The sequence below is a fragment of the Dermacentor variabilis genome, chromosome 1 (genome assembly GCF_050947875.1).
Source record: "Dermacentor variabilis isolate Ectoservices chromosome 1, ASM5094787v1, whole genome shotgun sequence".
In the NCBI taxonomy this organism is placed as follows: Eukaryota; Metazoa; Arthropoda; class Arachnida; order Ixodida; family Ixodidae; genus Dermacentor; species Dermacentor variabilis.
In genome coordinates, this window is record NC_134568.1 from 272,136,428 (window position 1) to 272,424,785 (window position 288,358).

Here is a 288,358-nt window from a genome sequence, read left to right on the forward strand (position 1 = left end):
CATGAGCACTGTCTGTCAGTACAAGAGCGCGCGAATAAATGCTTTTCAAGTTAATCAACTTTCTCCCTCTTATTTACCAGCAACGTGCTCGTGTTACACAGCAACAGCGTGTACAATGTGCTCGTGTTGTGAACGAACAGCCAAAGAGGAATATGGGTTTTACATCGCGGGACAGAACTAATCGCTTGGTACACAATGGCGTAGCATAGAGGAGCGCGAGCTCTGGCGCCAAACCAATAGGTAGCTCAAGAAACGAAGCACCTGCTTAGTGGTATAGAGGCTTTAACCTTGCGTGTTTTTTTTTCATTTTGTGTGTGTGTGTGTGTGTGTGTGTGTGTGTGTGTGTGTGTGTGTGTGTGTGTGTGTGTGTGTGTGTGTGTGTGTGTGTGTGTGTGTGTGTGTGTGTGTGTGTGTGTTTGTGTGTGTGTGTGTGTGTGTGTGTGTGTACCGAGACGTTGCAGAAAAGAGCTGAAATCGACAAGTGTCATTTCTATGGTTTCCATTATGTGGAGGAAGAAATAGATGTGGCTGATGAACAGTTTGGCACAAATTTATTGCAAGATTGATCATCGTAACCAGGTAAAAACTACTTTTTTATTTTCTAGAAATCTCAATTAGTGCATTTTCTACCTCACATATCACAAGAATGGGACCACCTTCGTGCTGACATTGTTTCAGCAAACGATAATAATGCCTTTAAGCAAGCATTATAGCGAGGCAAAGCACTAGGGAACCAAAGCTTCTACTTCCAGATAGCTTGTGGAAGCGGTATCCGGATAGCGCATTATGGCCGACCAACAAGCCCAGATCGCCACACTTGTGGAAGCATTTTATATCGCATCTAAAGTTAATGCCCGTGCAAGCGCTATGTCAATTTCTGTTTTGTATTTAGGAGATGTTATTGCGTGGCATAGGGGGGGGGGGGGGGTTTCACCTTTTTAAACACATAATTATTCAATGTGTGCCGCCTCATTGCGCATGTGTGGTAATGTGTTAATATCGACGCGTCTGACAGAAATAAAATTTGCAGAAAGTTTACGCTAATCCGCGCCTCTGCGCTCTCGTCTTTCTTTGTCTGTGTTGCGTATTATCTTACTTCTGTACAATGCAATGCCATAAATGTTTTAAGATTGGTCACGTTCAGGGCCTTTGCACCAGAGGTCTGGTCTGTGCCAAATGCGGTGGGAATCACCATGTAGGTTCCTGTGAAAGTCAGGCATATCTGTGCCCTAACTGTAATGGTGAACATTTGGCAACGGATAAAGGATGTCCCTCATTGAAGAATGAACTAAAGGCACTAAAAGAGAAAGCCAAAAAGAAGGCAGCAGGAGATGAAAGCTGCCCCAGCGACTGGAAAAGCAGCACGTTCAAAGCGTGACAAAGACACAACGCATCGGAAAGTAGGGGGGCAGACTTTCTGCCTCTCAGACGCATCGTGGCCAGCGCTTCCATCGAAACCATCGGAACAAGTATCTACAAACACTTCGACCACAGTGGAAAGCACTGCAAACACAGTACCTAAACCGCTATCAGCCAACGACGATGTGCAACTTGTCAATCTTCTAAAGATGCTTGTCAACGTCATCAGATCTCTAATCGCCGGTCGCCAGACACCAGCAGCGTCAGCAGCAGAGCAACTTTTGGAGGCACTCGTTCCTGTCCTCGACGGCCTTCGCTAGACGTTTTACCGGAAACAATTTTAACAGTTGTCAGCAGCCTCATGCCTTTGTGCTGCAATGGAATGTCAGGTCGATGCGACCGCGGCAAGCTGATCTAGTCCTTCGACTCATCGCTATGAAGACTCCACCAGACGTTATAGCGCTTCAGGAAACCAATGTAAGGAAAGACGAATATCGGTTGCCAGGCTTCGTGGGCGTCCACAGTAACACTCGATGCGCGGAACCAGCTTGTGGCTCTTTCCAGTGTGTGGAGGCGGCGCGCTGACTTGGACTTCGCGGTTATTGACACAGACGGCATCTGTGACGATGAGTTTGAGTGTGTAGCTGTTACTGTGAGCCTCAGAGGTGTGTGTGTGTACGACGGTGGCAAGCATGTACAACAGGCCTACACGTTCTTCCGATACCTCGCTACTTGAGTGCTTAGTGTCTCGGTGTGGTGCATCGTTTGTGTTATGCGGAGATTTTAATGCCCACCATCCACGATGGTGTAGCCGTCCACAAGACAATCGTGGGCAGAGATTAACGAGATCATTATGAAGAACGATCTCCAAATACTGAATGACGGTTCACCTACATTTATAGGTAGAGGAAAGGAACATTCCACTATAGACCTTGCGATATTAACGAGAGATGTGTGCTTAGCCTGGTCATGTGAACCCGACCCGTGGGGCTCAGATCACCTACCCATTTGGTTAACACCAACACATGCGGGTCGCCAGGATGTCGTTTATACAGTTACTAACTGGGACAAGTTCCTACAGCTGATCTCAGAGGCACCATCTCAAGACAGCCTATTTAAACTTATGAGTGAGTGCTTACAAAAAGCTACAGTACAACGACGACGGAGTATCGGCAAACCAAATCCCGATCTAAAGCTTTTGCTTTAGATTGACGGCGCGCTTATAGACGGGCACAGCGCTCTAAACGACGCACCGACGGCGCTATATACAATCGCATTGATGCAGCCATACGGCGGCATACAAAACAGCTTCGTCGCAAGAGCTGGGAAGCTTTGTGTAGTTCGTTGCATACTGGAAGTGGTTTTGGAAATGTATGGAAACGCAGACTGAAGGCTCTCCGCACTCCTGAAATCTGCAAGAATGCTAAGGCTGCATTGAGAATAGCGACTGGCCAGTCACCAAAAGTTATAACGGAGGCATTTGCAGACATTTTCGTCTCTGCTACATCCAGTGACACCACAATTAGCGACCTTCCTTCTTTGACAAGTCACAGCACCATAACCGCTTCCTACGGTCCAGCTTGCCAGATGGACGAGGCAGATTTCACTCTTGAGGAGCTGCGACACGCGCTGAGCCTCTCCAAACGCCGCACTGCTCCAGGCGCAGATGGTGTGACGTACCAAGTATTGCGGAACGTTGATAAGAGTTTCCATGACCGTATATTGGACGAGTATAATGAAGTATGGAGAACCGGTGTAATCCCTGCTGAGTGAAAATCGTCAGTGGTAATACCAATTTTAAAGCCCGGGCGTCCTGCAAGGCACCTCAAGTCCTACCGTCCAATATCCCTAACTTCAAATGTCATCAAGTTAATGGAGCGAATGGTCTTGTTTCGCTTAGAGGTCAGGCTAGAGGAGCTGAATTTTTTCCCTGATGTCATGAGTGGCTTTTGTCGCCGTCGTTCGGCTCTGGACAGCATATCAGACTTTGTCTCAGCACTCGAATTTGCTAAAGAAAACAAGCATTCCGCCTACATGCTCTTCCTAGACATATAGCAAGCTTTCGATTCAGTTCCGCATAAGGCGATTATTTTCGCTCTTGCAACCACAGGAATTTCGGGTCGTCTGCTCTATAATTTGTGCATAATGTTCTATCGGAGCGCCGGATGAAAGAGCGTGTCGGAGGAGTAACTAGTGAATACCGAAATGTGAAGTGCAGTGTCCCACAGGGCAGCGTATTATCGCCGTTTTTGTTTAACACCGTACTCGCCGCGCTTCCAAGTCGTTTGCCTCGGGACAGTGACCTCCCTGTGAGCATAGCTGTCTACGCAGATGACATTGCTCTATGGATAAGCGGCCCTTCGCACCTTGGTCCGCGGCTGCGTGCAAGCTTGCAAAGAGCTCTCAACGCTACTTCGGAGTACTTCGGTGAAGTTGGCCTGCTCATATCACCTGCTAAGCCGGCTGCAATAGCATATCACCCTAAACAACGCGCTCGTCGAACAATGAGCCGACTGTATCTTGACGAAGCGCCTATAAACTGGGTGCGACAACACCGTTATTTGGGGTTAATTGTGGATGAACGCATCTCTTGGCGTCCTGCCATTAAATTTGTACGACGCAAATCGCACTACCTCCTTAAGTATGTGGCCGCCCTGACTGCTCGAGGTGCTGGTTGCGACCAAACAACGGCTCTTCAGGTGTACCAGTCATCTGTACTCTCAGGCATGCTGTAAGCATTACCAATTTTGAACATACCACCCAGTTTGATGGCCCAACTGGAGCGAGATCATCGCGTTGCCCTTCGACTAATGCTTGGATTACCTCGTGAGGCGCAATCTATTGCATTACTTACTGAAGCGCATCAGTTACCCCTGAGGCTGCAAGCAGATCAGAGAGCTCTGTATTATATTGAGCGTCTGCACCGCGCATCGAATGGTCAATCGCTCCTTGATCGTCTCATTCACCGTCGGTTATCTCGCATGGGAAAAATGGCGGTATTATTTATGGATATCATTACCATTTCTGAACATGCTACTTCAGATACGTCTACGCCTGCAAAAGGTATCACGAAACACGTATTCCCCATTTACCTCACAATCCCTGACGTGCACAAGAAGTCTGATATGGCTGTTTCGGCAATATTCCAATTGGCTCAGTCTCACTTCTTCGAAAAGTTTCCAGATTATCTTCAAGTTTTCACAGATGCATCTGTACACACCGACGGTCAAGGCGCCTCTGCAGCTTTTTTCTGCCCTTCAACTCAAGTACGACGTATCTTTCAAATACCTCATCCAACTTCGTCAACAACTGCGGAACTAGCAGCGATTAATGTTGCACTGAAATACGTGCAAGAGGAGTTAATTACATCGAAGGTCGTCATCTTTACGGACTCCCGTGCTGCCCTTAGCAGGTTACAACGCAGTGAGCTTGATTGTCCACTTCTGCGCAGCATTACTGACTGTGCGAGCAAAATTACATCACGTGGGATATCTCTCGTTGCTCAAGGGATACCTTCACACGTAGGAATCGCCGGAAATGAAGAGGCTGATCGGCTCGCTTCAAGTTGCGCTCATAACAACTCTGACTGCCCAGAAATTTTGTGCAAGCTTGATGACGCTCGTCTGCTGATTCGTCGCCACCTACCCAAGCAGCATCCAGATCAGCGCGTCGCAAATGAAACGTTCCCGCCCCGTGTTCGTGGTCGAGGCTTGCCTCGTCGCGCTAGAGCCCAACTGCTCAAGCTGAGGGTTGGTTGTGTGAACATGCATGAACGTTTATACAGACAAGGGCGTGTGGAAAGTCCATTGTGTACGTCTTGTGGCTGCTACGAGACACTTCAGCACCTTATATTTGAGTGTCCCGCTTTCAGTGCGCAGCGCATGTCGCTAGTGAGAAACTATCATCTCCTTGGCCTGCGGTGTGCGACACTCTAGGAATGTTTATACCCCAGTGGTTGTGCATCTAAACGTGATCAGGCCCAACATTCAACAGCGTGAACATTCACCATTAACATTCTGTAGTAGCTGGCTACCGCATTAGCGCGTTCATTACCATGGAGAGAGACGTGTCCATGTGTCCAGACGATACGCACCCTGTGTAACGCTCTGGGGTGTAATGATGTAAGGGTGCGGTGTGTGTAGGGTGTCACCCTCCCTTGTGCCAAAGTCCTACAGGCGGTCTGAGAATCAGTGACCATTGTGATAGGTCCATCCGGCGCCGGCATGGTTGAAGCATGTACGATGGCTAGGGCAATAGCAGCCTCTTCCGCCGTGCCACTGTCCACAGTGTTGAGCGTGGCCGAAGCACTCAGAATGTCTGCACTATCTAGTACGACTAGACATAGGGCACGTTTCTGTGGGTAGCGTGCCACGTCGGTGTATAGGACTGGAGTGTTTGATTTGTAATCGCCAAATAGGCGAGCCAGAGCTTGTGCTCTTGCCTTTCGTCGACCTTTATGACGGTCAGGGTGCATGTTCCTGGGAATTGGGGCCACGTGAATTTTGTTGCGAATGCTAAGGGGAAGAAGTGTGCGGTTTTCCTGTTGTGGTTTTCTTGGTATTTGGTATCCTAGCCGGGATAGAATGTGGCACCCTTGTATTGTTCGTTGCAGACGTTGCAATTGCCTGTTAAAATGACCTTCAACTAGTTCGCAGATGGTGTTGTGCACCCCCAGTCGTAGTAGGAGCTGCGTAGACGCATGTTGGGGTAGTCCCAGCGCTGCCTTTAGTGTCGTACGGAGGAGGGTGTCCATCTGGTGCATCTCAGTCTGAGTCAGATTATGATAGGGGAGGTGGTATGTTAATCGGCTAATTATGAGGGCTAGCACGATTCGGAGTACGTCTTTTTCTTTCAGTCCTTGTCGGCGGTTTGTAATGCGCTAACCGGGCGCCATTGGAAGAGCTGTCCAACCCAGACGACGCACCGACAGAACCACTGAACTACACTGAAACTCTACAATATTACAGAGATACCAGGAGACACTTCCCTCCCCCACATAACTCCCTTAATCGAGAAGATGCCGTCGCGTGGCGACAGCTTCAAACTAATTCATTTCCCTGCCTCTTTTACCTTCACCTCTTCCACCCCACACAATATCCCTCATACTGCCCCTATTGTGGAGCAAAGCCCACAGTATATCATTGCACGTGGGAGCGCCCACACCCTCCGGGCTACTCCCCTATTCCTTCACCTTCCCCTTCCTCCTGGGAGACTGCGCTGACCAGCTCAGACCCGCAAGAGCAGCGACGGCTGATCCGGCGGGCACGCGGAGTGGCGCGAGCCAATGGGGCCCTGAACTAAGGGCTCCACCCTGCGAGGAAGTCGCCCAAACTCATGATAAATAAATGTTTTCTCTCTCTCTCTCTGTCTCTCTCTCTCTCTCTGTCTCTCTCTCTCTCTCTGTAGTAACGTGACCTTCAGTGATCGGCCCTACTGTGTGTGATCAGTACTGTGCCCTAACGCTTCTTCCTTCGAAGATGGGAGCTGGCCGGTTCAAACACCTTGTAGTGTATATTGTGAACCGACTACCGGTGAAACGGTGATTGCGTGCAGCTGTACTTGGCGTCTCATCGTGGAGAGCACAATTAGCCGCATAGCGAACTAGCCATGGATGTGGTTGATAATTGCGGAGGCTGTTCGACGCGGCGTCACTTTAATTCCGGCTGCAGAGTCGAAACTCGACAGAACGACGTGCGTAGTGTACTGTGTTCTAATTTAGTCTTTAGATTTGTCCTGCTGCTCTTCCCTTCCTCTTTCCTCTCTTCCTTCCTATCTTCCGTTTCTGTGTTGCTGTCACCTCCCTTCAGAAGAGTAGGCAGGCGTTGTGCCCCTTCCGGTGGCAGTTGCCAGCCTGCTCCTCGCTTTCCATTTCCTGTTAACCGTGTAATGTGTATATGTGTTCAAAACAAATAATAATAATAATAATAATAATAATAATAATAATAATAATAATAATAATAATAATAATAATAATAATAATAATAATAATAATAATAATTCTGTACATTAGAGAAAATTGTATTAGAAGCTACGCTTTTTTTTATGTACATTAACCTTCGGAACATTTCATTGTTACTGGTTGGTTGATCATAATTACTTCCCTCTGTAATGCTCTGGTGCTGAAGGTACAATAAATAAATAAATCTGAATAAATTAGCCCGGGCTTATCATAAGCACGAGGAATAAAACGCGACCACGCTAGGTGATTTGAGCAGAAGCATGCAGTCCGCGGCATTCTTTACAATTTTGATTTTTCTGAGACCATAGCATTCTTTCCATACGGGCCACATTTTGATATAGCTGCTGCTAAAAACTCTCGAAACAAATTGGGTTCTTCTTGGAACCGGTTCCGCTGAATACCCAGTATATTTTAACAGAACTTAATTGTTTGTATGGCTTGAGCAACTGGCGCAGGCCGCACTTCGCCCATGCAGTTGTGTAACAGAAATTAACGCTCCAATTTTTACCTTCTAGCACGTAATACACACGCACATGGATTCCATTTACTAAGAGGAACAAAGTTTGCAAGAAAGGAATTATTAAAATATTGTATGGTTTTTTTTTTCTTTCCCCTTTCTTCTATTTTTTTTTCGCCACCATGTGTTAGCGATGGTGACTACTTTAATATGGACGAATGTTAACAATGCTAAAACATAAAACTCACTGTAGCACAAGAAATATGTGGTATACCGAACGTCAAATAATACTTAGCTAATGTTCTTTACTAATTAAGAATGGGGCTTTACGTCACGAAGCTACACATGGACTAAGAGGGACGCCGTATTTCAGGGTTACCTGAGCAACCTTATCCATCTATGATTGTTGTATATAGATATATATCTCCGCGAAAGGTTGCCTCGGCATTTCGACCCATCGGAATGCGTCGAATGTGATCGGGAACCGAGCCTAGGACCATGTGCTGGGCAGAATGCCACTGCCGCTGAACTCCAACGGAGCGTAAGAAATGGTCGCCCCTTTTTGGCTGCTCAAGGTGAGGTAGAAGGCTGTTGAGATGGGTGGCCATATATTATTCGGTAAAGCTTTGGGCAGAAACAATGAAGAGGAGAGCATGATGGGGTAACTGAAGGAAGAGGTAAGAATCGATTGCGCTACTGATGGCTTTCCCGCATAGCACCGCCTTCTGCAAAATGGTCGCGTAGCTGGATTGTTGAAATTCCGAATCAACTTTACCAATGTACAAATAGTTTCTGTATTCGTATACTCAATGTGCGAAACCAGCTTTAAAGATACCTTGATGAGCACTGGATAACGTGTTCTCAACGCGTACCGCTCTGGTGGACTGCACCGCAATGCACTTCCGGCTCTCTCAGATCATACAGGAAAGCCAACGCAGCGCTTTTGAAATGGGTTTGTCGCTAGAGGCTCATGTGTATGAGTAAATTCATCAAGCAAATATGCTTAAGATACATCTTACCAGTCAAAATATACTCACTAAAAGAAAAAAAGAAAGCAAAAGAAAGCGAGACAAGGAAAGGCGCCTAACAAATACCAGTCTCTGAAAATTCTATTTTGTGTGCACGATACGTTAGAAAGAAAGAAAGAAAGAAAGAAAGAAAGAAAGAAAGAAAGAAAGAAAGAAAGAAACGGGAGCCTACTTGAATGTATTGCTAAAAGGAGATTACAGAAAAACGAAAAGAAAATATTTTGATTTTTGTACCATACCGTATGTACATACCGTATGCATACCGTTGTACCATACCGTATGTACAGCTCCACTAAGGACTTTCGAGAGTGATTCAACCCCCCGAATACATCGATCTGGGCTAGTTCTGGCGATATCGTAATATGCGAGAGACAGGTTGCGGAGGCAAACAACCTTACCTTTTTTATATTTTTGGAACCCGAGCACAGAGGGAATGCCTTCGCCACCAACTTGATCAACTGGATGACCAACCGCCATCGAAAAAAAGAATTCTACACCACCGAAGGGACCTAACGTCACAGAAGAAGGCCGTGCAAGCGCTGTTGCGCTTTCTGCGATCTACCGGCCTTTGCGAACGTCTTTAACAGAAACGCCTCTTGTGTGTGTGTGTGTGTGCCTCCGTGTGTGCGTGTGTTTTCTTTTTGTTTTTGTTTTTAACGTTTTCCTCTCTGTCCTCTTTCTAACCCCTATCTCCCATCCCCAGTGTAGGATAGCAAACCGGAGACTGATATCTGGTTAACCTCCCTGCCTTTCCTCTTCATCTATCTCTCTCTCTCTCTCTCTCTTGGAACCCGAGAAAAACATCAACCCCTAAGCACCGTGAATTTTTTTATCAAATCAAGACTGAAAAGTTGTTCCAGATATACATGGTCAAGGTAAAAGAAAATGAAATAAGGTGTGTTTTATTACCATTCGCCAGGTACACATACAACACGCCATAAAATAACAATACTTAACCACAAAACACACAATACAGTAAGCTTGCATAATATAGCATTTTAGCGCGAAAACGTTTTTTCACACGGACGCAGGAAGGAACACACAAAAGCGCTAACTTTCAACAGAATGTTGTGCGCAAGCAGAAAGACGAAATAACCAGACTAATAATTGAAAATGCAGCTATCGAGAAGCTAGTCCAAGATTGTGTTAGCACGCCTTCAGTATCTTTAACAAGCAAATAATTACTGTATCCGAATTCGTCTCTGTTTGCGCATGCCTGAGTTGTCGCATGGCATATATAATGTAGTGATCCGGCTTCCAGTGAACATTCTGTCGATAGTAAGCACTTGTGTGTGTCCCTTCCTGTGTAGGTGCGAAAAAAGGTATTCGCGCCAAAATACTACATCAAACATGTCGCACCAACAAGGGCAGAAGTCAATGAAATCAAGACTTTGACGAAATGAACGAGGCTTTCTTGTGGAAGCCGAAACGTTTAAGAATTTTTAGACAACCAAATTTTGGTCGCCGTTCCGTTTTGATTCCTATTATGCAACAAGTCAATCCTTGCCACACTTGCGTACTTCAACTGATGTTCTGTTTCTAGCCTAATCAAGAGAAGCGCATAAGTTTATTGTTTGTGTTGATTGATTGCGCTACCGGAGACGTTTTATGAGTTGAGAATAGTTAAAATAAAATGGACCCGCTCGTTTGAGATAGACATGCTGTAGAAGAAGCACTACAGGATGTCTAGACTCTACACTTACTCAAACACCTAATCAGACGGTAATTAAGCGCATAAATGATGTATTCGCTTTAAACGACAAGAAGTAGATGTCATTCCTGTCGTATGATAGTTGCGTCGTAAGCTTGTGCGTAATAGCTGTATTTATCAAATTGGGTGTTTTATCAACGCACTCGCATATGGTAATAAATATGCATGCCACTTTTCAACCTGCTTATATTCGCGAAGCACAAGGAAACCTCGAGGTTAAAGTTCCACATACGTTTAGTGCCAAGATTTCCTTGGTACCTCCAGGTACATTTTAAGCACACATGGGTTCAACCTTTCCTTTTTGAAATGAAAACAAAAGAAAGAGTTGTAGTCATCCTATAGCTTATTTATTTTATTTATTTGTAAATACTGCAGTAACCTTTGCCTATGGCAGGAGCAGGAGTAGGAAAATAACAATGAATTTTACACATACATTACAACTATTAAATAGCAGTAACCAATTCATCTAAAAGGCATTCTCGTACATCCCTGGCCAAAGCATTCTAGCACTGGATCGTATGAGGAAAAAAAACTGCAAAAACAAGTCGGAACGAGAACTATAAGAAACAATATTTAGAGCATGATATTGACGAGGTGACGACTAATCCTTTTCGTGTAGCAGAAACAACAAAACAAAAAGGATATGCCTAGTAAGAAAATGAAATGAAAGTGCGTCATAGGGCCAGAAATCCAGAGCGCACAGTCCTATACACCCACGAACATATGAATATTAAAGGCAAATGCAAGTCACACCACAATGAGTTTGTAAACAAAGTCATAAACACTCACAAGTGGCAGTGATGTAGACTGTGCATGAGCACATAAACAGATGAGAATACACAGAATACAAAAGAGCATAACACACAATAAACAAGCGCTAATAATTACAAATAACAGAAACAAGTTGTAGTTACATCGTGTTGTAGTTACATTCAGTGCGATATCTAGTACTTGTTAAATATGTCTGTATCTTCGTAAAAATGTTCGAGTACATTGAATGCTTTTCGGTGGGTTATTTTCGATGGCCGTGGGCCTAACAATTTTGCGAATGAGAAAGGTCGTGAGGATCAATGAAGTGTAGTGCTTGTTCTAGCTGCAGTCTTTGCGTAGCATGTTTGGGGCAATCCAGCAGGAGATGGCGAACATCCTAATCGTCGTTGCCACAGGAGCACGCAGGGGAAGAAGTCGGTTTTATTCGTTATAGAAGGTGTTTGGTGTATGCTGCCCAGGCGCAGTCGATGAATTAGCGTCTCGATACTTTTCGAAAGTTCTACATTCAGCCGGTATTTCAGTTGAGGGCCCACTTCGTAAAGAATCGATTCCTTAGTATGTTGATTGAACCAGGTTTACATACACAAGTCCTTCTTTAGTACTGTGTTGCGTGTCCATTGGTGATAAAGGGATGAGTTGAATTTCTGCATCTTCATGGGCAGATTTTGCCAACGAGTCCGCTAATTGGTTGCCTGCTATACCAGCATGTCCCGGGACCCACTTTAATATCACTTCATGTTTTCTTTCATTAGCCTAAGTTAAACTGCTCAGTACTGCGTATGTTATTCTTGCGTGTGGTTGGCTGTCATCAATATTTTCAAGACATGCTAAAGCCCGATAAGGAGTCCGTACAAATTACCCACTTTTTTGGTGTCTCATATGGTTTGATAAAATAAGTTGCTTAGAGAATTGCCACTAATTCCGCTATTGTTGTTGATGACGGGCGTCCTAGTCGAAAAAGCGTACTCTACCTATTAGGGTGGTATAATATAAGCTGCTGTCGCACTTTCTTTGATTACAGAGCCGTACGTGTAGACGTGAATAGATTTCCGGTACTTGTCAAATAGCTGCTGTAAATCTAATTATTTCGCGGCTAATGTGGAAACGTTGCTTTTATCTTTAAGACCGTCTATTGATGTTTCTATTTTCGGTGCCTGTAGAAACCATGGTGGGTAGCAAAGGTCTGAGTGCCAAAAAAACTGATCGTGGAAGTCGTGGTTTATGCTCTTAAAATAGTTCAGTGCTCAGTATTTAGCTCATACTATTCATCCCAGAAAAAGTAGCGATATGTATTAGAATTGCAACAACTTGGCTGCCCTGAGATTGCGTTTGTATTATCCAGCATGGGAAGCATTATAAGTTGATGCTTTGCTCTGGAGCGTCGTATCGGGACATGACGCAATTTCAATTTCCCGAAGCGTACGCACTTGAGCTGCAGTTTGATTCATTTATTTTTAAAACAGTATAACCACCGTCTATTGCTTTGCTATAGACCGCCTCCTGTATAATTTATATTTCATGCCAGTGGAAGTTTTTTTTTTTTTTCAAAAACAGTTCACCCGCCTGCTCGTTTTCAGACAGCACGCACTCGGAGCAGGGAATTGCGCCAGCGCAGGCCAACGTCACATTGCAAAACGAGCCGACATTACCCAATAGCAATTAAGCGAAGCTACGAGACGCGGCGTCCATGTCTGGTAATCTGGCCATATAACTTACGGCTAGCAAAAGAGAGCGAACGATAGCAAATAGCCCGTCCCCATGACAATGGCGGGCCGTCACCTCTCCCGAAAGGCGATTTCATGAATCGCTTCGAGTGCGCACCGAACACATGCCGCGCAAAGCCAGACTTGATTGCAGGAAACGCAACGTCCCTCTCCCTTTCTCTGCTTTTGTTTTTCTTTTGCTCTCTAGTGTTTTACGGCGAGCAGCGTTGGCTCTTTTCAGCCGCAGCAATCACATGCTTCCCGCGCATGTGTCACACAACCGCATGATGGCATGCAGCTAGGCTGTGCCGCCGGAAGGGAGCTTCGTAAATAAAAATAATATGGGGCCGTCGGCGTCATGGCGGCATGTAGAGCTGCCACGTGGAGCCGGCCGACTGTCGGAAGGCTCTGGTCTAAAAAAAAAAAAGAAAAGAAAGAAAGAACGTGCGTTCTCACTGATCTCATCTTCACCATATCGTATTAAGTGTGAATTTTTGTTTTGTTTCGTTAATTCAGCACTCTATTTCGGCCAGTCTGCAAGATACCTTTAGGGAAGTATTCAGTTACACCTTATGCTAATACAAACATTACAAATGGGGAAGATTTAAGAATAAAGCGGCTGCTAAGACGCACCATTAACTGTGACTTCGGGTACTATCCAGAAGTAATTATACATTGCTATCGCAGTCAATAAACAGGGGTAGACCATATGGTGAATTGTTCACTTGGCGCCTCCAGAGCTTGAATGTTTTCCCCTCACTCCTTGTAATCATGCTTGCTTTGTGTCAACCTTGCTTTTCATGTGCGTATCATCATGTCATAACAATTAGGGTAGGTACCGTCCTGACGTAGCGCAGAGGAACCAAAGCTAGCGAAGCGATTCGGCTTTCGCCGAGTAGTAAATTAGTTACAACTTAGGCATTCCGTATGTAGGTTCCTTAAGAGAGGATGACAGATGTTCTCAAAGTGCGGCAGTACAGCAAAAAGAAACGATTTCTTTCTTTATTTCTCGGAGGGAAAATGGCGGGGACGGGGGATGGGTGAGCCTCTATAGTTGGTCGGGATCTTTCTCGGTATCGGCCTCACAACAACTACAACAACAACAAAAAGAAACGTCAGAGATTGATGCAAAAAGTGCATTCATTCTTTGGTATAACGCATACAACATACAACACCGCATTCGTTTCACTAAGGCACAAGCACAAAACAAGCATCCAAACCACATTATTGATGATAAGGTGCTCCTGATAACAATGCGAATCGCGTAGTGCTCCCCGCATACGTTTCCCGGTAAAGATTACTGTTGCGCAAGGTGCCGCGGCGACGGCATTTGCGACGTGAGTAGTGACGTCACTAGCCTTTCGTATATACAAGTAAAAGAACCAGCCTAGCAACTGATTTCATTGTTGTTGCAGCACCGCTATGGGTAGTCAACGCATAGTTAGGAATCCTGAGGAGCTGCGTGAATATGAGGAGCGGCAAAAGGAAAAAGAAACAGCAATACGACTAGCGGTGGCGTGCTGCCACTGGTCGTATTTGCGTGGAATTCCAGCGCAGGGGAAGTCCGCACGTCCACATTCTCCTCTGGCTGAATAATGCGCCGCCGGAGAAGGAATTGAGCAATAAAGCATTGCATACACTCCATAGCAATTGTAGTGGTGGTTTTCAACAGCTTCGCTGGGCATCCACTTTCGCGGTGCCGAGATGGCGAGTCAATTTTTTAATGACTGAAGACCTCAGATAGTCCCTGATACTAAATAATGGCACAATAAACTGAAACGGACTAACTTACATTCTGATTGATAGTCTTATTGCTTGTGTTGTAGATGTGGAATTAAAGTGTGCTAACTGTCATTGAAGGCATTGTTTGTTTACTTGAAATACAAACTTATAGGCAACAGTATACCCAAACTATGCCTTGAAATATATGACATTCCACGTATAGCATTGTTTGTAAACCCACGAAGGAAGGATCCGCGGGGATACATGGAAGGCTATCCTGATATCCTAACGACGGCCTTGGGCGACGATTTCTATAGTAAAGGGCATTATCTGAATTGCGAGTGACTTTACATTCCACACTTAGATGTATCAAATATCTAGTAATTAAAAGTTGTCAGTACACTTACGTCGAGTAGACTGCTAAATAGCATGTAACTCACCTACTACCGTTAATGTCCGCCGTGGTTATTAACAGGCTGCACATAGAGTCACTCATTATTTATATTAGCAGTCACTGGTAATTTTATAATTATCTTTAACTTCCCTGAAACAGGTGGTGTGAAGCACTGCAGAACTTCCCAGTGCTTCCAACAGACCTTCTTAAAGTTTAACTGCGAATTGGATCCTCACTTGCTTATGTCGTTCTAAAATAAATTAAAGATGCAGCCGAATAGTGTTTTTGCGTACAGCCAGCCCACCTCTCAGTCACCCAGCTCATATGAACTCCAGCTCAGCGATATAACCCCTGGCGCCGATACCTGTCACGCTGTCCGAAGCAAAGTGTACAAGTTCCATTTCAGAAACACCTGCGCTCGTAGTCTCGACTCTGATTGTCCCCATACGTAAAGCATGAGCGAAACCTAGCGTAATATGAAACCACCGTTGGACACAAGCTGATGACTCACAAATGCAACGCTGTTCACACCTGTCAAAAATTTGAAAGAAATCGAACTATGATCAAGAACGTAGTGTACAATAACAGTATACATGTCTTGTCCTTCATAGTATCAACCAGTCTTGTCTTCAGTGTGCTTTATATCGAAGGACGCGCGCTGAAGACATTTCTGTTTTTTGCATGTTTCAAGTTTCACGCAAAAATGGAGCACGATAATTTTTTTCAGAACAAATAGCCGCAATGATATTCAGATTCCTGGCTCTCACTTTACAACGCCTCTTGAGAAAGATTATATATATGCGATCTACGCCCCAAACCCACGGCTGAGTGATGGCTCTATACGTTTGGCGGGAGTGATCGGCAAAATGGGCTCTTCACCCGCAAATTCGCTCATAGCATGATGTCCAATTGATTACGTTTATTATTAGATATTTCGTATGAATGTTTATTGTATTAAGTTGGCGCGTAAACGTAGGTCTAGACAAAAAAAAAATATCGAAGCCTCATTGGCGTCGCCACTAGGTATCGAAACACCGCCGTTATCGAACCTGGGGCTCACGTTTAGCAGAAAGATGCTTCAGCAGGAGAGCCAGTGCGGCCTTGTAGTATATGTAATCGTTAGAATTGCCCCTTGCTTCTGACCTGCCTCTCCTGCAGCAATAAATGAGGTATACAAATGATTGCGCAGATATTCTCGCTTACTAAATCTAATAGCAAAAGAAACAAAAAGAAACAAACGAACAGTAGAATCGTGCTTGGGGGCAGGACACCACGCATAGCGCATGGTCACCGACAAGAGCGCGTACGTCATGAGCCGCCACATGAAGCGTTGTGGTCTCGGCGCCCGGTGCCGGTGATGCAAGTGTTATGGCAGCTGTAGCAGGTGGCCCGATACGGTCGCCGGTCTCTCATCGTATCTCTTTCGCTTTGCCGACTCGGTCGGTGCATTTTGCCTTCCCTCCACGGCCGCGTTTGCGCTCAGCCAGGATTGCACACGTACGTGGCTGAGGGAAGCGCGACAGGTATCCGCACAGCAGCGCCAGCTTTGCGGCTCTGGAAGAGGTGCCTGCAAAGAGAAGAGACAAAGGAAAAAGAAAACTGAGTGAGAGGGATTGAACACGTTCTGTATGAGAGCCGTTGTCTGTGCTCATGAAGCCCTAATATGTGTGAACGCTAACTTGGGATACAAAGAACTCTGTGGCATAGATTTTAAACTTGGTCGAGAAACACTCTTTTTACCTCTAATCTGTCACTGTTGAATACGCTAAACGGTGACTATTCCACACAGCGCTGCTGAAAATTCTCAAGAAGATCGGTAAAGATCGCTGGACATACTTATTTTGTCGTCAATGCAAGCGAATAACATCAAAAACAGCACTACGCATATCGTTATGGTGTTTACACTATGTGTTCAAACTCGCTAGGTTTTAAAGTATCGCCACCCAAACAGAAAGCTCTGCTTAAGCCTTATGGACCTGTCGCATAATGCCGACCACGCTTTGCAGACGTTGGGTTCCCGCCACCATCGTGAACGATAGACAAGCAGGCGACCGCACGACGCCTCCAGAAAGTTTGTGGGCCTCGCGTGCTCCACTACAGGTATAATTATGTTTGCTGTTGTGTTCTAGCGTACACACAGCGTGTTCACCGCATAACATCGCCCTGGCGAATGAAAGCAAGCTTGATTCCCCGCACAGGGGTAGGCGAAATGCCTTGGCGTGCTCCCGTGCTTGCGTCACAAATACGACGTTGACGAAAGCGGCGACGGGGAGAGGCGTTCACTGCAGGAGTTACAACTTTTTTCGAGTCTTACACGGATTCCGACAGAGCAAACTGCACGAAAAATAGGGAAGCAAATCAAGAAGCACGGCATACTGCGACATGTGTATTAGTGTTGCGATTCCGCGCGGTCACCTAGCACGGCTGAAGTGTATCCTCACTAACGCTCGAATATTCAGCCATACGATTCTGACAGTTTGTCGCAGTCACTGTTGCCCGGCGTCTCATCCTTCGCTCAAGAAACGTGGTTGCTGTCACATGGCTCTGGGTGAATGACGCACGTCAATTACATCAGTACTGTAATTCGTGAGCGCGAAAAACGGATAATTATAGTCATGTGTACGCTGTACACATTATATTAAATATACTGAATGAATGGTGAAGTAAAGCTCCTACACATAAAAGTGTGAAAAATTGGTGTGAAATACGGGCAAACGTTTGGTACGGCCACGGGCGGCCGAGTTCAAGGTGAAGCTGGTGCATTGAACGCCGTATTGAGTTTTGCGCATTTGTATACCTTAAGGCAGGAACTGTACACACGGCTTGCATAGCAGCATGCAGTTGTACATCGGCATGTCGAATTTTAGTCGAGGGCCGTTGGAGAAAAAAACACAAAACATACAAAAAGGCGGCGTGGCAGGCGACCGGCTACTACAGGGTCGGCCCGTGTCTACCCCTCACAATGGCCGCCGAAAACCAACGTCGACTGACTGTAGCACAAGGTTGCCGGCCTTATGCAAGTCCCCTGTAGACTTCTTTAATCTAGGCAGTGTATTTCGTTAATGATGCTCTCCCACGAACACTTCACTTCGAGATCCGTACACTCAACCACCATTTTCGTCTTTCGGCGTCTACTGAAGCTTAAAAACATGAAGATCGCCTCCTACAGAACACATTTATTGTTTTACTCTTTGGTGACCTCATTGCCAGAAGCTGAAAATACAAAGCTTTAGCTCAGGCAGCCGCTCTATTGGCCTCAATTCAGTAAGAGTTTCGTTAGTGATAACTGTTTTTTCGTGGGCTCCTTGTCACTCCCTGGCGCGCTTGGCCCACAGCAGTTCTGGCCGACGGTTCTGTTTGGTGAAGGAAATTGCGAAGCTGGGTACTGATTCTGTACGCGTAGTTATTTTCTGCAGCTTTTCTTTCTTTTCGGAGGACGCAAGGATGCTCGATTTGCCGTAAATTTTGTTCGTCGCAGTTACGACCGGATGCTGTTATAGCTGCAAAGCAGCGAAGACCGAAGCACTCGCTCCGGCGATTACCGAGCTGTGCCACACCACTGCAACGGCTGTGTTTTTCAAACGACGTAGGGCATCGACCCAAGACTCTCACTTGCCCAGCTAGTACTAGCTTCGTTACAACTCTCACCAGATTGGCCTACCCTGATAAACCAAATGCACAAAACAGCAAATGCATTTCAACTCTATGGCATTAAGATGGATGGGGCATGTCGGGACAACGCAATGACATTGCAAGGGCATGCGCAGCGCGAAATGCTAACTCGTACAGGACGCTCAAAGTCACAGGGAGCTGCAAACACGTACGGCTCTTTCACGTATGGCCAAGTTACACGTGTTACTTGCGTACAAATTTGCAACTTTACTGCCAACGGTAACGCTAATAGAACCGGGCCATGTGCCAGCACAACAAACAAGCGAAGCGATAACGCGAACGATGACACGTTAAAAAAGTCACGTTGAATCGTTGACTGAAAAAAACGTACGTTCATCCACGACCACTACCAATTCACTAATACTAATAACAAAGCCTCTGAAGCGCGTATGTAAAATAAAGCCGCTCCAGAAGGAGTAGGACATGGGATGCTGATAAGTACCCCATGATAAGTGATTCAGATTCACCCAGAAAAAGATGAGACATCGACGCTGTTTTACATCTTCCCCCGGGAAGTCAATGAACTCGCAACATCTGTCCTGCCGCTTCTGAACTCCTTGTAAATAAGATTATGTCGTCTCCTGTGTAACCGCTCATTTACATCGCTATACCTCTAGAACACTGCGAAATCGCTGTCCCTCTAAGTGCCTTTTCTTTCTTTTTTACAGCGAAGCTGTTAAGGGCTATTTATCCCACTATCGTGTCCGCGTGCAGCAAGATATCCCGAAGATAGTGCAATACCGGACCGACCCGCGGCGGAGTTGAACCAGGCGTTAAGTACTCCCCATACATGGGCTTATCCCGAAGACAGTGGAATGCCGGGCCGACCCGTGGCAGTTCGCCATTAAGGGACCCACATACACATCTTCACTGGTCTTCCTTGGAAGGGCACTGAGTTTTCTTTTTTAGATTTTGAATAATACGATAGTCAGAAGGAGCTAGGTTGGACGAATAGGGGGCAAGGGAAATCACTTTAAAGTCAAGGGAGGCCAGTTTTGCTATTGTATCACCCACAGTGTTTGCCGAAGCACTGTAATGTAACAGGATGACATCCTTTGAGGGCTTTCCTCAAAGTTTTTCTTTGATGTGTTTCCAGAAGTTCGTCAATAAGACACAGTAATATTGGGGCTAATGGTTGAACCCTGTTGGAGGTAGTCCACCAGCAGAACTCCACTCTTCTGGCATAAAAAGTGTTGCCATTTGCTTCTGCACCTATTGTTGCACAATGTACTATTTTGGCCTGGGTGAACCATTGTGCCTCCATTCCTTAGGCTGTTTCTTTGTCTCCGGATCATAACAGTGTATATATATATCATCAACAGTGACCAGTTTGTCTAGGAAACGTAACACAGTTTTTTTTTTTTTGCAAAATGTTGCAGAACAGCAACCGATGTCTTCATACGTTTATTCTTTTGTTTAATTGTCAAAAGTCTTAGGATCAACTTTGCTGCAAGCTGTCTCATCTTCACGACGTCGTGGATAACGCCAATAACTCTCTCACATTATATTCCTAGATACAGAGCAATACTTTTGGCTATAATTAGGCAGTCCTTCATGATCATGTCACGGATGGCTTTCACATTTGGAGGCACAGAGACAGAAATAGCATTTCACTGGGCTTCCGTCACCCAGAGTTTGCGACATTTCATCATGAATCCACTTCGCACCTTTTCTTTTTTTTGAAGAAACATAAACTTCATTAAAGTACTGTGCTCTTCCACAATGAACTTTTCTGGAGGGGCTTCCATCTCCACTTTATACTTGAATAAGAATGATAAGATGACAGCACGGGACATTGGTAGCTTATTTTTGCACCGTTGAATATAGACGAATTGGGCAATATACCTTGCAACTTAAAGCTACCTAGCTCAACTTCTTTCTAGGTAGGGCTAAACGCTTATAAGTACCCTTTTAATACACACTACCTTAGCGTAACAGCTATCCAATACAGATAAGTAGTTGGGATTTCACTCCCTGTTACCCATATATCTAAAATTGTGTCGCATGCTTCGATAACTTTATGGGAAATTATTTCATACAGCACATCAGTTGCAAGTAAAGCTCTCATTTTGACTGCTTTGGCAATGGCCCTACTGGCATGGTGATTCCAGCAACTGACACTTTTTCATCACTGAGATGCAGCATGCTCACAGATGGTCTGCTGCAAGCTGACGTGTCTTGCTCACAACGCAGCTGCTCCGCTCCGTTCGTAACCTCCCGCACTTCTCCCCACTAGGCCATTTTTAAGTTTCGGAATCATATGTCGGCGCTAAATACCCACAAATTGAGGTATTGGGCATATATCGCGACAAAAATACCATGTTTTCGTTGGGCCCAGTCTTCATGCACTATAGAGCATTCGCGAAGACGGCGAAAACTGAGCCCCTGCCGAAGTGAGGCTGCGCACAATAAGAATAGTGTAGATGGTAAACACGTACTGCTCCGCAGTTTCTTAGAAAAGGCATCATACAACACCATGAAAGCATTTATTTGGAAGGCACATTTGGACGTTAAAAAAATTAAATTATGGGGCGTCACGCGCCAAAACCACGATCTGATTATGAAGCACACCATAGTGGGTGGCTCCGGATTCATTTTGACCAGCTGGGGTTCTCTAACGTGCAACTAAATTTAAGTACACGCCATTTGGACGTTTAGTATGATTTAGTTCTGTTGCGTTTTCCATTATCAGCGCACGAAGCTACACACGTTCTGTCTTCTTGAAAACCACGTCTTCTTCAGCGTAATCGCGCCAGATACACCTGACTCTCGCCAGTGCGATATCATATCTCAAGAGCGTCTTCCGCATGCGGCCATCATGGCAGCTGTTCGCTTTCACAGCGCCTGCAAGGCTGAACGCGAGTTTTTCTTTTCTCACAGGTACGGCTGAAATCAACGCCTAGAGCTGTGGCAGTTCGCGCTGTAGTATGTTATATAATTAATATAAAATGTTTCAGGTAGCGCATACACCTTAAAACTTTTGTTTCTCACAACGAAGATATACCAGCAGTGAAATAAGTTGTGTTGCAGAGGTTCTGTATTTGCCCGCTATAGTCTCATTCGTGCAGTCTAAATGGTAAAATAGAAAGAAAAGGTATTACGTCATTGAAGATATAGAAATTTTACTCCAGGCTAATTCCCTTTTAAAGCAAATTTCTGCCCACCTGTAAGCGGCACATCCCCAGGTGTCTATGGATATTTTCTTCTATTATTTTTCATCTCCACTACTACAGTAATGTCGCTGTGCATGACATTGGCCTGCTCACCCGATCCATGAATTCGCACCAAGTACATGGGTGGAGGACAAGACAACATAAATTTTATCACAACATAAATTAAATTATGGGAAACCGCACAGCGGGTTATGAGTGACACCATAGCGGCGGGCTGCGGAATAATTTTGACCACATGGGGTTCTTTATCGCCCCAGAAAACAAGGTACACGAGCGTTTTTTACACTTCGCCCACGTTTAAATGCGGCCGCTGCGGCTGGGAATCGAACCCGCAACCTGGTGCTCTGCAGCACAACGGCAGGTCCACCCCAGCGGGTATCGTTCCATCAACACGAGGCAGACAGAACGGCCGCATTCTAGCCGGACAAATAGAGACCTGAGGCAAAGAAAAAGAAAAACAACAACAACCATAAGACAAACGGGGTGAAGGGTGGCGTTCACGTGACGAGCGACGCCCTCCGAAGCGGCGCCGTCCGCTCAAACGGCCATGCAGGGCGGGCGTGCGGTTTCCTGCTTTGGGTGCATTCATTTGTGCCATGCCGGAGCGCGAGACACGATATAACGTGAGAGAAATGCTCGGCAAGACGACGCGGAAATGCAAGATGCCAACACCTCTGAGCTTCGCGAGATACTGGATGACTACGGGAGGAAAGGGAAACGGCAACGAAAGGGAAGAAGGGCGCCGCTCGGCGACCACTGGCCGAGCATGGGAACCGACAGCGTGGGGACGATGAGTGCGACCGCGCGGACTTTTTCTCACGTTTGGCGTGGGCATTGATACCTGTCGCAGCTGAGGCAGTCTCAGTCGTTTTCCACGTCCAGACAAGCCGCAGGCCATGGCGCGAGTCGAGGCCCCGGAAAGACTGACAGAAATTGTAAGTATACGTTCAGCCATACGCTCCATTTTCTACCCTCTGTGGCTATATAGTCTATATATGCCAACATTATGAGCTGGCGGCTGGACTGAAAGCATGATATAATTGCGAATTTTGAGGCTTTTGTGCTTATTTGATAACGCAATCAGCAGCACTGTAGCCAAAGCCGCTATCCTTAAAGTCTAATCTGCGACCGCATTCATAAAGCCTTTCGTTCGGAAGCGCTCTTCCCATTGTCCGGCCGCCTTCGCTAACGTGCACATTAAGGATTGCCAAGAATTTGTTCTTACGAAGAATTCGCTATAATTGTTGCGCTAGAAGCGTTCTTACTAACAGTTCTAGCGCAAAAGCTTTTAGTGAACACGGGCCATGTCTGCGCAAGCAATTCCTTTGCTACACCCTCTTTTGTCCTCTTAATATGAACGCGTTGTTTCTATTGGTCTTTTTGTTTGCGCTACGCTGGCCATCGCATGCCAAACGCGCCTATGCAACTTCGTTAAGTCTTAAACAGGGTCTTCGCGCTGTTTTTTTTTTTTTTTTTGTGGCCTATAGGCACACTACGTACAAACGGCTCAATGTCCTCAAGCTTCGCTGACAAGCGTGTGCAGGCGATTTAACTAAGATGCCGCCGTGTTTACACCACGGATAATGTTGCGTCAGAAACATCGCAATAGTTGGAGAAAGCAATCAGTTCAACAATTTTTGTATTAAAATGTTAAGATGGCAACGTTTCTTCTATGCCATGTTGATTATATTGCTCATACGAACAACATTTGCAGCTGCTTTGGAACAAAGCAAAATAATTGGTGACATCCTCACTTTTTCAGTTGAGCAAATCAACGCCGCATGTACTTTGTACCTCGCATGAACTATATATTACAAGCGCATTGTTCTTTTTCTTTGCCTACATAGCTGTTAAGAAATTCGCACCTGACTGCACAAAAGCTTGGGCGAGGTGCCAGGCTTATCCGTAACTTGCATACTCTCTTCTTGGCATTGGTACCTAATGCCTTTTTTATTATCTTTGGACCATGGCCGGAGGTCTCAGTTGCAGCGAAGGGTCTAGTCAGGGCAGTCTTGTGCGCCTTGTATGTGCGGTAATCCACTCTGCTAAGGAGATCGTGCGTGCTATAATGCGAAGTCATCTCGCAGCGTCGGTCCTTGAGAGAGGAATGGGGACGCAGCGGGACGTCTCAGCTGCCTTGTCTGCGTCATCATTTCCTACGATACCGCAATGACCTTATATCCATTGAAAAGAGGTATCATGGCCTTTTTCTCTCAAGTGATGGACAAGTTCCACGATTTCGCACGTGAGCTGGTCGTGAGTTCCATGTCGGAGAAACGACGGCACACATTGCAAGGCCGGCCTTGCATCGTAGAAGATTGTCCATGTTCGAGGACTCTCAGCATTTATCACATGAAGCGCGTTGCGGAGAGCCGCGAGCTCTGCAGCTGTAGACGTAATATGGCAAGTCTTGAACCGCTGGGTTATTCCCATTGCTGGTATAACTACAGCGCCACCGGAACTGGCTGACGTAGTTGATCCATCAGTATAGACGTGTGTGCAGTCGCTGTATTTCTCGTACAAGAGAAGTAAGGCAAGTTGCTTGAGTGCTGATGTCGGCAAGTTCGACTTTTTCTGAAGTCCTGCGATTGTAAGGTTTACTTCAGTACGGCTCATACACCATAGAGGAATCGAAGGTCTTGCCACAGGTGCGTAACCTGACCTGGGAAAGGCACGGTGCGCGAAGACAGTTGCACCGAATGTCGTGTGGGGTCTTTCTACTGGGAGACTCGCGAGGGGGTGGGTGATGGTTAATTTAACAGTCAATATTTTTTTTAATCGCACGTAGCAGTGCTGTTCTGCCTTTTCAGGTGGATCTCTAGAAAAGGCGGGAATGTCCTCCACGGGAAATTACAACGTCCAGGTATTTCATTAAAAAGGTTCGCTATTTAACCTTTAAATTATTTACGTTGGGCCACATGTTACAATCGTGAACTTGAAGGCCCAGCAATATAGCCGTGACCACTTAGCAGAAATCCTAATACCAGCACTGCTTTCCAGATACCCGTTTTTAACGTATACTACGATATACATTCACCGTTCCAATAAACACATTCCAAAACACCTACCTTCAGCAATTCGGGGAGATCTTAACGCAGACGCCAGTGCGTCTTTTTTTTTTCTGTAACAGATTTTGGAAATGTATATCGCGATAGGAGCGGTGCTAACTAAGCAGACACGCCTTGATCGACGTAAATTTCGCGATTGCAACCAGCGGCCGGGCATGAATAATTCATGAGTTAATTAGCGCGTATTTGTAATTACTTACCTGGGCACTACAATTTGTCGTGCAAGTAATGTCAGCCGCTTCAGGTAATCCAGTTGAACAGATCGAATTACGCTATTTGTTTCAAGTGATTTTTTAAATGACCCTGTTCGAATTGAAGAAACAGTCCCGGCATCAGTATATGAGGCTGACCATTTTTGTTTCCGAATATGCACAACGAGCGCGTGTTTCTCACTATAGTGCGTTTTATTTGGACCTTAATGCGCATGAGTGTGCGGTCACCATGCAGGAAAACATGCCACAAAGCTCACCATGTTCATTTCGTAGACTTAGTGAAGAATCACTGCGATGTACGGTACTTTGCTACTAACTTTGCTCAAGCCCCGGCACGGTGGCACGCGATACCGTATTGCGTCGCTAGCTGTATAGTGTCGAAAGTGACACCGTGTTGCGTCAAGTCACGACTCCGCGGATCCGCTGAATACGCTGATGTCCTATGTTTCTATAACCATACACGCAAAGAAAATGCTACAAGATAGGAGTGGGTCTCTGACGACTACTGTCTCCAACGCTGCTAGAAGTAAGCAGGGAGAAAAATTGCTGACCGCACCGAAACGTTCTAGCTCGACGCTTACTCCTGAGCATAGGTTAGAGGTAGTCGAGTGTTTAGGGAAGGATACGAAGACACAAATTAACTGCGTAGTATAATCTGTAAGGCCTGCAGTTGAAAATATTTAAAGGAAATTTTGTTCATTTGTACGCCGTAAATTAAACATGTTTAATTGTTCTTACTTGGCATTGACGCTGATGAACAAATCCATTTTAATAGAGCAAACGCTAATCATTACAAACATATTTAAACCTTTATTCTAACGCCCCTTGAGCCTCAGTTGTGTGCATCGACAATAGCTAGCTCTGATCTCACCGTCCTATATTTTCAGTGGTAGTTTGTATCCTGAAAAACAAGAGCAAACTGGGCTATTCTAATTTCGAAAAGCGACCGTTTTCCGAAAGGGGTGGGAGCAGGGGGCTGGTAGGGGGGGGGGGGGGGAGGAGAGCGAGGAGCGGAATTGTACTGTATCGGTTGTACACCTTCGGTGACGTCATTTTACCATGCGGTTTCTATATTTTATTGTGCATTTTTTGGACAAGCTCTGATCTTCCTTTCATCGTTATCGGTGGGGTTTCGCGTCTTTCTAACATCAATATCAATCTTAAGCGCCTACTTGCCGATATATTTGTGAGTCCTCACTACGCGGCCATCTCAGGTTTTGACCTTGGAATATCTGCTTTGATGGCGGCAACATTTGCCATACCTCGAATGTGGTCCTCCTGGATTCTATCTTTCCTGGGCGTGCCGTTTATCCAACATAAATTTCGTACTCGGAAGTCAGCCTTATGTAACCATTACACAAAGCAGCGAGTATTCTATTCAATACATTCTGCAATATATATGTTTCCCAAAGGTACGCGGGGTTGACCTGGCTTATATATATATATATATATATATATATATATATATATATATATATATATATATATATATATATATATATATATATATATATATATATATATATATATATATATATATATATATATATTTACTGGAAGGGGCACGACGCCTACCTAATCTTCACGAAGCGCGTATTAGAAATATATCAATTGAAAATAGGAAGAATGGAAAGACATGGAAAAGAAAGAACAAGATGACAGGATCACAGTAACTAAAGTAAAACAGTGCCAATGGATAGAGTACATCAGTAGAAACAGTAGAAAATCACCGCAGGTCGCACTAATTACAAACTAATGCAAAAAAGAAATAGAAGAAGGTCTGAGGTTTCGTCATTCGCTAGGAAAAGTATGCTACGAAGGGGAAGCCAGGTCAGCTTCTTCTGCAAAACTAAGGAGAGCCCGATGAGCTTGGTGGTGCCCGAGACGCACAAGCACTCACACACGGACATTCATCGAGGGTGGTACGCCGCAGACCGAGAAGGAAGTAGTAGTAGTAGATAGCAGTAGCCATGCGGCGCTACGCAAGGTAAGCGGAACAATGCAATATCGGGCACTCAAGTTATCTCACAGGAGCGGCAAGAAGCACACAACAGGCTGTACGCACGTCCTTGTCGGCGTAAACAGTCACACACCAAGACACAGCGAATGCTTAACTTGTGTCGTAGTGCTCTGCAGAGGGATGAGACAAGCCACGAACACGGAGAGGAAACGGTCCATTTGCGACGCGCTGCAGTCGGGGTGACGCTCGGGGAGGACGCGAGCCGACATTTCCCGACAGTCACAATGGTTGGGAGCACAAGGGAAAGCCTCTTCATTTCTGTGCGAAGGTAGGTAGATAGGTTCAAATGGCGTTTAACTGGAAAGATTGGAAGCACTATGCTCCCGGCTATTCCATTTGACATCTATGCAATATAATAAATTTGCTTTGCCATAAATTAATAAAAAAATGTAAATAAACACAACACTTTAGCACGCGCAGGCACGCACACATGTAAGAGTGAAAAGAAAAAAAAAACAAGAAAGACAGACAAAACATAACAACGAAAGCGAGTTTCTGCACAAAATTGCCTCTGGTACTTCGAGCACGTGTCCGAACCTATCAAAAATTATCCCAGTTTCGCCATAAGGGCGAATCAATGAATAGCAATATGTTAGAATATTGCAGAAAGTGTAAGACTCGTAGCTGTAGTGGCAGTACGAATTGAAGTGAGCGTAAGCTATGGGTAAAACCAAGCTGTTGTGCTAAAGGTCCTCTCTTTGAATACTGCCGTCGGACAATTTCATTTATGTTTATTAATGAAAGTCAACGTCTTTCTTAGTGACTTTACCACCACTTTTGCAGTATCGGGTACGTTTGAAACCTCTTTCGTGGGCCGATCCCGGATGTAGTGCACAGACGCGCCAATAAAAATTACATCATTTTCAGGTTTGCGCCCTGTTGTTGTTTCGCATTTTTTAATATCTAAGCCTGAGAAGACTTAAGATAAAACGCATGCGCGGTCTGTGTTTTGTATCATGACATTTGTTTGTGGGCTGCCATTCTCAAAATCCTGAGGAATAATTTTGTCAAGAATGTAACCCGGTAGGAGCAATTTTATTGATAGAATGGCGTGGCAATACAAAGTTCATATGCCGCATGTCATATTGCGTGGCATGGCATATAGCATGCATACACCTAAATATATACGGAATCTCGCGGCAACGACGACGCCGACGACAGCAATTTACATGGAATGTCCATATTATAATTGCTATCGCAAGAAAAAGTCCTTCACTGCAATGAAAGCTGTTCTTTCAAGGCTACTAACAGGCCATGCACCAAATGTTGTCCCAAGGTACACTGGACGATTTCACTTCAGCCATAAGTTTAAAGCACAACTGTTGCCTTTGCTGCAAGTATAAGGGGCAGTCCGGCAGCACATGGGCTCTGCCCTCGTCCGCCACTGCTCACGAACCCGACGCGGAGTTGCACGGTGTATTATATAAATAAAATACTTTGTGTGTGCCGCACCAAGGCGAAAGCGGTAAAACAACATTTCCACACCTCCCGGTGTCCATATACACCGAGTCTCAGCCCAGGGCCTGCACGGCATACAAAATAGATCTTTGGGACTCTTCATCGCACCATGCCGCAGGTGATCATCTGGCTGAGAGTTTTCATAATATGTTTCTAACTTCGTTGCTGAACAGCGGAAGGGTGTATTTCTCTGCATGTTCGTGTGCACGTTTACCCGATTCGTCCGCTCTTTAATTTCGAATTATGCTGGTATGACTGAGAACCCAATGAAATGCAGTTTCGTGACCGCAACTTCGCACAACTTGTGTTACCTCAGAAATTTTCATGATTATTTTACTGAGTGCATTTTTGCCGGGACGTTGCAAAGCATCTCAATTACAGACTGTGAACCTGCGCAAACAACCCATTTATCGGGAGGCTGAATATACACAATAAATGTTGTCGCTTCCAAAAAGGCATATTAGACCTCTTCTATTTCAGGCTGCTAAATGATGGTTCATTGACGTTTCTTCGCGGTCACAAGTATTCAAGTGTGCTATATCTTACGTTTTGCTCCTCTGATTTTTTTAGCCTCTGACGCTGACGCACGAAGGTATATCTATACCGGCAAGCGCGGGATAACCTACAATATCTCATTTTGCTGTTAGATTCACTAATGCTACGCACGAGTGGACCATCAGCCTCACTTCTCTGTAGCCTGCTATGGGTGCTGGGTGCGATGCGGTTAACTCCTCTTACACTTCAGTGCAGCATCAATCGCGGTCAGCTCGGCAGTTGTTGGTGAGGCTGGTTGCGGCATGGTGAACACCCGTAGGATTTCAGTGGAAGAGCAGAATAAAGTATCAGAGGCGCCTTGTCCGTCTTCGTGCACAGATGCGACCAAGCTGAAGCAGCACGAGCAAGAAAGGAAACCAATAGAAAGAGAGAGAGAGAGAGATAACGAGGAAAAGCAAGGGCAGAAATTTTTAGAAAATTTGTAGGAAAATTATTCTGAGGAATAGAAATACGTTATGAAGCAGGCTGGGCCACTCCGCCCAAATAATGTTGTCGCTGCGTACTGAGATACCATATTAAATATTCTTAGAGCATTAGTCAAAACAGGTTATTGCAGTGTATCATTTCCAGAAAATTAATACGCTCTACTTCTCATGGATTACAACTACGTACAGCGGTAGTTACAAAGTCAGTAGCCTCGAATATTACTCTCGTATACAAGCCTTCAAGTCATGTTTGGTAACGCCGCTTTCGATTTGTTTTATTCTCTTTCTCTCTCTCTCTCTCTCTCTCTCTCTCTCTCTCTCTGTTTGTATTACTGTTACAAACGCGAAGCAAGAATAAAGATTGGTTGAACCTTCTTTCTGACGGATTGATTACAAGACGAAAGTGAAACGTGTATTCTAAGAAACAGTGGCAGCTTTGTTGCACATTCACAAATGCAAGCTCATAAATGTGCGCAGTATTTTATTAATTGCAGTTGCGCTCGAAAGGCGAAGCAATGACAGCGAAAACAAGCACGCGAGACCTGGGCGGCTGCTCAGCGTAAACAGGCCCCCAGAGGCTACCAGGTGTCATATGCATCTCCGACGCGGCGTTGAGTGCACGTGGGGCGAAGCTGAGTCGTTAGAGGTCCGGCGGCACAACGCGCGCGCCCGTATACATCTTCAAAGCTGAGCAGACGTGTGAGAAAGGCATGAGGCGCCGCGGCACCACCGAGCGGTGACGGTGCCGTTGTGAGATGGGAAGAGGATTTGCCACCCGGAGGTGCCGCGTCCCAGAGCTTACATGTACTCATCAACCCAGTATCAAGGCATACCACCATGGCGACCACCAAAGCCATCCGCGCAGTAGCGCGACCACACGAGGGTGCGCCACGACTGCTTCCGGCTCTGGGTTCCACTGAGCAAAACAAAACCCCGTCGATCGACTGGTAGGCACGGCCAAGTCGAGCGACGTTACGAGCATGCATCATATCATAATGGAGAGAGCAGCATTCCGGGCAAGTTGGTAATCCATTACTCAAACGATATTGCGCAACAAAAAACGACACGGACGTGAGAGGACGACACACCAAGCGCAAACTTTCAACTAAGTTGATTGTACCACTGAAACCGATTTTATACATGCGAAGCAGTGTAGACCGCGCATGCGCTTACATGAAAATGAGCTCCGAGAAATATCTAAAGCGCAGATGATCGCAAAATTGGGTGATAAGTGTGTTAGCTTCCCTTCTTTGGCTCTCACAGAAAAAGAACTAAGTTTATTGGACGCAGCATCACATGACTTGTAACTATGTTACACGAATGCGCAGTTGATTTTCATGTAAGCCCATGCGCGGTCACACTGCTTCACGTGTATAAAATTGGTTTCAGTGGTACAATAAACTTAGTTGAAAGTTTGCGCTTGGTATGTCGTCCTCTCACGTCCGTGTCGTTTTTTGTTGCGCAATATCGTTTGAATAATGGAGAGCTTTCCACCTGACTCATCAAAAATCACGGATGAACGAGCTCACACTTCTAGAACCTTCTTGTCTCCCATGTGATGACGCTCCTGGGTGAGATGGAACCAGGCATCCTTCCGTGCTTTTGCAAGAACTTTGTGAAGGCCCGGCGCCCGCCCCCCGAAAACCGCATCGCAGCGTGCCAAGCAAACTTGGTATGAGCACTCGACAAGAAGAAACATGAACTGGTTGATCGCCTGCTTAGGCAAAGGGTGCAAAAATCGAACAGTCTGATAGGGTACACTTGGGAGCCTAAAAAGACTAGCAGTCCGTTGGAGAAGAGCTGCGGGAAGAAAACACTACGTAAAGATATGAACCGAATCACGACCACCACAAAAAGGGCACATTCCATGAGCCGGGATGGCTGTGAAGTGCACGAGGGTGCCAACGGCAGGCACCCTCGTGCCTGGTGGTACATGAACGGAGCTCGCCTGGCATCGAGGAAACTGGCCGTAATGAGCTTCCAGCTTGGCCTGTGGATGAACAGATCGTGTTTTTGGCAATGCGGGGGAGACCTGCGGTGAGGATATCGACTAGTTCTTAGATTGGAGTTGAAACTACATCGATACCGGGGTAAACCTTGCGTAGGCATACCAGAGAGTTGGCAGCCGCCGCATAAATGGTGGACGGGGAACCTGAGCGAGGCACACAGTGGGAAAATGTGCTTCGCGAAAACAAACGGAGTCGGGTACTAAGAAAAAAGGATGTAAAGCTTCAAGTCAGGAGCATATCCGAGGTAAGAGCGACCTGGGTCCAACTGACGTGCAGTGCAGTAGCCACGATGCCCAGGTCGGGAATTCCGAGTCCTCCCTTATCATCGGGCAATTTAAGCACCTGCCGAGCTACAGAACCAGTTGTCCCTTTCCAGGGGAAACGAAAGAGGGCCCTCTCCAAGATAAGCTTGCTTTGGGTTGGAAGAGGAGACACACACGTCACGTATGTAAGGAAGCAAAACAGCGAACAGTTGTCGCTCTAGCCGTCAATGGACATGACAATGCGCTGAATTCCTGAATCCTGGTTTCGAGCTCCTTCTTAGCTAGCTGCCAATTTCAGGAGACAGACCGTCTGGATCGAATTGGAAACCTAGAATGCGCAGCAGCGTTTTCACGGGAAGACGATGAACAGGCTGCAGATTTAGCGGAATGGAGTTAAGTACATGGCTGCACTTTTCCACTCATTCAATCTTGCACCTCTCACCGCGCAGTAACTGTCCATGACATCCAAGACAGTGCAAGCTGATGCCTGGTCCGGGACGATAATCGATAAATCACCCACATAGGCAAAGAGTGCAACCGGAGGGGAACCTGGTGGAAGTAGGAACCTGCCAATTCTACTGTCAAAGGACAACCTCTACAGAATCGGTTCAAAAGCGAGCGCATAGAAAGCAGGTGAGAGAGTATCCCTCTGCCGTACACCACGTCCCACAGTGAATGCTTCCGAGACGCGATCCTGTATGAGAATAGCAGAAGTCAGTCGAGAATACAAAGCTTTGACCATCTGCCGAAAAGCCATGGTAAAGCCAGCCTCTTCCAAAACCTGGAACAGGTACCTATGGCTAATGATATAGAAAGCCTTCTCCTGATCGAAGGAGCACAGAACACCTGGAACTTTCTTGGCCTTTGGCCACAGGAGAAGGTCCCCGACTGCTAAACCGTGAAGCTGAGTGGAACGTCCCTGGACACAACATCCCTGCTATGGACCCAAAACAGTGTTGAGTACTGGAGTGAGTCGCATACACAGACACTTTGCTATGAGCTTGTAATCGCAGTTCAGAAGTGTGATTGGGCGCCAGGCTCTTAAGTCGGTGCTTCTCGACTCATTCTAGCAAAGGAGAGTGATTAGCCCCTCTCTTTGAGACGCTGACAGAGTCCCTTCACTGAGTAGCCTGTTCACCAATGATGTGAACGGCTTCCCTAACAGTGTCAAAAACTTCAAATAAAATTCAACTGTCAGACCATCGGATCCTGGACTGCGATTATGCTTCATAGACTTAAAAGCCGAAAATAGCTCGTCCTCGACTATGGCTAAGTCACATACTTCCGGCGGCTCAGGTTGTCGCGTTCAACGCGCAAGGAACGCCGTGGCCCGTATACGTCAACTGAGTTGACCACAAGACACTTCCAAGCACTACCATTTCTACTACTCTTAGGTTGCCAGCCGGCTGCCGGCCTTGTTTTCTACGGAATTACTGAGGAATGAAAGAAATGATACCTCAATGTCCTAATTGCAACAGGCGCAGGTCATCATAAACACAATTCCTTTAATAAAGCAAACCTTCCCATTTCTTTCTCTGCCTGCTTTCCTAACCCCTATGGGCACAAAGCTGAAAGTATCCACATCTCACGGATTCGCGTGATGATGATTGCCTGACTTGCGTAGAGAGGACAGATTTCCGCTGGGGCTCGGCAGAAAACACTCTCGTGTTCAACATCATTCTCAGTTACGTGAACCAATCATACCGAATGGGTATTCACGCAAGGTTCTGCGGCGAAGTTCCACAAGATAATAGTACTTGATAATCCAAACGACAAACGCGTTAATGTTGCTAGAGATCAATCGAAGCGGAAGCAGTACGGTGGATCTAAGTTTTACACTTTGACTTAGGACGGTAAGCAGCGCAGAAAACGAAAACCGAAATAAAACACACCACAAACAGCTGAACTAATAAACTTTTAACAAATATGCGCTTTTTTTTTTTTTGCGACCTGGAGCTGCAATGTACTGAGCTTCAGTATATCATTTCTTGAGTGCACAAACCGCAAGTTGCTGAAGAACATCCTCCCCTTGGATGCCTGAAATTTCCCAGTTTCACGCAATTTCTTTCTTTCTCTCTCTAATTATTTTGAATGCGAGAGCATTACTTGGCTCATTGTGCGACCACGGCGTCATAGAAAGCTGTGGCAGAAAATCCGTGACCGAAAAACGGCACACAGATTACGCCCGTCTTCATCTCAATAAGCAAAAAAAAAAAAACTGAGGTCACCTAAGCACTTCTTAAGAGTCGTGAATGCGAAAGCATTAATGTCCAATTGAACGCCGCTGAACCATCGTTCGAGTTTTGCTGCGGGGTAGGTTGTCGACTTTTGCGGAGTCGCTGATTGTCTCACTGCGTCGTATCGACGAAGTGAGACAACAAGTGGGGCCACCTCACAGTCACTCGACGCCGCTCCGCTTCGCGTTTTCGAGCCAACAGACGCTCTCCTTCTGAGCCACACTCCGCTGTATATCTGAGACTCAGTGCGTGGCTATCAACGCGTGGCGAGCTATCACCGCAGCAGGCATTCCGATTCGCCCGCTCTGCTCCGTCGAGTCGCGCTCATGACGTGGCGTCGCGGCCAATGATAATTTAGATGCCGTTTCGCTGCTACAGACGACGCCATTGGATTGGATTGGAGAAACTTTATTTATTCCTGCAGTTGGGCGCTCGCGCGCCCCGACGAGGGCCTACGTCATCTTCGAAGTTGGCGTTACTCGGCGCGGGTATCCGCTCGCCGTTGCCGGCTCGCTGCGTCCGCGCCTTTCGAGCGCCTCGAGGACCTGCTGGACGGCCCAGAGCTGATCGTCTCGATCGTAGCTCTTCGCGGCTGCCTCGAGCCGCGCTGGGAGTGTTCTTGATATAGCGTCTTCTGGATATTTAATGCAGTCCCACAAGATGTGCGTGTAGTCTGCGGTCCAATGGGCCATTCGATGCTTTCGCATCAGAAAAGTGGCCACCGTGCGGATTCGATCATCTGCCCCACCGTCACTGCTGCCGCTCCGTGGCCGAGCGCGCTAACCACTGAGCCACCGTTGCATTTCGCCATCGTTGCAACAGGCGACAGTGATGAATACCTTCGAGGCTGTGCGCGTGGTTGAGCTCTGCCTGACGGGCGATTCACTAGATGGCACATTATAGGAATGGCGCCACTGTCGGCGCTATGGAGTCTTCATCGTGCGAAGCTTAATCGCTCGTGTCTACATTATCAGGCGAGACAGCAAAATGTGGCCGGAGGCGCCAGTTCCCTGCCGACGAAGTACGAGATCATCGCAAAGCAGCGAAACATGCGAAGCGAGCTGCTGCAGCGAAACAACGTCCGCTACCCAAGTCCCCGACAACGCGAAAGGCAGACATCCGCCCAGGTGGAGTTCGCCTACGAACTCGATGAAGAAATGCAATATCAACGCTATGGTGCCCCTTGGAAAAGTACTGTCATCGCTCAGCAGAGTGGTGTCATCGAGAAACAAGACTCAACACAATGTTCGTGAAACACAACTGAACTCCGCAAATAAAACTCAGCTGCGAGATCGTAATATGGCTGGTTAGTCATCTTGCTTTGTTGTGACCTCATGAGCAGCAGCTTTACACTCGGAAACATAACGCAGCAGCACTAAACTCAGCGACATAACTGGAGCGAAACACTCAGCGACAAGTAATGCTCTCGCATTTACACTTCGTAAGAATTGCTTAGGTGCCACCATAGTTTCTTTCTTTCTTTCTTTCTTTCTTTCTTCTTTTGTTCTTCGCAGACAACAGTGTTACTCGCTTATATCATTATATCAGCCGTACAGCCGTAATATGGTGCGCTGGCGCCTATCGAGTTAAATATATGGTAGGCATGAGAGTTACGTGCAGCAGGATACTCTAGGACGCATGGGTAAACATATAGCGCCCTATACCTGAAGATAAATCGTGGTACTCATTCGCGGATACTTCTTCTCAATGTGTGAGGTGAGCTGATTGAGTGTCTCATAAGCTTTCCCTAGCGTTTACTGCTTTCATGGTTCTACTACTAAGCGATGTGACTGCTCAGCTGTAGCTGAAAACCGAACCTACTTTTGCGTCTCTTACACGGAACCTACGAACTCACCCGCGCACAGGGTAGCGAGTGGCTCCGCCTCATATGTAGCGATGTAGCTTAAGAAATGCCGAAGAAAAACGTTGGTTCCACGGGAACCATCCGTACAGATATATAAGTATAATTGATACCGTCTGTAAATCTACACCGGCTATTATAATGATAGCTGTTGCGTGGCCTTGGCCCAAGCGCGTAGCTTTTTATAATTCTTCCTCCTATATTCAAACTATTTTTGGAGGTGCAAGTAGCCATATCAGCTATAATCATCAGTCTGGATCTCAATCATCAGATCTCCGGAGTACAATTAAACTGTCTATATGGCTTTCATAGATTATGAAAAGGGACTTGATTCACTGGAGATACCAGTAGTCGTGGAAGCCTTGACTAATCAAGGAGTACAGCAGGCATACGTTAATATCTTACGAAATAAATACAAAGATACCGCAGCTACTTTAATTATCCACAAGAAAAGTTGAAAAATACCTATCAGGAAAGGGGCAATGCAAGGAGACACAATATTTCCAATGGTATTCACTGCATGCTTAGAATAATTATTCAAGCTATTAGACAGGTAAGGTTTACGAGTGAGGATCAACGGTGAATATCTCAACAACTTTCTGTTGGCAGGTGAGACTTTCCTGTTCCGCAACACAGGGGATGAAATGCAACAAATTATTGCCGACCTTAACCGACAAAGCGTAAGAAAAGGATTGAAGGTTAACATGCAGGAGACAAAGGGAATATTCAATAACCTGGCAAGAGAACAAGAATTCGTGATTGCCAGTTAGCCTTTAGAATCTGTACAGGACTACGTTTATCTAGGTCAATTACTCACAGGGAATCCTTATCATGAGAAGAAAATTTACAGAAGAATAAAAATGGGTTGCAGCACATACGGTAGGCATTACCAAATCCTAACTGGGAGCTTACCATTGTTGTTGAAAATAAAAGTGTATGATCATTACATTCTACCGGTGCTACTATATGGGGCAGAAACTTGGAGGTTAAGAAGAAAGCTCAAGAACAAATTAAGAACCACGCAAAGAGTGGTGGAACGAAAAATGTTAGGCCTAACGTTAAGAGATAGGAAGAGAGCGGTGTGGATCAGAGAGCAAGCGGGGATAGCCGAGGTTCTAATTGAAATTAATAGAAAGAAATGGAGCTGGGCAGGGCATGTGATGCGTAGGATGGATAGCTGGTGGGCCATTAGAGTTACAGAAAGGATGCCAAGCGAAGGGCAGCGCAGTCGACGGCGGCAGAAACTGGAAGGGGGCGGGGTGAAATTAGAAATTCGCAGGCCGAAGTTTGAATCAGCTAGCGCAAGACAGGAGTAATTGTAAATAGTTGGGATAGACCTTCGTCGTGCAGTGGACTGAAAAATAGGCTGCTGCTGCATTTTATGATGATGATAATGACGACGACGACGACGACGACGACGACGATGATGATGATGATGATGATGATGATGATGATGATGAGGAGGAGGAGGAGGAGGAGGAGGAGGAGGAGGAGGAGGAGGAGGAGGAGGAGGAGGAGGAGGCCATAACGGGTATTCGACGTCTGGCTTCCAAGACTCGCGACTTGGCAGCATATTGATGGGTGCTTTACTTTGTGGACATGATTACGGTCCCTTTTCATTAGGTGTGATGCCAATTGGTGTTTTCCATGCTCAGTATAAAGTCGGAAAACCTGCCGGCACCCACCACAGTTGCTAAGTGGCTATGACGTTCTGCCCTGCTGAGCACGACCTCGAAGGTTCAATTCCTGGTTAGCGGCTGTATTACAATATCGGCGGGATGCAAAAACGCTCGTGAACCGCGTGCTAAACAACTCTAAAGAATGTATGCTATAAAATACCCCAGATGTTCAAGATATATTCTGGAGTCTGCTCTGCAGCGTCCCTTAGTCCATGCACTATGCAGCTTCCATACGTTAGACTTCACAATTTGAAAGAAAACCATACGACATGTTTCTCCCGTTCCCAGATGCGGAAATTGGAGTTTACAAGCATTACAAATAACTAAGCAAGTCGCTCGCGGAAATCCAAGGCATAAATTGGGGTACATCTCGCTAAACGTCGTTGGCTCCTCTCTTTCGAGGTGTGCAGAAGGCTGTGTAAGTTTGGCACACAGTATACTATCTTTTGTCTAAGCAGACCATTGAGAACTTGGAGCACGGGGGATGCTGATCTGCTCCATCACGTGCCAGCACGCCTGTGAAGTGGTTGATAATCAATCAACTTCACTTTGGAGATTTTTTTTTTTACTTGTGGCGCCCAGGATAGCTGATAACCTAGTATTATGCCGAGAAATCGGTGCTCCTTGATGTTGTTTAATGGCTGCCTTCAGTCATCATGGCGTAAACGTTTTAGGTACTTCTTGGTGAATGATTTAAGCGAATTGACAGAGCCACCCGCGCTACCTTAGTAAGCGTGGTACGATATTCACGCCATCTTGCAAGGCCGTTTGGAAGCATTGCACGTTATAGCTACAAGCAATAACGAGCGACCAAAATTATCCCTTTGGAACAGAAATTGAATCTACATACTGATCTCAGCCAAGGGGACAAAACATCAAAAGCGCGGTCCCTATAGTGTAGTTTTTTTGGCAATAAAGTCATTGAAAAAAAAAGATAGCAGTGGTATATAGTGTTAGCTCTATACCGGTCAACGATTCCGTTATAGTTAAAGTAACTGTAAAAGCTAATCTCCTATCGCGAAAAGGGACGCGTTTATTACCATCTATATAAAAGAACTGTGACGCGACAGCTTGCAAATGCGCAAAGGAGAAGAAATAAAATAAAATATCGGCATGAAAAGCACGTAAAAATATGAGAGAGAAAGTTGTTTTGACATTGCGAGGGTCAGAAGGCTTTCTTTTTTTTTTTTCGTGCTTTTGCTATCAGACTGGATGAGCACGAAACGAAGAAAGAAACCAGAACAACAACCCTGCAGCGTGCGTTCTGTATGTGTTACTCATCAAGTGTCAATTTTTCGTGCGTCGTCCTATTTCCAGTTTAAACTGTAAAATACAAGCCAACCTCTAATATGTTTCTTGTATATGGTCTTACCTACGTTTCTCCTTTTCCCCGTTCTGCAGCTCAAACTCAGCCAAACTCAACCGCGTATGCCGCATAACGGCGTCAAACCGCGCATGGTTTAAGGCTCGTATTTTGCATATGCTGCCACTCGTTGCACGGGGTTCAATATCCTACCACATTCGGCGCCACCAGCTGCGGCATTCGCTCGGGCCACGTACCAGAGGGCCGCCTCGGCAATCGCCACCTGGCACCTACAGTGGGACGCGAAGCGTCCTTTCCGGTTCTTGTTTGTTTGGTTCACCGAAGCCACTTCTATGATGGAACGCCAACAGTATCCTCCCAATAAAACGCGCCACTGCGGAAACGGACACGAACGATACTCCGCGAAGCATAACCGCCGTCGGAGGTGCTGTCCCCAATTAGGCCGGCGGAAGGGCAGCATTCGCCGATGGCCGAACTGAACGCCGTTTTCCGCCGTCGTCGCTTGAGTGCCTTATACGATGCGTCTCAATTAGACAAGCCGGTCGCGCACAGCCGCATCTGCACGCGTTTTTCGCGAGGCAACAGAGCGCATGCCTAATGGGTGTCATCGCAGTCACCAGCAGGACTGCGAGAGAGAAGTGGCGCGCCTCCGCGTGTCGCTCCGTGACGCGTGACCCGACGTGGATGTGGCACGCGCCGCGCTCACCTGGCCGAACACTGCCAATAATAACGGCGGCATAGAGTGGCGCCCCATGCACTTTAACCCTCGTGAGAACCTTTGGGCATTGTATACCATGTGCTGCCGTCATCCAGTGCTCGCGTTGGCCATTGATGCCAAACTTGCCTGTATTACGCTGCTGGTTTTCCTCCGTGTTCCAAATACATGCGAGTTCCCGAAGGCTCCAGGAGGGGAAAAAATGTAATAATAATGCAGGCGAAGCAGCTCATCCTGCTGAGCGGTAGACGTTTCGTACGCGCCTTACACAGCCGCGAGCGCCAAAGGAGGGGCAAAGGTACCTCCTTTGGGGCCTTTGTACGAAAGTAGTCGGAGACTACCCTAGTTACAAGCCGTGGGGCCAGAAAGCTTTTTGACAAGGCTTGTATATTTAAAATCACAGATGCGAATCTTATCTTGCACAAAAGTACGTAAATTCCTTTATAAATGTAGCAGGACGCAAAGCGAAACCGATAACCTATTATTTTGTTCGAGTACATTGCAACGTAGAAATCGTATAATTTATTCATGACTTCTCCATCGCGCGAACTGGCTTTCCGGAAAAGCGTAAGCTTGTAGAATTAACATCTAACATTCAGCATGCAATAACAACGGACGACAAGCGTATAGTTAACAACAGTTCTGCGCAAAATTTATCTTGTGGCCGAGGGCAAGCACCAGGAAACTTCACTCTTTCCGGAATCCGTGGCAACTGGAAATATATATATATATATATATATATATATATATATATATATATATATATATATATATATATATATATATATATATATATATATATATGGCGGCTCCATTTGCAGACCATTCGAAACACTCCCCGTTCGCATCACAGATCACACGCAAGTCCCCGAGCTGTTGTTCCCTCGCCGCCTCTTTCCTTTCCTCTCTGTCCTTCAGAGGTTAGGGTTTAATTACAATATCATTTCGACTCCGAGACGTCACATCATGAACTATTCGATTACGGCAACGTACATCTATCGACGTGTGCATTTGACGATAAGCCTCACCGATAACATTTAAATAAGCTGCTCGCATAACGCAACACGAGATAGAAGGTAGCTGAGGCGGCATTGGATATTCGGGAAACGGGTGTTGGAAAGGGCCTGCGCAAAAAAAAAAAAAAAGGAAAAGAAAACTTTGATTCGGAGCATCCACGAGCGTCGCAGCCTCTTGTGGTGGCCTCCTATTTTCCGCCACCCTTTTTTCGTCTTTCATTCGTGGCCTGTAACCACATTAGCTGGGCATCACACGCTGTGCCAGCTCTTTTTTTTTTTTTTTTTTTTTTTCGACGGCGGCAGCCCCGCAACGGCGGACAAGTGTTCGCGGGAGAGGAGAGCGCGGGCTCTCGCAGCTCGACAGGCACAGAGAGAGCCCGGCGCGTACGCATGCCGCGGAGATGGCTCCCATCAGATATCTAGGCAAAGCGGGCACCGCGAAGCCACATAACAAAGCGGAAGAAGAGAAGTACAAAAAAAAAAAAATCATGACGCGAGAGGCAGACGGGCCCCGGAGCGCGCGCGTTTCGTCTAAAAAAACCGGCGCGAGGGCGAAACGTCGCGCGATGCACCTGCGGCCAAAACGCGGCGAAGGCGGCTCCGCGCGCGGGAGGAGGAAGCGCACCGGCTGGCCGCACGAGCGCATCCTGTGCGCGGCGGCGGCAGCGGCGCAGTGTAGGCGTAGTGCTGCGCCACGGGGTCGCCGTCACACGTGCTACGCAGCAACAGGCCTGCCTGCCTGCCACGGGGCCCCGCAATAAGCGGCGATTCTCGCACATTTCTACCTTACCACCACCGGCCGGCTATGCAACCTTATGCGTTGTGCACAAAACTCCCGAATCACCCGGAAACATTTCGGACCTGCCGGAACGGCGCACGTATCAGCGACGAGAAATCGTTCTTGTGCTTGCTTGCTTGCTTGTTGTATTAATTCATTGACCAAGACAAACACAGAAAACAAAACATGCGGTAGGAAGCGATAAGTTATTGCCACCCAAGCGTTCGGAAGAGAGACAAAGTGTCGTTGCATGTTCAGAAAAAAAAAAAAGAAAAAAAAGGTATACGCGGCCGAGGACTGGCTATTATGGTTAGGGGGCAGGTAGACGACAAGGTGCATTAAGATAGAGTCTGACTGCAACCAAACAATTTTGTTATAAGCCCAATGTGCGGCGTCCGCGGGAAATCGCCGAGAGAGCTTAGTACTTACTTCGCAGAAAAGTACATGAGCCTCTGTCCCGGCAAATGTGGCCACGTTCGGAAGTGGCAGCTGCGAAGAAGCGCAAGGAATTCGCCTGCTAATAAGTCATATGCACTTCAGCCGTTGATCTCTTTCCGACAATTGATGCCTCAATGCTCCCAGCATTGTGTTGAAAACGATCGTTACTGTACGTGCTCGACTTGTGAGTGGACTCCTATTAACGAGAGATTCGCCAATTACTGGCAGCTCCGAGAAAAGTGCACTCACGAATATTCTTCGGGTTTTGTACCTTTTTTATTGCGTGTCACATTTTGTTGGAATTCCCAAGTTAAACCTGCTTATGTTATGATAATAGCAGTTCTTATAGCCCTCCTCTGCGTGCGAAAAAAATGCGGGAAAAGAAAAAGACATGATGAGAAAAACGTAGAGGGAAATGGTCCGGGTACCGTAATATTTGCTGCTGTTTAATGAAAATAGTAAAACCCACCTTACCATAGAGAGAGAGAGAGAGAGAAAGCAAAAAAAGGAAAGGTACGGAGGTCAGTCAGACGAGTGTCCGGTTTTCTACCCTACACTGGGTGTAAGGGTAAGGGGGAATATAAAGAGGAAAAGAGGAAGAGACTGAGCACTGCACTCACGCAGTATAGATGCACAGCAACACTACAATATTTCACTGAGGCCAGTATTATTCAAAAACACCAGTAGTGCACGAATAGCCTTGTGTGCCATCAACGGATGTGGCCAGGGTTGAATAACTTTTGTTTCTAAACCATCTCCTAATTTATTTATTTGTTTATTTATTTATTTATTACAAGTATCCTCAGGGTCAAATAGACATTATAACGGAGAGTGGGTTATAAGCAATATAAACACAAAAGTCACTTACAATGTTTGTCAAACATTTCACAAATTGGTGATGATCTTGAGTGGTTACAATCGGCCAGGGAACGCGGTTCCACTGTTTTGCCGTACGGGGTAAACACTACAGAAAAGTACTAGTTGTCCATGGCGCGATGACAACATTGTAAAAATTATCTAGTCACCGTGAAATGCAATCAGGAGAAAAGATTAGTTCATCGCGCATGTACTAGTGAAAATTTATTTTATGAGAAATTCCGAAACGAAGCATCTTACAACGAGATGCAAGGTTAGGCTGGATTTCATTGTAGTTAGGCTCCATTGCACCTGTAATTAGAGAGAATAAAACGGATATAGTTACATTGTGTCACTTCAAGTGTGTCAATCAGATTTGAATAATATGGATCCCCATAACGACGCAGCATATTTCAGTTTGCAGTAAATTGGTAGTTTGTATAGTACTAGCTGAATTGATCAAGGTGATCTTGAACGAATGCAACCCAGCATGCGCTTAGAATTATACATCGCGTGTTCTAGCTATATGGAGGCACCAAGTTAGGTAAGTTGTTATGTGTATACCATGATACTTGCAAGATGACGCAATCTCTAATGGGAAGTTATTTAGATGGCAAAGTAGACGCGACCCTTGACACGCGCATTACTCTGCATTTTTAATACTCAGTTCCATTTGTCAAGTTTCACACACGTAAGAAATAGCGATGAGATGGAGTGTTGTTACACCGTTATCACGAGTTATCTGCAAGTAACGCGGTCATGAGCAAATAAATGAACATGTGAAGGAAAGCATGTAGGTGAGTCGTTAATATAGATTAGGAAACGAAGGGGGCTAAGTGCCGAGGCCTGAGGGACGCCGGTGTAGGACGTGTTGACCGCTTGTCAAATTGATCAAGCTGGGCATAGCAATTGAAGAGTTCTGTCAACTTCACTTTCTGACCAATGGTCCCACTACATGTAAGGGAATTCTTTCTCCTATTCCAAGAACGAAGGAAATATAACTTCTGTGCGGCCATTCATACCACTTCTGAGTGGGCGTAGTGCACCTAGTTATACGCGGTCATCAGCGCATGCACTTGGGAGAGAAAATAACAATAATCATAAAAAAAACAAGACGGATAGACGGAATGATTATCAAAAATATTTTCTGAACACTTTTAGGAGAGAGAAGTTGAAAAGAAAAAGAGGAGGTGGGCTCCGTTTAGCGTTCCATGTCCCCACCGATAGAAATTAAGTACATTTATACCCGTAGACATTGTATATACACGACGAATGTGGATGTGTGCGACCGGAATGAGATCATGCGTGAAATGGAAAGGATGCCGATGCTTCGTTACAAAGGTGAGAAGCGCCCGGTGTAAAAGGGGCAAGAGGCAGACCACGGGGCTGCGGCTGTTTGCCGGCGGGCTGCCCCCCTCGGCCGCAGGTCACGGGCGCCCGGCTTCGACCCCCCAGCGCTCGTTAGAATTGCGCGCGCGCGGCGGGCGCCGGCGGCGCGACGCGGCGCGCACGTGGCCGGCTCGCGCCGGAGGCTCCGCCTGCGGTTCGCGGTTCGTCGGCCCCGAGCGCCACGCAGCGGACGCGTCCCGTGGGCCGGAAAATTAGCCGGGGCTCCGAGCGCAGCTGCCGTCGCCAGGGCGCATGCGTGCCGCGGCTATTTAACGACACGCGCCGCCGGGGCGGGGACGATCACGACCCGAGGCAGCGGCCACGCATGCGCGCATGCACCCACGCTCGGAGCACCCAACGCCGACTCGTCGCCACTGTGTGTCCTGGCCGCCTTGTGACCGTTACAATGGGCATGTTGGTCCATGCGCAGATGCCCACTGTCACGTTCACTGGGCGGACGTGGCGCCCGCAACCGCCGGACAGAGAGGTGAATATGGCACCGCCGCAACAGCAGCCCCGTTTTTGCCTGAATCGCGGCAGCCTGCAGCACCCGCCGGCCGGGGCAGCGGTCTACCGGCGGCGCGCGCGATCTGCTCTGCGCCGGGAGACTACCCCCACCCCATGCTTCTGCTTGCCACGTGACGTGAGCCGCCTTGCCACGGGTGCGTTGGTCCTGCGCAAGAGGCACACTGCTTGCATGCTGTCTCCACCTTTCACCCCTTTCGGTGATGCTTGCATGGCGCGCGCCGCCAGAGCACCCCTCACTTCCTTCTTCCTCACCGCATACAGTCGCGGAGCACGTGGCCTCCATCCGCGCCGTTAGAAAAGCCTGATCCCAAGCGCGCTCTTCGTTGTGAGCTCCTCCACGCTTGCATTAAACGAGCCGACTGCCGTTCTTACTCTCACCTGGTTACTTTGCTGCGGGAATCAAGGGTACCAACGCCAAAGTACCGATCATACCTTCTTATCCGCGATAGCATCACCTAAACTCATTAAGCACCTGCTGCGCAGCCTCCTTTGTACGCAGTTGAGGCACTGCCAATGCTCCTACCGTGCCAGTGGAATCCACGTATACGCGCTGACACATATTGTACACGTGGAGGATCGTTTTGGCGCGAACAACTTCGTCGCATGTGATCTGGCTGAACATGATACCTTGCCTGACTGCCAATACCATTTTATCTACATGTATCAGCCGAAAATCACTTCAGCATATTCATTATGTTGAACTGATTTTCTCTGATACGTGATTCAGGAATAACTGAATAAAATCAAAAGCGCCTCCCTAAATAGTTTTAAGCTTATCTCAACCGCCCGATCCATGTATCAACTGTCGCAATGTCTGTTCGCAGCTGTCTGTTGTAGCGCAAATATTTTTTTCACGAGAAATTCCCAGTCGAGCACAAGTTGCATACGTGGAACCAACACCGGAAGTAACTCTTCGCTAGTGTTCACCGGTCATATGCATATATATAAGTGGCTGATTGTAAAGGGGAATTTCATTAAAAATAGTTAGTGACTTAAATATTATCGCCTTCGTTTTGTGGCAAAACACCAAGTTACAAATAGACGACATACAGCACACTTGTGTGCAGCAGGTTGTAGCCGCAGTGTTGCTAATTTTACGTAGTACAGACAGCAGAAGCTGCGCCCGAATTCTTAAAATGCCACGCTTAGGCCCACAATGGCATCACAATTTTTGTTTTTAAATATTTAATGCAATGCGATCTACGCAGTCAGTTTACGGTATTCGTTTGTTCCAACTGTAAGGAGCGCTTCATTCAATGCCAATTTCACGGCAAGTAGAATGAACGCAAAGAGCAAGCGGAATGTCCTTTACATTCTTTTACTTTAGCATAAACCCCAAAAACAAAAATGAATCGTTCATCCTGTACCTGCCATAGGTCCCTTAACCGAACAAATCATTCCAGAAATTTAACAACCTGCGCCGAACCCCCGCACTCCACCCCCCACCCCCACTCCCCTATTTCTTTTGCTCATTTTTGTATTTTGTTTAACTTAATTTATTACTTTTCACGTTTCCTCGTCTCTCTCTCTCTCTCTTATGCTTTGCTTTGTTGGAACCACATTTTTCAATTAACACTGCCCGCTGCTGACGCCGTTCTCGCGACATGGCATTTCTGTTTTGTCATCCCCGCCGGCTCCAGAGCCAGACACATGCGCGAGTCGAATGCCGGCGAGGCCCACGTGCTCTCTCGCAGGCCGTGACGCCACCAGCGGCGCGCACGCAGCAGCACCTGAGGAGCCCGCTCGCACGCACCGCCTTCCGCTCTCGCGCCCTATCCAAAGGTCACTCGCACGCATGCGCCCTTCGACACGCGCGCGCTCGCTCTTCCGCGTCCGGCGCGCGCCGCTGTCGCAAGCGGGCCGCGTTTCGACTTTCGCCGAACCTCGTCTGGAGGCGAGACGAGTCGAAAAAAAAAAGAAAGAAATCTAAATTACCGTTCCTTCAAACCGGCAACTGGGGCAGTGCATTTTGCACCTGTCCTCGAGGGCCGGTTACCCCTCGTCAAAATCTCGAGTGGAATTCCACACACGCAGGCACATCCACCATGCATTCAGCGTGATGCGGCGGCGCTGGCTAAACAAAGCATATTAGAGCGGACTTGTAATTGGTGATGGAGGGTAAATACCCTTTGGTTATGCGGTGCTTTTGAGGTTAGGGGGACTTGTGCGGAATGTGCACGCATTAGGAGAGAACGGAGAGCCCCGCAGCGCCCTTTCATTTCAAAAAACTTCGTTGACTTGTATAATTTCACAGCCTTCAGTGCACAGCCTTCAGTGAACTTTACTTCCAATGTGTGCATTTCTTTGTTACCTCGTAAGAGCAGCGTTGCGCCGTAGTATGCTATACGCGTACTGCTTTATTGCGTAATGTGAATTTACGCTGGCCTCCTGGAGCAAGAGTGTCTTCTAAACCAAACATGATTGAGACGCTGTGGGGTGAAAGCCGACGGGGTACTCTGTTCTGCGTAAGTTTCGTTGTTGCTAACAATGTCGGCCGATGTAATTTTAATTGCCTGCGGTATTAACGGAGTTGCGCCTGCTCAACTGGGTTGTTTGAAGATGCAGGTATTATTCGCTGGGCAAATCGCAGTGGGCAATTAAATATTGGGCAAATCTGTGCCAAATGTTGTTATAGCTATTTAAGGAATACATTTATGTGCGTAACTACGGACGGCCAGTTCTCAGTCATGCAGTACATTTGTAAGGGACCCTGAAACTAGTACAATTTAAATTATCTGTCCCGAAACGTGCGACAAAATACAAAACTAGTGTTCCATGAAGTATTGGGCTGCAATGCGCAAGGAAAGCTTTGTGGGAAATTGGCGCGAAACGTCATTGTGTGTCGGCACAATTTAGAGGACGGCTATCTGGAGAGGCTTGCTAGTCAGAGGAGCCCTGTAAAGGAATCAGTCTAAAAAAGCTGGCTAGCCTCAGTTCCAAAACTGCATGTTTCCTTAAGTAACTTATTTGAAAGTTAATTAGCAGAATTTACTAACTCCTTGTTGTTTCACTTGCAAATTAACGACCACTTTTCTGAATAGCCCAGAATAGATCTCATTGCGCTATCCGCCTCAGGCGATTAGTAAAATTAGCCCTCGATTTAACAAGAAAGTCGGACGATATAATAGGTCGTATAGGAGCATCGTCGCAATGGTAGCGTTCTCGTTGTCTGGAATGCAGCGCCTTGTTTCAGCCAAGCGCGAAATACGCGGTTCGTAGACCGCGAGAATACTGTATAGCATCCCTTTACTAGCTTAAATGTTCATGTGCACTATCTACTGGGAGCCTTTGCTTAGCAAATCTGCACGCCTTGCATGCATTCTACATGATTGGTCAACATAAGAAGAAAGAGACGCCTCGCTGAATACGTCGTGCGATGTCCCTCATTCAGACTTTCTGCGCTCTTGTGGTCGATGTGCGAGTTGCATTTTCCGATTCATGAATGCTGCCTGGAGATATAACCGTATCTTGAAAGAGCTCGCCTCTATAGAAGAGGCACCACCATAAGACAATGCAGGCTCACAAGAGCTCTTGTTCTTGTTTTCAGCCTGAAAAAAAAAAAAACGTATACGTTTATAATAAACAAACACGCACGCATACTCTCACACTGAACCGCATCAATTATGTTCATCAAACTGTTCGAGCACCGGTCTTGGTTGCTATCGTTCATTAAAAGGCAGAATGAATGAGTTACTATCTGTACCTGGTCAATTTTAACGCGTTTTATTTCTTAGATAGATAGATAGATAGATAGATAGATAGATAGATAGATAGATAGATAGATAGATAGATAGATAGATAGATAGATAGATAGATAGATAGATAGATAGATAGATAGATAATGCTGTGTTTCATGGCGGAAGGTCCATATATGACCAACGAGCGCCAGACATGCTTTTATTCCTTGCTAACGTGATAACTGCAATAATATGTCGCATTTAGCTCCTTCGTGTCCAGGAATATTCCACATTGCCCCTGCGGCCATCTGCCGAACTTCGCCTCAGTGCAAAAATAATGATATTTCAGAAGGCCGCCCGAACTTCTACAACTTTCTATTATCAACGTTGAAAGGGTACATACTTTTATTAACGTGCGTATTTACGGCACTCAGTCGTAATGTATTTGCTGCGGTATAGTTTGATCAGGATTAAAACACTGCTATAACGCAACAGGAAAGTTACGACTAAGTTCCGTAAATACACATGTTATTAAAGGGCGTACCACGTCCATGTTGCTAACGGGTGGGTTGCTGAAATACGGGTGGACTATTGAAGCATCACTGTTAAAATTGCTGGCCACTGAGCTACGCTGGCGCATTGCGGTGAAGTTCGACAGATGGCCGCAGGGGCAATGTCCAAAATTCCTGGGTATGAGTCAACAGGCGCCGCTGCACACAGAAAGTACAGTGATTTCCATCCTAGCATTTGAGCAATTATATAGTAACGCGAATGTTATTTAACGTCAGTTCATTGAGTTAGCACTTGTTACGGATAAGTCACTGCGACACGCATTGGCAACGGTCTTCGGGGCTTAAATCGACTCAGCAGCAGAGTAGGTACAAGGAAGACGCTTAACGACTTGCGTATCGCAGTTCCTTCCATTAATGCAAAATTTGTCGCTAGAGTGGGAGAATTCTTCAAAACAGGCTTTAGAGAGCCTGTTTCTTCTAACAAACAAATGCGCAAGGACTGACGAAATCCGTCGTGTATGTGCGCCTAATACACTTCGAATACTGTGGGGTGAAAACCTCCACAATTCTGTTTCAAGCGGAACAGAAGTTGAAGCATATACATATAGCTGCGAAGTCGTGCTCTTCAGACTCCAGCTGCTATTATAGAGGCAACCGTCTTGTCGATTAGTCATAACAAATGAACATGTTTTCTTGGAACTGTTGACGGGGAAGTGGGGTTACGCGAACAAAGCACTGCGCTTAGCTTTATCTAATCAGGCTGCACGCAATGCGCTGGTCGAACGAGGGGGACAGCAAAGCTGTCTCGGACTGCGCGTGCCTTTGCACCGCCGTGCATGTAGCGGCGCGGCGAACGGAGCGACCCTCGTGGAGCGCAATAGGGCAATCAGCAGACGCGCGTCCCTGCCACGTACGGCTGCGGGAATCACACGGCGGGCTGGCCGTGCACTTGTATACTTTGTGGAGAAGGTCTTGTTTCGCGCTAAAGAGATAGCTACATAGTGCCAGAAAAAGTCAAAGTGCCAGCCAGCCGTCTGCTATTTCGCCTCCTCGCCCCCGCTGCTGCGTACGCGGCCGCAAGCTATTCGAGTCGCAGCTCTAAGCCGTTTAGGCGGTTGTGCGGCGGCGGATGGCTGTTCGCGCATTCGCGGCAGCTCGCGGTGATCAATCAAAACTGCCCTCTGCATGTGTCGGCGGCATGTTTCGATTCATTGCACCGGAAGAGCGACGAGGCATGAGGAGGGCCTGATTTCACACTTGCAGCGGCGAGCGCCTCTGTGGAGATTGTGAGGCCGCACTTTTTTGCTGCGCGCATTGCCGCGGGTGCATTTATTTCTCCTTGGCCGCCTATCAAGCGCACGCACTTCGCGGTGTCTCTAGCTGTTCGCGCTCCCCTTTGCAAGGTCGGTACAATAGGCAGCAGTTCGGTCCAGCCTCGGCGTAGATGGCCCGTTCCGGGTAGAAATTACACAATGCTAGGTGAAGTGGCAAAGAAAGAAAGAAAGAAAAGTGGATTGACAAGCATAGCGAGAGGAAAGTTACGGCGGCTGCCGAAATACATCGGCGAGGCAGCGACGTACCCACCGGCCACAGCATGATTTTACAAGCAGGATGCACTCGTGACACTTTGTGAAAACTGGTGTTGGGGGAAGAAATGGCTTGTAGCTATTTACAGCACGAAACGTTATGTGAATTACTTCAATCACTGGCATTATGCGATCGTGTTTCCGGTAACTGTTTTTCAGTTGCTGGTGGAGGGCTCAGCACTACTGTTGAGTCACTATATAGGCTCGTAGAACATCTTTGGTTTCGAATAAAACCTAATATGAAGAGCGTGCTCGTTCAGCGTGTTCCAATTAAAATCTGCCTTGTTCAGTGTACACGAAATGCACCCGGTCTTTTAAAATTTATTATTCAATCCATTTCGGTCTTCTGTCGCATCCTCATTGTTTGGAACCTCCCGCCTTTGCAATAAAGTTCCTTCTGGCGCTAGCCGTCGTATACTTCAATGTTTTGGAGCGGTGACAATGCCACAGTTGTCCTACCAAGGCCACTAGCAGTAGCTTTCGTTACGCGCAACCTGGCATAATACGTTTGACAAAGACTCCACATAACTGCTGTCTGTGCAAAAAAATAAAAATAAGGGGGAAAATGAATTGTGTCCCACTGCGTCCGTCACCAGAGCAGGCATAAGACCTTGCGGAGGCAGTACTGACGCAAGCACTGGCCTGCTTTAAAGTATGGAGGTCTCAACTTCTATACTTCCTGCAGTACCAGGGCTAGCCATTCTCAACAGCTATATAGCTATGACACAAGACAGCAAGCGCACCGCGGTTGCAGTCACCATGGGCTGCGCTATCTTTTGTATAGATGGCACGTTCTTTCGACACGAAGAAAATGTGGGCGTTAAATAAAATAATAATAATATTTGGGGTTTTACGTGCCAAAACCACTTTCTGATGATGAGGCACGCCGTAGTGGAGGACTCCGGAAATTTTGACCACCTGGGGTTCTTTAACGTGCACCTAAATCTAAGCACACGGGCGTTTTCGCATTTCGCCCCCATCGAAATGCGGCCGCCGTGGCCGGGATTCGATCCCGCGACCTCGTGCTCAGCAGCCCAACACCATAGCCACTGAGCAACCACGGCGGGTAGTTAAATAAAAGAAAAATTACCCACAGAGCCGCGCAAGTATACGCTTGCATCTGCCGAAAATACCACAAATAACGGGCAAGTAGCTAAACAGTTGTGACATACGTAAAGTTTAAGTAATCGCCATTGCAGTAACCGTGAATTGAGCGGCTTAGAGCGGATTACTGCGTATTGATGAAATTGTAACGCTCCACTTATTTCCTGAAGAAATAAAATCTGCAAACATGGCGGGCGTATCTGGATCGAGTACAATACAAAGACTAACACTCTATACCGCCATCAGGATCACAAAATCGGGGCTAACTGTTTTCTTTCTCCGTGTGCATTGCTACGTTCACCTGCCACATTGAGATTGATAGGTTTCATGCGAGTCACGCGTGCTGCAGCCTTTTCATTTGTGCGAGCCCAGCTAGTTCTTGTATTTTCTATGTTTTCCTTTGTCATTGTCTTATTATGTCTGAACAGTGTCACCATATCCCCAGCGAGGCTTCGATCCAAGAGTGTTGAACCAACTTGAAAACTGCGGCTGTGAAAATACGCGCTCGTTTCTAAATGACGCTGGATTTAGGGAAATGATTACCCATGCCAGACAAGTGATCTCTACTCGTTGCATAAACAGATTGCAACTGGAACGCGTCTTGTGCGGTTGGTGCTACTGAAGCTTCTTGGTGCACGCCTGGCGCCAGCAGAAATTGCGAAGCTTGCCGTGGTATATACGCGAGAGCGTTAAAACATACGGAGCGGTCGGACCTTGCAGATACGTTATTCGACGCTGCCAAGAGCACCGCCCAAGATGTGCGATTTGATGCGAAAGCGTCATCAAATCATCAAATGGCCCATTGAGTGAAAAAGCCGGCGTCTGTAGCAGCGAAACGGCCCCTGAATTCCCATTGGCTGTGACACCACGTCACGTGCACGCCTCGACGGAGCAGAGCGGGCGAAAGGGAACAGCTGTTGGCGCGCCAGGTGTTGCGTGAGGGCAGGGCTCATCGCCGCGACGCCACGTCTCCCTCGCTCTCGGAAGCCTGTGTTATCCGCGCGTTCCTTGTCCGTGCATCGCCGGCGTTCTTTTGGCGCGTAAAACCCCATTCATCCTCTCGCCTGCGTTCCAACTTCGCCTCGGTAATCGCTATAAAGAAATAATGTATATGAAAAGATTGACTCGCCATTCCGGCCCTGCGAGAGTGGATGTCCGGCGAAGCTGTTGCCAAACCACCACTACAACGGCTGAGTGGGTATGCAATGCTTAATTTATGGTTGGGATGCTTGTTTTGAGCGTGTCCTTTATGGAAACATGCTGTTCTAGCGTAATGTGTGGTATTTTAGCTATCGAATGCATGGAGCTATGCCGGCCAACAAGGTAAGAGAACGGGACTCGAAGATGCGGTGGCATAGTGCAGGTGTTCGCTTCTTACATATATCTACATGACGTTCACAGGGGCCTTACGATCGGAGCTCGTGGACTGGGTTCATCTAGGGTTGCTGAATTTGCATTCGTTACTCCCTGAGGTTGCTGCTAAGATTATCACATACGGTTCCTTTATGATCTGCTACAAGGAAACTAACAGTCGCATACTTGCCTGCGTAGTGTCACACTCAATGTGCTGACTTTTTTAAGGCGGTAAGACTTGGCACCAATGCGAACATTTCTCGAAGACCTAAGCTACTTGTTTCTAACCATTTGTAAGTACAGCTAAGTATTACTATACGACAGATGTCATACTCAGTGTGTCTCGAGCTCAAATGATCTTGGCGATTAGCTTCTTTTTATTTTATTTCGTTTCTCGTTCTGTCTTCATTAATTCGTTTTGCCCGTTTGCCCCAGCACAGGCTGGAAAACCAGTCATTGCAGTGGTCAACCTATCTGTCTTTCCCTCTCTTTTTCCTCCTCTTCATCATTGACGATTGTCATTCCGTCAATTAAACTGAAATGTTCAGAATCGTACTCTTTTAAGGAAAAAAGAACTTCTTTTAATTTTCGATATTACCTAGGTCAATTACTGCAGAAATATCAGAATACCTTAGTTTGTAGCAGCCCCTATACAAGCACTACGTTAAGTCAGTGTTAGCATTTTTTACTGTAAATATGTGTTTTTACCGGCAAGTCCTAATTGCTCTGCCAACATTCCTAAATGTCGCCGACATTGTCTTGTAACTTACTGCCCCCTCCCCCTTTTTGTTTTTCTCGAGAAGTTTACGGGAACCTTCTTTCTTTCTCTTTCCACTACAAGATATTACTTTTTGAATTTTGAGTAAGCAACGGTACTTACGTTGCTCCATATTCCGTTAAACGCAGGTAACGTGCGTAAACTCGCTGAATCTTGAAAAAGGAAATGCAGTTTCTTCACGTACTCACTGCAGCGAACCAAATTTGACTTTATAAGATAAGCGGCTTTTCATCAAGGTTTTCTATATTTTGCAGCACAAACGATTTTCTTTCTTTTTTTCTTCTACGATATCTTAGAAGATCTAGGGTAGCCGGCTCCTGTTAGAGAAGTGAACCTCTCTACTTCTCAATAAATACATTCCTATGTTTTCGTCGCGTACACGGATTTTAAGTTAAGATCTCTCGCAGCTACTTTACGGAAACAATCCCCTGCATGTGTTCTGCTAGTGACACGCGTTTCATTCTTGAGGAAAAGAGTTCAAGAAGGTCGTTTGTTTGCATAGCTTGATCCATATCAGTGAGCACATAATGCTAAAAACAAAGTGGCTCTTTAGTTCGTTGGTGCCACGGCTATGTAAATGCCTAAAACCACCCAAACCACAGAAATAATTTATTTCAAGGAACGCAGCGAAGTCAGCATGAGCCAGCACAACCGAACCTGCTACACGGCTCGAGAAAGGGTATTAAAATAATCAATAAGGGACTTGAGTCGCGACTTACACTGGAGAAGTCTCTTGCGGATCGAGTAAAAGAAAAATCTTCCCTTGCGTCTTCTGTCGTTTACCCTGCCCTCCCCCCATGCCCTTCCATCCTTCTTTCCAGCAGTAGGGTAGCGAACCGTATGTTCGTCTGTTGTTTAACATCCCTGCATTCCCATGTTCAGTTCAAATGCGTTGCCAGGCACGCTGTCTAACCTTTACAAATCTGTCTTGTACATTGTTGCTAATATCGAGGCAACCGCCTCATTAATTTTGCTATCTTCGAGAACTATATTAAATGACAGCATCAAGTGCCACTCATCCGTGTGTCCTTTTGCATCTTTTGTGGTTGGGGTATGCTCAGTATACGTCCTAGTTGCTTCGATTATGTCCCAAAGTTGTCACTAAGCGCATAAAATAAGGCGAATCGAAAGCGATCCACACACCTCAGGCATGCCCATATTTCAAGTTAAATCTGCTCTAAACCTATCTTTATCTTTTCTTTCCTTTTTTTTATATTGTAGCCACAAAATTTCACTGATGAGGATTCTAGCATCTCTGTAGAAATGTACCAGGAAGGGAGTTCCCGTGCAATTTCTGTTCTGAAGTAATTTTTTTAAATTTAATTATGAGGTTTTACGTGCCAAAACCACTTTCAAATTATGAGGCACGCCGTAGTGGAGGACTCCGTAGTGGAGGACTCCGTAGTGGAGGACTAGCCCCCATCGAAATGCGGCCGCCGTGGCCAGGATTTGATCCTGCGTCCTCTTGCTCAGCAGCCCAAAACCATAGCCACTGAGCAACCACGGCGGATGTTTCTTGTCTTTTTTTTTGTTGTTGTTGTTGTTTTCCGAAGTGAGGAGAAAAAAAATATTGTCCTCGACCCCTTCCAACCCCTTTACTGCCCCAATTCATTGACGGAAAGAAAACACCATTCGCAATTAAATGGAGATATTGAGTTCATTTTCTTTTCTCAAGACATTAATCAAGATTTATATTGCGTGTAGTGGGTAAACTAATTTCAGGCATGCCCGAACGCTGACCAACCAAAAGGACTGCAAATGAAAAAGTGAGCGTGGGCTTACGAGATCATAGCCTCGTTGCTGCATGCCTTCCTTTCTTTCTTTTTCTTCTTTCTCCGTCTATCTCTATTTCCCGTCAGTTCTTTTAGAAAGAAAGATGTTCCTGTTTTCGGCCACGTATGCTCCAATATACCGGAGGTTCATGTGGTCGCTTGCATTGATATCGGCAAACGGCAGCGCAGACAGGTTGAAGCGAATATCGTGGGAATTGAAGCACATTGGACCCCATGTGTGAAAGCGGCGCGCTTCGATTGCGATGCAGTCGTAACATCTGCATACATACAGGACATAAATGTCCTACCCAGTCTTTCAAGAGACATGAAACCGCTGAATCGTCACTTAAGTAATAAATATATATCTATACATATATATATATATATATATATAGAAAATGCATTTCAAGTCAGTCTTTACTTCTCTTTTGCGTAACCAGTTTTCTATAGGTGCTCCTGATTTTACCCTGTATCGTGTTTAAAAATGTCTGTCTATTGCCGCGTAAGTGTCATTGCCTGGAGAAAGTGAATAAATTTCGTTGACTCCGCCTGTTCGTTCTATCGTTCTTTGCGATGCAGCTTCGCGTAGCTGTAAGAACTTGAGGCGTAGTCTAATATGGCCAGCTAATGGGATCAGCACCAAGGTTCGATAATACACCGCGAAAGCTGTTCCCGCTGTAGCACAACGGCACATTATAAGGCATGCGCCGCGGCTGGAAGCGGTGCTGTAGTCCTGTCGGTCGTTACAAGTTGCCTGCAGAAGTTACGACGGTAATTACGCTCTTGTGGCAGCAGTGACTGTTGAGGTTATCTGCGCAGCTGTTCACTGTAAAAAGGTGAAATGGCGAAACGACAGCCTGCAGTTAAGAAACTTGGCAGAACATTATTGCACACACGCACAAAAATTGCCGCTTAGGCGGTCCCTCGCACACTCCTGTGATGTGAAAGGAATGAAAAATGCTGTTTAACTTGAAGACTTCAAATGGCTGTCTAGAATCGCGGTATCTCGAGGAAATCAACACCATGAGCGGCGCGCGTTGTGCTGCGTTACGAGCACGTTAAAACATAACAGTTACGGATATGTATGATGATGACCATCGTCCTCCTTGAATGACAACGGAGAGTAAATATACTCACATCTCTCAATGACATTAAAAAGGCTATCTAGGTAAATTTTTTTGCGTATTGTTTCTTCGCAGCTTATGACAGGTCGGGATCGGAAGGCGGGCATTCGCGGCATTTGAAGAGCGCCTGTCGTTGAAAGGCGTGTAGCCGGTTTATTGGAGGAAAACGACACTATCGTACTTGCTGGATTTCAACCCGTCGCAAAAATTTAAAGAAACGAAAAAAAGGAAGACGAAGGGGGCAAGCAAAGCGACGCCTGTTTAAAGTAGTCTTAGTGCATCATTGAAAGAACAAATAAAAATTACCGGCTTGCAGTAAACAACGTGCACAGAAAGAAAATGACGTTCTACGTTGTTTACAATGCGCTGGCACTATAAATGCTTGGCAAGGGTTAACGTTCGGCCTAGCTGGCATGGCATTGTAACGAGTATAATTTAAACGCTCGAAAGTTAGCGAGCGTGTTGTGTTCTCCCCGTCTTTTCGAGCGCGTTGCACCGGTTACCGTGGATTCGCTTCAACTCGCACGGTTCGCCATCATTGAACAGATCAAAATCGACCGCGAAGAAATGCCTCGAGCAACTTTGTGTGGAACACCGCGCGAAATCATTAGTCGACGCTATACGGAGTGCCGCCCGCCAGTAGCGCGCCGGCGGCGGTGACGGGTTTGTGTCCTCCATCTGCAGCTTGTCTTTTCGCCAAACAAGCCGGTTGCCTCGTTCGCTCTTGCTTCCTCTATAGCGTCTCGTGCCCGTCGCTGACCGCCATCTGCTGGAGGCTCGGCCGGCTCTTGTTGGCGGAGCACGCGTCCTTCGTTCCGTCGGCCCCACTTCAGTCAGCCCGCTCCTGTGCAGCACTACAGCCTTCGTTCTGCTGTAAACGCGAAACTGCGACTCTCGCATAAACACGCGGTTCCATCTCTTGCACGCGCCAATGCGAAGCGAGATCTCCAGTATAAGCAGCCGCGGGATAAATGTTAAATAACAACTGGCACCCATTGTTTCGTTACTCCTCCCAATAGCACATACACAAAGAAAAGCGGCAGGATAACGCAATTTTTGTTTTTGCAACTTATGTTCGAGGCGGCACAAGTATAGAAAGCACACCACGTGCACTACTCCGCACCTACATGATACGGAGAGAACATCGCAGCGCGCAGTCAGAGCCGCAGCTGTCGCAAAAGGTCCGCAGGAGCCGGAGCTTGCGGCCCAACTGCAACAGGCTCCGCCATGTGGCGCGCGCAGCTCGCGAGCCTGTTAAAGGACCTTGGTGTTAAACCCATCCCGAACAGGCACGCGTTGAGGCAATCACATGACTAAAGTGGCGTGTGTTTTGCGAGATATGCGAAAACTTCATTCATTCATTCAAATAACTTTATTCAGTGCCCTGCGATTTGGTGGGGTGGGCCTGGACCCCGCCTAGGTTTCAGCCAAGGGTTGTTGGCCCTTGGCAGCTTCCTCGGCTCACTGGACGGCCCAGAGTTGGTGTCGTAGGTCCGAGCTGAGCAACGCAAACTCCCAGCGCGCGCGTAGGCTGTCGCTGTTTGAGGCTGCATCACCGTTACACTGGATTACAGCCGTACATTCCCATAGGATATGCTCCAGGGTGGCTCTAGAGTTGCAATGTCTGCACTTGTCCGTTGGGTATAAATCTGGGTATATTAGGTGCATAATAGCTGGACTCGGATAGGATCCGGTCTGTAACTCCCGCCATTCTACAGACTGGTTTTTGCTTAATTTTGGGTGCGGAGGCGGGAATGTACGCCTCTGCAATCTATGGTGTTGTTTAATTTCGTGAAATCTGGTCATTCGATCTTCCCACTCCCACTCATCGGTAGTCCGTGAGGCGGGGCTAACCGAGGCTCGGTCCGTAAGCTCTCGAGCCATGCGGTGCGCCACCTCATTGCTACCGTCTGGTAATGTGTGAGCGGGTGTCCAGATGAGATCGACACTTTTGTCGTGGTTATTAGCTAATTTTAGGAGTCGTAGTGCCTCTGGGGAGATTCGACCATTGGCGAAGTTTCGTATGGCCGTCTGGACATAACTGACGATTATGCCCGCTGGTGTTTGTGCTATGGCTAGCGCAACAGCTATTTCCTCTGCGGTTTCTGCATGTGGCGTTTTGACTGTAGCGCCCGTCGTGCATTTTCCCTCGTAATTTATCACCACTGCTGTGTAGGCGCGCTTGTGTCTGTATCTAGCTGCGTCTACAAATGTGGTGTCCTTGCTGTTGCCGAATTTCTTATGTATATTGCGTGCTCTGCTTTCCCGTCTATCCTGATGGTGGGTAGGATGCATATTTTTGGGTATTGGAAGGATGGTTATCATGTCTCTGTTGTGTCTGGGCATATCTACTTTGACGCCATGTTGGGTATGATACCTTATACCTAGGCGATCCAATATTTGCCTACCTGTTTTAGTTTTGGACAGGCGTTCATATTGTGCTATTTGTTGTGCCTAGATTGGCTCATCCAGTGTATTGTGGAGACCTAGCTGCAGTAGTCTATCGTTGCTGGTGGTGATGGAGAGTCCGATTGCTTGCGTGCACATTTTTCTGATTAAGCAGTCTAATTTGTATTTTTCTGACGAGTACCATCGTAGGTACAGTGCCACGTATACTATACTGCTTATTACGAACGCTTGGACTAGTTGAATCAGATTGCCTTCTTTCATTCCACTATCATCATCATCATCATCATCATCATCATCATCATCATCATCATCATCAGCCTGGTTACGCCCACTGCAGGGCAAAGGCCTCTCCCATACTTCTCCAACAACCCCGGTCATGTACTAATTGTGGCCATGCCATGCCTGCAAACTTCTTAATCTCATCTGCCCACCTAACTTTCTGCCGCCCCCTGCTACGCTTCCCTTCCCTTGGGATCCAGTCCGTAACCCTTAATGACCATCGGTTATCTTCCCTCCTCATTACATGTCCTGCCCATGCCCATTTCTTTTTCTTGATTTCAACTAAGATGTCATTAACTCGCGTTTGTTCCCTCCCCCAATCTGCTCTTTTCTTATCCCTTAACGTTACACCTATCATTCTTCTTTCCATGGCTCGTTGCGTCGTCCTCAATTTGAGTAGAACCCTTTTCGTAAGCCTCCAGGTTTCTGCCTCGTAGGTGAGTACTGGTAAGACACAGCTATTATATACTTTTCTCTTGAGGGATAATGGCAACCTGCTGTTCATGATCTGAGAATGCCTGCCAAACGCACCCCAGGCCATTCTTATTCTTCTGATTATTTCCGTCTCATGATCCGGATCCGCCGTCACTACCTGCCCTAAGTAGATGTATTCCCTTACGACTTCCAGTGCCTCGCTGCCTATTGAAAATTGCTGTTCTCTTCCGAGACTGTTATGCATTACTTTAGTTTTCTGCAGATTAATTTTTAGACCCACTCTTCTGCTTTGCCTCTCCAGGTCAGTGAGCATGCATTGCAATTGGTCCCCTGAGTTACTAAGCAAGGCAATATCATCAGCGAATCGTAAGTTACTAAGGTATTCTCCATTAACTTTTATCGCCAATTCTTCCCAATCTAGGTCTCTGAATACCTCCTGTAAACACGCTGTGAATAGCATTGGAGATATCGTATCTCCCTGCCTGACGCCTTTCTTTATTGGGATTTTGTTGCTTGCTTTATGGAGGACTACGGTGGCTGTGGAGCCGCTATAGATATCTTTCAGTATTTTTACATACGGCTCGTCTACACCCTCATTCCGTAATGCCTCTATGACTGCTGAGGTTTCGACAGAATCTAACGCTTTCTCGTAATCAATGAAAGCTATATATAAGGGTTGGTTATATTCCGCACATTTCTCTATCACCTGATTGATAGTGTGAATATGATCTATTGTTGAGTAGCCTTTACGGAATCCTGCCTGGTCCTTTGCTTGACAGAAGTCTAAGGTGTTCCTGATTCTATTTGCGATCACCTTAGTAAATAGTTTGTAGGCAACGGACAGTAAGCTGATCGGTCTATAATTTTTCAAGTCTTATGGATTAGGATTATGTTAGCGTTCTTCCAAGATTCCGGAACGCTCGAGGTCATGAGGCATTGCGTATACAGGGTGGCCAGTTTCTCTAGAACAATCTGTCCACCATCCTTCAACAAATCTGTTGTTACCTGATCCTCCCCAGCTGCCTTCCCCCTTTGCATATCTCCCAAGGCTTTCTATGTTCCACTATGTTTTTCTATTCCACTATGTTTGTTGGCTATTCGTTTAAGTAGCCGCATGATTTGAGATGTTATAATGTCTAATTTGCGTACGGCCTCTCCATTGTAGCCGTTACTTTCAATGATGAGGCCCATGCAATACTCTGATCTTGTCAACCTTGGGTATGGGTGTATACCTTCTGCCGTAGTTAGGTGAACTTCCGGATTGTTTCGTTCCTCGTAGTTGCATGGTTTTCGGCTACGTCGCGTCGGTACATAAATGAGGAGCTCAAATTTCTCTGCCGAACACACCAGTCCGGTTCCTGCTAGGTATTGTTCAACTGCTTCTATGGCACGTTGTAATGTGTTTTCAACCTGTCCATCGTTGCCATCGCTCACCCAAAGGGTGATATTGTCAGCGTAGACGGTATGATTGAGGCCATCGATTTCCTGTAGCTTTGCTGGTAATTCAATAAGAACGGGTTAAACAGCATCGGGGATATTACTGAACCTTGGGGCGTACCTGCGCTTCCGATCCGTAGTTGTTCGGAGTTAAGGTCTCCTATCTTAATGTGTTCCTTTCTGTTGGTAAGGAAGTCTCGTATATAACTGTATACTCGCTGACCTAGGCCTAGCTCATTTGTTCTGTTTAGTATTGTTTCGTGGGTAACACTGGCAAAAGCTTTCCTTAGGTCCAATCCTAGGATAGCTTTGGTGTTCCGACTTGTGTTATCTATAATTTGATGCTTAAGTTGGAGCGTTGCATTCTGTGTCGACAAATTTCTCCGGAAGCCTAACAGTGTAGGGGGGAGAAAGTCGTTGTCCTCGAAATAGTCGGTCAGTCTCGTTAGGACAACGTTTGAGTTTGCCCACACAGGACTTGAGTGAAATGGGGCGCAGGTTCTCCAACTGCAGTCGCTTGCCTGGTTTAGGTATTAGAATAATCTGGGCCGTTTTCCATTGTTGTGGTATTGTACCGGATTTCCAGCATTCGTTCATATACTTGGTAAGTTGTTCTAGAGAGGCATCATCGAGATTTCGGATCGTCTTGTTTGTTATTCCGTCCAGTCCCGGCGCGGATGTAGTGTTAAGCTTTTGTAGAGCTGCTCTCAATTCCGCCTGGCTAATCTCTTCGTCTAATTGTCTGTTTTTGATGCCTGGGTAATCTGGGTGAATTGTTGGCTTAGCCCGAGATAAATACCTTGCGGCTATCTCATCGATAAAAGCTGCTTCAGTTTTGTCATATGCATGTAAGGTTTTGTTTATGTTTTGTCTGTACGTGGCTTTACTTTCCTCAGGATTCAAAGGTATGCGAAAACTTGCTCGTATCTTATTTTACTTCCCTCTTCTCCTTCTTCTTCTTGTTATTATTGGTAGTGGTTGTGACGTCCGTTTATTCCTCATACTTCTCGCGACACGGGATGCAGCGGCATTTTCGTGTCTGCTATTGCGTGCTTCTCAAAAGGAGAGGTACGGGACGGCAATACTGGCCTCTCTTCAGTGTTGATAAAAATTGTGACTTTCGCGTGCCGCCCGACCTCGCCAAATGTGATCGAGCGTGCTTGCATCGCCTTCGGCTCAATGAAGCGTCCTCTATTCGCTTTTCTTTTATTTAACATTCATCACTGTAGTGATATAACGCGCCAAATGTGCAAAGTTCGCGAAGACTTGATTCGCACAATCTGTACCAGCGTTGCACAGAATCAAAGATTCACTTAACGCAGTTCCTCTAACCTCCCTCACGGTGCACGCCTGGAGCTACATGATATCCTGCACATTGTAGGGGAGCGCATACTACTGCTGTGCACGTGAAAGAGGCGTGTTCTCATAATTTTGTTTTATTGATGCGAAAGCATTAGACGCCCCATTACGCGAAAATCCGGCGTTGTATTCGGCGGCGTGACCGAATGATGGTAGCAAAAATTGCCAATTACAAACATTAGAAAATAAGTCAACGAATACTTGCATTGACATCCAATTTCTCAAGCAAGTTCTTGTAAACAAAGCAAAACTAGCGCCTTTGAAAAGGTTTTTAGCCAAATTTCGGTCTGGGTGGGAGTCGAACCAACGCCTCCGGGGTGCAAGACGAGCGGGCTTCCCCGACGCCACGGTGGCTCCAAGGCTCTGATTGACTAAACGTGGGGCTAGTGCGCGCCTCGTTGGGCACGTGACGGCGCAGCCAATGGGCAGGAGGTGGCGCCACGTCATGAGTGTATAAAATGAGTGTGTAAAATAAAAGGCATTAATGTCCAGTTGAACTCCGCTGAAGGGTCCTTCGAATTATGAACTCCTCACGGGCAAGCGAGCGCGTCGAGACGCTTGGCGCGTTTTGGTTTGGCCTTACCAAGGCGCCGTTAGGACGCAGGCGAGAGCTTGCGCGGCCAAGGAACGTGCAGAAAAGTAGCATTTAACCAAAAGGACAATAATGCTATCGCATTCCCGCACATAAGCAGTTTAAGCGCCTCTGTCGAATTTATATATATATATATATATATATATATATTCTTGTTAATTACACAAGCTCTATTCAAGCTTTGCAGTTCTGTTTGCACAGCCCTTTTTTTAATCCAATAGCGGTATTTTTGTATTTTTTGTGTTTTACTTCTTTTAGTGAAGAGGTATATTTGCAGTTATTGTTTTTTACATTTACTTGTTGTTAATATTTCCTTTCTTTTCCTCCTTTTATTTTCTTGGAAGTTCTCTTTTTTTCATTTTCATTTTTTTTATCGTAATCACCTGGAGCACGCCAGGCGTTTGGCTGGGCATGTCTAGCTCTCATTCCTGTCCCTTCAACTACGCGCAACCGTAGCAACAATCGTGCGATCAAGACTCAAGTCTATTGTTCCGCGTGATGACGTACTGGTTTATTGCACGTGTGGTTCCACGCGTCACCAGGATGGCTCCTGCTTCGCGTGTACAGTCGCGTAGTTGTTGGCCTGCGGCGCGTGTTTACAAATGTGGTTTTCCTCGAAATAAACTCCAGTTGCGAGTCAGCGCCAGTGGCGTGTTCTTTGCCTAAGTCCTTGTCCGTTTAGCGCTGTTACTTTTCAAAAGATGGATTATTGTGCAACATGCCGGAGAGTCTGCTGTCAGATCAACCGTATATTCTGATCTCCTGTGTATTGCATTTCGTAATAATCTGATATATTGTAATAATATGAGTTTCTGATTGTGATATCTGGCTGACCTTATTGTCGTGTGTGCGTGCACATGAGCCTAAACTTCCTGCAAACACGCAAGACACAATTTTCTTGTTTTCTTTTTTACAGAAAAAATAAAATTGGCTTAGGAACAATGTCGTTATGTGTGTCACTTACTTGACCTGCAATAATTTAACTTACAGAAATAATTACAAATATGAATTCAACATATTCAGACCTATTCATAAGCCATATTTACCTTCATCGCTTATCAACTGACGCCACGTTTTCGAGCCTATGATGTTCGCCATAATTAAGCCGGCGAAATGTGCCGGGGACTTCGAGAAAGCTTTATAGCTTTCTTTCCAGTTGACTGTCCGGTGAGGTGGAGCACGAACACCACACGTGTGGGGACAGATACATATTGCTTTTCGCTCGCAACAAGTAAAGATGTCGCTGTAATGTTATTCACTGTCACTATCGGTCTGTGCTTGTTTGTCAATGTACGGTCTTGCCGACTCTGCCACTGTGGTTCCCGTGACCTGCACACTATAAAGACAAAAAAAAAAAAAAAAAAAAGAACGCCCGTTTCTGCGATTCGAGGTCCACCTTCTTGAATCATGTGCCCGCGTGAACACGCAGTATCGGCAGTGCCACGGAATATGTGTTCTTTCAATTACAACCACTGCGGCCGAATCACTGAGTTGCGGCTTTCGTATCCTGTTGCTTGCGCGCTCCGCTTTACGGGGTTCCTCGTTTCCGTTGTGAACGGCTAGCGGGCAGAAAGAGAGCGCCAGTCGGCGAAACGAGGCGAGGCGCGTGCACACGGACTTTCGGCCAGAGGGCGCCAGTGAAGCACCGTCGTGTGTGACGGTGCCTGTCCCCCTGCGGCTCGCTCGTCGCTGCAGGCCCGATGCTGCGTCTCTGTGTGCAGTGTGCATGCGTGTCCGTTTGCTGCTGCGGGCCAAGGCAGTCGTTTCGGCGAGGATGTTAGCCGAGCGCACAGGTGGCATCCAGGTGGCCGTACGAAAAGAAAGAAAGAAATGGAACGGTTCCCGACCCCCCCTCGCGCCTACGCCAGCCCTGCCTCCCTCGCCATCGCGCGCGGCCATCCACGGCCGCGAACGGCCTGGCGATCTGATAGACATTTCGAAAAGAGGGAGAACAAACGCGAAAGGACACTGCGAGAGCTGACGTGGCAGCCGAGAACCGGTGCTCCGGCTTCGACGCGGACACTGATCGGGAGAACGCGACGCTTATTTGCCCCGCAGAAAGCCGATATATGTATGCTCTCGGTTTTGCAGTTCCGTGCGAAAGTACGATTAATTACTCACAGGAAGCGAGATGCTCGTTGTTTCGGGAAGAGATCGCGACGACTGAAAATTTATTAAGCGACAGCGAACAGCGCGCATGTTGAATATCACTTTCTATATGGAGGTTATATGAGTACCGTTCGTGCTTTCCTATCGACGCGCAAATATACGTGACTGAATCATCCGTGCGTAAGTATACAAGAAACTGAGGGCAATGTGAGAGAGGCGCACGGTGAGATGTTCGGAGACTTGGCGGAGGCCGTCGCGCAGATAGCGGCGTCGAAGACGAGACATCGATAACAAGCGGCGTACAAGACACCGTGTTTCTGTTGGCTGAATTTTGTTGCCTGCCCCGAGTCCTCCTCCCTTAGCAGACTCAACAGAGCAGACTTCAATGCGTAATATTCAATTACCTGCACTTCTTGGGGGTTTATTGTTTTTGTCGTAGTAGTTAAGAAAAGGTTATAGATGGTTTAAACGAGCGGCCATTAAATAGCAAATGCGCGCCTTACGCACATGCATCGCTATTTAGTCACGTGGAATAAGTAATGACCTAACGTGAAACGGGAAATAATGGCGAAAAAATAATAATAAGCCGACTTGTATGTGTAGAGAGATTCTTTTGCACCACATAAGAAGCAGTATATGCAACTTAACTCCCGGATGTGCCAGCGCTCCCATAAAATATCGGTGTTATGCGCGAGGCCCGTGGCTGCACATGTCGCTGCACTAAAATAAAAGCGCCGCTAAAGCGCATGCTGCGCCATCTTTTGTGCCCGGGGAAAAACGATTTTTTCGCTTTCTTTTTCGCCGATTGTATACTCTTTTGGGAGCGTGGAATAAATCATACATCGCACAGTTCAGACTGATCATCAGGGTAAAAAAGGGACATGCCGCTGGCACAAGTTCTGGTGCTGAACTGACAAAGATTTGTGTTTCGTAAAACTGTTTCGGTCATTAACCAGCTGCTTTCGCGAATAACTTATAACACAACGAGCGCTAGACAAGCATTCACACGCAGTTCTTACGCTAAAGCTGTTTGTAAGAACCGGCGGCGAGTAGTAGCCATAGGAAACATATTAGCGAAGGCGGCTGGCGAATCAGAGGCTGTTCTTACCATCACAAAGATATCTGAAATTCGTCCCCTCATTATGATGGAGATGCATGGTTGGGCACTTGCATGCTCGTGTTCGGCAGAACTCATCGACGGCGTCACAGGCAACAGCGAATTCGAAAGAAAAGAAAACATGCCTGTCTTCTAAAGGTGAAGTCCCCGCGCTGTACGACTCTGGAGGACGCGTGTGTCTTGTTGAAAGGAAAATTCAGCGCAGTGATGCTCAGCTGCATTGCCGAAAATATAATAAAAAAACAAGAAATGGAATTGCCTTTGTCTATAGGTGGGCTGACATTTTTGTAACATATTATTGGCGACAGATGATCGTTGTACAGAAAGGATGGCACAGATGATTGTATGGGCAACTATTGTGAAAAAAAAAAAACGGTTATTGATAAAGCTGTGGTGCATTGAACTGCCGGTTATATATGTGCATCGCAGGAAAATACCGGGTTAATTAATCTACACCGCTGACCCCGATACGCTTAGCTTACTCCTCGGAACAAGTGTGTCGTGCGCAGATCGAATTGCAGCAGTATTGGTGCTTGCGGCAATTATATTTTTTTTCCTTGCCTATATCAGGTGTCTAAATTTGATGCTAAGCAGACTGAAAACATTAGAAATTTGTGAATGCGCCACGTTTAGTTACCGACCTAGTACAAATATCCGTACATGCCGTGGTAGCTTAATGGCCAGGCGTTGTGCTGCTGAGAAAGAGGTCGCGGCTTCGATCACTGCCGCGGCCGCCACATTCCAGTGGGGGCGGAATGAAGAGACGCTCCCGCATGGAGCCTTACAGTGCATGTTGAAGAAGTGGTCAAAATTAATACAGAGCCCTCCGCTATGGCGCCCCTCATAACCCACTCTGCAGTATCGGGACGTCAAATCTCTCAACTCCTGGCGCATTTCTTTTTTAGAGGGAATGTATTTCTTAGCGAGTTAACTCACCTCCCCCCCCCCCCCCACCCAATCTTTTTTTACCTATCGAGCATGTGTATTTCTGGCGTCTTTCGTGGGCCGATCCCGGAGATAGTGCTGTCAAAAGATGCGGGCCGATCCCGTGGGTATATGTGCAGTCTAAGAATGCGGCCCTTTGCCACGGGTATGTTCTATCTGAAAAAATTTGGTCGATCCCGAAGTTAGCGCAGTCGAGAAATTTAAGCAGTCCGACGCTACTCCTGCTCCCCCCTCCCGCCCTTCAGGCGAGCGGTCACGCGATAGAATGCACAGTGACTCCGCTCATTCTCGCCCCCAACTCGCTCAGGTAGACATTCTAAACTAGAGGTTAAATCGCATTCCAACTTTTTCTCTCTTTCGTTGTCCTTTCTTTCTTTCTTTCTTTCTTTCTTTCTTTCTTTCTTTCTTTCTTTCTTTCTTTCTTTCTCTCTCTCTCTCTCTCTCTCTCTCTCTCTCTCTCTCTCTCTCTCTCTCTCTCTCTCTCGCATTTGCCCCACGAAGTTGCGAATCTCGCAGAAAGCGGGGCAGCCAAATGAGAACGCCGGCGGAGCCATGGAAGAGTGCGCCGTAGAGGCGGTGCGTGCAACAGCGGCACAGGGTACTGTGTGTCCATAGCTGCTAGCTGTGCACAGCCGGGCGCCGTTGCTCGAGATGAGTCGCACGGAAAACCTTTGGCGCTTGGCAACGCCCGACGCAGCTATAATCTACTCGCTTGTGCAAAGTAGCCTTGGTGTAGCGCCTGGTTAGAACATCCGACTTGCGGAGTTGCCTGATCGTTGCTCGAGTACCAAGTCCGAAAATATTTGCGTCACGTCGTGCAGTGCCAGAACCAAGGCGTGACGAGCGAACAGCATCGGACCATTTCCCCATTGCATAAACACTGTTCACTCTAAAAATAAATAAATGATAAATAAATAACAGAGAAAATGTATTCTTTAGATACAGATAAATGTCTACAAAGGCTAGCAGCAAGTGAAACTTCCGCAATTCACAATACTTTGCTCGCAGATTTTTTCTGCCGCCGCATAAACGGACAAAGAAATGAAAAACTAAACTGAAATAAAAATACTCGCGCTAATAAACGATTACATGTTGGCCCGGAGCTGCAGACAATGCCCAAGAACACGAACTACTTTTTTCTCTCTTTGTCTTCATTAGTTCTTAAATTAGTGTCCGTTTAGCGTCATTCATACCAACATCCCTTTACATAAACATGACTAATAGATTTAACTTCAATAACTACAATTCTCAATTACGATCCCGAAAAGAGAACTATTGTCCAAGTTGAGCTTTGTTGTTGGAGCGCGCGTGCAGTAATAAACGCTGTATACTTGAGGTCAAAATAAAGCGCGAAAAATGCTCACTTCTCCCATGTGGGGCTTCGTCCGACAGATGCCGCCAGCTTGTCGTTTCATTACGGCTGCCGTTGTCGCTCTCGCGAGTGCGGGTTCGTTATGTGTCTTCTTATATATATATATATATATATATATATATATATATATATATATATAGCTCAGTTTAGTTCGGGCGTAGTCGATCACTTTCTGCTTTGAATCAGTTGTTCAGAAACGCAGAAAGGCAAAGTTGTCTGCATATTTAACAACACAGCGGCTCAGGATTCCGACGCTGATGCGAGATTTACATCATTCATCGCACTTCTATAGCTTCGCCTTTTATTGTAGCAACCACTAAAATATCTGAATGCGGCCCCGGCAAGGAAAATCATAAAAAGAACGCAGTCAGTAGATATTTACGCAAGTATACATAACACACCAATATACGCAAAGAGATTTAAGTGGCTTACCTGCAGACAGCACGCAATACATGCCGCCAGAGGCCAGCGCAATATGCTCGCATACAAACTGGTTTAGGTTGAAGGAAAAAGAAAGCTTTAGGGCGCCGCCAACACAGTGAGACCTGACCCGACGACAAGGATATGACAGTAATAACGATGCCGAAGATATAACATCGTCCAAGATAGCGGCTCGAGAACGATGACGGCACGGCGGTGCGGTAAGGACGGCATGCACGATGGTGGCACGACGCGTCGATAACAACGCACGACAACGGCACGACGAAAGCGACAAGGAAGACTGGAATGATGGCGGCGCGATAGCTCACATGCAGGTTGCTTACTTTTGGACTATGGCCCTTTGTGGCGACGACAGAAATCTTCTGATCGCTTATTTTTTTCCAAGGAAACATAATGGCGCCAATTGCTACCAACGGCGTGAAAATTTGCTGAAGTTCTCTTAGTAGCGTTTGCTGTAGAATCTTGCAAGCAATATATGCTACCATATCATGCGACTCATCTTTAATACAGGACTTTGCAAGATGTGCCAGCAAGAAATAGTACTTAACATTAAAAGAGTTGTTAAACGCAGTTCACCGCGCTGAATTCAATAAAATAGAAAAATTTGTTGGTGGTCGGTAATTGATGCTCTAGCTTTAGACATAAACACACTGCACAAAGCTCCTGCCTCTATTTGGCAGCTACGGAATAAACGTTTACGTGTTAAATAAAGCTAGATAGATATAATAAACTTCTGTTGCTTTCTTCACAAAAAAAAGCGGAGTTTTGCCTGTTTTGTTTCGTGAAGGGGCACTTACGTTCCCCGCAAATATTAAAAAAAAGAACGCTGTTTTATGCATATAAGCACAAAAGTAACTGGAACACCAATGCATTTCATCGGACACATTGAAAATTAATACCCTGAAACTGATGCGGCCCAGAGAATTCATTCCAAGGGGACGTGCCTCGCATACTCACTAGCTACAATTTGTAGATTGAAATACGTGCCGTAAGGTAATTAATTAAAAATAATTGGCGTAATTATGCTAATTATTCAATTAAGCATTTTTATTTTTTCTAGAAGTAATGGCCGTCTCATCGAGTAATTTAGATGAAGGTGTAAAGCTGCGCTATCTGCCACAGGCAATTTTTAAAAATGCGGTGCAGCTAAAAATAACACCCTGTATATATATATATATATATATATATATATATATATATGTATATATATATGTGTGTGTGTGTGTGTGTGTGTGTGTGTGTGTGTGTGTGTGTGTGTGTGTGTGTGTGTGTGTATCACAGAGAGAAAGGATGCAGGGAGAGTGTTGTATGCGCACCGGCCTGTACAAGCCGTTATATAGGCCTATATGTTGACCTCCAAGTAGTGCCAGTACGAGCATCCTTGTTGTGCGCACTCAAACAATGAGTAAACACATAAAACGTGTAGAGATAATTTCGCCTGATAGGTGTCTCTAATGCATATCGATTTCTTATTGCAATGGTTTTTGATAGTTAATGGTTTCTTTGAATTTTTAAATATATTTAGCCTACCCCCATCCTTGGACCACAGCGTGTGTGCCACTGTGTGCGTGCCCATTCGTGACCAATCTTCCAGAATTGGTAAATGACGCTGAGACAAAGGGGATATAAAATCCTTAAGTGTATTTTCATGTATGCATTGTGACCTAATGGATATATTACATATGTGTCGTTCTTCTCTCTGTCTACCTTATTCTGCCCCTCCAAGGATCACACAGCGCCGCCGTATCACAGAGGGTATACACATGAACTGGCGGTTGCATTTCGAAATAACCATTTTCTTTTTTCAATTTTAGATGTAGAAACATGGGAATGTAGGCTGCGCGAGAGGCGGCTATTTCCAAATCCAAAATTCCTTACTCAAACAACAATAAAAAAAGGAAAGGCAAGAGTCAAATTTAACAAGCCCTATACGCACACACACAGAAGCACACAAAGAGGGTCTACGGGCACCAGCTCCGAATGCACAGTTCAGTACCTAAAGGACGGTCATACACCACTTAGGAGTGAAAGGGTACGCGCGAGCCTTTTCGTGCATACATAACATAAGAACAAAACGGACGCGACATCAGACCGTTATAAAAAAAGTACAATGTAGAGGAGACAAAACACGTAATGTCACTTATAGGCAGTCCATAGGATTACCGTCCACTAAAATATCGCGAATAGCAGTCACGGCACGCCTCGGCTTATCAGGTCATGACCACGGTCCGAGCACTTTGCTCACTGTGAGGGGATGTCTGTCAATAATGTTTAAACGGTCCCGCAGGCGAACCCGCTATTGGTTATATTGAGGACATGCTATGATAGCATGCTCCACTGAAGCGTCGGAGTTACCACAAAAACTACAATGTGCGGACATTCTTCTTTTGATGGGGCACAAGAAGTGAGGCCTGCAGGCGACGTCTTGCGCAGGAACGTGCGGTCAATTTCTCAGTTCGGCGAAAACCACAGGAATGAGTCCATTCTGTAAGGGAGTGAAGACTTTGCCTGTTCGTAAAATTAAAATAGGCAATTATACGTATCGCATTTAGGTCTATATAGCACCTAATTAACCGTTTCGCTGTAGCTTTGCTGCACGTCAATTCTAACAGGCGTGTTGGATCTGCGTAATGTTTTAATGCGAAAGCATTATATGCCCTATTACGTGAAAATACGGCGTTGTAGTTGGTGGTATGACCGAATGATGGTGCCAAACATGACCGATGGCAGCCAGTAAAACCACATAAAAAGTAATCAAATTCACGTTGCCTTCTCAGGGAGGTCCCTGTAAGCAAACAAGTTGATGCCTCTGAAGAGAATCGAGCCCAGGCCACCTGGGTGCGAGACGAGAACGCTTCCCTGACGCCACGGCGGTTCCACGGTTCTGGTCGTGCGTACGTCATTGCGCACGTTAGGATGGATAGTTGGGCGTGTTGGTTAAGCATGATCTGAAGTGAAGGCGCTAAAATAACGGAGGACAAAGAAGAAACACACACACGCACAGGGCGCCACTTCCAACAATGTTTAATCAGAACAAAACAAACAAAGGTTGTTGGAAGTTCCAACAACAAAGGTTGTTGGAAGTGGCGCCCTGTGCGTGTGTGTGTTTCTTCTTTGTCCTCCGTCATTTTAGCGCCTTCACTTCAGATCATTGCGCACGTCACGTCGCAGCCACCCGGCTGACTAAACGTGTGGCCTAGTGCGTGCGGTCGTTGGGCACGTGACAGCGCAGCCAATGGGAAGGAGGTGGTGCCATGTCATGAGTCTATAAAATGAATGAATTCTGGGTTCTACGGGCCAAAACAATGATTTGGTTATGAGGCATGCCGTAGTGGTGACTCCGGATTAATTTTGACCACCAGAGGACCTTTAACATGCCCCCAATGGACGGGACACAAGGCGTTCTTTTTTTTTTTTTTTTTTGCATTCCGCCCCCTTCGAAATGCGGCCGCCGTGGCCGGGATTTGATCCCGCGACCTTGTGCTTAGCAGCGCAACGCCGCCGTTAAGCCACCGCGGCAGGTAGTGTATAAAATGAGTGTATAAAATAAAAAGCGTTAATGTCCCATTGAATGCCGCTGAGCGGTCCTACGAGTTGTCAACTTGCGTGCAAGCGAGCACAGTGAAGGACGAAAGCGAACGCGGAGCGTAGCGGGAGATGAAAGATGCACATAGAGAGCACGAGGAGCAAGGCGGAGGAGGAGGGTGCAGCGGTACCATGAGGCAGAAAGCAGAGGAGGAGGGTATGGCGAAAGCAGGAGAAGAAAAGCGTAGCGCCGCGCAAGACGGGCTTTGCGGCGACGATGCCTACGAGATGGCACCACAGTAGCGCGCGTTGTCTATATGGAAACAAAGCGCTGCATGAACGGAGTTCTGTCTATGGCGGCTGTTGCGAATCGCGCCCACACATTACCCACGCGCTGCATCTCGTGATCTCCCGATTAGCGAGGCAGTCGTGGCAGAATTCGTTCCGGTTGCAACGTGCCGCACGAGACAGATTGTCTGCACCAGCCAATAGATTGCGAATTGAAATCACGTAAAGAGCTGCGCTCAAATTTCGCATTAGGGAGCATCGTAATAGTCGGGGAATTTTTTTTACATTTGAAACTTCCTGCTCGATCAAAACCTTTAACGCACCCCCCCCCCCTTTCTTTTCAGTCAGATGTTTTCAGTGTCTGCCGAATCGCACATAAAATCACTACACTCATTGATCTATATGCCTCATAAGGTTATTTTACCGCGTTCTCCCTCCCAGAAAAATAAAGAAACAATTATTTGTACATGATGATCACTGTTGTTGTTGTTGTTGTTGTTGTTATCGTCGCTTTTATTCTTGCTGCCGTCGTTGCACAAGCAATCGTTGTAATTATCTGTCATTCTTGCTCAACTATCTCCTCATGACAACAGGCAATTGCCAACACTGGTACTTTCACCAAGACATACCGCTGGCTTTTCGAACTGCTCAGTTTTTGCTCTTTACAGAAAGAACGCTTAAATGTGTTGTAATGTGCCTGGAACGTGTACCATCATGGTAGTGGCGGCTGACGTATTCTCTGCGACGATTGATTCTTTCTAGGTGGCTATTTGGGCTTGTTGGTGATTCATTACAAGCAGTAAACGTAGCGCGTCGCGGACGAGGACAAACGAAGGGACAGGGCGCATTTGGCATTAGTACTCGAGTAACTATGGTGTCGTATTTGATGCATATGTTCCAAGGTACCTTCCACTAATAATAATAATAATAATAATAATAATAATAATAATAATAATAATAATAATAATAATAATAATAATAATAATCAGTGAGAGAGACAAAGTTTAATGATACGAAATGCAGAAAGGTCGGTCAAAGAAAAATTCCTCTACCCAGTTACTCTGCGCTTGGGGAAGGGGAAGAGGGACAGAAAGAGGGAAGAAAGAGAAGCACGATGGGTGACGATGACGACTGAAGGAAGATGCAAAGCTTGTAACAAGCAATTAGGTTTACTTAAAGCCTACAGTCAAGACCCGTACCTTTTAAAAGTAAATGCCTGGATGGCCTGAAAACTAGATTTAACGTCTTACCACAAGCCTAAAATAACGTGATCCGACAACGGTGGGCTGTCGGGGCGCGTTATATCATTGCTTGATTTTTTTCGCTTATCTTCTACATACTGAGGGCAGCTACACAGCAAGTGACCTGCAGTCTCATTCACACTGCACACCTCACAGTCTGGAGACTCGGCGCGGACAGAGAAGGCAAATGTAGTAGACAACACAACGTGACATGGAGAAACAGAAAGAAACAGGGAAACAGAAAACGAGGAAGCGGACGTAAATGGGAGGTAATGATACAACATGATTACCTATATACAAAACACAGGAAATTAACTCTGATATATGTCAATAGGGGCAGAATGCTTAATGCATGTTTTTTGTTTTCTTGGAGTCGAGCCATATACAGCTTTTCTGGAAGGATGGATGTTATGACCGTCACCTTTGAAACGGGGCGGTTGGTTACGCCCCCAAGCTCTTGCTATTCTACTGCCTAATGTCCTACCTAGGTTAAAAAAGAAAACAAAAGGAAGAAAAAATTACGATGAATTTCCATAACCACATTTTCTGCCCCCCTATTGTGAACTTTGTTTTTGTACGTCTCCGTTTTTTGTCGTTTCCCTACTTTTCTTCCACCAATCTTCCGATCGCCTCTTACTAATCTCTATTGCGGACATGTTTACTTTCCCCTTGCTCTCGCTCAACCCAAGGGCTTCAAGGAGGTCAGCGGCGCCTAAATCGACCGCTGGGCAGACGTCTTCACATTCTAATAAAACATGCTCCATCGTTTCCCTAGCTTTACCGCAACAAGCCCCTGGTTTTTCTTCCTTCTTATATCTCGATTTATAGGTGCGTGTTGTAAGGCATCCCGATCTCGCTTCGAAAAGTAATGAGCTTCCCTTTGAGTTATCATAAATTGTTTCTTTCCTGATTTCGTTTTTTACTCTTATGTAGTTAGTCATGGGAGGTTTCTTTTTCCTTGCCGCCACCCATAAGATTATTTCAGCCTCTCTGAGTTTACGCTTGACGTTCTTTGTTGATGCGTTGCTCACCGTACAGGCCGCATACTTGCTGGTAAGCTTCCTAGTTATTTTGCTCCACTGTGAATCAAATGTTTTTCCTGTACAAATACCTGAACACTCTCCCAGCCCATTTATTTTCTTCCATATTCCTCAGTTGTTCTTCATAATCAATTTTACTGCGAACTTCCCTCACTTCAAAGCTAGTCCAGCTCATATCACCCTGCACAGCTTCATTTGTAGTCTTCCCGTGAGCGCCCAATGCGAGGCATCCCACTGACCTTTAGTTACCATCGAGTCCTGATTGTACCCCTGATTTCAAGCAAACAACAGCATTTGCAAAAGTAAGTCCTGGAACCATAATACCTTTCCACATACCACGGAGCGCCTCCTACCTGTTGTATCCCATTGCGCTCTGTGCTTCCATTGTGGCTGCATTTTTCTTCCCGTTTACTGTTATTGTTTTTTCTTGTTTCCATATATATATTGCCTTCGTTTATCCATATACCAAGGTATTTATATTCTTTTACACGAGGTATTTCCAGGCCCTGTATTGCCACTGTCTGTTCACTGTTTTCATTGAGTACCATAACACCTGATTTTCTAACGTTAAATTTCAAATCTGATTTCTCGCCTTCCTGTCCACAGATATTAGCCAGACGTTGCAAATCATTTTGCTTGTTAGCCAGCAACACAATGTCGTCCGCATAAAATAAACCTGGAAGCTGCTGCTCTACACTGTACCCGCCTGTTTTTATGAGAGATTAAACCCGATATTACTTCCTTCTAGCGCCTTCTCCATTCCCAACATGTACATCATAAGCAGCAGTGGGGATAAACGGCACGCCTGCCTTCCCTTGTTGTTATCAACTTTCTCCTCGCTAATCATTCCTTCCCTATCAACGCAAACGGTATTTTCTAGGTAAATCTCTCTCAAAAGCTGTCGATAATCGTCACCTAAGCGTTGTCCTTCTAGAATATCCGACAAAATGTTGCGGTCTACGTTGTCGTACGCTCCTGTAATATCTAAAAAAGGACACATATAATGGTCTACTTCCTACTCTTGATATTTCAATACACTGAGTAAGAACAAATAAGTTGTCATCTAAATACCTACCTATTCTCAAGGCATTCTGAAGTTCTCCGAAAATGCCATTCATTATTCGCTGCCCATGCTTGAAGCTTTCATTGCCCGCATTGCTAACCTGTATATTACCGATCTAATGGTCAACGGTCTATACGAGTGAATTCCATCTTTCTCCCCCTTACCTTTATAAATTAAGTTCATTCTACTTTGTCGCCAACTGCCCGGTGTTCGTCTGCCTTTTAAAGTTTTTTTTTCACTGCTTTCACCAGAGCTTCCTTACTTTTTGGTCCTAGATCATTAACCAGCCTAATGTGAACCTCGTCTAGCCCTGTGGCTGTGCGCTTAGGAATTCTCTCTTGGGCTTTTTTCGAGTTGAAATTCGTCAGCACCAGCTCCTATTCCATCTGGTTCTCTTTCATGCTCTTTTCGACAGATTCGGCTATTATTTTTCGTATGTAATTTAATGCCGCTTCCCCTTCCAGTTTGTTTCCATCTTCGTCTAGGATATGTTGTTGTATTGTTGTTGACTTCCTGCCTAATAATTTTATGTGGTTCCAAAATATTCTAGGTGTGGCCTTCTTTTTCTCACGTATTTCTGACAACCAACGTTCACTTTCACCTTTTTTATTTGCTTGCACCAGTATTTGAACCATAGACTTTTTCTCCCGGTATATTTCCCATTTACTGGCCACTTCATCCTGCGGCAACTGCGCATTCTTTGCCTGCCTATGCTCTCGGGATGCTTTCTGTCGTTCGGCGATCGCTTCTCGTATCTCGCTGTTCCGCCAGCTTTTCGGTTCTTTTTTTCCTTTCCAACGAACACGTTGTTTCTCTTTCCGTATTCCTGTCGTTATTACACTTAGAAGCTCACTATATTTCCACTCTTCGCGATTTCCCAAGTTCTTCCTCGACTCCAGCGACTATATTTGTTATTTGTTCAGCGTTCAAATTTGGACTGGCCATTTTGCACTCCTTGCTCTCTTTCCCAACTACACATCTCATTTCCAAAATTATGCGTTTATGGTCACTCCCTCTGCTGCTATACCTTTCCTCGTCAATGACCATTTCTCTCAACTTATCATGAATTCCTTCGGTCATCAGACAGTAATCAATGGTCGATTGCCGCTTTCCCACTTCCCACGTAATCTTCCCTTCACACTTAGGCCCTGTATTCACGATAACGAGGTTATGTTGCTCACACATCTCTAGCATTGAATTCCCGTTGTTGTCGGTTTATGTGGGCATTCGTGTCACCTAATAGCATAATTTCGGCATCATTCCCGGAACCCTTAATATAAGCACTTACGCATTCCATTAACTCTTGATTCTTCTCTGTGCAATTATTTCCGGTCCAGAAATACGTTACGACCAGCGAAGTTTTTTTTTCCAATCATTTACCTGATAACCAAAGTTGCTCTTGAAATTTTGAATTTACTGTTTTTCACTTGGCTCCCTGAAGGATGAGCATTCCGACTCCCCCTCCCTTTCTTTCCGACTTAGTTCTGTTGCACCCTTCCCAAACATAATTCTCAATCACAGGCGGCTCTTCCGAGTCTCTAAGGTGCGTTTCTGTAACCGCATACACCCCTATTTGTTCTCTATTTAACTGCTCTTCAATCTCTGCCCACTTTTCCTTCCTTCTGCCGCCCTGCATGTTCATGTAGCCTATTGCATGTCGAGCTCTCTTTCTTGTTTTCCTCCTTTTTTAGTTATTGACGGCGATGCTATTCTGATGTTCCCCTAGGGGACCTCCTTAATTACTACCTGCTCTGACCTCCTGAGTGCCCGTGGGCCCCCTTAAAGAAGCAACAGCGTGACCAGCAAGTCGCCAGCCCATTTCTCGTCCAATCCTGTAATTGAAGTGGATCCCGCCTCGTTCAAAATTACCACACCTTCTCACTTCCCTGTTTACTTCGACAACCTCGAAACTTTTCTCTCGGCTCATTTTTCATGTCGCCTGATTAGCAGCCACTACGGCTCTTTGTGCGTGACTGTCACGTACAGGCACCTCCGGCACTGTGCACACTACGATCTGCACCTGAGGGGACAGCTCACGCAAGTCGTCTACCCCCTTCGCCAATCGCTGGGCTAGTCCTGTCCCTTTCCTGTTTAGGACGTCATTTAGCCCACCTGCTACTATGACAAGGTTGCGCACGTGGACATTTTCAGCGAGCTTTCCTTTTGCTCGCTCCATGACATACCCCAGTGTCCACCCTAGAAATGTCCCTAGCGCCACTCTTTTATCGCCTTTCACCCTCTCCAGAATTGCTTCTGAGCACCTAGTTAGGTTTGAGTCGACGGCGGTAATCAACATTTCACTCCCTCCTACCTCTCTCTGCTTCCTTTTGTCCTTTTCCGCGTGATTCGAACTTGACAAGGGGCATTGACCCCTGCGCTCCTGCTTTTTGTGTGTGGCAGCCTCAAGGTAGGTGCCGCTCTTTCCTGCTACCCCCTACCCCCGTTGCACGCGTTCCACGTGCTTTGCTCACACTCCCTCTCATGTCACGTATGGGCACTGCGTTCCATTCTCGCTCACAATGGCGGCCCTATTCATCTTTTCCTCAGCAGCCTGAAGTCTTTTTTCCCACTACTTTCCGTGCATCACGCTCCATATTTAGCTCATTTTTGAGCTCTTCGACCTCTTTGACAAGCACGTCCTGGAAAGCCTCCATTTTCTTCAACCTAGCATCGACATCGCAGTGTATGCCGATTGACTCGATTCCCTCTCCATTCTCATCCGTCCCCTCGTCTGCCTTGAGGGACACCCCGCACTCTGCACGCTTTCCTGGCTTTCTTGCCATGTATTGCACGGCTTTTTCTAATGCAAATACTATAGTAATATTATACTATAATAATGGAGAGCACGTGCCTTCTAGCAAAAACCAATACTCGCACAATCTAAATCCTTAAAGTGCTGCAAAGTAATTCTCACCAATATTTTAAAAGCAATTAATGACGCACAGACTTATTGTATGACACGTTTCCGCACGTGTTCAACCACGTGGCCACGCTCTCACTCCCCTATCAAAGCAATATTCCCGATACCGAGGCACACACTGTAAAACTACTAATAGCTATTAGCCTTGCCACTTCCAAGCTACTATATAAAGACTTAACATCCTGCCCAGTTGCACGTGTTGAAGCACGTGGCGCGAAAGGACGTTCTAACTATCCTGCAAAAGCAAATACACACGAAACACACCTTTGCACACGAAAAAAGGGAGAGAAAAGAAAGAAAACTATCCAATTATTATTTAAAAGCTAAAAAACGCAAATTAAAAACGGAAGCAAGCTCAAAGCATGCACAAAAAACTTATGATTTCGTCGCCACCACGGAGCCCTGAAAAGCACGTCCATTCACTTACAAACACGTACCAACCAGCACCCCAAGTGGTCGCGGCAGACGCTAGCATGTTTTCAATGGAACGAACGGGATTTTCGCTAATAATTAAAAGTACACGTCAATTATTAAAAAATGCAGGTGACAGAGAGGCTCTAGAAGACAAGTCACGCGAGTCAAATGCTGTGATTATGCTAAATTAAGACGGCAAGCTGGGCGAGTTGGTGATTGAACATGTTCCTATGGGTGGGCAGCGCAACCCGGACGAAGGACAAGAGGAAGTACACAACACGAGCGCAGACTAACAACTGGATTATTATTTCAAGCAACGGACTATAATATACAGAAAATGTAAACACGTGTAAAATGACGTTTCCAAGGGTGTTAGCCTATCTTGCCATTCAAGAAATCAGCTTCTTTATCCTGTAGAGTGATAGAAGGCTGGCTGACGCATGCGCCTGAGTTCACATGCATGAAGTAGGCCTCTACAATCTCGCGGTTAGTTTGATGCATATTTTTATACAGTATTTCCGTTTGTTCAAACACGGGTTTGCATGAGCAAACTCTACAATGCGCGGCCAGATTCGAACCTGTTTCATTCCTGATCGCACCTTGGTGCTGCCTAAGGCGGATGTTAAGGCAGCGTCCCGTCTGCCCAAAGTACATTTTGCCGCACGAAAGTGGGATGACGTAGGCCACTCCCACCGAGCATGCCACAAGCTGCCCCGAGTGTTTGACGCGGCATGTAGCTTTGGACGCCTGTTTAGGTCTATTGACAAGATTGCAAATCTTGTTCAGGGAGTTCTTTGCTGAAAAGATTACTTGAACACCATATTTCATGGCTGTCTTTTTTAACCCATGTCCCATCTGATGTACATAAGGGATGACTGCGTACTTTTTAACTTTTTCGATCTGTCTTTGGGTTGCATCCCCTTTCTTTATTTTCTTCACTAGCCCTTCACAAATTGACACAATAATGGATTTAGGAAAACCGGCCTTCTCTAGACGATTGAGTTGTTGCGAAAAGCTCAGATTGGCGAGGTGGTGGCATGACTTTCTAAGTGCGGAACCCAAACACGTCATAGCAATTCCTCTTTTCACAAGTTTTGAGTGTGCCGAGGCGTAGTTTAGAATAGGTTTGCTAGTCCTGGGGTTATAATGCCAACAAATATGTTGCGTAGTTAATCTTAACTGCAAATCCAAAAATTGAATTTCATTATTACTGGGTAGTTCATGAGTAAATCTGAGACCCATTCCTTCTTTATCAAAAGCGGCGAGAACATCTCCAATAATTTTGGAACTGTTTTGGGAGCGGATAACTACCAGGTAGTCGTCAACGAACCTGAAGCTCTTGATCAAAGTTCCTGCCAAGACGCTCTCGAGTGCCCGGTCAACAGTGCCGAGAAAGATCTCACTAAGAATGGGTGCGACCTGAGAGCCGATGCAGACCCCCCGCTTCTGAATCATTATTTGATCATCCCAGATAACGAACGTGGAATTTAAATAGAAAACCAAGAGTTCAAGAAAAGACTCAACCGGGACGCCACTATCATTTCTAAACTTTAACTCGTCGTTTTCCATAATGCAATCTTTGATTGTCTTGATCAGCTGATTTCTAGGAAGGGAATAGTATAAATCTGTGACGTCGATGCTGAACGCTGTGCATGCTGGATACACCTCTTCTCGTAAAAACCTAATGACATCTTCCGAGTTTTTTACTTTGAATGGGTCTTCTACCTGAAGCCCTGTAAGGTTCTTCTGAAGATAACCAGAAACTACGTGTTGCCATGTGTTTCTTTCAGACACAATTGTTCGTACAGGTTGGTCGGGTTTATGAGTTTTTATCGTAAAGAACACCTCAAGGTTCAACCCCTGACTTTTTTTCGCTGGACCAGATAGACGCTCAAGGTTCAATTATGCTGTTGAAAGCCAAAATTTTGTTCCCAGGGTGGTTAAAGGTTCAGCAGTGGAATCCTACAAAACGACGAAAATTTGCACTCGATTTTTGAGACAAAAACAGTCACTGCAAAGAACTACGCCGGCTATAGTTATAGCTCGTGAATTGCATTTAGTATACGCTGACTCAGCTTTCGAATGATGCCTATCTTGACTTTCCACACATGGCATAGCACTCTTCCCAAAAACGATTTTTGAAACACACTCGTACAAGTTCACGTGGGATCTTGATAAACCCAAGCCTATCATTGCTGGGACGTCGGAAGCCGTGGGTGAGTGGCTTAAAGGGGTCTTGAACCACCCCTCGGGCTTGGTGAAAAAGCACTCCGCGGATAGCATACAGAAGTACTGACTCTAGGCGTGTTGGTAATCCATACTAAGGAAGAATGGCGCAAACGGTGACATGTGCGTGGCGAGGCCATCAGTGAGTCTGCACGAACTAGAAATTGATTATTCAACCACTAATCTTTAAGCTGCTACACGTGTTGTATGCCGGGGTATATATTTTTCATGTTTTTCAAAATGAACCATTATTGGTAGTCTGCGCTCGTCCGTGTTTTCTATCTCGTCCCTGTTCGTTTGCGCCATTCTTCCCCGAGAGAAGCGGAGCGCGAAGTCAGCTTTCTCTCACACGCTCTTATTTCAAGGGAAGCCTGCTCCTCACTCTCTTCTGGACGCTTTATTTCGTAATATACATCAGATTCCCATACACGGCTGCTATGGGCCAATAGCTGAGATCAGTCAAGAATGATATTTGGATCAGTGCGCTTTTTCCTAATGTTGCTGTGTATATTTGTTGACGAAGCTTAATAAACAGGCTGAAGTAAGCGAAAAACCGCTTCGAATTTTGATAACAATTACGTACTACCAGAAGAAGCCGACTATCACGCTCGGCCGTAGCCGCCCGCGTAGAAATTAAACATTGGCCACCCTGCTTATCGTTGTCGCAGCCGCCGTGTCACAAAAATTTCGACTAGTTTTCGACGCTCAACTAGCCTCGAACCACGCGAAACTTAAGGTCAGACCACAGGCACGCCTGCCAGCGTGCGCTCACTCCTCGCCGCTCCTGATTACAGACGTCTTGGCAGACTTCGGTTCGTATTGATACAGTACTGAGCTATTGATAGCACTTCAAAAATGCGCGAGTCGTCGGTCAAGTATGGCGCAGGACAAAGCCGGTCCGCACCACGTAGCACGGCCAGACTGCATCACATATGTGCGCGAGCACGCACGCAAGCCCTGTTCTGCAGAAAGCAAACGCTGCGCGTACGCACTACAGTGCAGCTGCGGTCTGCCATGTAGCGTAGCTGCCGCAACCGCCGCGGGGTGCCGCGACGAGTCCACTGGCTGAGCGCACTGCGACTCGCTGAGGACAACCGCGTTTGGCCTACGTTTGGCGTGTCGTAGGCGCCACAATCGCAAGTATCGGCGTCTAGTGCGCATCCACAATCTAATTTTAACTGCGCGCCACGGTAGCGTTCAGTAGGCGGAGTGTTGTGGGCACGCCCTGCACAGCCATAGCCATGGCTAGGCATTGAAGGTGCGGAAGCACCGCGAAGGGTGTGTTTGATCGCCAATAACTCCGCTTCTGCAGAACGCATTAAAAAAAAAAATTATGGCGTTTTACGTGCCAAAACCACTTTCTGATTATGAGGCACACCGTAGTGGAGGACTCCGGAAATTTCGACCACCTGGGGTTCTTTAACGTGCACCTAAATCTAAGTACACGGGTGTTTTCGCATTTCGCCCCCGCCGTGGCCGGGATATGCAGAACGCATTGAAGTACTTATTGCGGCAAAGTATTTCTGAAATAGCCTGTTTTAACTTCGAATGCATTTCTCTACTTCGATAAAACGTGTTTCAGGGCCACTTTAAGCGCACGCACCTACCGTCCCACGCAATGCTGGACGCAGTTGAATACCGTGCTCCGTGATTTTTTATTTTTTTTTAAAGCCACATAGGACTTAGTTCCGCAGTCTCCCGCCAGAGGGCAGGAACAGAAAACTGAAGCTCTTGATTCACAGTGGAGGAAAAGAACTAGGAAGATTACCAACAAATATGCGGCCTGTAGGTTGGGCAACACAGCAACAAAGAACGTCAAGCGGAAAGTCAGAGAGGCTGAAATAACCTCATGGCTGGCGGCAATGGAAAAGAAACCTGCCATGAGTAACTACTTAAGAGGAAAAAACTAAATGAGGAAAGAAACATTTTATGATAACTCAAACGGAAGCTCATTACTTTTGGAAGCGAGATCAGGATGCCTTAGAACACGCATTTGTAAAGCGAGGTATAAGAAGGAGGAAGCAGCATGTGCCTCTTGCGGTAAAGCTAGGGAAACGATGGAGTATGTTTTATTAGGATGTGAAGACGTCTGCCCAGCAGTCTATTTAGGCACCACTGGCCTCCTTGAAGCCCTTGGGTTCAGCGAGAGCAGTGGAAAAGTAAACGTGTCCGCACTAGAGATTAGTAAGAGGCAATTGGAAGATTGGCGTAAGAAAAGTAGGGAACAACAAAGAACGGAGACGTACAAAGACAAAGTTCGCAATAAGGGGTCAGAAAATCTGGTTATGGGAATTCACCGTGATTTTATTTTTTTAACCTAGGTAGGACATTAAGCAGTATAATAGGAAGAGCTTGGTGGCCTAACCCACCGCCCCGTTCCAAAGGAGATGTTCATAACATTCATCCATCTATCTATCCATCCAGCTTTGGTTTCGGTTTTAGATTTGCTTTTTCAGTGTTGCTCTTCAAATGTTATGTGGGGTGTTTTTTCAGCTTCACCAAATTCGAAGAAATCACCTGTGGCAGGCAGCCCAATTGTAACCGTTGAACTAAATTACTTGATGAGGCAGGAATTACTTCCACGATCAATCAAATGTGTAATTGACTAATTAACAAAGCTCACTAATTATGTTTTCCTAATTATTTCGAGCACATAATGCAATTTGCGAATTATAGCTATAGTAGGATACAATTAAAAAAAAACAGCAGTTGGCAACCAAGGCACACCGACCGCGTGGGTTTGTTACTCCGCGAGCCAATCACACAAGCAAACAAAATAGTCGTTATGCGACCATTTCAATATGGCGTCGTACTTGATAGCTCCGAAGCGTCTGGTGTTCTTGAAGACTCTTTTCATCGGCGGAAGCGATGAGGTGTGCAACAGAGATGGACAAAGCGTATGGAGTCTGACCATTTCACTCTTCAAAAGTCCGCGGTCCAGTTCATTTCACAGCTGACCCCGTTTTACTCATGAAACGTCATTGCCAACTGAAGTGAAACTTGACAATAAATAGTTGCAGCAAAGCAGCAGTCTTATTTCAGCTCAATAAAGTATTACGCTTTTACCGTCCCACTAAATATACGAACGAAAACGTACACAATTGCGCACTTATATTTCTACTTTTAGGGTTACCGCCTTATTTAGGTAAAGGGGAAAGTTTCAAGTACGAACTATTTGCAGCCTCGCGGAGGAACAATGGCCGGCGGTTTTAGGACGTAGGCCGGGCTTCACTGCAGACAGACTTGAGTTGTATCCGACTATAGTGAGTTTGCAAGGCATATCGACTTGGAGTGAATTCCAAGGATGGTACCGGTTTTGATGAAGGCGCTGTTGTTCCATTAACTTTCTTTAAACGCTGTTTTATGCACGGAAGCACAAAAGTTATTGGAACGCCTGTGTATTTCATCGCACACTTTAAATATTAATATCTCCAAACTGGTGTCATCGTGAGAATTCGTTACAAGTGGATACGCCTTGCGAGCTCACCGTCTACAATTTGTAAATTTTATGTGTGCCGTAGATTAATTAATTGAAAGTTAATTAGTGTAATTATATGCAATATTAAATGGAGTATTCTGATTTCTCATGGAAGAATAATGCCCGTCTCATCGAGCAACTTGGTTCAGGGTTTACAATTGTGCTATCTGCCACAGGGATTTTTTTTTAATTTGGTGCAGTTCGAAAGTATACCTAGTATTTAGTATTTTTCCTTCCCAAAAAGTAACATGTGTTGCTCATTTGTGAAGTCTTTGCTTTTGTAATAAGGTTTTATTTCTTGGACTTGGACAACCTAACTACAAGCATGCGCGTGTCCTTGTGCTACGTAAAAAAAAAAAGAAAAACAGAAATATTTGTGCCATCTAGCATGGAATGAACAATAAATTTCAGTTTTGGCAGGTCACATGAAAGCAAACACCATATAGTTATCTAACCCTGCTTATAGAGACCTTTATAATTTCGGCAGATAAATGAAATAACAAACCTAGGGTTTCTTTTGAGTAGGAGAGGGCAAATTGGGAGAAGGCAAGCAACGTACAAAAATGACCAATTAGTGCTAGGCTGTCCCTGCTCTACAGAACTCACGAAACATTAAAGAGGGGTCGTTGTCTTAAAGACAAACAAAACCTTCTGCTCCACCGCGTAAATGATTTGCCATTTCATGTGAAGACCAAATGCGTCAAAATTTTGGGCAGCAAAAGTGGCCTAGTTTGACAAAGCGCGGGCAAAAACAACCTTCCTGCAAAATATTACATTTGAAACACAAGGGGCTGCGTTAGGGGTAGCTAATAAAATAGACGTTATCGACACCGCAACTGACAAAAACGCCAATCGCTCGCTAAAATGACTCAGCATTCATTACATTGATAATCAGGTTTCGGATTTGCGTCATATCCGCTAACCACGGTGTGCACGCGCCCTCACCTTAAGTGATACTTGCGGGCGTATACGCCACTCATATGCAACCAACTTCGCTGAAGTGAATTTCGTTGCAGCTGGACTTTAAATTGAATATACAATGCGATTTGGTTTTGAATACGGGAGTCACAGCTATACATAGGCGCTCATGCCCTTGCGGAATTGTTCCGTAGGTACAAAGATGCAGATAGCCTTAGGGGGGGCACTGAACACTGAGCTGCATTTTTGTTTGCTCTCACGACTAATGAGCCCGACAATCAGCTGCATAAATTTTAGTATGCCGCCTAGGAGAACTAAATGGCTATTCGCATTGCTGTTCTTCTGGGGGGCGCGTTTTTTTTTTCGACTTTCGGATGTCCTTAATGCGCTCATAGGGTACACTGCACTCACAGCTGTTGACATCACGAAATATAGCCGAAGACGGAGTAACCAAATGAGGGTGCCAGTAAGACGTGCACCATTTGGTCCTAATGGTGAGCTTGTAACAAAGGACCTAACAAAGAAACGCTAAAGAATGAAAGTGTTCAACTCAAGCGACCAGATATAATTCGTGGAACTGTCAAAATTGATGAACAAGGAGAAAATAAGGGATATACGAAATTGTAACGTGAGAAAGACTGAGCAAGCAGTAAAATATGGACGTAGCATGAAATCAGTGAGAAGGAAACTTGGCATAGGACAAACCAAGATGTACGCTCTGAAAGATAAGCTGGATAATATCATCAGCAATCTCGAAGATATAGTAAAAGCAGCGGAAGAATTCTATACTGACCTGTACAGTACCCAGAGGAGTCAGAATGCCTCCATTCGAATTAGTAATGAGCAGGATACAGAGGCTCCTTCTATAACTAGCGATGAAGTTAGAAGGGTCTTGCAAGACACGCAATGGGGGAAAGCGGCAGGAGAAGATGGAATAACAGTCCATTTAATCAAAGGTGAAGGACACATATTGTTTTAAAATCTGGCGGCCCTTTATAAGAACTGTCTATCGACTTCAAGGGTCCCAGAGGACTGGAAGAATGCCAACAGTATGCTACTAGCAAAAAGGGAGACGTTAAAGAATTGAAAAATTATAGGACCATTAGCTTGCTCCTGCAGTATTATATAAAATGTTTACCAAAATAATCTCCAATATAATAAGGGCAACACTGGATTTTGCCAACCAAGGGAACAGGCTGGCTTCAGGAAGGGATAGTTTACAATGGATCCCATCCATGTCATCAACTAGGTTATCGAGAAATCTGCAGAGTACAATCAACCTCTCTATATGACTTTCATAGATTATGAAAAGGCATTTGATTCAGTAGAGATACCAGCAGCCATAGAGGCACTACGTACTAAAGCAGTAGAGGAAGCTTACGTAAATATCTTGGTAAATACCTACAAAGATTCTACAGCTACCTTAATTCTACACAAGAAAAGCAGCAAGACACCTATAAAGAAAGGGGTCAGACAGGGAGACACAATCTCTCCAATGCTATTCACTGCGTGCTCGGAAGAAGTATTCAAGCTATTAAACTGGGAAGGCTTGAGAGTAAGGATCGACTGCGAATATCTCAACAATCTTCGGTTTGCAGATGACATTGTTCTGTTACGCAACACTGCAGACGAGTTACAACAAATGATTGAGGCCCTTAACAGATAGAGTGTAAAAGGGGGGTGGAAGATTAATATGCAGAAAACAAAGGTAATGATCAATAGCCTGGCAAGTAAAGATTTCAGGATCGCCAGTCAGCCTCTAGAGTCTGTGAACGAGTACGTTTACTAGGTCAATTACTCGCAGGGGACACTGATCATGAAAGAAAATTTACAGAAGAATAAAAATCGGTTGGAGCGCATTCGGCAGACATTTGTCAGATCCTGACGAGAAGCTTACCATTATCACTGAAAAGAAAGGTGTACAATCAGTGCATTCTACCAGTGCTAACGTATGAGGCAGAAACTTGGAAACTGACAGAAAAGTTCGAAAACAAGTTAAGGACCTCGCAAAGAGCGATGGAACGAAGAATGTTAGGCTTAACGTTAAGAGACAGGAAGAGAGCGGTGTGGATCAGAGAGCAAACAGGGATAGCCGATATTCTAACTGACATTAAGAGAAAAAAATGGAGTTGAGCAGGTTATGTAATGCGTAGGTTACATAACATGTTGACCATTAGGGCTACAGAATGGGTGCCAAGAGAAGAGAAATGCAGTCGAGGACGGCAGAAGATTAGGTGGGGTGATGAAATTAAGAAATTCGCAGGTGCTAGCTGGAATTATGTTGGCGCTGGACAGGGGTAACTGGAACATGCGAGCGATGTTCCGCACGCGTTATAAGCTAGACCAGCCGGCCGGAAACGGTATAGAGAATAAGAGTGACATATAATCATGCGGAAGGCATTGCTATAGAAAACTGAGTGGCGCTAAGTGTCCTTCTGCGTGGTGATGACAAGGGGTACTGATATTGCTACACTAACATTCGCGTTTGGTCTGACGCTACACGCCAGCACCACCATATTTTTCGTTGGTTGTGCGAACACCGATCAGCGGTGGAGCGGTTACAGGCATGCGAGTCCTAATACAATACATTCCCCTTTGCAAAACACTGGATTAGCTAAGTTTCCGTCTCGCCTGTTTGGGGCCTCTTCAATTAAAAAGATATTTTTACAGATGTGAGATTAGAACCAGCACCAATTAGCTCATATAGCCGGATGCTCTGCTGATAGAGCTACTTGCGCAGACTTATATTAGAGACAATAATTGTAAACGTTACGCTTTGCGCAGCACGGATATCCCCTGTGAGTGGTATCTCCACAATTTTTTCTCTCGTTTTAAATGCCAACGCCCATTATTCAATTTGCAGATGATACAATGAAGGGCGGACTAAATGCTGCCCGTCACCCCCTATGCGAACCTCAAGCGAATAGTGTTTCAGTTATTACGAGCACCGTCAGCGGCGTTTGGCCGCAGCAAACGTTTGGTGGCATCCCAGACATTGCAGGGAAACGTTCCTACGCGAGTGTCACGAGAATTTACCCATGACTGGTGCCTTCGCTAAGACGAGTGAACCAAAGATGATTGTCCTTGAAGTACAATCTAACATTCGCACTCATAATCTCACTGTTTGTGTCTTTCCCTTTGCACTTTCAGTATAGGTTTGCGCTTCCGTGCGTTTATCAGAACTACTAGCTTATTCGACGCATGCTTTGACAACTCTTCTTTTATTTAGACGCACGTTCTTTTTTTGGTTATTGATCCCGTACCACCGCATACCAAAACATTCAGCAGTTGAATTAAAGTAGTCAGTTGTTGAAACAACCCCCGCCTCTAGCATTCACAGGACGTCATGGTATTTCTCCGTAAACACGCTGACCGACGCTGTTTTCTCCATGACTTGAAAAAAAATTGTTTTATTACTGCTGGTATATCTTTTTATTCTCCAATATCATAGTTTATCAGTCTACTGTATGAGGCTGTATAGCGTTATTGAAATTGTAGTTGTGGTCTAAACCTGTGAACGTCTCTTTAAGGGCACGCGTAGCTGCATGCACTCATCAGCGTCTGAGTTTCGGTTTTGCAAGAATACGTAGATTCGTCGCGCTAAAAAGGCGAGGATAACCACAACTTTCGCAATCTAAACGCTGATTTAGCATGTACAGACAGGTCACCTAAGTGCATTATTTAAAAAAACTGAATCACCTGCCTTTAGTTTATTAGCCCTACAATTACCACGCTTTATCCTACCTCTGGTGTCCGCGGCCACATACACCATGGTTCTGAAGAAACGAGACTATAATTAGCGGGGAAGCGTGGGCGGGGGAACTCCGTTGAATGACGGTTAATGTTTTCTAGTGGGAAAACTTATTTGTTTGAAATCCAATACGGCCGAAGCTGGTATCATGTATCGTAAGTGACCCGCCGTGGTTGCTCAGTGGCTATGGTGTTAGGCTGCTGAGCACGAGGTCGCGGGATCGAATCCCGGCCACGGCGGACGCATTTCGATGGGGGCGAAATGCGAAAACACCCGTGTACTTAGATTTAGGTGCACGTTAAAGAACCCCAGGTGGTCGAAATCTCCGGAGTCCCCCACTACGGCGTGCCTCATAATCAGAAAGTGGTTTTGGCACGTAAAACCCCATAATTTAATTTTTTTTAATGTATCGTAAGTTAAATTCCTTATAAGTGCAAATCGAAGACTAAGCTCAAGCCAGTCACAATAGTATGAGTAAGGTTGAAAGCACCGCATTTATTTATATGAAAAAGAAATCAAACGTTTCGCATAAGCTCGCAAGAACACGTTTTGCCTGACTACATGCAAGCAAAACACGTCATTCAGGCTTGCAATATCAAAATTTTGAAGAGCGGTGTCGCAATGCTACGGTGAATTGTTCTATATTCTAAAGCTTCGTACAAACGCTTGAAAACATTATACGCAGGATTTCTCCGTGCTGTGGGAGGACAAAAGGCAGCAGCAAGTTTGAATCTCTCTAAAACGGGGGCCATGCTGTAGGACGTACGCAGACATATTTTAAACTGAGTCGTTTAATTACAGTGCTTGCAGTGAATTACTTATTCTACCACTGCAAAGCACTATACAAGCATCGTACGCATGTTTTGAAGCTGTTTTTCCAGAACGGAATGTGATAGCAGGTTTAAATATACACAATAAGAGAGTCATGCTACGGGTCATATGCGGACAAATATTTAATAAGCGTGTTTTATTGCAGGATTTAAGAAAATGGCTAATACAACCTATAAATAAAACAGCTGCACTGAAATTTTTCTTCTGATCCAGCAACGTTGCGCAAGTATGCGTTTTTTTTGTTTTTTTGTCATACGATGCCAGCCGCGAATGAAACGCACGGGTCGAGCTTGGAAATCGGCTTGTAGATAACGCCGACGGTTCAGCAAGTCCATCGTAGACTGGGAAAAATGTCCCTACCCGTTGACTTTGTGGCTTTCCGCTGTGATTGTTTGTGATGGGCTTCGAGTTTGAGTGACACGAACATTGAGTGGCACTCTTGTTTCTTGCGCAGCACTTTCGGTTCACTTCCTGAGACGACCGGAGAGGAAATTCAAAATAAATTAGAAAAAATAGAAAGAAAAAGGTACAATACCAAATTCATGGGTTTCATTATAGATATGATACCAAAGCGTAAGTTTAGTTACAAGTTGAGTTACTGAAGTGTCTGGAATAATCAGAATTAATTGGAAATCACAAGAAATTCAAAATAAGTCAGAAAAGAAGGAAAAGAAATCGTACAGTACAAAATTCGTGGGTTTCATTGTAGGTGCGATATCAGGTCATAAGTTTAGTTACGGGTTACTGAAGTGCTCGGAATAATTAGAATTAATTAAAAATCACTGATTACCGCACACCAAAGCACAGCATCGACCCGCCAAGTGAGCACGACTTGGCGAAATTCCTGGAAACCCGGAAGTAGAAAATGGAAGTAATGACGCCACTAATGACGTCACGGACAAGACGGCGGCATATTTAACCGGCTAATTAATGGAAAACAGTTGCCTCCAAGTTCGGTTCGTGCGTAGCGTTCACCTAAACCCAACCTAAAGACCACGAACGCCGGGATGCGAGTGCAACGGAGAGTCACCTAAGTCAAAGATTAAGGTCGCTTACGAATTTTTTTTAGTGTTAAAAGAATTTAAAAAATAACCTGTGGTGTATGGTACAGAACTACTGATTGAGCTGGATACCAGCGTAAATCAAAATGCATGATCGTCTAAGAAAATTTTGCTACTCAGCTATTTACTTAATTACTTAAGCTCCCGTATTGCAATACTGTACAAATTTAAGCCCGTGATTTCACAAACCCCATTCACTTAGAAATAATTTTCAAACTAATACCAGTTTTGAGGTAAGCGCTGCTGTTGTTCTACTTACTTTTTTTTACAAAACTACTTTTTAGGTTTCTAGGCATTGAAGCTGAAAAATTTCTCGAACACCAATGCATTTAGTCGCAAATTTTGGGAACGCATATCTCGAAGCTGGTGTCATCTTCACAATTTGTTCCAAATGGATATCAATTTGGAATTCGCCGTCTAGATATTGTAGACTGAAATACGTGCCACAAGATAATTTGATTACAACTTAATTAGCAAAACTTCGTTAATTTATCAAACATTCATTATGAATACTCGTGCAAATCAAATAATTTTCACCTCTCAAATAATGTAGCTCAAGAAGTCAAATCGTGCTACGTTCCGGGGTGGTTCTAAAAAATCCTATGTTAACATAAAGAAACGCATATAAATAAACTGCCTTCAGCGCCACTGTCCCGCGTCCCCATTCTGTCTGGAACCATCTATATAATAATGCTAATGGTATTAAAAAAGAAGGATGTCAGCGAAACATAACTACATTTCCAGAACAAAGGCCTGATTTTCGTGCTTTTATGAAAACTGGGAGGCGATAACCATATTATTATTCGCCTAACGTAAGCTGGTAGAGCTGCTTATTATTGTGATCGGTTCGATTTCGCTTGTGACATCAGCCTTACAATTTCTACAGTCATTTATTGTGAACTGGGCGACATGCAAACCTTCTCTTAGTTCTCGAAACTTGAGTATTAAACAGTAACGAAATGCCTGGCGTGAACAAGCGAACAAGGCTTCCGCACGCAAACCGAACCATCTAATACTTATTAACAACACCTTTTTCGTCAGCGTTCTTTCTTGCCCTTCTCGCATGCATCTTCTACCCGGCAATACGATACGACGTCAAAGCACCAATTTCATTACTGCATCATTTCGGCAGCACCTACATTACATGGGCACAACATCTGCAGGCTTGGAGTGACGCCTGTCACCGGCAAAAGATGCCGAGAGCGAGTGGGGCTTTACTAATCCAGGTACAACCAAATTAGGAAGGCCCACTAAGCTTCAACAAGAAACTCCCTCACCAGAACAGGAATTGGCCTCCCTGGTGCAGTATCGGCCACCGCTTACCACCTATGGCTCAATAAAAAAATGAGGATCGCAGGGAGAGGCCTTCGTCCTACAGTGGACATAAAACAGGATGATGATGATGATGATGATGATGATGATGATGATGATGATGATGATATTACGTGGGCAGCATGCACTGTAGCAGACCATTCCCATACGCCGGAGAAGGCGCTCAGCGAGGCGACGATGGTCGGAGATATGTTAACGTTGCTGTCGACGCACCAGCTCGCATGTACCTTCCCCCTTTACGTTGTGGGAATATTTTCCCTTATTTTCGCCTGCCCTATCGTCGTCACAATTTCCTGGAAATGCGGAGTACTCCGAAGTATCTAGTTGTCGGGTGATCGTGAAGCTGGTGGGGAACAGTGGTCGTAGGCAGTATGAGCAGAAGTTCGGGACCGTCACAGTTAGCATCCCAATGGTAGAGACTCATCCCGGAGCATGCAGCAACAGGTTGAGAGACGAATACAAGACACTCTAATAAAGCATTCACAGGGTCATACGTGTAGTACCATCACATATACGCATTTCTTCTTCTGCACCTCCTAAATATTATTAATATTACGTAGCAAAAGCAGGTGAGTAATAGGTATCTATACGACAGATATCGCATGAGGACCTCTGTAAATTCAAAATATACTGCCTTTGGTTGCTCTGAAGAGCACAATTGTTGAAAATCGTTACATAAATAAAGAGAATTTATGACCTCCCCAAGTTATCCGCTTCGCTTCCGACCAGTCATCATGGTATTGACAAATGACAAAAAAATACGCTACAGAAATTCTGAGAATTGCCTAGTAATGCGTAAGCATTCTTTGGCTCGGCTGCTACTTCTCATTTGCTTACTTATTTAGCTAGATTATGCATGTCTACCCATCGCTACCAATCATCTACTATTACACTATTATGACGATTGTATGTGTTAACTTGAACAATTATGCCTTTATTTTGCAGATATGAGGCGTCGCGGGACGGACAAATTTTGATGAGGTACGCGCCAAAGAATGCTTAAGCAATAATACTCGGATAAGGACAAACACATTTAGGATAAGGGAAGCCCGCGTTTTTATATTTTATTGCCGATAACAGTTATAAGAGCAAGCACAAACTAATGTGGTGCAGAGGCTTAATTGTGCCAACGCTTTGTCTTCGCAGCTGACGTCTCAAATGTACGTGACAAATTCGCACGTTTTCCTTAAAGTAACCTTATTCAAGTGTTTTACTGAGCCTTTGGAACAGCACATATAGGGGTTCCCAGTTGATACATGCTGTACATAGTCATTAACCTCTTACTGGTAAATCACGCGCCTAAGTAGATTTTCACTATCATTCATGTGAACGGAAAACAAGCCCAAATTACATTACGAGATCTGAAAAATTACAGGGTCTCTTAAGAGGTGAACGGCGAAAGCCTACTATCTTTCTTTTAGTCAGTACTGCTCACTACTAAGCAGTTTTAGTCATTTGTAATCAATTGTCGTCATTACAAGCCGTCGTTAGACATGTTGGTCAAATCGTAGTCATTACAAGTAATTTCAGTCATTTCTAATTAATTTTAGTCGTTACAGGTTGTCGTTAGACATATTGGTCATGTCGTAGTCATTACAGGTTATTTCAGTCACTACTGATCGCTACTAAGCATCTTTAGTCATTTGTAATCAATTGTGCCTGATTGTTGTATTGATATAGAAGGTTGTGGCCAAGTACTGCACCAGGGTGGCCAATCCTGCTCTGGTGAGTGAGTGCGTTACCGGTTCTGGTCACCGGGATCAGGCCGCACTGCATGCCTGTTATGCAATTTTATACACACGCGAATTTTTTCTTATTTTTTTCATCCGTTGGAAAATTGAGCAGCACCGCGATTCGAACCATGGTCCCCTAGCACGCGAGGCGGGTGCTCTTCCTCTACGCCACCGCTATTCTTTCCTTAAGAGAAAAGTGTATAACAGCTGTGTCTTACCAGTGCTCACCTACGTGGCAGAAACCTGGAGGCTTACGAAAAGGGTTCTACTTAAATTGAGGACGACGCAACGAGCTATGGAACGAAGAATGATGTGTGTAGCGTTAAGGGATAAGAAAAGAGCAGATTGGGTGAGGGAACAAACGCGAGTTAATGACATCTTAGTTGAAAGCAAGAAAAAGAAATGGGGGGGGGGCATGGGCAGGACATGTAATGAGGAGGAAAGATAACCGATGGTTATTATGGGTTACGGACTGGATTCCAAGGGAAGGGAAGCGTAGCAGGGGGCGGCAGAAAGTTAGGCGGGTGAATGAGATTAAGAAGTTTGCAGGGACAACATGGCCACAATTAGTACATGACCGGGGTAGTTGGAGAAGTATGGGAGAGGCCTTTGCCCTGTATTGGGCGTAACCAGGCTGATGATGATGATGATGATGATGATGATGATGATGATGAATCAGTTGTGGTCATTACAAGCTCTCGTTTGACATGTTGGTCATATCCTAGTCATCAGTAGTCATTACAAGTCATTTGAGTCATTATTAGTCATTACTTGTCATTACTAAGCATATTTAGTCATTTCAAATCACTTAAGGTCGTTACAATTCGTCGTGAGACATATTGGTCCTTTCGCAGTCATTAGTAGTCATGACAAGTTATTTCAGTCATTATTAATCATTACTGGTCATTACTAAGCATTTTTAGCCATTTCTAATTAAATGTTGGCATTACAAGTTGTCGTTAGACATATTGGTCATTTCATAGTCATTCCTAGTCACTACAAGTCATTTCAGTCATTATTAGTCCTTATGCTCACTAGTAAGCATTTTTAGTGATTTGGAATCAATTGTGGTCATTACAAGTCGTCGTTAGATATATTGGTCAGTTCGTAGTCATTAGTAGTCTTTACAAGTCATTAGTAGTCATTTTAGTAATTACTACTCATTATTAGACATTTCTAATCAATTGTGGTCATTATAAGCCGTCGTTAGACATAATGATCATTTCGGAGTCGTTAGTAGTCAGTACTAGTCATTATTAACCTCTACCGTCGTTGTACTGGGCGTCGTTGTACTCCGGCAGCTGCGTACTGCGCAAGCGTGCCCGAGGGGTGTCGACGATGGCGGCTCAATCTCGCGCGTGCAATGAAGGAAAGCGGGGAGGAAACGTGCCGTCTTCCATCGTTCGCAAGACACTGGGAGAGGGGAGGGAGGGGCGCGGCGTTGCGCGGCCTTGCGCGCGCTTTCTTGAAAGATAGGGCGCGTCAGGGGTCGAGTCTAGGTGCGAGGGCGGCTCATACCTTTGTGCGTGCTGCGCTCTCGCCGTTCAGTTTGTGTTGAAGCGATACACAGCACGAAGGTCACTTCGCTCACTGCTGTTGCCGCGCTTCCTCACGCCAGCGTTTTGACAGCGAGCGTCCGTGGTCATCGAGTGTGATGTGTTCATGTTTGCCTGTGCGCGCCGACACTATGCTTGTTAACTTAGGTACACTCTAAAAAATTTCACGCTTTATCTCGAGCAAAACTTCAAGTTTAAGCGTGATGCGCATGTAAATGAGGCGCGGGTGACGTTTTAAGCACCACGTGACCGAAACTAAGCGTGACATTCCTTTATGTAAGTGTGAGGAAAAGATTGCCTGCCATGGCTTTGTTTTGTGCGAGTGTGAGCGAGCCGCGTACGCGTGAAAAACGCAAATTACACGCTTAACCTATCGCGGAGCGCTCGCGCGGGAACTTTCCATCACGCTTATATATATCCGAATAGGGGATCCGTGATATAGCACGTGATCTGCGCAGAGCATGAGTGAGGGAGAACGACGCTCCGCGTCTTCTCGCTGCCCTGCGGAGAATGCGAAACTTTTCTTGGGGAGGCTGAAGAAGACCGTGGTGTTTTGAATACTGCGCTCAGCCATTTTTGGTGTGGATTTTTCGGCGGACTGCCACGATCGACGTTCGTTCGTTGCAGCACAGAGCTTGCGACCTAATTGTCAGAGCCGGTGTGTATCGCCATGTACACTTCTACAGACATTCATGGCGTACAACGCGGGTGGTGTATGCATACATTGTGCACTGTGCCGAGTTTACGAGAAAGAATGCACCACGGCTTGACGGCTCCAGAGCAGTATTTCCGCATGATCCCTCACCTGATATTCATGGACGATTGAAATGTAGAGGTAACAACATTAGTTATGGTTCCCTTTTATTAAATAGCGGCTAACTGCCAATTTATCATGATTTCGGGCATGTGCTTGTATAATGTGTGGTGCAAAATTTGCCGTATTGGCACATTTATTGGAAAGCGAGAACCTTTTACGGGAGCAGTAGCGTTGATCGAAATAGAAAGAAGTCAGCGTCGTGCTTTTTTAACAAGCTTTAACACCGGGCTGTTGAATTCCTCTTAATTGTTCAGTTTATTGTGCTGAAGTACACAATTCGCACTATTTCTGTTGTTTTTATTCATATTCGCCAGCTCACCATTCTCTGTGTGTCCGCTGCCATTTCGCCTCGGACAAGGGTGTTGAGCTGAGAGTTGCAACTCTGCATTTTGCACCGTGTTTCTTCTCATGATTTAGAACTCGGCTAGGGACGCATCAATTTGGTATGCCGTGTATGCCGTGTAGTTGCCACGTATGCCGCTCATAGTATACCGCTGTCTGTAAAGTGAAAATTCATAATTTTGTTAGCTATTTGTCGACTGACCTGCATCTCCGAAGCGCTGCATGCGAGGTTGCAACCACACGTGCTACTTAATTTGCAGCCTCAATTGCGCCCTGAAATAGGATATATATCTAGTGTAGCCCCGCATATTTTACATTTTGGGCTTTAAAGAGAGGAAGTATGACTGTTCAATGAACGGGAATATACTCTGCCCGATGCAGCTTATGATTTGCAGCTGCAAACCCGTCTATGCCCGTAGTGAGAATTCACGTGGGATAAGTTCACGTAGAATGTCATTCTTGTCAAAATTTCTATCGCCATTAGGTAGGGAATTAAGCGTAACTACGTTTTTTTAGCTCATTTTTGCTTAGGTATAACAAGGTTTTATCGAAAGCGTTGCCAGTTGTGTTCGGATTTTTAAACTTTATTTTTATGAAGAGCATGATGGAATAAAATCAGTTGCAGCTATGTGTCTTACCTAAATGCACTTTACACATTGTTGTTTTTCACGTCACATTTCAAAGCGAATAGAGGTTGAAAAAGCTCCTTCTGATCTCATCAAAAATAATGAAATTTTATAGTCTTTATAAGTCGCTTCAGAAGCGTGCTTGTGACCCAGGTTTGCAATGCATGCTCTCATTACTGCGGTGATTTGACCATCTTTCTCATATCGCCTGCTTCTAAAACTTGCAAACCGCACCATTTTAAGAGCAGTCAGTAGGAGAAATGTCAGAATAAGTGTAACTAGTGCTAAAGCAGTGAAAAATCAAGCGTTCTTTGTTACCCAATTTAGTCCAACGGAAACATGTCACCTCGTATACTTTGGGTATTAAGACATTTTTTTTTTTCTGATAGCGCTAAGTGACCTTATAAGACAATGCATTGTCTGGGGGAAGCAAGGCTTCTTATCTGCGGCTGTGAGCAGGCAAACACTGAGATCAGTGATGGCACATCCCTAGAAAAGACACTAGGGATGTGCCTATGCCTTTATTGTAGGTAATGTGTAACATATCCGGCGGCATGTGGCCAATTTTTGTGCAACCAACTTAAAGCCAAGAACAAGCAAAGAAATATCATGGGCGCAAAGAATATTAAAGGATTTGTTCACTGCGTTGCGCATTTAAATCAAACTCATATAAAGATTGATGCTTTCTGAGCCATCTGAAAACGCTTTAACTCTGCAAGTGTTGTTTTTAAGCCTCAGCGTTTCATTGTATCATGTTTCCTGGGAGTGAATATCATGAATAAAAGATTTACCTCAGGAAGAAAGATGTGTGTCATGCTTTTTTTTCTCTTGCCTAGAATATTCGTCTTTCTTAGGAAAAGGGGCCAGTGAAAAAAAAAATTGATCAGGTATTTTGGGCCAACAATCAGAGAAAGAGTGCAATAGCATGATGATTTTAATGCAGGAAATTCTGTCCTGACGCTTCTATCCTACACAAAGCATGACATCTTCGAACGCGCCGCACAGCATGGTTGAGAGGGCATTCGTCCTTTTGTGCAAGAAGATATCGAGGGGCTTGTTTACGTTTTATATTCCTTGGCGTTGTTGAAATGTGCCAGGGCTTTGCAAAGCCCCTTCTTAGTGGATTAGCTTCAGTGTCACCGGCGGGAGCATTTTGCGCAATCTCTCTGCAGCATAATCAGCTTCTACTTCGCCGGCATGCTGCCACTGTCATAGCGTCTTGGTTCGCTAAAGTCTGTGCCGTCAAAGCAGACGTTAAACAAGAGGACTGCGATGAGCTTGGTGAGCAAAGCTCGCTACAGAGAAGCCACCAAAGCGCCCAAGCCGACAAGGGCCGGTGCTTCGTTGCTTCCAGCGCATGCATAGAAGGGGCGAGGGGGGATGGGGAATGCTCCTCACTCCATCCCCCTTGCCTCCTCGGGAACCCTCTCTTAAGCGTGGAGATTCGTCACGCCACAATAAGCGTGGAATCAGGGTCCTTATCACGTCTGCTAAGCGTGAGGAGGGGTTGCCGATCACTCCTAGCAGGCGTGATCGGTAAGCGGGGAGAAATATCACGCCTAGATTAAGCGTGTAAAAATACTTAAAACGCACGCTTAGATAAGCGTGGATTTTTTAGAGCGTAGTAAGCGAATGTCTGCAAGCTTATGCTGCTGATAAATCTACTATCCTTATTTCGTACAGCTGTGTAATAATTTGCTCTCGAAATCGATGGTTCGCCTTTCGGACCAAACTGCGATATTTTATTTGCCTACAATTGGACTAACTGTTTTTCAGTTTCCATTTCCATCCTAGAAGGCTGACATTCGGTGAATAGATTTTTCCTGGTGCATCTCGCTCATCTCTGTGCTTTTCTGGACTTCTCATTGCACCTATGGGGTCTACCGCCCCCTCCATCGCGGTGATGGATGTACAACACCCCGAAGACCCTCCCAGTTCCCATTCACCCGCGGACATCGGTTCAAGGAAGCGAGGAAATACGTCGAGTGATAGCGAGAACACAGAGCTGTACTCCGCATCAGGTGACGAGTCCGCGGAAGACAGCTTTCGACTTGCCCAGTACCGCAAGGCCAAACGAAGAATTCTCAACTCATCTTCGGCGTCCAGCTCGAACACCGTGAAAACAGCGCCTTAACGATGGCCTCACTCCATCCTGTTTGTGCCACAGAACGCTAGTGACAACCTGCCCGTCCTAAACAGGCAAGCACTCTCCGTGTATCTAGAAAACACTGTGCCGAACGGGATCAAGGATGTCAGGATAAACACTAAGCGAAACATCATGACAATCGATGTGATAAACCCGAACGCGCTGAACATACTACAACATGTAACGCAGCTGGGAAACATCAAGGTCCGCTCCATCGGGCCATCGAATGGCGCCACAATAACAGGAGTCATATATGACATTGACAATGAAATATCTAACGCAGGCCTCCCAGTTCTCATAAAACCAGCAAGTGAACACAACATCATTGCACGGGTTGGTCGCCTCGGCAACACACGTTGTGTGAGGATAACGTTCAAAGCCGACTGCCTTCCAGCCTACTTGAAGGTCGACCACTTTCGCCACCAGGTTCTACAATTTATTCCAAGACCAATGCAATGCTTCAATTGTCAGAAGATTGGCTATGTGAAGGGCGTTTGCAGAAATTCGGCCGTCTGCCCTCGATGCACCTAACTCCACTCAGAAGACAACTGCAGCGCAACCACGTTGAAGTGTCCTAACTGTCAGGGTGATCACAACGCCTCTTCCAAAGAATGTCCCCAGATCAAGAAAGAGATCAACATTCTTAAACAAATGGGGAGAGACAACTCTACCCACAAAGAAGCAGCTGTGAAAGTGCGGCGTAGACGACGTCACTGTCGAGGTCTTCACGACGGAAAATATCAACTTTTCAGGAAAAGTCAACTCGTCAAGCAGCACCATCAGCGGAAGTTTCCAGCACTCCAAACACCGATGTTGGAAGGGCAGAAAACTGCCAGATCTCTCTCTGCAAAGGAATGGCCGCCACTTCCGCGTGCACGACCGGCAGAAGAGCCGCAGAAGAAGCCGCCCCCAGTACAGCAAGGTGCTGTATCCGAGGCGTCGCGGAAAACAGATGAGCAAGTGATAGCTCTTATTAGGCCTTTAATGAATGCTATTCGCGTGTTGCTAAGCAACATGCACACACCGTCTGCCAGAAGGGCGCTTCAAGTACTGGACGCTCTGAGTCCGGTGCAGGCAACCCTTGAGTAGAACATGGCTCCACAGCCACTGTCCTTCAGGGATGAGGTCTGACAAGCAGCTGTTTTTCAGTGGAATGCCCGCGGACTGAGAGCACGCCTTTCGGATTTCCGTCGCTTCGTGTATGCCAATATGTTTCGCATTATCATCATTTGCGAGCCGAACTTATCGAACACGATCAGGCTTTCTGGATATGAATCGTTTATGTCGTCAACTGTTTGTGAAAACAGTAAGGTTTTGGTGTTTATTCGCCGTGACCTCACCTACATTCATCAGCCTGTACCACCTAATGACGATAATCAATATATATGCCTAAACGTAAGGAAAAAGAATTTGGCCTTTACTTTTGTGGGCGTCTGCCTATCTCAGTCAAGTCGATTTGATCACGAAAGACTACGAGACATCCTTTCCTCAACTCCCAATCCCTGGGTCATTATTGGAGATTTCAACGCCCCATCATACACTCTGGGAAAGTGCGAAGATCAACGCAATTGAGGCAGAGCTCTGGTATCTTTCGCCTACAGTAATGAACTTTGGCTGCTGAATGATGGAGGTCCCACGTTTTTACGTGGCTCCACGTACAGCAGGTGTCTTGACTTCGCTTTCGCCTCACGAAGCCTTGTCAGACGTGCAGGGTAGTTTGCGGACATAGAGACGCACGGAAGCGACCATATCCCCACGTACATCAAGATCAGAGGATTATCCTCTTCTAAAATACGGGATACGATCCAAAGAGGGGACTGATCTAAATTTCAGTCTGTGATGGAAGAACACTGAGCCGCCAATCCATCTTTCGACTTGGAAGAAGCAATCAAGAGCGCGGTGCAAGACACTATGCGCACTCTCACATGCTCTTCGAAACTGACGGAATTTGATGTGGAACTAGTAAGACTTCGAGCAATCCGACGACGTGCTGAACGAAGATACCGACGTACGAAGACAATGGACGATTTACGGACCGCCAGACGCACGCAAAAGATCCAGCTCCGGTTAGACAAGCTCGAATCGCAACGTTGGACTGCCTTCTGTGAGTCGCTAGATCCACGCAAGCCTTTATCGCAACTATGGAGAACGGTGCGTGGTCTCCGGACACTCCCCGTACAGCGATTCCCATTTAAGGCTCTTGCCCTCTCTCAAAAGATATCGGAGATTGACGTGGCAGACTATTTCTGCGCCAGATTATCCGGCCAACTCACAGCTACCAACATTCCATCGCCTTCGAGTAGTTGTCCGCCACCACGTGATCACCGCATGGATCTGCCATTCTCAATCCACGAACTTCAGGCAGCTTTAGCTTTCTGTGGTGGCACATCAGTGCCAGGACCTGACGGAATCTCCTACCGAGCTCTGTGTCACCTAGGGGAGCGAGCGAGAGGAGTTCTCCTTGAGGTGTACAATAAATCTTGGAGAAATGGCACGCTACCAACAAGCTGGAAGACAAGTCGCCTTGTTCCACTGCTGAAGCCTGGCAAGTCGCCGTTGGAACTCTCATCATATCGCCCGATCGCTTTGGCGAGCTGTGTGGGCAAAGTAATGGAGAGGATGGTCCTAGGACGCCTGGAGTGGTACTTAGAGTACCACAACACCTACCCGGATGCCATGGCGGGCTTTCGACGTGATCGATCATCAATCGATAACGTCGTCGACCTGGTCACCTACATTCAGCATGAGTAATGTCGTAAGCGTCTCTGCGCTTCTTTATTCCTCGACGTTAAAGGGGCGTATGACAACGTTACGCATGAAGCCATCCTCTCTGCTCTCGCAGAGTTAGGAGTGGGTGGTCGGATGTTTCAATGGATACGGAGCTACCTTTCCATGCGATCCTTTTTGTAAGCACCGAGGAAGGCCATACTTGTCTACATTATAGCTACCGCGGCGTCCCCCAGGGCGGTGTACTTAGCCCTGTGTTATTTAATCTAACGCTAATTTCTTTCCTTGAACACGTGCCAACCACAGTCAGGCTATCAATGTACGCGGATGACATCTGCATATGGACGTCTGCAGTAACACGCCTACAGTTGCGAGCGAGAATTCAGACAGCCGCTACCAAAACTGCTATCTAATTCTGTAATCGAGGCCTAAAAGTTTGCTCCGAGAAATGCGCACTAGTGCTATTTACGCGCAAGCCCATGGCAAACTACAGCATTATGATAAATGGCCAAATAATACGGCGGGTTCGATCGTAGAAGTTTCTAGGTGTCATAATCGACAGGGACTTGTCATGGAGCCCTCACGTATCATACGTGAAAAAACTGTTGACAGGCATCTGCCACCTGTTCAAGTTTTTCGCTGGCAAGACCTGGGGAATGTCGACAAGTGTCATGTTACAACTGTACAGGGTGCTTTTTCTGGGTTTTTTGCGATACAGCTTGCCAGCAATAAGCAACACAGGTAAAACTAATCTACGCACAATACAAAGTGTTCAGGCTCAAGCGCTCCGGATCTGTCTAAGCCTGCCTCAGAGTGCTTCAACAGTGGCTACAATAGCAATCGCTACAGACCACCTTGTCAAGACCCACATTGAAACTGAAGTGCTCAGGACCCATATAAGGCATCTAGCCGGGACTCCTTGGCACCACTTAGCCTCTCTACCAGCGGACAGACCATATACATCTTTCAGCCAAACGATAACCGCATATGATGAATCATTGCCAGCTTGTTTCACTCCAGCTGCGAGACCTTCGATTCCTCCATGGTGCCTCGCTCAGCCAAAAGCCAACCTCACAATACCTGGCATCTCGAAAAAAGCTGATCTATCATCACCAGCCCTTAAACAGCTCACGCTACTATATTTGTACGAGAACTACCATGACTCTACGCATATTTACACTGATGGATATGTTCTTCCAAGCAGCTCCGCGGCGGCAATCGTCACATACCAGCGAAAGCTACAACAATCAAATTTAAGACGACCCACGCGACAACATCGACGGCAGCAGAGCTCCGCAGCGCTCTTTACTGCCCTTCATTACAGTGGTGATGAACCACTACACAAGTGGACGGTATTCTGCAATTCGAAGGCGGCACTACAGTCTCTACTGTAACCTTTACGACGCGGACCACACGAACAACTAATATTTCATATTACAGAGACGTTACACCATATAAGTGATGCAGGCCATGAAATAACCTTCCAGTGGCTTCCAAGTCACTGCGGGATTATCGGCAATGAACGGGCGGATCAAGCTGGCCGCTCAGCCCATGCTGAGGAGCACCACGTCCCAATTCCACTTTCTAGAACTGACGCAGCACGGAAGCTCCGCCTACTTGCTCGGCAGTGCACCGCGTCGCAATGGAATGAGCCACATTTAAGAAATACGCGACTGTACTCACTTGATCCCACATTGTCTTCGAGCGCCATCACAGCTTCGCCGTGGAGACGCCATGCTTTTATATCGACTGTGGTTGGGCGTTGCCTTTACCAAAGCCTATGCATTCCACATATATCGGTGACCGACACCGCAACCTGTTACCACTGCGGCCATGAAGAATCGATTGACCATATTTTGTGCACCTGCCCGCAGTACAGTCCACAGAGGGAATGCCTTCGCCACGAACTTGACCAGCTGGACGACCAACCGCTATCGGAAAAAAAGAATTTTACACCATGGAAAGGACCTACCGTCACAGAAGAACGCCGTGCAAGTGCTATTGCGCTTTTTGCGATCTACCGGCCTTTGTGAACGTCTTTAACTGGAACGCCTCTTGTCTGTGTGTGCCTCCGTGTGTGTGTTTTTTTAACGTTTTCCTCTCTGTCCTCTCTCTAACCCCTATCTCCCATCCCCAGTGTAGGGTAGCAAACAGGAGACTGATATCTGGTTAACCTCCTCTTTATCTCTCTCTCTATTCTTGGTGTCGAGATTACCGGGTTTTTTTTTCTTTGGTGAAATATTTTGTTGACGCCGAAACCTCCTGTATAACTGGCTTCTTGGGTTCTAAGTGCGCATGCGTCTAGACGCTTGAAAGATGGATTTCTATCTATTTGTTGCAATATTTTAAACTGAAGTTGTCGGCGATGGAGATGTGCTAAGCGACAAAAACACGAGAAAGTCATGTACTGTATTCGTTCGATGTACGGATCAAGTACGCGTCTCAGGCTGACAACACGGACGTAGGCGTAGGACGCTACGAGGGCGACTGACAAACTCAACAGGTTCTGGTGATGAGCGGGCGATCCACGTGTAGCTGTCATATAATGATTTTTAGAAATGCTGTTAAGCGGATAAGTGGGCCAGAGCAAGTGCACTTGTGTGATCAGTCAAGGAAACACCACCACAAGCATATAAAGTTTTATCAGAGGGTGCATATAAAGCCGAAAATATATTCAGAGGAAGCGTGCATGCATAGTATGCTCCTGTCGACGAAAAGAAAAAGCGATGACTACCAAGCAATGTCGTAAAGCGAGCACTTAAAGGCAAATATTACCAATGACAGGGCTTCGTGCCCTATCCCAGTGATCAGCGGAAATGTACATCGGCAGCATGTCGACTAACGTGTGACTGAAACTTCATTAAGGTCGTTGCGTGTTTGTGTTGTGTCTAACACGAGCAAGCAGTATCTGCAGTGGCACTGTAGAGATAGTGGTGAGCTAAGTCCGCGAGAAGTACTCGAGGATCGCCATACTGAACGTCAACGCCGTTTTAAAAGAAGGCTGAGGCATCAGTTGCGCAGGTTGCCGGGAAGGCTTGAGTGGTAACTTACCGTTGGGTGTATTTCGTATCCACAGCAATAGACACACCCTTTGCGAAAATGAACAAAGGGAAAGGGCCGTGTGTGTTTGTGACGGCTTGTCGCCCGTTCGCCGTCTGCGCGAAGTCATCGACGGGGTATACAAGCCGGTTGGTCGTGCTGTACTCAAGCGAACCCAGCGAAGGAGTCAGAGTCGGGAGAAAGACAGAAAAAAAATATTTATCGACTGACACTGACACAAAGATTAAAAGGAACACAAAAAAACACAAGAAGACTAACGCATATGCACTTAATCTAGATGAATGATGAATACAAAAGAAATACAACGAACAGTTAACAGTAAATATAGAAATTAACACTACACACGAATACACTTGACGGTGGTCCACTAAACAGAGTTCGAAAGAAAACAAATGATGGCATACCCATGGCCGGGCAGCAGCAGCAAGTCCATAAAGCGTGGAGTCGACGGCAGAGCTTTCCCGAAGAACGCTGGCCGGCCGAACTCGTTGCGGTGGATGCGACTGCTGTGCTAGGTTTCCCGGGAGTCTAGATCTGATGACGTCCCTGGAGCAGGTTGAGCTAACTTGAGAGGAACTACCGTGAGCTTCGTTACAGACGTTTGTTTGTCGTCTTTTACGTCACCTGGTAACTCGCAGTTCAGACGTAGCTAGGCGGTCCAGGCGACAGTGGACGGCACTATAAAAAAAAGGCACTAAAGTCGGATACAACTTTAGAAAAAAGGGGGCGTTTACTCCTCCGGCGCGGATGCACACGAGCATCCACCAATGGGTGCGCACTCTGGACTGACGTCATGAGCCGGACGGCCGGTGACCCCACCGACGAAGAAGATGGCCGCCCGCGCTTCGAACTGGGCCAAGTCGCGTCAGCTGTGTGCTTCGGTGATAAATGCATTGTTTTATATAAGTACTTTGTCAATAGCAACTGATTCACTTTAAGCTTGGAAAACGAGTAGTAGATAAGCCATGTACATGCGAACAAGCGCAAAAGCCATGCAGAGTTGCTATTTCTACTTTTGTCACTTGCAGTGAAGCTAAAGAGCAGACGACGGGCAGCGTTGTAGAAGGCACGGGGTTAATTTTCTGTCGCTATCCGGCATGTGCTGTAGCCCATGAGAGCTCTACTAAACCAGTCATCAAAATGCAAAATCTTTATTTATACCGAGAATTGCGCGTTTCAGGAGCACGATTTTTCGAGCGGGATTATTTTAGTCGCGGAGGCAATCGGCGATCGAGCTTCGGTCATCTGGGTGGGGCCTCCCCTTTTTTCTAAAGTTGTATCCGACTATAGCTCCTTGACGCTTCTCAGCAGATTGTGGGTTCTGCTTCTATACTGCTTAGCTCGGTCTAAAACCTGCGTTTAAATAACTTTTCCTTTCCCTAGTTCCCTGTATTGGGGAACCGCAGATATTGATCACGATCCAATCAAGTTCACCCACTTGTATTCCGTTTCCTCCCAAGCTCTTGGCCGCGCCCCCTTTAATTAGGGGCAAGGGAACAGGTGATTCCCCCCTGCATTTAGAGGTCGCGCACTCGTATTGCACCACACACACCCTTGAGTCCGTGGCGGGGCTCTATTGTTCGCTCACAAACACAGGGGAAACGACGGTGGCCGGCCATACGGCGCTGTCGGCACACATACACTGTCAGCACTTCGTGCACACAGGATTGCACAGACACAGCACCTATTTCGGAGTATTCGAACCTCCGCCACCTTAGTAAGCCTCTCAATGCGCACGCGGGGCAGAGAATACACAAGGGTTCCTACAGCTACAAAAAGCTGTCGGGACGTCATTGTCGCGCCGACGACAAAAAGACAATAATCTCTAAACCTGCCTTCGACTTCTTTCGGCCGCTTGCCCGAGTGGCTGGCAATACGCGTCTTGCTCGCCGGTCCCTACTTCCACGACCTTTTGGGCGCAATGAAGGGGGCTAGTTGGTGAACGTTCATGGTTATATTGCGCTCAGTTTTACAAACACGATATTAAGGAAAGACAGGACGTGGACGGACGAAGCGCATTGCGCTTCGTCCGTCCACGTTCTGTCCTTCCTTAATACCGTGTTTGTAAAACTGAGCGCAATATAACCATGAACCTTTTGGGCGCCCGCTGATCGGTGCTTCGCCGAATCGAATAACGCCGCACCATTACAGTGTTGAAAAATACCTTATTGAAATTACCCGTATGGTGTGTTAAGAGATTCAAGAAGGTTAGGTGGACGGCTTTTTGAAGCCCTGGCAGAGTTGGTATGTGGCGACGTAACGATGCACATAATAGTACATGCCAGCCCAAGAGAGGGAGAGAGAGGAAGGAGAGGAAAGGCAGGGAGGTCCACCAGACGAGCGCCCGGTTTGCTACCCTACACTAGGGGGTAAGGGAGAGGGGCACTGGAAAGAGGAAAAGAGGAGAGAGTGAGCACTGAGTGCACGTGGCATGATGCACAGGGACACTATAAGTGGCCTCTTAAGCTGGTACATCATGGAGTTGGGGAGGGATGATTTTTCTTGGGTGCCCGAAGATAACAACTAGCACATAAATACACATCCGGGGTACGTTTCTGCAATACAAGATCATACCCTGGAAAATATAAGCTTGCAAATAGAAGCATCAGGTTATTGAGTACTGCGGCCCTTGTTGATGTTGTCCATGGATGATGTCAGCTTTTTATTCCGTGTTTAGTTCTCTGAAAATTAGTTCAAGTCATGTTTATTTGCATCAGAATGGCGGACTTGCTCAGGCAGAAAGTGAAAGCATTTAATCTGAAGGTGCCCGGGTACTCTGTGTATATTACGTATGACAATGATAGCAAGAATACGACGTTATAAACGAATAGAATTCCAAAATAAGTTCACTTATTAGTACAGTGTAGTAAAAAGGAAGCACTTTTACAGCCCAGATGTCGAGGACGCAAATAATGAACAGACTGGAAAGAAAAAAGCACAGACTTGTAGGTCGGTAGTAAACTGGATAGACCATTGGCGTTTCGGCAGCAGGGTAAGGTTACTCCTGAAGCCACAAAGCCAAGTGGCCCAGTCGGCCACTTGAGTGTCGCAGTGATGAAATCCCGCAAAGGACGCGATGACGTCATGAGGCTGAGAATCTGTATGCTTAAAGATCGCGCTAATTAATGGAACCATTTCATTCCAAGTCCACGGTAAAGCTGATTTAAACGGCTCCAATCCAATGGCCGCTGAAACATTGCAGACTTCTGTGGGAGCGTAGTCATCAAGATGATATAGAATCGATACTGAATTCATGACGCTGATGAACTACAAGAAGGCAGAAGCTTGCAGAAAACCTCAAGAAAATAAAAGAGGATTTTTTGAGCAGCATGGTCAGGTGGTGTACTATGGTTACGACGTCTATCGAAAATTCCTAAATATATGAACAGAGGTTGACAAAAATGCGGGCATCATGAGAAAGGTGAAACCGCTGGAAATCTCAGGACAGCACTAACTTGGTGGGGTTAAAGATAAACAAACCATAACGCTGAGTGGTTGGCAAAAGTTTGGGACAAATAAGTTGGCTGTAGAAGGAGCCCAGCTGAAGCCTGATGGTGCGAAATAAGGCGAGAATGTTGACAAGTGTTGATTGAAGACAGGTAAAGTAGGTCCTGTGGCCGACGGTCGTCCTGTGGCTATGCCTGGTCGTCATTCAATACAGGGTGCACCGAGGCTGGAATTTAGGACGCGGACTCTATCGCATCAGAGACAATGCACTCCATGGCGTCATTCTTGGACGGCTGGTACCGATCTTCGCGCGACGAGGATGTGAACAAGTTGCCTCGTGTGCCAACTCTCACCTTCCTCGAACTGCCAACAATTCTTGATGAGGTCCTTGATAGTCACACAATTCTTGAATACAAGTAAATGTGATGAGTTGCGTGCAATCACTTTGAGTACGTGGGCAGCCTTTCTGGCTTTTGGAATCTGCTAGTCCACGCTGCGGCTACATTATAAAGGCGGAACGGCAGCATGGCAGGCAATACGGAGAACATGCAAATCCCGCATCCATTACCGCACAATCATCTTAAACAGCAGTCTTCCTTCGTGCACATGCATAACAGTGAGATGGCAGTATTTCGACAACTAATCGCAAGTAACGTATATATCATACGCAAAGGAGCGCCTCCTCCGGTGGCAGGTAAATGTGACGTGCGATTGTGAGCAGCTTCTTCCGTACACGGACGAAGCTATTTCGTCCGTTAGCATGCTATAGCATGCTAAAGGATGGCGACACAGAGAAAGGTTGCACAATTCTTGCGTCGGTGCCTTATGCCTCAAGGTGCAAAAACAACTAGTTCATGTGTCCATCTTAATACATAAAAACATTTTTTTTTCTCGATTCGCAGCTGCTGTGGTAGCCCATGAGTGGGAATAGGAAAATTGCTTGGGAAATGTTTGGGGGCACCTTAACAAAATCGATAGGTCAAAATCAAGAGTCATCCACAACGGCATCTCTCATAGCCGCTGTGCGACGTTCGGACGCTGTCTTGCGAACACGTACAGAATGTATTCCTACTGAAGAAAAACTGCCGCGGAGTGCTTCCAACGATTATCCTAGCACGTTGACTCCGTAGCAATAAATGAAAATCGTGGCTGCTTTTCGGAAAGCCTCTGAAGAGCACGGAATCAATCATCGCTGTGTTTGCCGTGTCACCACTAAACGGATTCAAAGGGTGATAGGTCATTTCCAGCCGACGAGCGGCTACTTTTTATCAAGAGCAGTGATAACGCCGCCGGGACAAGCTTTGTGGTGAAGTTCAGTGCGCAGGAATGCTTTTTAATTATTTTATTTTTGTTTAGTTGACATCATCACTACGTCAAAGCGAGAAGCTTGAAAAGCTTAAGGTCAATACGCCACGTGGTGGCATCCACGCGAACTAAACCCTAGTGTACAGAAAAGCTGGATGTGTATATTTTTGCGGCTCAGAAAGTTGCACATGATGAAGAAGCTTTGGACAATGCATAATGTCATGGACAACCTTGTAGAGGAACGGAAGGTTGGTTTAATACGTTTTGACTTTAGAGGTGTGAGTTGAGGTATGTTTGAGACAGCTGGACTATAATCGCTAGATCGGCAAAAGCGGTGCTTTAAAAAGATAAAAATTTATTCTAGACGCGTTTAATTAGGTCCGAATTAAATTTCCACGTTCCGCCCGAACTGCAGAGGGATACTCTAGAAGTGGAAGGCACACAGTAGAATAGAATTTCAGGAAGGCAAAAGGGGAGTGGAAATATGGTGATATACGACAAACAATACCAAGAGCGTGAAAGGCACGTTGTTTCGCATATTTAGTGTGTGAAGTGAAGCTTAGCATTTTGTCGAAGTACACACCAAGATGTTTCATTTCATCGGACCTGGGCAATGAAGTATCCCGAAGTGTGTATGAAAATTGTACATGATGTGCTTTTCGCATATAACTTAATAACATTGTTTTGGAAGCATTTAAGAACAGTTTATTTTCTCTGCCTCAGATTGAGAGCGAAAGAAATGTCTTTTTGGGCGTCAGTGCAGTCGTGAACACTGTTGACTGTCTTAAATAGCTTTAAGTCGTCAGCATATGGAAGGAATGAAGAGTGTTGAATGGCTGACGAAATCTCATTTATGAACAGTAGGAAGAGAAGAGGGACAAGAACACATTCTTGAGGAACTTCGTTATTGACCACATAGCTAGAAGAGGTCTGTCCATTAATGCCAACGAATCACGACCTATTGCTTAAGTAATTAGATAACATGGTAGTGACGGAATAAGGTATGTCCAATTGTGTGAGCTTTGTAATGATCTCGAGGAGCTCATGGCAGGCAACATCAAATGCTTTACTTAAGTGAAAGTAAAGGGTGTCTATTTGGCTCCTACTATGTACCACACTGGAAGCATGGTTGATAAATGTGACTAAGTTCGTTGTTGTGGAGCGCCCTGATACAAAGCCACGCTGTTCATCTATTAAAATGTTCTTAGCACTAACAGTAAGCAGGGAATGCAATACAGATTCGAACACTTTTGACGCAGTTAAGACTATAGATATTGGCCGGTAGTTAATAACTGCATTTTTAGCACCCGATTTGTGCACGGGCACTACCTATGCCACCTTCCAAGTGCTAGGAGACGTACTTGACTTTAGTAGAGGGACAAGTATATTTTTATACATCTTAATAATAATAGTAATAATAATAATAATAATAATAATAATAATAATCATAATATGAAAATAAAAATGGCCAGTGACACGTTAGTCACCCTCCCTTTATAGTGCACTAGGTATGCTGACACGACGTCAGAAGACGACCACAGGCGTCCTTCTCCAACGAGGTCAGCATCCATCGTGCCTGTCTACCATCGGGCTTCACACCCTCAGCACGTTCAACCTCAGCTTTGTGGTGTTTAAAACAAGTGCGTCTTACAGTTCCAGGGATAAGAAAGAAGACCGACCTGCCTAGCTTGGCCCTGAAGCAAGCAGCTCTAGATTGTTTGAACACTTTCCACTTTGACCGAGTCCACATATATGCGGATGGCTCTTCCACTCAGATCAGCTCCACCGGCGCAGTGGTTAGACCATCACGATCAATTAGCATCCGATACAAGATTTCTCACTTGACAACATCGACCGGGTCGGAGCTTGTTGCCCTCCGAGGTGCCGTTGATTACATTAACAACCAACCCGCTAATCGGTGGGCAATATTCTGCGATTCGAAGGCGGCCTTACAATGTCTTCTGTCATCTCTTCGTCGCGGGTCCTGTGAACAACTCGTGTCGGAGATACGAGAAATGCACCATCGTATGATAGCGAAAGGACACGACGTCGTGTTTCAGTGGCTGCCTGGCCATTGCGGTATGTGCGGCAACGACCTAGCTGACGAAGCTGCTAAGAAAGCACGCGAAGAAGCAACCCTTGTTTCTGTACCTTTATCACGGACCGAAGAAGCCCAACACCTAAGCAAGCTACACTCTAAGAAAAGTTTACACCCTTTGGAGTGCCCCTTCTGCCACACAACAATAATCATCATCTGCCTTGATGCGTTTCCTTTCTTGAAAACGCCGTGCCCGCTACTTTCCTGTCGGGAATGCTATCATGCTGATAACGCGCATGCCGTTCGTTACTGGAAAGTACTGGGCTCGCAGCGTTAAAGAAAGGAAACGCATCAAGGCAGATGACGACTATCGTTGTGTGGCAGAAGGGGCACTCCAAAGGGTGTAAACTTTTCTTAGAGTGTAGCACGCCGTATGACATCAGAGAAGTGGCACACACCTGAATTCACCCAAGATCGATTGCATTCCCGCGACCCCTCTATGCAACTGCGGCTGTTACCAGAGCTTCCGCGAACTGAGCAAACAATGCTGTGCCGCTTACGCTTGGGCGTCGCATTCACCAATGCATATACGTTTTTGATTGGAATAACTGATAGCGCCGACTGCAATGCCTGCGGTGTCGAGGAAGCTATAGAACATCTACTGTTCTACTGCCCATCTTTTGAAAACGAAAGACTCACAGCTCTCACTCAGCTAGATAGAACACCGTTCACCTTGAACAAGATCTTGGGACCATGGCCTCGCATATCGAAGCTACAAAAGGCCACGAAAGCATTGCTGCGATATTTGAAAGCTACTGGATTGAGTCAGCGTCTGTGATCCGGACTGAGTGACCGAACGATATCCCCAGTAGACTTTCTCTTCTTCTTTTAATCTTTCCGTCCCCTTTTCCCTTTCCCCAGTGTAGGGTAGCCAACCGGGCTCAGTCCTGGTTAACCTCCCTAACTTTCATTTATCATTTGTTCTTTCTCTCTCTCTGACACGACGTTGCTGCTTCTTCTCGTGTAGTGTTTGTGAAAACCGGTGCTTAAAGCGCTTACGTGGATTTACCTTTTGTGATATTAGCTGGTACTGGCTGTGATTTACATTACTTACGGTGCAATTGCTGCTCTGCGTGCCGCATCCAGGGCGATAATAAAAATGTTTTGAATAACGACTGAAATAATAGGCGGCGCGCTCTTGCAGGAAGTTCAGCTTGGCGCTTAAGGCCGGCAGAACTAAAGATGAAGTGACTGCACAACACCTGCCACCGCTGACAGCAGTCATGGGTTTAGCAGTCCTTAGCGTGGTTTTCTTGTAGAAAGGCTTGACATATGTCAGACTCTACGGTTTGACGTCAGACTGCAAGGTCAAAGGCACATTGTAGATCAAGATACGAAGCGAACATGAAAGCATGCGTGATACCTTTTTGGCCTGGTGATAAGGGCCGCGACGTTTTTAGAACAGCCCACAATTCGAAACATAAATGAAAATAAAGCATTTTTAGGAGTTCAGCAGAGTAGTTATTTATTTTATTTATTGAGCTAGTTTACGCACATGAACGATGAAAAAAATTATGTCAGGAGACATCTCGACGGGCCCTTAGCCCTCGTAAACCAACGCAAACGGCAAGTAAAAAACGTAAAAAAATCAAAGCAAAGGGGGTACCGGATCAGATGAATTACCGAAGAACTCAACACTCACTGAAGCAAAATAAAGAAAAAGAAATAAAGTGTGACATCATGCCTTGCACAGTTTGATTGTTTGTCGTTTCTACATGTCAATCAGTTTTTTTAAAGTAATTTTCATAACTCATTGTGCCTTAGTCCATTTATAAGGCAAATTGAGTAGCAGAAGGCACGGGCTTCAAACCTCTTCAACTCATCCCCTCAGTAAATCTATCTACATTCTTAATAAGCGCTTTGTTCACAGCTGAGCACGAGCTTAATCATTTTAATTACACTTGTAATATCCACAGGCAAAGTGAATGATAATGGATTGAAAGGTAGCATACAAATGGTGGCAACCTAAGTAGCAACCTCCAAATGGCATTATGTAGTGCTAAACTGGCTGAGCTAATACTGCGCTGATCATAACCTTACTCTCTACTTTCTTGGATATTTATGCAGATCTATAAGTATGTTACTCAACCTTGACAATGCAAGCGAAGGCCAGTCAGGACCACAGAGAAGGTGTGGGACATACTTTTGAGCAAAGACTCGAACAGATTGAGACTCTGGTGTTGCTTGAAGGGTGCCACGGATAATTACTGTGTCTCGGCCATATTAACTATGTTCACATACGAATGCAGCCGGCCATTCTGGCTAATAAAAATCATTATAGGTTATGGTGACGACTTAACAATGCCGGCGAAGCTTGACCGACTTCAGTCTTTGCAACAGCCAAGACTTCAGCAACGTCATCTCGTCCGGAATAAAGATTTTGGCCCACTCAGTATTAAGGTTTTCTTGGCTTGATTACCGACGGGCAAGGCACATGTCAGGTTGTTTGCACGTACACGAGAACGCTCGCTCGTATTGGGAAACATGGAAAAAGCCGAGTGCAGGCGTTAATTTGCTTCCACATTCAATCCTAAATGACTTTGCTATGGCTTTGTGTTGTTAAAAGTCATACGCGGTGCGTTTGTTTTGGTGTGACATTTTCATGGGACGAACATCATGGGCTAGCATACAGCTCGTCCACCATTTTGAAAAGAAAGGGAGTGTGAGAGAGCATCCTGGACAGCGAGAGACAAGCTCGAAAAGGACAGAAAGCAATAAAGAACAGAAAGAAAAGGTCTTTCATTGTGCCATCGTTTGAATTTCTCGTGACATCATTTTGCTTTTCTCCAGCAGCTGCAAGAACATATGCTTTCGCTGAGGATTCTGGCATAACGTTTTAATTCTTGTCACTGTTCTCAAAACATGCCGCATTTCTACAAAGCTTCTGGTAAAGAAGATGACAAATTCTAGCGAAACACGTTATAGTCGTTATATTATGAGAATATGAGCATTCTTGGTCGGTATAGATAAATGTAGAGTTACCAGTAGCATCTAAGAAAACAATTTTTGGCTGTACATATCGTTCGCTATACCACCCTGTGTCAGAATTTGGTAATGAAGTAGACGTACTCCTAAGCACTTTGGTGATGGCACAGAAAACTGCCATCATGGGGGACATCAACATTAACGTTTTAGAAGATGGGATATCTAGCTGGCTACGCACATTGTACCATTTCCTAGTTTACGGCTTTGAAAACATCACTGCTCTTTTCTCTCTCTTGCCTTTGTGTTCAGTGACTTCTGTTAGCTTTGTCCATACCTAAAGCAAGTCGCTTAACCGATGTACGCACACGACTGCGAATATCTCTTGCAGCGCCTACTCTAAGGTGTGTCGGCGCTCAGGTGGACGCATTGTAATACTCCACAGAACTCCAACTGCCGCTTATATATCGTGGTTCCTTCGCTACCACTTGCAGTTACCACCAAATCTTTCACCACATGTCACAACATAACTGTGTCGTCTGTGGGCCGGAATAGTGTTCCGTAAGTTCATGCAGCTATCGCCACTGGAATGGCTGAAAATTTAAGTCTGGGTTTTTGCGTGCCAAAACAACGATCTGATCATGAGGCACGCCTAAATAGGGTACTGGGGATTGCTTTTTACCAAGTTAGGTTCTTTAACGTGGACGCAATGTGCATTACACGAGCGTTTTTGCATTCCGCCCCCACAGCCCAGCCTTACAGCTCATCAGCCCAGAAAGTAACACGAGCTCTTCTACAGTACCTGAATATGACAGACTTGGCTGCACGGCTGTATATACACCCACTTTGTCTGGTGCGAGTCATTCGTCTGAATTGATGTCTTCTCTCGCTTTCGATCCCGCTCCTCACGTGCAGGGTATAAAACTGAACGAAGTGTACTTTCCATCCCTGTCCTTCCTTCATATCAAATATATGAACGCTACAGGCGAATTTTCACCGCCATCGTCGCTGTCATGGTGATTTTCCGCATAAATACCAAATGCAATAAGATCCTTCTCAGTTTACTGTGGGTGCTTCGGAAAACGTGCGAGAGCGAGCAGGGAAGGATGGTGGCTTGATGCACGCCGCATTACCTTGCGCTCAATGTTGTAGTTCGCTTGATCGAGCGCGTGCCTGGAGAGCAGGTGAGCACGGGTCTCCTCCCTTTTATCCGGATGTGGATGTGCGGCTGGGCGCATACGAGGCCTGCGCGCCCTACCTTGGCGGTAATTTCGGGCGTGCGCAACGCTTGGGTGAGAGGAGATGGCTGGTAACTTCATATTAGCTGTCTTCCCGTGCACGTAGTGCTGGAGGTCGCGCAATCTTAAGTTTAGGAGACGCGTTAAAGCGAAAGTTAGCCCGAAGCGTTCCCTACCCTTTGTTTGCGGAGAGAGAGAAGTCATAAGGGAAAGGCAGGGAGATTAACCAGGCTGAACCTGGTAGGCTACCATGCACTGGAGAAGGGGGAAAGGGAATTGAAAGAGACGGAAGGGAGAAGTCTACACTTTGCACTTTTACACACACAAGCGTCATCGCTGAGTCAGTCACAGGCGGTCATACAGGCTGGTGTATTTCAAGAGAGAGAGAGAGCAAAGAGAAGAAAGACAGAGAGATCAGAGAGCGTTCGGTTTGCTACCCTACACTGAGAGAAGGGAAAGGGGGAATAGAAAGAGGAGAGAGGAATAGAGTGAAGCCAGTGTGTGCACGCAGCAAAGTGCCTTGAAATCAGTCAAGTCCAAGCAAGTGCCTCGCCGATACATTGGGCTGCCGTCATTCTGCTGTTTGAAGCTAATCTTGGTGCTTCCCCATATCTGGTGATGCGTGTTGAAATCACCTGTGAGGACCAAGGAGCCAGTGGTCGTCAGCAGTACGTTACAGTACGTGGCAGTATATTGTTAAGGTAAACAAACCCCAGCAGCGCCTTTATGGCCTGTAGATAGCAAACGCTCGAGGGCACGGGCAGTTCTTCTCCTCTGTGAAAGGCCTGTCGTCTAAGTGCCCCAAAGCTATCCGAAGGGCACTCCTCCTATCTTCATATATGGAGCAAACACACAAGAGATGTTTGGTCGTTTCTTTGACACCACATGTACTGCAATCGGCACTGCCCGCCATTCTAATGAGGAATGAGTAGGCGTTTGTGAATGAAACTCCTATTCGCAGGCCGCACAGTAACGTTTCTTTCCGTCGATAAAAACAGGGTAAAAGTCGTAATCTCATATGTGTGTCCATCCATATAGGCGCTGTCTGGTGAACTCCGGTGTATTCCATTTTCCTATAGTAATAATGTGGGCAAGACCACTGAGGTGCCACGTTGCATCCGCTCTCGAAAATGGTATCGAGGTGCTTTCACATTCACCATGTGCCTCACGGGCAGCTTTGTCGGCACTTTTATTGCCAGTAGGGTTACAGTGCCCAGGTAGCCACTGAAATACAATGTCGTGGCCTCTGTCCATCGCTTGATGGTAGCGTAATCGTATCTCTGCTACCAATTGTTTATGGGGGCCGGGGCGCAGAACTTATAAAATTGATTACAGGGTGCTTTTGAATCACAGAATATAGCCCAGTGATTTGGTGATTGCTGGTGCACATATAGCATTGCGCTACGGAGGGCGACAAGTTCGGACCCTGTCAATGTTGTGACGTGGCTGATTTTGAACTTCTTGACGTCGATGGAATAACTACCGCACTAGGAGAGTTGGTTAGAGTCGAAGAGCCATGTGTATAAATGTGGTCTGGGCGGGGATTGGCGCATTGTCAGGCATTAAGCTGCCTTTTTGCCACCCCTTCCCTCTGTACCACTGGAGAAGATATGTATACTTGAATTGATGATGAAATGAATCACTTCACTTCACTAACTGGATTCGAGCAGGAATCATGAAGACGATGTAGAGCGGCTTGATTCAGGGTGCAAGTTGGCAAGTCGGACTTCTTTCCAAATCTTGGAATGGAAACCCCCACTTGTGGCTGCTGGAGATACAGCAAAGGACAATGTGATCTTGCTGAAGGCGTGGAATCGCATAGAAGACGCATAGTTTCGCATAGTATCGAAAGGAGGCTACGATGCCCGAAAACATTGCCTCTGGTTTACTTTATGAGAGAGAAGCAAGGCGTTGAGACTGGAGGCGCGAAAAGTGTCGCTGAATGGGTGTTCGTGGCGACATACCTACTGATGGAAAGTTCCTTGGCGATGGCGATTGTTGAGGCTGTTAAAGCGCATCGCGGTACACCAAGACAGGTTCTAAGTGCTTGAGCTTGCATGCTCTCAAGCACTCTAAAATTTGCCCTCCGGGTGCTTGACAGCACCGGAGTGCTGTAACGCAAGAAACCCAAGAAGAGCGCCTTGTACAGTTGAAGCATAGAACACACCGACGGTCCCCATGTTTTTCCAGCGATGGCTTTGAAAAGGTGACTGATCGAGAGGAGTCTCTTCCTTATGTAGGATACATGGGGGCTCCAGGAGAGGTCGCGGTCGACAGTGATCGTTAAAAAGGGATGAGTTCTCTAGTACAAGATAGGCTGACCATGGCATCCAGTCATCGAGCTTCGCGGGAACGCGAATAATGCACATTTTGCTGTACGGACGCCGAGGGCTTGTCTCTGAAGATAAGCAAATGTCAGCGTTGCAGACTTTTGTAATCTTGGGCGAACCTTCGGGCGAGTTACTCCTGAAGCCCCGGTGCAAATGTCATTTGCGTAAACTGACAGGCTGGCCCACTGTGGCAGATATTCGGCCAGCCCAATCAGAGCTATGCTGAAAAAAAACTGGGCTCAGAACACCACCTTGAAGAACTCCACGGCTGGTGTAGTGGTCGGTAGTTTAACCATCCTCGGTGAATACAAAGAAGCCGCTTCGGGTCAGGTAGCTCCGAAACTAATGTATCCTTGCAAATGTTCAATTCAGTGCATCCATTGCAAAGGTGATGGTCAATAGACAGGCAAGAGAACAAGAATTCATGATCGCCAGTCAGCGTCTAGAGTCGCTGAAGAAGTACGTTTATCTAGGACAATTATTCACAGGGTACCCTGATCATGAGAATGAAACTTATAGAAGAATAAAAATAGGTAGGAGTACATACGGCAGGCATTACCAAATCCTGATTTGGAGCTTATCACCGTTGAAAAACTAGTCACTGCATTCTACCGGTGCTATCATACGGGGCAGAAACCTGGAGGTTAAGAAAGAAGCGCAAGAACAAGTAAGGACCACGCTAAGAGTGATGGGACGAAAAATGCTAGGCGGAACGTTAAGAGACAGAGAGCAAACGGGGATAGCTGATATTCTAGTTGACATTAAATGAAAGAAAAAATGGAGCTGTGCAGCAATGCGCAGGGTAGATAGCCGGTGGACCATTAGAGTTACAGAATGGGTGTCAAGTGAAGGGAAGTGCAGTCGAGGACGGCAGAAAATTAGGTGGAGTGCTGAAATTAGAGCGCGCCGGCTTCTGCCGTCTCCCTCTCAGAAGCCGGCGCGCAGTCCGTATCTCGCTCTCTCACCCAACGTTACTAGACTAACGTTGTTCTCATTCCCACTGGGCTTCCCTGCTACGCTTGCTTGCCGGCCTTGGTGGCCGCTGCTGCTTCCTCGGTCTCTCGTCGCGCAGGACGTCGGTGGCATGCGGCTTTGGCACCACATCCCGCTGCTGCTTGTTGGCTCGGGCAGCACGTACCGCTATGGTACTCGGCTAAACTCGAAGGATCGCTCTGCGGCGTTCAATTGGACATTAATGCTTTCGTATTCACAACTCATAAGAAGTGCTTAAGTGTCCTCGAATAATTTTTTTCTCCCTCTCTTCCCTGCTTTCTGAGCCGCGCGCTTCCAATTACTGTTTCGCGCACTCTACGTTTCACTGCAACCCGCTGCTGTTGGCAATTTGCGTGCTCTACCATGTCCTGAACCCTAGAAGAAGAAGAAGTATAAGAAGATTTTTATTCATTCACTCAAAGAACTGAAAGCATAGCAACCAAATATACAGAAGGAGGTCCCAAAGCAGCGGGGCATGCGACATGATAGGCGAGAGTTGTGACGTCATGTTTGCAGGCGCGGATAGTGGCTGCTCAGAGAAAAAAAGAGCTCGGACCATGCTCCGGCCATCATTTAAATGTTCAGCTTGATTCGCGGCGTATGTTTGTTTCCAGATACCCAAACCTGGTGAGAGGCCCTTTAAATCGAACGTAGGTGTTCATCACCTGTAGTGCAGCAGAGCCATGCAGTGGAGTAGTGCGCTGTCTGACTAATTTACTGAGCTTGCATGTTTACGCTTGCGATCTGTGGCGCACCGGCCTGCCTCACCGACATATATAGTATGCACTTAAAGCAAGGCAGCGTATTTTGTTTATAGAAGGGTTGTTTGAGGAATTAAAATTTGCATGTAGGTTATTTGGTTCTTGAATACGGATAGGGAACAGCGCTACATAGTTCTTAGAAGACACAAACGTGGAAACGCGACGACGTTTGAGCACCCAGTAAATTTTGCGACATGATTCTTTTCGCACTAAATAGTTCCGACACGCATCGCCACTGGGCAACTGCTACAAGCCCCCAGTCGTGCCGCAAGACTTCAAGCCACATGCGTTTCAGCCATGGCACACGTCTTCATAATCCTTTGAGAGACATCGTGCAAATAGAGAATGACAGCCGTCCTCTACCTGCTTGATAAAACATCCTCGATGCCTCGCTTAAGCTTCGATTGCGCCGACGAGAGAGACAGAGAGGTCTGCTGTAACCACGACATGCGTGCCTAACACCTTTCGCTCGAACAGGATTGAGGCACGGTAATCGCATCTGGCTTCGCTCAGACGTTTCCCGCGTCAGGGAATATGTCGATAGTGGAGCAGCGCTCTTCGAAAGTATCCTGTATACTCAAAGTGACTTATTACTGTCACCGCGATGTGACAACTCTGGACAGTTGCTCACGTACCAGTAGACTCTTTACACCTACAAGTCATGTAGGGCAGAGAGCAGCTATGTACCTGCCGTTGTGAACGACCAATTCCAATGAAGAGCTTACGCATTACAGTTGAAGTTCACAGGAAGCGGATATAATTTCCGTCAATATCATAATCAATAGAATATCTACTATATAACATATATCATATATATAACTTCCCCTGAAAAATGCTGGGAGAAGTCTGAAAATTGAAACGGCTAAACAAGAGTGAGTACATTAGCTTTACGCGGAGATGGTGTCGTACCTTATGAAGTTCTACGGGGCAGCTATTGCTAGTTGAAAAAGAAAGAGTACATTAGCCCTTGTACCACTGAATGACAAGATAGTGCACCTTCCAGAGAAATGAAGAGTGAAGTGCAAGGTAAAGAACCTCGGATTTTATTCTCAATTAATATGACCTAGAAACATAATATAAATGGGAGTAAATTAAAACTAGGAGGCGAGATTGAAAAGCTAAAAATTGGTGGTAGCAGCATTTTCAACCGTTGCAATGGTGGGAGTCTACAGAAATTGCAAAGAAGTGAATGAGAACAATACAGCACCCTTTCTTAAAGTATGGAGCTACGTAAAAAAAGAGCATGCGTATATAAGCAAACTTTTCTTGTCCATTTGTCTATGCTTGTTCCACTTGGCATTTCGTTGTCCATGCAACAGAATCTATAACAAGAACTTTCATACAGAGCCTCCCATTTTCCGGTTTTGCTAGTCACTCGACTTCTGTTGAGTGCTGTGCGATTAAGGGTACCTTGCAGATTTTATCGAAATGACAACTTCATAGCTACAAGACAAAGCTCCACCTTGAGCACAGTATAAAATGAGGAATACAACGCGCCTTGCAAGCTAAGTTGCAGGCTAAATGAGCGGATTGAGATAGCGCCAGAGTGGCGGCCTCTGCAGCAATGTGCGTGATTGCCTATAGTACAACTCTTTCACACAATGTGAGGAACAAGGAGACGAAGACAATAAGGAAGGAAAAACAGGTTCGAAAGTGAACAACGATATGCCGAGACATTGACGAGACGCTTCTAAAAAAAAAAAAATGTGTGAAAGCCTTGTTGCACATGAGCACGGACATTCTGTCCGTGAACTGAATGCGCCGTGGCCGTAAATCATGCCTTGCAAGTGCGCTTGTGTGTGCATTGACGCCCCTTCCCTCGGTGCGGCTCTTCTGCCGCCTGCTGCTTTCGCTTGCTTTTTTTTTTTGTAACAGTCGCGCCTTTTTCGTAGCAGCAACAGGCGGCAGGAAGAAAAGCGCGGCCCGGCTGATGCCTGGAAAGACGTGCGCTCATAAATACACGGCCCAGGAACCGCATTCAGCTGGGGCAGCGTCACGCGACAAGCCTTCCAGCGCAGCGAGCAACATGGCCGGCGGCGCCACCGCGGGCCGAATACGAACTTCCTCGCCCGCTTGACGTCGCGGTGTCTTCGCATCGTCCCTGAAAACACAAAGTATAAAGATTGCTACCCCGAGAGAGAGATGATAACTTCAAAATGTATCAGTAACAAATCTTAACTTTTCTTTTTGTTTCTTTTTACACAGATTCTAAAGAGAAAACTTAGGCCACTTCCATTCCGGGTCTAACTCGTAGGTGCGACCTGCCAGTGAATGCAATCTAACAGTCAACATTGTCGCACCTCTACCCTACATACATGGATTGTATTAAAGTCAGGTACAGTTCGTGTAAGAATGGGAGCTCTTCATCGACGTCCTTTATACCGGTATATCAAGGGCCAAGAACATTTAGGCTGAGACATTTACGACGGCAGAGCTGTGTGCTATACTTTCCGCATTACGTTTCATATGTTCACACTGAGGATCATTTCAGTGGGCGATTCTGAGCGATTCCCAAGCTTGACTGTTGTCCATAGAGCTTGGGAACACTAAACAATGCATTAATATACGAAATACAAAAGGCTTGCGCTACAACAAAGGGTCTTCTCCGTGATATCGCATTCCAGTGGATACCAAGTCATTGCAAAATTACAACAAACGTCATGGCAGATATAATATGCGCTCGATGCTGAGAAAATGGAGTACTATAGCTATACTAAGCCGTCACGGCGAGTGATGCGCGTGTCTTTTAAGCAAACTCTGTCGTCGAATGTGCAGAGAAACTTGGTTCACAAAATGGTGCGAAAATCTCGAGATTATATGTGACAGACCCTAACATGCAATTCACCATACCTATACAGATCAGTCGCTCAATATAAACCATTCGTAGACTTGGAACTGGCGCCGTCTATACTGAATGCTTCTTATACAAGATAGGAAAAGCTGACAGTACTGTGTGCTTTTGTGAGAAGGCTGACGAGGACATAAAGTATCTGCTATTACACTGCAAAATTATTATTCTCACCGCAAGAGGCCTTTTGCGAAGATACATGCTTTGGAGAGGAAGCCAACATCACTAGACAAAATCCTGGGCGCATGGCCATCAGAACACTTGCAACGCAGCGCAGCACAAGCTTTAGTACAGTTTCTTGAAGAATCTAGTATATCGAAAAGTAACAAAATTTTATTATTCTAACTTTGATCACAACGCTGTATCTGCCGAAGTACATTTTTTCCAAACATTTTCATGTACAGGGCGTCCCGTCTATCATGCACCAAGATTTAAAAATATGCAAATACCACGTGTTTGGAGAGAATCAAGGTAATGTTGTTTGACGCCGCTTGGAGATACGCAGATTATTTTTTGCATTCCGCGTAATTACATAATTAGCTTAATAAATAATCAGCTTCTCAAGTATTAGATGAAAAGTGTCAACATGAAAATTGTAGAGCAACTTGAAAAACTCCTGATACAGCTTTCTGTTGCTCAATGCGTGCTACATAAAAGCGTTTTTCCGAGCGTGGAAGAAGCCCGCGAATACCAGTCGCGCGGCAGTCCGCCTTTTTTTCATGGCGCGACGGTGCACGCGCCCTTCCCTAGCGGATTAGTCGCGAAACGTTTTGGAAGGGACGCGCGCGCGGAGTGCGGCCTGATTTCGGGAGAAATTCTCCCTAAACAAAAGAAAAGAAGCGCATAGATGCGCCCTGCAGGAAGCACTCGTGCCATGCACCGCTTTGGAACTCCACTGGTATACAGCTGTACATCAGTGTGGTGCCGAAAACGTGCGCAGCGTGGGACTGCAGCTCCAATTTAAAACCGAAAGCGCCCAGGGCTTCAGGACTGCACAGTGAACCGCATAGTTGCCGCCTTGCGTTGATGGCTAGCAAATTTATCGAAAAACACTTGGGCGACACTTCAAAAACATCACGTTGGTGACGAAGTCTTGCAGCGTCGGCCCTCTCTTGTTGCCCTCTCCATCCGTGGAATTCCAAGATCCAAATCGCAACAGTGGATTGCACTTGTAGAATTGAGGACCTGGATTTCAAAAGTTGGATGGCAACTGTGGGATGGGACAGAACCTGGATCTCAACATCCGTAATCCCTGTGCTTAATGCGCTGTGGTTCACCTGTCTTCTTTTGAACTCACCATGTCTGCATCAGGGCAACTCTATTTCGTGGAAGTGCTACAAACAGGCTTAACTATTGAAGACTGGACGATCCGGTTCCCCACTCGGTGTCGTATGTGGTGATATCGGTGATGGGGAGCATTTCGTCTGGTTGTGCCCGCAGTTCGGCGAGGAAAGAAAGCCATTGCTTCAAAACCAAGATGAGAGCGGTCTTCCAAGCTTGAGCTTTTAAGACGTAGTGTTTCCCGAATGACCCGGAGTAATCAGGAGAGGAATCCTACGCCTGTCGATTGCCTTCCTCTAAGACACTGAGTTGATGAACGTTTGATAAAACACCCGTGCTATACAAAATGCTGGCCAAGCACGCCAGGGTAACCCTATCGGCTTCAACACCATCATCATCCTTTAAAACTCTTGCGCATGTTTTACGAAGACATGCAGCTATTTTTGTTTTCTCCCAGTTTAAAGAGACGGTGTATTGTAGTGCTTAGTTCTTCACCGTCATTTAAAATTAAAATGCCGACCTGGCTACGAACCCGGTATAATACAATAGATCGGTGATAGGCTACACGGCAGGCGACAAAAATAATTTTAATGGAAGAAAGCGAACTCGTACATAACTGTTTATCATGTCTCGAATTTTGTCTTTTCCTCATCTAAAGCAGAAACAACAAACGTGCCCTGTGGGTTTCAGAGAACGAATCATATTATAAAACTTCGGCAGTAAGAAACACGAAAGTAATAATGACTTTTAAGAGAAATCGATAGCAGTGCCACTGTACGATCACTGATGGGTAACCGATGGAAATGATCGCTATGTATACTTAATACGCACAGATAAAGCCAAAAGATAATGGCAACAAGGAAGCGCAGGGGAAATTACCTGTTCATTTTAATTGAAATGTAGCCATTATAGATAAATGAAAATGAAAGATAACGAAAAAACAACTGACCGCAAGTGGAATACGAATCCACTTTTTCGCATTACGCGTGCGATGTTCTTACCAATTGAGCTCAGTACCGCGGCGCCGTTTTCCCACCCAGAGATGTGTTTGTGACTTGCCATAAACCGGGCCCCTCAGTTCCCCTTCTTCTTGTTCATTGATACGGGCAGTTGATTGAAGCTATATTAAGAGGGCGATGTCCACATGGTGTCATATAGTTCGAGAGGCTACCGTAACATACACTGATAATGATTAGTTTTCGCAAGATGTTTCATTATCCCGAGATAAGTAATTCATACTGCATGATTAAATTTTTCCCCTTCGTTATATTGTTTGATTGAAGAAGAGCACAAAGCGGCTACACGAGAAACTTGAGACTTGAGAAAGTAAGAATAAAAAATTGAAAACGACTGCTCTTGTTCCAAAGGTATGTGAAATTGAAAATTAATAATAATTAATTCGCATTTGCTATCGTTCAATGTCATATATTTCAAGCATATTTATTAGCTATTTATCGACCATTTATTGCTTACTTTATGAATGTACGAATGCTTGCTTTTAATTGCAATGTCTTCTAACAAATCCCTAAACATATTGCAGCTGACGCACACTGGTTACTGTGTACTCAGTATTCGACGCCCGCCTGCAGATCGACATAACCTCTTCCATCACCTCCCGGTTGTCGAACTACCTAAACGATGGATCTTACTTTGTGAGCAATAACGTAGGAAGTTTGGTTCTCTAGGTCACTAGCGGATTTCGTGAAGGATTAATTCTTGACCGTTTTATTATATTTCGTAAATACCAATTCGCCGACACTTCAAATATTATTTATTCCTCCTGTATGCTAACGACCTAAAAGTATTTAAGACTGCCAACAGTGTTCGCAACTGCATTGCCTTCTGAAGAGACACTTTCTCACTGTCAAGATGGTGCAGTGTCCATAAGGTGCTCTTAAATGTTTTTCCAAAGCTGTGGTGGCGAGTCTATTATTTATTTATTTATTTATTTATTTATTTATTTATTTATTTATTTATTTATTTGCACAATACTGCAGGAAGCAGTGCTGCCCAAGTAGGAGAAGGTTACAGGAGATGGGTTCACAATAGTTTTCAATCATGTGATGTGAATTTAACAACACTTTGAGGTAGATAATTATACTCTTCACTCATAGATGGAAGAAATGATTTCTGAAAATTTTCTGCGGGCAATTTATGCTTGTACTAGAACGAAAAATACGCGATGACCTGTGTGAAGCGTGAGAAATATATGTGGCATTAGCCAAACCAGTTTGCTTATGGAGCACCAAGTAGGAAAATTGGAGCCTGGCGATTCTACGGCGCACGTGAAGCGGATACGGTCCGAGTTTTCCTAACATACCAGAAGCAGGTGGTGATGTTCAGTAATCTGAGAAGATAAACCGTGCACACAGGCGCTGGATTCGCTCCGCTTCGGCAATTTTCTTATTGAAGTGTGGGTGCCACGCTATTTATGGTCACTCTAGAGCTGGGCGCACGATGGAGCAATAAGCGTGAAACTTGCCAGTTGGTGCAAACGTCTTTAATATCCTACGTAGAAAGCAAAGTTTTTTTAATGTTTTGTTGCATACGTTATCAATATGAGTGTTCAATCTCAGGTTGTTGACTGCTAAGCGTAAGTATTTACGAGAAATAACAGATTTAAGGTCCCGATAAGGTTTAGAAGTATAACGTAGTGCCTTTCGTTTCGTAGCTTTGTCATTGACACTGTTTTATAAAAACTTTTTCTAAATTACTCTTTTGCTGCACCAGTCCGCCAGCTTACAAAGATTGTTATTAAGTGTGTCCTTGCATGAATAACTCTTGACAACAGAATAAATGACACAATCATCTGCAAACAACTTCATCTTGATATTGGTAAATAATTTACACATAATATATATATATATATATATATATATATATATATATATATATATATATATATATATATATATATATATATCATTTATGCAGATGAGAAACAACAGAAGTCTCCACACTGACCCCTGTGGCACACCAGACAAAACACCCAATTTTCTAGATTTCACACTATCACTTTCCATAAACTGCTCACGATTTTCTAAGTAGGCCTGCATCCATCGCACTAGGGTTTCCGTTAGTCGAATCATTTAAGCGTTTCAATTAGGACAATATGCAGTGCACTGTCAAATATCTTTGATAGGTCAAGAAATATCGCACCAATCTGTAGGCGGTCGTCCATAGTACTGGCAAATTCGTGTATAACAGACAATTATTGAGTTGTCGAAAATTTTCAATGATAACCATGCTGGTAATCAACAGAAACATTATTTGTTTCCAGGTCGTCAGATATGTAAGTAGCAATAATATGCTCCTAGAGCTGACAAGTGCTTATTAGGGAAATAGGTCCATAATCGCCGAGATCTAGTTTATCGCCTACTTTAAATACCGCTATTACATTAGCCGTTAGCCACTCTTTAGGTATTGAGCTCTGTTTAAGGAATGAATTAAAAATAATGTACACAGGTATTCGCAAGTACGATCACAGTAGCGTCGAAGAAAGTTGTTAGGCAACCCATCAGCACCAGTTTATTTTCTGTTTCAATATTCAACATCATACAGAATATTCGCTCGCGATTAAATACAACATCGGGAATTAAGTATGAAGATTTTATATAGGTCTTATCTCGGGTGCTGATAATTAAAGGCTGAGTGAATGTTTTATAAAATTAATTATTAAATTCATTAACGATATATTCAAAATTCGAGTTCACTTTGCTGTTTCTTCTTAACTGTTCAACACATCGTTTCGAGTCGGACAGAAAAGGCCAACACTCACCTGGGGAGCTTTTTAAGAATGTCATCATAATCTGATTATAGAATTTGTCACAAGCGTTGCATAATTTGACAAGTAAAGCGCCTTTAAGATGGGGAACTCGGTACCTGTTCTGACGTTTTAGATTCTACGTTTTAGATGAACGAATTATCTGGTGATTTGTGGGTTACGCCGCTTAGTTTTCTTTCTACACATTTGCATAAATCAAACAATGCGAGACTTAACAACACATTTAAATTTGTCCCAAAGAAACATGACGTCGTCATCACGGTTAAATTTATCAATGGACAGGTGTAAATCTAGAACAGATTAATCATCAGCAGATGGTAAATCTAGAAACGTCTGCGCAGGGGGTGTAACTTTGGCGCATGTTTGTATATTCAGATTCCCATGCACGAGCTTATGATCGGCTATGCCTTAAGTTGTGGTCACAGCAGAATCTTCCTACAAGCCTTTGACGCGCACAAGATCAAGACTCAGTTGCGTTACTTCTGTGATATGTGTGGTATACATTACAGCCTGTCTTAGCACAATTTTTACACACTCTTCGACATGCTTCATCGGCTAGGATTGACGTCACTAAAGACCTTGGTGCGCATTTTGACAGAACGTTAAGTTTCTCTGCACGTGTTAGACATGTGAAACACGTTAGGTATATGAGGCCTTAGTCAAGTGTGAATGGCACCGTAAGCCCTGCTCCCAATTGTTTTCTTCTGCAAATGAACCAAGTTCACTGCAGTTTAGTTCAGCTCATTGCCTAAAGCTCCTTAACCAAGTACGATTTTGCTTGCCACAAATATCTCTCTGGCAGTATACGGCATTTTCTACGCAGCTTTCTTGTAGAAGTGTCTATCCGATGGTTCGCCCTGAAGAAAGATCTGCATCCTGCGTATATTGACATATTCAAAAATTAATTTTCTGTTATCTGCAATGGTTTCAGAAATTATGTTGCATGATCAACTTATCTACACACCCTCCTCTTTCTCTCCCTATGTTTTGTCATTTTCTCCTATTCTTTCATGTCGTTTTATCCACTGCACTTGTGCTTCCTGTATGTTGTGTTTCGAGAGCTTTATGTACAACAGTAAAAAGTTTCGATAGCTGTTCCCCGTAGACACTATAATAAATTATTATTATTATTATTATTATTATTATTATTATTATTATTATTATTATTATTATTATTATTATTATTATTATTATTATTATTATTATTATTATTATTATTATTATTATTATTATTATTATTATTATTATTATAGCACCCGCCGTGGTTACTTAGTGGCCATGGTGCTGGGCTGCTAAGCACGAAGCCGCGGGATCGAATCCCGGCCACGGCATTTCGATGAGGACGAAATGCGAAAACAGCCGTGTCCCCCACAACGGCGTGCCTCATAATCAGAAATTGGTTGTGGCACGTAAAACGCCAGAATTATTTTTAATTATATCACTGTTGGATTATTGTCATTGTCTTATTTCACTGCCGACGTAATCGCGCTGACCTTCTGTTTCTTTTCAACCCACCCCGAACTCATCAGTTGTATCATGATTCGTATTCCGGGCAAAATCACCAAAAAACATACACCTTTCCAAGGTCCTGCCCGCCATCACCAACACTTAACCATCCACAGAACATAGAGTCATTATAAGGCTTATTTTCATGATCTTGACATTTTTCATAATTCACTGCCATTGTTCTTTTCCTGAGTTTTGCGTTGTTATGTCATAGTTTCACATATTGTTCAACTGCCCTTCTCCTTCTTTTTCTTTTATATTAACTTTGCACCTTGCTGTATGTACACTCTTCTTTTCAATATTGTTCTTTTTATTCATTGTTTCTTTTACTGATTCCCTTGCTGATTTTTTTCTTCCTTTTTTAATATACGGGTGCGCTAGAACTTAGACCTCATGGTTGTCCCGGGTCACAGTAAATAAGTTATATTATTTTATATTATTATTATTATTATTATTATTATTATTATTATTATTATTATTATTATTATTATTATTATTATTATTATTATTATTATTATTATTATTATTATTATTATTATTACTATTGAAAGGAAAATCTCGACTACTCTTCGCCGTTTCCTGATACTTCATTGGTATCGTCTGCTCTAGCAGTTAGATAGAAAGGCATTTGCATGCACGGCACTTCAGCGCTTCTTTCTCATGTGAGCCAGATGGAATTCTTCCATCAATGCTAAAAAAAACATGCGGATGACTACTAGCTCCTTCTCTAACTTCTATTTTTAACAACTATCAGCATTAAACAAATGTTGATAGCTTAAATCAGTATTAAAACAAATGAACAATGACTGCAGGCCAATAACTACTTTCGTTTAGCTTCCAACCTATTTGGAACTATCCTGCACAAAATTCTAGTATACACGGTTCAAACTTCGCTACTGGCCGAGCAGCACGGATTTTTTCCAGGCTGGTCAACAACCACACACCTTGCATCATTTTTGGCCTATGCCTCGCAGATAGTTCATAAGCGCGGTTAACTTGATTGCGTATACTGTAATCTAAGCAAAACATTTGATTTGCTCAATCACATGTTAATCCGCGAACTATTGCTTTTTCACGTACCTATCTCTCTTTTCGGTCTACTGAAAAGCTATCTAATCAGCAGGACCTGTTTTGTTTGCGTCAACGTTCAACATTCCTGTACTTACGCTGCAACCTCTGGAGTTTCCCAGGATTCAGTTCTAGTACCTCTACCAATATTTGTCAATAAAGTAAACACCGTAATCGAACACTACCTTTTTTCTCTTATACGGTGGATGATATCAAAATATTTATTTAGTCACCTGTATTCGCGATTGTGAACTTTTGCAAGCGGACATCGTTGCACTGAAGTGCTGGTGTCGAGAGAACACACTCCTCTTAAACAAGGCAAAAACAAAGGTAGTCTCGTACACTCGCAAGGTCAGCGCGTCGGAACGGAACGAAAACAAAAACGAAAAACTAAATAAAACGATATTTTCGACTGGAACAAAAACGTAACCGAAACGTTATTTATTATTTTGTTTCGGACTCAAACCGAAATATTGTTTATCGGTTTTCGGTTCAAGGGAAAGTCGGCAATCCGAAACAACCGGCGTCAGGCAACGTCGGAATTAGCGCGTATATCTCAGGGGTCAGCATAAGTGCGTATCTCAGGCAGGGATAGTGCGAGCGATAGCCGGTCGAGCTCTCCACTAATCTAAGCCTGCCGCTCGGTGCACTAGCAGATCGGCATCGTAGCACATCCCAGGCGCTAAAGAGCTTATTGTTTTGTTGGCTACTGGTTCAACGCCTTGCTACCGAAGTTTTATCGTTCGTATATGTCCGTTTTAGTTCGTTTCATCGGAACAGCGGTCTCGCCTTTCGGCGAGTGCACTCGATGACGTGCCGCTTCTGAGATCATGCTCAGTACCTTGACTCAGGGCACTGAGCGTGATCTCTGAATTCGTAATTCACAAACTTTTTGGAATCCCTAGACCCCCCGAAAACATTTCTCTCACATACGGCGAGGCCTACCTGTACTTCATGAACAACGCGTGCCATCCAAAGCCCTAGCGCTTTTCCACTGCCGAGAGGACATCGAGGTAGCGGAAGATTTCCGCAGGAGGATTGCAGATCAATAAACGTGCACAGGCTCCCTTGGTACGGATAGCATCATTCCGCATTCACGGGATTCACGCATGGACCTGCCTTTCACCACTGAGGAGCTCGATGCGGCTCGTGCATTGTGTAATCAGTCGTCGTCGCCTGGACCAGATGGCATAATCGTACCGCATCTTGTGCCATCTGGGTGAGCGAACACGAAATGCGTTGCTGGATATATTAAATGAATCCTGGCGGGATGGAAAGGTTTCTCTAGAGTGCAAGACAAACCGTATGGTACTGCTCCTTAAACCTGGCAAGTCACCACTAGATCGCGCTGGCTAGTTGCATAGGGAAGGTGATGGAACGCATGATCCTTGCAAAATTGGAGTGGTACCTGGGACGCTACAAGGTTTATCCAAACGCTATGGCTGGTTTTCGGCGTCTCCGCTGCTCCATTGATAATGTCATCGAACTGGTCACTTACGTCCAGCATCAAAATAGATGTAAATGGCTATCTGTCGCCATGTTTCTGGAGGTAAAAGGAGCTTATGACAATGTTGCTCATGGCGCTATACTTGATGCTCTCGAATCGGTTGGTCTTGGTGGCCGAGTGTACCGGTGGACCCACAACTACTTACACATGAGGTCGTTTTATGTGCAGACTGATGACGGTCCGACCTCTCAACACTACACACACTGTGGTGTTCCCCAAGGGGGCGTCTTGAGCCCCACACTATTCAATCTTGTCCTTATTGGTCTCGTGGAACGCATACCAAGTGTTGTCCAGATATCAAGGTACGCTGATGACATATGCGTGTGGACATCAGGTGTAACACGTCCTCAGGTGCGCGCGAGGCTTCAAAAAGCTGTGACTTCAAAATCGGCGTACCTTGGCGACAAGGTCTCCAGATTTCACCTGAGAAATGTGCGCTGGTCACGTTTACGCGGAAGCCAATGATGTCCTACGCCATATTTACCAATGAGAAAAATTTATGTTACTACAGAACGCACAGATTCTTAAGGGTGATCACTGATCGATACCTTAGCTGGAGTCCCAATGTGGCCTACCTGAATAAACGCCTAACGGCCATTTCACACCTTTTCAAATTTCTCGGAGGGAAAACGTGAAGTACGTCAGTGACAAGCGATGTTAAAACTCTACAGGACGCTGTTTCTCTGGGATCTGAAGTACAGCTTACCTTTACTGAGCAATATCTGCGGACAGGCCGCCATTGGAATCTGAACCTGGCAACGTTTAACGTTAGAACGCTATCTAGCGAGGCGAGTCTAGCAGTGTTATTGGAGGAATTAGAGGGTAGTAAATGGGATATAATAGGGCTCAGTGAGGTTAGGAGGACAAAAGAAGCATATACAGTGCTAAAAAGCGGGCATGTACTGTGTTACCGGGGCTTAGCAGAGAGACGAGAACTAGGAGTCGGATTCCTGATTAATAAGGAAACAGCTGGTAACATACAGGAATTCTATAGCATTAACGAGAGGGTGGCAGGTCTTGTTGTGAAGCTTAATAAGAGGTACAAATTGAAGGTGGTACAAGTCTATGCCCCTACATGCAGTCATGATGACCAGGAAGTCGAAAGCTTTTATGAAGACGTGGAATCGGCGATGGGTAAAGTCAAAACAAAATACACTATACTGATGGGCGACTTCAATGCCAGGGTAGGCAAGAAGCAGGCTGGAGACAAGTCAGTGGGGGAATATGGCATAGGCTCTAGGAATAGCAGAGGAGAATTATTAGTAGAGTTTGCAGAACAGAATAATATGCGGATAATGAACACCTTTTTCCGCAAGCGGGTTAGTCGAAAGTGGACGTGGAGGAGCCCGAATGGTGAGACTAGAAATGAAATCGACTTCATACTCTGCGCGAACCCTGGCATCATACAAGATGTAGACGTGCTCGGCAAGGTACGCTGCAGTGACCATAGAATGGTAAGAACTCGAATTAGCCTAGACTTGAGGAGGGAACGGAAGAAACTGGTACACAAGAAGCCAATCAATGAGTTAGCGGTAAGAGGGAAACTAGAGGAATTCCGGATCAAGCTACAGAACAGGTACTCGGCTTTAACTCAGGAAGAGGACCTTAGTGTTGCAGCAAAGAACGACAATCTCATGGGCATCATTAAGGAGTGCGCAATAGAAGTCGGTGGTAACGCCGTTATACAGGAAACCAGTAAGCTATCGCAGGAGACGAAAGATCTGATCAAGAAACGCCAATGTATGAAAGCCTCTAACCCTACAGCTAGAATAGAACTGGCAGAACTTTCTAAGTTAATCAACAAGCGTAAGACAGCGGACATAAGAAACTATAATATGGATAGAATTGAACAGGCTCTCAGGAACGGAGGAAGCCTAAAAAAATTACCGACGATTACGTTACTTCCTAATGCGAAATTTGAGCGCAGCAAATAAGCTGTTTCCCCTTTTCGATAGATTGAGGCAAAGAAATCGAGCAACACATGTATGCGCTATCACAGAATTTTTTTTTTATTTTTCACACGTATTCCTTTAACAAAGACTCCACTAACAGTTCTTGACAGTCATGAAGGAAGCTTTGTGGTCGGAGAAATAGACTGATATATGTTCGACTTGGTACACCAATGCTTGATTCTCAAAGACGAGATCTATACAAGTGCCTCGCGAGGTTGTCACAGCCGTGGGACGTGTTACGAGCGAGAGGAACGGGATGTTCTCCCGCATAAGTGTTAGGAAATTGCTGTTTGTCTTTATGTCAAGCCGCCACCGATCTGGCTCTCTGATTGCCGACGCACAGGGCGAACGGCAGCGGCAATTTCGGCTCGGGCGGTGCACATATACAGATCCGCCGCCACCGATCTGGCTCTCTGATTGCCACCGCACAGGGGTTGCATTGGAGGAGGAGCGAAGAAAGGAATGAAGTTCGAGCCGGCGCTTTGACAACCGGAGACTCGCAGGAAGAGGGGGGAGGGGGGCGGCGTGTACACCCAGCGGCAAACGATGGGGGCAGAAGCGCGCGCAGCAAGCGGACAACACGATAAAGGGAGGAGGGAAGAGATAGCAGCGACTGACTGATGCCGCTGACGCCGATAGTGAGTCAACCCCAGCTGCGGAGTTGGTTTCAGGGACAACGAATAACCGGCGCGTCGGCAACTGAAGAGCACCCTATCCGCCACACAAGAACAGGGGGGGGGGACCCTTTCCTCCTCTTTCTGCATGGCGGCGACGGTGTTCTATGCAGTCACGTTATCTTGACTCTCTAGCGGCGTCAGCGGCATCCAGCGGTATCAGTCGGTCGCTGCTAGCGCTGGGGGGATGAAAGGGGGGCGGAGCTGGTTACGAGGCCGACGACGACGACGACGCGAAACCCAGGAACGGACGCCAAAGAGCTGCGCTCTAAAACAGTGAAGAAGAAACTAGGAATAGGCAAGAATCAGACGTGTGCGTTAAAAGACAAAGCCGGCAATATCGTTACCAATATGGATGAGATAGTTCAAGTGGCTGAGGAGTTCTATAGAGATTTATAAAGTACCAGTGGTACCCACGACGATAATGGAAGAGAAAATAGTCTAGAGGAATCCGAAATCCCGAAGGTAACGCCGGAAGAAGTAAAGAAAGCCTTAGGAGATATGCAAAGGGGGAAGGCAGCTGGGGAGGATCAGGTAACAGCAGATTTGTTGAAGGATGGTGGTCAGATTGTTCTAGAGAAACTGGCCACCCTGTATACGCAATGCCTCATAACCTCGAGCGTACCGGAATCTTGGAAGAACGCTAACATAATCCTAATCCATAAGAAAGGGGACGCCAAAGACTTGAAAAATTATAGACCAATCAGCTTACTGTCCGTTGCCTACAAAGTATTTACTAAGGTAATCGCAAATAGAATCAGGAACACCTTAGACTTCTGTCAACCAAAGGACCAGGCAGGATTCCGTAAAGGCTACTCAACAATAGACCATATTCACACTATCAATCAAGTGATAGAGAAATGTGCAGAATATAACCAACCGTTATATATAGCTTTCATTGATTAGGAGAAAGCGTTTGATTCAGTCGAAACCTCAGCAGTCATGGAGGCATTACGGAATCAGGGTGTAGATGAGCCATATGTAAAGATACTGGAAGATATCTATAGCGGCTCCACAGCCACCGTAGTCCTTCACAAAGAAAGCAACAAAATCCCTATAAAGGAAGGCGTCAGACAGGGAGATACGATATCTCCAATGCTATTCACAGCATGTTTACAGGAGGTATTCAGAGGCCTGGAGTGGGAAGAATTGGGGATAAAAGTTGATGGAGAATACCTTAGCAACTTGCGATTCGCTGATGATATTGCCTTGCTTAGTAACTCAGGAGACCAATTGCAATGCATGCTCACTGACCTGGAGAGGCAAAGCAGAAGGGGGGGTCTGAAAATTCATTTGCAGAAAACTAAAGTATTGTTTAACAGTCTCGGAAGAGAACAGCAGTTTACGATAGGTAGCGAAGCACTGGAAGTGGTAAGGGAATACATCTACTTAGGGCAGGTAGTGACCACGGATCCGGATCATGAGACTGAAATAACCAGAAGAATAAGAATGGGCTGGGGTGCGTTTGGCAGGCATTCTCAAATCATGAACAGCAGGTTGCCACTATCCCTCAAAAGGAAAGTGTATAACAGCTGTGTGTTACCAGTACTCACATATGGGGCAGAAACCTGGAGGCTTACGAAAAGGGTTCTGCTGAAATTGAGGACGACGCAACGAGCTATGGAAAGAAGAATGATGGGTGTAACGTTAAGGGATAAGAAAACAGCAGATTGGGTGAGGCAACAAACGCGGGTAAATGACATCTTAGTTGAAATCAAGAAAAAGAAATGGGCATGGGCAGGACATGTAATGAGGAGGGAAGATAACCGATGGTCATTAAGGGTTACGGACTGGATTCCAAGGGAAGGGAAGCGTAGCAGGGGGCGGCAGAAAGTTAGGTGGGCGGATGAAATTAAGATGTTTGCAGGGACAACATGGCCACAATTAGTACATGACCGGGGTAGTTGGAGAAGTATGGGAGAGGCCTTTGCCCTGCAGTGGGCGTAACTAGGCTGATGATGATGATGATGATCTGCAGGAGTAACATCCGCACAATCGAGAGTGCACAGGCGGAGGCACTCAGAGTTGTCTTGGATTTCCGCGCTGCACATCAACAGCGGAGACAATTGTGCTAGCTCAAGATTACCCAGTCACAACTCATATGATACTGGAAGTGCTCAGAGCACACATCAGGCACGTTGCCCGCGCCCGTTTCCACCACCTCGCCGCTACCGCCCAGTGCCTCTTTTTGCCAGGAGATATCTGCGTACCATGACTGCCTTCCTAGAGATCACAAGCCTGCCGAGAGGCTCGTAGCACCTCCTTGGTGTTTGGTTCGCCCACAAGTTCTACTCTCACTACCGGGAATTCGAACGAAAGCAGGACTTTCGTCGCCAGCTCTCAAGCAGCTATCTCTACTCATGCTGCACGAGACATACAAGGACGATCTCCAGATTTACACTGATGGCTCGACAACTATGGACAGATCTACAGGATATTTTATCTTTCCCGAAAAAGCCATGACCATTCAGTTTAAAACATTTCACCAGACAACGTCGACTACTGCGGAGCTTGCTGCACTTCGCAGCGCACTTCGCATGATCCATAAAGACTTACCTCGAAGATGGAGCATATTTCCCGACTCGAAGGCAGCCCTGCATTGTTTGCTATCCGCTCTACGTCGTGGAACACAAGGCCAACTTGTGCTGGAAATAAGGCAGTTATATCACCAGCTAGCCGAGAAAGGACATGAAACCACTTTTCAGTGGCTCCCACGCCACTTCGGCATTAAGGGCAACGAAAACGTCCATGAAGCTGCTAGGAGGGCTCACGAAGATGCCGTGAAGGAACCCATCCCTCTATCAAGAACTGACGCAACAGCAAAGCTTCGCATACTAGCGCGTGATGCCACACGATCCATGCGGGACACGCCAGCTTTCCGACGTACTCGACTGCACCACCTGGACCAATCCCTCCGACTACGCATCGACTCCGACTATCCCGAATCGAAACAACTGTTCTCTGCCGGTTATGGCTAGGAGTGTATTTCACGAATGTATTTACTTGCCGCATCGGAATGACTCACAGTGCTACCTGTGATAGTTGCGGCAGCGAGGAAACAATCTAACATATTGTCTGTCATTGTCCTCGCTACAGCTCCCAGAGATAGTCGCTCGTAACGGGTTTGGCATGCCTCGATGACCAGCCGTTTTCTGAGCAGATAGTCTTGGAGTGCCGGCTGATGTGACTTTCACACCAGTAGGTGGTGAAGGCACTACTGAGGTTTCTCCGGTCAAGCGACCTGCTTGAACGACTGTGACACTCCTGCGTTCCTTTGTGTGTGTGTGTTCCTTTTTTTTCTCCTCTCTCACTCTTTTCATGTGTGTGCATTTTTTAAAGATCTTTCTGTCTCCCTTCACCTCTTCCCCAGTGCTGGGTAGCAAACTGGATATCTATCTTCCGTTTAACCTCCCTGCCTTTCTCGTCTCTTTTATCTCTCTCCCTCTCTCTTAATTCACTTACTTAGGAAAATAAATACTATGTTTTTATCATTACTTTGCTTCGAAAATTTTTGCATGTGAACCAAAACCGTTATGAACCATTACCGATTATTTTTGTTTAGTTCCGGAGCAGAACCGGTACGCAACGTTCTTCAGCGGAACGAAACTAAAACCAGAACGAAAACCATGCCATTCCGACACCCTGTGCAAGACACACCAGGTTGTATTTGCTCAATCCATCAAAAATGTTGCTTCGCCTCGCGATGGGAAAATCAGTGATCTTGGCGTCCTTTTCGAAGACGCACTAACGTTAGGTCCACACGTTAAGGCTATCACGCTACGAGCGTTCAAGTGCCTACTATTCGTCGGTTGTCCAGATTTTAGAAACCATGGCTCTTTTCTCAAATTATACACCACTGTCTGTCGTCTAGTGCTGGGATACGCCTCGCTAATATGGGACGGCACTTGCAACACGTACAGTGACATTATCGAGAAGGTGAAAAGAAAGTCTTGTGTATCTACGCGCAATATATTTCTTCCCAGGCTGGCAATAATTTTCTAACCCTAAACTCATGCATCCACTTTCCACGCTCTGATCAAGGCGTGTTAAAGTGGTTCTTGTATTTATTCATAAGGAATCGAAACACGGAAGAATATGTTGCTCCAACCACTTTTCCAAATTCAGACGAAAGGCGCGAAAACGACGACGACACACAGATGGACCGACACGCTCAAAGCGCTTCGCATTGTGTTTGTCAGACTATCGGCCAGATCACACGAACTCGCTATGTATATAACTCCGTGCATTATGCTAGGTTAGGACATTCAGTTGAATCCCGATTACATTGGAGGCATCAGGTAAATTATTATGTCAAAGAAACGTCGTAATATATAAAGGAGAGAGAGAGAGCATCGATTGTTAAAAGCAGAAGTGACTAATTATTGTTTGCTGTCTGCTCTTGTGTTGCGCTTCCTTTTTCTTCACAGATGAAGTCGGAACGAGACGAATACAGCACGTTATCGCTGCGACTTGCCATTTGGTCCCGCAGGTATGAGCGACCGGACCCATTTATTCGTGTCATTTTAGAATATCTCCTTGATTGAATAAGTCAAGCTGCCACTTTGTGGAGGCACTTGAAAAGGACGCCCGAACAGGACGCCTGCCCTGCATGCGAGCGCGCAGAGGCCGCACAATGCAGTGATCGTAGCATGGCGGTCATTTTGCGACGCAGCTTCAAGGCAACACCACGTTTCGCTGGGGCAAGCCCTACTTTTTTTGTTTTGTTTTTTGTGTTCCTTATTCACTCTCGTCTCCTTCCCAAAAGACCGTGCGCTTATGCTCGCTCCATTGCAAACGTTTCCATCCCGCTGTTGCGTATGTTTTTTTTTTTTTCGGGACGTGCGCCCGGGGGCCAAGCAGGCGTTGCGCACCTCCTCCCTACCAACAGGGGACCGCAGAGCCGCCATATTCCGGCACCGCAGCGACGTAGGCCGCCGCCGCGCCGAGTGCAGAGAAGAGAGGAGAAGGCCCGCAGGTGGCGTCACTCACGACCTGCTCTCCCGGTAAATTACTTGGCGCAGAATTTATGAAAGATCCTTTCACGGGCAGCTCACGACGCGGGTTCGAGCCTCGACTCACCGGAGCCGTTCCTTTGAATAGGCGTCCAATGAAGCCCAGGCCCGCGGAACGAGCGTCGAGCGCTGTGGCGCTTTTGTTCGCGAGAGCTCCATTAGGCGAACTTGGCTCGAACCGCGTGCTCTGGGAGGAGAGGGCGAAAATAAGAAAACGAGAAAAAGCCTTCTCGAAAGTCGGGCCTGTTCCGAGTAGCCACGTGGGCAGACGTTCGAGCTCCGAGCCGCGGGTGACGGCACTCGAACGAATGGAGTCGTGCCTGTTTTCTTAGCGTCTCCGCGAGTAAAGCGAGCCTGTTACTAAGACCCTCAACATTAAATATACACGACGTCTTGTACCTGATGAATCGCCTAACACTGTCTCGTTCACCTTCCATCCGTTGCGAGTCTCAAGAATAAAGCTCTCCATCGGGACAATGTCCGAGGGCATGTATATGGGCGTTAAACATTAGTGCATATTGCTTTCTAATTTCTTGCCACTTGTTTTGAGGTACAGAATATGATGTAATCGTAAATGACGAGAAATTCTAGACAGGCTACCTGCGTACTAACGCGAAATAATTAGCACTTTTAGAGATGTACGGGATTTTTCACGTCGCAAGTTTTCTGATACCCAAAGGATGCATTTTACCAACGTGTAATAAAGGGCCACGTCACATCTGAAAGCGCGAGTAATAAACTGCTCCTTTTGTATAGCCACCTGCTTTGTGCAACTTAGCCTACCTTTGTAGAGGCAGAAACTCTACAGCTGATTTAGAATATAAATATTTCCAATTTGCAAATATTCAGGCGCACATGTGGATTATAATTTAAGCGCAGGAAATCTGTGTTGCGCAGAACCCTCTATTTTTCAATAGAAAGGTGCTATCGCCGGTTAGGATGTGACCACTGCATTTGTATGTGTGTTGCAGTGACCGTTTTCTGCATTTACCACTTTTCTGTGTGTTTTTCGCATGCAAACTAAGTTTGAGAAATTCGTCAGAGTAATAATCGAAATGCTTCTCCTTTCCACTCGAATACTATCATGTTCGAGAACCTATCTCCAAGCAAGTGGTTATTTATCTAATATGTTCCAGTGCGTAGGCATCCAAACTCATTGACTTGCTCTTAGATACTCCGTCAACAGTGGTAGCTATTGATAGCTCATGCGACTAAGTAGTACTCTGTCACATGCTTTTGATGTTCGTTTTTACGCATGTGTTATCGTATTCCGCATACATAGTACGCATATTTATCGTGGACGAAAATTCGTGAGTGAAAGCTCTACAGTGGCATGCATATAGCCTCATTGACACCTGCTTCACCTGTAGAGCTGCAGGTGAAAGAGAGTGCCACCCTGGATACACCTGGGGCCGAATTCACAAAGCTTTTCGTTCGCAAGTGCTGTTTATAATTGGCTGGTTGTCTTTGCTAATAATATGTCCCACATCACTATTGGCTGGCACGAAAGCTTTTAGCGTAAGAATGTTCTTGTGAATACGGGCTCCGCTTCTTAAGGGGTGTTTTTTTTTGTTTTTTTTTTTTCGTCTGAAGTGATTCGAAGACTGCGGAAACCTCTGTAGTGCACTGCTAAAGCCAACAAGCCAGTGCGCAATCACATTTCAGGAAATGACAATGCTTTTATGTTAAAATACCGCCCACGGTAGCCACCTGTATGTGATAACTACCACAGGGGTGCAAGCTTTACCGATGCAACAATGTTGTAATATTACATAATTTCCCAAACTACCCATCTCGAAAGCATGACCTGTCTTCTCAGCAATGTCCCATTTCCATGTCGGGTTGTTTTTTTTTACGAATATCTTCCACTTCTACCTGTCAATTAATCATTAATTCCTGGATAAGGTACTGATCAGGGCGAGTTGGAATTGCGAATCTATGGTAGCTTTCAGCCTAAATTCTACTTGAAAGCTATTATTACTCAACTTACCCGCTTTTCAATCTTCTTTGATATTGCCTTGCGACGTCTTCATGGACCAACCATGTTCCTTCTCGCCGTTAGAATCAATAGTCATTGTCTTCCTGCCAACATAGTTCTCTTTCGCTCTAAATCTGGAGCCATATCCATGAGTGTGACCATTCCTCGAATGTATACCTGTTCCGCACTTCATCTTCCCTGTCACTCCACTTATTCATTCCGGCCATCTTCGCTTCAGGCGAACGCTTCGATTTCATTGAGAATTGCGGGTCGCACTCGAACCGCCGTCTGTCAACGTGAAATCATGGTGTTCTAACACGTCATAAAGGATGGAGCTACGTAGCCTCATGGCGCTTTATCTTGCCTTTACAGTGAATTCGAGCAGTCTTTAAATTGAACTTTAGCAAATTTCAACATTGCCCTTGCAGTGAAATAAATTACACGTTTGGGTTAATAGCACTAAGGAACAAGGTGGAATTAATTCATCTACTTTTGAAATCAGTTTAGAATTTTGTGTAGAGAAGCGACATGCGAAGTCAGCATTGCGAAATTACCTCGTCGACGTAAATCTGCCGTTTGATGGGTGAGCACCCTCTAACGTCAGCGAAGAACTAAAGGGGAAAAAATCTGAATCCTACAAAAGCATCCTCCTAGCTTTGGTGCCGATCCGCTCTGTGAGCCGGGAAAGAATGAAGCCATCCATCTCATCGTTTGAAATCCCCCCCCCCCCAAAAAAAAAGAAAGAGGCCAGAGTTGCGGCGCGATATGTACGCGGAAAGTGAAGCCGCCTACCATTGCGCGTCCCACTTTTGAGGACATTGGAACGTGCTGACATCTCACGAAACGCCTGCGCAAGTGCGGAGTACGCCACACACGTTCGATGGAAACGTTTCCGCTTATTATATTTGTAGAGTGCGAGCTACGTTATCTTTCGAGGGACACTGGTATACCCCCACATTTATTAGTGTGGGAGCGAGGCAGAATGCAGTCTGCCGTTGGTTAAGTTGAGCTTTCGTTCGTATGTCTAATCTATACACATCAACAATACGTGAAAGTATTGCCTTTGCATGACTTTTGGAATGTACTGAATGTTTCATACGACTTACTGATTGTCTGTGAAATCTAGCATACATAATACACTTTCATCCCCAACTTGATTTCCCAAACAAGCACCGTTTAGAGGCTCTTGAAGCTTCGAAGCTTTGAAAGAAGCGCATCGTGCGAAGCGGTCAGAAAGGTGTGCGAAAGAGTACGTGGCTATTTATTAGCGCGCGGTTAATATGCAGGGTTGTGCGAATCGCAGCTTTTGAGACCGAATCGAATATGAATCGAATAGTTCCAGAAGCGAATCGAATATCGAATATTTTTCGAATAGTTTGCGAATGACCGACATCTTTCTCACCATTCATAACATTAGAAAAATTCGGTCCTTGCGCTGCACATTATAAAGCATGCTTTATTAAAAACACAAACAAATAATAGGCTCGCGGCCAAAGCATAAATGTCTGCGGCGATTTCAGAGCGAAAAAAAAAAGCTGCTTATATTTAGTTCCAAAGATCACGGAAAATTCTAGCACTATTGTATCATGTTGCAGTGAAGCGTGCTGCATCTACGAATAGAATCAAATCTATAAACAGTCAAACAGGTGTTGCATATATAAACAGCACCACACAATACCGATGGCCGAATGCCATGCCTAAACTACACCTTTTGCGACCAGTCATATTTATCCGGAAACGTCTGGCTGTCTGCGCGACGCAGCGTACTCATAATCCCCACTGTGGATGGGATGCAATTTATCGAAATTATGCTTCAACTTCATGTCTGATTACCTATATAGTTGAAGCCATGGACTATTCGAAAACTCTGAGAAAGATATTGGAATTTTCGAACAGTGACTGTTCGATTCGAAACCCGAATCAAATAGGACAATATTCAATTCCTTATTCAAATGTTTCAAATATTCGCACACCCCTATTAATATGTTTAGCTACATTGCAGTGCGGGGCAAAAGCCGTGTATCTTGCTCGTCTCTCACTATGCCGTCATAGTGTGATGTACAATTTATCAGCTTCATTTTAAGTTTTACGATCACGTAAAATCAAAAGATTCCATCCAAAATATGGCCATTCTTTCTAAATCGAAGAGCGGCAGTGCATACAGACTCTCATCTGGTGTTAAAATACGGGCTGCGTAAATCCGCAAGCTGAAGGCAATTTCACGCAAGAAAAAGTGCGATCTACCTGACCGTATAGAAATATGTTAACAGCGTTAACGTGCTCGTTTCGGAGTCCTCTAAGAATAGAAAACTTCGTCGTGGAAGAAAAAAATGCGTCTTTATCTAGGATTGAAGGGTAACTGCGAAACAAGCACGCTTCCTGCAAAGCATACGATGGAACTGTGTGGAACCCGTCTTTAGACACTTCAGAATCAGTCCTTCACGCGCACACCTCACATTAGAACTGTCTGATTTCTATTTTTACTTTTCGTGCTATGAGAATTCCAAAACCGCTGAGGGAACACTACAGTGCAGTGAACTAGCGAAATAATTTTACGAAATACGGCACACTCACGCTGTCCGCTGGCCTAGCAACCGTTGCTCCAATGTTTAAACAAAGAAGAAACAAGAAAAAAAAAGAGAACTGTCATTTTGTGGCTTGTCGCTTATTACGCCTTTGCACTCGCCATTCTACGTGTTCCGCGCCACATTCTAAATCTGGACGTACACATACCCACCGCTTTTAAAACGAGTGAGAACAATGGGCAAGCTCACCGCAACTTGCTCCGGATAAACTTTTCTTCTTTTACTTGCGATCGATGAGCCTTCTCATGAAGGGTTGATCCATAAATGTAGCATTTATGACACCCGCGCTGGCAAGTTGTCGAGCTCAGGTGCGCACAGTAGCACACGGAACCTCGCCCACACAAGCTGCGTGTGAGTTGGTCTTGGGACCCTGCATGCGTCCGATAGCGATGCTAGCAACGCTCCAGCGACGCCGTTTCGGATATAAAGCAGATCACTTGGTAAGCACGGATTTACAGTAAATTTGCGTAATACATAATTGTCAGATTATAACTATTTATAACTATAGTTTCCATGGTACGTTAGTCAGTGTTCTGCTATGCTGCCGCAGTTAAATGGAGGCGGAAAGCAAAAAAAAAAAAAAGGTTTGTGCATTTAAACTTTGGGGCCCATTAAAAAAAACGAGTAGTAAAAATTAATCTCGATTCCCCCCCTTACGGCTTATACCTCATAATCAGATCCTGCTTTTAGCGCGTAAAACCTCAGAATTTAATTTTAATTTCTTAATCGACCGGTACAGGAGCCATTTTATCGGATACAGCTTATATTGGGTTTAAAATCTTCCTAGTGTCAATGTCGCCGGACCATGCGGCTATCCGAGTCGCAGTTGATTGCATGTGTAAACAGCAGCCACCTATAGAGCCCCATATTTTGCACTTCAGGCCACACGGAGCCTGCACTCATACATCATATCAAGACATCATATTTCACTGGCTGCCGAGCCATTAGTGCGCTATCAACAAGGACAGTGAGGACTAGATAACACATTGCGCCCACCAATGAGACATATCCCGCGCTCATATCACTGTCAAGAATGAATGCCGCGCGCAGCAAGTTCAGCTTGTTTGTTGCATAACATTGGGCACGTGGAATTCAGTGAAATTAACAAAATAACACTCGCTATCGCTTCCTCTTCGTTACGAGTCTGACTGCTACCCGGAGAGCCTAATTAGCAGTCGCATTAACAGCGAAGAGCCGATCGGAGCACGGGCGAGAGAGATTTAATTTACTGCATTGCTTGTGCATGATTTAGCGACCGCATTGTTGCATGGTTTAGCGACACACGTTGCTCTGCAGGCCACGTTAAGAAGCGACAGCAGACAAGAGCGTGCGACACGTATACGAGACTGTCACTTCTATCGAACCCGCTGATCAAGAGAGCTAATGTTTGTGTACGTTTAGCTGTATAAGTTTAGAAAAGCACAATTGGCATGGTACAAGGTGGGCTCGCGACTGCGTTCGGTTGAGCTCGGTGAGCCTACAGTACACTTGGAAATTTCCAGGCACAAGCAGCTTAGCCTCGCCATTTACACTGAGGTCACTGACTAGTAGCTCGACCCGCGCATTTGCCGGCAAACTATGGCGAAGTTTCCACTTCCCTTTTTGTGTTAATGCTGAGCAGTGATCCCACATGGGTTGGAGGAAATAACGCCATCGCTGTTCGCTTCCTAATAAGCACTCGACCACCTTTCTTGTGCTACTGTGGGTGCGAGTGAGAACAAAGCCTGCGAAGATATTGGTGAGGGAGTACGAGTTAGTATGGGCTTATTAGGTCTACCCATGGTCTGCAGTGTGAAGGTTCTTTTCCGCATTTTGACAAGCCTTGCTTATGTCTCCTTGCTTGCAACTAACGTCAGTAGTGTTCTGCTACCGATTATTATTTTGTTATTGTTAGCTGAGCTTCAACACGACTGGCCAGTGCGGTGATAGTTATATAATTACGAACGTTGAGGCGCTCACAAACGGATTAGGCATAAGCAGACATTCTTGATACTAAACGCTCTGGACTTCCACGTGTACGCGACAATAAACGCAAATAATCTTTACTAAAAACGCAAACAGCCTGTCGATGCCAAAGCGATCGAACACCTGCGGCGATCAAGCTCACAAAACACATGGCAGGTTGGCAATTGAACGCTGTGAAAAATAGTATTTCGAAATTATTATCGCCTCGAGTAGCGCCGTTCAAATCCTGATGTGAGAGATAAAAAAGGAACAAATGCTTGCGCCGTATACGTGGAAGAGCATAGTAGGCCGATAACTTTCCAACCTTTTGTGCTGGGCAGTTGCATTGATCTTTCATATCTGTGTTAATCATACCGCCACACCACGCACCTGTTTTTTCTTCTCTCTCTCTCTCTCTCTCTCTTTCTTTCTTTTTTGTCTTCTTTCTTGTTTTATAAGAATTCGATCGTTGGCCCGGCTGCGCAGGTGGGATAATCGAGCAGCAGAATGACCGTATATTCAAAACGGTGGGCAGCGTTATGCACCGCAAAGCATTCCTCTATTGTTTCGATGTCTCCGTAGGCTCACCGACAGCGCGCATGGCGACACCAAGGTCGCTGACGCCCAAGCTCCAACCCCACCTGCGAAAGCATAACCGCGACTATAACCACTCGCCAGATATCGGAAGGCCGGAATGAGAGAACCCACCACGAGACGTCCGCGCAAGAGTAAGGGGACGCGTGGGTTACTATCATATTTTTCTTCAGAAAGGGTAAAATCTGGCAATAATCAAGGAGCCAAAAAAAGAAGAATGAGCACTCAGAAGACCGATGCAGGTAAGAACATCCGCTGCTTCAAGCACAGTTACAGTAACGCCTTACCCCTCGAGCAACCAGTGAGCAGCAAGAGGCGGCAAGCTGGAGGGGTCCTGAGTACTATTCTATACTTATGAACAATCCGGGGTCATCTTACTGTGACCGAAGTCCCGGCACGCAGCGTTTTAGCTCACAGCTGGAGTCGAGATGCGTCTTTAAATCGGGGCAGTAATGGAACTGACCGCCCTCATGATTAGCATCAAGAGGATCTAACTGGTTATGGCGGCTTATCAGCCTGACACGTGAGTTTGCACAGATACACAGACACGTAGGAAGCGTCCGTGCAACATTACATGTGCATAATGCTGAAGTGTATTATTTCTTCGCGTCAATCAGCGGCTAATTAAACCAAGGTCGGTCAGCACCGAAGGTGGCCGAAATGAACACGGAATTTGCGTGTCTCATAATCATATCATAGTTTTGGCACGTAACATCCCCGAATTTAATTAATTTAACAGTGTCGGTCTAGGTGATTCTCTGAAGTCCAGCCAGGTGCAGCGGTTCCGCTGGCCGCTCCCTGTCTTGTGTTCACGCTCTCGCAACAGCACTCCGCTGTTTGCTGCAGGGGTTACTGGGGGCCTTCAGCACGCTCTTACGTAACTATTTTGCGTGTCGCTTGCGAAATCAATTTTTTTACGTATGTATGACTTCCTCGTGAAATCCAGCTGCGGTCTGTATACTGTAGGGTTCGAGCACGCGGATAACGAGATGGTAAGGGGTCCGCTGCTTTCTTTCCCCTGCGAGGCGGCGCAAGCTCACTACGAGACATAGACGAGCGGATGTAGACCCAGTGGCGTCGATTTGTAGCGAGTTGGTGACGTGGAAAAGGAGCAGTTGAAAGCGAGATCTCACACTGCCTTGTGCGCCGATTCCCTGTTTCAAGTCTTCCTTCTGTTTAGTGTTTTGGGAGATTCTTCAGCTTCATTCCAGGCGACCAGTGGCGTAGCAACAGGGGGGGCCGGGGAGCCGTAGGCCCCGGGTGCAAGGGGCCAGTGGCGGTGGGGGGCGGGGGTGTCATATACGTCTGAAGACACCCCTTTTTCCTCCGGCTACACCCGGGAGGGGGGGGGGGTGACAGAAGACCTATGGGCCCCGGGTGCCAGACGACCTAGCTACGCCACTGCAGGCGACCCTGACGTCGCGCGTTCTTCACGTTGGACATTGAGATCTGGCGGAGCTTCCAGGAGCAACACGACTCTTCTATATCCGCGCAACAGTATTGCCGCGTTGTGGTGACGGTGAAGAACAAGACAGTGCCGAAGCTGTGAGTCACGAATGTAACTCTTTATTCGGCGAACTTGTGCCCAGAAAACAAGTGACACTCAAAGCACAACGATAGCGGCGAGCACAGTCGTCGGGTGTGGAGATCTGATCTGCGGGTCAAGTGCGTGGGCTATTTATACATGACTCATCGTACATTTCAGCGTAATTGATGATGCTCGCGTGCGTTCTATAATGTACACCGTTATTCGGTTCGTGCGCGCAACCGTATTAGGCAAGTTTCCTTCATTGTAGAATTGGCCGACAACATTCCAGGAAGTTCCGATGCATGAAGGCGCGCCGAGTGATAAATTTGTAACCGTGGGTAACCGGTGAAAAATGGTCACCGAAAGATGTACGCGCGTCAATATCGCTATTATTCGCCGCTTTATCGTGTCGTGTGGTATATTCTCCAGTGGACGACCTTTTTTTGACCTCCAGTGATCTCCAGTGGACGACCTCCAGTGGACGATCACTGCCTCTTTCACCGGCTAAATAGACTGTCGTTTAATAACTTGAGCCGATACTCTAATACATCGGTAATTCTACTCTGCATGCTATCGCGTGCATGTGCGCACGTCGCCCATCGGCCTCAAACTGTAGTCTAAACGACAGTGTAACCTATGCATGAATGCAACATGAATGTGCGACGTCAGAGTCGCACATTCGCACAGGTGTGAGTGCGAGGGGGCGAGCTTACTTAAGATTATGTAGCGTTCTCGTACTTATAAAGCTCGCTTTGCATGTCCTGTGGTTGCAATCCCCTACTGCGCGCCATGCGCGGGACGGTATATGTAAAGCGAGCTTTATAAGCACGAGAACGCTACATAATCTTAAGTAAGCTCGCCCCCTCGTACTCACACCCAGCCAGCCTTTCTTGCAATAGAACGGAGGGTGCCAAGAGACAAGCCTAATTTTAGAGGACCGTCCCTTCAGTATTATTTAATTGTTTGATTCCGAATTCGCTGTGGTCTACAAGAACAAGGTAAAATAATCGAAGCCTTATATAGTAAACCTGTTGCTAACGCAAGAAGAGTGCTCACAATTTTCTAGACAAAGCGCTGTTATTTTTACGCAAAGCATTTTTTTACCTTGCCACAGAAACAATTTTGTGATCGCTGCGGGATGGGCGAATTAAGGCTCTCTGGCCTCTTGGCTCCAGGCTAGAGTGTACTATCCAGGCTGAACCGCAGACTGATTCTCAGCAAATCTGGCATTGTCTTTGACCTGTGGCTGACGATTGCGGCCTTCGCAGAACGTTATTTCAGCAATTCACGCTCTTCATGCAAACCTTCATCGCTGTTTGAAGCTACTGTTCCTTCCCAAGTGACACTTTAGGCATAATGAAACGAAACTAGAACTGGGGATATATATATATATATATATATATATATATATATATATATATATATATATATATATATATATATATATATATATATATATATGAGAGTAAAAAAACGGAGCCCAGTTTCTAGTTCTAGCTCGTGTGTTCTAGTTGCTATATAGTTGCTGCTGCTTCTGCATGTGGGTCACGAATGCCTAACGGATCCCAAGCGAGTGAATGGTTATGAGGGCTTGAGCTATTGATGGAACAAGTGACAAGGACCGTTCTTTCGATGTGTTAAGGCGCTGCAATAGGGGCACAGTATGTGGCTTGCGTTCTTTGGCCAAAGATACACAGGGCGGATGACGCTGCGCGCGCTAAACGCACTGTGGCGCCACGCGAGCGGTCCGCGAAGGAAAAGGCGGCGCCGAGGCGACGTTGGCGCGCAGAATGCTTGGGCACTAAATGCCATCCGCTGTAGAAGGCGGAGTTTGGACTTTTAATGGCGCCTCGAGCAGGCGCGCCGTCGAAAAGTTTAGGCTGCTGGAGTTCGCTCCCTGGAGGACGTCAGCGGCTTCGACGGCGGCGCTGTGCTGCGCCGCTCGCGTGGCGCGGGTCGCCTCTTCCTGTCGTTCCGCTCTCCCCCACACGCCCTCCTGAAGGTACGCAACGAAACAATGAAGGGTGCGCTTTACACGCTCTTATAGCCAGGATCTAGCCGATTCGAAGGTGTACGCGAGGGCGCAACGGCAGTGCCGGAGCTAGGGAGCTGTGGCCGCGCTCTTTCCGGCGAAAGCTGAATCAACATGTGCGCCGAGCGCGGGCGCGGCGTCCCACAGCTGGTCAACAGCGAATCGGCGCCGAGCCCGCCGTGACGCGACCCGGGCCCTCTTATAAAAAGGCACTTTGGTGCTCACGCGGGGGCCTGACGTCCTCGCTGCCGCTGGCTGTGGGTTTTGGCGCCGCGCGGGTTACGCTGTGTGCGGGCGCTCGGCGCCGATGTGTCGCCACCGTCCGACGGAGCACAGCGCCGGCCACGCCATCGGTGAGCACTGCACCCCTCCTCTCAACGATGGTACTGAGCCGCCTCGCTTGGGGGAGGCTCGCCAATGCGGCCTAATTTCCGCTGCATCGGGAAGCGCGCAATAGTTTGCTCGGCGAGTGTCCGCTGCTGCGCTGCCTTGCGCGCGGATGGCGTGCCACATCTGCATGCGCCGCCGCTGCTGGCCCGATATGTCTACCTCTCGTCGTGGAGGGTAATGTCACCGGACAAAAGGCGCTCCGCAGTGGGCACTTGTGCACGACGGTTGACGTGTACCTACATACTGACTGCGTCGAACGTCGTCAACCTATATTTATTTACGAGAATCGTGTGCCGCTTCCTTCTAAGATAAATTTATCTTGTTTAGTCTTGCTGAGCTCTTACAATGCGCACTCCTTGCACTAAGGATTCTAAGGATGTCCTTTTCTGTCTTTTTTTTTCTGTGGAGAAGCTGCTTAAACGAATTAGTCAACTGAAGCCGTCTTTCTAAGAACGTTCTTTTCTAGACAGCGAGTATGGTTGACAGCAATTTTCCTGCTGATATTCAAAACACACACACGCACACACACACGCTCACACAAATGGCATATAGGTGTTTTGTTTGCTAGCATAACGGCTACCTCTTTTTATTTTATTTTCTCCTGCAGTTGAACCGCATATCTGCTCCTAGCATGAGTCCGGAAGTTCCTGAATTTTGCACTGCATTATATTACGCTTTTGGGCCTGAATTTCACTGTTCAGCCTGCTGCGATGTACACGGCGCGCCCAACAAGGAACAGCGAATTTGCATTCAAAGCCGGTAATTTTGCTTGTGTATGCTCGAGATAAGAAAAAGTTCCACAAGTGGGATTCTTCAACAGGTGAACAACATAACAAATTGGAGTGAGTGAGGTTCTGACTTGCACGGTATCAAGAATCACTATTCGAAGACTGACGAAATGCGCCCTTTCATAATCGCGAACGTGTACAGATACAACATTTATAACGCATATGCACTGTAAGCCTGCACTTCTTGTAGTGACATTAACTTTCAGGGCTTCCTTCTCTTCTGAAGAACAAATCAGCCGCCATCCCCCCCCCCGCCCACTTTCTCCCCTCTTTTTTTTCTTTTCTTTTTTGACACTTGATGACGCCCTACAAAGAGCATTTCGTCCTCACAATGTATCAGTAAGCGAACTTGCGGTACGCTTTTCGTCGTGTAGTTTTGACGCACTTTCTGTCACTGAGTTGGCCCATTTTGAAGCAGCGTGTCACAACCCGGTACATCAACAGTTATAGCCATTGTTATTATAGTATATTGCACACACTTATCCAAAGGCGATGCACCGTCAGCGTGATTTCGCCATAGGTACGTCACCTGTCTGCTGATATATGGGTGGCTACCATTACATGCCCATTGCTGTCATATTTAGTTGCGTGTCATAGTCTGTCGTTCATAATTATTGCGTTAAAGCGAAAGGCAACGCAGGTGCGCTTCGCTGCCCGTTTTCCCTGCCTAGTGTCTGCGTGCGCGAGCTCACCGCGTCTTTCCTCCTCCACCTCCTTCTCTCCAGCTCATCTTTCTATTCCCTCTTTCCCGTCCCCCAGAGTAGGGTAGCCAACCAAACGCATTTCTGGTTAACATCCCTGCCTCCTCTCTTTCTTTCCTCCTCCTTCTCCTCCCCTCCTGCCTCGTGTCGCTCTTGTTACACGAAAGCGTGCCAAGATAGTATTCTTTTTTTCTCTCTCTCGCTCTTTCTGTTCAGCATTTCGAAAGAAAAAAAAAAAGTTTGTTTACCGGGCCTTTTCGCATGCATTGGGTTACCACGTAGCGTTCCAGTTCGCCGCGTTTTCCCGGTATTGTAAGACTGAAGAAAAACAACTACATTCTTATTTTGTTCATAAAGGGACGTTTGTCCCCTGTCTCTCTTCGTGTGTTGGCACTACAGTGACCAACAAAGTGCTTTACGCGCGCAAGCGGTAGTAATTCGAAGGGCGAAACTAAGTGTCCACCTTACTGAGCATGCGAGTATACAGTGTGAAGCCCTTACAGCTGGAAACCAACGAAACGTCGCGAACAACTGGGTGACATCGAGCCAGTGATACAAAAAACGACATTAAACTCGTATAGCGGAAACGAAACTAACTCTATTGTACCTATAGGCCAATAGACAACAATGCGCAAGCAAGGCGCTGCACTTGCGGACGAGACATGCGAACGGAAGGGTTGGGTAACAAGTGACGACATTGAATAAAGGCAGTAACTACCAATGCACGCTCCACTTGAATCAACCCGTGTCCCGTACATTGGGGGAACGTTAATGATCAAATTAATGGGCAAAATTAATCCGGACTACCCCACTACTTCGTGCCTCATAATCAAATCGGTGTTTGGCACGTAAAATCCCAGAATTCAATTCATTTCCATTTGAATCAAACTCGACATGTGCTGAGTAAGTATAGCGAACGGCATTGTGCAGGGACTGCAATTGTATACTTCTTGGTGTTGGTGTAGTTGCGCCTTTGACTGAAAACACAAATCTTTTACCACTGCGTAGGCAGCAATGGTGCTGACCGTATTTGAAGCTGCGGATGTCTTTGATGAAGTACGTCCGAGCGTTGCATAATAGCTTGTTGCAATTTACTCACAACTCAACCTGCGTCACACGCTAGCTTTGGGCGCACGATACCATGAAGGCCGTTTTGCATGCACCAATTATTTCTTCGAAGAAACCGCACAATGCGCAAACTGATTTAATTACATAATCAGCAGCCTTCAGGTCAGACGAAAAAGCGAATCAAGCAAAAGTCTTAATTGAAGGGGGAAATCAGGACCAGTGTTCAGAAAGCGATGTTTAAGTTGAAGCGGCTAGAAAAAACTATAAGCTCCCGCAGATTATGATAACGCGCCCGGCCAGTGAGAAAAAAAAAAAACGAATGAAAAGTTTTGTGAGCTCGGTCCCAGTTGTCTACGTTTTGCCGAGGAAGTATCTCCCTGGTACGAATCAGCATGTGCCGTGCGCCACCTGGTTCGTTCTCAGGGTAACAGCCTTCGCCATAGTTTCCAAGTCACTGAGCTCTTAACTGGAGCTTTCGCCAGGCTGCATAATGGGGTTTCTCTAGAACTCGCAAGTGTTGTAAAAGTCTAGGAAGACAATTCTGTTCATTCTTTCAACTTCCCAACACCAGGCGAGCGTCAGGTGCGCCATCACAGGTCGTTCGTGCAGTTAGGGGCTCGGAAACTCGTGGCAGATTACGTGCACGTGTCCTGTAATTTGCGAAATCAGCTGCAGCGTGGATTCCCGCGTTGTTACTATTAAACCTACAAGCGCACTGCCTCTGCATTGATGCGCACCCTCCTTTTCTGTTCCTTCTTACTTCATCACAGCGCTTGCTTCATTAATGCGAGTTATTCCCACAAATTTGCGAGCCACTCAAGTCTCTTTGCCATGTGCTACTCTCCGGCCACAACCAAGTTTTTCTTTATGTTTCGATTAGGCTAGTCAACATAGTCAGGACGTAAGAACGTAATGTTTGTTTATAACATGTCATAACTGCGCAGTAACGTGCTGCATAACACTGAAATAACCCAGGATGTTTGTCTTATCGCTGAACGCTGTAGAGACACCATGGAAGGAGGCCTTTGTGTGAAGCAGTAAATTTCTTTTCTTTTTTTTTTTCACACGCTAATGATCTTTTACTAACCGTGTTGTCTGGATCGTGATGAGGCTCAACACTGCGTATTAGACATATGGTGACGTAGTGTTTTAAATATTACACTCAAAGCACAGATATGATATGACGTATAGATCTGCTGCTCTACTTTGGCCTCATTTTACTCAGTAGCGTGACTCCTGACGAATCTCTAATCACCAGGGATATTTAGGCAGCGTGTCACTGGTGACGTCGTTTCCTCTGACTCCTTATATATATATATATATATATATATATATATATATATAGACACGCAGGTACCAGGCTCCTCCATCAAGATGTTACGTGGAGGCAGACACAACAGGAATTTACCTGTATGAGCGATCGCAAATTGCATTACTTAACTTTGCCTGGTTAGCCTGGTTATTTCAGTGAGTGACCTAATGAAATAACCAAACTGCCCAGGAACTTAGGTTTATTACTACAAACCCAATTTTTGCCGAAGATATTCCCAGTTGTGTCTTTTCCATATGTCAATCGAACCTTAATTGATAACTGCGTGCTCTTTCGTTTCTTTTATTTTTTTATTTCTAGTCTTTCATTTTTTTCTAAGACTTGGTTTTTGAACTCCAATGCCCATTCATTTGCGCAGCTTTGAGCAGACGTCCAACTAGAGAGGGCGCCAAGCGCCTTGCGTACCTCATGTCCTGCATTTATGACCATGACACAAAAGCCGGAGCCCACTTGTCCACACTCGCACGCAGAAACTTTCTCGCGCTGACCTTTCAACATGACACTTAGTGGAGTCACTAAACAAAGAAAAAACTAAGAGGACCTCTGCATCACTTTAGTTTTACACATGGTGACATCAAGTCTAGTCGTCCAGTCTCAAACCTACCGCATGGTCATAATGAATGAGGCGCTAAACAATAATATGAAGTAGACTCAAACGACTTCATAAGTAAAAAGAAAAAAAAATGTAGGCCTCTGGTGGTTTAGGAAACATCATTTTAATTTTTCTTTTTTGCGCTTACTCTCCGCGTTCTTTCATTTCAGCAACTCCTGTGGCAAACGTGGGGCCCTCCGCCACTGCTCTTGAGGTGTGCGCTGAGAGGAAGACGACGTCCTCGCGGCGAGCAGGGGACGGAACGCGGTCCGTGCACGTGTTTCGCTCTTGAGCCATTGTCTGCACGCGGCGCTGTGGCCCTCCATCTTACTTCTTCTTTATGATTTTTTTTTCCCAGTCGCCGTCATTGTTCCTCGAACGACACGGCGCCGTCGCGCAGAACTTGGGGCCGACATCTTCGCGCGAAGCTCTCTGCGGTTTACGTCAGCGGTCACTAAAAATGGCCGAGTGGAATTTGACAGCTTGTCTCTCCTGACACGCCGCACAAGTCTGGAGAGCTCGTTGCTTGCGGTTCAAATCAAATGCCGAGAAAAGTGCGTCGCGCACATAAGTGGACGCATTGTCTTTCCTATTCCTCTCGGCTTATTCGTCGCCCCAGCTTGGTATCTGCGTTCTCTCGTTGGGAACCTCTTTTTTATTATTACGAAGCCCTGATCTATTTCGAGCTGGTGAACAATGGTCGATTCAACTGGGCCATCATGTGCCTGTTGTGGCAGCACCTGCCTCAATACGCGTTCCAATGTGTTGGCCTGCTTTCACTCTCACGTCTAGCGCGGATCTGTTTTCGCCTCAAGTGCGCGTAGGGCTCCTTAGCACTACCGAAATTACGAAATACCGCCACAGAAGGCCGCGTATATCTGACGCACACCGTGTGTGAAACGGCTTTGTAAATGTGACCTGACGTCCAAGGCTCGGCGCGACGCTACATTTCGACGTCTGAAACGAGTCTTAGCCGCAATGTTAGAAGTTATCGCTTCAGTTTCTGTCTCTGACGTTTTTCGCAAATTTATTGCTGAAGTAAACGCAACTTTCGTAGGTAGCCGTGAAAAAGAATATCGGAGGACCATTTTGCCACGTGGGAACTACTAAACATGGGCGTTAGCTCTGACGAGAGAACAAGAACAGCATTCTCACACGCCTTCTTTTTGCCGTAATCAGGCACATCTGCAGAAACTGAGCTCGTCAAATGTCTCGCGTTTCTTTAGCACGTCTTCAAGCACGTGCTCCACTGCTTCCCGCGCAACTTCTGGTCAGAAATACCGAACACCAACATTGAAGACAGAAACTCGAGGCATCCTGTTGTGTTTGCGCTGTACATGTTCCGCCACCTGTCGTAGTTGAAGTGAGCTACTGTCAGAGAAAGCCACGGCGCGCTTTTAAATGTAGAGCGGAAGCAACGAAAACGGCGGGAAGCCGTGCTAGTAGTGTAACATTTTCCTTCAGGTCAACTTTCTCTCTCTCTCTTTCTAAATTTTTTTTTGTGAGAATGGTTAGCTTCGAGCGAGATGGGCGGGTCACGCTAGCGACTTTACAATTTTTTTTTTTTTTGAAACCACTACAAGGCCATGTTTCTCCCTTCAAGAAACGTTCTAGGCGGGAATTCTGAGTGAATCAAATCATTGGGCAATGCAACAAAATATATTTTTTTTTCATGTCTGCAAAATAAAACAAAGAAATGGCGATGCCTATCTGGATGAAGAACAGCGAGAAGCGATAAAATTAAATCACCGCTGCGCGTCAGTGTTAAGTAGATTAATATGCGGTATCATATGGCTGGTATTCACCGAATGCTACGCGTTCTTTATTGCGAAGACCTTTATCTTTGCATAAAATCCAGGCATACAGATTCTGAGGCTATCACTGTGATTATACTATTTCCCCATATCCTTGGTTCCGGTTCCTTTCTCCAGCGCGGTGCGTTCGAATAGCAACAAACAACCGCTGCGCTTCTTGCCTAATTTTCTACAGACCACGTGAATTTGACCATTCATTGAGAAGCAGCTCCACGTGTTCCTTATGTAAGGGTATTGTGCGAACATGCCAATTAATGTGGTTTTGCTCTTTGAACACGTGCTTCTGGTGTAGCGACACGCATGCGAATCTTCAACTTAGCGATGGCGGCAACTACAAGCTAAAACATTGCAATAACTACTACACTCTTAAGCAAAATTACACCCTTTTGCCACACAACGATAATCGTCATCTGTCTTGTCCGCATTTCCTTTCTTTAACGCGGCGAGCCCGGTACTTTACAGTAACGAACGGCATGCGTGTTATCGGCATGATATAGCATTCCCGACAGGAAAGTAGCGGGCGCGGCGTTTTCAAGGTGGGAAACGCAAGCAAGGCAGATGACGATTATTGTTGTGTGGCAGAGATACACCCCAAGGGTGTAACTTTGCCTAAGGGTGTACTTGTCATTGACTGCACGTAACTTTTACCTGGCGACTGCACGTAACCCTTATCGCGTACTAGTACCGAAACGCGATAAGCACCAGTCGTTCCGTAGGAAGGCTAACAGCCAGCTTTTCTCTCTGTATTCTTTCTTCTTATTTTTTAAAATTTTGGTTGCGAGAACAATTGTGGAGGAATAACAAAACCTTCTTTTTTTCTATGCACCCAGAAAGTCACCTTCCCTTCTTTTATTCTAGCCCGCTCTCTCTCTCTCTCCTTTCTTTTAAATGAATTTTTTTTCCTTTGTTTGTTTTTGCAGCCACCTCAATTAAGGCTATACTATCCGGACAGTACGGAATGGTGAATGCCAGAAGAGGACCCGCCACGAACAGCGGCAAGCGCTGGACAGTAGAGCATTTTTCTCACCGACGAATTAAATGATAAGTATTATTGGAATATGGTTTTGTTTCCTGTGCGTGAAGTGAACGTGCACTTCATGTGTAGCGTCAGTTCAAGCAACCTTGAAACACCGTTATGACGTGAAAACACGTTGTTTCTCTCACGGTACGGCAAACTTGGCATTAGTGCAAGCATGTGGAACGGGCCTTCACCGCGGGCATTTATTTTCGTGTTATCCTTCGTCCTTTCAATCTAGCCGGTTATTTTTTCACTTTCCTCAATCAGGTATGCTTGTTTGCCTTGCATGTAATCCGCTTTCTTAATTTTGTTAAAGTTCTTGCTTTATTTTTCTGCTCCGTCCGTAGCTTAGACTCGTGTTCTGCACTTTCAGAAGTGATCACGCAGCTTAACGGCGAACACATAAGTGAAACGAAATATACAACGCCCAGAAATGCTCATAGAGGCTCGTTGGTGTCAAGGCGTCGTCCCTCCGCCCTCCTTTTCAACGTATCTTTTTTAACAATTAACGACATCGGTAATTCAACCTATAGTATCAAGTAAAAGCTTCCTCCGATTGAGGCATCCTCCGCTTTGCAGACTCGTACTCACTTTGCCAGCGAAAAGTTTGGTGAAAAGTTACGGTGAAAGAGTTCGGCGTCGATAAATGCCCTTATCTCTGGCAGCGTTGTGGTTGCACCCGATCGGCGGTGTTGGCTGGTCGCCTGTGCAGTGCGCATATCTCAACCCGTCCCACCGTTCCACAGCGCCCCTGGGGCAAAATCCTTTCCCCCGTGACGAGACACGTGCGCAAGCTCTGGGTAGGTGGCCCGTGCGCGGAAACCGTTGCGCACATCTGTCAGAGTTGATGCATGGCTCGGGCCATTGAACCCGCCGCTATGGCCGTAAAGACTGTCTGGCGGCTCGAGAGCCCGGTAGGCATGCAGGGCACAAAGCGCCAGCAGACTCTGCCAGGGCCCGCACCGCGGCTCGATCAAGCCGCCGCGTGAACTGTCGTGCCGATGCGTGCTCGCAGTGCCTCGCTGCGCGAAGCGTCTGGCCTCGAGCGCGGCGGCGAGGTGTGCGCGCGCGCATTGTTTACGAGCGACGGCGGCGAGAGAGGATCCAGGCCACATGGTTGCAGAAGTTGTGCGCGCAGGCTTCGCGAAGCTGATGGGAAACGATGAGAAGTGCGAGAAAGAATGAGGCGCGAACAATAACGTGGCATTCGCTAAAGGCTGTATACGTGCTTAAAGAGAAGAACGAGAAAAGAAAAATAACTACACGACACAAAGTACGAACGACATTGTTGGCTGTTTCATTGCAGGGAGAGGGAATGAGAAGTAATACACGCAAGCTTTTGGTTAATCGCAGTTCCTGTTTCTAGCACGTCTCATCAAGAAGCGCGTAAGCTTCGCTTGAGACTGCTTGTAGCGGTGCACCAGCAAAGCAGACGTCCTGTAGAATGTCGCGGACCGTATGGCATGCGCAGCGCGTTTGCAGAAGCGTGCGAAAATGTAGCTTTGCCTCTTGTAAAGTGTCCGCCTTGATCTGCATATTATAAGTGTGAATGTGCTCTAACGGAGCTCATTCTCGAGACGAACGCTGGCGGTTGTCAGGAAGCGCATGCAGGCGCGGCGGCGAGAAATGTCATAGCCCCAGCACCCACAGCATGTTCTTTCTTTGTCCTTGTTTGTGCTGTGCTGCTGCTCTTGTAATTCGAGAAATATAGCTACGTGTTCGTGGAGTATGCGGTCTTCTGCTTGAATCCCATTGTCGTAATCCACACCAATGCGCTCCCCGAAGCGGCACGAAAATCGACCGGGAGCGTGCGTGCATTTCACGTCGCTTTTATGTTCAGCTCATTGTTACGTATGTTGACGCGCCTCTGTAGCTAACGGTGACATTTTTCTCTTGCAGACACCCGTGCACAAACGGCAAGTTGTGTTTTAGTCCTTTAAGTAGTAGTGCCGCAGGTAAGGGATTGACACTGTTACCTGCACACGACTGCTTGACTGATTGAAACACTGTAAAGCAGCCCGAACGACCAAGCCTGCTCCCCTCCCTGGATTCGGCAGTGGCCGACGGATCCCAAGAGGTCGCTGCACACAAGACAAATTTTCTTCTGAGTTCAAGGCAGACTTACGTAATAATCACGAGGGAGACGCTCTTGGATGCCGCTACTAAACCAAGAAACGTGCGCAACAACTTCAAGAGAATAATTCTTGCCAATTAAATGATGCCAACCTCCTTAAATTACAAGGGTTATAGACCTTCCAGTGCGAGCCTGCGAATGTGCCTATACATTAATTCCTCTCTCTCGCAGCATCAAATAGAGAAGTCTCACAGCCACAACGTTGATATTTGAGCTGCGGAATAATGCCGGTAGGTTAGCGAGTACCTCTTGAGCAGCGCTACGCTTCTCAAGTTCGAAAACGACCTCTTATGGCTCTGCAGACTCGAAAACCGAATTCCAGCGCCTGCAGTCGATCTGTAAACGATGCAGTATTAGCATTTATACGACGTTAGGATGGATAGTTGGGCGTGTTGGTTAGGCATGATCTGAAGTGAAGGCGCTGAAATGACGGAGGACAAAGAAGAAACACACACACGCCCTGTGCGTGTGTGTGTTTCTTCTTTGTCCTCCGTCATTTTAGCGCCTTCACTTCAGATCAGTATTAGCAGTTCTGACTCACGTGCCCTCGCTCTTACGCTTTACCTGAAGAGCATCGAAGCGGGAGCGATTGTGTTCTACACACTGGGCAGGTGCGCACTAACATTGCTTCAAACTGTATACATGCTGTCACTGATGGCCGTAATGCTAACTAGTTGATTGAGAACGTGGCTTATGTTGGACGCTTTCGCTTACCTGCACGCCGCCCGCATTTTCCCATGAGAAGAATGACACCTTTGCATAAAATAATGAATGAATGAATCTATAGTACTCATTAATATTATAGTGCTCACGAACAGCTATGAAGCAATTGCATTTAATAATAATAATAATAATAATAATAATAATAATAATAATAATAGTAATAATAATAATAATAATAATAATAATAATAATAATAATAATCGCTAAACGACAAGAATAAGAGTACTTGGTCCACCGAGCAAACAGTGTATTCTTACTGTTCATAAGTTTTTTTTTTTTCATCGTAGGGTGCTCAACTTAGGTATTTCATAAATAATTAAACAAATAAATAAGATGCTGCCACCGTGCTCTATACGTTTGATGATCGACTCTTGTAAACACTGCATTTTCATTTTTTACATAACCAAGAGATAACATTTTGACAGTGTCTCGGAAGGTTGTTTATATTTCTTTCCCGCCCTCTCCCCTTTACGAATAAAGTCTGCGAAATGCTGCAAGTGAGCCAAGTCACACGCTGCCCCTGATTGGAATGGCGTGAACTCGGCAACAGATTTAAAATGGACGGTGCTACTACACTCAGCAAAGAAAAAGAAATAGAAAACTGCTTCATTTGGTTACGTTTTCTATCTGATGGTAGCTTTATACTAACTTTTATAAAAGGTTCAGCTACAGTGAAACGAGAGACCTGTTATAGATGTGAATGTTCAGTTAGTATAACCGCTAAGGGATCAGCCTGTTGTCTGGTATTCCGCATGATGGCGACCTTAGGGCGCCATTGTTATGACGTACCCTTTCTTTTATGTTGCTGGGTTAACAATCCTGCAGCACTTTCGTGAATATATAATAGTAGGCAAGTGATTCGACAAATACAATGCACAACATCTTGCACTTGTGCGACCAACCAAAAGAATCAGGGAAGTCCCCTAATTGTTCTCGCTCATTACAAATCGAGGGACTCGACTCAGGCAGCCTTGGCGCCCAGAACGTTGGCCAGTTGACTGCTCCTTTGACCACGTGCTACGTATCACACGTGCTTTGAAAGATGTACCACATCCGTCGCCGTATAGCATGGTCGTCGCTAATACTCCGAGCCCTAGGTTATGCTTGCTGCACGTGTATATACATACTCGAGGAAGCATAGACGAAAAGAGAGCCGTCGCTGCAATGCACTTGATATAAAAGACGGCCTTCTAGTATAGAGCATCTGCCGCGGCTGTGGGAGGCAGGCATCCGTTCACGATGGTGTATGTATGTATGTATGTATGTATGTATGTATGTATGTATGTATGTATGTATGTATGTATGTATGTATGTATGTATGTATGTATGTATGTATGTATGTATGTATGTATGTATGTATGTATGTATGTATGTATGTATGTATGTATGTATGTATAAAGTGACACTGACGGCGGCCTGCTCCGAACCATTGTCAGTTGCATGCACTTCGCTCCTTAAAGAGGCAGGGCATGTGTCTCAGCGACCTCCTGAACAACACTTCACAATGTTGTGAACCCTGTTTAAATCATGGATCCTGGACCTCAAAGAGGTGCGACGTAGTGCATCCCCCCCCCAACACATTTCGCCCGCATTTAAGGCTACATAGTCACAGAATTTATTTTTATTTTCTCTTACTGCACACTGCTTGCATGCTTGCACTGTATTTGATATTTACCTCAAGAATGGTCTGAGATATGCTGCCTAGTACTCAGCTATCCACACGCCATGGCCGAGCAATGCCGCCCCACTCTGTCATTGTCTAACCACTTGAACTGTGTGATGAAAATACTGGCCACAGAGTGCTGGCTTCCCGCCGCTGAGTGATGTCTCCCCATATATATATATATATATATATATATAGCGCTGCTATCTTAGAAAAGCCGGAGCCGGGTCGCGGATTTTATATACATATTATCATCCTGGTTGTATGGGAAATGGGAGTATGGGAGAGGCCTTTGCCACTGCAGGGCAAAGGCCTCTCCCATACTTCTCCAACTACCCCGGTCATGTACTAATTGAGGCCATGTTGTCCCTGCAAACTTCTTTATCTCATCCGCCCACTTAACTTTCTGCCGCCCTCTGTTACGCTTCCCTCCCCTTGGAACCCAGTCCGTAACCCTTAATGACCATCGGTTATCTTCCCTCCTCATTGCATGTCCTGCCCATGCCCATCTCGATTTCAACTAAGATGTCATTAACCCGTGTTTGTTCCCTCACCCAATCTGCTCTTTTCTTATCCCTTAACGTTACACCCATCATTATTCTTTCCATAGCTCGTTGCGTCGTCCTCAATTTAAGTAGAACCCTTTTCGTAAGCCTTCAGGTTTCTGCCCCGTACGTGAGTACTGGTAAGCATGATACACACACACACACACACACACACACACACACACACACACACACACACACACACACACACAATATATATATATATATATATATATATATATATATATATATATATATATATATCCCATTTAACACTGACGAAGCTGTTGAAAGAAAAAGAAATGATTTAAAAACAGGGTGCAAGATACAGATCTTAAGACTTGGGACGTTCGGTCGTCCGAGCTCTGACAAACGAAAACCGTAAGCCTTAAGATCTGCACGTGCACCTAAATCTAAGTACCACGGGTGTTTTCGCCTCCATCGAAATGCGGCCGCCATGGCCGGGATTCGACCCCGCGACCTCGCGCTCAGCACCTAACACCATAGCCACTGAGCAACCACGGCGGGTGTGCCTTATTTGATGCATTAGCTTGGTCCTATTTAAGCAGGGTGGCTATCACGCTACATAATTTCTCCCAATTTGTCCCTGAGTTGTTTGTTTGCCTTTTTTTCATTATGATTGATAACTGCTTAATCTTTCAAGCTTAGTTTCCCCCCGCTTTATATATTTTACCATTCGGGGTTCTTTCTTTTTCTTTAAACACATTGCTTTAGTCTGATCATGGGAGCTGACCATGGGTGCTGAATTAGGATTTGTTTACATGTGCGACGTGTGCTCGTACTCCTTTTGAAAATCTCATTGACGTCAGCATTGTAACGAGATTCTTTTTTCTTTATCTCTCCTTTCTGCGCAGCAGCATACGTGGCGGCTGAACGTGTCTGCATCAGGGAAACGCATAACGCTCCAAATTCGGCACCTATAGGCAAAATTCCTCACCCTTCATGACGTCAGTGCAATGCAGGATGAGTGCTGCTATATGAGGCGTTTTCAGAACAAGTCAGTCAGAATGGAAAGTATTTTTAACAAAGACGTCCACACCCAGCAGCTCGTCTTAAACGTTCTACTATAGTTTTCAGCAGACTCGCTTCTACAGTATTGAGCCAATCCTGTAAGCACACTTGAATTCTGTCCTCACACCTTCTGAACCCGCAAGCTTACCTCAAAGAACCTTACGACAGAAAGCTTCTGTCTTTTGGTGTTCAAAGCAATATCTATATTAAAGAAAAAAGAAAACGCAACAGAGGCGGCGAGCCGTAAATGGCGCGACAGGAAGGAGAGTCCACACTTGTGGTTCCGATAGGTCACCCAGTTTCTGTTGTGAAACTTTGGTCCCTACGTAACTGCGGCCTAGGCGGTGAACGATGGGCCTTTCAAACAAGCTGTCCAAAACGAAAATAAGAAACGCGATGGTCGGGAAACGCGCCGACATCACTCTTCGCACCTGGAACAGCTGATGCGTGCTGAAGGGACGTCACACAACCGTGCCGCTCCCATGTATGTGGAAGGGAAAGCCGCGTCCTTTGCTCGTTTCGGTACGGTCGTGATCGCGAGCCACATGCAGCAACTGGAGTGCAGCGACATTCGTTGGGAGTGCATGCGTTTGTTTTATACTTCGCACGCATGCAGAACCACTGCGAACAGGTTCCATTTTCTCGTTATTGCTGTTGCCTTTTTTTTTTCTTTTTTCTCTCTCCCTCTTTCTTTATTTCTTTTTGTTTCAACGATGCAACACGTCCGAACGACGCCTGACGCTACAATAGCACAGGACAGGAGGTATACCTCCGCGCTCATTTTCTGTCTTTCTACTTGCTTTTATCTACACATCGATTTATAAAAACTTCTTGCGCTGCTAAGACTACACAAATACAATGCGACTGACCGAGAAACGAAGCGGCACGTACAAGTGCAAAGTACCAACTGGAATGCTACACACAGAAAACGTGGAAATATGGTTGGAAATGGAGACATAAAAAGATAGTGAGAAATCATTCAATGCACAAACGAAAACGGATCAAAACATTCCGTCAAAAAACATCGCGGAGCATTGCCTTTAACAGTCAGTGAGCATGTTCAAAACCTGCTCTGCGTTCTATCGGCTAAAAAAAATCGTTTTTTTTTTCGCGGATAGAGTAACAGAACGGGTGCATGCTAATACATGTCCTACATTTTCTAATAAGGTTTCGTCCACGTCGAGTTAGACGTGCAACGTCCTTAAAATTGGTCAGAGGCGGTCGCTTGCTAAAACCGCATGTAACGAAGACATGTTATACTATTATCGCTTATACTTTTGCAATACACGCGCCTTACTTTGGTGTTGTGTAGAAAAAAGAATCTATTACTCGATCATGTGCGTGTCACGTGCACAGGTGGCGCCGTTGTCGCTCCTCCCATGACGCAATCGGAGCTAAATTTAACCTCTCGCTCGGCGCACAGGGAAGCGTTACTTAGCAGTACGTTTGTCCGTGCGAGCAGGAATGGTCGCGTTTGAGAAAGCTTACTCAGCCATGCAGGCATAATCCTTCAAACTCAAACCTGCGCTCATCATGAGTTATAAGGCATACAAGTGCGAAATATCTTGCAGAAATTTCATGCTTGCTCGGTTATGACGCCCCCGCGTTTTACACATATACACATATACAGGTAGGGTCCAGAAATGGGGTGAAGAAATTCAGGCAGCAAGACAGATCTCGAGGATGACAATTCGCGCCAGCCAGGTTTGAACACGGCGGGCCCACTACGAATAGGGAGCGAACACGATTGCATGGTTAAACTGTAAACGCGGTTCTCACTATAGCTGTGTCATAAGTTAACCCTTTAAGCTTTCTTATGCGTGAATAAATGTTAGGCGCTTTACTTTTGTGTTGTTGTGTAGAGAAAATAAATAAATTAAAATTAAATTATGGGGTTTTACGCGCCAAAACCACTCCCCGATGATGAGGGACGCCGTAGGGAAGGACTCCGGAAATTTCGACCACCTGGGGTTCTTTAACGTGCACCTACACGGGTGTTTTCGCATTTCGCCCCCATCGAAATGCGGCCGCCGTGGCCGGTATTCGATCCCGCGACCTCGTGCTCAGCAGCCCAACCCCATAGCCACTCAGCAACCACGGCGGGTAGAGAAAACAAACCATTACTCGATCGTGCGAGTGTCGCGTGCACAGATGGCGCCATTGTCGCGCCGCCCATGACGCAGTCGGAGCTAAATTTAGCCTCCCCCTAGGCGTACAGAGAAGCTTTACACAGCAGTACGTTTCTCCATCCGAACAGGAGTGGTCGCGTTTGCGAGAGCGCACTATGCCAGAGTAGGTATCATTTATAAAACTCAAACTGGTGCTCATCAGGATTTCTAGGGCATTTACAAGTGTGATACTTTCGTTAATTGGCGACCCGTTACCATACATGTATCACCTGTCACCCCGTGGTCGCTACCGCTGACGGCATGTCTCCGAAGGAGCCGTACATTTATTTATGAATGTCTGTGTTGAAATGTTACTTAAAGTCTTCGTAGAAACACCCGGTATATACAGGGTGTCCCAGCTAAATTTAGCCAGAGTTTAAAAATATGCGAATGCCACGTAGCTGGACGGAACCAAGGTAATGTTCTTTGGCGTCGCTTGCACGGCTGCACCTCGTATAGTTCAGCGCAGGCATGACCGCGAGACGTACGGGAGTGCGGGAACTTCGCCGTAAACTTATCTCGTTTTAGAGCGGAGTTGCTATACGCTAGGTTCTGGCGGTTTGCGTGCGTAGGCAAAAAAGATGGCCGCCACCCCAGGGCTAAAGAGTAAAGCAAAAGCGTATCGCCGGGTGTGCCCCAGCTGCGTTTAATTGTGGGAAGTGTCAAAACATATTGTTGTAAAAAAATATCGTAATAAAAGAAGTAAAATCGGAATAGACACTGTTTAGCATGGATTGCAGTTTGACGTCACGGGCTCTATAGGCAAATCACGTAACCTTATCTCAGTTCCCTTCCACCCGCGCAACGGTATAGGCCGCGTGCGGTGAGGACCGCGGAAGAACAGCTCGCCTACTGTTGCGACTCGGGGTTCGAAGACGTGGGATCCACTTTTCTCGTGGAGGAGTGAGGTGAACGTGAGGCTGGGTCCGATAATCAGGACGTTGGACAAACACGTATATATTTACATAGGTACAAGAAAATGCAAAAAAAAAATACAGAAAAGTTGATGATAAAGTGGTAGTCGCTGATCACTCCAGCCGTCCGTATATATAGCTCCTTTTATGCCTTGCGTGATCATTGTGTAGTCACTTCCCCCAAACCGGTGCCAGGAGGCCGATGACATCAGGTCCCACCAATCCGGAGGTAGGCTGCCCTTTTCGCCGACTCCGATCGTACTCTGGCAGGTGATGGCCGGATCATCGCACTGAGCGCGCCTCCGTCTTGGACACGCCAGTTTCTGCTGCTGACAGGTGACAACCGTATCATTGCTATAACTGCTCAAACCTCTCATGAACGAGGTATTCCCGCGCTGGTCATAATTCATCCGTGTCGAGAACCATTTTGACGAAGCCGTCGGCCCGTTGCCCCTAATCGTACGAGTCGACTACGAACAACACCGTCGTGTGCAGAAGCGGTAATGTGCGCGGCGACGGCGGGCGGCACGTAATACGAACGAAGATCGCTCGCAAACGCCAAGCGTATGCACCTTTGGTTGGATCACCCCTGCTGACTCCACTCCCATCGTAATTGTGGGGTGATTTCAACATAGACGCTTCTCGGCCAGACGGTGAGTGGTTCGTGGCGTTTCTCTTGGAAAGGTTCGGCATTCAATGCTACACAAACACCAGTGTGCCCACGACGCATCATCGGTCGTGTCACAATGACCAAGAACCTTTCCAATGTCGCCAAAGAGCCTCTGGCTGTATATCATAGCGATTATAAAGCGATAGTCACTTTGGTGACCAAATAATAAATCCAAAAAAGCAAACAACAGAAGGTTAAAAATATAGAAAAAATGCATTGAGTATGCAATTTAATAAAAAAAATCGCGAGGAAACTAAATTCATTGTGGTATGTGTCTTTTCATTTCAATCAACGTATTTATTATCAACATATTTATCACCATATATGCAATTCCGCTGGTCACCCACCTTCACAGAGTGGAATGGCTCTGAATTTTTGTCGTGTATATATAATTGTTACACAACACCCAAAGCCGGGCGCGTCCTTTCTGCCGCTTACCTGGGCCAATCCCGAAAATGGCGTGGTGTCACACTGCGCCTCAAAGCGCCGTCGACCCCAGAGGAACGATGGAGAAAACTGGTGCGCTCACAATTTTATAATTGTCGCAATGCGACGCAACGCCAAGTAGCGGCAGTCGTGTGTACTTACAGCCAGTATATTTTTCATCACGAAGTGTGAATTAATTAATTGTTTCTTCTTGTAAACTTCTTAATTTTTGTTGGAATCGCAAACATGTCAATTACAAAGTTGTAGGGTACCTTAAGTAACCTCCTAATCAAGCATTTATTTCGAGCTGGAGTGTTCCTCGTTGCTTTTTTTTTTTTCAAGAAAAACAAAAGCACGCGAAATACGCGAAATATGAAATACATGCGCGCTCGCGCGCCGCTACTCAAGCGCCTTCAAGCAACCTATGGAAGGTATATACGGCTGCATTGGTTTATCGCCGCATCGTATAAGGCTTCGTCATGTAGGATGGCTCGAGAGGTTTCGCGACCTAACTAGCGTGGTGCGATAAGCGTCAGCATCTGCGGACGCAAGAATGTTGTGCTCGATCATGAGGCACTCGGGATAGCTTTGACCTTCGCGTACCCTGAAACAAAGCTACAAAAGAAATTCAACCAATGTTAAAAAAGGAACAATGCGCAAAAGGGAACACCAAGAGAAAAAAAGGCAGTTCTCAGAAGAACAGAAAAGAGCTCCTCAGGAGTTCACTTCGATAAAAAATAATCCAAAAGCACGTAAGGCGTCTCAGCCGCACACAAAGAAACATCCAAAGGTGCAACTGGTTCAGCCATTTACTCTTTATGTCTCTTGAACTCCGGAAAAGAGGCAAAACAAAGCAGATTTTTTACCTATTTCTATCTTTGCCATAGGATAGGGTGATATCATGAAGGCGCGCTAAAGAGTCACGTTTTACGCCACTTTTGGGCGGTTATTTTCCAATGCCACTTATAGCACGTGCTCAAACAGGTCACCGTCTGAAGCCAATACAGTACTTGCTTCTTTCCAACACTTGTGCTGTTGCAGCTTTGACCAACGACGTTGGAATTTTGCGGAAGGCTCTGCTTATTTTTGCCTTTACGGCGCCCGGTGTGGTAGTTTCGCTGCTGTACCCGCGATCTTTCACGTAGCCCCACAAGAAGAAGTCCAGCGGTGTCAGGTCCGGCGACCTTGCATACCAGGGTACAGGTCCATGCCGGCCAATCCACTGTCCAGAAAAAAAGCTTGTCGAGCCATGCTCGAGGAGCACCATCGTGTTGAAACCAGATGTTCCGTAGGTGCGCAAGTGGAACTTGCAACAGACGTCGTTCACGGGGCCCTCTAGGATTTCGTTGACGTAGCGTTGCGTCGTTAGTGCGTTCTCAAAAAAGATGGGTCCGATAATGTTGCCATCAAAAATACCGCACCGCACATTAAACGACCCCTGATATTGGTGCCGTGTTTGTGCCAACCAATGTGGATTCCTATCACTCCAGTAGCGCGTGCTGTGAAGATTAACTTGTGCGTTTCTGGAGAAATTAGCCTCGTCCGGCCAAGGCCCACCAGTAAGAAAGTCCGGTTCTTCTCCACATTTCGTGAAAATCCAATTGGCAAAGTCAAGCCTGTTTTCAAAATCTCGGTCTTCAAGTTTTTAATGAAGATGTACATGGCACAGGTGCATACGACCTTTTCTTAATGTTCTCCACACTGGTGACCTTGAGGTTCCGGCTTCCGCACTGGCGTCGGAGGGTTAGCAGCAAAGAATGCCAAGACATCTGTAAATGAATGCTCGCGCCTTTGGGCTAACTCTAATTGCTGTCGCTCTTGGACGACTCCGCTAAATTTTGCTGCGCGTTTACTAAGGTCGACGGCGTCGGCCGTGCACGCAGGAGCCTCGAAGGAAGGAACTTTACTCGTTGGGATACGTTTCGAGACTGGTTTATTTACAAAAGATAGATCGAAGAAAGGAGAAGGGAAAGGGAGAAGTTACACAAAGTCCACGTTCTCTTTTGGCCGCACCGAGGCCTTCGTCCTTGTCGGGGCGCCCGCGCCTCGCACTGAGTAGGCGGTTCGCCGAAAAGGCGGTGGAACGGATCAGGTTGTTTGTAGATGCGCCGGCCGGCACGTGCTGCAGTGGGGCGCCTCTCGTCCGTTCGCCGGCTCCCTCTTTCCCTTGTGTCGTCGGTCCCCCAACCACGGGTGCAACAATGTATGGTGCTCGTTGCGACTTTCAACATCCTCCCCCGCAATGAGCGCCGGCTCATTCCCGGCCACCATTGTTAGCACAGGCAGGCACCTCACTGAGCTCGAGTGGGTATAAGGCTTGTACGGGTCGTCGCAGTTCGCTTTGGTTCGGGAGAAGGATCTTGCAAGCACGTACTCGGCCATCTCTTCCTGGAAAAGTCTCCAAAACACGACACATTTTCCACATCTGGCGTGGAGCCCGATCATCCCCGAGGAGAACTATGTCTCCCTCACCGATGCCTCTTCCTCTGCCTGGCTTTGTAACATGCGCTGAGCGAAGCTGCAGTAGGTATTCGCGTCTCCACCGTTTCCAGAATGAGTCAACAAGCCCGGCGCGTCTCCTCCATAGGCGTGTTAGTGTCTGTGCTGACGTTTTGACTTCGGTGGTCTCTCGGAAGGGAGGCAAGCTCGTTAGCCTGCGACCGACTAAGAAATGTGCTGGAGTCAAGGGCATAAGCTCCCCCGCGTCCTAAGAGACGAAAGTCAACGGACGAGAATTTACGGCCGCCTCGACTTGGGTTAGAACCGTGGAGAGGCTGTCATGGTCAAGGCAGCTCCTTCCGAGCACTCTGCGAAGGGTGGCCTTCACGGTTCTCACCATTCTCTCCCAAAAGCCACCCCACCACGCCGCTCTCTCAACAATAAATTTCCAGCTGATATTTTGTGCGCTAAAAAAAGACTGGACCTCGCTTCCCTTTATGGCGTGGAACATCTGGTTCAGATCTTTAGATGTCCGTTTAAATGTCAATGCGTTGTCGGACAGAACCGTCTTGCAGATTCCCCTCCTTGACACAAATCTCTTAAACGCCATCAGAAATGACTTCGCCGAGAGGTCTGTAACAAGCTCGAGGTGAACGGCTCGTGTTGTCGCACAAGTAAACAAAGCAATATAAGCTTTGTGTTCGGACCCGCTATCATTGTAGAATATGGGCCCCGCAAAGTCGACACCCGTCGTCTCAAATGGCTCAGCCTGGGTCACTCTGTAGGGGGGAAGCGGGGCAGTGGGCTCTTGTGCAGCTCGGCAACTCTGCCTATGGCACGGAAGACAGCATCGAATGACCGATTTGATGGCTTGTCTTCCTCGAATAATCCAGTAGCGTTCTCGAAGTTGGGATAACGTGTCCCGTACTCCGGCGTGCAGTAGGCGTCTATGCTCCGAAGAAATGAGCAAGCGTGTGAACGGATGAGACGGTGATAATATTACGGGATGCCTAGCGCTTTCTTCTTCTGTGCTGTACTGAAGCCGCCCACCAACTCTCATTATACCGTCAGCGTCCAAGAATGGGTTCAACGCTATCACTGACGATGCCCGGTCGAGCGGTCTGGCGGCACGCAGCGCGCAAACATCGTTCCCGAACATGTCTAATTGACAGGTTCTTTGCCAAAGCTTTTCCGCGTCGGCTACCTCTTCAGCCGTCACCTCGCCCGTAAGTTTTGACCGGCCTCGGCAGTTTAGAATGAAACGCCTGGCCCACGCTGTTATACGGAGCACTCTCGTTAGTGAGCTATGGTCTTCCAGGTTCATTAGTAGTTCCGGTGCGCTCTCTGTGATAGTGTGAAGAATATGGACCGCTCGCTCTTCTGCCATGCAAAGCTCGCCCTCCCGGATATCTGACACCGCAGTGACTCGTTCTTCCCTTTTAAGCCACCCTGGGCCTGTCCACCAGTCCTTGCGTGCGACCAGCTCCGTAGGCAAGATCCCACGGGTAAGCAAGTCCGCCGGGTTCTCCTTGCCGGGACAATGTTGCCACACAGTTGGGTCTGTTAGCGTTTGAATTTCCTGCACTCGATTGCAAACGAAGGGTTTCCACCTTTGCGCAGAACTCCTTATCCAACTGAGTGCGACAGTTGAGTCTGTCCAACAGTGCACGGAAATGCCGTCTACGTTCAGTTGCTCTGTCAGGTAGCTTGCGAGCCGTGCACCAATCAGCGCTCCCATCAGCTCTAGCCGCGGCAGTGACAGTCGCTTCAGTGGAGCGACTCTGGCCCTTGCCATTAATAGTGCTATGGTGATTTCACCCTCTTCATTTTGCGCCTTGATGTAGGCCACTGCACCGTATGCTTTCGGGCTAGCGTCACAAAATAAGTGCTGCTCAGATTTCGTTCGGGCATGTCTTAGGTTACGAGCCAATATTCTTGGGACTGATATCTGCCGAAGTTGAGGAAGCTGTTGGCACCATTTATCCCATGTCTCCTGTAAATCTGAGGGAACCCTTTCGTCCCACGCCGTACCTCGCTCCCAGAGGCTCTGGAACATGATCTTTGCCGTGATGGTAATGGCCGAGAGAAAGCCAAATGGGTCAAAAATGCGCGCCGAGGCCTGCAATACGAATCGCTTCGTGTCTTGCCGACTTGCCAAAAATCCAATCAGGGCGGTCATCTCAAAAACGAATTCGTCTGTGTCAGGCCTCCACTCTACACCGAGAATCTTTGTGGGGCCTAGCTCCGGTAGAGTTTTTTGGGCGCTTTCAGTCTCGGCAAACGATGCAATCAGTTCTGGGTAGTTTGATCGCCATTTCCTGAGGTTCATACCTGCAGCCTTGAGTATGGACTGCGATTCCCTGATTATGCGCTCTGCCTCTTCTACACTGTCGGCACCAGTAACCAAGTCGTCTACATACAGGTTGTCACTCAGGATCTTGGCGGTGCGAGGAAATTTCTCCTGTACCGTTTTGAGATGACGACTTAAGGTAGCTGCGAGGAGAAACGGGCTACATGTAACGCCGAATGGCACCCTTGTCATGCGGTACTCTTTGATTGGAGGGAGCGCGTCGCCCTGCCCTGGTGTACTTTGATACCACAGAAAGCGGACAGCGTCGCGCGCACTCTCTGCAAGCTCGATTTGAAGGAAAGCCTTTTCTATATCGGACATTATGGCCACATTATGCACTCGGAATCGAATCAGGATGTCCGCTAGGTTTGGATTTAGATTAGGTCCTGCGAAGAGGACGTCGTTCAGTGACAGCTTTCCCGCCGCTTTGGAGGAGGCATCGAATACGACTCTCAACTTAGTTGTTTCGCTACCAGGCCGGACAACACCTCGGTGCGGCATGTAGTAAATGGGCCCCAGCGGGGACTCACCCAGTTCGTTCGCTTCCTCGGCGTGTCCAGCTTGCAGGTAGTTCCTGATTGCCTGATCGTAGTCCAGAACGGTTTCTTCATGTCGGAGCAGCTTCGCCGTTAATGAGTGAAGTCTGTGCGATGCTATGCTCTTGTTGTCTGTTAAGTCTGACGCGTTTTCTTTCCATGGGAGAGCTACTTGGTATCTACCGTTCTTCTGGGTGATGGTTTCTTCAAAGGCCCGAAGAACGCTGTCTTCTTTGGCGGTCAGCTGTGTATCGTTGACGATCCCAAGGTGCTCCAGCTCCCAGAATGACCTCAGTTGACGAGAGATTTCGTCGGGTGCTGTGGTCACACCTACCCGCATCACTCCGGTGCTCGATAGAAAGGTTGCGACGGACGATGTAGACTCTGTGCCCTGCAATGTCCATCCAAACGCAGTCTCCATGGCCACGAGCTTCTCACCAAGACGCTTGACATTTCCTGTTGCTATATCCCAGTAGTGATCGGCCCCGATAAGCAGCTCAACTCCAACACCAGGATGGTAGCCGTCAGGCAAGGTGTCAGCAAGCTGGAGGTCTTGTTCACGAGCGATGCTAGCCGTGGAGTCGTAAGGTGGTGGGAGGAGGTCTCCGCAGATCTCGGGCACCTCTAATGCTTCGATCCGAACTCTGGTGTTGTTGCGCCAGTTTCGCAGCCAGCATTCCACGCGATGACACCTTCTTTCTTCAGACGGTCTCTCGCTTCCGAAGGCGTAGATAGCTAGCTTCTCCCCTCCTATGATGCGAAGATTGAGGCGCCGGGAAACATCCTGTCGTACAAACGTTCTCTGGCTGCCACCGTCAAGCAGCATTCTCACCAGAGCACTGTTGCGCTGGCCCTCCGCATACGCTCGTGCAGTCTGCAGAAGCACACGGGTCTTTCCCAGTGCTGGTCCCACCTGAAGCGATGATTGCACTGCTGTCTCTGCTGGTGCAGCATCTCCGATTGAAGGAGGGTGTGTCGGTCTTTGATTGAGCTCGCAGACGCCAGTTGCGTGTCGTCCAGAGCATTTGGCACACTTCAGCCACCTTGCAGTTCTACATTCAGCGGCACGGTGCTTCTTTTTCGCACACTTGTAACAGCGCCTCTCTCTTGACATCACCTCCTTTTTCTTGGCCATGGGCACGGGGGCGACACAGTTCGCTGGTTGATGTCCCTCTGCACCACAAAATGCGCATTGCGTTTCGCCGTCGGTTACGGTGAGAACAGATGCCGATGGGTTTTGCAGACGAACATCCCCTTTGATTGGCGCTTTCTGTCTGATAGGGGCGTCCTGGTACCCACGGCGTAGTGCACTCTGTGCTCTCTCTCTGCTCTCAACCTCCTCTCTCATAAAATCGAGGAAACTGAGAAGCTCGTGTTGTGGCGTTTCGGGTGAGGCAGCCTTCCGTCGGAAGTACGCCAAGCAAAGCTCACTTGGGATACTTTTACGAAGGACGGTGAGAAGCAACGTGCCGTAGGTGCTCGACGACACTCCCAGTGCCTCTAGACTTCGGACTCCCGAGCGGATTTCGTCGTAGAGGCTCCTCAGCCTTTCGATGTCCCGCAGATCGTGCACTGGGCGGACGTCAAGCAAGCGCGACATGTGGTCCTCAATTATGACGTCCTCCTTCCCAAATCTCTCAATGAGGGTCTTCACTGCGATGTCGTAATTTCTATCGCTGATCGGCAACCCCTCTATGGCAGCGGCGGCTTTTCCGGTTAGATAACTGGTTAAGTATTGGAACTTCGCTATTGCAGGCAGGGTGCTGTTCTTGTGAATAGTCGATTCAAATTGGTTCCAAAATTTCTGCCACGAGCGCAGGTCCCCGCTGAATTTTCCGATTTCTAACTTCGGTAACTTGGTTGTTGCTGATACTGGCTGGAATGTCGCAGGTGGAACGGAACCGATGTGGTATGCTTCCTGCTCTGATGCGTTGCCTGTGACTGACGGAGTTGTCGACCGGCTCTCGTTGGCTGTCTGACTCCTGAGAGCTCTCTTGATCTTTGTTTTGATGGAGCAGATCTTCTCCGTGTATGCAGCGCAGGCTTCTAATTCTGCATCTAATTCTTGAAGATCTATCTTCTTTTCGATGCTCTCGTTAACAGATTTCAACTCATCCGCTTGTTCGAGGATAAGGTCGAGGTGTTCCTCAAGCTCACCGACTTGGATGGTTGGCGATTGCAGTAGGTCGCTGGCAGCTACGATGATTTTTTCGATTGCTTGTCGCAGGGCAGCTTGCTTCTTCTGTAGTCGTTCCATGGCGCTTTCGATGTCAGCAGGCGAAGTATTCCCGGGTTTCGGCACCAAAAAATGTAAATGAATGCTCGCGCCTTTGGGCTAACTCTAATTGCTGTCGCTCTTGGACGACTCCGCTAAATTTTGCTGCGCGTTTACTAAGGTCGACGGCGTCGGCCGTGCACGCAGGAGCCTCGAAGGAAGGAACTTTACTCGTTGGGATACGTTTCGAGACTGGTTTATTTACAAAAGATAGATCGAAGAAAGGAGAAGGGAAAGGGAGAAGTTACACAAAGTCCACGTTCTCTTTTGGCCGCACCGAGGCCTTCGTCCTTGTCGGGGCGCCCGCGCCTCGCACTGAGTAGGCGGTTCGCCGAAAAGGCGGTGGAACGGATCAGGTTGTTTGTAGATGCGCCGGCCGGCACGTGCTGCAGTGGGGCGCCTCTCGTCCGTTCGCCGGCTCCCTCTTTCCCTTGTGTCGTCGGTCCCCCAACCACGGGTGCAACAATGTATGGTGCTCGTTGCGACTTTCAACAACATCCGTTTCCGCTTCTTTAACTACCGTCGCAGTCCTGTGTCACATTCTTGTGACGCTACCCGTTTCGCAAAGAACTTCGTACGTTCTAAGTATTGTTGACCGACTAAGGCGTCCTCCCCAATGCCACATCAGGAATAGCTTGGCTGCCTTCCTCTTGTCGCCGTGCGCCGCCCCCAGATCATTCGTGAAGTGCATGACTGTCTTCTTGAAGAGCAGATCACTGGCGTGGTACCGTCGGGATCTCCCGTACGCACTGACACGTACTCACGCACTGACACGTCAAGCAAAAATGATTTACGCAGTCGACAACAGCATATACTGGCCGTACAGATCCGCCAAAACGCATTAGATGAGCGTAGCCTGCGCAAGGTCTGTTTCTATTCCTAAAGGGAACAAGAACAACATACGTTCCGGGCGCGCCTATTTCCAGAACAAGATGGGTGCACAAAATTAGTCCTAAGTGCGCCGTCACGGTTTCCCAGCTTCGATATCCCCCTCCAATCCCCCCCTACGGCTCTGCTACGCTTATTAATGCATCAGTGGCGTGTTCTCATCATACCGCGACCGTCATATAGCGTGAAGCCCTGCATCGAGCTGGCGCCGCTAGTAAAGCCATGTAGCCATGGCTATTCGCTATTTCGTAGTTTCGATGCTTCGCGCGCTTCTTTTTTTTTTTTCCGGAAAACCAACGAGGCAAAGCTGAGCAGGAAACAAATGCTTGATTCGGAGGTTATTCGAGGTGCCCTACAACTTTGTAATTGATATGTTTGCGATTCAAGCAATGATTTCACTAATTAAAAGCAATTAATTAATACTTCGGACAAAAATACTGGCTGTAAGTACACACGACTACGGCTACTATGCAGTCGGTACGATTTCTCTAGAGCTCCTGGATTCAAAAAAAAATATTGGTGCAAATTAACTGGGACACCCGGTATATGATACAGGGGCAGCACACAGGCATAATTAATGTAAGTAGGCAATGACGAAATAACATTTCGAAAGGACTCCAGGTGTAATACGAGATATGGAGGAATGAAAGATCTACAACGAAGTCACTCGCACACACGAAACACGTAAAGAAATTGGGTATTAGAAAACTGTTTTATTTGATACATTTAATCAAATATAGCTTAATTAAAGGAAGTGGGAACCAAAGTATAAGCATCATGGCAGGCATCATACATATTTAGAATTTGTAGGCAATATAGATATTCTAGGCTCTGTATAGTTTGTTCTTACATGCGGAACTAATCATTTATTTGTTTATCTCGTAGAATTGTATTGATATTTGCGTGGAATTTTAGAGACAGCCTTGAGATGTTCAGAGACGCCAGCTATAGGCAGAGAAAATCTGAGGGAATACAATAATCTATATTGAATAAAGTAAAAGTAAAAGCGGAAGAAAACACGGAGAACCCCGTATTCAATAAAAAATGTTATTTGCATGAGCTCTGTAACCGCGTCCACCTATATGTCTTATTTCTCTTTTCTATAGAACTAGAATCATATTAATTTTCGTTTTATGTTGTTGCCCATGCCACGTGACAGTAATTGAGATGATATTGGAATGCCGCATGGTGGATGATGAGTTTCAGCTTAACTGTAAATCCATAGCGACATTTTGACAAACAACCTTCAGCGGATGACAGCTTTGAAGTACGAGGACGAATCAAAGTATTTGCCCCTATTATTTATTAGCCAAAAATAAGGTACATACAGGTAATTACAACTATACGTACTGTTCTACGTACCTTACTCTATTTTTCCACATAGTCCCCACACCGGTTCAGACATTTGTCCCATCGCAGCACTAAATTTGAGATGCCCCTGTCGTCAGTCAGCGACGCACGCGGTCTCGCTGAACGCTCATTGTAATGCAAGTCTTCACGGACGTTTGGGAGCTCTCAACAGCACCACCTCACACTGCTCAAAGCGAGACACATTTCCCCATACGTGGGCTGCATTTCCCTGTGGATTTCGATGGGCGACAGTCCCTTACTCCATAGAAAACGAATCGCACTTCGTTGCTCGTACGCCGTGGACGTGGAAGATCTACAACGAAGTCACTCACACACATGAAACACGAAAAGAAATCGGGTATTAGAAAACTGTTTTATTTGATACATTTCATCAAATATAGTTTTATTAAAGGAAGTGGGAACCAAAGTGGACGTGTGATGCACAACCATGACAGGGAAACACGGGGAAGGCGGGAGATGGACATTCAAGACGGTGAGCAAAACGAGAGCAAGGTGAAAGCAGGAGCCAACGTTTCGACAAGTGGACTTGTCTTCTTCAAGGCCGCATATGCTTTCCTCGCCACAGTATATATAAGTGGGGTTCTTCAAAAGGGGAGAGGGGATAAGGCGGGTGGGTGCAGCAACGAGCGAAGGCTGTTAGCGGCGAGGGTGTCGAATTGTAAATAAATGAGTGCTGTGCACAAGGCCAGTGACACGGCCGTCTGTCAATCACGCGTCAACGGCCGCGTGTCAGCCGGCGTGTCATTGGCGTGCACAGCAGCCCGTTTCGCTGGTGGTCGTGGGCTATCGTGTCTCTCAAAGAGATAATAGAAGGAGCGGAAGAAACTGCTGCTCGCGAAAAAAAAAGGAAAAAAATTTAAAGAAAATACTGAAATGGAATACATACATAAATATATAAAAAGAAAAAAAAACATTAAGCAACCAAACTACGTGTTGTTGCCTATAGCTTGAAGTTTAGCATAGCGAATAGATTCTAAAGCTCCCTTTGAAACGTTTATGCCTATTGGTTGCAATGTCTTGAACTTATGGATAAGGTATGATTCTCTGTATTTTCTTTCTCGTTCAGGAGGGAAATTTGACTAAGATCCACGTGCGGTCCTCTCCGTGTCAGCGGCAGTACTCAGCAATAGCAACTTGAAATGACGCATACGGAAAGCACTTGCGCGTTTTGGTCATCAGCTTGGCTTGACTGCGGACCACAGTCGACAAGCCAACGCACCGATCCCAAGTGATAACGCCAACCACACAGTTGCATATTCGCGGTGGGGCAGAGCGCGTGTACGTAATTCCACGTTGTTCCAAGATGCCAACGTTGTTCCCCAAGATACCAATGGGCCAGCAAAATCCGCAGGAGACCTTTGCTGGCCCGTCGGAGGCATGCTGCTTGCGTTTATTCCGCATAGATTTGATCGCGATAACTTTTCGCGGATATCTGGGTTATTTATGGTTATAAGAAATATCGGATAGTGGAAGCTATTTTCGTGTCCGATGGGACTTCCTTACAATAAGGTTCGACTGCGTAATGGCTACAATTAGGTTGTACGGATTACAATTCTGATACCTCCTTCTGTGAGCAGTTTTCACATAAATTGAATTCTGGGGTTTTACATGCGAAAACCACGATATGATTCCGAGGCACGCCACAGGGGGGGGGGGGGGGGGTGCTCCGGATTAATTTGACTACCTGGGTTGTTTAAAGGGCCCCTGAAACGGTTCGGACACATTTTGTGGACGCGTGGGGTACAGCTTAAGTAGAACATTCACACCACAATTTAAGTGAAGCGTTTCGTATTAATGGAGCTACAAGCGATTACAAGTTACCCTCCTCCCTAGCCATGCTTTTCCTCCTCAACTCGTTCGCCGAGCGATCGGCGTTTAAGCTCCGCCTTCACTGGTTCTGCGTCACGATGTAACGTCACATCATCCACTTCCGGTTGTTTTGGAGCCCGCCCCCGCCCGCGCGAAACGTCTCCGCTAGCGGCTTGGCCGTCAACCCCAAGCGAGAGCTATCGAAGCAGCGTGCGTTGCGAGCATTCTGTCGTAGCGCCGAACGTGTCTGGTATTCCGGTAATCGCACACTAGCAGAACGTTTCGACGGAGCGGTGAAGGCATAAACTCAAGCTGATGAAGGAACTTTAGCGTAGACGTACGTGAGCTGCCTGATCGGTCTCCACGGTCCAGCCACCCGTTGGCGCAGAGCTTAACCAGCCGAAGAAAGAGATGATATTGCTCTAATCAAGTGTAAAACATTTTAAACATTTTCAAAAACAACGTGTTAATGATTACACTCCTGCGAGACATTTACACCAGCAGCAAAGAATACATTTTGTTACTGCTACTGTGTGTGGTTGAGCTCTATGCCACCAGGTGGCTGCATCGTGCAGACCATTCACATTTGCGCTTCTGTTCATCCCCTGAAACGACACGCAAGGTGACACGGCTCGCCCTACTGACGTCATATGGGCGATTTCCGTCATATGGGTAGGGGTGGCTTAAAATTCCGCCGAGCAGTGACCTGCAATCGGCAGCGATGTGCATTTTTAAAACCTTATAATAAATTATACGCTTTACGCGGAGCACTTAGATGTGTGAAATAATGATCAGAAGGGCCTACTCTAACGACTCAATACGTTTGGAGAAAATCGTCAAAATCGTTTCAGGGTCCCTTTAACATGCACCCGATGCACGGTACACTGGCAGTTTTGCCTTTTACCCCCATCCAAATGCGGCCACCGTGGCCGAGATTTGATCCCGCGCCCTTCCCAGGAAGCACGCAGCTAGCTTGTGGACGTCTACCTTCCCGCTTGATCTAGCTAAGGCCACAGCTAGTAGCCGTCTATTGTAAGCTGTACTCAAGACCCAGACCTCTGCAAGCCAGCTGGTAGCTCAGCTAATGCTCCCCTCTATTTACGGCTAGTAACCACCTTGAGAAGCACTCAGGGGTGGAACTCCCCAAAGTCATTTTGGAGAAATTCTTGGAGCAATAAATGTGCATATTGGAGAAGTTTGGAGCAGACAAAATTCATTTTGGAGCAGATTAAATTTAATTTTGAAGTAGTTTGGAGCAGGCCAATCTGAATTTTGGTGGAATAATGGAATAACGCACTTCGAAACCACGACGGAATAGAGAATAAACCAACATGAGCGCTGTACTGTAACTGTCTTAAAGGGACACCAAAGTGAAAAATGATTTCTTCTGCATCAGTAAATTACCGTTCTACAACACCAAAAACACCCCTCTTACAACGATAAGACGTTTGGTAAGCCAGAAAAAGCGCAAGAACGAAATACGGGTGGCGACGCCTACTTAAGTTACCGCACCTGAGGGCTGTGACGTTTTGGATTTTGATGGCATCTTCGAGGGCCTACTAATTATATATAGCGGTGCAGATTGACTACGTTGTGTTCTAAAGCAGGCCCGGGGGTGCCGGGGCCCCCCCTACCCACCCACGCCACCACTCCTCATACATTCCTAAAGCGACGCGAGATCAATGTTCAGACTTGGCAGCTATGCATCGGTCAGCATTTTGCTGCCCATTTCACTCCTTTTGGATGGCGGTAGTTATCGGCATCTCTTAGGATGTGAAGGCCAGTTTTCTCATAGATTCGGCGCCCGCGCGATTAATTCGAGATGCGTTCAGTTGTCACCATCTATTCAACAGTCACGCGCATATAGCTGTTGCTTTTGTTAGTTCAACCTTCTTTGTTTAGGATGATCGTGGGACCAGGAAAGGGAGTCGGTTGTTAGTCAGCTGGTCTGTACTCTCGTGGAACGAGTTCCCGCCAGAGAAAACGCCAATTGCGTTTAACTTTTCCTTTTGCTTCATTATTTCCTCTAATGACGGCTCGCCGCAACGCTGGCAGATGCCCGGAACCATATACAAGTGATATTGGTTAGATAAGGTGGGAAATAAAATAATGTGAAACAGCGTCCATCATGAAACCATGCAATAACCCTTAAACCCATGAGACACATGACTGTCCCCCGTTACCTCGTCTGGTTTTTCCCAAATTGTACAGCACTTTTCGTGCAAAATTGGTAAGTGGAATCAAAAATCGCGAGGAGCTCAGAAATTAAGCGATCTACTAAGGGAGAGAGCCAAGGCAACAACCAAAGTGCAAGGAAAAGCGAATAATAACAAATTTAACCGTTGTTTATGAAAATATTTATGGATCAACATCTTTTTATTTAAAAAGGAAGTAGAGAAAACGCCGCCGCAAGTGGAGAACAATTACGTGTTTTGAATGACGCTTCGATAGTTATCGGTCGAACCGCCTCACGTAGCCAGTTCTCTGCTGTGCTTATGTGGGTGTTTTTCTAACCTTTCGCGGTGAGCGCAGTACGTCTAGAATCGCAGTGTCCTGCGCTCTACGTGGTTGTATGGGACTGGCGGCCACACAGCGTTATATATACGCAACTTCCCAAATAACAATACGAGTCGGTTTTCGCACTTGGTAGAGCAGTAAACGAGGAATCCAAAACAACTGTGATTGTTCCGCAAATATACATTTCGTTATAATTCTTCCAGAGCTAATACAAAAAACGCTACTATAGTCGGTTACAACTTAAGTCCGCAGTGAAGCCTCGCCCACGCCCTCATTACAACCAGCCACTGTTCCTCCACGAGGCTGCAAATAGTTCGTACTTCAAACTCTTCCTGTTACCCAAATAAGGCGGTAACCAAAAAAACTAAAATTATTAGCACTTAATTTTACACGTTTCGCTCGCCTATTAAGTGGAATGACGCAAGCCTAATTCTTTATTGAACTGAAATAAAATGCTTGCTTCGCTGCAACTATTTATTGTCAAGTTTCACTTCAGTTGGCAGTGAAGTTTCATGAGGAAAACGGGCTCAGCAGTGAAATGAACTGTACCGCATACTTTTGAAGAGTGAAATATACTCAGGCTCCATACACTTTGTCCATGTCTGTTGCACACCTCATTGCTTCCGCCGATGAAAAGACTCTTCAAGAACAGCGGACGATCCGGAGCTATCAAGCACGGCGCCATTTTGAAAGGGCGGCATGACGATGATTTTGCTTGCTTCTGTGATTAACTGGCGGAGTAACACAACCCCGCACGGTCCGTTTGCCTTGGTTACTAAATGCTGTTTTTTAAGTTGTATTCCATTGTAGAAATCTTTATTTTACACTTTCGCTTGTTTACTTGTTCTGCGCTTTTTTTCCTGCGTGAGTCCATTTGATGAACTCACGGAACTAGACGTTAGTGCTATACATCGCCTTCCAGCAAGGCCTGGCAAGATCCCCGGTGTGATCGTTAGGTTCACAAGGCAAATGGCACGAGATCAGTGGTTTGTGAACAGACATAAATTGAAGGAAAGTAACTCCAGTGTGTTCGTACTAGAAAACTTCACCAGTCACAAGAGGCACTTACTTGGTATGGTGAAAGAATGGGCCAAAGAGAAAGGGTACCGTTACGCGTGGCACCGAAATGGCAAGGTATTTCTGAGGCGGGCGGATGGCGACCGAGCACTTGTGATACGAAATGCACACGGCCTTCCCGCTTAGTTTGTGCTTTCATGATTGCACATTGCTTTGTTAAATGTCCAGTATGACACAACATAGATATTTTCTTCCGCAAGAATTAGATGCAGCTGGTATAGCCGAACATAAGAATTCCTTGAAATGCCTTCACTTGAATGCGCGCTCGTTCTGCACTAAACTAACAGATATTGTGGATTTCATCTTCAGTTTTTCCTTTTTATTCGACGCCGTCATGGTCACGGAGACGTGGTTCAAAGATGACCGCGACGAACTTAGCTTGGCTCCTTATCACTGTTATTTTTTAAATCGTCCGAATCGCCGAGGGGGCGGTGTTATGCTGCTATTGAAAGATGCAATGAATTGTGAATTGCTCCCATCGTTCTGTAGCGTATGTGACGACTTCGAAATACTTACGGCACGTGCTGGCAAATACGTGTTCTCTGTTTGTTATAGGCCCCCAAATGGCAGCCTTCCTAGTTTTTTTTTTATCTATGAGCAGTTTCTGCGTTTTGTTTCCGAGAATAACTTGTTCTTGATATCTAGTGGTGATTTTAACATAGATCTGTCTGTAAATTCCAAATACCAGAAAGAAATGATCACTATAATAACATCAAATGGTTTTGAAAATCTGATTGCTTCGCCAACCCGAATTAGAGACAGCAGTGAAACTCTACTCGACTTATTTATAACAAATATGCAAAACGAAAGCATAACCGCCGGTGTGCTATCATACGACATAAGCGGCCACCTTCCAATATTTATCATGATACCAAAACATAGTTTTCGAGACAAGAGGGATGTGAGATGCTTCACTTATCAGCCAATTACAGCAGCCAACCTTAAGGCTTTTAGAACTCAGGCGTTAACCTGTGACGTGGAAGTTATCGGTGAAATCGCGAACGCTGAAGAGGCATATACTAAGTTCATAGATATAATTTCTGGTGTATACAAGTACCATTTTCCCGAAAAAAGAGTTACCTTAGGCAAAAAAATTCGTAAACCTTGGATAACGCCTGAACTGCTTGCACAAATACATCGCAAGAACGAATTGTATCGTAAATTTATTCAAAATAAGGACCAAGATACACTGAAACAATTCAAAACTTATCGAAATAAACTGAATAAAGAAATAAAACTAAGTAGAATGCGACACATTCAGTCTGAATTTGAGTGCTCTGCACCAAAACCTGACTTCTTATGGAAAAGGTTAAATACTGTCCTTAATCGTAATAAATCGCATTCTCGTATAGAAAAACTGAACATAAATGGCAATGAGATATCTGGCATCCCTCTCGCCACTATGTTTAATGATCACTTTGTTAGCAACAATCAAAACAGTTCATCTAGGACATTGTTTAAGTTGAAGCCTGTTGCTAGCCCCTTCTCATTATTTCTTGAGCCTGTCTCTGAACATGAAGTTTTCTCTGCTTTCACGTCACTGCGGAATAGTTCCTCGTGTGATTTTGAAGGCATGCAAATTAGACCGATAAAGTACGTGTTAGATACTGTCACACCGTATCGTACATATATTATTAATTTATGTTTGTCCAGTGCAACTTTTCCGAAAAGAATGCAAATCGCTAAAGTGAGTGTTTTATTTAAAACGGGAGACAGAAATGATATCCAAAATTATAGGCCTATATCCATATTGCCTATCTTTTCTAAGGGCCTGGAAAAATCTTACATCGCCAATTTAATAATTTTTTCGAGAAGAACAATATAATACCACCTGCCCAATTCGGCTTCAGAAAGCTTAAGTCCACCGAATATGCACTGTTGGAACAAAAGGAATTCATCTTATCCCAGTTCGAAGAAAGAAGACTTGTGCTTGGCGTCTATGTGGACTTTAGCAAAGCATTCGATAATATTCACCATTTAACATTGATTGAAAAACTTCATAGCTATGGCATTCGAGGTCATTCTTTAGAACTAGTTAAATCTTACCTAGCAAGCAGACAACAATTTGTTCAGATAGATATGCATTGTTCAAGTATGAAGCCTATTTGAAAAGGAGTTCCGCAGGGAAGTGTTTTGGGGCCCCTTCTTTTTAACGCCTATATCAATGATGTAACGAATATTTACCTAAACGCGAAATATGTCCTGTATGCTGATGACGCCAGTATATTTGTTTCAGGAACAAATTGTACAGATATAGAGTATGAAACGAACCTCATGCTCTCTAAGCTGAGGGACTGGTTAATAATGAACCAATTAGAAATAAATACAAACAAAACCAAAGCTGTGCTCTTTAGGCCTAAAAATAAGCCAGTGAATTCAAATATTAACATTATGTACGGGGAAAAAACGATAGAAATGGTTACTAGTATGAGAACTCTCGGCGTAACGTTTTCCAGTAATATGCTTTGGGATGAACACATTGACGCAGTCACAATCCAATTGTCTAGGGTCATTGGCATGACGTGGAAATGTAAATCACTATTGCCGTTTAAAGTTAAACTTCTAATTTATAACTCGCTTTTTTATTCGTACCTCTATTATTGCTTATTGGTATGGGGTACAACTACTTTTGTTAATTTGCATAAACTACTTGTCTTGAAAAAGAAGTTTGTTCGGCTGCTCTTTAATGTCCCCTACAACTCGCATACTATAAACTTATTTCAGGAAGCCAACATAATTTCTGTGTTAAAGTTATACCAGTACAAATTAACAACTGCATTTAGGCGGGAAGTAAAACAGGACTGTTCCTTTCTACGAGAACTTTGTAACCTTGAACTTAATGACAAATTTTATGTTACCCGTCTTAAAGAGATATGGCGGGTGGTCACACCCAGAACAAATTATTTAAGGGAAAAGCTGTCACACACAATGCCAATGCTTCTAAATAAATATAATAATCTCGGCGTTGATATCACCCAAATAACGGCCCAACAACTGAGAAACTTGTATATGCAGGATTTTTAAATTTCTGGTTAAGTGTACATCCTCTCGGCTAGTATGTATATAAAGTGTGTATATATGTGTATATATATATACATATATACATATATATGTATATATATATATATATATATACGTATATGTGTATATAATGTTCAGCGGCGTCTTCTTGTGTCATTTCTACTCACCACGAGAACCACACAAGCTACCCTAAGTATTTTGATTTAGTCACCAGTGGGTCTGTATGGATATGGGTGTTCATGTGCATATGCGAGTATGTGGGTTCATGAGAGTGTATATATAGATATATATATATGTATGATGCATATGTGTTTGCATGTATGCTGTTGCCGAATATTCTGTAGGGGGGGCTGCGGGCCTCGTCAAGCTGCCTCTACTGGAGCAGCTTTTACTTGCAGCCTCCTCCATCAAGTAGATGGAAATAAAGCTATTCTATTCTATTCTATGTCGTTCCTTGTTTGCCAAGTAAAGGAGAGGTGTATCTCACAAGCGTACGTGTGAGATACGCCTTATTTCATGTCTCTTTTGCGGGTTTACGCGTATTTATGAGGAATGGTGGGTATTATTCATATTTGTACAGGTTAAAGTACCCCCCTTATTTGCATAGAAAGTTACCTTGGGTTGCCCCCCTAGTGCACAACATCTGGAGGCTTGGAGTGACGCCTGTCACCGGCAAAAGATGACGCGAGCGAGTGGGGCTATACTAATCCAGGTACAACCAAATTAGGAAGGCCCACTAAGCTTCAACAAGAAACTCCCTCACCAGAACAGGAATTGGCCTCCCTGGTGCAGTATTCGGTCACCCCCTCCTACATGGTTCACTCAATTACCCAATGGCCCTCAGTCCCCAGCAGCTGCGGAGTAACTGACCAAGGCAGCGGTCAGATCTGTAACGCAGCAGAGGGTGCTAAGAATCTCTGGACCCGGACAGGCCGCCAATGGAAACTTACCCTATCAACCTTTAATTGCCGAACTCTGTCGAATGAGGCTAGCTAAGCAGGACTCTGGGGAATTATCAGACATTGTTTGGGATATTATCGGCCTTAGTGAGATTAGAAGAACTGGGTGAGGCTTACACATTGCTTAATAACGGACGTGTCCTCTGCTATAGAGGTCTTCTAGATAAGAAGCAATACGGGGTAGGATTCCTAATTCATAAGGACATAGCTGGCAACATTGACGAATCCTACAGCATTAATGAGAGGGTAGCTGTAGCCGTAATCAAGCTTAATAAGATGTATCGATAAAAGGTAGTACAAGCCTACGCTCTAACATCCAGTCACGATGATGGGGAAGTACATCAGTTTTATGAAGATGTTGAATTGGCGATTAGAAAAGTGCAAACTCAGTATACTATAGTAATGGGCGACTTCAGTGCAAAAGGGGGGTAAAGCACGCTGGGGAAGAAGCAATGCGCAACTACGGCGTCGACTCTAGGAACGCTAGAGGAGAGATGCTGGTAGAATTCGCAGAAAGGAATATGCTTCGAATAGTGAACACCTTTTTGAAAAAGCGTAGCAACACAAAGTGGACCTGGAAAAGCTCTAATGGTGAAACAAGAAATGAAATTGATTTCATACTTTTTGCTGATCCCAGCATAGTACAGGATGTAGAAGTGATAGGTAGGGTAAAGTACAATGATCATAGGTTAGTAAGGCTAGGATTCACCTGAATTTGAAAAGAGAAAGACCAAAATTGCTCAAAAAGAAACAGGTCAACCTTGAGGCGATAAGGGTAAAAGCAGACAAATTCAGGCTGGTACTTGCCAACAAATATGCAGCCTTAGAACAAAGAGATGATGATCACATAGAGCTAATGAATGAAACCATAACTAGGTTGGTTTCAGAGGCAGCAGTTGAAGTGGGAGGCAAGGCACCAAGGCAACCAGTAGACAAGCTCTCCCAAGTAACAAAGGACGTAATAAAGAAACGACAAAAAATGAAAGTGTCCAACTCAAGAGATATGATAGAATTCGCAGAACTGTCAAAACTGATCAACAAGTCGAAAATAAGTGACATTCGAAACTATAACATGAGAAATACTGAAGAAGCCGTAAAAGATGAACGCGGCCTGAAATCAGTGAGAAAGAAACCTGGCATAGGACAAACCAAGATGTATGCACTAAAGACTAAGCAGGGTAATATCATCAGAAATCTCGAAGATATTGTAAAAGCAGCGGAAGAATTCTATGCTGACCTGTACAGTACCCAAAGGAGTCAAGATACCTCACTTAGAAACAGTAATGAACAGGATACAGAAACTCCTCCTATAACTAGCGATGAGGTCAGATGGGCCCTGCAAGACATGAAACGATGAAGATCGGCAGGAGAAGATGGAATAACAGTCGATTTAATCAAAGATGGAGGAGACATAATGCTTGGAAAACTGGCGGCTCTTTATACTAAGTGTATGTCGATCGACTGCAAGGGTCCCAGAAAACTAGAAGAATGCAGACATTATACTAATCCACAAAAAGGGAGACGTTAAGGAATTGAAAAATTATAGGACCATTAGCTTGCTCCTGCAGTATTATATAAAATATTTACCAAAATAATCTCCAATAGAATAAGGGCAACACTGGATTTTGCCAACCAAGGGAACAGGCTGGCTTCAGGAAGGAATAGCTTACAATGGATCCCATCCATGTCATCAACTAGGTTATCGAGAAATCTGCAGAGTACAATAAGCTTCTCTATATGGCTTACATAGATTACGAAAAGGCATTTGATTCAGTAAAGATACCAGCAGTCATAGAGGCACTACGTAATCAAGGAGTACAGAACGCTTACGTAAATAGCTTGGAAAATATTGCTACACGCGTGGGGTATTTGTTTGTTTGAACGAGGCACGTGGGTGCCATCACTCCAGAAAAGAGGAGGAAGAACGAACTGGGCTCGCGCTATGAATCTAACCGGTCAGCGCTGCAACCGTTGTTGTAAATATAACCTGTAAATAGTTGCTCGTCTTACTCACTCGTCCTTCGCGTAACAGTATCTACAGAGGTTCTACAGTTACCTTAATTCTACACAAGAAAAGCAGGGAGATACCTATAGAGAAAGGGGTCAGACAGGGAGACGTAATTTTTTCAATGATATTCACTGCATGCTTAGAAGTATTCAAGCTATTGAACTGGGAAGGCTTAGGAGTAAAGATCGACGGCGAATATCTCAGCAACCTCCGGTTTGCCGATGTCATTGTTCTATTCAACAACAACACAGACGAGTTACAACAAATGATTGAAGACCTTAACAGAGAGACTGTAAGAGTGGGTTTGAATAATAATATGAAGAAGACAAAGATAATGATAGATAGCCGGGCAAAGTAACAAGACTTCAGGATGGCCAGTCGGCCTCTAGAGACTGTGAAGGAGTACGTTTACCTAGGTCAATTAATCACAGGGAACCCTGATCATGAGAAGGAAATTCACAGAAGAATAAAAATGGGTTGGATCGCATACGGCAGACATTGCCATCTCCCGACTGGAAGCTTAGTATTATCATTGAAAAGGAAGGTGTACAATCAGTGCATTTTACCAGTGCTGACATATCGGGCAGAGGCTTGGAGACTGACAAAGTTTGAGAACAAGTTAGGGACCGCGAAAGAGTGATGGAACGAAGATTGCTAAGCAAAACATTAAGAGACAGAAAGAGAGCGGTTTGGATCAGAGAGCAAGCGGGTATAGACGATATTCTAATTGACCTCAAGAGAAAAGAATGGAGCTGGGCAGGTCATTTAATGTGCCGGTTAGATAATCGTTGGACCCTTAGGGTTACAGAATGCGTACCAAGCGAAGGAAAACGCAATCGAGGACGATAGAAGACTAGGTGGAGCGATGAAATTAGGAAATTCGCGGGCGCTAGTTGGAATCGGTTGGCGCAGGACAGGTGTAATTGGAGATCGCAGGGAGAGGCCTTCGTCCTGCAGTGGACGTAAAACAGGCTGATGTTGATGGTGATGATGATGATGATGATGACGGTGGTGGTGGTGGTGACCCCCCCCCCCGAAATAATATCCTGGGTACGTGCCTGTTCTAAAGGAACCAAATATTAAACACGGCAAGTTTCGGGAATCTTTATTCAGCCAACGCGGCCCAAATGCGAAAACATACTTTGGAATCCCTGACGTCACGCTGACGTACCGGCGCTGGGGTTTCGGCGCGAAATTCAAATACTGATACTTGGACCTTCATTTTCTCATCTAATAATCAAACTATTTTTTGAAATGACTGCCTACAGGGTTCTCAAACAATGCTTCATTAGGCTAAACTGATTTATTGTTTCGCTTTAGTGTCCCTTTAAGCAACGTCTCGAGCTAAATTTTGAAGCAGATTACCAGGATACTCAAGCCGCACAGTGCATGCTAATTTTGGTAATAGTGCCTGTTAATCTTTAATTAGAAGAAGCAATAACAAAAACTTGCATTCTGCAATAGCGAGCCCAAAATATCTAGAAGTAACCCGACATATTTTATAAATAGATTTTTCTTTAATATAGACTTTTAGCGTGTCCGCTATTCCGGCAAAACGCGGTGGTTTGGGCGGATTACCGGATGGTCGGGGGCGTAAACGTGAGCGGCCGGAGCGGTGCAGCCGCCTGGTGTTGTAGAGCTCAATCAGACAAACACAGAACTAAAATTACAGTAACCTACTTTATTCTGCTTCGCTGCTGGTGCAAATTTTCGGCAGTGGCGTAATTGTGTTCACAATTACGCCGCTGTCGAAAACTTACACCCCAGCTAAGAAGAATATAATAATTGGCTCGGTGTTTAGGTGGTTGAGCTTTGCACCACCAGCTGGCGCCACCAATCTGGTCGCTCAGATTTACGCCCCCGACCATCCGGTAATCCGCCCAAACCGCCCCGGTTTGCCGGAATAGCGGACACGCTAAAAGTCTGTCTGGACAGTGTTGGTGAAGTGCCTGGGAATGCGCTTCACCAACAGACCGTACAGAGAAGCCAGAGTTATGAACCGCTGTGGTTTACTGAAAGCCATTTCTACATAATAGAAATAGTTCCGCCTTGCCGCAAGCCAATATTAGAGAATTTTAGTGTGTCCGGAATTCCGGCAAGCGCGGGCATTTTGCCGGTTGAGAGGGGGGCGTAAACGTTAGCGGCCAGATTGGTGACGCCAGCTGGTGGTGGTGAGCTAAACCACACAAACACAAAGCCAATTACTATATTCTGCTTAGCTGCTGGCGTAAATTTTCGACGGCGGCGTAATCATGTTCACAATTACGCCACTGCCGAAAATTTGCACAGCAGTGAAGCAGGATATAGTGGGTTACTGCAATTTTACTGCAACTGCAACTCTACGGCACCAGGCGGCTGCACCACTCCGACCGCTCACTCTTACGCCCCCGCACATCCGGCACTCCGCCCAAACCGCCCCCGTTTGCCGGTTGGGCGGTAGAAGCGCGCTTTGTAGTTATAGCGTACTAGAATATGGAATAGCAGGTCGGGCAGCAGCACGGCGCATGATTTCCTGTGAAGCCGAAAACATTGGTGGCCCTACGATCGATATTCCCGCGCCGACGCTCATGATGATAGCGGAAAATGTTCTCAAATTATGCAGTCCAGTCGTCGCGGTAATATAATTTCTGGGTTACCATATATATGTCACCGCAGACCCAGAGAGCCGCAATCGATCCTGGGCCAGTATAACGTAAAACTATCTTTACTCAAGATCCTCCATTAGCTCTTCGTGATAGGTCAAAATGGCTCAGGTTTCTGCCATATGGGCACTAAAACAGATTGGAATAATTTTACGTTATACCAGCCCTGGGGTAAGAGAGGACCGCCCGCTGAACCCGCTGCAGCGCGCGCCTTCCTAATGCAGGTTTCTTTCGCATTCCACGAAATCAAAGCTTTGGCCGGCACTTCATTTCCATAATATAATTACTGCTATACCTTTGGATGTAAGCCGATGTACTGTCACGAGCAAATGAAATGTGAATACGAAATCACAAAGTACACCTTTCTTAAAGGGCCACTCATCAGGCCACAAAGAAAACTTCGGTTATACGCTGGAAATTGTTACGTGTCCCCTAGGGAGCGTCTTTTTGCAAAATTGTTTTTCAAATCGACTCATTAATAACCGAGCTAGAAGTACTTCAGTGTCGCGAACCCATGATTTCAGGAGCCGAGCTCCACTGCGAAGCGAGACACTCTCTCCACTTGCCCCGTCTACCCTCCGCAAGCGAAATTTCTTCCCTTTGTTCTCCAATACCGGACCTCGAGGGTCACGTGACACATACGTCACGGGCACCACCTTCATTTTTTTTTCTCCTCGCTTTTTCGCGGCGCGGCGCACTTCAGCTGACGGCGTCGCGCACGAGCAGTTGCGATTAGCCACGTTTACATGAATACGGTAGAAGCGTATCGTATTATCTTGCCGTATCGCATTCCGCTGATGCACCTCCGTGTATATGTATGCGCATCTCACTGGCTGGCAAGCTATCGCCGTCTGGTGTAACATTTGAAAATGAGCCCCATACTTCCCGTAAACAGGCTTCCGCTGCCATACGGCCGCGCCGCTGGTTGGTTGGCCGGTTGTAATCCCGCAGCGAATGCTTTCCCATAATTCCTGATACGATACGCTTCTGTTTACATGCGCCGCTGAAATGCGCATTCTCCATCTCAAACTACCCTTGTTTGGCGTATTAGATGCGATACGCCTTCCTAGCGAATTACCTAGTTTACATGAGATGCGATACGCTTGAAAGTTGATACGATACGCTTCTGTCGTATTCATGTAAACGCCGCTATTGTCTCGTTTCGCGCGGCGCACAGCGCACAAACACGAGGACGCCTGATAGCGGTATAAGTCAGTGCTACACGAATACTGAGGTAGACACAAGCGGATCACAGAGCATGATCCCGCGCAGGAACACGGTAGAAAATGACATAGTTTCGGTCTACGCGCGCGACTGCACGACGTGGGAACAAGCAAACCAAACGGAAGTATATCTGTCTTGCTGCGGTGCGAAGTAAAACAAAAACATGCAGACATTCGATTTGTGTGTTTTATTATTTCTCTAAGCTTTAATTCGTCTATTCTAGCATATTACACGAATAACAGATGTTGCCTTGAAAACTTCTCGAAGTCACGTGTCACCACGAGTGACGTCACAGCGCGAACACGTGCACGTAGGCGCACTAGCACGTGTATGTCGTCCTCCGGCTTGGAGCGCGGCGGCCGCGAGGAGAAGGGAAAACGACGTTCGGCTTAAAATTTCATATCTTTCCGCGGCGCGTAGCGATGTAATACTTTGCAGACACGATCGTCATCACGCATTGTATTCTCTGTGCTTGTCAGCTCAAAATGGCCAGACCTGGTGAGTGAGTAATAACTCACTAGTATGATTTCATGTCAATACTTATTCGGTTGACAAAGGTGGCATAGGGCTCGCACTAAGCTTGAAGGCAAAATTATGCCGACGTTTCGTATTGGGGAAAACAGATAGGCAAGGATGCGTTCTAGTTAGCCTCAACTTGTTTAACTACCATAACTCGTATATGATCTTGGATTGTATCGCGAAGTGACACGGACAGAGACTAGAAGCAGACAGGACGAGCGCTCAATCCAAGATCGTGTTACCGTACCGACTCGCCCAACTTTCTATCCTTTTGCATAACTCGTATAGCCACATACTTTATCGTTCTCTTTCTAGATATGAGTTTATGAGGTGGTTTCACTCTACGCAGGAAATAATCACATGAAGGCACTACCAGCACAAATTCAAACTCAAACCATTTCGAGACTACTCCAATGCTTCATTTCGTTTCCACTTTGGGTCACACTGCAAACATTTCTAACATTGACTTAATTCATACTTTGAAACGTACGCATGGCACTACTCCATGCTTAGAAACTAGCTACCAGTCAACGTCCAATTTTTCGGGCTCCCTAGGAGCCGCGAAAACATCCGAAAAAATTAATGCATGCGCTTTACTGCCCCAAAAGCTCAAATAGCCACAGGCACGCTCGAAATAGCTCAGAAGGCCTGCAAGTACATTTATTAGGCGTGTAGCAGCTCGTACTCTGACAGGAGATGGCGGGAACCTGCGTGTATAATTAAGGAATACATACCATGTCCCGTGACAGTTGCCCCTTTACCCTTTTGGTATGCTTCAGCGCACTACATAGCGTATGCTTGACCGCGTAACATTACTGTACTGCAACAGAGCTGACTTTCGGGAATAGGAATTATACAACGTGGCATGCTTTCTGCGCTTCGAAGCCATCGGTCAGGATCACAAAGATGGAGTCGGTGCCATTGCTGACAGCGGCAAGTTCTTTGAATGAAAGTAACGGCACCGAACAGCGAGAGGCTTGGCAGCGAACGTCTGAAGCAGCTATAGGCCTAGCGTTCCCGCGGTGGTGGCTGCCAGCGAATCGACGTACAAGAGCACCGGTTCCAGGCGGTGATATAATCTAAATGGCAGTGCTTTCGATTACTGCTGTTTCGGACCTGCAGTCGAGGCGATAAAGTTGGGAAGATGAGACGGCGAAAAGTTTTGCGTCCGAAATTCCAGACGTTTTTCCATTGACCCTATGAGGTACGTGGCTGTCGGTCGTTGACTGTAATCACAAATAAAAGGCGTTCGTTACGGTACGCGTTTCTATTCATGCCAATGGTACAAGAGCAAAAATAGAGGCCACAGGAGTAACAAGATATAGTGAAGCATTCGACGTGAGGGAAAAACAGTCGTAAAAAATTCTAGTTCGCTCGCAGCGCCATCAGTCTACTTTTCGTTGTTTTGCGGCTCAGCTAGGGAGCGCCGCGCCGCTAAATACAGCCGCCCTGGCCGTTCCGAAAGCAGCGACGACAGCCGGGAGTGACCGCGCGCGTGCTGGCCACTTGCCGGAAGCGCCGAAAAATCCAGTGTTATATAAGCGCGAAGAGAGAGAAAAAACAAGGGTAGGAAAGGCAGGGAGGTCAACCAGAACAGCATCCGGTTTGCTACCCTACACTGGGGGTGGGGGAAACGGGAATATAAAGACGAAGAAAGGGAGAGAGTAAGCGCTGAGTACGTGTGGGAGGGACACCATACACAAGGACACTATAAACGGTCTCTTAAGCCCGTGCACTTCAAGTACTGCACCAGTGCACGAATCGCTTTTCGAGCCAGTGACGGGTGTGGCCACGGTCCGAGTATCTTCGACTCGGTGAACGGTCTCTAGTCCAGTCGGCGTAAAGTTGACCGCAGAGAGAGGCGTTCGACATCGTAGCGAGGGCAGGTACACAATAGGTGCTCGATGGTCTCCTCGCACCCACAGTAGTCGCACATCGGGCTCTCAGCCATTCCCATACGGTAGGAGTATGCGTTCGCAAACGCCACTCCCAACCACAAGCGACACAACAAGGTTGTTTCACCGCGGGAAAGGCTAGATGGCAGTTGTAGCCGTAGCGTGGGGTCCAGTTTACGTAATCTGCAATTGAAGGCACTTGAGATCCAGAGATCTCGTGACTTCTTGCGAGCAAGTAGGCGAAGTTCTCTGGCAGCGTCCGACCTCGCCAAAGGTGTTGGACGCGTCTTGGTATCTTCGTGGGCACACCGGGCAGCCTTGTCAGCTAGGTTGTTGCCGACGATGCCACAGTGAGCAGGAATCCACTGAAATATAATGTGGTGTCCTCTTTCCAGAGCATGGTGGTGCAGTTCCCTGATGTCAGATGTCATCTGCTCGTACGTTCTGTGACGTAATGCAGATTTGAAGCTGTGAAGGGCTGCCTTAGAGTCACAAAATACGACCCACTTCTCTGTTGGCTCTTCGGTGATGTACATCATAGCGGCATGGAGAGCTGCAAGTTCTGCCGATGTAGATGTAGTCGTGTGGGACAACTTGAATTTAACTGTAAGGTTCTTGCCTGGAACGACGAATGCGGCAGTTGAGCTGGTAGGTGAAGTCGAACCATTGGTATAGATATGAATGTGGTCATGATACCTCTGGTGCAGTAATAGGAGCGTAAGTTGCTGCAGAGCCGGCGCTGGATGATTGGACTTTTTTGTAATTCCAGGAATAGCAAAATTCACTTGAGGCTGTCGCAGGCACCACAGGGGAGAGGAAGGCTTCGCTACCGGTGTAAAAGATGCCGGTATGCACTCTTAATGAGCGCTAATCACTCGTGAAAAGGTCGCTTGAGGTCTCTCGGCTGGTAGGGAGGCCAAATAATGGTCGAGGATCCTTGACAGGTGGCGAATGTGCGCTCTGAGAGAGTCGACAGCTACATGTGTCTGGATTATATGGTCTCCCAAGATGGAGATTGTTGCTGCTGTTGAGGTGCACCGAGGCAGCCCTAAGCACGTGCGTAGGGCTTGACCTTGTATGCTCTCCAAGGCGCGAAAGTTCGTCTTGCATGCATTTGACAACACTGGTAGGCTGTAACGTAGGAGTCCGAGAAACAAAACTCTATACAGCTGCAACATATAATGGACTGGTGTACCCCAGTTTTTCCCGCAGAGAAATTTGAAGACCTGAGCAATGGCGACTAGCTTCTTCTTCAGATAGACGCAGTGAGGGCCCCACGAGAGTTTGCGGTCAATGATGACGCCAAGAAAGCGATGCGTCTTAACATAGGATACAGCTTGGCCATTGATGGTAGCAGGATACAATGACATTTGTTTGCGCGTAAAACCAAGTAATTCGCACTTTTCAGTAGACACACTGAGGCCTTGTTCTCGGAGATAAGACGCCGTCATGGTTGCCGCCCGCTGAAGCCTGGCTCTTAGCTGAGGGCGAGTCACCGCAGAGGCCCAGATGCAAATGTCGTCGGCGTATATTGAGACATGTACTGTCTGCTGTAGGTAATCCGCTAGTCCTACCAGGACGAGGTTGAACAAAATAGGGCTCAACACTCCACCCTGCGGCACACCACGGAAACTGTGCGAGAGGCACCGTCGCGCACTGGTGTGTGGAATGTAAACGGCTGCACTCTTTTTCGGAGAATGAATCCGCTCGCTGTACGCGGCCACTGCCGGAGCACACATGCTGAAGCCGTTCTGGTTCAGCGTGGAGTAATTTCGGTCAGTTTTCTGCGTTTGGGGCAGTTTGGCACAGGAATTGGCGTTTGTATCAAAATGGCGCTATTGGCGCAGGAGTCCCACTGCTGAGCACAGCTGTAGCTGCGGTGTAGACATTCAATGTCCAGGCTTGTTTCAGCTTCGTAGGTGCTTTAGTTAGCTCTAATCACCATGCTTATGATCCTTGAAGGTCGAATGCTTATCTTACATGTCCCTACAAAAGTGCAATAAAAGCAACGACAACAGTAAAATTTTCACTTTGATTGTCGTCGGTGTCTTTCTCGCGCCAAGTTCATTCACAACCAGATGAGCTGTTGTCAAGTCCTTCATTTCATGCCATTGTAATATTGCACGAATATCAAATTGATAACCATTTAAAGTAATAAATACAGAACAACAAAATACTCTTTGTCAATACATAGCACCAGTACCGAAATAGTTATCCCAACGTTCACATAGAAATGTATTTGTGCTTTATTAATTGTTCTCCCACTCCTCGTAAACTGCAAGACAACCGTTTTCACCTAAGCTCAGGCAAGTATTTGCTTTTCTATACACGCGGACAATGTGGCAATGAAGCAGGGGTGTAGCCAGGGGGGGGGGGGGGGGTCTTATGGGGCTTCAGCCCCCCCCCCCGAAATTCTTTCGTGCTGTCATGCGCCGCCAACCAAAAAAACTCCCGGCGCCGGAAATCATGCTCGATTTTGTCTAGAATGACCTTAATTCACGCTCGAAAAGACATTTTAGCGCGACCATTGCCAAATCGGGCTGGATTTCGCGGCAACGCCCATGCTTCGGGAGTCACATATCGTAACGCAAGGAGCCCCACCGAGCACAAATTTTCAAGGGCGCTTTGATGGCAAGCGGGCTCGTCTCGGCATCTCGCGGAGGCCGCGGAATCTACGGAGCGCTTGGATTTCAAGTCTCAAACTTTGTGGGTAAAAAGTTCTCATAACATTTTGATGCGAAAGGTGCATTGACATTTCCAAAGTCGTGCTTTAGATCTTCAATTACGGAACTTTGTGGGTTTAAAGCTGTTGTAAACATTTGACGCCAAAGGTGCATCGACTTTTCTAAAGTCGCACATCGGGCCATACAACGAGACAAGCCAAATCAACATACTATCAGACAAGTTGACAAAGCACGCAGCGAGGTCCGATGAGACAAAGCGTTGTGGTGGTTCATTTGTGCCGTCAGGTCACAGAAAAGAATATGAACATTTTTTTTTCCACCTGCGCCAAAGCATCCATGTCAAGACACTAAATCCACCATTGTAACTAAGTTCTTATTTATTTTTCTACCTAGACTTTTATTCGCGAGGATACATTGAGCCTCTTTCTCTTTTTTTTCCTTTTGTTCTTGTAACCCGCGGGCTGCCGATCCAGCCAGAGCGCATGCGTTTTTCTCGTGCTGCATCGACAACCGCGCTGCGCACTTGGATGCGCGTTCGTTTTTCTCTGGCCGACTGCATTTTCGCATGGCAGAGTTTTGGACGCTTTCTGGCTAGCAGACGAGAAAAAGAAACAATGCATAGTCGCTCGCCGCCAGCACTGCGGGGACTCGACGGATTGCAACGCGTTCGCTTGAGCGCAACCTCTCCGGAAAATTTTGTCTCGCCGGTGTAGGATACCGAGCAGTATGCGTATGGTTTTCTGTGGACGAAGCGCCACACGTTTTCTTCGATATTCCTTCGGTAGCCACACTAGGCGCCCAAAGTAGGCATTCGATTGTAGCCAACATGCTTTCATTTGCGTTATTCTATTTCGCCGCCCCCCATCCCACAAAAGAAAAAAAGACATTGTTGCGGCGCAGCGAATTGTCGCATGGTGAAAGTTCGATTTTGTTACTTCTTTTGCGGAAAGTAATGGGCCACGGGACGCTTCAGTTGCCGGATACTATTATATTATTGCAATAGCAGCTATATGAAGACTCCAGGCGAATTCCTGCCGTTGCCCTCATGTTCCGTATAAATAAAGGCCAAGGGCGATAACATCGTGACCGCGCGCCGCATGCTCTATGTGCGAATGAAAGCGTGGGGGGGGGAGGAGGGGGGGGGAGCCGACGATGAGTCTTGTGGGCGCAAGGGAGAAAAGCGGGGAGGAAGCGCGCCGCCTTCCGTCGCACGCGATACATTTTGGGAGTGGAAGGAGGGGGGGGTGCTGTGATCTGTGAATCTGTGGTTGCGCAACCTGTTTATTTGCCTTGTTTGACGCATTATATATAGTGACTTTTTCTTAGGTACGTAGATTTATTAGAGACTTATACGTATATTTAAATATCTTGTTGCGAGGTTTTGTGTATATGCGCAGTGAACTTTGTTTCCAGTGACAATTTTTTGCCCTGTATCAAGCTGTAGCTTCACATTTGTATATTCCATTGTATCTTCGCATTTCTAATGTACGAAGGCAAGTCAAATGAAAGTGAGACAATACGCCCCGCGCAATAATGGTTCGGTTCATTATTTTCGAGGCATGCGCGTAGCACATACGCATCTCATTTACAAGTGACATGCAGAGGTGAGGTTAAATGTTCTTTAATGCTCTCATACACTAGGTTGAACATGGTTGCGTGACATAATGGACACTCCAAAAGTTGAACAGCTTGGTGTCGTGAGGTTTTGATAAATGAAGATGTTTCCCAAAAAGAAATTATTCGCCGTATGGCTGCCGTATGCGTTGAACATTGCGTTTCATTGGCCACTGTGAAGCGTTGTAGCAAATTGTTTAAAGGACATGAAAGCTACAAAGACGATCCATGGCCGGGCCAAAGCCACCGTGCAATCACCCCCAACACAATTGAAAAGGCCGTGGTTGCTCAGTGGCTATGGTGTTGGGCTGCTGAGCACGAGATCGCAGGATCGAATCCCCGTCACGGCGGCTGCATTTCGATGGAGGCGAAATGCGAAAACACCCGTGTACTTAGATTTAGATGCACGTCAAAGAACCCCAGATGAGGGTGACGCCTTTTTGTCTGCAATTGTGACCGGGGATGACTCATGGTGCCGCTACTACTAGCCTGAAACATTACGGCAAAGCTTACAGTGGAAACATTTGAATTCACCACTCCCAAGGGAAACAAAGGCCGTCATTTCTGCCGGAGAAGTGTTGACTTCTTTTTAGATCGTTAGGGGCCATTACTGATCGAATTTTCTAAACCTGGAGAGACTCTAAATCGTTTCAGATATTGTGAAAGGTCGTATCGGCTGCGTGTCGCAATCAAGAACAAACGAGGTGGAAAATTGAGCATTGGGAACATCTTGCTTCACGACATTGCCCGTTCCCACGTCGCTGATGTGGTTAATACAAATCTGGCAAAGTTCAAGTGGGAAACGCTGCAACATCCCTCATGCAGCCCAGACCTGTTGCCTTGCGTCTTCCACATTTGGTAAAATTTGAAGAAACTGCTCAAGTGAACCAGATTCGTGTCGGAAGATGACGTGTAGTCATTTACAGATTTTTGAGGCAGCAATCCAAGGAGTTTTATGAGACGGGAATAACGCGACTCGTTAGTAGGACAAGTGTCTAAATACTCATGGTGACTACTTTTAAATAAAGTACCCCGTCTGTCATATATTCGCATTGTCTCACTTTCATTTGACTCGCCCTCGTATATTTTGCAGAACTCCTGCTTTTTATATGTGCTCTCTGTTGCGACTATAATTTCCGAGCAATTACTCGCAATACACAACCGGTGACAGCTGCTCCTGCGCAATACATTCTAACAAAGGACAGCGTCATTGAGATTTTCCCCTGGTCGTTGCATATGTACGAAAATGTAAACAAGGTTGTTGAATGACAGATATATATATATATATATATATATATATATATATATATATATTGATTCCTCGACTAAATCGATAAGGGGAGGCCGAGCTGCAAAGTGAGCCCCCCTCCCCCCCCCCCCCCCCCCCCCCCCGAACGAAATTTCTGGCTACGCCACTGCAATGAAGGGAAAGCTACGGAGGAAAAGCGTGCACAAGTGACAGTGCTTCTAAAAAGAGTTCCGCATTTTAATCCACGTTCGTTTAGGCTGGGGAAGACAAAACATAAACACGTTACTAGCCACAGTTAAATAAGACAGAACACACCACTGAGTGTAAAGGTTTACTTATTTTGCGGCTTTTCTCTTCCACCACGTCTAGGGAAATGTGAAAACGTCACTTTTACGTTTTCAGCGCGCGAAAAGGGACGAGAGACAGAAGTACGACGCGGACACAGCACTAACTTCCAACAATTGTTTTTACTCTACGAAGCGGTACACACACACACACACACACACACACACACACACACACACACACACACACACACACACACACACACACACACACACACATATATATATATATATATATATATATATATATATATATATAGGGAACAGACAGCAGCGCACACATCCGCATATGTACTGGTTTTGAACAAATAAGAAAAACAGCTTAATCTTGCAGTTACAAATTTTTCACGCACACACTCTCACACACTCTCACACATACACATACACACAACTAATTTGTGGCGCTTTCAAATGTTACCATTTGGAATTACAACTGAACTGTGGCTGGCCTACCACAAAGAGAACATTGCGGGCCCCGGAGCTATTTTTGAATAGGAAGCCCACCATTTCTGCTAACTGGAAAGGCCTCATTTTCACCCTGGAATACTTTGTTGCAATCTTCGACAGACAATTGGGACTCCCATGCAGAAAGTTGGCCAATGAGATCACTTCCTTCTTTGTGCTACCTCAGGGAAAGATGCAGCTGCTTACATGGAGATTGGCGGGCTCAATGGTTTCTGGTATTCTGCATGAGTTAAAACAAGACATCAACAGTGTAAAACAAAATGCGCAGCAAAATTATTACTCTGTTTGAAAATCAATTAATTACCTAGGAGAAATTGACACATTGGAGTACTGACACAAAAACATTGTGCCCCACTTTTGTGCTTTCTTCAGATATATAGTTGCCGACCACACAGTTATGAAATGGAGCCTTGATTCCTTGAGCAGCACAAATAACTATTATATCACATTTTAGGCAGCTAGTTTAATATGTACTCCAAGTGCAGCACTATTTTATATTGACACGTGTACTTGTTTGTCTTCATCGGGCGACACGTTTCACCGCCTAACAAACGTTATCGCACAGCGCAGGACGCGCCTGCATGTATCGGAAGTTTCTGGAATGTTATGGATGGTTCCATCTGCTGTCTGTGACCGAACCTTGTGTAATCTGATTGCATGTGTGCGCGACGCGAATAATGTAGAGCTTTGTGGAAGGCACGCGGGTCCCAGCGATTACTCTGGAACGTTCGACGACCGTTGTATAAAAGCCGACGCGCTTGATCCGCTGATCAGATTTTGACGACCGCCGATCGTGTTCGCCGCTATTGCTCTCCATTGAGTTTAACTTGCTTTCGTGGCCACAAGTTCGCCCAATAAATAAAACGCTAGTTTCACCATTCACCGTTGTGCTTTCTTCACCGTCACTACCACGTGACAATATGTGAAGCATCACCGAAACCATAGTTGGAATTCATGCGGTGTCAAAAACAACTCAAGCATGAGATAGTTGGCTGAATGCAGTTGTAGACAATGATATAATGACCTTGTCACTAAAAGCCGTCAAATGGACCCTTCCAACTGCGCGCTTCTTTTTTGAAATGCAGGACTCCCTCCTGTTATCGTGTCGAGTGTTGAATTATCTCTGTATTCGCAGTATGGTCATAGTGTATGTGCACACGTCAGTTGTGTCTAGCTCCATGAGATCGCCACGTCGAGTATTGGTGACATGAATAGACTTCTGTTTCACGTCCAAAGCCATACTACACGTCTTGCATGTTTCGAGTTTGTGGGGCCTATGGGTCTCACAGGAGTACCGACCACCGCAGGTTCGAGCTTCGCGAGCCACAGGGCCGCGTCAGTCGTCGCCTCTAGCGCCGCTGCGCGCGAGCTCAGGCCGCAAGGGGCTACAGAGCAACGCACGCAAGAATACAGTATTGCCCTGAGTTAACTGATGCCGTTTATTGTATCCGGCGGCACCCGACATTTCAAACGCCCGGTCCCGGGGCGGCGGGGAACCAGAGGGGTCCAGCACCAAGGACAGAAAATACAGACAGGGGCGCCTGTAGCACGTCGCTGCGGGAGCACAGGCTCGAGCTGGGACACGACGCTAGGAAAAGTCCCGGCTACTTGCACTCGCGATAACCAATGGACCAACTTTCGAGAGCTCGGGCACTCTCCTTCGGCTTGGGCCTCCGATAAGTGCGGCTCGGCGTGGTACGACTTCGCGCGAGCACTATATAGGCACCCGTTCTTTGGCTTAGCGTCCGGAAAGGATCAACACGAGGTACGCGCTCCCCGCACGGGCAAATGCACCGTGCGTGAGCTCAGTCCTAGTAGCATGTACGTGACCGGCGCAGTCCCAAGGGAGAAGAGACGCGTTACCGCTACCGCCACGAGAGTAGCCGCCAGGAGCCCCATGGGGCCTCTCGTGACGCCTTAGCCCCGCCCTCACCCAAAAATGCCTCATCTAAAACCCCTTGATAATTTGAAAGTAGCGACACTCTCCTCCTCACGGCGCTTTCCTCCTGTATTCTCCTCCCCCGCCGGCTGCGCACGGCGCGCTTTTCCTCCTGGGCTCCCGCGGACGGGCCGCAGTATTCTATGGAGGCGTGTTATATTGGGCCAGTTGGGCGCCCCAGTGGGGTTGAAAATTTTGAGAAAGGCTAATAACAGCATCAATAATGCTGGAGGCAACGTTTACGAGGAGGTTGGTTTTTTATTAAAGCCGTATGAACGGGCTATACCGATGTAAAGGGTGCTTTGAGGCGAGTTCTGTACTCCAGACAATTTTTCTGCCACATGATCAGATGCTTTACTTCGTGCGTCTGATCTAGTATTGCTTGTGACACATCCCTTTGTGTGTGGCTTATTAAGCGAAAGCCTTAGACCTCTGTTTCAAGGTCCCGTTGTGAGCTACAGAAAATATCACGTGACCGAAGGAATGCGGGAAGCGAACCAAAGCATGTGCAGCAGCGTATAAGAGATGATTAATGATTAGCAAAGTAATGATTGATTAGTGATTGGATTAAGATGAATTCGGGTGTATTAAGGTGGATTAAAGTCGATGAAAGTGCGTTAGGGTGAATGAAGGTGAATTAAGGTGCATAAAGGAAGACTGGGTTGGACTAAGGTCGATGAAGGTGGATTAAAGTCCATGAAGAAGGATAAGGGTGGATTAAGAAGGATTAAGCTGCATTAAGGAGGTGAATTAAAGTGAATGAAGGAGGATTAGGGTGGACTGAGGTAGAAGAATGTGTATTCGGGTGGATTAAGGTGAATTAAGGACGGTTATAGCGGCTTAGGGTAGATTAAAGTGAATGAGGAAGCATTAGGGTTGATTAAGGTGGATTAAAGTGCATTAAGGAGGCTTAGAGTAGATTAAGGTCGATGAAGCGGGATTAGGGTGCATAAGGAGGTTTTTCGTGGATTATGGTGGATTAAAGCGAATGAAGGAGGATTAAGGTCGATGAATGTGGATTCGGTGGATTAATGTGCATTAGGAGGATTATGGAAGACGATTCGGTCTTAATACCCAATGAACCCTAATTCACCTTAGTCCACCCTAATTCACCTTAATGCTCCTTCATCCACCTTAATCCTTATTCATGCACCTTAATACAACTGAATCCTGCTTAATAGTCCCAATCTACATTAATACACCCTAATCCACCTCTATCAAACCTAATCGCACTCCATGGTCCCTAATCCACCTTAATCTACACTAATCCATCCTAATCGGCCTTAATCCTCCTTTATCAACCATAATTCACATTAATCCGGATTAATCGACCTTAATCCCCCTCTATCCACCTTAATCCTCCTAATCCTTGTTCGTGCACCCTAATCGGTCTTAATACCCTTTCTTCAACCCTTCACCTTAATCTACCATAATCCGCCTTAATCCTCCTCCACCCATCTTAATCTTTATTCATGCATCCTAATCCTTCTTAATGCACTCTAATCCACCTTAATCTTCTTTAATACACTCTAATCAACCTTAATCCTCCCTAATCGACCGTTTGTCAATCACTAATGATTCAATAACTAACTTGGGTAATCATTCTCTTATACAGGGGTGGACATGCTTTGGGTGACCTCCGGCCTTCCTTGGCTCACGTGATACTTCCAGTTTACAACGCGACCTTGAAACATAGAGATCTAAAGGCTTTCGTCTTAAAACTAAAAAAAAGAACTGAATGTTCACTAGCTAACGCTCATCACCTGCAATACCACGGGTATACTTGCCACAAATTTTTTCAGGGCGCGAAGCAGAATCTATAATGCTGCACTTCCGACTGAATAACAACAGTTAGCGACGTGCGAGGGGATGGAGCCGCCAAAGCATACTGAGGACAACCGCAACAAACACGTTGGTGAGCAGGCCGGAAGAATGAAAAAAAAAATGCAGCATTACGAGATGCTTTGCTACGAGCTATAAGGAAACGCCTCAGCTCGCAAACAACGCTGTTCTTTGTCGGAACAAAGTTATTTCGGCCAATTTCATGCAGCCACTGCTTCCTGCACAAGCCGCCACGCTTTCCTTGTGGTATCATGAAAACGGCATACCCATCTTCAGGCTTCTTGCTGCAGTTATATGCAGAACAGCCCGGCATAGCGCTAGCACAAAGAGCAGGAAACACAGCGTACAACGTTCGCTACGCCGAGCTAAAGCGCCGAGCCAGCCGTGCTCAGGAGGAAAATGGCGCGAACGAAAAAGAAAAACACAAGCAAAACTCAAGATCCGCGCGTTTCCAAGGGCAACGGCAGGGAGACCAATCGTCGTGCAGAAAAACGGGGCCAAAACTGGTTGCCGCGGGAGGGGGTGGGGCGCGCTAGGGGCGAGGAGGAGGCCGCGCGGCGGCGGCAGAATTCAAAGAGTGTCGCTACTTTCAAATCATCGAGGGACTTTAGCCTCATAACGAGTGGAGCGCCACCGCTGACAACTGGTTCGGAGCGTGGAGGGAGTGAGGCGTAGCCTTCTAGTTCACTATAGTGTAGCAATGGCAGAACAGGTAAGTAAGTCCCCAAATTCCCACAAGTTGTAACACTAGAAGGTAATGTATTCATTAATAATACTTCTGTATTATTAAACAATTGAGGCTTCATAGCATAATTACTGAATTGATAGCTATCCGTTCTTGGTATAAAAACAAGTAAAATAATTTTGTGGTGCACTCCTAAAAAAACTAAGTACGTTCTCGTCAGCACAAACAATCACAAACAATTTTATCATCATTGTTTTGATGCCAAATTCACATTGGATATTGTAAATCTCAAAAGGGAAAGGCCGTTCTCCTTACTAACAAATCATCATCATCATCAGCCTATTTATGTCCACTGCAGGACGAAGGCCACTCCCTGCGATCTCCAATTACCCCTGTCCTGCGCCAACCGATTCCATCTAGCACCCACAAATTTCCTCATTTCATCACACCACCTAGTCTTCTGCCATCCTATACTGCACTTCCCTTCTTTTGGTACCCATTCTGTCACCCTAATGGTTCAATGGTTATGTAATCTGCACATTACATGACCTGCCCAGTGCCATTATTTTCTCTTAATGTCTTTTAGAATATTCTCTATACCTGTTTGGTCTCTCATCCAAACCACTCTCTTTCTGTCTCTTAAACTTATGCCTAGCATTCTTCATTCCATTGCTCTTTGCGCTGTCCTTAACTTGTTCTCAAGCTTCTTTGTCAGTCTCCAAGTCTCTGTGCCCTATGTCAGCACCGGTACAATGCACTGATTGTATGCTTTCCTTTTCAATGATAACGGTAAGCTCCCAGTCAGGAGCTCACAATGTCTGCCGTATGTGATCCAACCCATTTTTATTCTTCTGGGAATTCCCTTCTCATGGTCAGGGTTCCCTGTGATTAAATGACCTAGGTAAATGTACTCCTTCACAGACTCTAGAGGCTGACTTCCGATCTTTACCTCTTGTTCCCTTGCCCGGCGATTCATCATTATCTTTGTTTTCTGCCATATTAATCTTCAACCCCACTCTTACACTATCTCTGTTAAGGTCCTCAATCATTTGTTGCAATTCGTCTGCAGTGTTGCTGAATAGAACAATGTCATCAGCAAACCGAAGGTTGCTTAGGTATTCGTCGTCGATCCTTACTCCTAAACCTTCCCAGTTTAATAGCTTGAATATTTCCAAGCATGCCGTGAATCGCATTGTAGAGATTGTGTCTCCTTGTCTGACCCCTTTCTTTATAGGTATCTTCCTACTTTTCTTGTGTAGAATTAAGGTGGCTGTGGAATCTCTGTAGATATTTTCCAGGGTATTTACATAAGCAGTCTGTACTCCTTGATTATGCAATGCCTCTATGACTGCTGGTATCTCTACTGAATCAAATGCTTTTTCATAATCTATGAAAGTCATATAGAGAGGCTTATTGCACTCTGCAGATTTCTCGATAACCTGATTAATGACATGGATGTGATCCATTGTAGATTAGCCTTTCGTGAAGCCAGCCTGTTCCCTTGGTTGACTAAAGTCCAATGTTGCCCTTATTCTATTGGAGATTATTTTGGTAAATATTTTATATAATACTGAGAGCAAGCTAATGGGCCTATAATTTTTCAGTTCTTTAATGTCACCCTTTTTGTGCATTGGTATAATGTATGCATTCGTCCAGTTTTCTGGGACCCTTGCAGTCGATAGACACTTCATATAGAGAGCCGCCAGTTTTCCTAGCATTATGTCTCTATCCTTGATTAAATCGACTGTTATTCCATCCTCTCCTGCTGCTTTTCTCTGTTTCGTGCCTTGCAAGGCCCTTCTGACCTCATCTCTAGTTATAAGAGGAGTTTCTGTATACTGTTCATTATTGTTTCGAATAGAGTACTGCTGAGTCCTCTGGGTACTGTACACATCAGTATAGAATTCTTCTGCTGCTTTTATTATACCTTTGAGATTACTGATGATTTTACCCTGCTTATCTTTCAGTGCATACATCTTGGTTTGTCCTATGTCAAGTTTCCTTCTCACTGATTTCAGGCTGCGTCCATTTTTTACGGCTTCTTCAGTCTTTCTTACGTTATAATTTCTAATATCATTTATTTTCGCTTTTTTGATCAGTTTTGACAGTTCCGCAAATTCTATCTTATCTCTTGAGTTGGGCGCTTTCATTTCTTGTTGTTTCTTTATTAGGTCCTTTGTTACTTGGGAGAGCTTGCCTACTGGTTGCCTTGGTGCCTTGCCTCCCACTTCAAGTGCTGCCTCTGAAGCCAGCCTCATTACGGTATCATTCATTGCCTCTATGTCATCATCATCATCTCTCTGTTCTAATGATGTAAAGGAAACAGCTCAAATGTGATAGCTCACTATTCAATAAACAAAATGGACCTCGTTTTAACTTTGTTTCCTGTCTCAAATTTATTGTCATTGCTTTCTCCCTGCAGCTAAATTAACCGTACATTACTTCAAGCTCACATTCCATGACAGCTATGAATTGCTCCATCCAAGTTTTTCTCTTGCAGTGAGAAAGATAGAATGTAATATGAACAGCGTTAGCTTATGCAGAACTTCAAGTGCGACCGAGTGAAGACAGGTGCTCCAAAAGAAAAAAAGATTCATATGCTCGGAACAACAAAAACTGAAAAAGATGCAGACTATATATGGTAGACTATATGACTGATGGCATGCTGCAGCAAGGCAAAAAGGTGAGTCTCTGGTGGCCACACCCCTACTTCCCATACTGCTGTGTGCCTGACGCCGACAGTGCGTGCACATTTCAGGAAAGGTCCAGTGACGTGCCATAGCAGCCTAACATAGTTGCGCCTGCAATGAGCCAACATGCACAAGCCAAAAACGGTTCAAAAGAGGTTCTATGGACATCATGTCTGAATTGCACATCTGAAGATCCCTAATGTCCAGCTGCAGTGCCCTTACAATATGTTCCAGCAATGAGATCTGGATGGAATTCAGATTCCAGGTGTATATATATATATATATATATGTATACACAATTGTGATGATATTTCCATAAATTTTGGTATCTAGAGGGTATCTAGAGGAATGTTTAAGAGATCGCGCTCATCACACTTCATGGATATCCATGAATAGAAATGGTTGTCTGAGCAGAATCTAGATTAATTTCAAGAAAACATTTTTAACACGCGAAACATGCTCTTTGTGCATACTGGCATAGTAATAAGTATATACTTGTGTGGCGAATCAGCAGCGTCCAATCATTGGCGTGAAGTGCCAGAGGACAGCGTAGGTCAAAATGACACAAGGGGCATGTGTATCCACAGCACGAAAAGCAAATGCAAACAGAGTGCCCACAAAAACAACCACTGAAAAAGCTCAAGGCGTATCAATAGTTTATGGTTACAGGTTAAAGTTGAAGACGAGAGTGCATTCAAACTGGGGCGTCATTGACATGTCCCAAATGAGAAGCTCATAGGATGACAGCAGGCAGCTTGAGGCTCAGATCTTTGGTAGGATCGCTTTACAAAACCTCATACTTGACTCAAAGCACAAAAAACGAGGGTGCAAAAGGGAAAGTCAGACAGGATGGGTACTTTCGTTCTTGTGTCCTCGTTTTTTTGCACTTTAAGTCAAGTATGAATTCTTACAAACTCGCCCAAATTTCAGTTCTTGTTAACAAAACCTGTTAATAGGTATGCGGATAAGGCCCCTTTAGCAAAGGAGGCTGAGTTGAAATCGCCAACTACTTTCTTGGTGTACCAAACTTTAGAGGACGTTATGAGCTAGACACATTCACCATGACATCATGTCACATCCCGGCAGCGAGTTCTGGACCTGATCCTCCTGGGTGTTAATGTCCAACTTGGAACTGTCCGAACATCTACTGCAGTTTTCTACAGCTTGTTTCCATCTGCCCACTGCCAACGTGCCTTTTCAATCCTGTGTTCCACAACTGCTGCTCCTATTAACCTTTTCTTCTTGATCAAGCGCTCACACATTCATCTCATTGGTGTTTGTTGTCAATGTGGCATTGAGCACTTCACAGCATTTGTGCAGTGGCACATGCACTTTTGTCCTTTCCATGCTTTTGTCATTATCAATGACAATGCTGCACTAGGCGCTTCATCACCATCACGGCTTAACAATACACTAATGAACGTGACAACACAATATGACTAAGTACAATCAGTATCTTAAAGGACAACTCAACACTCTAGTTCGTTATCACCAGCTAAGAAATGGCCTTATAAGGTGTAGAAGCCTTTAACATAAACCAATAAAATACCACAAAAAAAGAAATAATGAAATTACTTAGACCAGTGAAATGACCAATACTGTAATGACCCACTTGCTAATTTGTGAATATAATTTAAAAAGTTGATGTGGTCTAAGACATGGCAGTCACAAAAACTTGTGGGCTCGCATATATTTTAGAATAAACAAAACTTGAAATTCCTTTCCACCTCTGTCTTGACACATAATCCAAATGTTCAGTGAAAATCGAGTTCAGTGAAGATAAGCAGGAGTATTGTAAGCACACATGCCTACATCAATGAAGGTGGTGGTACTGAAATGCTTTTCAGAAACATACAAGATTGACATTGTAGAAACACATGCAATTCTACATGGACAGATGCACACCATCAGAAAGTACTCGCCATTTAGACTTTCCTCAGGGACTGGCAATTGATGAAAAGTGGATCTATTAATGATGACAAGCAATGAATCTCCTTCAGTAGTGATAACCACTAATGAACTTGCAAAAGTGGTTGAAGATGAATAACGAAAGGGATTGTGATAAATGTGCATTTATCAGTATGAAATGATCGTTTCACTAGAAGGTGTCTTGTGCACTCTTTTGAAGAATGAAGCAAGTGATGTATTCATTGGTGGGGACATTATGGCAGTAGTGACATGAACTGCAGCCATGAATGCCCTAAGTCCTCAAATTTCCATGTCCCCCTTTCTTACCTCTATACCTTTGCACTACTCTCACCCTCAACAAATATTCCAGGCCTCTCCTCTCTCACTTCCCATTTAGAGGATGTGGATGGATGAGGCTAACTCTCATGAGGTTGCCTATGTCTGATAAGGAGTGCTGACCTGCCATGTAGCAAAAAAATAAAAAAAAAATTTAAAAAGTAAAGACAGTTACAATTCATCAAGTAGGGCTTCCATGTGCTTTTGCATCCTCAACAAAGCTGTTGAGGCTAGGTGTGCATGGCTGAGGGGGTAAGCCAAGACTGCATGCAAGAACACAGGATAAAATTTTTGACGTGTGAAGCATCATTATACGTGCTTGGATGTTGGTTGACTGCACACAATGCAAGCCTCTTAGGTCTTTTGCGTTATGGAATATACTAAAATTACAGATAAAAAGGTTTGCGTCGGTAGCAGTAATGCTCACATGTTTAGATGCATTTGCTGCACCACTCTTAAATTCGGGGGGGGGGGGGGGGGGGGGGGGGGTTGTTACAATGAATAGACATGCACGTAGTGCAATGAGTACCTATGTATCCCCCCCTCCAAATTTCACTGAGCCATCTGGTGACCTGTTAAGCACAACATTTCACATCTTGTGGAAGCTTCTAAAACAGTTTTGTATTGGAGAGAAACAGAGATGAACTTTATAGTATAAATGACCGACTGCCTGAGCCATCGTCGCTGCTCACATCATGTATTGCTTTGAGGTTGGGCCCACCTCTCCGATATGATGGCACATTCAGGGAATTTGTATGGGATAGGTGGAGCTTTATTTCTCTAGGGTGTGTTCAGATAAGAATTAACTGAGTGGTCTGATGACAATTTTTTGTTTTCAAGGAAACTTTGAGAGATAGGAAAATGCATCTCCTGAAAGGAATTCACGTTGGTTTAGTGAAATACTACAGTCTTTCTCCAAAAAAAATGGTATGTCACTGAAAGTAAAAAGTTGATTCATTCAGATTAGCAAACAAACTTAGCAAAAATTGTAAAATAGTAGTCCCTATTAAGCCACTCAACATTGCCCAATTGAACCAAGCTGCTTCCCGGAGTGAACTTTGCCAGTGTTTTAATTCTATTTTGTATCAGGAAGAGCCGAGCTTTCACATGCATTTAGGAAAGGAATTTTTAACTAGTGCAATAAATCTTACTAGGTACAATGTCTTAGTAGTGATTTCTTGATACAAGCTTTCAAATTTGCAACATCTGCTAATCTTAAAAAAGCAACTGTTCACTTTCGGTGATGTACGATTTTTTAGAGAAAACTACATGGTATTTTAGAAAACGAAGGTGGATTATTTCCATCAGACACATTTTCTTATCTCATATAAAAATTTCGTTCGAAATAAAAAATAATCATTGGACCACACAGTTAATTCTTAGCTGAACACTCCTTTTTTAGGCCACTATTACTGCATTGTGCATTTTTAACAATACTAATCTGCAAACACATTTTGCTTAAAGGGGCCCTAAAACACTTCTTGAACATATTAAAAGACATTAATCTGTTAACGTGGCCCCTGTGACCATGCGAGACAAATATTGTTTCACTGCATGCAGCAGGAAATTTACAATCTCATGTCAAAAGCAATGAACAGTCGCTTGCTCCTGCATCCACAATGTCGTCATCGAAAGTAGCTGGCCCACCAATGCTATTGGCTCATTTCGCAATAGCGAGAACATTCTCAGCAACACAAAATTGCTAATTTTGAGTTGAATAAATGAAAACTATACGTATACGTCTGGGATCTCAAAAAGACAAAACTCGTTTCATCTTTGCACTGCACTTAGCCGAGTCTGATACTCGTAGCCTCTGCATATCCTCTAGTGGTGTGGCTGCATAGCATAGTCTACCGCGGCTGCCACAAGGTGCCACGACGAGCACTTTCACTTCCGAGGCATTAAACTTTTGGCCAGGGCTTTGCCCTATTGGCTTCTCCCCTGTGTAGCTTCCAGTGCACCAGCGGAGAAGAAAAAAAAGAGAGAAAGCCTGGTATTGGTGTGGTAACTTCACTTATAGTTGAAGGATTCGAACAATTTTTTGCAGCACGAGATTTGCGAGATGACATACTGTAACAGCAAGGCCATTCTACGATTAGGTTCAAAAGTGTATTATGGTTCCTTTAAAGCTTTTACATGTAGAAAATATTCAAGAAAGTCAGAAATGTACATTTTTAGAAGAACATTAAACTCGGGCATCTTTTTGTTAATGTTGGCAAGCAAGGACTGTGGTACTAAACAACCCTAAAACACTTTTCCCTTGTTTATTCTCCAAGTCAGACAATTAAAGGTGGTATTAAAAGCACACAACTTACTGCACTCGACCAAGTCGTTGTTTCTGTAACTCTGCACTTCTTGACGAGTTCTTCCTTCCTTCCTTTGCAGTTTCTACCGGGTACAATCCATTTCATATTTTTATATAGCATTGCACCAACCAGTGGCACAAAGCACAGCCATAATTTGGCACAGTAGCATAAATACCTTGTTAAAAAAAAAGGACTTCTGGGGTTTGATGTACCACAGCAACACACAGTATGCAAGATTTGCTGTAGTGGGTCCCTGTTACTGTCCAATTGTTAAAATAGATGTCATGAAGTGGTCAAAAGCATGACTGCAGTTACCTGTGCCACTAAGCTAGATAATGAGCAAAACGAAAACAAGGTAAAAGCGGGAGCCAACGTTTCGACAAGTGGACTTGTCTTTTTTCCGCTTGTCACAACGTTGGCTCCTGCTTTTACCTTGTTCCCATTTTGCTCATCGTCTTGAATTTCCATCTCCCACCTTCCCCGCGTTTTTCCTAAGCTACATAATGACCAGAATTCCTGTGACAGCTATAACAGCACATGGTAATAACTCTTGCCAGGCACTATTATAAATAAAATTGTTGTCCAGAGATTTGCAAGCCAGAGAAAGTAACTAACACAGCAGCTTTATAAAAGCACCGTGCTGACCAATTCCTTTATTGACGTCATTTCCAATTTCCAGCAAAATGTGTCACATCAATTTAACCCTCATTTGCCCACATATTACATAGACTGAGCATCCACCTCATGTTTTTGTGCACTGACCACATGTGCCTAGACATATACTTGGTTGAACAACCTTCCCCCCAAAGTTTAACAAAATAATCTGATGCATTAACATGTACAATCAACAGCAAATGAAAACCACACAGCACAACTAAAACTGGTATACTGTGCTCGAGGTATGCAACTTAAAGGTGTGGTTGATAAAAAGTGCATCATGAAATATGAAAACCTTTACTAGGAAAAAATGATGGCACCGGTGACATGTGAAAAATTGATTTGTCAAAACACTTCCATTTTTGTTTGAGAATTACATCATTTGCTTCTGATTGGAATCTGAACCTGGCAACGTTTAACGTTAGAACGCTATCTAGTGAGGCGAGTCTAGCAGTGTTATTGGAGGAATTAGAGGGTAGTAAATGGGATATAATAGGGCTCAGTGAGGTTAGGAGGACAAAAGAAGCATATACAGTGCTAAAAAGCGGGCATGTACTGTGTTACCGGGGCTTAGCGGAGAGACGAGAACTAGGAGTCGGATTCCTGATTAATAAGGAAATAGCTGGTAACATACAGGAATTCTATAGCATTAACGAGAGGGTGGCAGGTCTTGTTGTGAAACTTAATAAGAGGTACAAATTGAAGGTGGTACAAGTCTATGCCCCTACATGCAGTCATGATGACCAGGAAGTCGAAAGCTTTTATGAAGACGTGGAATCGGCGATGGGTAAAGTCAAAACAAAATACACTATACTGATGGGCGACTTCAATGCCAGGGTAGGCAAGAAGCAGGCTGGAGACAAGTCAGTGGGGGAATATGGCATAGGCTCTAGGAATAGCAGAGGAGAATTATTAGTAGAGTTTGCAGAACAGAATAATATGCGGATAATGAACACCTTTTTCCGCAAGCGGGTTAGTCGAAAGTGGACGTGGAGGAGCCCGAATGGTGAGACTAGAAATGAAATCGACTTCATACTCTGCGCGAACCCTGGCAACATACAAGATGTAGACGTACTCGGCAAGGTACGCTGCAGTGACCATAGGATGGTAAGAACTCGAATTAGCCTAGACTTGAGGACGGAACGGAAGAAACTGGTACACAAGAAGCCAATCAATGAGTTAGCGGTAAGAGGGAAACTAGAGGAATTCCGGATCAAGCTACAGAACAGGTATTCGGCTTTAACTCAGGAAGAGGACCTTAGTGTTGAAGCAATGAACGACTATCTCATGGGAACCATTAAGGAGTGCGCAATAGAAGTCGGTGGTAACTCCGTTAGACAGGAAACCAGTAAGATATCGCAGGAGACGAAAGATCTGATCAAGAAACGCCAATGTATGAAAGCCTCTAACCCTACAGCTAGAATAGAACTGGCAGAACTTTCTAGGTTAATCAACAAGCGCAAGACAGCGGACATCAGGAACTATAATATGGATAGAATTGAACAGGCTCTCAGGAACGGAGGAAGCCTAAAAACAGTGAAGAAGAAACTAGGAATAGGCAAGAATCAGATGTGTGCGTTAAGAGACAAAGCCGGCAATATTGTTACTAATATGGATGAGATAGTTCAAGTGGCTGAGGAGTTCTATAGAGATTTATACAGTACCAGTGGCACCCACGACGATAGTGGAAGAGAGAATAGCCTAGAGGAATTCGAAATCCCACAGGTAACGCCAGAAGAAGTAAAGAAAGCCTTAGGAGCTATGCAAAGGGGGAAGGCAGCTGGGGAGGATCAGGTAACAGCAGATTTGTTGAAGGATGGTGGTCAGATTGTTCTAGAGAAACTGGCCACCCTGTATACGCAATGCCTCATAACCTCGAGCGTACCGGAATCTTGGAAGAACGCTAACATAATCCTAATCCATAAGAAAGGGGACGCCAAAGACTTGAAAAATTATAGACCGATCAGCTTACTGTCCGTTGCCTACAAAGTATTTACTAAGGTAATCGCAAATAGAATCAGGAACACCTTAGACTTCTGTCAACCAAAGGACCAGGCAGGATTCCGTAAAGGCTACTCAACAATAGACCATATTCACACTATCAATCAAGTGATAGAGAAATGTGCAGAATATAACCAACCGTTATATATAGCTTTCATTGATTACGAGAAAGCGTTTGATTCAGTCGAAACCTCAGCAGTCATGGAGGCATTACGGAATCAGGGTGTAGATGAGCCATATGTAAAGATACTGGAAGATATCTATAGCGGCTCCACAGCCACCGTAGTCCTCCACAAAGAAAGCAACAAAATCCCTATAAAGAAAGGCGTCAGACAGGGAGATACGATATCTCCAATGCTATTCACAGCATGTTTACAGGAGGTATTCAGAGGCCTGGAGTGGGAAGAATTGGGGATAAAAGTTGATGGAGAATACCTTAGCAACTTGCGATTCGCTGATGATATTGCCTTGCTTAGTAACTCAGGAGACCAATTGCAATGCATGCTCACTGACCTGGAGAGGCAAAGCAGAAGGGTGGGTCTGAAAATTAATCTGCAGAAAACTAAAGTAATGTTTAACAGGCTCGGAAGAGAACAGCAGTTTACGATAGGTAGCGAAGCACTGGAAGGGGTAAGGGACTACATCTACTTAGGGCAGGTAGTGACCACGGATCCGGATCATGAGACTGAAATAACCAGAAGAATAAGAATGGGCTGGGGTGCGTTTGGCAGGCATTCTCAAATCATGAACAGCAGGTTGCCACTATCCCTCAAAAGGAAAGTGTATAACAGCTGTGTGTTACCAGTACTCACATATGGGGCAGAAACCTGGAGACTTACGAAAAGGGTTCTGCTGAAATTGAGGACGACGCAACGAGCTATGGAAAGAAGAATGATGGGTGTGACGTTAAGGGATAAGAAAAGAGCAGATTGCGTGAGGCAACAAACGCGGGTAAACGATATCTTAGTTGAAATCAAGAAAAAGAAATGGGCATGGGCCGGACATGTAATGAGGAGGGAAGATAACCGATGGTCACTAAGGGTTACGGACTGGATTCCAAGGGAAGGGATGCGTAGCAGGGGGCGGCAGAAAGTTAGGTGGGCGGATGACATTAAGACGTTTGCAGGGACAACATGGCCACAATTAGTACATGACCGGGGTAGTTGGAGAAGTATGGGAGAGGCCTTTGCCCTGCAGTGGGCGTAACTAGGCTGATGATGATGATGATGATGTACATAAAAATTTAAGAAAGGAAAGAACATTGGAAAGAGAAAAATTGTATTAATGCACAATCCTTCACTGCTGTCACGTGGTCAATCTTAATGCCCATTGAAGACAACAGTCATTAAATGTCCTATTCATGAATGCCGCTGCCACAAGGTGGATTTCAATGGTCACAGAAACTTGCATTTGTTCTGACCAAACAAGCCGAGCACAATGATTATTTGTCATGAAACACATGAAATGAAAGATCAACTGCATGGCACAGGCAATGGTGTTGCCTATGGTGCAGTGAGCGCAATTCTAAGTATGCTTGCTCCAATGTAGCCCCCATGATGCCTTACTTAGTGGACCACACAGAAGTGCACAAAAACCACAAGCAAGCTATAGCCAAGTGAGAAAAAATTTGGGAGATACTTAAGCTTCACCTCTCAGAGTAGAATGCAATAGCATTAAAGGGTCCCCGACTGCTTCTCATGATCTCAACACTTCTGCAAGACATTTTACCAAGTCAGAACAAAATCTGCTTATCGATCCACCACACATACATACACATTCCATTTGTTTAAGTATAATGAACCCGCCCAATACTCGCACTCACTTGAGCCTAATTAGCCCTTTCTTAATTACAATACTCATAATTACCATCCACACAACAGTACATTTCTCTAAGAAACTTTACCGAGTCAAAGACCACAAAGCATTTACTATGACCACCTCTAAGACACCTGGACCAATGAGCCTTCGTGGCTGTTTCGCATTCCCAAGGTCCTGGGTTCGGTTTCCACCGAAACACAATTTTCTTTTCCGCTCAATTACTTTCCTTTGGATATAGGAACCTCCCTGAAAAACTTGGCATCAATGCAAACATTCTTTGACCAATCGAAAAATTTAATTTTTATTTCCACTGGGAGTTTTCACTCATGTCCAAGACACAAACAACGCTGCCGCCACTTTATCTTCGGTCTAATTGGGCCCTTAAAGCTATCGTTTTAAAATAGAAGAGGCCCTTCCTACTACTGCATGCCTCCTTTCCCTCCCTCTGTGCTCTGAAAACTAAGGGTGGGAGAATATTTTAAATTTAGAATATGCATCGAATACCATAAACTATTTATGTTAAGAACAGAAACTCTTCGATAATTTGAAATATCGAAACTAACCAAACGTTTCGCAACTGAATATTAGTTTGGTTACTGTTCTGCCTCCGTTAAACAAATCATTACAAGTTAAGACGACCACAAATGGTTTCGCGGCAGAAGCGTACACAAACTGCGACTGTTGCTTGTAGTCTGTCATTAGTGTTTTCCAGTCTAGGCATGTAGCACTTTTATCTGTTACGCTACAACCTCCATTGTTTTCCCTAAAACAGGCCCTATTACGTGTATCTACAGCACAGGAGTCCTTCAGCAGATTCTTTTATTTTTTCCTTTTCCACAACTTCCAATCTTTATTTCAGTAACCAATTATTTAGCATTTTTGGAAAACTAGTTGTAACAGTAGCCATTCTTTCTCGGAAAGTTTTTTTGCGACCAGGCTTTAAAGTTGTTGGGAGGCTGCTCATGCAGCTTCTTTAATGACCAATTATGATCTTGTGTTTCAAACTGATCATCTATCCCTGATAGTAAGGCTGTTTCTTGGCACTAGTCAGTACAGGTGTGGTGCCTAATTGTAGCAAAATAAATATTCCTGCTGTACATATATGAGTCTGTGTTTGTTCAATATTAGATTCAATATTCAACACTTACTATTCGCATTCAATTTGCCTGAATAAGGCAAAGGCACAGGCCATGGACTGCAGGGAGTGAAATGAATGTAAAATCAGATGAGTTGATCTGCTGGTACATGTTAACTTTGAGGGGAATTTGCCACTGCACTCTCAACCGACGCTGACAACAGGTGCCACCAATGCTATTAAGAATGAAAACACTGCAAAAAAAAAAAAAAAGTACAGAAGAAGAAAGACAGACAGAAACAATGAGACAGCGTCTGTCTCTCTTTCTTGTCCTGCATTTTGCACTGCTTTTCTTTTTAACACCATGTACAAACTAGCCTAACAGCAGAAAACCAGTATGTTCCACCTTGCTGCCAAAAAATCTCTTCTTGCCTCATGGGTCTACAGTGCGAGGCAGAAATCCTCCTGTACAACCTGGTGGCAAAGACTTGACAAATGCATTCACAAGGTGAAGGCAACAGGCACGCTTACACATGCATGCCTTAACAGTCTTACAAACAGAGACAAATGACAATGTTGTGTGTGTAATGCATGTGTAATTCTCCACAAACCTATGTGCTAACCTCCAATGTTTATTCTGGGAAGTGTCCAGGCCCTGCTTGAACTGGCATCAGCACAAAGTTGCAAAAATGTGCACTGTGCACTGTCAATAAGTGGTTGTATACTGTGGAATTGCATACAGCACACTAGCCTGGCCTTGCAGGCCCCTATATGTAACCATTAGCGATACACACTAGTGCTGATCAGTTCTACCCCACGTAGGCACTGGACCATCCTGAAAGACCACTCATTTACATCATAGACACACAGCAAAGAAAAAAGGAAAGGTGCAAACACCAACACATGAACAAAAAAGCTATGAAGAAAAGCAAAGTGGAGGTTTTTTGTTTTTATCTGACAGTCTGCACAGCTGTCATTTCATCTAGAGAGCAAGAATTCCGAAAAATTGTGCCATGGTCAATCTTTTACTACAAATTCAGTACTGTTTTACATGTAACAGAATTTCAAAATGTTATTTCTTTTGAATGTTTAACATGCAATGCCAAAACCTGCTCTCAATAATCATTTGTAAGTTTTCAACTCAATGACCAACAACTCTATTACTGTCACTGAGGATTTGCATGTGGTAGTGGTGAATTCCCATAGGCTTCAGTGTTCATTGGCTGGATGATATACAAACTCATGCGTGTCTACTGGAATTCAGGTGTTAAACTGCAAAAGCATGATCTTAGCAAGAAAATCGGGAATGGAAATAAATGTAAACCAAGTATCTGCAGGAAGCACAAGAACCTTGTGTACTAAACACAGATGGCAACCAGTAAAACTTGGGAAAGCTTTCTGTACAGCTTTCCCCAAGTATCAAGCAAGAAAACAAAAATTATTTGTTGTATACAAGGTGTAATGACACCCTGGCCTTGTCCGCTTCTGTGTCCAACCCATCTGGCAATACACTTCAAAGTGACACTTCACACCACGGGCATTTCATGCACAGTTCCAGACCACCATGGCAACTCTGCAGTGCCTATAGGTTCAACCATAACATCTCATTCACACAATCAAGCATTTACAACAGTGGTGTGGCACTTAATTCCAGTATACCTATAAAGAAAAATACTAAAAAAAATGGTATCAAAGAGGACTGAAAACTGGTGAAGTGCAATGCACTATGCATCAGTAAAACATCACGCACTCAATGTATACATACAGGAAGCTGTTCACATCCCACTGCAAAGGGCAATCAACCAGCAGAGTTGGCCACGCATACACAACTAGCAGACAAGTTGGCTGTGTGCCTAACTCCACCGGTATAGAGTTCCTTGGTGCTGTACCACCTTTGCAATAAAGTTTTGACTTCGACCATCACAGGCAAATGTCTAGCAAAATTTGGCAAAGGGCATGTCAAATTTTACGCTTGCATACACGATGACTGACAATATGTTTGTGATGAGAACAGACATACTCTCTCCCTGGTCTTTGTAGTCAAGTGCAATCATTCAAATGTGAGGACTTGATGGAGAGGTTTACAGGAAAAAGGAAACTGAACATCTGATGCAGTGACACATACTGCATCTGATGCAAGCATTTCTGTAGTGATGCACACTAACATGCCTACACGTTCGGTGTGTTTTGAAGTGCACTGCTAAGGAAAGCTAAATGTCCCTTCGGGCATTTGTTGGCATAATGTCCTTTCTCCCCACACTTGTAGCAAGTAACTTGATCCAGTGGTCTAAAGCCTCGTTGTCCACCAGCGTTCGCGCCCCCGCCGTCGTCGTGATCACGTCGGTGCATTCCACCATAGTGATTGTGGAACTGCATACGAGTGTGCTGCTGTTCTTCCCGCAGTTCAGCCGGCATTTTGTGGCAGGATATTGCTTTATGTCCTGCCTCACCGCAATAATGGCATACAATGTTGGCCTTCTTCGCTTGCTGTGCTGGATCCTGAATGGGTAAGTCAAACTTCGGATGCATAAATTTGCACTCAGGTCCATCGGGACAAAATCCGCAAAGGTAGTTAATGCACATGACGCGTCGTGTGTGTCGATGGCGACAGTTCGGGCCGTGCCGACAAAAGCCTCGGTCATACCAAGGACAATCTTTGATTTTCGCTTCGGGATCTATGTGCAGAAATGGACACTCTTTGTTACTACACGCGTTGAAACGCGAATAGAAGTAGCACTCTGGCATTTTCGTCATGTCGAACTCGTGGAGAAACTCGCATTGATCGCCTTTCTTGCAAAGACCTCGCAACCAGTGCTTACAGACCACTGTTCGGTCCCCTTTAACATGCCTAAAAGGGCATGCAGATGCTTTGCTACAGTTTCCCTGCACGTAAAAGCAGCACACGGCTGCTCCGGACTTGTCCATACCAGGGAACGGTAGCGGCAGCGCGCCGAGTTGTTGCTCCAGGGCCATCTCCAGCTCGAAGACAACATTTCCTACTTTGCCCACTATTTCCTCCATCGTGAGGGTATTGAGCGCCGACAAGCTCACAATCAGATACAAGTTACCACCTTAAATTTAAGGTGAAAGAGTGACCCTTGCATACGAGAACAAAGGCGTGTACAGACGACGAAGACATCAAACCAGAAAACATCCCGCCATTGTCCGGAAACGGAAATGGGTAGTGCTGGCTGAGACAGTTGCCGGCCACCACGATCATCATCATCATCATCTACCTTTTTTATGCCACTGCAGAACGAATGCCTCTCCCTGCGATCTCCAATTACCCCTGTCCTGCGCCAAGCGATTCCAACTAGCGCCCGTGAATTTCCTAATTTCATCGATCCACCTAGTCTTCTGCCGTCCTCGACTGCGTTTCCCTTCTCTTGGTACCCATCACACGCTGGCTGAGGCAATGACTGACAGTAGTGACCAAACCTAATCAAAGACCAAACTACATCAACTGCTGTGCACCATAGGTACCTAATATTAATTACACATTTGTGTATCAAAGTTACATATACTAAACTACATCAACTGATGTGTATCCAGATTCACTCAATGCGAGCGATACCACGCGATACCTTGCAGCCTTACAGTAGATTAAAGCATTGCCTTTGAGATCCGCAACTATTACTTTGAGGATGCTGAAAGAAGCTGTAATTTGGATACAAGCACTTTATCACAATATTAGTGGATCAAAGTAATATGAAATTACAACACCTTGAGAACGATATTTAGGAATTGAAATATTGGTGGTGTCCATCACTGAGAGAGAGAGAGAGATATAAAACATCTTTATTTAGAAGTCCCGGCTGGGTCTGAAAGGGGAACGGAACTCTATGGAACGGAAGGCTGGCTCCCCTTTCCGTTAGACGCAGGTCAGGCCTTGAACCGTAGCGGAGTCCTCCGCTACTGCTCAAGGCCTGATGCCCGGACAGCCCAGAGCTGGTCTTCTGGGCATCAGTGGTGCTCACATAGCACAAAAGGAGGAAATATTTAAACAATAAAAGGACGAACGAGGCTCTACGTTGCGCTATAGCTTGCTCGCGGTGGTAAGAAATGTTCAGAACAGATATGCAAGCTTCATTATTTTATTTAGTGCTGTCCAGACTGATAACTCTCCAAATGTGTCTTCCTTCTGTGAGTGTTCAATTGCGGCAAAAAACATGTCTTTTGTGAGGTGAAACATATGTAGAACGGTACCTTAGGATCTCGGAGGTAATTTTTTTGGTGTCTACTCGTAAGACAAGCAAGACGAACTTCCATTGAGCTTAAAAGAAACAATTCTTCGTATGCCAAAGTGGCTGCAACTAAAATAAATTTAATGGTATAACCTTATTTCAACTTGACTTTGGCGAAACGTTTAGAGATTTATAACGTTGTCTAAATTATCTGTTGGTTTAGACAAGAACAAAATTCTGGCGTGCAACCATGAGAAGTCGAAAACCGTGTCGTCTTGTCTATTTATGAATTCGTGACAAGCACGCTCAGCACGCTGGGCGATCAGCGCTGCATCTGTTCAATATAATTGTGCCCTAAATTTTCCAATGCCTACTTAAACTATACAAAACATTTTTCTGATATAGCGTTGTGAGTTGTAGTCTGCCTCACGGGGCTCTTTCATTCCCTGAAGTCGTTATTTGACAATTCAAAATTCCAGAAGACGGCAATGGCGGTATGTTGACGCTTGCCAGTTTCCTAGGCGAAGCGCTTGAATATTTACTTATCCGCTTCTTAGTGTTGTTGTCCAGCACTTTAATATGAATTCGTGTTAAGCGTTGACATGCAAGCTGATACTATTTGTTGAAACATCAGTAATAACTCGGGCTCAGAATTGCAGAACCGGTTATGCCATATGCGAACTTCACGTTCTTTTTTTGCGAAACATTTACGTTCCTTGCTTCTTTGCTTCTTTCTTTGACCAAGACGCTAGTAATTCGTAGCGGAAGCACGTTTTTCGTGACAGAATAGTGTATCTACCTTCCACTGATGTATTTTCGTATGAACTTTTATGTTTAAGGGCAGATGTAATACGGGTGTCACACGGCGCACTTTTGATCGAGATCAAGCCCGATCCAGATCGAATTTCTCGGTCGTGATTAACTCCTTTGCGCAAAATTCGCGAGGGAAGCAATCGCAGTCGAGAATTTCGACCCGGATCTGCCCCGATCGCGATCAAAAGTGTACGTGTGACACCGGTATCCTCCTAGGACACGAACGCTGTCAGCTGCATTTGGGATGCTTGCGTCCGCAGTTTACTTTTCACATGCCTAGTAGCTGACAGCAGCAAACAGGCAAGAGTGAATTTATCCATGCTTGGCGTTTTTCATCACCGAAACGTTCGTTCGAAGGTGTTATGCCAACTAGACTTTTCATGTAATATGGTTAGGGCGTGTAAACTGTGGAAAAGAAACATTTGTGAGAACTAGGCAGTAACCAAACAACTACGTAAGTTGTGGATTCGCATCTTCAAAATGCGTTATATCTTAGTTTGATCATAAAGGACGCCAGGCAGGGTTCGTATTATCAAATAAAAATACGAAAATTTAGGTGCAAGGGTAGCTCTTTTTGGTTGTGTCTCATTTAGTATTAGTAGGCGAATATTTTCTTTTATACCTAACGAAAAAAAGGCGACACAGCAATGCGTTTGCATGGATGATAGGAGCCAGGGCGCTATGAAGGTCTTTTAGCGTTGCGATTGTCAAAATTAATTGTTAATTTTTGCCATTGAGACAGAGTGACCATGCATTTTTTATTTGCCTTTAATACAGAGATAGCTAAGCGCACTACCTTCAAATGGCATTGAAGATTTCAGTGAAGGTTTTGAACATTCAAGTTTTCTTGCTCCCATAACTAAAGAATGCTGTAGGGTATGTGCCCATGCTGTATGCAGAAAGAAAAAAAAGAGGGACACTATAATTTTATGAATTCAAACTGACGTATAGGGTTGGTGAACCTCTGATGTGGATGTGGATGTAATGACTACCAGAAACAGAGTTCAAAATAAAGTCCTGTGCACTTGTACCTCACGTAGTGCTCAAGGTTTGAATTGATACTTTGCCTAACTGGATATTATCACTTGCAGCCACAAAAAGGAAAACAAGGAACTAAGGGACAAAAGCAGATAGTAGAAGAGAATAAACAAACCATCAAGTTCTACAGTATTATGGCAGTTGCAGCACTAGTAAGTATTTCTTGCTTGCCTTTCCAACTTCCATACTACAATAGCGTCTACTCAAGGACCCAAGAAATACATAAGAGAGCGATGGGGGAAATGGTGCCGCAGTAGCTCAATTGGTAGAGCATCGCTTGCGAAATGCGAAGGTTGTGGGATCTTTCCCCACCTGTGGGAAGTTGTTTTTGCATCCACTTTCATTTCCATTAATTTATCGTTTCTTTACTTCATTTATTGCACACAAGTAATTTCCCATATTTTGTCCTTGGTGTCAGTGTTTGTTGGCTTCTTATGATATGACTAATAAAAATCGGGCCCCTTGGTTAGCCCCCTTTCTTCTCGTTTATAGCCTGTACTGCCTCACCATGGTGGTGCAGTGGCTTTGGTGTTGCACTGTTAAGCCCAAGTGTGCGGTATCAAATTCTGGCCGCTCGGGCCTCATTTCGATGGGGGTGAAATGCAAGAAAGCCTGTGTATCGAGCACTGGGTTCACGTTAAAGAACTACAGGTGGTCAAAATCAATCTGGAGCCCCCCCAGTTCTAAGGCACTATAGTGTGCCTTAGAATTATGTCCTAATTTTGGCGCGTAAAACCCCGGAATTTAATTTTTTAATAGCCTTTACTGAGTTCTTGAATCCAACGGAATTTTTTTTGTCAGTAGTGCAATTTTTCGCTTGGACTTGAATATAAATTCTTTAGATAATGACATAGCTCGTTGATGCAGGCAGATTTTATAGTCTATCTTATACGTACTTAGCGTTCTTGTGTGTACATTCTAAAGAATATGTGTTCTTGCTTAGTGAACAAAAATAGACTGTAGTGTTTAAGAAGAGGGTAATATTAATATGCGTCAGGTTGACATGAGTCACCAAGGCTTGGAAAGAGATGGCTAGTGGTGCTTTTTTATGCAAACTTTCACATGGTTGAAGCTCACACCACCTATTTTCTTTACTGTTTTTCAATATTGTTTGCAGTAGATGGTGCATTTCTGCCTCTTTGTGAGTTACCGTAGAGGTGGACATTATTTGCGCAACATATAGCAATTGCTGGTTGGTCAATCAGCACAATTCCACTTATTACCTTTCAAATTATTCACTTTAAGGCACAGATTACAACTTCAGAATTGAAGCAGGGCACTTCTGAAGTCTTATCCATAGTTACCAGAAATACCAGGACTAGCACTGCTTTCAAGATATTGACCCCAAGGTGTGCTCAAGAAACACATTGGAATTTCAGTTAGCACCGTTCCAAAAAGCATTCCTTGTGCACTATAGGGAAAAGCAAAATCGCGTGAGCAATGTCATTTGGCATCTGCGGGATGCCCACACCATGTCTTAAGATCTGTTGCTGAAGATAGGCTGAAGTCAAACAAGAAAGCTTGTAGCGCTGGTGCAGTTTTCTGTTGTTCGACATAAAATCAAGAGACAAGAGTTGTTCCATACTTCAATCACATTATCCACAACATAAAGCACATTGGCAAACAAGTTGGGGTTAAAGTCATGTTTTTGGTACCTGATAAACTCTAAAAAATATGTGCCATCAGGTCAATGTTAGCTGAGATCCTAGACAAAGGTGCACCACTAAGCATTAAGACAAGTTCTTGCCCTGTGGCAAAAGCATTGTTTATTGCTTATTGTATTCTGTTATTTTGCAGTAGTGAGTATGTTGGTCAAACCGGGCAGTGCCTAAACGAATGTCTTCAAAAACGTTGGTATAATGCAGAAAGACTTGTCGGTGGGCATCTTAGGTTGGGGCATGATCACATGTGGAATAAATTTTGAAATTGGGTAACATGTGCATCAGTGTGGCTTTGCTTTCCCTGTAAGGGAGGAATGCATTTTCCTATCACGAAATAAGTGACACATGGGGTGGATTGTCTTCTGCAGATTGCATTTCTTTCGCCTCACTTGTGTTGTTTCATATTTTCCTGGTTCAAAGTGCATTTATAACGGCGCTCAAGAAAATAAAGTTCATTTGTAAGTTCCGCATGGTGTGTGTCCTTTTCTGTCATCCTTGTCTAATGGACTGGGAAAAACATTATGTAAAACCTACTAGCCCATCGCTCAACCTCGGAAGAACTGAGTGTCTGTTCATCATGAAACACTCTAAGGATGTGGTTCTCGACTTCCGTATTTTTGTGGACCCCTTGAAGTCCTTGCAGGGCGTTCAAGGACTGCACTGGCTGTATTGTTATATTTGTGAAGTATGCGCAGAAGACCACAGCCAAGCTGGGGGTGCGACAACAACTGAATTGTTTTAAATTTGCAGCTGCCAGAAAGCTTCCTTGCGCTTTATTTATCAGTTGGATTTTGCTGTTGATGATTTGATGAGAAACATGCTGTTGCATTGATGAAGATGCTGTCAACAGCTTAAAGGACAGTACAGAATGCAAATCTTGTTGCACAGCAACACTACTTCATGTTTTCGATCATATCTGTGTCTATTCAGAAAAAGCAACAGTTACTACAGTTATTATGGCTGTAGAATGGATCAAACAAACCAAACATGCCTAAGCACTCAAGGACTCCTTGGGGTCTACAGACCATTGCTTGAGAGACACTGGTCTAAAGTGCAGTTATGGCCAAATTTCTTTAAATTTTCAAATAAAAGTTTTTCTTAAGGATACACCACCAATTATAGCTTTTATAAGGCATTGAGACCACTGTGAAGCTGCCAAATGAGCAGCTTTCTTTTTCACCCCAGAGCACCAAATTATGACTTTTCCTCTATTCTCCACAATTTAAAACAGAGAAACTTTGCACAGAGCCTTATAAAATGTATTGCTTTAAATTGCATTTAAATTGAATCCATGCCTAAACAGTTACTTGAAATGCTCTCTTGTATAGAAATGCCAATGTAAACTTTTAACAACATGGCTCACTGCATTTTCAATGTTTCAAAGGGCCAGTGAAAAGCTATCATGCTAGAGAGCTGTGTTAAAGGCCAGGTAAAGGGATCTGGTTTTGTTCAACATACTTAAGCTCTTAATGCATTGTGTCTCATAAGCACTCACTAAAGTCAGTCTTAGTTCAGTGCTACGATATCGCTGTATGGTTGAATTTTGTGGGATTAGAGCTTAGATTTCAATGTTGTGGTGTGTCTGTAATGCCTGGTGCTTGACTGGGCTATTTCTCTTCTAGCTTTGTTTCTAGATTCAAGTCATTGATATCTTATGTGTTGATATCTTGTGTGTTAATTTTTCTTTACCACCAGAAACACACTAGTTATTAATGCTGTTATCTTTGATAATCTTATTAACAAAATATTAGTTTTAACAAAGACGGTCATATATCACATTCTAGCTTAATCATTGGTATTTTGAATGGAATCGGAGAAAGTAACTGCTGAAAAAGTTACTCAGTATTTTTATGTGCAACTTCAGAAAAGCACCCCAAGAAGCGTGAACAAAAAATAATAATTTTTGGCTTTAGTTTGAAATGCTGAGAGTTAGAAGTGTTGAGGCCAAACTAAAAAAGTCATTGTGACTTTTGCTGAGGTGATGCCCATGCTGGTGCAGGAAGGTCGTTGCTTTGTTAATGTGAAGAGCTGGTACACATCAATTGCACAGGAAGTGTTTTGACTCCTTGCAGCAAGTTCCTGGTTACCTTATCTGTGCGCTCTTCTGAGCAACGATTGTTTGGGCAGGGATTGTCGTCTACCTTCTATGTACTTGAGTGAATGTGCTCGATCAGCTTTTCTTTGTATGCAAGCTGATTTAGCTATGCATATTGAACAGGTGCTGCAGCCTTCATGTGCTGTGTCCATGTATTCATCATAAAAAAAGGCCATTTGTGTAGGCTGTATTACAGCAGGAAGAGATCGAACTGCTAGCCAAACTTATGCAGAAGGTCATACTAAAATTGTCTGCACGCTCTTGTTGGAGTGAAAATTACACACGATGGGGGCTCATAATATCTTTTATGTGTGAAGTTGAAAGATCAATACTAGTGACCAACTGTGGAAGTTGCTTTCTATGTTACTGGGACATAAAAATCAAAACACTCCATGCTTCAAAGCATATGCCAAAGTTTGGGGTGCTGTTAAAGCAACATAGCTGTTGCATAAGAAGCTTGTCAGAATTTGCAGAGTTCTCACTGCTGCTGTCACTTAAAAATTGTGCAGCTAAGCGGGTGAAAGTGCATATATTATGTTATTTGATTCAGGGGAAGTGTTACAGACATGAGAGGCCGAGTTTAACATTGTCTTTGATCGACAGTTTTATTTTTAAAGATTTTCTGACATGGCCTATTATTGACACATTTGACAATAAAAATGCAGTACTCAGTCCTTGTAATGCATGGCTTTGCTTGTAGAAGAATTCTATAGCCAGTGTTTGGCAAAGTGTCAAGCAGACACACCACTGGATACACTGCCATTGTAGATATCAATCGAGCTGATCAATTTATTGAGGCATGGTAAGAAAAGAGTTAAGCATTTGCTATAGGTAATACCCCTGTCACATGGCACATGTAATGTCATTCGCAACGAATGAGATTATGTCTTAACGCTATTCTTGTTGCTTCTACACGGGCATAGTGAATGATATTCACAGCTTATGGCATTCGCCCATTGAATGAGTTTCCCGAGCTCATGCAAATGCGACTTGTGTAATCTCGACAACAGGGGCTTGGCAAAAAAATTACAAAATCGGTAAGTTAAAGTGAAATGTAATCGGAGTAAAGGTTGTCATAATTGCTGTTATCAACTTTTCAATAATTTTATGACTTGCAGCATGATAGTTGACGTAGTTTGTGCTTCTATATTCTTGTTCCTAGTCTCAACTGGATTCTAGCGCCCCTTGTCAACCATTTTTACCAACGGCTGTCTGTTTCTTTTTTTCTGCAAATTGTTTTCAATGTGGTGCTGTGCTAAAGCCTATCCACCAACCATGGAAGCCAACCCTGCAGCTTCACCAGCGGAGAATGAAAAGTGAAAAGCGCACAGGACCGACGACGAGACGCACGCGCTGCTAAAAGTGCGAAGACCACCTCGGCGATTTGCTCAGGGCGAAGCGCAGCCTGAACGTATACATGCTGATTGCTAAGTGCCTGCGTACATAAGGCGCCAATAAACATCGCCATTAAGTGTGAATGCCATTTTGTATACCCGTGTAGACAGGGAATGCAAGACCGCAATGACATTCAGTATGAATGTTATTTACTGTGAATGACATTACATGTGCCATGTGACAGAGGTATAACTTGATGATGGTGCTGATGCACATTGTCATTGTAAATAGTTTGATGAACTTACGAAGAGCTTATTTATGGCTCATTATTTGGAGGGAATGCTGTGTGAGGGCAATATAGTACATTTAAGCTTATCCCGTTTCTTGTATGTGAAATTGCATCATTGCATATTCTTCCAATGAATAGTATTGTCTGACTGCTTGTTATGTGATAATTCCTAAACAGGCTGTTCACCTCATCGCACACATGGTGCTGTGGAGGGATTCTATTACATTGTCTTACATGGTAAGTATTGCATGTTAAATTATTAACCCTTTACGGACGACTGTTGCCTACAGGCAACATACCAGGAAAAAAAATTTGTTTCTTGCCGAGTTTTGGTATCGAGTATGAAGCCTGTGGCTAAATGTCTTCGGCAAACACTAAATGACAGGCAGCAAGCATCACTTTTCTTTAGTTTAAAGCAGGAACACAGGATGGGAGAAGGAAGTTTGGCACCAGACTCACTTTCTTTTGAAAGCACGGTTAGAGGAGATGCAAGATCTCCAGCTGCAGTGGCATCACACGTGGTTTAAACCAAATGGAATGTGCACCAATAATGGGTTACATATGATGAGAGCTGTCTGCAAATTCCAAACGAAGCCGTAGGGGGCTTGGGGTGAAGCCCACTTCCAGTTTTCTGCCTCTTGTTTCCTCCTCGTTGACGGAAAGGTTTCTGCAAAATATTTTTACCTTTTCATTGATTATGCTTATTCTCTATATGTTTTGCACATTTAAATAGAAAACAAACATTTTTGGGGTATATATATATATGTCTCTTCTTTAGCCCCTTCAGTATCGTTTTTTTTTCAGAGGTGACGTACTGCCAGCATTTTTTTTTATCTTGGATTAAAATGAACATGTTGGTTTATATTTTGTTATGTAGAAGTAAAAAAATGACACGGATAATGGCAGATGCAGTTTTAGTACGATCCTCACATTCCCATCTTTGGTTTGTATCTCCTAGCTAGTTTTGTTTTGACATGCACACGTCCGCGATAGCGTCACCATGTCGGGGTAAAAAAAGACAAACAAATGAGCCCTTCTATAGACGTGCAACAGATGGCAGTAACACTCAAGAGTGGTGGGTGGCCTTGTGCTACAGCACGAATACTTGAATGGAGGGTTGCCACAGTAGCGGTGCACAAACTCCAGGAGCCACCCCTCCCATCTGCGGATGTGCATTTCGCAGTGCGCTAACAAAAACCTAGACTGAGCGAACCCAGAGAGACGAGGAAATATGCTCCTAGTGATATACAACAGATGTCGGGACTACATTGTGTTAGTGCGCACGTCCAACTGGAGATAATGGAGAATGCACAGATATGTCATTGATATGGCGGGACAACGACATGAAAATGTACCGGTACGTCAGCGGCTCTGAAAGGGTTGAAGGGTTAATGAAGAAGAAGTCTATAATTTTTGTGATAATACTAAATGTGCCATGCATATATGGTGTTTGACTCATGATTTAGATTTCTGTGGCTGCGCAGACAGTGCTTCAGGAGCCAAGCTTCTGCACATTTCAGTGCACCAGGTAACCTGGACCAGTTTGACACTGCCTTTGACTTTAGTGCCTACAGTGCCACTGGGGCTGTAAAGCAAAGCTTTTAGCAAAGTGTTTTGTAATGTTTGGTCCTGCTTTATATTGTAACAAGCAATACTTAGTAGTAAATTTAAAGAAAATGCATTATGTAGTGTATCGTCACCAGGAGAGTGAAGTGTAGTATTGATAACTGCAAATATTCGCATTGAGGGTAGCTCTGCATTTATTGTATATTGAGCCTTGTACATTCAATAACATAAGTTTGCATGCATTAATTATTGTACAGTAGTTATTTTTGCTCCTTTCTCTTTGACATGACAGTAAGTCTGAAGTAGTAAGGGTGGCACTAGAAAAGTGTTGCAGTGCTCCTTATAATTTAAGTCTATTGCCGAATGAAGAGCTCTTTAATTTATCTGCACTGACCCCTGTCCTGTGTTAGTGAAGCCCATTCTAGACCTTAGGATTTCCTGATCTCAACAGTCTAGCTAATCTTCTGCTGTCCTCGACTGCATTTCCCTTCCCTTGGGGCCCATTCCTTTACTCTAATGGACCACAAATCATCTGTTTTATGCATTACATGACCTGCGCAGCTCCACTTCATTTTTTTATTCTCAATTAGAATGTCAGCTCTCAGTTTTGCTTTCTAATACATTCTGCTACATCCATACGTTTCATTCCATCGCTTGTGTGCATTCCTTAACTTTCAAGTTTTCTTGTTTTCCTCTCAGCTTCAATACTATATTTATTCTACTAGGCTTAAGAGCATGTGTGATGCAGCTGACTTGGTTGTAGAGTTGAGACAAAAGTGATAACTTGTTTGGATTACTCATGCTGCGATATCGCACTCAGTGTACAGTGAGAGTGAATTCCTGAAGTGATGACGGACTTGGTCACATTGCTTTATTGAATTCGTTTTAGGGTGCACATGCGATTTTTCAACTTGTTGGTTCAGGTCAGATGCAAATGCAAAGATTAGTGCAATACTTTTGCTTAAATGCAGGAATAATAAAGATAATGTAATTTTATATTTATTATATTTTTGACATGAGATTATAATTTCCCTGCTGCATGCAGTGCAGTAATATTAGGCCCACATGTTCGCAGCAGCCGCTATGACAGATTGGCAGCATTTTCTTACTGTGTTCAAAAAGATTTTCAAGGCCTCTTTAAAGGCAGCTGTCCATTCAAATTGCATGGTTTGTTCTTGCTTAGAAGTTTATGTACTGAAATCCTTATTTTTGATTGTTCTAGCTTGCTTACATGATTCCACAAATTTGATTAATCAATAAATTAATCAATTATATATACTTGGTCAACATTTTTATCAATGCCCAGCCCTACATTCAGCACTTAAAACAGGGGCACAAATGATGCTTAAATCAGCAAGCAAGGCAAGAAGAGGGAGGCTCAGCTTCCTGGTTATGGCTTGAAACATGTCAGGCAAAAGTTTGTACTACTTGCCCAGCTTTGCTGTTGAGCACTGGCTAGCACCAACATAAATTGGAAACTCTAGTGTAGAATCTCTGTTCATTCCAGTGCAATCAGTAGACCAGCAATGGTGACCTCAGCTTATAGTCTTGGATATGCTTTTCAGTGTACGTTTGTTGGCTCAGCCAAAAGGAGTGTATGTGACAAATGAAATGGCATATATCCCATCTGCATTATTGTCATATTTCATAGTTCTAGAGTGCATTAGAAGGAGGCCCATTGCTCCACTGAAGTGTCATGTTGAACATTATGACAAGGAAGAGTGAAAGTATACCTGAGAGTGATTGGTTAACAATAAGAATGAAGAGGCACAGTAGCATAAGACACAACCTAACAGCACAAAGCTCAGCTGATATAGCAGCCACGACAACATAAAAGCTATCTCTAGCTACAAAATAACGCCAGCAGATGATACCTTCTAGGTAAACCTGAGCGCTAATTGCATCATCTGGTTGCACCAAGCAATCAATACTCTTCCACTAAATTTTTTTTTGTTCCATAGATTCTGGTCTGGTACAAAACATGTCATGAATTCTTGTCAGAAAGGTACAAACAATCTATGTGCTTCTTATTAAACTCAGTTATTGAATTCTGCAGGCAAGGCTGCTTCACTTAACTATCTGCGGCGCCCGCATTTCAACAGGGGTTAAATGGAAAAATGCCTCTATACTTAGATTTAGGGGCTCATTAAAGAAACCCAGGTGGTCAAAATTAATGCGGAGTTTTCTACTGTGGCATGCCTCATAATCGAATCATGGTTTTAGCACAAGAAAACCCAGAATTTACTAATTTTAGTTTGAACTATAAAGCAAAGCAAAGTTTTGTAGATTTTCTTTTTAAAACGAAGGTTTGAATATTGTTTTCATAGTTGCCTGCCCTTTGTGGAATGAGAAACAAGTTGTATGTGCACACGCAGCCATGTCAGTGGCACAAAAATAATATGGCTTTCCTGCTGAATTTAAGTTTCTATTTTGTATCAAGAAGTTGAATACTGTGGTAGCAAAATTGAATTATGCTTCTGCAAGAAGCACTGGGCAAGGCGTGTAAAGTAATGAAGCTGAATGACTTGCATACTTTGTGCAGCTGCTGTTCCTGTTCTCATTGCTCGTCTACGGTGGGTGCATCCAAACAATGCGGTACATGGCTCGAGCATCCTATTCAGAAACTGGCCAACTCTTGGATGGTGGCCTGGACCTCAACATGGCACAAGCTGGCATGGGCGAGTAAGCATATATATTGTTTCTTGTCCATTGCAGATTCTTCACAGCTTTTTCTTTGTTTCGGTATCAATGGCATATCTCAAATTTATATTCAGAGCCAACTGTTGCTTATGAGAGTAGTGTGGTGCTATCAATGTTTTTCTTATTGTCACGAATTTAGGCACTCTAGAAACAGACAGGAGACAACCTGTACATAATAGAAAAACATTTATTACACAAAAATGAGTAAGCCAAGAAAATACAAAGAAATACTACAAGTAACTCTATTATCACCTGTTAAACCCCTATCCTCGCAACTCATGAACAAACCAACACCCAAGCTATAGTGTTTTAGTTCACATTAGACTAAAGAACCAAAACTGTCTAACCGTCACGACATGGCAGTAGCCGGTCTGACGTGTCACAAGACATGGCCGTTGTAACTCTGACGTGACGCAGACGGCAGCCTCCATCGCTGTAGCTTGACAGGGCTGATTTCCACATTGGCAGCAGTGCACCTGGGACTCGCATGGCACATGATGTGGTTGTAGTCGGTAGTGCGCCGGGTTGCTGACATGGCCAGGCGATTGTCTCCAGGGCACTGAACGTTGGCAGGTGATGGGACGGCTTCACGGGGCTGGCCGTGGAGCACTGCCATGGCACTGTAGCCAGGGCTTAGGAGCTAGGCTGTCGCTGATGAACTCTCAGATTCCCCTCTCTGGTCCGCGTCCTCTATGAGTTCTGATCGCGTCACCAGAGCACAGCTGGCGATGCGTCTGCACCAGTCCATGCCCACATCAGTAAAGCCCAGCTCATCTCTCCTCTTTTTCTCTCGCGCATCATGCATCACGTGCCTAAACGATGCTCCCAACTTCGTTGTGCCGCCCAGCATTGCTGTCTTCTTCACATATATCTTCGTGCCTTTTTCTCTACATGTGTATTGCCGGTCACTCATTAAACTTATACACTGTGTGCCGTATGAAAGGGGACAACTTAATTGGCGTTTAAACAGTAGTAGTGTATGAGTTTGATGTAATAGTTCCGTAGAAACATGCAAGGTGGAGAGAACTAATGAACAAAGGGAAAATGAGGCATCCACCCAATCATAAAAATTGCTACAAAGGAAACCCATATGGGTTCCGCAAAAGAAAAGTGCAGCTGCCCTGGAGAGGCCGTGGTCCCTGGTTCGAGTCCCAGACCAGGACGAATTTTCTTCAACTGTGAGACTCTTCTTTCGAGGAACCCATATGGGTTTTCTTTGTAGCAATTGCTAGGGTTGGGTGGATGTCTCATTTTTCCTTTATTACGGAGTAGTGTAGGTCAGAAACTGACTCTCTCTTATGGCCTATACTAGGTGTTTCAAAAAAGACTAAGTAATATTTAAATATAGGATTTTTTAGATAGAAGTGTGGCTTCTTCGGAGCTGAGGTGTAAGTGGTGGTAGACATCTGAAGGCAGCTGAGATGATGGAACTGTAATGAAATGTTGGACTGCTCAAAAAGCCTAGTGTCAGATAGCGTAGATATAGAGCAGCCTGCAAAATTTTACGTTTGAAATGCGAGTGGATGCGTCATGAAAGGCTAATGAAAATGGACGTTTGTGATACCGCTTGCCGGAAGCGATGCTTGACTGGGAACGTTTGGCTCCTCAACATCACCTTTAAGATTAGGCGCCACCCGTGGCTACCTACTGCGCGCTGAAAAATCTTGGAGGCGCTATGCGAGAGCTTACATCATATCCACCAACCATCAGATGCACGATTGCTTCAGTGCTGTGTGCTAGTCATTTAATATTACCAACGTAGCCAAAGTGAAATTTCGTTGCCGTTGGTATTTAATGTGCAAAAACCTAAAATTGCTTAATTGAATATTTATCTATTAGACTTAGATGGCTCATCACAATGGGGAAATTGAAGCAAGCTGTTTGTGCATGCCATATCAGCATTTAGAACTTAAAGATTGTGATTTTCCTTATAGTGGGGCGGCATTGCTCGGCCATGGCGTGTGGATAGCTGAGCACTAGGTAGCATATCTCAGACCATTCTTGAGGTAAATATTGAATACAGTGCAAGCATGCAAGCAGTGTGCAATAAGAGAAAATAAAAATAAATTCTGTGACTATGTATCATAAAATGCGAGAGAAATGTGTCGGGGGGGAGGGATGCACTACGTCGCACCTCTTTGAGGTCCAGGATCCATGATTTAAACAGGGTTCACAACATTGTGAAGTGTTGTTCAGGAGCTCACTGACACGTGTCCTGCTCTTTAAGGAGCTTAAGGAGCGAAGTGCATGCAACTGACAATGGTTTGGAGCAGACCGCCGTCAGTTGCACTATATATATATATATATAGTTTCTTTAATTCAGTTAGTAAGTACATGTCCCTTTCTTCTCATGCATTGCATTACGACAGTCTTGAATCTGGCAACATTGATGCCTTTAGGTAGCATGTGTGGGTTTATGGACCAGTTGCGTCACCCAAATGGATCATGTACTCGTTACACCTGTGGCAGAAAGTATGTTTTACATCCACTGCCTAGGTTTGTGAGTGGTGGTGCTGGCTGACACTCTCAGGGTTAGTTCTAGTAGTAAAACATAAGTACCCCAGAAAGTGGATGGGAAAATGGCGCTGTGGTACTAGCTCCATTGGTAAAAGCCTTGCACGCGTAACGCGAAGATGTGGGTTCAATCCCATCTATGGCGAGTTGTTTTTTCATCCACTTCATTTCCATTAATTTATGATTTCTTTAATTCAATTAGTAAGTACAATTCCCTCTATGTTGTCCTTGGTGTCTTTCTTAGTGTGTTGACTTATAATATGATGTATGTGCAGGGCGTTCAAACTTAGACTTTCCATGTTTTTTAAAAAAAATGCGAAGAGGAGTACACAGAAGCCATTTGTCTACCTAGGTTATGCGGCCAGGCGGTCACAAACTGTGAGGATAATTGTCGTTGTAATGTCCGTATTTAATTAAATTCGATAACTAACTTTTTAATTACTGCAGTTAGCATGTATGTTTATATTGAAAACTCAGAGGCGGTGGTGCCATTTGGTGACTATTCCATTGTGTACAATTTTAGTAACGTGCCTATGTCGCGAGATATGCATGTCTGAAATTTCAGCCCAAGCCATCTAATTACGCAAGCGAGACGGCGGCACCCGCTATGAGGCCCCTTCCTAGTGTGATGCAGGTGTTGCGTATGATGCTCCGTCTGATAAGAATGTGGGGTGAACGGTGACCGTGATTACTTTTCGTTCTTGGCCACCGTTTTCGTTCGTGGCCAGCGAAACCGAACGATGCCTTTTGCGTGGCGGCTTGGGCCGAGCGCTTTTTTAAAGCAATGACTTGCAGAGTTGGCGACAAAGCGCGGCGCCATTGTACAGGTACTGTCGAAGCAATCAAGTGCAGGATTACGATACTGGCTTTGGTTGTATTATTATTATTATTATTATTATTATTTTCATTTCGGAGGGTCAAAGTCATGCAAGCGTTCAGCATGAAACAAAGGTGACAGCTGCAGGGCAGTACCTTAGTTGCCAGTGGTGTTCCAGGGATGCTGTACCTGTCCAAAGTGTGTGATTTGAGTGCCTGCATTGCCTACACCTGAAAAACTGCTGAGAAATAGAAGGACGACTGTGAACTGGTGTGAGTAGTGCACTTCATTGGTGTATGCCTGACAATTTTTTTTATGCTTCGCGGTTTTGTGAAAGGGCCGAACAGATTAGGCCTTGCCTTGCAAGTGCATCGAGTGAACCCCTGAGCTTACATTATGTGCCTTTGCCTTTCCACTGATTGCCTCTACTAAGCTGGGCCGTTGGATGAAGCAAGCCCTGTGTTGGGACCTTCTGCGTTGAAAAATGGCTGCTTCGTCTGGGTCGTGGTACTATTCTATGGCAGAAAAAATTGATGTAGTGCTATCAATGGCGGAGATGAACGGCGATGCCTCATAGCAATGAGTCTGTACGCGTCTCTCCATCTGGATCGACGAGTTCCAACAACATTTATCATCTTCAGACGTTTTCGTACAGCAGGCTCAGTTAGCCAAAAAAGACAGCCCAATAAGAGCATCATTGATGAGGACTTTGAAAATGTTGTCCTTTCCTGCGTGCATGCAATGCCAAATCTAAGCATCAGAGAAATTCCTAATCAGCGTGGGAAAAGCGTGGGAACAGTGCACAATGTTCTAAAAAAGCATGCATTTTATCCATACCATGCGAGTCTTCATCAGGGCCTAAGTGAGGCAGACTTTGAAAAATGGGCAGACTTTTGCAGTTGGGCTTAATAAAGATTGATCAAGATAAGGATTTCGTACAAAGAGCGATTTGGACTGATGAGGCTTGATTCTGCAGAAACGGCACAGCGAACATTCACAATGCTCACTACTGGTTGCAAGAAAATCCTCACTGGCTGCGGTAACGCAACCACTAAATTCGCTGGGGTCTAAATGTATGGTGCGGCATACTTGGGGACAGAATCATTGGCTCTCACTTCTTTGAAGGGAACCACGATGGAAAGAATTATGTGCATGAAATTCTTGCTGGTGTCGCCGATAAATTTGCCTCGAGTCTCCCTCTCAACGAACTGCGGCAAGTTTGGTTCCAGCATGACGGGGCCGCACCACATTTCTCCTCCACTGCAATGAACTGGTTAAACTGTATCTTTCCACCACAATGGATTGGACGCGAAGGAGAGATGTTTTGGCCGCCAAAATCCCCTGATCTCTCTCCACTAAACTTCTTTTTGTGGGGCTACATGAAAGATCGCGTTTACACAGTTGAGCCCACCAATGTCAATGACATGAAGATGAGAATAGTTACCGCCTGTAGAAGCATCGACCTGGAAATGCTGCGCAGAGTTGTCGACTCGATGCGAGAGCAGTTCATGTGGTGTGTTGCGGCAGAAGGCAAGCATTGCGAACATTTTTAAACTGTTGGTTTCTTGGTGATTGTCATACTTCTAAGTTGAGTAAGATTTCATATCACTCGAAACTAATACTGTGTAAGCAATGGTATATTTGAAGCAAATTTCTAAAATGTTTGTATGTAGGCCGTGGATTTACACTGTACTTGTTTTTTTGTTGTTGTTGTTCATGTTCGTGCATCGTGCAAAGAAGAATTGTGACGCGCTTCTTGCCCTGTTTGCCAGTGAAATTTTTGGCCCTTCATTCTAGCGTCCACGACAGAAGCATCTCATAAAACAATCCCGTTTCGTTAGCGTTGTGTATGTTGTGGGGTTCGTACTCATCCGTGATGGCTTCCCGAGTCTCTTGCATCAAGTTTACTGTCCTTGTTAATGCTTGTGCATTCTCCAGAAATCACTTTGGCATCTCATCTCATAATCCTATTTCGTCAGCATTGTATATGTTGTGGGTTTGTACTCATCCGTGGTGGCTTCCCGAGTCTCTCACATCCAGTTTACTGCGTCTTCCTTTTTAACGCTTGTGCATTCTCCAGAAATCACTTTGGTGGCAATGTTGTGTCATGCTTTATAATGGCTCAGCTAGCCAGCGCTAGCTTTAAAGTCATTGTGCCCCAGAAGGCATGCAGTGTTGACGGCTTTCTGCTGCAACAATCTGCCAGACAGCGGTATGCTGTTTGCACGCTTGTCCTGGAACAACTTGCACACGGCCTGGTCCACGCCTTCAAAAGCCGGAGCGGCCACAGTCTTGTGCTCCCCATGTGCTCCATTCTCCAGTGCCACCAAGATGCTGTCTTTGGATATTAATATGGTCGACAGGAAGCTACACGGTATCCCAAACTAGACACCGATATTCATCTTCTTTTTTCCGGTTGCAGCTTCCGTGATGATTTGAGATTTCTCTAATGTCGAATTCCAATGGCGGAGTCGGAGCAAGTTTTTCTGCTTGTTACGGAGCAAGTTTGTTCTAATGACAGAGTGAGGGCGGGAGTAAGGTGTTCCAATGAGAGAGTCTGAGAGGATTCAGAGCAGGAGTCTCTCCGTGGAGCAGAAAAAGATGCTCCGCCAAAATCGACGGAGTCGACCGAAACTCTGCGTGACGTATTTCCTTTACCACACTCGTCTGCTGGGAGGCGCCACCGGTCACGACTCGCGAGGAAGCAAAAGCTGCTGCACGCTTGGCGAGATATCCATTCCGCACTTTTAAAAAAACAACGGGTGAACGGCGCTCAAAAGACAAATGACCGGAGCGGCGGTGCTGGGAGCAAACAGCGGGAGGAAATGACTACACGCAAGGTATCCTGGGTAACTCGGCGATAGAAGTTCTGGTTCCGTCTTGCTCCTGTGGCGCAGGTTGTGTTCTACTCGCGGATTTGGAGGCGTTCCTCTACGCCAGAGTCGAGTGCTCGCTCGCGCAGTCTGTCAGCTGCTCTGACTCCATCATTGCGTTTCTTAACTTGCATTTCTTAACTGGAGGAGGCATTTCACAAGGCTTACTGCTGCACACAACGGCCAAGCACAACGAGGACAACGAGCGGTACGAAACAAGTCGTCTGGCCGCTTCTGCTAGAGTCGCAGCCGGAGGTCAAGTGGCATTGTATGGTTGCCAGTAAAAACAAGTTATGCGCTACAATTACCCTCTAAGCAAGCAACAACAGGTGGCAGCAAGCAAGTTTCTAAAGTGATTAAAGAACATGTTTTATCACCTTTTTTTATTAGGATTTCACTTTTTGATGTTACATTGAGACCATGTGAAGAAGAACACATGCAACCCGCTACGGTAGAAATTTTTGTTGTCACGGGGCTGCCGGCTGAAGATGTGTCATTGTTGAGGGATATGAAATGCATGTACTCCTTGTACCTCCACCGGAAACTCTGAAATATTTTGTTGTTGCAAAGATTTCGTTGTTGAGGGCTTCTGTTATCGCAGGGTTTGACTGTATATATATATATATACCTCTACCACTTGGTTGGCTTCCTACACTTCACACACATACTCTTTTTTTCCCGCTTTGAAATTCCTAATGCTAATGCATTAAAACCAAGCTGGCTATTCACATGTCTTAAAGGGGCCCTGAACCACTTTTTGTCGAAGCAGAGAAAGGCATTTGAAGTGAAAATAGGCTACTTCAGAAATACCTTCCTGCAAAAAGTACTTCAATGCGTTCAGCAGAAGTGGAGTTATTGGCAATCAAACACGGCCTCTGCTGTGCTCCCATTCCTTCTTCAATGCCTGGCACTGCAAAGGCTACAGCGCAGTGTGGCAGTCCCACAATGCTCCGCCTTCTAAATGTCACCATGGCACGCAATTCAAATTTAATTTTGGATGTGAACGTAGACACCATGACTTTTGCCTCTGGTGCCTACAGTGTGCTAAGCATAAGCCAAACGCGGTTGTCCTCAGCGAGCCGCAGTGCGCTTAGCCAGTGGATCGTGGTGGCACCCCGTGGCAGCCGTGGTATCTACGCCATGTAGCCGGCCGCAGCTTGATGTCAGCTATTGGCCAATAACGGCCGTCTATGGGAATGACGAAATAGTACGTCCGATGACGGAATAGTGTGTCTAGAAGAGAGTGAGGACAGGGCCTTTTGTTGAAAAGAGAGAGAGTGTTTGAGAGAAAGAGGACTTCACAATCCGCTTGCGAGCTCCACGCTCCGCGTATGACAGCAAAACTTGGCTGAGATCTTCACAGCTGCGTATTCTACCCACAGACTATGTTATTTCACCAAGCCCGGAGGGTGGTTCAGGGCCCCTTTAAAGTATGGTGCTGTTTTGAAGGAAGCCATATCTGTTCCTCGTGGCAGCAGTGTGTCCTCATAAAGCTACAGTTTCTCCAACACTTGACTGATACTTCGAATGTATGTGAAGATATTAGTTTGGAACTCCTCACTGATTCTTAAAGATTATCATTGTCCTTGTGGATACCAGATCCTGTTCTCAAAACGGGATTAAGACATTTTTAATTCTATGAACAGAAGGCACATGCGGACTGGAATGTTTAACTTCATACAAACACACAGCTAAAGTGGCGTTTCTATTCTCAGCCACGTGAGCAGTGACTATTTCAACTTTTCCAGCAGTTGAAAATTGGCTGGTCTTTGTCATAGCCATGTAAGTGCTCAACAAAAGCAATGAACAAGCATAGTTTCCTTCAAACAGCACAATCCTTGCTTGCTTGCACTGTATTTCACATCTACCTGGCAATTATCCTGAGGTATGCTTCCTGAGAATGCTGATACAATCAATGCGTCCACGGGCCGTGGCCGCACGCAGACTGAGATGTTCAGCTCGATACAAACACACAGCTAAAGTGGCATTTCTATTCTCAGCCACGGAACCAGTGACTACAGTAGAACCTTGTTTGTACGTTTTGGTAAAGAATGCGAGAAAATGGGTACGAGCTGTATTCACGCAGTGGCAGCAGTGGACGGCAGACTGAACGCGTTCTTAAAAAATTCTGCACTTGTTCACAGGAAGCCACTGGGATATTACGAAGACCTTGGGATATCATCGGAGCTGCGCCTGCACGCCTGGCTGACAGCCGAAGACTCATCGTGCCGATCTTCGCATCTATAATTGCGGACAAGCCACACTCTGGTGACCACACTCTGGTTACAAAAGGACGGACACCACCGGCTCTGCTGGCATTCACGCAGTGGCAGCAGTGGACGGCAGACTGAACACATTCTTAAAAAATTCTGCACTTTTTCACAGGAAGCCACTGGGATATCACGAAGGCCTTGGGGTATCATCGGAGCTGCGCCTGCACGCCTGGCTGACAGCCGAAGAATCATCGTGCCGATCTTCGCATCGATAACTGCGGACAAGCTACGTGACCACACTCTGGTTACAAAAGGAGGGACACCACCGGCTCTGCTGGCATTCACGCAGTGGCAGCAGTGGACGGCAGACTGAACGCATTCTTAAAAAATTCGGCACTTGTTCACAGGAAGCCACTGGGATATCACGAAGGCCTTGGGGTATCATCAGAGCTGCGCCTGCACGCCTGGCTGACAGCCGAAGAATCATCGTGCCGATCTTCGCATCGATAACTGCGGACAAGCTACGTGACCACACTCTGGTTACAAAAGGAGGGACACCACCGGCTCTGCTGGCATTCACGCAGTGGCAGCAGTGGACGGCAGACTGAACGCATTCTTAAAAAATTCGGCACTTGTTCACAGGAAGCCACTGGGATATCACGAAGGCCTTGGGGTACCATCAGAGCTGCGCCTGCACGCCTGGCTGACAGCCGAAGAATCATCGTGCCGATCTTCGCATCGATAACTGCGGACAAGCTACGTGACCACACTCTGGTTACAAAAGGAGGGACACCACCGGCTCTGCTGGCATTCACGCAGTGGCAGCAGTGGACGGCAGACTGAACGCATTCTTAAAAAATTCGGCACTTGTTCACAGGAAGCCACTGGGATATCACGAAGGCCTTGGGGTATCATCAGAGCTGCGCCTGCACGCCTGGCTGACAGCCGAAGAATCATCGTGCCGATTTTCGCATCGATAACTGCAGACAAGCCACGTGACCACACTCTGGTTACAAAAGGACGGACACCACCGGCTCTGCTGGCATTCACGCAGTGGCAGCAGTGGACGGCAGACTGAACACATTCTTAAATAATTCTGCACTTTTTCACAGGAAGCCACTGGGATATCACGAAGGCCTTGGGGTATCATCGGAGCTGCGCCTGCACGCCTGGCTGACAGCCGAAGAATCATCGTGCCGATCTTCGCATCGATAACTGCGGACAAGCTACGTGACCACACTCTGGTTACAAAAGGAGGGACACCACCGGCTCTGCTGGCATTCACGCAGTGGCAGCAGTGGACGGCAGACTGAACGCATTCTTAAAAAATTCGGCACTTGTTCACAGGAAGCCACTGGGATATCACGAAGGCCTTGGGGTATCATCGGAGCTGCGCCTGCACGCCTGGCTGACAGCCGAAGAATCATCGTGCCGATCTTCGCATCGATAACTGCGGACAAGCTACGTGACCACACTCTGGTTACAAAAGGAGGGACACCACCGGCTCTGCTGGCATTCACGCAGTGGCAGCAGTGGACGGCAGACTGAACGCATTCTTAAAAAATTCGGCACTCGTTCACAGGAAGCCACTGGGATATCACGAAGGCCTTGGGGTATCATCGGAGCTGCGCCTGCACGCCTGGCTGACAGCCGAAGAATCATCGTGCCGATCTTCGCATCGATAACTGCAGACAAGCCACGTGACCACACTCTGGTTACAAAAGGACGGACACCACCGGCTCTGCTGGCATTCACGCAGTGGCAGCAGTGGACGGCAGACTGAACGCATTCTTAAAAAATTCGGCACTTGTTCACAGGAAGCCACTGGGATATCACGAAGGCCTTGGGGTATCATCGGAGCTGCGCCTGCACGCCTGGCTGACAGCCGAAGAATCATCGTGCCGATCTTCGCATCGATAACTGCAGACAAGCCACGTGACCACACTCTGGTTACAAAAGGACGGACACCACCGGCTCTGCTGGCATTCACGCAGTGGCAGCAGTGGACGGCAGACTGAATACGTTCTTAAGAAATTCTGCACTTGTTCACGGGTTGGTGGTACTTTTAGCCTCTCTTGTAAGGACTGTAGATCTGGTTTTGTCCACTGCTGCCACAGTGAGGTGTCTATTAGAGCATTCTTGGTGATCTCAGATATGGAAGAAAATGAGTGTTTGACATGTCATAGTGTGTTGCCTGAAGATGGCATGTATATAACATGCACTGGTTGCAAGTACTCGTACCATCTAGGGAAATGCTCGGGGGTAAAAACATCCAATTTCCGTGCCAAGGGTGACTCACTGAAATCTAGCTGGAACTGTGCAACATGTGAACTTGGAAAAAAGGATGTGGCAACACCGTAACACCAACAGAAGACTTAAACATTCAGAAGAGATTGAAAGAGCTAGATGAAAAGATAACCCTCATGCTTCCCCTCGTGACTAAAGTTGACAATTTGACACAGCTATTGAAAACGGTCAGTGACATAGAAACATTGATACAGCACCTTTCCGACAAATATGATACAATATTAAGTAAGTTAGACAAGCAAAACTCTGACATTGCAGTCTTGGAAAGTAGGGTCGAGGCCATAAAGTTGGGAACGTCCGCAAGCATGAAGGAAGTCAAACTGCAGCTGAATGAGCTGGAACAGTACAGTCGCAGGCAAAACATGGAAGTACATGGCCTCGCAGTGGAGGCACACAAAGACCTGCTCGTGAAAATGAATGATCTTGCATGCAAACTTCAGCTACCGCTGCTTGAGAACAGTAACCTTAATGCGCTTCATAGGCTACCTGCACGAAAGGGAAAGAAGCCTATCCTTCTTGCTCGGTTTTCATCCGTCCTACATAAGGAAGAGTGGATGCGCAATCGCTCGCGCCTTGAGAATGAAGCACCAAACGTTAAATTTTTTGACAACCTGGCACCTTTCAACAAACGCCTTCTTTGGCTAGCAAGTGGAAAAGGCAGGGAAAAGAACTATCGGTTTGTGTGGCAAAAGAATGGTCACATATTTGCACGAAAAACTGAAGGCACTGACGCGATTCGCATCCGCGATGAAAGTGACATTGATAACATGATATAATGTGCTATTTAGATAGTGTATATCTACTGTGAATGACAGTTCAAATGGATAACAGTCCTTAGCACAATGTTAACTCTTTTAAATGTGTGAATGTTTCAAAATCTGGATGCTTTTCCTTTTATCATCTGAATGCATGCAGTTTAAGAAACAAAGAAGAAGAAATTGATATTTTTTTGTCGTCATTGAACCATGAATTGATACGCTGGCTTTCACTGAAACCTGGTATACTGAATCTGGTTATAGGTGTGAAGTGCTGTTTAGGAAAACCAAAAAAGGGGGTGGTGTAGCTTTGTACATGAAAAACAGCTTTTTTTACGAAATAATTCCACAGTGCACAGTTTTGACCCCTTCCTATGAATCACTTTTTATTCAGACAAATGCATTCATCTTTGGCGTAATTTATCGGCCACTTTCTGCGTCTCTTCAAGAGTTCTTCAACTTTTTAGAAATAGTATTGGGGGACCTCTCCTTGCAAAGTAGACCTGTGGTAATAATGGGTGATTTTAATATTAACCTACTGGAACAGTCAAATTCTGCCAATGAATTTGTTGATATGATGTTGGCCGACGGCTTTTCCAATATAATCACAGCGCCTACTCGTATCACAGGCTCCAGCGAAACACTTATTAATCTATGCCTAACAAACAGTGATATTCGTGGTACCACGGCAGGAGTACTCCCGAGTGACATCAGTGATCACCTGTCAACCTTCTGCTTTATGGAAAGGTCAACTAAACAAATATTCGAACATACTTACCCACCAAATAGTTACCGCGTTATAAACCAAAGCAAAATTGAACATTTTCGTCAAATCGTCTTCTCTGTCGACTGGAGCCAATTGCAGCGTGACGAAGATCCTAATATTTTATACGACAAATTCTTGCACAAAATAACAGAGTTGTATGAATGCCCTTTACAGTTGTAACAATGGCAAAGTGCAGAAAACGAAGGAAGCCTTGGATTACACGTGACCTGCTCAGGGGAATCAAGGCACGAAATAGGCTTTTTTCCAAGTTTATAAAATATAAAGACTTGACAGTTCTGAAAGAGTATAAAAAAGTTAGAAATCAATTAGGTGCAGATATAAAAAAATCTAGAATTCAATACTACGCTCATAAATTTTGAGATATCTCCTTTGACCCTCAAAAAACGGGGCGTACAGTCAAAGGTCTTCTACAGAAATCGGAAAAAAAACCCTACACAAATGACAATTGAAGTAACGGTTCTGAGTGGTAAAGCTCTAGCCAATGAGTTCAACAGACATTTTTTGGCATTTGGAGATTTTCCTGCAAGAACGCCCAGTAATCGAAAATACATGGAATATAATCTTCAGCACAGCCTTTTCTTATATCCAGCTACTCCTGCAGAGATTAATGATATTATCTTAAGTTTCAAAAATAACTGTTCTTGTAGTTTTGATCAGCGTTTTTAGATCTCTTTCAGTTTGAAAGCTCCGGCGCGCGGAGTGTCGCCTTTCTCTTTCCTGCCGCGCGGTGGCGCTCGCCACAGTGTTTGCCCGACCGGCCCGGTCCATCCCTATCGTCGCCGCTGCTGCAACCGCCTTGTCAAAGTAGCAAGCAGTGGTTTTTTTCACGTGTGCATGTTTACGCTGTGTGGTACAGTCGTGAATTTCACACAAATATTCCGCCTGCTTAGTCTGTACACACCTATAAAGACCGGTCTTCGTGGAAGTGTGGAGGGTGCACCGAGTGCTGTGCTTGTAGGTGTTCAAGACACACTGAAGAAATCGAGAGAAGCACACCGCTGTAAGCAAGCACACCTGCATGACCTGATTGAATCCAGAATTCTTGAGTTAGCCTCTGAACCTAATGACTTGCCCCAGCACAGTGGCAGTGACCACATTTACTCCAAGGGAGAAGTAGATGAAAGCACCTAGCTCCTACTACTTTTCGGGCTATGTGGTGCATAAGCGCAGCAAGAGTACAACATGCCCTTCCTGCATAGAGGATATCAGCTCTCCAGTGCCAGTTGTTGGCAGTCACTCATACCTCACGGTGTACAGGAGCTTCAAGCAAAGCTGCCTAAAGCACCTTACCAAAAAGATGTTAGAGTTTACAAATATTGTAAACAGAGCAGTTTCAATTTCATTGAAAGAAGGCCCACTTTCTGCGGATATGTTTTGGGAGGTGTTGGACGAGTTGGAATTGAGAAACCTTGCGCGGCTTGGATGTGCAGAGCATATGGCCTCTTTTACATGCCAGGTGTTGAATTTTGTCATAGTTACACGCAAGCACTTCTACACGAGAGATGTGAATCGCCGGCTGGAAAGCAGAGAAAAAGTCACCACTGCAAATAAAAAAGCTCGTCTTCTGTAGGCATTCCTTCCGTGTTTCGCGCCAGGTGTGTCTGCATTCAGTGTTTGTTTGTGTGCGCTTGAATAAATGCTCAAAGTGAACGTGAAAAACCCTGCTCTCTGTGCTGTTTGCTCTAGAAACAAAACGGAACATGGCTATTTTAAATCGTCTTTTATGGTTCGTGAACTATTCACAAGAACTATTGATAGCGTTACGCCAACAGGCACTAAACTATCCAGGATAAACATCGCAAATATGATGCGATAGATAAAGCGCGAAGCAAATTAAGTAAACGATCGCAGTTTTTCGCGATCTTGCTTCAGCCTGCTCTTTAGCTCACCCTTACTGCTCAGGCCAAACAGTTATTTAACCATGAGACTGAATTCACTTTCTACGTGACAACTAAAAAAAGGCCAACAAATTTGAATTCTGCGCATCCGGCGGAGATGGCTGCCGCAGCCGCTGCCGAGCGCGAGCTCTCCGGGCCGACAGTGACCGCAGCGCCGCATGGTGAGTAGAAACGGAAGGGGGCCGCTTTCTCGTGCGCGGCTCGTTGGGAGCTTGCAAACTGAAAGAGATCTAAAAACGTTGGTTTTGATGGCATTAAGGTAGCACCAATTAAAGCAATTGCTGACCTAATAGTTAATCTGCTTTGTCATATAACAAATCTAATCTTGACAACAGGTATTTTCCCCGAAAAAATGAAGATGGCAAGAGTTGCTGTTTTGTTTAAAGGTGGTGCTGCAAATATAATTAGTAATTATAGACGTATATCAGTTCTACCGTTGTTTTCCAAAATAGTAAAAAAAGTTATTAATACACGGATTACTACCTATCTTAACAAACACCAGTTAATTTCTCCCAGCCAGTACGGATTTCAGAGGAAGAAATCAACTGAATCTGCCTTGCTCAGTATTAAGGATAAACTTATTAACAACATAGAAAATCAATTGTACACATTAGGCGTTTTTCTAGACTTCAGCAAAGCGTTTGGTTCTATTAAACATAATATACTTCTTAGCAAACTTCCGTATTATGGAATACGAGGCACTTCACTTAAATTATTGCAGAACTACCTTGCCGGTCGTTCCCAGTATGTTGTTATTAATAATGCCACGTGTAATTCTGAGCTAAGAAAATTTGGGGTTCCTCAGGGGTCAATCCTGGGACCTACTCCGTTTCATTTATACATCAATGACATGGTATCTATCCCACAAACCCCTTCTATTGCCCTTTACGCAGACAACACAAGTGTATTTTTTTCTGGTGACACTTTAGGTTCCTTAATTCCGCGTGTAAGCTTATGGCTTAAGAATCTATCAGACTGGCTTGTTACAAATGAACTCTCATTAAATGTTGACAAAACTAAGTACACTGTTTTTACCCCTGTTAACAGACCTGTTTATATTAATGATGATGTGGCATTCGAGTCGCGACCGCTAAAAAAGGTAACACAAATTAAATTTTTAGGTGTTCAGTTTCATGAAAACCTTCATTGGTCTTGCCATGTTCACTATATTAAGCGCAATATTGCCCATTGTATTGGTACGCTTAGTAAGTTTCGCTTATTGTTGCCTCATTATATACGACGTCAACTGTATTTTAATACTGTTCATTCGCGACTGCATTACTGCCTGCCTGTTTGGGGCACCACTACTAGGTCTAACATGGAAAGCCTCCATCGATTACAGAAAAAAAGTGTGCGCTTTATTGAAAATCTACCACAATGTGAATCAACATCTGTATATTTTTCGCAGAATTGCATCATGGACATTGAATCACTATATAAGCTGCGATTATCAGAGCTTGCATAATCAGATTTCAAAACTGATCCACAACTCTTCTCTTTGAGGTATACCAAACATGAATCCCATTACGAGTTTAGGAGCACCAACTTCATCAAGTTTAAATGTAGGACGAATTACGGGGCACAACTGTTAAGTTGGCAAATTCCAAATCTGTTAAACCTTTATCCTGCTCTGATTGACATCATGGAAAACTGTTCCTCTTTGCCTGCTTTCCGAAACCAGGCAAAGAGATTTTTCTTAAATCGTGTATAAATCAGTTAGTTTTTTTTTCCATTTTTTTTGTCCGGTGAACATATTTGTCATGTGAATCATTTCTTTTTATTGTCGTATAGGAGATCCAGTTAGGATTCCTTGCTTTGCGTTTTTTTTTTTGATCAAGTGAACATGTTTGTAGTTATTATACATTCTAAATTAGATTGATTTAAATGTACAGTGTATGTATATTGCTGTATGTGAATTGTAGTCTTCCTGTAAAAAAAAAATTGTTTGTACTTTGTAATTTGCCATGTCGAAACTGTGCCTGCATGAATTCAGGGTGTCTAGGGCCTAGTCAGGTGACCACGTGTGTCACCTTTAGCCCTCTTCACCCGGACAACTGTATATTGTCTAAATGTCAATAAAGTCAAGTCAAGTAAAAAATGTACGACCCAAGGTCACTAAAAGATTTGGCAGACTCAACTGTAGTTGACATTACATAATGCGAATCGCAGCACGAATCATTGCAGCATGAGACGCCGAAGTGCGCTGAGCTGGAGGTGCTTGAGGGACCCAATAGGAACATTGTCCTTTTGCAGCTTCAACAAGCTTATGTTTGCGCTCCTCAAATTCAGCCTGGGTCAAGCAGCTCCTTTGGGTAGAGCATTTTGGCAGGAAGTTTTGATACCCACCTTGCGAGAATTGTTGCGGCCCTAGATGCTGACACGTGTTGAGCTGTCAGGACCCAAGCGGTCTAAGACCCGCTTTGTTGTTTTCCTATTGCATGGTGTTTTAAGACGGCAAAGGGAAACATAGGAAGTCGACTGCTGTGCAATGCAGGAATATGGTGCTGCCAGAGTGAAACATGATGCTTACATCCGCCTGCAGCACGGTACGGTGGCACATTTGGGTTATCGCCTATTAAAAGCATCCAGTACGCTTCTAATGGCACTACACCGCAGGCACTGTGAAACAGATAGGTGAACTCGCCCAGGAATGCACATTACTAAGGGGAAGATGCTCATTGTAAGAGCGTTGGCGGAAATATCAGATAATGCGACAACGGGCAAGGCATTTGCTGATACCAGAAGAGAAAAGTGAGTACTTGCAGGCATGTTACACGAGTGGACAAGTGCTTCGGGGAAGTTGCTGTCACGGCCGTCTACTGCTCCTGATTGCGTGTGCCTCACATTTTTTCTAGCCCACACGGGATCTAGTGGCCGGAAAACATATCAGAGGATACTGACCGTTGGTGCCAGAAAATTGTGTTCTTTGGGAATATATGAACCGGTAAAAAAGAAGCGTGATTGTGTTGGGTAATTTTTCGTGTTCTTGATCACGAATTTGGCACCAGGAAATCGTACGAAACAGGATTGTATCAACGAGACTTTACTGTACTTCAACTTTTCCAGCAGTCGAAAATTGGCTGGTCTTTGTCATAGTCATGTGAATGCTCAACAGAAGCAATGAACAAACAATGCTTCCTTCAAACAGCACATCCTTGCTTGCTTGCATTGTATTTCATGTCTACCTTGCGACTATTCTGAAATATGATACCTAATGCTCAGGCAATCAATGCATCCATGTGCCATGGCCAAGCCATGCCGCTCCACGCTGATGATGACTATGCTCTTTTTCATGCCTAAAGGGCCCCTCGCCAGGTCTAGCCATTTTGAGCTAACAAGCGCAGTGCATACAATGTGCGCTAGCGATCGTGTCTGCTAAGTATTACATCCCTACGTGCCGCAGTAAGAACTTAAATTTCAAACCAAATGCTGTTTACCCTTCTTGTGGGCACCTTGCTCTCAGCCGGAGAGTCGACGTCAATCGCACAAGTGCGTCTACATACATGGCAGTGCTGTGACAAGAATTATTGAGGGCGACATCAGTTATTTGTTTAATGTGTTGCTCCAACAGACTAATTAAAGTTCAGAGAAATAATAAAATGTAGAAACCGAATGTCTGCTGTTTTTGTTCTACTTTGTACCATAGCAAGAGAGATGTACATCTGTTTCGTCTGCTTGTTCCCATGCTTGTGTGCAGAGAATGAAACTATGTCATTTTCTACCGTGTTCCAGCGCTGCGATCCTGCTCTTTCATCCTCTCGTGTCTGCCTCAGTGCTTGTGACTGTGGCATTGACTTATACTGCTGATCAGATGTTCACTTGCAAAGCACACAAAATGGTATGCTGCGCAAAATGAGACAAACGCAACGGCTCTTGTGGAAGACCGTCACCGGAAGTGCACCACTCAGCAAAAACGCGAGAGAGAGAGAAAAAGAGGCAGGGTCTGTGATGTATTCATCATGCAATCCTCTGGCTACAGTATGGGATAATGCAGGGAAGGAATTTCGCTTGGGGAGGCTAAACAGGCAAAGTGGAGAGAGTGTCTATGTTGACGGTGACGCCTGCGTCCTGAGCACTGTCATGAGTACTGGCATGTGCCATGTCCTCACACTAACTATGCTTTTCAAATGTTACGTCATTGCTTACCATGCCTGTTAAACACTCATGCACAATAATATCGATGTCACTTCTTGGTCCGTTTCATGTTTGCATGAGTCCTTGTGATATTTGAACAATGCTAAATTTGTTGCTTAACTTTTTTTTCACTGTTTTTGTTGTTTATGTGTAAACAGCGGATTGCTTGGCCTTTTTTATTTGTTAATGTTTTCTTATTTTTTTTATATTTTTTTTTTGCTGGCACAAGTTGAAGCCAACATTGTGTAGTATTGTTTGTATTGTTGGTCTTAAATTAGTGCCTGTGCCTGCCACTGCTGTCCTCAGACTGGGTTTTAAGACGTGTCAATTTGCTGTGTGCAACTTTTTCCTTAAATCCCCCATAAATTGTATGTTTATAGAAATAAAGGCAATTCAATTCAATCGTAGGCAAAATTACAACAAAAACTTGTGAGATGTGGTGACTGTTGTACTCCGCAAAGCATACTGGCCCGCAAATACTGGCCCGCAAAGCAGCAGCCAGGCAGTTGTACCGGCCGACCCGATGGAATTTCGAAGACCGTCCCCAGACTAGCAAACTTCCAAAAAACAGACTAAAACAAAGGTACTTCAGCACAGGGTATCTCGAGTAGAAATAGGCAGAAGAGAGAAACGCAGCACCCCGGCCGGGTGTCGGATGACCGCAGGTCTGGGAACGCAGTTGGAGGAGAGACATGTTTAACTTTGGATTGGGCGGGCGCTAAGAGGCCCGCAGGAAAGAAGACAGCCCACACCTTTGCGCGAGACCAAGCGCCAACCATCATTGCCAACTCCGCCGATCACTGCCGTGGCCGATGGCGATAATTAGGAGCAACCAAGCCGTCTACTTACACCGGAGCCACTGATCAACTGACATCACCGCATCGCATCAGATGATGGACGTGTAACCTGTGAACCCTCTGCTGAAATCCCATTGTTTCTTCATGCACCGTGTCCTGTTGTCACATTATATGTTTGATTTTTTTTTCTGTGAACTATTTGTTTTGCTTTTTGTCATATTTCTTAACTGTACTTTGATTAATGATCCCTAATATAAGTTTTGATTGTATATTTGCATATGGCGTCTCGCGTCCACTCTCTTCGCGTAGCACACCTGCAGGCATGACACTAAGGTTCCTTACACGAGGTAACTTTGTTGTTGTCTATGCCTCAAAAGTTTACAACAGAGCCCGTGTTGATGTCGATGTCACGGCGTGCTGCACATTGCAAGTGACTGTCCGGACATACTTGAAAGTTGAATTTAAATATGTTTCAAGCTACACTCGCTATGGATATTTTTGTTGATGTTGTGTGTATGTCCGCAGAAGTCAATCTCCCACGTTATTTCGACTTTGGAATTTTGTGTCAGGTACTCCTTTAAACACAAATTTGGTGTTGCCTTTCATTTGGTGCTTCACTTATCCTTGATGTCTCATTCTCCATCTGCAGTTCCCCAACATAACTTATTTGTTATTCTGATATTCATCATCTCGTGCCTTAACATACTTGCTTTACTTCTTTTTCTTTTCTCTTGCATAAGGCATCTGAAAGACTTGATCATCTTCACTGCCTGTATACAAACACTTTCACTGGCCTCAACGTATGCCTGGATTTTATGGCTTGTGGTGAGTAACATGTTGACTATGCTCAAGGACAACTTATCCTTATCTATGAGACAAAAGTTATGGGGGCAGAACTTCTGCAAATACATTCCCATGAAAAGTAGTTTGGGCTACCTGGAACTAGTTTCAGTTTCTCCGACCTTGCATAGCTGCTGTACTCTTGTGAAGGCAGGCACAGTTAACTCTGTGTAAATTTCTGATGTTCATCAGTGTTTATGTACAGTGCAGACCACTTATAACATAACCGCTTTTAGTGCGGGACCGGTTATAGCGTGGGTTTGTTGACCACCGAGATATCTCCCATAGAACTCAATGTATAGGCGGACCGTTTATTGTGTACGTGCGCAAAGCAGACTACCGGTTATAGTGCGGTTCCTTTAACTGCGCGACCATGAAATCGGCGCACGGAGCACGGCCTTTTCTCAGAGGCGAAGAAGGAGAAGGGCGGGAGACTTTAGAGGAAGGAGGGCAAGTGTTTTCGTCACTATAGCAGCATCCAATCAGGGTGCGTGCTGCGCGGAGTGTGGGGTAGAAGTGATAGTGGTGACAGCGCACTCCTTTTTTTTTTTCAGTCTTTTTCTTGCATTTGGTGTGAGCACGTCATGATCTCATCGTGTCGTAGTTGTCCTCTGTGCACGTGTGTTGTCGGGCTTTTGTCACCATGGCGTCGGCGGCATCTTCAAGCAGTGTGAGAAAGAGGCATGCCTTATCGCTGGAGACGAAGGAATGTGTTATAAGGGACATAGAAAGTGGGCTGAAGAAGGCGTTGGTGGCAGCCAAATACGGCGTTTCCGACACAACCGTGTCCACCATATACATGAACAAGGACAAATTGTGGCAGCAACTGCAGCAAGATTCCTCTTCCCTGTCACGGAAGAGAATACATACGTCGAAGCACGAAGACGTGGACGCAGCGCTCTTCAGATGGTTCCGTCAAGTCAGGGTTCAGGGCGTACCAGTGCGTGGCCCCATGCTCCAACAAAAAGCCAAGTCCCTTGGTGCTCTTTTAGGCCACGACGACTTCAACCCACTTAATGGATGGATCCAGCGATTCAAGGATTGCCATGGTATCAGCTGCAAAGTGGTGCGCGGTGAAAGCGGTGATGTCAATGACGAGTCCATCAAAGTCTGGCTTCATTTAAATTTGGAAACCATGCTGTCCACGTATACGGACAGAGACGTTTACAATGCCGACGAAGCTGGCATATTTTATAACCTTTTTATATTTATTTATTCAGAATACCCCTAAAGGCCCTCTCGCAGGAGGGTATTACACAGGGGGGGGGGGGGGGGAGGTGTTGCAGTAACGCATACAATGGTAATAAGGGAGTAATAAGTCGGAAAAAAAAAATGGTAACTGATAAACAATAATCACAAAAAATAATAATACAAGGCCAATAAGATATAAGATTACCGTAGTACTAATAATAATCAGAAGTGTACAAAAAGAATACGAATCACAAGCATACAAAAATGGAGGGTAATCTGGGTCATAGAAAGCACTCGGACCATTAATGTATAACAAATCAGAAAAACAACACAACACGTGAACCTAAAAAGAAAAGGCAAAACACGGCAATAAAAATAGGAATAATAACCATAAAAATATGCATGTTACACAGAAGACAAGAACATTTTTTACACCATTCGTTGTGTAAAAGAAAAAAACCCAACCGCACTCTTGCGCTGAGAGGCGAAACCCGCTCTGGCCGCAAGGCCTCAAAAGAGCGCATAACTGTGTTGTTCTGTGCTAACATAAATGGAAGCGACGAGCGCTGCCTGTTTGTCATTGGAAAATCAGCGAGGCCACGTTGCTTTAAAAAGCGAGAGTGCCTGCCATTGACATACAAATCCAACAAAAAGGCGTAGATGACGCAAGACATGTTCACAAGCTGGCTTTGCAAGTTCGATGAAGACATGGTGGCAGAGAAGCGACAGGTCGTACTCATTCTCAACAATTGCACAGCCCACAACATCAAGCCCATGTTGACTGCCTGCCATTGACATACAAATCCAACAAAAAGGCGTGGATGACGCAAGACATGTTCACAAGCTGGCTTTGCAAGTTCGATGAAGACATGGTGGCAGAGAAGCGACAGGTCGTACTCATTCTCAACAATTGCACAGCCCACAACATCAAGCCCATGTTGACTGCAGTCATGTTAAAGTTTCTGCCTGCCAACATGACTGCAAAATGTCAGCTGCTCGACCAGGGTGTCATTGCAACCGTAAAGGCACTTTACAAAAAACGCATCTGCGAAAGAGCTTTGCTGAGCATGCAGCAGCAGCAGCCTCTTAAAGTGAATTTGAGGAGCATGATTGATATGGTTGCCACTTCGTGGTGGCAGGTAAAAGCCACTACAATTAGCAAGTGCTTCAACAAAGCAGGCTTTGTGCAAAATGCAGAGACTCTTGACGCCGATAAGTTGAGCGACAATGTTGCCGGTGAGACGGTCAACACTGACGACACGTGATCTGGCCTCGCTGAAAGCAGGTTTGTTTCCGCCACAGACACCTTCCAAGAATATATCGATGCCGGTGAGTCGGAGCTTCCTGTCTGCGAGGAAGCCAGCACGGATGATGCGATCATTGCAGCGGTGCCCGGTAGCGCGGAGCTTGCAACCGAAGATTAGTCATACGATGATGTTGACCCGATGCCAGACCCAGATGTCCCATGCAAAGACGCTTTCGAATACCTCAACAAAGTGAACATGTACTGTGCCAAGAACAGTTTGAGTGAGAAAGCGCTTCACTGCTTAAGCCTTGTAGAGGACGAAATTCTTTGAAGTGCTGTTAAAAAAAATCTCCAGACGAAAATAACAATGTTCTTCCGCTGATGCCGCACTTGTCAGCAGAATTTGGTTTCTGTGCTGTGTTGCGATTGTGCTACATGTGTGTGTGAGTGAAATATTACGCCCAAGAAGTCCATACCTGAAGAGGCAAAACCATTCTACCCCATTCGGGAAGAACTTTCTGTTGTCGATAACCTGTTGCATGGAGAGCGCCTTGTTGTTCCGTCCTCCCTCACGGCTCAGATCATCGGCACCACGCACGACACACATCCAGGTATCACGCGCACGAAGGCGCGACTGCGTGAGCGGTTTTGGTGGCTACGAATGGATAAGCAAGTGGAAACGGCAGTAAAAAACTGCCACATCTGCCTGGAGGCAGATAAGTCTGCCAACACATCACCAGCACCGTTGCAGCCTGTTGAATGGCCTGAGCGACCGTGGCAGAGGCTTGGCCTAGACATTGTTGGTCCTTTGGAGCATGCAGCTCACAACAGCAGATTTGCTGTAACGCTTGTTGACTACCATTCTAAATGGCCAGAGGTATATTTTTGCAGCGAAGTGTCCACGAGCGCCGTGAAAGACTTTTTAACAAGTGTTTTTGTCCGTGAAGGCTACCCAGAAGAGATCGTTTGTGACAATGGACCTCAGTTGACTTCGCGTGAATTCATCATCTTCCTGCAAAACAGACACATCCGTCTTTCACATTCCTCGGTATACTACCCCCAAACGAATGGGCAAATAGAACGGTTCAATCACACATTGAAAAACTTCATTCAAGTCGCACTCGAAAGACGACCACTTCGGCAAGCTGTCACAGAATACCTTGCCATTTGCCGGTGTACTCCGCAGGCCGCCACCGGGGTCGCCCCAGCAGTCTACGAGCCCATCGCCATCGTAGACGGTGCGACGTCCAAAGCGGCCGACCCGAGAGCCCCGGCCACCGGCCTATCTCCAAGACTATCAGACCAACTAGTTGGCGGTCTGATGTTGTGTACATAGTCTGTAAATATGTGTAAACAAGTACAGTGTGCATGCTTTGGGGTTTCCTTACTAATACTAACAACTAATCACTAAAGATAAGGGGGGGATTATGTTGTATTCAGTTTCATTATTCATTTGAATTCTTTATTCCCCAGGGGGCGCTTCTGTTCTTCGTTACATATATATATATAAAGGGAGGGGGAGTCGGAATGCTCATCCATCAGGGAACCAAATGGAAAAGAGTAAATTGAAAATGTCAAGAGCATCTTTGGTTATCAGGTACAATGAGTGGGAAAAAAAAACTTGGCTGGGCGTTATGTATTTGTGGACGGGAAATAATTGCACAGAGAAGAAAAAAGAGTTAGTGGAATACATAAGCGCTGATATTAAGGGTTTCGGGAATGGTGCTTAAATTATTCTATTAGGTGGCATGAATGCCCACATACAGGATTTAGATGGCTATACAGACAACAACGAGAAGTCAATGCTAGACCTTTGTGAGCAACATAACGTCGTTATCATGAATACAGGGCCTAAGTGTGAAGGGCAGATCACGTGGGAAGTGGGAAACCGGCAATCAACTATTGATTACTGTCTGATGACAGAAAGAATTCATGATAAGTTGAGAGAAATGGTTATTGATGGAGGAAGGGTGTAGCAGCATAGGGAGTGACCATAAACGCATCATTTTGAAAATGGGATATGTAGTTGGGAAAGAGAGCAAGGAGTGCAAAATGACCAGTCCAAATTTGAACGCTGAACAAATAACAAATATAGTCACTAGATTCGAGGAAGAACTTGGCAAATGGCCAAATAAAGAGTGGGAATATAGTGAGCTTCTAAGTGTAATAACAACAGAAAGAAGGAAAGAGAAACAACATATTCATTGGAAAGGAAAAAAGAAAACGAAAAGCTGGTGGAACAGAGATATGAGAAGCAATTGCTGAACGACAGAACGCTTCCCGAGAGCACAGGCAGGCAAAGAAGGCGCAGTTGCCGCAGGATGAAGTAACCAGTACATGGGAAATATACTGGGAAAAAAGTCTGTGGTTCAAATACTGGTTCAAGCAAAGATAAAAGGTGAAAGTGAACGTTGGTTTTCAGAAATATGTGAGAAAAAGAAGGCCGCACCTAGAATATTTTGGAACCGCATAAAATTATTAGGCAGGAAGTCAACAACAATGCAATATACCTTGGACGAAGATGAAAACAGACTGGAAGGAGAAGCGGCAATAAATTACGTCCGAAAAATAACAGCCGAATCTTTCCAAGGCGATGACGAGGTTATATTTGAAGCAAAAAAGAGCATGAAAGAGACCCAGGTGGAAAAGGAGCTGGTGCTGACAAATTTCAACTGGAAGAAAGCAGAAGAGAAAATTATTAAGCGCACAGCCACAGGGCTAGACGAGTTTCCCGTTAGGCTGATTAATGAACTAGGACCAAAAAGTAACAAAGCTCTGGTGAAGGCAGTGGAAGAAACTTTAAAAGGTAGGCAAATACTAGACAGTTGGCGACAAAGTAGAATGAATTTAATTTGTAAAGGTAAGGGGGGAGAAAGATAGAATTCACTCGTATAGACTGTTGACCACTACATCGGTAATATACAGGCTAGCAATACAGGCAATCAAATTAAAGCTTCAAGCATGGGCAGAGAATAATGGCACTTTGGGAGAACTTCGGAATGGCTTCAGAATAGGTAGGTGTTTAGATGATAACTTATTTGTTCTTACTCACTGTATTGCAATATCAAAAGTAGAAAGCAGACCGTTATATGTGGCCTTTTTAGACTTACAGGAGCCTATGACAATGTCGACTGCAACATTTTGTGGGATATTCTGGAAGGGGAAGGCTTAGGTGACGATTGTCTACAGCTTTTGAGAGAGATTTACCTAGAAAATACCGTTTGCATTGAATTGGAAGGGATGAGGAGCGAGGAGAAAGTTCATATCAACAAGGGACTGAGGCAGGGGTGCCCTTTATCCCCACTGCTGTTTATGATGTACATGGTGAAGATGCAGAGAGCGCTAGAAGGAAGTAATATTGGGTTTAATCTCTCATACAAACAGGCAGGTACTACAGTATAGAGCACCAGCTTCCAGGTTTATTTTATGTGGAACAAGGAAAGTGATTTGCAATGTCTGGCTGATATCTGTGGACAGGAAGGCAACAATTTAGGTTTGAAATTTAGTGTTAGAAAATCGGGTGTTATGGTATTCAACGAAAGCAGTGAACAGACAGTGGCGATACGGGGCCAGGAAATACCTCGGGTAACAGAATATAAATACCGTGGTATATGGATAAACGAAGGCAATAGATATATGGAAACACAGGAAAAAACAATAACAGTGAAGGGAAAGAGAAATGGCAGCCAAAATGAAGCACAGAATGCTATGGGGATACAATAGGTACGAGGTTCCCCGAGGTATGTGGAAAGGTGTAATGGTTCCAGGACTTACTTTTGGAAATGTGGTTATTTGCTTTAAATCAGGGGTACAATCAGGACTCGATGGGAACCATCTATGGGAACCACAGCTCTATGTCTGTGGGCAGCAACATGTTCTCCGTGTGGCACACTGAATTTTATATTCCTTATTTCTCGAATGACTCCCCCAGCATTTGAACAAGATGGTCCAAGCTTAAACTTACTGCTTTGACAGTTTGTCATGCTACACACACGACTCCAACACACTGAAAATGCATGATGCCTCCCCATTGCCACTGGCTTGGCAAAATAACTTCTTTTTGAACAAGCTCTCATAATATAAGCAGTGCTTTGTCAACAATCTATGCAAAAGCTTGTTCCATTTACATCTTTTGATTACAGTGGCAGTAATACTGGTTGGGACGGTAGGCCAATGCTACAAACATGGTTTCAGTTTCATATCCAATTGTATTGCACATGCAATTTTCCAACTCATTTTCTTCGAAAAAACGCGTGCATTAGCATTCGATAAATATAGTAATTATTGATTAAGAGCTGCATTTTCACTTGCAACTCTGCCAAGGGAAGCCTACAAATCAGTGCCTTTAGTGGGATATGCAGCATGTCTTCGACACACTCACTGTCCCTTAGGGTTAACAAGGCCAACTCTACTGGGATCAGGTACATGTGTACTGTCTAGCCAAGTTTGAATTATTTGGCGAGGGCCAATTTCAGAATTGAAATAATGAGAGTCTTCGCCCATATATATGTATGGGCACTAGCTGGGACCTTCAGCTGGGATCAAATTAGCTGAATAATAGAATTAACAGGAGTTGAACTAATGGAAGTCTACTGTATCAGAATCCTTAACAAACATTAATGGAAGCGGAAGACGATTTGCAGCTGATGAGCATACTCATTGCATTGCTCCGGTCGAACGCCTCTACAACAAAACACTTCTGCAACATTGACACGGAAAATGTGCTGCGCGTCAAGATAGGAAGAGAGGTGGGAAAAAAAAGTGGGCCTTGTGACTTAAACAACACGTGGACCCTCGACTCCAATATGGGAGAAGACGGGGGCATGCAGATAGTGGTTGTGGTAATGAGAGGGAGCCTCTGCTTGCTTTTTCATGCCATCAGCTCTCACTATTTCATTTGCTTCTATTTACACTATTAACGCTAAACCATTTTTAAAAATTCTTGAATCAGATGTTCCCGAGATGGTGCATTACAACTTTTAGTGCACAACCATAATTTCCAGTGGGGCCTGGCGGGGGCCTTTAAAGGGTCCCTGAAATGGTTTGGACAAATTTTCTAGACACGTAGGGTACAGCTACAGTAATGATAACGTCACAATTTAAGTGTCTCATATTAAAAGAGCTACAGACGATTACAAGTTACTCTGCTCCTTAGCCATGCTTCTTCTCAACTTGTTTGCCGAGGGATCAGGGCTAAGCTCTCCCTTCACTGGCTCTGCGTCATGATGTGACATCGTGTCACCTACTTCCAGTTGTCTTGGAGCCAGCTCGTGAAACCTCTCCATCCTTTCCGCTAGCTGCCTGGCTGTCGATCCCCCGCGAGAGCTATCCAAGCGGTGTGTGTTCTGTTGCAGCACCGAGTGTGTCCAGTATTCTGCTAACTGCAGGCGAGCTGGGCATTTTGATGGGTGTGCGGAGGCGTAAAACAAAACCCCTCCATACTACTACCGCTGTAATGAAGGGACTTTGCTTAAATGTGAGTGGCCTGAGCACCCTGCACGGTGCACCCACCTAGTGGTGCAGAGCTTAACTAGCCAAAGACAGAGCTACTATTGCTGCAACCAAGTGTAAAACATGTTAAACACTTAAAAAGACAGTGTGTTTGTGATTACACTCCTGTCGAAAATTTACACCAGCAGCAAAGTAGGATACACTTGGTTACTGCTATATTAGCTATATGTTTGGTTAAGCGCTGTGCCACCTGGTGGCTACACCGTGCAGGCAGTTCATATTTGCACCTCCGCTCATCAGGTAAAATGCCCAGGCCCAGTCCACTTGCACTTGTGTTTACCCTAATACCAGACATGCTAAAAGGCTCTATTGTGGTAGTAATTCTCCGGCTTGAAGTGGACGTCTGCAAACATATAGATGCAGGTGCTGATGGGATACTGACTGCCCGATGCGCTGCAGCCATACTGCTCGCATGTTGCCTTGCAGAGGGACATGTTGTTGCAGCTTGACATGTTGCCAATTGCTAGATTTGCCGCCCACAGCATAGCAAAAGTGATCGATAGGGCTCGCGAAAGAAAAAAAAGCTTGAGACCAGCACTGACTGCGCAGCGTCAATGTGGAGAACGTTATACCACAAGCAGACGACACTTGCTGTGGGCCGGAAGTGCTTGAGTGTAGTGATGAATTGTCGTTGTGTATTCTCTTTCTGTTACTTTTTTTTCTATACAAACAAACTAACTAACATTTCAACTATTATGAACATTTGTTCACCATAAAGTTAGAAAAAGTAACGATCATGTGCCCTGGGTAGCCTCTCGGTTAGCTCACCTGACTGATGTCAATAGGGAGGGGGTGGCTGAAAACAAGGGGGAGCGGTGGTGCTGCGATTGGTGGTGATGGACATTTTTAAAACCTTATAATAAATAACCTGCTTTACACAGGGTGCCTAAATGTCCCACTTAATGATCAGAAGGACCTAACCTAACAACTCAATACGTTTGTACAAAATAGTCCAAATTGGTTCGGAGTCTCTTTAAGAGGGAGCTTTAGCTCGGGTGCTCCTATCTAAATAAATGTAAAAGGAGAATTCGTGTTTCTCGGCAACCACGGCACCAAATTTGACGAGATTTGTTGCATTTAAAAGAAAAACTTAACATCTAGTGACTGTTGGTTTCGAATTTTTGATTTAGATCCTCTACTTTTTATTAAAGATTGGCAAAAATAGAAAATTTTCAGAAACAACTACACAACTCAGCAAGAAAAAACAATACCACAATTTTGTGAATTGCATCTGATAGTACATCTAAAGCGGACAAAATTTATATGTTACACATGAATCTAAAAAAATTCAGTAATATGGCAATACAGCTTCTGCAGAACCCTTGTACACAACGTAACAAATTCATGTAAGATATAAATTGACATATCGAATTTGCCTACTTTGAATAATCTAATGGATGCCGTTTACAGAACCACAATATCTATTCTTGACGCTAAGCTATTAATTTATAAACTTCGTGCGTCTATATTTTTTGAACCTTAGAATTTTTGAAAATCGTTCTCACGAAATTCAGGCCCTCAATCGAAATTCCGCTTCCAACATTCACTAGAATTTAACTTTCTTTTTCAAATGCAACAAATTTCATCAAAATCGGCCCAGAAACGCGTTTTTGCGTTTTACATGTATTTGAATAGGCTGCGTTGGAGTTGGGCTCGAGCTAAAGCTTCCTCTTAAGGGCTAAAGCTTTGGGTGTTAATCGCAGGTAAATTGGCATACTGACATATGAAGCAGTGCTTGTGAACACGACACAAAGAAGCAGAATAAATGGACTGGACAACAACTGCACTCACAACTACATTTTATTTAAAAAAAGAAGAGCAATATACAGCCATAACAGAGCATCATCGTGCGACAAACCACTATTTAGCAGAAGACAAAGGAACAAAATACAGCATTGCTGTTCGAAAGTGATCCTATCACCCTTTTTGCTGGTCTTTCACACTTCACGCTCGTTCAAGCATGACAGACAGATGGCTCATAAATGTATCTTTTCATTCGTCTATATGGAATGCCTTGATTGTTTATCTGGTTAGCAGATACCTATAATTAGAAAGTATAGTAGTATCACTGAAAAGCGGCAAGCATCCACATTTCGAACAATGCCCTTTTACATGAGAGTGAATGTTGTGCTGCAGGGACCTTTTACGTTCCAGCAATCGTGTGTTTACAGAGCGACCAGTTGTTCGATGTACATCTTACCACATGGCAGAGGCAAACAGTAAACAGACATCTTGCATTTCACAAAAATAGACGTGCTTAATCTTGCATTCAAATTGTTTCACCTTCATAGACAATCTACTATCAAGCCTGGCACATAATTTTCCCAGCTTGTTTGCCGCAAAAAACACAACTCTCAAGCCATACCGGCTGCCCACATTTTTCAAGTTATGCGTTACCTTGTGCACACGGTATTGACAAGCATTCTTTTTCTTTCATTTTCTTTTTCAAAGTGATGCGTCTCAAAGCTGTTGTGTACACAACGAACCAATTTTTGCCCAGATATATGCAAAGCACACTCATTGTACCCAGCACTTTGTAGCCTAATAACCTGCTTTTTAAAACTTCCATTTATTTTTTTCTGGATAAGATTTTGTCAAAGCTGCATGCAGACAAGAAAAAGCTAAGCTGCATTTGTTGGGTAGTTAATGAAGATACATTGAAGGCAGGGTCCAGGATGAGTTTGTGATTGAACAGTAAGTATAAAAACTTAAGGTGTAAAAATTTCCTTCTGGACTATAGGGTGTTCAACCGTTAGACAGGATTAATTCTGAGACAGAGTCATTGCAGCTGTACTTCGAGAAAATGAAACAAACAGCCCTTCTCTGAATTTTTTCCAATGCATCAATGTTAGTTTTAGTACATGGGTCCTGAATGACACTCGCATACAGTTGCGTTCACTTACAACAAACCTGACGGTCACACTGATTGTGTTTGTTGTATCCAAAGTTTGTAGTACTAAGTGGACTTTTCATATTACTGACGAAAATAAAAAAGTCAGTTAAGTACAGCATTTATTTCTTGAGAAATTTGTTATGTGTGTCTGCTTTTTTCAAAACACACCCTATGATGGCATTTTCTAGCCTCTCCAGGGCGTCCATATGCTTCTTTTCAAGGCCCTTGCTGCCAACAAACTGTTTCAGGGATGCGGTGTAACTAACCGCTGTTGAAGCACTCACGGCAACTGGTGGCAGGTCAGCATCCTCAACATCTTCCTCAGAGTCTTCGCTTTCGGGTCGTGCTCACACGACACACGCGATGGCTTTGTTAGTGCATGGCTCTGCTATCTCGGTGTCATCGTTCGCACCTACAAAGTCATTTCAAGCAACATCAGGCCTGGCTAGTTGTGCGTCAATGATGCATTGCCACAGCTCCACTTGTGTTGGATTGCGAGGCCATTCTACAACTTTGTCTGTTGTTCCTGGGCCCACAAACCTCCCCTTATGGAAGCAGTTCGCAATTCCCTCCGCAGTTAGCTCAATCCAGGCAGCCTCAAGCATTTCCACAGTGGTGAACAAAGAGATGTGAAGTGGGACATTGGCAACTGTTTGATTAAGTGCTATCAGCATCTGCTAGATTACGTGCCATTGATAGGACACCTTGCGGGCGTGAATGAAGCCCATGTACAGCGGCTGAATCTTGGATGTCACATTTGATGGCACAAAAAGTATGGTCACCACAGTCAGGCAAAGCTCCACATGTGTGCCGAACAGTTATGACCTTCCTGTTTTGCTTCATCATGTCCTGGTCGAATTCAACCAGCCACTTGTTAAACAATTTGCGTGTCATCCATGCCTTTGCATTGTGTCTGTAGCGCTCTGGGATCTAACTCCAAAAGCACCGTGACTTGCTAGACTTCCCGATGACAAATGGTAGCCGTTGGTCACTGCCGTCCATGGACGGCAGTGACCAACGTGTTACTGTCGGCAGTGACGTTTGTGTTACCGCCGTGGACGACGGTAACACGAAGCTTATTGCGTTTTCCAACAGCACAAGTGTCTCCTTTAAAGGCATGGATCTTCGACCACAGCATCTGGTAGAAGAGTGCAGTTTTGTTGGCATTGTATATGTCGACGTATATACATATGCGTCCATATACATATGTGTCCGACGCATATACATACGCATATACATATGAAGTCCAAGAGGGAAGCAAAGCTTCTTGCCTTTGAAAGCATGAGTGGTCCACTAATTGGAACGTTTCAGCACTGGGCATCAACGAACCACTTAAGCAACGGATCTTCAACATCTGCGTAGGTCGCTTTCCAAAGGCGCTTTCTTGTCATTGGGTCAGTGTTGATACTTGCACTTAAAATCTTGTCCTTGTCTTTGGCTGTTGCCAAAATGGTCGACTTGAAGAGGCCGTATTTCTTCACCAAGTCGCAGTTCCTTGCTCCTTGAGCAAGTTCATTAAGAATAGCTTTCTTCGTTGTGATGTTGATAGCCTTTCTTTTCGAACATGAAGTTGAACATGGTGCACAGTCCCCATCACACTAGGTGGATTTTCAGCTTCAAAATCTTGTGATGAAGTCGTCTTGGAGCCTCCTATTCTCCTTAAAATTGTAAAGATGCAGCAACGAGGTTAGTGCAAGCTCCGTGCACTGAGAAAGTAACAACTGTATAAAGAAGCAATGCATGAACTGTGCGCTGCCTCTTTACAATAGCAGCACACAATGCGGAACGCTGATTGGGGAATCAGCGCATGCCATGTGACTGGCTGGGTGCCACTAGACAGTGCCGATGGAGTGTGCAGCAGGCCTGCCTTCGGCAGTTCCAGTGCTCCGTTTTTATTGCTTTTTGGATTTTTTCCTGGAAATGAGGGGGGAGTAGAGGAACGGGAAGAGGTCGTGTATAATGAAGCTGGGAAACTTTCTTTGAATGCCACGCCTACAGGAAGTGCGAATATTTAGACAGTATGGTGAAGTTTATGGTGCCTCTATGTTTGCTCTAACCGAGTTGTGAGGTTGCGGTTGTTCATTGTATCCGAGACTCAGTGTCATTGCCGTAATACACATTTTGATGGTAGCACCACTCTCGTTCGTAATAGCTGAGAATTCATCATAACTGCGGCCATTATCAGTGGGCATGACTGTATTCCAGTTTTTGTCTTATCAATGACATACAAGCTAACTGCTTTGGATGAGGGGGGGTCAAAAGTACTTCGTCAACACACGAACCAGGATCGCACAGGCATCCACTACCGGTGGTGCTACAAGTGCATACATACTCGTCGATCTACAGCTATATACAACTACAGCTACAAGGGGGCTTCTTTAAGCTTGTGATGGATTAAGCACAGTTTTCAAAAAGTGGGTGAGCGGGTGTTCTTAGTAGTACCGGTATTACAACTCAAGATATTTGTTATCATGACCCCAAGATATTTATATTCTATGACTTCAGTTCGTGGTTCACAACTGATAGAATAGAAGTTAAGAGGAGCTTTCTTTTTTGTTACACCGTGGACAAGTGACTTCAGAATTCAGTTCCATTTTTCTGTATGGCTGAGTTTAGAACTATATGGTCTTCATTAGTTTTTACCTGATTAAGAAGTATGCAGTCATCTGCAAATCGGCACATTTTCACTAGATCATCTAGATTGTCTACAATATCATTATAAAAAAGCAGGGGCCCAGGGACACTCCCCTACAAAACCTCATAGAATACCAGAAAAGTATTTAATTGTTGTCTATTAATTTCTACATACTGATTTCAATCAGTTAAAATATGAAGAGATCAGCATACAAGAAAATTTGAGAGTCCAATCTGTTCTAATTTATAAATTAACTTATCTGAGGCTGTATTGAATGCTTTCCTAAAGTCTAAATATATTAGGTCTTCTTGGCTACCCTTTTCAAAAGTAGAAGCAAGGAAATGAACGGCTGTAGATAATTGTGTGACGGTTGAGAGCCATTTTCTGAATCCGGGCTGAATGGGGTTTAATGTGTTGTGCTGTTCTAGAAATTCAGATATGGAAGTTGCCACAATGTGCTCAATTAATTTGCAAGATGACGATAAGATTGAAATCGGGCAGCATTTTGAAACAGAAAGTAGGTCCCCCTTTCTTAGTACCGGAATGGCGTGTGCCGATTTCCAATCCAGCAGTATAGTAGCAGTTCTGATTCAGTAAATTGAGCGAGCAGACAGAAACGGCTTCAGCGACTTCACTTAAAAGACTTGCTTTCTTGTTTTCATAGACTGGCCTTTCGTGTGGATCCTGCTTTGAAACTAAATGATATCATACTGTCCATTACACAAAGTGAATTTTTTGTGTAATAGTTGGCAAGAAACAACCTACTAGTACTATATATGTAAATGTTACAAAAATTCGGCAGCTTGTTACACTCCTGTAACATGTGAAGGAGAAAGCCTGCTGCACACTTGGTAATGCACTGTGTCACATCGTCGCGTTGCTGCTTTCACAGTTCGGCTTCTTCCGCTCATTTTCGACGCTTAGCTGAAGCGTCGCATGTGCGCATGTGTATCAAGGTCAGACTCGCGCCAACAATGTTTCTTTTCGACTTTATGTTGAATCCTTTCAGTAGGGGATTGAAATGTATGCTGTTCTCTGTGTTGTATGGGTGATTTCAATGAATGTATGCGTCGTTCACTTTGCTGGGCGTTTGTAGCCTCAACCTTACAGGGGTATGAGCCATTGCGAAGGTTACCACTTGACGCTGCATTTCTTTACATTGTATGTGTGATTCCATTGGATGTATGCACTGTACGCTTCACTTTGATGAATGCTTGTACCCTCTGCATTACGAGAGGGGTGAGCCATTGCATTCTTTGCTTGCTTAGGGGGGGGGGGAGGGGGGGGAGCCATTGCTGATGAATATAGTTTTTTGTACCAATGGACTGGAAGATGTGTTTTTTCTAAGGCCATAAAACACTAAATGTTTGAGTTTTGCAATACAGTCATTGTCCGATTTTTTGGATTCCCTCGAGGCCGCGAGAACGTCTGAAAAAAAAAATTAAATAAAGGACAACTCCAACCAAAATTGATTTAAAAACCCGATGTTTCGGAGCCCGACCGTTTCTAAGGCGGTAGGGCTCCAAAACGTCGGGTTCTGAAATTAATTTTAGTTTAGTTTTCCTTCTCTTTAGGTCCGTTGCAACGCATGCTTTTTACTGCCCCCGGGGGCTCTAACGCCACAGGCACCTCTGAAATAGCTCTAAGGCCTACCAGTACACTTATTAGGCATATCAGTGGTCGTGTTGTGCACCATGTACTTACCACGCTGTGCCTGTGTTTTAATGGAGAAACCAGTGTGAGAGAGGCGTATAACTAGAGAGAAGGTGGGGACAGAACAAGCACTGGCCTTAGAACAAGGGAAAAGTTGCAAGTTCAATGCTCATACGTGTCTATAGGGTTCGTAGGTTTTCTGTTCATTCATTTGTACCAACCCCTCAAGCAAGAAGTTCTGCTTTAAAAGCTGGGCTTGAACACGAGAGCATCATCTATTACAAGAAAATTGCAGAATGCTAAGGTTTTGAGTACACAACATTGCCGTAAAAAAGAAAAAAAAGCATAAACACTGATTTCAACACTTGTAGTACTCAAAAATTAATAAATGCAGAACCTAGGTTCCAAACTGAGCTTCTATAGTGGATGACTATGCTTCTTGTGAACAGCGAGGTATCACTTAGCATTTCTGCTGTTTCTATGTCTGTTTAGCATTTCTCACTGATACGTTTCAGTTGTCGCATGCTTTCAATAAGAATTTCTTTTAGGTGCATATAAATAGAAGAGAGAGCATTCACAGTGAAGTTCTTTATGATGCAACCCCTAGCATGAGTATATGGATAAGAAGTCTTTCAGGACGTAATTAAAGACATGGTTTGCAGTGCCTTTCCTTGTATAAACAAGTTGTGTACTAGAATAAAGAGCAGTTCATATAATTCTGTCATTTAAATAAGGCCTGCGGTAACATAAAGGCCTTCTTAGAACTATCTTCAGGGGATACAACATATTCAGTACAGTTTTTTCAGGTTTGATAGCACTCACGAAATATAGAATGATAGTGGCGCCTTATGGTCAAATGTCGGCAGGCAGAAAGTGTATTAGGTCTTTATCCAGGGTGCCTGAAAATCTCACACATCAGTTAGTGGGTAAACAGTGATGAATATTCATTACATAGTTGCATCACACAAATCTAGTTTGTGTGTAGAGATCGTTCATAGTTTAACCAAGCGAGGAAGTACAATGAGCGAAGCGTACCACTGGTAACTTTTTTCAAATCGTGCGGCAACGAATTGATGCAGGAATACTTTTATTGACAACAGAAACATAGTGTACTGTCATACTTCTTAAGAGGTGTCTCCTTGATGTTTCCTCCCAGAACTGCAAACGCAGTGGAGCGCCGTGCATATTCTGTGGCTCCCTATGGTGGAGCTGCGCACTTTTTTCTCTAGCAATGTGGCCGGTGGCGGCTTCATTCGCTCCCGTAGGCAGCTACAGGGGCTTCCACTCCAGAAGCTTTATGTAACCTCCTTGGGCACACTCCTGCCATGGTAGCTTACTGGCTATGGCATTGCATTGCTAAGCTGGAGGTTGCAGGATCATATCTTGGCCATGGCAGCCACATTTCGATGGGTGCTAAATTCAAAGGTGTCTGGGTACCATGCATTGGGTGCACTTTAATGAACCCCAGATGTTTAAAATTAATCCAGAGTCCCCCATTATGCCCTTACAATTAGATCTTTGTTTTCGCACGTAAAACCCCCAATTTTTTTCTTAATATATGTAGCGCTGGTACTATGCCGATTTGTAGCTTGTATGTTACTGTCAAGTAATGGTTTACTATGCATGTTCCTAGTTTTCGTGCCCCAATGTTTGCTTTGTTGTTATGAATGGTACCTAAATCTTGGACATTATTTGACAATGTCATCTTTTATTCTTCCTCTCATTTAACCATACCCGCCGTGGTTGCTCAGTGGCTATGGTGTTGGGCTGCTGAGCACGAGGTCGCGGGATCGAATCCCGGCCATGGTGGCCGCATTTCGATGGGGGCGAAATGCGAAAACACCCGTGTGCTTAGATTTAGGTGCACGTTAAAGAACCCCAGGTGGTCGAAATTTCCGGAGTCCACTACGGCGTGCCTCATAATCAGAAAGTGGTTTTGGCACGTAAAACCCATAATTTAATTTAAAACTCATTTAACCATCTAGCAGCATTTAATACTGATTTTTATTTACCCCAGGCTCCTGCATATGCATTCTGCTTACTCTGGGTCAACGTTTTGGGACCATGGTTCTTCCAGCCAGCACCTCCGGAGGTAGATGACAAAAAACAGAAGAAATTGGAACGCAAGAGCAGACGACATTAAAAGACTACTGTCGTATGTGCATATACATTATTTTGGGGGCTGGTTCAAGATAGGTTGAGAGTTGGATGTGCTTACATTGATCGCCAATATTCAGAGGTTGAAACTAAGTAGGTGCATGCACTGCAATATTTGGTTTTGAAGTCGCAAGATGAAATATCTGAAGTAAAATGAAATTGTTGGACTTTACCCTAAAAGGCTCTTTACCATATATAGGAGGCACATGCAGTCTTACTTTTGCTCAAGGTTCAGTGGTTGAATTGCCATTGACATTCACAAATGTGAAAATAAAAGATGATGTTGGAAATATTCATGAAGCTGTGGATTGATAAAGTTTAGATTATGTGGCTTGCTATTGTTTTTCTCTATTTAATTTTTGATACCATCTGATTCCCATTGGTGGCATTTTTTTCACAAATGTCTGTTTTCATTTGGTGGTTCCACTTCTATTCATTGTTCTGCACAGGAACTTGGTGACCAGCTTGTTTTTCTGCTGTGCTCGTAGGGGCTTTTGCACTGATAACATAAACAGACTGTGACAAATAACGCATCACAATAATGATTCACCAAAGAAGGATAAAGGGTAGTGCTCTTGCATTGTGTAATTTGAAGTGTTGCCATGTTTCAGCTTTCTTGTTCTACTGTTGAGAATAAGAGAATAGATATTTATACTCGCTAGAGTGTCTACGATTTGAAGGGAGAATACAAAAATTCTTGTGTACTGATAGTACTTAGGTGCACATTAAGGGACTCTAGATAGCCATAAGCAATCTGTAGCCATTCACCATGGCATTTGCCATAGCCAGGGTGTCGCTTTTGGATGCAAGGTCGATCAATCAGTCAATCGGTCAGTCAGTCAGTCAACTAGCTGTCCCAAATAACTGAAACAATAATTTCCATGCTGCTTCAATGCTTGTAGGTCCAATAGTCTACTGTTATCAGCAAAGCCTTTGTTCAGCACAATGCGTTTGTGGGCAAGTTGGTGCGAATCCATAATTACTTTGTTTAGCGCAAAACAATGGACACAAGAAAGACGACAAAGACATCTTTCTTGTGTCTGTTGTTTTGCGCTAAACAAAGTAATTATGGAAAGCCTTTGTTAGCTGCAATGATCTTTCTGCATGGTATTGTGGGGAATGAACACAAAGCTTCTGGTGATGGATTGTAGAGTTGATTACATAATTCTTGCCAGATCTCCTTATTGATGACTGAGCAGTATTGCATATGCAGTCTCAACAATAACACTTCTATCCTCTTTGTAGGAAAGTAAGAAATAAGTCAAGGAGTGTCAAGTGACATTGTGCAAATAGCCTGTGCGATTGAATTTGGCACTAGTGTGTGTGTGTGTGTGTGTGTGTGTGTGTGTGTGTGTGTGTGTGTGTGTGTGTGTGTGCGTGCGTGCGTGCGTGCGTGCGTGTGCGCGTGTGTGCGCGTGCGTGTGCTGTGATGTGCACCAACATTGGGAGAGGTGTGCTCATGTGTTCAAGGTTGTGAAAGTATGTTGCCGTTGCATGATGGGTTCAAGAGCCGTGAATAAAACCCACATTTCATGCACTAATTACATTGGACATCTTGCCTTGCCTGAAATTGTTGGCATAGTTTCCTTTTTTTTTTAATGATTTCTCACACTTCTTTCTGGATGATTGAGCTTCAATCTTAGTACTAAAATACACTTACTGTTCCCTTGCACTATAAAGGAAAAGTTGTCAACTGCCCTTTTGCACTCATTTTCCAGACTGTTCTGTCTCACAGTTTTCTTCAATTTAGAAAAAGCATATGATACCATGTGGTGATATGGAATTTTGAGAGACCTGGCTGACCTGGGAATTCGTGGCAGAATGCTAAATTGTCTGCGATTTCATGTCAAATAGAACAGTTCAAGTATGTCTCGGCACAATACTTTCATGCACATTTACGCAAGAAAATGAAGTTCCACAAGGTTGCATTCTGAGCACGACACTCTTCATAGTCAAAATGAACTCTGTTAATAAGATCATCCCATCATCTATTATGCACTCAATATATGTCGACAATTTGCAAGTGGCTTGCTGCGCCTCAGACTTACCCACCTGCGAAAGACAGCTACAAATAACGATAAATAATCTTACACAATTGGCTGACAAAAATGGTTTCCGGTTTTCAACACACAAAACTGTTACAGTTCTCTTTTCCCAGAAGTGAGGGTTACAGTGCAGTCCAGTTCTCACATTGGATGGTACAACGCTGCCGGTCAAAGAAAACTACAAATATTTAGGCGTAACTTTTGACACAAAACTGAACTTCCTGGCCCACATTAACACAACTAAAATTAAAGCAAATAAAGCACTAAATATCCTCAAGGTTTTATCGCACAAGCACTGGGGATCTGACCGAACATGTCTGCAGTTGAGCCACGCAATAACGAAATCAGCGGGAAACGCAAAAAAACTTCGCTTTCGTGAGAATTTCGTTGTTGCAAAAAAACAAAAACAGCACAGATAGGTAATGCATTGCACAACAAAACTTTAATGTCAAAATTCCATTAGCCTACTTTGCAAGCTTTGCTCGAGGATATAGAACCGCCTTGCCAACAGTACAAAGTGTGCCGCATGCATCGCCCAGAAGTGGCAGCACTGCCGTAGCGCAGTATTCTCAGTCAATTGCTTTCGGAGATGCGATCACTATTGCGAGATTTTGCGTAACTCGGCACCGGACGCAGAGCAACAGCGCATGCAGCAGCAGCACTGCGGCGCGTAGGCGCCGATGCGTCTGGTGCTGACCGCAAAATTTATTGTATTTGTGTACCCGAAGGCAAACGATCGAGATAACGGGCTTTTTGCGCAAATCTACGGCCTGTGCCAAATTCACACGCGATGCCTGTCGGCTGGCACCAAAACCAGCGTTCTTGAAGCAAGGGATGCATATTCCCGGACAATTGCTCAATCATGGCCCGATGCGTGACACTCCATATGCTACGACCGCCATCTCAAGCACCATAAACAATTCCATGTCGGTGGGATGTGGATTTCCTTGTTTTTGCTGCATTTTTCTCACTGAGGCGCACATTACACAGCGCACTGCTGCTATCGGCGATTTCTCTTTGAAATGCGCATTCAGTTTGCGTTCAGTTTTGCCTCACGCGATTGGCCTAGGCCTCGCCGAATCGTCAACCGCAGGGAACGCAAACTTAATGCGCGTTTCGAACAACGATCTACTAGGGTGCCTCGATGTGCGCCCACTCTCTGCGGAGGGTGGCGCCACTTTGGAAGGAGTCGTTGCCGCCAAGACCGGTTTTCGGGAGGCGCCACCGCCATTTTCTTGCATTCCGTTCCCGCTGTCCCGCCGACTCCTTCGCTACACGGAACACGGCATTCTTCACGCAGTCTCTTTGCGGAATGCCTGGCTGCTGCGTTCCCCACTGCGCTAACAGCGCTAAGAATGACTGGAGAATGTTTTCATTTTCTAGAGACCAAAAAAGATGACTTCTGTGCACTGTGAAAACCAAGCGGGACAAGTGGCGGCCGACGAACTACTCATGTATCTGCAGTGCAAGTACCCAATTTCTCAGCAGCGCCAAATCCATTTTTGGGCTTACGTACAGCTTGTCTGTGCAACTGTTTCTAAATACCAGACGTACGATCACACAATTGCTAAGAACGCAATCCAAAACCTCAAAAAGCGAGTGCAAAAGCTTGAAAGTAAAGCGGATAATTTAGCAAAATATAGGCGGTTTTTGAATTCAGATCAAATTTTCGCTCTTTCATAAGATAGCACCCAGGGTCACGCATGGTCTGCAGAGACAGTTAAACAAGGTTTGCAAATTAAGTTCGCTTGCGGAACGACCAGCTATGAGACACTGAGGAAGTTGGGTTACCCTCTTCCGTCCAGCAGGACGTTGGCGCGGAGGATCCAGGGACTGAGGTTCCTTCCAGGACTTCTTCAAGACGTTTTTGATGTCATGAAGTGCAAGTCTGAGACTATGGAAAACGTGGAGAAAGACTGCGTGCTGTTTCTAGACGAGATGGAAATAGCTACAGCATTTGAATTGGATAGAACTGAAGACATTCTCCTTGCAGGTACAACACTTCCTTCAAAGCCAGAAGAGCGTGCCAATCACGCGTTAGTGTTCATGTTGGGCGGAATTAATCAGCGATAGAAGCAGGTCATCGGATATGAATTCACTGGCCGACACGTGGAAGGTGCCGTGCTCAAAGGCTATGTGCTCGATATCACCCGGCGCTGTAGCCAGATTTCCCTAATAGTCCGTGCAGTGACATGTGACATGGGATCAGTAAATCGAGCAATGTGGTGAGAATTCGGGTTTTCGAGCCACAGAAATTTTCCTAACGAGCAGGCCACTTCAAGACTGCCTCGAAAATCTTTTTTCTGTAGTACGCCTAATGAAGCCAGTGCCAACGGCATATGACTTAAAATGTGCTCTGAGGCTTGTGAGCGTGAGCCAGTTTCTCCACACACCGCGAACAACAAACTATGAGCTTGATGATCGAGAGTACCTCGTCGACCTCCTTTCTCAAGCAAAGAAGCAGTGCTCAGAAAATTTGTCCGAAGAAATCGACGACCCTGAGATTTTGTTCATTGAGGAGCTGACGTCAATGGAACATTGTATTTTATACTACCTTGGTGGCTTCATCCTGAAAAGCGTCGTAAAGCACGTATCCTGTTCCCAATGCAAGGATGCCCTCCTTGGAGCAGCAAGCAATGAATATGCCTTTTTGGCAGTTGTCAACGAATATGTAAGTGATGGACGGAACTTGATCTATCCAAGCAGTGAAGTGATCCGCACTCTAAAGAACTACGAGGATCACTTCACGGGTGTTATCGCGTGGTGTACAAACAATATACACACGATCAAGTCCCCGCTGAAATCGCTTACGGAATACCTTGCGAAGGTAGACCGGCCATGCTTGAACGCATGTGCAGGCCACAGGGAAGCAATAAGTAAAATGCTGATAGCCACCTACACAAGACTGCGGCTACGTAGCCATTTACGTCAGTGCCCAGCCACACGTGCCGGAGGTCACGTAAGCAAAACTTGTGCTGGCGTAACTTAAAGGCGCTGTAATAAGTGTGAACTTTTCGTATACAAGCACATGAGCATGAGAAAAAGTTAAGCGTAGTAATCATAAGCAACATTAGAACTGCAGTGAAGTGTGTTCATTATCATTTTGAACATCATTTGTGCATCAAGGTATTGTGAATCAATATTTGTGTATCAAGGTATTAAATCGTTTTTCCTTGCGCCTAAGCCATCATGTTTTGGTTGCATGGTGTACGCATGGCAGTTTGCAGCCAGGTAATCCTATGTCACCACGGCGAAGAATATTGCTCGTGGACGTAAACATGCCGTGCATCCGTACTTGAATATGCAGCAGTTCACTTCCCTCGCCTACTTACCGCTATGCCTACATGTAAGCACAACGACAGCAAGTTCACGACGGCGAGAAGTTGCCCGCCGTGCTCAGCTAACGTAAAAAAAAGGATATCCGATATACCTTCTCTAATCGTCTCAAAATAGCGAATGCGTCACCGAATCTTTACTCCTACTTTTCATCTACCATAGAAACGTAATAATTATCAAACGTAAAGGCCCATTCAAGCCCCCACTGCTAGCGGGGCCAGCACTTTCAAGGTGCGTCACGCAGCCAACGCGCGCACTGCGACGCGCTAGCAGACGACGTGGTTGTCCTCACCCTAAATGGAGAGAGCGGGCGCGCATCGAGGCACCCTATGATCTACAATTTCGCCTATAGTAGGCTTGCAAGAACTGTCGTCACATGTCGGTAGCAACATGTGTGCCGCTTCAAACGGGCGATCAACAAACAAGATGGTGGCCATGACATGTTTCCAGTGCACTAACTGCTTCCGGCGCTTGGTTGTTTTTGTGAACAAAAATGGCGGCACGCATACAAGTGTAATGTGGTGGTACGTTACGCAATTTTAGTACAAAACAATCGCATTTGAGCACATGTTAGAACCTGCTAGCCCTACGCAAGTAGGTAATATGCAGAGTTATGTGCCAGCAAATTTCGTTGATGCGGGTTGCAGTACAGCGACATGTTGCCGAGAGGTATGAAATGCATGGAATCCTGTGGGCGTTTGCCGGGGATACAAAAATGTTTCGCTGTCGCCAGAATTTCATTGTTGCGGGATTCGACTCTACTATGTATGTACCGGTCCCTTGTACGTAGCATCCTTGACTACGGTAGTGTAGTTTATGGCGCAGCTAGACAGTCCTACATTAAACGACTTAATCCAGTTCATAATCTCTGCCTACGACTAGTGAGTGGTGCCTACAGAACATTGGCTATCCAAAGTTTATATGTTGACTGTAATGAGCCTTCCTTGCAGCACCGCAAGCACTAATTGCACTTTGCCATGTACTAAGAATTCAATCATCACCACAACATATATGCTACAACACCGTAACACAGTGCAAATCACGGGTACACTACACAAATAAACCGAACATGATTCGGCCACTTATCTTACGACACAAAGAATAGTGTCAGACTTATGGTGTTCCTCATGAAGTCCTGCAGGTTGCTGAAAGGCCACCAGGATTGCCCCCATGGTGCAATTTTACACAGCTATGTGACTGGACACTAACACATCTAAAGAAAAAAGACATTCCGCAAGAACACATAATGCAAGAGTTCTGCCCTATTCAAGAAAAATATAGAAACTACACGGAATTTTACACTGACGGCTCTAAAACACAAGAATACATAGGTATCAGGATCACAACGAAAAATTGGGAAAATAGCATTCAGATAAATAATTCTTCAGTCTTTACCGCCAAAGTTTATGCAATATGAATGGCAGTTAGGAAAATTGCTACCGACAAGCAGAAGAATGCTATTATTTATACCGATTAAGTGCCCTGAGAGCTCTAAACATTAACTCCATGTCTGAACCCCTGCTTGGCGATATCTTAAACATGGTCTTTAATAAGAAATACAGAGGAACTGTACGATTCTGCTGGCTCCCAAGCCATGTTGGGACACCAGGGAATGAAGGAGCAGATAGAAGCGCATCCATGGCAGCGCACAAAAGCATAACTGGCATAACACTTCCATACAAAGACAGTAACCGAGTGATTTGTAAGGCCCTAGCATCAAAATGGTAACCAGAATGGAACTCGTGCATAAATAACAAGTTACATATGACTAAACCACTCCTTGGTGAGTGGAAATCATGCAGTCACCAAGAACGGTTCTATGAGGTGATGTTATGTCGACTTTGAATTGGATATGCGCATCTAACACACAATTTTGTATTTCGAAAAGAAAACCCACCAACTTGTGAGAAATGCCATGAATCGCTTACAGTAAACCACATCATTATGTCATGTCCACATACTGAAACACAGAGGTGGAAACATTTCAACAATTTATATCACTTGCATACAACTTTACACCCTGCCTTAATATTGGGCGACGAGCCACTAGTGCCATTCACTAATCAGTTCGAGTTTTTAGATGAAACTGGCTATTTACATCGACTTTAATGTAACACAGCTATTGCTGCCTAACATTGGATCTTGCACTGTCTTGTGACTGGCACAGCATGGTCTTAGTCGCTTTTGTGCCATTAAACTCAAATGAACTGTTTCTGTGATCACTTTCGTTCATTGACTGCATTCTATGCATAATACAGTTGCCACTTCTATTTGCATTCATACCAGCTAATTGCGCAAGTTTGAAATAGACCCATTCCCACTGTTTGAAGAGCTTTTTGCCTGAACTAGCCTGCAAGACTTGAGAGCTCGGTTTAGTGTTTTTGCCTTGCATTGTAGGTGTAATTCCTAGGCAGCTTTGCCTCCGAGTATGTGCTGCCAAATGGGTTAATCAGACACTTGTGCTCCCTGTCCTGCAATGAAGAAGGCTGTTGTGGTCAGCAATAGGATGCATGTGGCTATAAGGAGTTGCTTATGTTTGCTGTCCGGCGATTGCCAAGGCTCCTTTGGTGTGCTGGTCATTGATGAACACTGCCTACACATGGCACTGAAAAGTAAGTCACCTGAGTTGTGGTGGAAGTGCAAACCTGCGGTCTTTGTAGTACATGCTTGGAAGGAACAGAAGCATTGTCACGATGTCATACTAGCATTGCCTCTGATCCTCCTTGTTATCAGAAATCCACTGCAAGATAAAGGCCTCTGCAGAAGGATTGACAACTGGGCGACTTTGCACACTTTTATCATGAAGAAAGCTATGCAAAGACGAAACATGAGACAGGGAAGAACAGATCAGTGCTGGTCCTGTTCTGACACTTTGTGCTGCTTTCTTCATGATAAACAAAAGTCTGAAAATTACTCGGCATGTCGTAATGGAATGCCAAGATATTGAACCAACAAGACCTGTAGGAAACATCCACCTTCTAGAAGCACTGAGATTCAAATATGGAAGCATTAACTTATCAGCGGTCGGGATAAGCAAGGGACATTTAGGGTATTGCTGGAAACAAAATGCTGGCTCTTATGTAGCTGAGAGTAGATGTACGCATGAAATGGCTGCTGACAAAGCAGACTGGTTGGTGTAACTGCGACGGTTACTCACAACCGTCTACGGCACGCCGGACGCTGCCGGCCTGGTCATAAAGCCCTACAATTTTCAAATAGTAGCGCCATTCTTAGATTTTTTCCGCCATCCCGCTCTCACCGACGTTTCCTCCTCCACGCCTCCTGGCGCCCCAGCCTCCTCCGCTCCCCCATTGGCCAATCTGTGTCACGTGGAAGCAGGCGCCTCGCTTTTGTATGTTCTTATCAGCGCGGAAGCAGGCGCCGCACTTTTGTATACTCTTTCTTACCAGCGAGCTCCGACCGCCATTGTTGGCCCTGCGCGACGAAAGTACGCGCAAACGGGTTGATCGGGTGCGTTAGCGGAACAAATTGAGTGTGTTAGGGACGGAGAACTTAATTGTGATGCCGTGCTGCTGCGCCTTCGAATGCCGCAACCGACATAGGGACGGCAAAATGCTTGTTTCTTTACCATCCGGTGAGCGCAATGCGTAAAGAAGTGGATACATAAGATCGGGCGGGCTGACTTCGAGGAAGTGTCAAAAAACGCACGGCTTTATGAAGTGCCACGGTTCCGCACAACCTCTTCTTTTGAGCATAGTTCACGCCTGCCGCGTCAGAAAAGTGTATGTGCACGCTGTGCGTGGTTTTAGCGCGTCTAAGTTGACTTTTTTTCGAATGTGCTCTCTTTGTTTCATGTAGTTTCGTCTTGCGGCGAAAGTGTACGCATCTGCAGCTGGCGTGTGACATAAAAGCGACTTTATTCATGCTGTGTTTTGAGCTCCACCAGAAGTTAGAACATTCTCGATGCTTTTGCAAGGCTCACTATGACTTACGGATGCAGTCGTTTAGCTTCGAATGTACGCCCGCATGTATTGATTTGGTTTGTAGTGATTAACGTTTTTAACGTCCCGAAGCGACTAAAGCTATGAGGGAGGTCTTAGTGGATGGCTATGGATAAATTTAGGTCGCCTGGAGGATGTTTAACGTGCACTTTGATCGTAGTTGTACGTGGGCCGGTAAATTCCTCGTTGGCGTTTCGTAATTCACGCGCGGGCGCGGTGGCGCTGCGTCAGAAGTTGACGCGTCGACGTGATTGTATTTCTTCATTAGGTTTTATTTATTGGTTGTAACAACGTGTCATCATTTCCTATTACTGACGGTGTTTTCAGGGCACCAAAGCGGCAACGGGAACACTTGTAGTATAACGTGCTCTCCAGAGGCTCCTGTAGCCGTTACATGTGCCCTTCTGGAGCAGTACTATAAAAAAAGAAACAATCTGTCGTCGCGATTACCAAAGTACCCCGCAACGTAAAAAGAGCTCCGCAGGCCCGCTGATAAGGATTAACATTTTTACTGTTTAACGTTAAAATTTTTATGCGCCCGATTGGGTATGGGTATCGCATGCGTCATATGCACTGTATGTGAACCTACGAAACCACGTATGAATACTTTCACGTTGTCAAAACCTGAAACTGGTAATTACGCGCTTGTTTAAGGGCCGATTTACGCTCGAGCCGACCATCGCCGCAAGTCGCACCGCACGCGTGCCGTCGCGCGAAAGATTGCACGTATCAAACACTTGTGCACAAATTACCATTTACACTGTGTGCACAGTGTATACCTTACACATTGTAAACCGAAATCTGTGCACAAGTGTTTGATACGTGCAATCTTTCGCGCGACCGCACGCTTGCGGTGCGGCTTGCGGCGATGGGCGGCTCGAGCGTAAACCGGCCCTAAGCACACCGCGTGCATGCGTCGTGTTTCAGCTACACGAACTCAACGTGCGCGTGCTTTACGCCTGAAATAATGGTCCTTTTCTCTGTTTTTTTTCCCGCAATTCCAGCGCGAAATTCTTAAGGCCAGTTACCGACTGACGAAGCAACATCTCGATGGAAAAGCTGCTCCGCAGGGCTCGAACTAACTTTTCCGCGTTTCCTCCAGTAGCGTGTTAGCCGTCGTCTGCTACGGCAGGGCCAGCAAGGGCGGCGCCACCGTGCAACTTCCCTCCTCCTCTCCGCCACCGAGCAGAGGAGGAGGGAAGTTGTTGGCGCTAAAGCCCCTTGATAATTTGAAAGTAGTGACACTTTTCTCCTCACGGCGCTTTCCTTATCGATTCTCCTCGCCTGCCGGCTGCGCACGGTGCGCTTTTCCTCCTGGGCTCCCGCGGACGGGCCGCAGGATTCTATGGAGGCGTGTTATTTTGGGCCAGTTGCGCGCCCCAGTGGGGTTGAAAATATTGAAAAATGCTAATAACAGCCTCGATAATGCTGGAGGCAACGTTTACGAGAAGGTTGGTTTTTTTCTTAAAGCCGTATGAACGAGCTATACCGATGTAAAGGGTGCTTTGAGGCGAGTTCTGTACTCCAGACAATTTTTCTGCCACATGATCAGATGCTTTACTTCGTGCGTCTGATCTAGTATTGCTTGTAACACATCCCTTTGTGTGTGGCTTATTAAGCGAAAGCCTTAGACCTCTGTTTCAAGGTCCCGTTGTGAGCTACAGAAAATATTGCGTGACCGAAGGAAGGCGGGAAGCGAACCAAAGCATGTGCAGCCGCGTATAAGAGATGATTAATGATTAGCAAAGTAATGATTGATTAGTGATTGGATTAAGATGAATTCGGGTGTATTATGGTGGATTAAAGTCGATGAAGGTGCATTAGCGTGAATGAAGGTGAATTAAATTGCATAAAGGAAGGCTGGGTTGGACTAAGGTCGATTAGGGTTGGACTAGGGTGGATGAAGGTGCGTTGAGGTGCATTAAGGACGATTATGATGAATTAGGGTGGATTAAAGTGCACGAAGAAGGATAAGGGTGGATTAAGAAGAATTAAGGTGCATTAAGGAGGTGAATTGAAGTGAATGAAGGACGATTAGGGTGGACTAAGGTAGAAGAATGTGGATTCGGATGGATTAAGGTGAATTAAGGACGGTTATAGCGGATTAGGGTAGATTAAAGTGAATGAGGTAGCATTACGGTTCATTAAGGTGGATTAAAGTGCATTAAGGAGGCTTAGAGTAGATTAAGATCGATGAAGCTGGATTAGGGTTAATTAAGGAGGTTTTCCAGGGATTATGGTGGATTAAAGCGAATAAAGGAGGATTAAGGTCGATGAATGTGGATTCGGTGGATTAATGTGCATTAGGAGGATTATGGTAGACTAATCGGTCTTAATACTCAATGAACCCTAATTCACCTTAGTCCACCCTAATTCACCTTAATGCTCCTTCATCGACTTTAATCCTTATTCATGCACCTTAATACAACTGAATCCTGCTTAATAGTCCCAATCTACATTAATACACTCTAATCAACCTCTATCAAACCTAATCGCACTCCATGGTCCCTAATCCACCTTAGTCTACCCTAATCCATCCTAATCAGTCTTAACCTCTTTTATCAACCATATTTCACCTTAATCCAGATTAATCGACCTTAATCTTCCTTTATCCACCTTAATCCCCAAATCCTTGTTCGTGCACATAGAGCAGGAAACACATAGCACATAGAGCAGGAAACACAGCGTACAACGTTCGCTACGCCGAGCCAGCCGTGCTCAGGAGGAAAATGGCGCGAACGAAAAAGAAAAACAAGCAAAACTCAAGATCCGCGCGTTTCCAAGGGCAACGGCAGGGAGACCAATCGTCTTGCAGAAAAACGGGGGCAAAACTGGTTGCCGCGGGGGGGGGGGACACGCAAGGGGCGAGGAGTTCGCGCGGCGGCGGCAGAGTTCAAAGAGTGTCGCTACTTTCAAATCAATAATAATATTCGGGGTTTTACGTGCCAAAACCACTTTCTGATTATGAGGCACGCCGTAGTGGAGGACTCCGGAAATTTTGACCACCTGGGGTTCTTTAACGTGCACCTAAATCTAAGCACACGGGTGTTTTCGCATTTCGCCCAAATCGAAATGCGGCCGCCGTGTCCGGCATTCGATCCCGCGACCTCGTGCTCAGCAGCCCAACACCATAGCCACTGAGCATCCACGGCGGGTCGCTACTTTGAAATCATCAAGGGACTTTAGTTGGCGCTACTGTTGGAGATTGAGGAGCTTTATCTGCTCACTCAGTGTGGCGCCATCTCTCGAAGGAGGCGGCGCAAAACCCGCCCCGCGGAACTCGCGGACCGCTGGCGTTGAAAAGAGCACAGACTCGGTGCCAAAAGATGACAAATGTATGGTGTATCTGCCTTTTGAACATCGCTATTGGAAATGACCAATAAACTTGGCATACTAGAAGTTACATCTTGAGTGATATTGTGAACAAACAGAAAGAATTCGGAAGCAATTTTTTTTTGTGACTCATTTGGGCAGTTACTAGCGTATATAATGCGATCCTGTAAAGTGCTCAGTGATTTAAACGCTATACTCGGACAACATGGCGGCCGGTACTTTGTTGCGCCACCGGTGGGCACTGGTGACGCTGAGATGATGCATTTTTGTGTCACATGAAAGCGAGAATATTTTTGATGCATCGTAACTACATTCAGCCACTTCAGCCATCACCGGTGTCGCAAAAAGTGCCGGCCGCCATGCTGTCGGAGTATCGCGTTTCAATCGCTGAGCACTGTACAAAGGGTCGTGGGCCGGAGACCGCATTTTCGCAAGTTTTGTCGGGTTGCCCGGATAATCTAGTTTTCTTCTCGCAATCATGCCCGAAGGCTCTCGCCTTAGTGCCCGGATAACGCCTTTGGCTTTTGGCTCAGTCACTTGAAGGTCGCCGACAACGGTAGCTAAAAGCATTTCATGCTTCAAAGGCAGGAGAGTAATAGAATCACGTTTTTATGAAGAGAGAAATGATCAAGGAGATATTCGCAAAATGCTAGACTGCTTTACATGCATATAATGCCTGATTAACTCAAGCAGACTATAATAGGCGACTGTATGTCGCCGGCCAGCTTCAAAGGGGATGCCTATAAAGATCATCATCATCATTGACTTCTTCCGGAAGGACGTAATTTATATCGAAATCCAAAGCGCAGATTTTCGCTTACTCGAGCTTGTTTAGTAAAGTGCGTCAATTAATATACACACTAAAGTAGGAAGAAGTGCACTGATCCAAACACCCATCTTGATATCAGCTGTTGGCCAATAGCAGCCGTCTATGAATTTTTCATATGACGACATACGCAAGTCGCTGGCAGCTTTGAAACGGGTGAGAAGAAGGCCTTTGTTTGAAAAGAGCTTGAGAAAAAGTTGACTTCGTACTCCTCTTGCGAGCTCCAAGCGCCTTGCACGAGTGCGAAATTTGGCTGAGATGTTCACAGCAACGTATACTATCCATGAATTGTGTTCTTTCAGCAAGCCCGAGGGGCAGTTCAGGGACACTTTAATTTGCGCCACCCGTCTAATAGGACATGCACATAACTCAGGAATGAGTCGTTTATAAACGTGACTTCATCAAAAGCACTCATAACCGCATAGTCAATAATGAAGTTGTGGAAATACCGTGCGATCAGCTGCGGTTGACGAAGGACGCTGTCCCGTGTTTCCGAATCCGCCGATATCGGAAAGGAAAAAAAAAGCTCCGTGAGCGAGAAACGTGTGAACTGGCATTCTTGACTTTCATAGTACATTCCATGTCGCGGCTGCTGATCATTATATATATATATATATATATATATATATATATATATATATATATATATATATATATGCGCTTTGTCCCCCTCCCCCCAGTCAAGAAATAGTTGGTGCACCACTGCCTATTTTACATCACGGCACTATTTTTACAATGATCAGCAGCCATGACATGGAATGTTCTATGAAAGTCAAGAATGCCAGTTCACACAAGTTTCTCGCTCACGGAGCTTTCTACGAAGGCCTCTGCCTGCGATCTCCAATTACCCCTTGTAATGGTTAGGGTCGGGCATGAAATAGTAGCTGGCCCCTGCCGTCGTCCGACTTAGCCACGCTGAGGACGTTGTTGAAAGGAGGGACTTGTTCTCATTGAGAACTAGGAATATGGGATTTATTTACTGTATCTACATGAGAACGTTACAGTTCATCAGTCTAACATGATTGAAAGAGGAATGAACCCTGAGGAGCCCCCAACGGCTCCTTAATACACTCTGTCCTCCCTAGATCCCTAGGTGAGGGAAAACGACAGCTCACGGCTGACCAATTCGGAGCGTCCAAAGTCATCGTAGCCGACCCGCCTTTGAGGGGGAGG

General features: G+C 45.3%; 4 protein-coding genes across 7 annotated transcripts; 2 read left to right on the forward strand and 2 right to left on the reverse strand.

Annotated features, from left to right (window-relative positions):
• Positions 1 to 44,616: 44,616 nt before the first annotated feature.
• Positions 44,617 to 161,935, forward strand: LOC142564711 (uncharacterized). 4 transcript variants are annotated; one of them, XM_075675862.1, is made up of 4 exons: positions 44,643 to 44,913; positions 156,702 to 156,798; positions 159,266 to 159,385; positions 161,262 to 161,935. In XM_075675862.1, the coding sequence occupies exons 1-3, from the start codon at positions 44,658 to 44,660 to the stop codon at positions 159,276 to 159,278; spliced, it is 366 nt and encodes a 121-aa protein (XP_075531977.1). In that variant the 5' UTR covers positions 44,643 to 44,657; the 3' UTR covers positions 159,279 to 159,385; positions 161,262 to 161,935. The 4 variants fall into 4 exon arrangements, 3 of the variants coding, with proteins under 3 accessions (XP_075531964.1, XP_075531977.1, XP_075531971.1); XM_075675856.1 differs by having other exon boundaries at positions 159,266 to 159,386; positions 161,267 to 161,934; XR_012824663.1 differs by lacking the exons at positions 44,643 to 44,913; positions 161,262 to 161,935 and adding an exon at positions 151,722 to 152,015 and having other exon boundaries at positions 159,266 to 159,384.
• A 10,916-nt stretch (positions 161,936 to 172,851) lies between these two features.
• LOC142567773 (uncharacterized) lies at positions 172,852 to 177,220 on the reverse strand. Its single transcript, XM_075677955.1, has 3 exons — positions 176,395 to 177,220; positions 174,109 to 175,917; positions 172,852 to 173,024 (listed from the first exon to the last, which is right to left on the reverse strand). The coding sequence occupies exons 1-3, from the start codon at positions 177,218 to 177,220 to the stop codon at positions 172,852 to 172,854; spliced, it is 2,808 nt and encodes a 935-aa protein (XP_075534070.1).
• Positions 177,221 to 222,817: 45,597 nt separating this feature from the next.
• LOC142564732 (cleavage and polyadenylation specificity factor subunit 4-like) lies at positions 222,818 to 223,936 on the reverse strand. Its single transcript, XM_075675877.1, has one exon. It carries the CDS (start codon positions 223,800 to 223,802, stop codon positions 222,951 to 222,953), a length of 852 nt encoding a protein of 283 aa, XP_075531992.1. The 5' UTR covers positions 223,803 to 223,936; the 3' UTR covers positions 222,818 to 222,950.
• Positions 223,937 to 225,244: 1,308 nt separating this feature from the next.
• Positions 225,245 to 273,684, forward strand: LOC142564743 (transmembrane protein 208). Its single transcript, XM_075675888.1, has 6 exons — positions 225,245 to 225,459; positions 226,870 to 226,968; positions 232,374 to 232,433; positions 236,305 to 236,444; positions 256,298 to 256,382; positions 273,544 to 273,684. The coding sequence occupies exons 1-6, from the start codon at positions 225,454 to 225,456 to the stop codon at positions 273,667 to 273,669; spliced, it is 516 nt and encodes a 171-aa protein (XP_075532003.1). The 5' UTR covers positions 225,245 to 225,453; the 3' UTR covers positions 273,670 to 273,684.
• Positions 273,685 to 288,358: the final 14,674 nt, after the last annotated feature.

Coding starts and splice junctions, on each gene's coding strand:
- LOC142567773 (XM_075677955.1), bottom strand. CDS start 177,220: ATGGAACGACTACAGAAGAAGCAAGCTGCCCTGCGACAAGCAATCGAA. Junction 175,918..176,394: donor CCTTCGTAAAAGTATCCCAA/GTGAGCTTTGCT, acceptor CTTCAATCGGAG/ATGCTGCACCAGCAGAGACA. Junction 173,025..174,108: donor CCAGAGCCTCTGGGAGCGAG/GTACGGCGTGGG, acceptor TTCGGAGCATAG/ACGCCTACTGCACGCCGGAG.
- LOC142564743 (XM_075675888.1), top strand. Junction 226,969..232,373: donor TTATGGCAGTTGCAGCACTA/GTAAGTATTTCT, acceptor ATTCCTAAACAG/GCTGTTCACCTCATCGCACA. Junction 232,434..236,304: donor CTATTACATTGTCTTACATG/GTAAGTATTGCA, acceptor TACTTTGTGCAG/CTGCTGTTCCTGTTCTCATT.
- LOC142564732 (XM_075675877.1), bottom strand. CDS start 223,802: ATGGAGGAAATAGTGGGCAAAGTAGGAAATGTTGTCTTCGAGCTGGAG.
- LOC142564711 (XM_075675849.1), top strand. CDS start 44,658: ATGGGCATGTTGGTCCATGCGCAGATGCCCACTGTCACGTTCACTGGG. Junction 44,914..123,261: donor CGTGAGCCGCCTTGCCACGG/GTGCGTTGGTCC, acceptor CCTTTTTCGTAG/CAGCAACAGGCGGCAGGAAG.